The sequence below is a fragment of the Chenopodium album genome, chromosome 26 (assembly GCF_948465745.1).
Source record: "Chenopodium album chromosome 26, dcCheAlbu1.1, whole genome shotgun sequence".
In the NCBI taxonomy this organism is placed as follows: domain Eukaryota; kingdom Viridiplantae; phylum Streptophyta; class Magnoliopsida; order Caryophyllales; family Amaranthaceae; genus Chenopodium; species Chenopodium album.
In genome coordinates, this window is record NC_137859.1 from 1,257,874 (window position 1) to 1,523,545 (window position 265,672).

At 35.4% G+C, this 265,672-nt stretch overlaps 34 protein-coding genes, 1 long non-coding RNA gene, 3 other non-coding genes and 3 pseudogenes across 52 annotated transcripts; 22 read left to right on the forward strand and 19 right to left on the reverse strand.

The window, feature by feature from the left end:
• The first annotated feature begins 3,339 nt into the window (after nt 1-3,339).
• LOC145616118 (uncharacterized) lies at nt 3,340-4,773 on the forward strand. The gene has a single exon (XM_081670824.1). The coding sequence runs from the start codon at nt 3,340-3,342 to the stop codon at nt 4,771-4,773; it is 1,434 nt and encodes a 477-aa protein (XP_081526950.1).
• A 6,017-nt stretch (nt 4,774-10,790) lies between these two features.
• On the forward strand, nt 10,791-14,104 carry LOC145616119 (cation/H(+) antiporter 15 pseudogene; annotated as a pseudogene).
• A 2,835-nt stretch (nt 14,105-16,939) lies between these two features.
• Nucleotides 16,940-19,942, forward strand: LOC145616120 (cation/H(+) symporter 13-like). The gene is made up of 3 exons (XM_081670825.1): nt 16,940-16,993; nt 17,517-18,512; nt 18,713-19,942. Exons 1-3 carry the CDS (start codon nt 16,940-16,942, stop codon nt 19,940-19,942), a joined length of 2,280 nt encoding a protein of 759 aa, XP_081526951.1.
• A 1,409-nt stretch (nt 19,943-21,351) lies between these two features.
• On the forward strand, nt 21,352-23,600 carry LOC145618016 (glutathione S-transferase L3-like). The gene is made up of 10 exons (XM_081672792.1): nt 21,352-21,478; nt 21,568-21,642; nt 21,775-21,835; nt 22,001-22,084; nt 22,179-22,277; nt 22,371-22,476; nt 22,574-22,656; nt 22,795-22,902; nt 23,026-23,106; nt 23,205-23,600. The coding sequence occupies exons 1-10, from the start codon at nt 21,468-21,470 to the stop codon at nt 23,214-23,216; spliced, it is 720 nt and encodes a 239-aa protein (XP_081528918.1). The 5' UTR covers nt 21,352-21,467; the 3' UTR covers nt 23,217-23,600.
• An 805-nt stretch (nt 23,601-24,405) lies between these two features.
• On the forward strand, nt 24,406-27,060 carry LOC145617714 (uncharacterized). Its single transcript, XM_081672456.1, has 3 exons — nt 24,406-25,533; nt 25,993-26,538; nt 26,685-27,060. The coding sequence occupies exons 1-3, from the start codon at nt 24,625-24,627 to the stop codon at nt 26,787-26,789; spliced, it is 1,560 nt and encodes a 519-aa protein (XP_081528582.1). The 5' UTR covers nt 24,406-24,624; the 3' UTR covers nt 26,790-27,060.
• A 2,301-nt stretch (nt 27,061-29,361) lies between these two features.
• LOC145617602 (uncharacterized) lies at nt 29,362-39,011 on the reverse strand. Of its 3 annotated transcripts, XM_081672317.1 has the most exons (11): nt 38,850-39,011; nt 38,502-38,691; nt 37,997-38,388; nt 36,940-37,127; nt 32,565-34,239; nt 32,252-32,441; nt 31,595-31,698; nt 31,395-31,497; nt 30,964-31,265; nt 30,104-30,409; nt 29,362-29,999 (listed from the first exon to the last, which is right to left on the reverse strand). In XM_081672317.1, the coding sequence occupies exons 1-11, from the start codon at nt 39,006-39,008 to the stop codon at nt 29,586-29,588; spliced, it is 4,023 nt and encodes a 1,340-aa protein (XP_081528443.1). In that variant the 5' UTR covers nt 39,009-39,011; the 3' UTR covers nt 29,362-29,585. The 3 variants fall into 3 exon arrangements, with proteins under 3 accessions (XP_081528443.1, XP_081528445.1, XP_081528444.1); XM_081672319.1 differs by lacking the exons at nt 36,940-37,127; nt 37,997-38,388; nt 38,502-38,691; nt 38,850-39,011 and adding an exon at nt 34,547-34,795 and having other exon boundaries at nt 32,565-34,345; XM_081672318.1 differs by lacking the exons at nt 36,940-37,127; nt 37,997-38,388; nt 38,502-38,691; nt 38,850-39,011 and adding an exon at nt 34,547-34,795 and having other exon boundaries at nt 32,565-34,350.
• Nucleotides 39,012-40,523: 1,512 nt separating this feature from the next.
• On the reverse strand, nt 40,524-44,467 carry LOC145616530 (putative serine/threonine-protein kinase PBL7). Its single transcript, XM_081671271.1, has 5 exons — nt 44,018-44,467; nt 43,038-43,318; nt 42,683-42,872; nt 42,183-42,574; nt 40,524-41,257 (listed from the first exon to the last, which is right to left on the reverse strand). The coding sequence occupies exons 1-5, from the start codon at nt 44,148-44,150 to the stop codon at nt 40,940-40,942; spliced, it is 1,314 nt and encodes a 437-aa protein (XP_081527397.1). The 5' UTR covers nt 44,151-44,467; the 3' UTR covers nt 40,524-40,939.
• A 6,898-nt stretch (nt 44,468-51,365) lies between these two features.
• Nucleotides 51,366-55,241, forward strand: LOC145617374 (enoyl-[acyl-carrier-protein] reductase, mitochondrial-like). Its single transcript, XM_081672066.1, has 10 exons — nt 51,366-51,577; nt 51,655-51,752; nt 51,868-51,999; nt 52,662-52,805; nt 53,029-53,131; nt 53,211-53,310; nt 53,429-53,505; nt 53,589-53,667; nt 53,973-54,091; nt 54,597-55,241. Exons 1-10 carry the CDS (start codon nt 51,399-51,401, stop codon nt 54,688-54,690), a joined length of 1,125 nt encoding a protein of 374 aa, XP_081528192.1. The 5' UTR covers nt 51,366-51,398; the 3' UTR covers nt 54,691-55,241.
• A 178-nt stretch (nt 55,242-55,419) lies between these two features.
• Nucleotides 55,420-59,880, reverse strand: LOC145617766 (mitochondrial hydrolase YKR070W-like). The gene is made up of 12 exons (XM_081672516.1): nt 59,671-59,880; nt 59,483-59,586; nt 58,943-58,978; nt 58,617-58,690; nt 58,484-58,524; nt 58,254-58,325; nt 57,847-58,045; nt 57,632-57,727; nt 57,472-57,539; nt 56,768-56,960; nt 56,558-56,641; nt 55,420-55,964 (listed from the first exon to the last, which is right to left on the reverse strand). Exons 1-12 carry the CDS (start codon nt 59,772-59,774, stop codon nt 55,905-55,907), a joined length of 1,131 nt encoding a protein of 376 aa, XP_081528642.1. The 5' UTR covers nt 59,775-59,880; the 3' UTR covers nt 55,420-55,904.
• A 5,148-nt stretch (nt 59,881-65,028) lies between these two features.
• Nucleotides 65,029-67,794, forward strand: LOC145616566 (pentatricopeptide repeat-containing protein At2g30100, chloroplastic-like). The gene is made up of 2 exons (XM_081671319.1): nt 65,029-66,226; nt 66,825-67,794. Exons 1-2 carry the CDS (start codon nt 65,492-65,494, stop codon nt 67,596-67,598), a joined length of 1,509 nt encoding a protein of 502 aa, XP_081527445.1. The 5' UTR covers nt 65,029-65,491; the 3' UTR covers nt 67,599-67,794.
• Nucleotides 67,795-68,962: 1,168 nt separating this feature from the next.
• On the reverse strand, nt 68,963-72,753 carry LOC145616565 (putative inactive receptor-like protein kinase At3g56050). Its single transcript, XM_081671318.1, has 9 exons — nt 72,310-72,753; nt 72,061-72,199; nt 71,650-71,721; nt 71,387-71,530; nt 71,113-71,253; nt 70,421-70,917; nt 70,153-70,343; nt 69,914-70,046; nt 68,963-69,785 (listed from the first exon to the last, which is right to left on the reverse strand). Exons 1-9 carry the CDS (start codon nt 72,404-72,406, stop codon nt 69,187-69,189), a joined length of 2,013 nt encoding a protein of 670 aa, XP_081527444.1. The 5' UTR covers nt 72,407-72,753; the 3' UTR covers nt 68,963-69,186.
• An 8,636-nt stretch (nt 72,754-81,389) lies between these two features.
• On the reverse strand, nt 81,390-83,305 carry LOC145616568 (uncharacterized). Of its 2 annotated transcripts, none has more exons than XR_014107661.1 (3): nt 83,127-83,305; nt 82,344-82,509; nt 81,390-81,704 (listed from the first exon to the last, which is right to left on the reverse strand). It is a non-coding gene; the product is annotated as an uncharacterized LOC145616568 (long non-coding RNA). The 2 variants fall into 2 exon arrangements; XR_014107660.1 differs by having other exon boundaries at nt 81,390-81,947.
• An 11,954-nt stretch (nt 83,306-95,259) lies between these two features.
• On the forward strand, nt 95,260-99,505 carry LOC145616567 (LRR repeats and ubiquitin-like domain-containing protein At2g30105). The gene is made up of 10 exons (XM_081671320.1): nt 95,260-95,550; nt 95,628-95,722; nt 95,957-96,109; nt 96,814-96,936; nt 97,064-97,164; nt 97,443-97,580; nt 97,959-98,007; nt 98,579-98,644; nt 98,724-98,843; nt 98,920-99,505. Exons 1-10 carry the CDS (start codon nt 95,403-95,405, stop codon nt 99,028-99,030), a joined length of 1,104 nt encoding a protein of 367 aa, XP_081527446.1. The 5' UTR covers nt 95,260-95,402; the 3' UTR covers nt 99,031-99,505.
• Nucleotides 99,506-99,923: 418 nt separating this feature from the next.
• Nucleotides 99,924-105,945, reverse strand: LOC145616631 (ubiquitin-activating enzyme E1 1-like). The gene is made up of 7 exons (XM_081671388.1): nt 105,626-105,945; nt 104,989-105,338; nt 103,811-104,028; nt 102,720-103,514; nt 101,750-102,618; nt 101,241-101,673; nt 99,924-100,848 (listed from the first exon to the last, which is right to left on the reverse strand). The coding sequence occupies exons 2-7, from the start codon at nt 105,323-105,325 to the stop codon at nt 100,252-100,254; spliced, it is 3,249 nt and encodes a 1,082-aa protein (XP_081527514.1). The 5' UTR covers nt 105,326-105,338; nt 105,626-105,945; the 3' UTR covers nt 99,924-100,251.
• A 3,202-nt stretch (nt 105,946-109,147) lies between these two features.
• On the reverse strand, nt 109,148-112,789 carry LOC145618096 (uncharacterized). Its single transcript, XM_081672885.1, has 3 exons — nt 112,080-112,789; nt 110,897-111,977; nt 109,148-109,591 (listed from the first exon to the last, which is right to left on the reverse strand). Exons 1-3 carry the CDS (start codon nt 112,451-112,453, stop codon nt 109,289-109,291), a joined length of 1,758 nt encoding a protein of 585 aa, XP_081529011.1. The 5' UTR covers nt 112,454-112,789; the 3' UTR covers nt 109,148-109,288.
• A 1,309-nt stretch (nt 112,790-114,098) lies between these two features.
• Nucleotides 114,099-126,718, forward strand: LOC145617772 (uncharacterized). 3 transcript variants are annotated; one of them, XM_081672522.1, is made up of 22 exons: nt 114,099-114,604; nt 114,712-114,755; nt 114,866-114,929; nt 115,148-115,271; nt 115,369-115,436; nt 115,537-115,634; nt 115,857-116,028; nt 116,137-116,353; nt 116,751-116,877; nt 117,332-117,441; nt 117,585-117,674; nt 119,376-119,516; nt 119,715-119,848; nt 119,973-120,062; nt 120,145-120,200; nt 122,448-122,607; nt 122,753-122,824; nt 123,814-123,853; nt 124,466-124,731; nt 125,231-125,408; nt 125,485-125,696; nt 126,173-126,718. In XM_081672522.1, exons 1-22 carry the CDS (start codon nt 114,560-114,562, stop codon nt 126,467-126,469), a joined length of 2,805 nt encoding a protein of 934 aa, XP_081528648.1. In that variant the 5' UTR covers nt 114,099-114,559; the 3' UTR covers nt 126,470-126,718. The 3 variants fall into 3 exon arrangements, with proteins under 3 accessions (XP_081528648.1, XP_081528649.1, XP_081528650.1); XM_081672523.1 differs by having other exon boundaries at nt 119,388-119,516; XM_081672524.1 differs by having other exon boundaries at nt 114,716-114,755.
• Nucleotides 126,719-133,880: 7,162 nt separating this feature from the next.
• On the forward strand, nt 133,881-135,129 carry LOC145617871 (protein LIGHT-DEPENDENT SHORT HYPOCOTYLS 5 pseudogene; annotated as a pseudogene).
• A 10,082-nt stretch (nt 135,130-145,211) lies between these two features.
• Nucleotides 145,212-150,084, reverse strand: LOC145617454 (eukaryotic translation initiation factor 2 subunit alpha homolog). Its single transcript, XM_081672159.1, has 7 exons — nt 149,617-150,084; nt 147,697-147,753; nt 147,529-147,615; nt 147,309-147,455; nt 146,532-146,636; nt 145,779-145,877; nt 145,212-145,599 (listed from the first exon to the last, which is right to left on the reverse strand). Exons 1-7 carry the CDS (start codon nt 149,998-150,000, stop codon nt 145,450-145,452), a joined length of 1,029 nt encoding a protein of 342 aa, XP_081528285.1. The 5' UTR covers nt 150,001-150,084; the 3' UTR covers nt 145,212-145,449.
• Nucleotides 150,085-150,216: 132 nt separating this feature from the next.
• On the reverse strand, nt 150,217-150,298 carry TRNAS-CGA (transfer RNA serine (anticodon CGA)). The gene has a single exon. It is a non-coding gene; the product is annotated as a tRNA-Ser (tRNA).
• Nucleotides 150,299-151,245: 947 nt separating this feature from the next.
• On the reverse strand, nt 151,246-155,007 carry LOC145617608 (gamma-interferon-responsive lysosomal thiol protein-like). The gene is made up of 5 exons (XM_081672326.1): nt 154,594-155,007; nt 154,400-154,465; nt 153,466-153,606; nt 151,839-151,931; nt 151,246-151,738 (listed from the first exon to the last, which is right to left on the reverse strand). Exons 1-5 carry the CDS (start codon nt 154,855-154,857, stop codon nt 151,535-151,537), a joined length of 768 nt encoding a protein of 255 aa, XP_081528452.1. The 5' UTR covers nt 154,858-155,007; the 3' UTR covers nt 151,246-151,534.
• A 593-nt stretch (nt 155,008-155,600) lies between these two features.
• Nucleotides 155,601-158,181, reverse strand: LOC145617291 (gamma-interferon-responsive lysosomal thiol protein-like). The gene is made up of 4 exons (XM_081671985.1): nt 157,632-158,181; nt 157,443-157,508; nt 156,330-156,422; nt 155,601-156,121 (listed from the first exon to the last, which is right to left on the reverse strand). The coding sequence occupies exons 1-4, from the start codon at nt 157,884-157,886 to the stop codon at nt 155,918-155,920; spliced, it is 618 nt and encodes a 205-aa protein (XP_081528111.1). The 5' UTR covers nt 157,887-158,181; the 3' UTR covers nt 155,601-155,917.
• Nucleotides 158,182-158,832: 651 nt separating this feature from the next.
• LOC145618466 (gamma-interferon-responsive lysosomal thiol protein-like) lies at nt 158,833-161,038 on the reverse strand. Its single transcript, XM_081673238.1, has 5 exons — nt 160,781-161,038; nt 160,639-160,704; nt 160,247-160,387; nt 159,285-159,377; nt 158,833-159,178 (listed from the first exon to the last, which is right to left on the reverse strand). Exons 1-5 carry the CDS (start codon nt 161,036-161,038, stop codon nt 159,020-159,022), a joined length of 717 nt encoding a protein of 238 aa, XP_081529364.1. The 3' UTR covers nt 158,833-159,019.
• A 1,532-nt stretch (nt 161,039-162,570) lies between these two features.
• LOC145617790 (cinnamoyl-CoA reductase 1-like) lies at nt 162,571-166,120 on the reverse strand. The gene is made up of 6 exons (XM_081672540.1): nt 165,735-166,120; nt 165,473-165,645; nt 165,198-165,383; nt 164,300-164,462; nt 163,210-163,396; nt 162,571-162,922 (listed from the first exon to the last, which is right to left on the reverse strand). Exons 1-6 carry the CDS (start codon nt 165,847-165,849, stop codon nt 162,778-162,780), a joined length of 969 nt encoding a protein of 322 aa, XP_081528666.1. The 5' UTR covers nt 165,850-166,120; the 3' UTR covers nt 162,571-162,777.
• Nucleotides 166,121-166,461: 341 nt separating this feature from the next.
• LOC145617809 (mitochondrial import inner membrane translocase subunit TIM22-4-like) lies at nt 166,462-170,017 on the reverse strand. Its single transcript, XM_081672559.1, has 4 exons — nt 169,648-170,017; nt 168,331-168,521; nt 168,178-168,250; nt 166,462-166,859 (listed from the first exon to the last, which is right to left on the reverse strand). The coding sequence occupies exons 1-4, from the start codon at nt 169,808-169,810 to the stop codon at nt 166,774-166,776; spliced, it is 513 nt and encodes a 170-aa protein (XP_081528685.1). The 5' UTR covers nt 169,811-170,017; the 3' UTR covers nt 166,462-166,773.
• A 1,725-nt stretch (nt 170,018-171,742) lies between these two features.
• Nucleotides 171,743-173,511, forward strand: LOC145616121 (UDP-glycosyltransferase 87A1 pseudogene; annotated as a pseudogene). The gene is made up of 2 exons (XR_014107605.1): nt 171,743-172,242; nt 172,580-173,511. The product of XR_014107605.1 is annotated as a UDP-glycosyltransferase 87A1 pseudogene (transcript).
• A 346-nt stretch (nt 173,512-173,857) lies between these two features.
• LOC145617756 (uncharacterized) lies at nt 173,858-178,060 on the reverse strand. The gene is made up of 7 exons (XM_081672506.1): nt 177,850-178,060; nt 177,198-177,318; nt 176,524-177,012; nt 176,201-176,422; nt 176,008-176,080; nt 175,135-175,242; nt 173,858-174,412 (listed from the first exon to the last, which is right to left on the reverse strand). The coding sequence occupies exons 2-7, from the start codon at nt 177,312-177,314 to the stop codon at nt 174,045-174,047; spliced, it is 1,377 nt and encodes a 458-aa protein (XP_081528632.1). The 5' UTR covers nt 177,315-177,318; nt 177,850-178,060; the 3' UTR covers nt 173,858-174,044.
• Nucleotides 178,061-179,127: 1,067 nt separating this feature from the next.
• Nucleotides 179,128-182,823, forward strand: LOC145617612 (glucan endo-1,3-beta-glucosidase 9-like). The gene is made up of 2 exons (XM_081672329.1): nt 179,128-179,555; nt 181,401-182,823. Exons 1-2 carry the CDS (start codon nt 179,197-179,199, stop codon nt 182,494-182,496), a joined length of 1,455 nt encoding a protein of 484 aa, XP_081528455.1. The 5' UTR covers nt 179,128-179,196; the 3' UTR covers nt 182,497-182,823.
• Nucleotides 182,824-183,132: 309 nt separating this feature from the next.
• On the forward strand, nt 183,133-187,774 carry LOC145617693 (transcription initiation factor TFIID subunit 15b-like). Of its 8 annotated transcripts, none has more exons than XR_014107775.1 (8): nt 183,134-183,606; nt 183,755-183,875; nt 184,328-185,030; nt 185,639-185,789; nt 185,871-185,946; nt 186,566-186,762; nt 186,874-186,923; nt 187,506-187,774. XR_014107775.1 is itself a non-coding variant. In XM_081672432.1 (6 exons), the coding sequence occupies exons 1-6, from the start codon at nt 183,372-183,374 to the stop codon at nt 186,663-186,665; spliced, it is 1,386 nt and encodes a 461-aa protein (XP_081528558.1). In that variant the 5' UTR covers nt 183,133-183,371; the 3' UTR covers nt 186,666-187,774. The 8 variants fall into 8 exon arrangements, 1 of the variants encoding a protein (XP_081528558.1); XR_014107776.1 differs by having other exon boundaries at nt 187,529-187,774; XR_014107777.1 differs by having other exon boundaries at nt 187,538-187,774.
• Nucleotides 187,775-188,401: 627 nt separating this feature from the next.
• Nucleotides 188,402-193,906, reverse strand: LOC145617545 (protein FLX-like 1). Its single transcript, XM_081672255.1, has 4 exons — nt 193,433-193,906; nt 192,753-192,916; nt 192,530-192,612; nt 188,402-188,959 (listed from the first exon to the last, which is right to left on the reverse strand). Exons 1-4 carry the CDS (start codon nt 193,876-193,878, stop codon nt 188,861-188,863), a joined length of 792 nt encoding a protein of 263 aa, XP_081528381.1. The 5' UTR covers nt 193,879-193,906; the 3' UTR covers nt 188,402-188,860.
• Nucleotides 193,907-194,848: 942 nt separating this feature from the next.
• Nucleotides 194,849-203,549, forward strand: LOC145616381 (protein DOUBLE-STRAND BREAK FORMATION-like). Its single transcript, XM_081671087.1, has 6 exons — nt 194,849-194,980; nt 195,098-195,305; nt 195,551-195,694; nt 196,333-196,468; nt 198,977-199,173; nt 199,807-203,549. Exons 1-5 carry the CDS (start codon nt 194,916-194,918, stop codon nt 199,129-199,131), a joined length of 708 nt encoding a protein of 235 aa, XP_081527213.1. The 5' UTR covers nt 194,849-194,915; the 3' UTR covers nt 199,132-199,173; nt 199,807-203,549.
• LOC145616382 (LOB domain-containing protein 12-like) lies at nt 199,807-204,401 on the forward strand. Its single transcript, XM_081671088.1, has 3 exons — nt 199,807-199,890; nt 203,554-203,732; nt 203,895-204,401. The coding sequence occupies exons 2-3, from the start codon at nt 203,571-203,573 to the stop codon at nt 204,246-204,248; spliced, it is 516 nt and encodes a 171-aa protein (XP_081527214.1). The 5' UTR covers nt 199,807-199,890; nt 203,554-203,570; the 3' UTR covers nt 204,249-204,401.
• A 7,098-nt stretch (nt 204,402-211,499) lies between these two features.
• Nucleotides 211,500-212,816, forward strand: LOC145618583 (uncharacterized). The gene is made up of 3 exons (XM_081673358.1): nt 211,500-212,019; nt 212,364-212,513; nt 212,640-212,816. The coding sequence occupies exons 1-3, from the start codon at nt 211,501-211,503 to the stop codon at nt 212,682-212,684; spliced, it is 714 nt and encodes a 237-aa protein (XP_081529484.1). The 5' UTR covers nt 211,500; the 3' UTR covers nt 212,685-212,816.
• A 17,899-nt stretch (nt 212,817-230,715) lies between these two features.
• LOC145617413 (large ribosomal subunit protein uL13w) lies at nt 230,716-233,682 on the forward strand. The gene is made up of 5 exons (XM_081672116.1): nt 230,716-230,850; nt 230,952-231,219; nt 232,061-232,177; nt 232,283-232,370; nt 233,338-233,682. Exons 1-5 carry the CDS (start codon nt 230,847-230,849, stop codon nt 233,479-233,481), a joined length of 621 nt encoding a protein of 206 aa, XP_081528242.1. The 5' UTR covers nt 230,716-230,846; the 3' UTR covers nt 233,482-233,682.
• Nucleotides 233,683-234,326: 644 nt separating this feature from the next.
• LOC145617198 (UDP-glycosyltransferase 87A1-like) lies at nt 234,327-236,624 on the forward strand. Its single transcript, XM_081671884.1, has 2 exons — nt 234,327-235,046; nt 235,628-236,624. The coding sequence occupies exons 1-2, from the start codon at nt 234,557-234,559 to the stop codon at nt 236,509-236,511; spliced, it is 1,374 nt and encodes a 457-aa protein (XP_081528010.1). The 5' UTR covers nt 234,327-234,556; the 3' UTR covers nt 236,512-236,624.
• A 48-nt stretch (nt 236,625-236,672) lies between these two features.
• LOC145617199 (putative protein phosphatase 2C 26) lies at nt 236,673-239,371 on the reverse strand. 2 transcript variants are annotated; one of them, XM_081671887.1, is made up of 11 exons: nt 239,156-239,371; nt 238,834-238,885; nt 238,665-238,744; nt 238,483-238,564; nt 238,213-238,265; nt 238,050-238,129; nt 237,663-237,760; nt 237,412-237,535; nt 237,232-237,314; nt 237,086-237,134; nt 236,673-236,989 (listed from the first exon to the last, which is right to left on the reverse strand). In XM_081671887.1, the coding sequence occupies exons 1-11, from the start codon at nt 239,305-239,307 to the stop codon at nt 236,901-236,903; spliced, it is 942 nt and encodes a 313-aa protein (XP_081528013.1). In that variant the 5' UTR covers nt 239,308-239,371; the 3' UTR covers nt 236,673-236,900. The 2 variants fall into 2 exon arrangements, with proteins under 2 accessions (XP_081528013.1, XP_081528011.1); XM_081671885.1 differs by having other exon boundaries at nt 238,213-238,283; nt 239,156-239,368.
• Nucleotides 239,372-239,457: 86 nt separating this feature from the next.
• TRNAG-GCC (transfer RNA glycine (anticodon GCC)) lies at nt 239,458-239,528 on the forward strand. The gene has a single exon. It is a non-coding gene; the product is annotated as a tRNA-Gly (tRNA).
• A 7,177-nt stretch (nt 239,529-246,705) lies between these two features.
• Nucleotides 246,706-247,690, forward strand: LOC145618480 (chlorophyll a-b binding protein, chloroplastic). The gene has a single exon (XM_081673251.1). It carries the CDS (start codon nt 246,781-246,783, stop codon nt 247,582-247,584), a length of 804 nt encoding a protein of 267 aa, XP_081529377.1. The 5' UTR covers nt 246,706-246,780; the 3' UTR covers nt 247,585-247,690.
• Nucleotides 247,691-248,311: 621 nt separating this feature from the next.
• TRNAG-GCC (transfer RNA glycine (anticodon GCC)) lies at nt 248,312-248,382 on the forward strand. Its single transcript has one exon. It is a non-coding gene; the product is annotated as a tRNA-Gly (tRNA).
• Nucleotides 248,383-248,390: 8 nt separating this feature from the next.
• Nucleotides 248,391-249,267, forward strand: LOC145618691 (uncharacterized). The gene is made up of 2 exons (XM_081673467.1): nt 248,391-248,569; nt 248,669-249,267. Exons 1-2 carry the CDS (start codon nt 248,530-248,532, stop codon nt 249,145-249,147), a joined length of 519 nt encoding a protein of 172 aa, XP_081529593.1. The 5' UTR covers nt 248,391-248,529; the 3' UTR covers nt 249,148-249,267.
• LOC145618690 (uncharacterized) lies at nt 249,194-253,333 on the reverse strand. Its single transcript, XM_081673466.1, has 10 exons — nt 252,972-253,333; nt 252,642-252,727; nt 252,419-252,485; nt 251,889-252,031; nt 250,528-250,576; nt 250,302-250,439; nt 250,135-250,215; nt 249,860-250,036; nt 249,650-249,736; nt 249,194-249,524 (listed from the first exon to the last, which is right to left on the reverse strand). Exons 1-10 carry the CDS (start codon nt 253,215-253,217, stop codon nt 249,462-249,464), a joined length of 1,137 nt encoding a protein of 378 aa, XP_081529592.1. The 5' UTR covers nt 253,218-253,333; the 3' UTR covers nt 249,194-249,461.
• A 929-nt stretch (nt 253,334-254,262) lies between these two features.
• LOC145618689 (shewanella-like protein phosphatase 1) lies at nt 254,263-258,021 on the reverse strand. The gene is made up of 9 exons (XM_081673465.1): nt 257,620-258,021; nt 257,121-257,221; nt 256,323-256,436; nt 255,818-256,030; nt 255,508-255,643; nt 255,220-255,401; nt 254,971-255,059; nt 254,784-254,853; nt 254,263-254,556 (listed from the first exon to the last, which is right to left on the reverse strand). The coding sequence occupies exons 1-9, from the start codon at nt 257,834-257,836 to the stop codon at nt 254,470-254,472; spliced, it is 1,209 nt and encodes a 402-aa protein (XP_081529591.1). The 5' UTR covers nt 257,837-258,021; the 3' UTR covers nt 254,263-254,469.
• Nucleotides 258,022-265,672: the final 7,651 nt, after the last annotated feature.

Here is a 265,672-nt window from a genome sequence, read left to right on the forward strand (position 1 = left end):
AGAGAAGTGAGGAAGCCTAGAGTCATAGTCAAAACTAAAAGTGACTGATTACTTGGATGTTGAATACTCGTAATTGGTTAAGGATTATCAAAATCTAAGATAAATAAATATTCTTTTCCTTCTATTCCTTTGATTCTCGTTCAAAGGTCGTATTAATTTTAAACTAAATCATTTGTAAAACAGTAAAAGTGAACATTTTTGTATTAAAATTTGTCTGCCTTTTTAATGTTCTTGCTGAGCTTATATCTATTTATTCACTTTTGCACATATAAAAATATGATGAAATCCAGATTTTTTTTTTAGTGGGATCACCAATATTTGACCGATGACTAATACTTTGATTTGGTTTCCCATCATAATTCACAAGTAGGTCCTTTTCAACTAGCTGATCTTAATTCACCCAAGTCTATCACACACACGTACAAATTAGTTGTCTTCCAAAATTACACATAAACTGCTCATGTTTGTTGGAAGAAAGTGTTCATAGTCAACTTATAATACTTATAGCCTATTATTCTAGATTAAATTTATCAAAGGGAATACACGATACGTTCTATCAACATTTCGATCACAGAAAATATATGATGTGTCTGGTTACCAATTATCATAGGTTCATCTTTGACATTAAAAATTACAAAATCGTACATGACTTTGAAATTGCCTAGTAAGCTCTAAAATATGCATTACTTTGGTCTTTGGAGGAAGGGTGAGTGATTTTTAATTTTTTTTCTTAAAACATAGAAAGGTAATAAAAAAGTTAAGATAATAATCTTTTCTCAACACTATACCCTAACTTATCAGAATAAATATATAAAGGGTGTGTAATCGTGTGTTTTATACTACTTCGTACCATGAATATTGAATATTGCCGCTACTGGTATTGGATATTGCGGCAAATATAGTCAAACCTATAACTATAAATGTGGGATCATCTAATTGGAGGCCAAAAAAGGATTAGAACAGAATCATAATAATGAGTTGGATTAAAACCTAATCAATCAATATTGCATGTGGAAACATAATCCTTCAATCTAATAATCAATTACCATAAAATTAGGAAGAGAGATTAGAGTGAGCTTAACTAGAAGGTGATTAAAACTCTAAAAGCATGATTCATGAGCTTTAAATTACTGTATTAGCTATATAGTGATGACACGTTGTTACATCATCAGTGACATATACAAAAAGATTGTTATGACAAAGAAAATTAATTAAGGAGGCTAAGGAAATTACATGTCACGTTGGTGAGGGTCTCTTTAGCGTATTTAATGATCAACCTCCTTTATTTTTTCTTTTCTAGACGTACAACTAGAGCCTACCCTAATTTATTCAATAATAACATTATCTCATCATCATCAAAAATTCAATATAGTACTTAGTCGGTGAGTAGTTGTCTCAATCTAACTCATTAATTAATTTGTTATTTGTTTGTCTAATCTATTAACGAACTACTCTCATGTATTAGTGTATTACATATTACTTTTTCGAACATTTAACTTTTTGCCTAGTTTCCCTTTTAATCCGTCCCTTTAAATTTGTCTCATTTTAATTTTAAACATACCATACCTTTACTCTCACAATCAGCCTATTAACCCATCACTTTTCTCTCTCATTATTTTTTTTCCAAACAAAATCAATATAGTAACATTACCTGATTTACCTCTGTGGAGCAAAAAATTACTCCGTAAGAGACGAAGGGATTTCTTTTGTTAGTATGGTTTATGTATTTCTCACTATTTATTTTGATTTGTCCTTTTGGTTGTTCTTGAATGCTTACAACACTCGTCTTTTTTGTCCGTTTTCAAAATAATTACAACACTACTATATTATCATAAAAAACTATTATATTAAAGTTTCCCCTCCTAATAACCCATTATTTGTTATTTATCTCCCTTACAAACAATCGAAAACACTTCTATTAACACCTATTGCAAATTAGTTTGTCCAATCTATTTATGTATACTATCCATAATTCTTCCTAAAACTACTTGCAAACTCAAGTGTTGGAAATATATAGGAACATAAGGAGATATAGGATATAGAGAAACTCTCTACCCTAGCTACTTGCAAAATTATTGACCAAAATATTATGCATAATCCTTCTATTTCAAAATAAATGCTCCACTTTGACCAACACATTGACATTGATTTTAAAATAAATCCCTCTATTTTATGGACCGGGTGATATTGGTTTTATTGTAATAAAACAATATTGGGCAATAATTGGGCCCCTTTGTAATAGCCCGTAATGAGGCCCATAAGGGGCATAATCTAAGAACACAATAATCCATTACCTTTATTTATTTACTAGTTAAAGTCCCGTGCAATGCACGGATTTTAATAAATTATATAGTGAATTACAATATTTATACATATAAAATGAATTACTGTAAAATATATACATATAAAAATAATTTGTTTGAGTGTGTATGACAAAAATATAATCACCCAAATGGAAAGTAAATATTATAGGCTATGAATGTATTTCATGAAGGATTGACAAATAAAAAAAATTAAAAAAGGAAAGCTATAGAGTGGAGGGAAAATTTTTAACCAGTGAATGACATGTGTCATCACTGGTTTCGCTTTTAGTATTAAGATATTGATTTATATAATAAAATCCATTCCATTTTTAAGGGAAAATAACAATCCTTTCCTTAGTGTTAGAACAAAGTGGGTAGATTATACACTATATTTGGATAGCAAATTTCAAATACATTCAAATTAGCTGATAAAATCAAACTAAACCATATCATGAACTCAAATCTTATAATTCAAATTTATTATTTTTCTTTTTTTAGATACACATATCTTTTTTTTTTTTTTTTTTTTTTTGACGGTAGATACACATATCATTGATAGTTAAATTACACATTTATTAGCTTAAAATTTCATAAACATTTTTAGTTTCAAACCTAGAAAAACTTTGTTGCCTAACTCTAGAAATAAAATTTTACTTGTTCAAATTTTAGCAATAATTTCCGTATTACATTTAAGTGATTTAACTAATTTAAGTGCACAAATTTCCTTATCCTTATGTGATGCTTATTCGTGTTCAAAAAAAAAAAAAAAAAAAAAAATGTGATGGTTATTCAAGTACACATGATTGTAGCAATTGGGTCAAACCCAAAACTTCAAAATTGGACAATATGGGCCAATAATCAATATCATCAATGTGTTATTAATCTTATTATGTATTTTAAATGGCAATAAGTCAAACCCAAAACATTTCCTCCCCAATTTAACTAAACAAACATTATATCATTCAACATTCTGGCGCCAATTGCCGCAATTACACATTTACACGAACTCCCCCAAAAATCGCCATTTTCAACAGAAATGAAGCCAAATTCTGTGAAAAACATCTTCCTTCGTCTTCTAATCTTCTTCATCTTCCTCTTCCTTTTACGCTTCATCTTCATCATTTCCTTCAATGGCGATTTCTGCAACCTTTCTTCTTCCTCCAATCTTTGTTTCTTCTCAAGAACTTCATCTTCTTCCCAACAACATTCTACCCAAATCACCATTCTTCCCAATTTTCGCGCTTCGAATGAATATGAATTTTACTGCAAAATCTTCCAAGATTTCATCGTCCATGGATTTCTCTCTCCTAATTCTTCCGCATTTTGTCTCAATTCATCCCACATTATTGCTCTCAAAGACCTCGGCATTGTTCAATCTTTTTCTCTCTCCTCTGAAATTGTATCTTCTTCTCATCTCCCCTTTTCTGATCAATTTTTTGATTTTATGTTTTTTCATAAATTTGATTTACCCTCTTCGATTCCTCTTCTGGGTTTTGTTTTGGAGATTGAAAGAATACTTAAACCATCTGGGATTCTTGTAATTCATACACAAATCAAAGATTTTTACGCCTTTCATTCGATTCTTAAGCTTTTCGATTTCTGCAGTTTTCTTAAGGGTCGTGATATTCCTGGTCTTAACCCTTCAATTCCTTCAATTCGAGAGATTATATTGAAGAAAACCATTATTCCAATTCATAAAATTGATCGAAAAGATTCAATTGAACAATGCTCTGTTTCTGGGTATAATATTCAATTGATCAAGGATTCAGAACCTTTGATTGAAAAAGAGCCATTGAAACCTTGGATTACATTGAAGAGGAACTTGAAGAATGTGAAGTATTTGACTTCGATGGTTGATATAAGCTTCAAACCTCGATACGCTTACATCGATGTTGGGGCTCGAAGCTATGGTTCCAGCATTGGTAGCTGGTTTAACAAAAGATTCCCAAAACAGAACAAAACTTTTGAGGTTTTCGCAATCGAAGCTGATAAATCGTTCCACGAAGAATTACGAGCTAAAAAAGGCGTTACGCTTCTGCCGTATGCAGCTTGGGTGAGGAATGAGACATTGTTCTTTGAGATCAACAGAGAACCCACAAAGAAAATGGTCGAGGTAAACAGAGGAATGGGGAGGATTCAACCGGTGCAATCGTCGATAAATTTCGAGGGAAATGTTGATCAAATAAGGGGATTTGATTTTGCAGAGTGGTTGAAAGGTGAATTTGAGGAAAGAGATTTTGTAGTGGTGAAAATGGATGTTGAAGGAACAGAGTTTCAATTGATTCCAAGGTTGATTGAAACAGGGGCACTCTGTTTAATTGATGAGATTTTCTTAGAATGTCATTATAATAGATGGCAAAAATGTTGTCCTGGTGTTAGAAGTCCTAAGTATGATAAAACATATGATCAATGTCTTAATCTCTTGTCTTCTTTAAGAGATAGAGGAGTACTTGTTCATCAATGGTGGTAGTTTGATGAAATTTTACTATTTTAGGTGTTAGGCTTTAGGTTAGAATTATGTGTCATTTTGTTTCTCACAAATGTACATGAAACTTGTTTACATTCTGCAATTAAAGATGGATTCTTTCAGTTTGATTGATTTATAAGTTGTTTGGTTGACAGTTGACATCAATCAATTTCCGTTAGCATGGATTCATCTATTTTAGGGGTTGTTTAAGGACTAACCCATAACGCAAATTTGGTTATAGCTCAACTTTGGCATATAAATGGACAAAAAAGTTAGTGAATCTTAACAATAATAAACTGGATGGCGTACATGACTAAATAGTACAGTGGCGTCCAAAGGTGGATTCTATCATACATTCAATTGTATTTCATTAAGACATATTTGTAACATGGTATGGGCATTAATGAAGCGAAGATTAAATTTAATTCTCGTATATTCTATCTATATACTGTCAATCAATGTCAACTTAGCTAAATTAGGGCATATTTAAGTGCTTAATTATCAAAAGGTATACCAAATCAACATGATTGAACATAAATGCGCATCAAAACATAATTAGGTTTCTAGACAAAAGTATGCAAATCTAGTGGCATGCAAGCTGATGTGTGCACATCACATGCTTTAATGCACATCCTAAGAGAAGTTTTAAAATAACATACTACAGGTAAATGGTTTTTTTTTTTTTTTTTTTTTTTTTTTAAAAAAAAAAAAAATCATCTACATACTTACATAGATCCTAATACACAACGAGATTCTATTTGGGTGGGTACAACCATCCAATATGTCTTTAAACGATTAATTAACCAGTTTACAACTTGCACCGAATTCATAAAGTCAAGCCTACCACGGACATTTAAGACAACATATAATGGTCATATATAATTCCAAACGGCATTATATGACCCCGAGATGTGTCCCCTATATTCTAAAGACTTTTCAACACCGAGTCCCGAAACCTCCAAAATTTCTCAAAAAACATGTATTATAGTCTTCAATTTTGGAATTTTTTGACTTTTTTTCACCCGAAAATAAAAATTGCCGAGATGTTAACCATGTTCCCTAATATTCTTTGAGAGTCCAATTGGGTGGGTGGAACCATCCAATATGCTTTTAAACGGTCAATTAACCAGTTTACAACTTGTACCAATTTCATAAACTCAAGCTTATTACGGACATTTATGACATCATATAACGGTCATATATGGTTCAAAACGACATTATATGACACCGAGATGTGTTCCCCTATTTTCTGAAGACTTTTCGACACCAAGTCCTGAAACCTTTAAAATTCCTTAAAACGTGTATTATAGCCTTCAATTTTGGACTTTTTTTACTTTTTTTTTGCCCGAAAATAAAAATTGTCGAGATGTTAACCATGTTCCCTAATATCCTTCGGGAGTCCAATTGGGTGGATGAATCCATCTGATATGCCTTTAAACAGTCAATTAACCAGTTTACAACTTGTACCGATTTTATAAACTCACACCTATTACGGACGTTTATGACAACATATAATGGTCATATATGGTTCCAAACGGCATTATATGACCTCGAGATGTGTCCCATATTATCTCAAGACTTTTCGACACCAAGTCCCGAAAACTTTAAAATTCCTTAAAAAACGTGTATTATAACCTTAATTTTGGACTTTTTTGACTTTTTTTTGCCAAAAATAAAAATTGCCGAGATGTTAACTATGTTCCCTAATATCCTCCGGGAGTCCAATTGGGTGGGTGGATCCATCCAATATGCCTTTAAACGGTCAATTAACTGGTTTTGAACTTGTACCGATTTCATAAACTCAAGCTAATTACAGACATTTATGACAACATATAATGGTCATATAAAGTTCCAAACAACATTATATAATCCCGAGATGTGTCCCCTATTTTCTCAAGACTTTTCGACACCGAATACTGAAACCTTTAAAATTCCTCAAAAAACGTGTATTATAGCCTTCAATTTTGGACTTTTTTTTGACTTTTTTTTGCTCGACAATAAAAATTGCCAAGATGTTAACCATGTTCCCCAATATCCATCGGGAGTCCAATTGGGTGGGTGGAATCATCCAATATGCCTTTAAACTGCCAATTTACCAGTTCACAACTTGTACCGATTTTATAAACTCACGCCTATTACGGACATTTATGACAACATATAATGGTCTTATATGGTTCCAAACGGCATTATATGACTTCGAGATGTGTCCCCTAGTTTCTCAAGAGTTTTCGACACCTAGTCCCGAAAACTCAAAAATTCCTAAAAAAACGTGTATTACAGCCTTCAATTTTGGACTTTTTTGACTTTTTTATGCCCGAAAATAAAAATTGCCGAGATGTTAACTATGTTCCCTAATATCCTTCCGGAGTCCAATTGGGTGGGTGGAACCATCCAATATGCCTTTAAATAGTCAATTAACCGGTTTAAAACTTGTACAGATTTCATAAACCCAAGCCTATTACAGACATTTATGACAACATATAAATGGTTATATATGGTTCCAAACGGCATTATATGACCCCGAGATAGGTCCCCTATTTTCTCAAGACTTTTCGACACAGAGTCTTGAAACCTTTAAAATTCCTCAAAAAAAACGTGTATTATAGCCTTTAATTTTGGAGTTTTTTAAAAAAATTTCGCCCGAAAATAAAAATTGTCGAGATGTTAACCTTGTTCCCTAATATTCTTCGGGATTCCAATTAGGTGGGTGGAACCATCCAATAAGCCTTCAAACAGTTAATTAACCGGTTTACAACTTGTACCGATTTCATAAACTCAAGCCTATTACGTGCGGACATTTATGACAACATATAATGGTCATATATGGTTCCAAACGACATTATATGACCTCGAGATGTGTCCCCTATTTTCTCCAGACTTTTCAACACCTAGTCTTGAAACCTTTAAAATTCCTCAAAATACGTGTATTATAACCTTCAATTTTAGACTTTTTTGACTTTTTTTCGTCCGAAAATAAAAATTTCCGAGTTGTTAACCATGTTCCTTAATATCCTTCGAGAGTCCAACTGGGTGGGTGGAACCATCGAATATGCCTTTAAACTGTCAAATAACCAGTTTACAACTTGTACCGATTTCATAAACTCAAGCTTATTACGGACATTTATGACAACATATAATGGTCGTATATGGTTCCAAACGACATTATATGACCTCGAGATGTGTCCCCTATTTTCTTAAGACTTTTCGACACCGAGTTCTGAAACCTCCAAAATTGCTCAAAAAACGTGTATTATAGCCTTTAATTTTGGACTTTTTTTACTTTTTTTTGCCCGAAAATAAAAATTGCTGAGATGTTAACCATGTTCCCTAATATCCTTTGGGAGTTCAATTGGGTGGGTGGAGCCATCCAATATGCCTTTTAACGGTCAATAAACCGGTTTACAATTTATACCGATTTCAAAATCTCAAGCCTATTACGGACATTTTTGACAATATATAATGGTCATAAATGGTTCCAAACGACATTATATGACCCCGAAATGTGTCCCCTATTTTCTCCACACTTTTTGACACCGAGTCGCGAAAGCTTTAAAATTCCTCAAAAAACGTGTATTATAGCCTTCAATTTTAGACTTTTTTTCGCCCGAAAATAAAAATTGCCGAGATATTAACCATGTTCCCTAATATCTTTCGCGAGTCGTATTGGGTGGGTGGAACTATCCAATATGTGTTTAAACGGTCAATTAACCGGTTAACAACTTGTACCGATTTTATAAACTCAAGCCTATTACAGACATTTATGACAACATATAATGGTCATATATGGTTTCAAATGATATTGTATGACCCCGAGAAATGTCCCCTATTTTCCAAGACTTTTTGACACTAAGTCCCGAAACCTTTAAAATTCATTAAAAAAAACGTGTATTATAGCCTTCAATTTTGGACTTTTTTGACATTTTTTCGTCCGAAAATAAAAATTGTCGAGATGTTAACCATGTTCGCTAATATCCTCTTGGAGTCCAATTGGGTGGGTGGAACCATCCATCAATTAACCAGTTAATAACTTTACCGATTTTATAAACTCAAGCCTATTACGGACATTTATGACAATATATAATGGTCATATATGGTTTCAATCGATATTATATGACCCCGAGAAATGTCCCCTATTTTCTAAAGACTTTTCGACACTGAGTCCCGAAACCTTTAAAATTCCTTAAAAAAACGTGTGTTATAGCCTTCAATTTTGGACTTTTTTGACATTTTTTTGCTCGAAAATAGAAATTGCCGAGATGTTAACCATGTTCCCTAATATCCTTTGGGAGTACAATTGGGTGGGTGGAACCATCCAATATGCCTTCAAACGGTCAATTAACCAGTTAACAACTTGTACCGATTTTATAAATTCAAGCCTATTACGGACATTTATGACAATATATAATGGTCATATATGGTTTCAATCGACATTATATGACCCCGAGAAATGTCCCCTATTTTCTCAAGACTTCTCGACACCGAGTCCCGTAACCTTTAAAATTCCTTAAAAAGCGTGCATTATAGCCTTCAATTTTTGACATTTTTTAGCTCGAAAATAAAATTGTCGAGATGTTAACCATGTTCCCTTATATCCTGTGGGAGTCTAATTGGGTCGGTGGAACCATCCAATATGCCTTTAAACGGTCAATTTAGTCATTTACAACTTTCACCGATTTCATAAACTCAAGCCTACCACGGACATTTATGACAACATATAATGGTTGTATTTGGTTCCAAACGACATTATATGATCTTGAGATGGGTCCCCTAGTTTATCAAGACTTTTCGACACCGAGTCCTTAAACCTCCAAAATTCTTCAAAAAACGTGTATTATAGCCTTCAATTTTGGACTTTTTTTTTACTTTTTTTTGCCCTGAAATAAAATTTGCCGAGATTTTAACCATGTTTCCTAATTTTCTTCTGGAGTCCAATTGGGTGGGTGGAACTATCTAATATGCCTTTAAACGGTCTATTAACCAGTTTACAACTTATACCAATTTCATAAACTCAAGACTATTACGGACATTTATGACAACTTTTAATGGTCATGTATGGTTCTAAACGACATTATATGTCCTCGGGGATATATCCTAGTATCTCAAGACTTTTCGACACCGGGTCCCGAAACCTCCAAAATTATTCCTCAAAAATCGTGATTAATAGACTTTAATTTTGGAAAAATTTCGACTTTATTTTACCCGGAAATAAATATTGCCGAGAAGTTTACTATAGTCCCTAATTCCCTCTTGGAGTCCGTGTATGCCTTTCATGAGAGACATTCTTCTCTAACATTACAAATAATTTTCGTATTAATTTCCAAATGATCGATAATATTGATCGAACACAATTAAGTATTACTTGATCTTCTTTGATCTTGATGGGTACATTTTGGATAGTCATTATGTGTTAGATGAACAATATTTATACTCAATATCATTTGTCCATTATCGTTGATCGAATTTGCAATGTAACTAGCTTTAAGTTTAAGGTGATTTGTACTTGTGTTAAAATTTAAAATTTCTTAGGAATTGTTTATAGGTATTGTTTGACTATCTTTCACTAATGAAATCATTTTCTTCTAGTCAAATTAAAACATACTTCGAATAAAGTTGAATTTAAAATGAAAGAAATATCACAAATATAATCTCTAATATCCTATTATTAACCCTTAAAAAAATGGTGGTTATTTATTCCGGTAATAAACATAGAGTCTATAACATAAATTTTGTTTTGTTTTTTGGTTACAAATGCCTTATTTTGGATAAGTAGAAAAGCCAACTATTAATGTTCTCCCTTATACCTTACTTCTTTCCCTCTCATTTCTCTCTATTGCTCCTCCACCCATCTCTTTCTCTCAATTCTCTCTAAACATCCCTCTTTTTCTCCCTCTTCCTCTTTTTTGGATCCTCCCTTTCCTAATCCATCCTTCATCGAAAACTCGATTTTTCATTAATCTCTAGCAATTATCATACAATGTATATGGAACTTGTTACCCCCAAATAGCAAGATTATTATGATAATGGGTGGTGATCATAATAGGAAGCTATTGGTATCGATGGGTAAGGCTGCCATTGCGATGCTAATGCAAGACGATAGTAATAATGATGATATGATCACCCCAACAACATCAACAAGAATGGTTTTAGAAGCACAAAAGAAAGCTATAGAAGCAGATGCCTTTCACCTAGATAATGGCTACCTTTGTCATTCAATGGGTCGAACCGGGTCTCGAGGCATCTTCTTTGGGGATGATCCTATCCGGTTTACCATACCTGGTTTGCTACTCCAGCTTTCCATCATTTCTCTTTGTACCCGTGTCGCTTATTTCCTTCTTAAGCCTTTTGGACAACCTTCTATTGTTTCTCAGATCTTGGTTAGTGTATATATATGTATGCATCATTAAATTCATGAATTTATCTTATGTTTGTTTTTTAGCAATGTCACACATTAAACAATTTGTGTATATGAAATGAATGAATGTGTGTAAAAAATTTTGTTTGAATCCTTATCATACAGTTTGCACACACTTTATATGTAAACAAATATGTTAATTTTATTATAAATGTCATTTTAGCTGATTGTGTTTTATGTAAACAATTTTTTGTTTTGTTTGGTTGAACATCCTAGGAAGTTTTATGTCCTTTATTTTTCGCTAACTTAATTACACTAAACTGAGACTTATATGTTACCCTGAACTTTATTTAGTAATTGAAAATCTATGTAAATACAGTACATATAGATATATTAGCTATATATGCAAATGTGTTATATATAGATTGAAATTGTCTTTAAATGATTTAATTATACTAATACTAATGTTTTCTCAAAAAAAAAAAAAAAAAAAAAAAAATACTAATACTAATGTCAAAATTAATAATGCTTGCCTTTTATGTGCTTGCAGGGAGGTGTGGTTCTCGGTCCTTCAGTCCTCGGACACAACAGAAATTTTCTAGCAGAAGTATTCCCAGCTAGAAGCAGAGTTCTTTTGGAGAACTTATCAGTCTTCAGTCTGATGCTGTTTATATTTCTGCTTGGAGTGAAGATGAACTTATCTTTGGCATTGAGGTCAGGCAAGAAGCCGATAGCTATAGGAATATTAGGATTTATAGTTCCTTATGCCATGGCTAGTCTAGTTGCCTGCCTCTTGGAAAACTTTGTTACATTAGACCATGACATTTTGAGAATACTTCCCTTTGTGATTGAGACTCAGTCTATGTCAGCCTTTCCTGTTATTGCTTGTTTTCTTGCTGATCTTAAGATCCTTAATTCAGAAATAGGGCGTTTAGCCTCTTCTTCTTCCGTAGTCTCAGATGTGTTTCAGTGGTCACTTATGACAATTAGGTTCGCAGTTAGGATAGCCAAAGCAAAATCATTCTCATCATCTGTAGGATCTTTTCTATCAGTAGCCCTTTTTATTGTATTAGCCTTGTATGGAATCCGCCCTGCAGCTTTATGGGCGATCAGGAAAACACCTGAAGGGCATCCTGTAAAAGAAAAATATATTATTGGTGTTCTTCTTGCTCTTCTAGGATGTGGGTTCATAGGTGAAGTTATTGGCCTTAGTGCTGTTATAGCTTCCTTCATTGTTGGACTTGTCATACCGGATGGACCCCCTTTAGGAGCTGCTTTATCTGAAAAGCTTGACTCTTTCGTCTCTATGCTTCTGATGCCCATTTTCTTCGCCATTTGTGGGCTACAAATGGATGTTTTCTCTATTCAGAAGCTGAAGAATGTTGGTGCTATTCAGTTGGTGGTATTTGTTGCCTTTATTGGGAAGGTTGTAGGTACGATTGCACCTCCACTTTTTTACAGGATGCCATTTCGAGATGCCCTTTCTTTAAGTCTGATCATGAATGCAAAAGGCCTCATTGAATTGGCATTGCTGAATCACAGAATGAAGGATAGTGTAAGGCTACATTCTTTTCATCTGAAAATTGTTTATGTGATGATCTTATCAGAACTTTTTACTAATGTTAGTTGAAAATAAAGTTAATTAGTTGAACTTACATCATGTCCTATTTTTCCTGAACCACCTAGTCATTCTAAAAACTGTCAGTAAAAGATTTTTATTAAATTTTATGTACTGTAACAAATTGTGATGTGTTCAATAGTTTGGATCCTGAAAATGCAATAGGCACAAATTTGCTACTTTTGCAGGGCATGACTGAGGAATGCTTTGCAATTATGATCATATCTGTGGTGTTCATCACAGGAGTTCTGTCGCCTATTGTAAAGGCGTTGTATGATCCTTCAAGGAGGTATGTGGCATTTAAGAGGAGAACCATAAGACACCATAAGCGCGATGAGGAGCTCCGCATTTTGGCATGTGTCCATAGTGCAGATAATGTCAGGGAGGTCATGAATGTGGTGAATGTCTCTAGTCCCACCAAAGCGAGTCCCATAAACCTAACTGTCATGCATCTTATCAGGCTAATAGGCCGCTCCTCTTCCCTGCTTGTTGCTCATCAACCTAGGGAATCATACTCTACTTATCCTAGCCAATCCGAGAGGATATTCAACGCGTTCAGAAAGTTGGAGCAAGTACACCAAGGCCTTTTCATGGTGCAATGTTACAAGGGTATCTCCCCCTATGCATCTATGCACAATGATGTGTGCTCCATCGCCTTAGAAAAAAGGACATCATTTATTATAATCCCTTTTCAAAGGCAATGTAGCGAAAAAGATGTAGAGCCCTCTTTTGTTTACAGGAACCTAAACAAGAAAGTCCTTGACAAGGCTCCTTGCTCTGTTGGTGTCCTTGTTGACCATGGAGGACCACAAAAGACTAAGAAAAATCGGTCTTTTACATCAAAGCCTGCAGCATACCGGGTGGCAGTGTTATTTTTTGGGGGTCAGGATGATCGAGAAGCACTAGCATATGGCATGAGAATGTCAGAGAATCCCAGAGTAAACCTGACCCTGATAAAATTTTCAAGCGCCTCTTGTGAAGACATGATTATTGACAGTGAGAAAAGCCGGTTGCAAGATGGTGACATACTAAGTGAATTTAGTCTCAACACTTTGCACAAGGAAGATAGAATCTTCTATGAAGAGATGATACTAATAAATGTGATGAGTTTAATAACACTGATAAAATCACTAGAGAATTCTAATTACGATCTGGTTTTGGTAGGAAGACGTCACAAGAACTCAAAGTTCATGTCTGAACTTTTACAGTGGAGTGACTGCACTGGGGAGTTGGGACCGGTCGGAGAAATGCTCAGTTTGAATTACAAAATCAAGGCTTCAGTAATGGTGGTGCAACAACAAACTAGAGTTTGGGGTCTGCATGACCCTGAGGAGTCCACACACCTAAGAAGAATTGATTTATAGGTTCATTTCTTACCTCTTTTGTTTTCTGGTAAGCATAAGATTTTGTAGGAGAAGTGATTAGATCAGAAACTTGTGTTTAATGACTATATACTTGAAGTTTGTAAATACTTGAAGCTTTTGGTAATCTACTAATACTAGGAAACAAAATTTAATCGAGATCAAATCTGTTATTATGTTTTGTTATTACGGTATACTCTTACCATCCAAGAAAACACATAATCTGTAAATTCTTTTATTTAGCCAGTAATTCGCGATCTTGCATGATTAAATGCCTTCATACACATAAAAATAAAAATAAAAACACGTACACGATCATATTGCTCATAAAAATAAAATAAAAACACGTACACGTACACATTCCATAATAAACACTTTATTCCATTCAAAGATAATTTTATAATTGTTATTTGTTATATTCCTGTTACGATATAACATCAAGTCAAATAACAAATACCTTGATTTTGTCGTAAAGGCCAACTTCTTTCACATCCTCAAATGGGAATGAACCACAGACGATGGCATATAAGATGATGCCACAGCTCCAGGCATCTGCTTGTGTACCATAGTATGGTTCATTTGAAAAAAGCTACATCGAAGAAATTGAGATTTTTCCCATTAGCAATGCAAACACATTATAACTAACTACAAAAGCTAGTAGGTATAAATTCTATAAATTTCTACAAAGATACAGATCATCACTTTTTCAGTTAGTTTATCCCTTAGGGAGATGATCTTAATGGCTACTACTTGTCCAGTCCTCACATGTCTCGCTTTCTTGACTACACTAGTCGCGCCAGTGCCAATGGTTCCATCCTAAGCATAGTCAGACAAGAGCCTATCCGGAATTGCTGATGAAGAGCTTGGTGCGAAAGGTGCCATTTTCTTTTTACAAGAATCAAGAGTTTAGAATGATATGTGTATATTAGACTCGAATTATAAACTTATAAACTCTATATAGACAAATTAAAGATGATTTATAGAAGAGATTTCAGATGGTGGTATATTGTATATATATAAGCACAGTCCACAACATCAATTAGTGAGCAAAACACATATATTATTAACATTACCATATATATGTACCTTTAAATGTGCATGGCAGTTGTGAAAATAATCCATTTTGATTTAATTTGTTAAGCAATCAACACAGTATTAATTACTTATATTATGATTAGGATGATTTTAATTTTACATTTATTGCATAAGACTGTGTTTTGTTCACATTATATTTTACTTGTTTAACCTATAAATGAGTCCAGAAAAAATAATTTAAGCTTTAAAAATTAAAATAACAAAGAAGTTTACCCAAGTTTTATACAACTAAAATAATGTAATAAGTTGACATTAGCTCTTCTTTTTTTGGGTGCACATATTAGCTCATATTTTGTAAAAGCATCGATAAACTCATTTTTTTTTTTTGAAAGAAAGAACATAAACTCATTAAACATATATTTAACTTTAACAATCACTTTTGTATACACCCGGTTTTCAGTAATTTACTGTACATCGGGTTCACTTTTGTTAAATTTAGTGTCACTTTTGTCAAATTAAGTGCCACTTTTGTCAAATTTATCAATGAAGCATAAATAACTCTTATATATGTCAGAGTCACTTTTGTGCGTTTTAGTGTAACTTTTGCCCATTTTATTGTCACTTTATAACGGATATGATGTTCAGTAATTTATGGAACATCCGTTTTATTTAAAAGTTTGTGTAGCTTTAAATGGTTTGGATAAGATATCCAAAAGTTAATTTTTTGAGGGAAATATCCAAAAGTTAATTCAATACTCTAAGTATAAGGAATGTTATATTATTTATTTTTTTGACACAAGGAATGTTATATTTAATGTAAGAAAATATCTTCCAAAGATGGAAGTAAATCACAAATGCAAGATCACATACACATGTTTTTTCTTTTTTGATTTTTTGATTTTTTTTTCTATTTTTTAAATGTACTCTATCCACCTAATTTTCACTTATCTTAACTTATCAGAACTTATTAAACATTATGATTAGTTAAGTTCACATAAATTTAGTTTTAGAAAAATAAGTTTTGATAAGTGAAAATTAATTGATATTAATATTCAAATTAATTAGTGCATTGATGGTAAATCGTAAAAAAAATGTTGGATGTATTAAGAGATAACAAAGGAAAGTCCAGTGGTTGTCCACTTAGATTATATGTATGCCCTCCCTATAGACAATGCAATTGGCTTATTAGTTATTACTAAGGGTTGAGTCTTCCTATTTATCAAAAAAAAGTGTTAATTGTACATTTGAGGTCATAAACAAGTGTTAATTGTACATTTATTTGAGGTCATAAACAAGTGTTAATTGTATAACCAACCTATAACATGGTTTATGATATTTGATTATTCTTTGGTATATATGTATGCTATAAGTGTTAATTGTACATTTGAGGTCATTAACAAGGGGAGCACCGAAGATGAAGGATTTACATTATTAGAAGACCCTTACATAAACTTAATTTTCTCAATGGTTAAATAATATTAAGGTCACTAATTTTAAGGAGTAAATCTAGTCCAATCCCTCATATTTTGCTCCTCAACATCTCTTTTCATATTTTTGATCAAATATCACCAATTATATTTTTCTTCACCATCTTTTGACTCTTTTTTCTTTTCCCTCCTTTTGTTTTCTAAACTTAAGCAATTTAATTACCATAGCATTCATCCTTCTTCATCTTGCTCATTATGTCAAATACATCGTTAACTATGATTATGAGTTACATTCAACCATAATTAGTACAAATAGTAAAGAACAACATATTATTAGTGTTTAGAATATTAATCAAGGGCATACAAAAGAAGAAAAATGGACGTGCACGGTGGCGATGAGTATCCAAAACAATGGTGGGCAATGGGAATGGTCTTCAAGGATAGATTGATATGCCAATATCAAAGGTCAGGAACATCGAATGGTGTTTGGTATGGAGAAAATCCTTTGAGTTATCCCACACCATTAGTTTTGCTCCAAATTATCATCATTTTTTTCGTCACACGGACCGTTTTTTTCCTTGCTCAACCCCTGCGCCAAAGTATGACTGTCGTCCAAATTGTTGTAAGCCTTTCTTTTTATTTACCATCATTTTATAATGCATTACTTCTATATTTACTATGCATTATTTTATATCACCGTTGAATGTGATTATAGACCAGGCAAGGCACAACACACATACGTACTTGTATGTACACACGTACAATTGGTGCTGCCTTCGAATTCTAAACATATATAAGAGTTAGGTGCATCGTGCACGAATACTTGTATGTGTTGATAAGAGAACAATATTTTCGTGACCCCGGTTCACATTAATGTGACACAAATGTTATGGCGATACTACTTTCCTTGTTATGTTGTTATTACTCAAAATGTTATGTTTTGTTTGTTTCAGGCCGGATTATTAATAGGCCGAACATTAATTAACTATAATCAGTCTATCATCAACACCTTGTTCCCACCTCCTGGAAGATACATTATCAAGACGATTGCAGGGTTCGGATTCATGCTTCAAATGTTCATATCAGGAGTTATGATTGACATGAGCGCCATTAGGAAAAGCGGGCCTAAATCGATACTCATAGCATTTTCAGGCGTACTAATATCCATTATCTTCGGATCAGCGACATTTACATTGATTCGACAAGTCGTTGAACTTGATGAAACCCTATTCACAGGCATTCGAGTTTTAATCCTCTTCAATTCACTAACATACTTTATGGTAACAAGTTATTACCTTCATGACCTTAAGATCATCAACTCCGAGGTGGGCCGAGTAGCCTGCTCCTCGTCCTTGGTGATCGATATATTTGGACTCTTAACCACCACATTTGGGCTCATTTGGTTGAGCCCAAATCCGGATGCACCCCCTAAATGGCTATCGGCAGCAAGCTTGGCCTTCTACTATTTCGTGTTATTCGGCGTCTTTCGGCCTATGGTAATGTGCATTGTAAGGAGAACTCCTGAAGGTTGTGACATGAAACAAACTCATTTCTTGCTAATCTTAGGGATTGTAATGTTTACTTGGCATTGGGGTGAAAGAGTGGGCCAAAGATTTTCAGCCTTCTTGTTTGGGCTTTCCTTGCCTCATGGGCCCCCATTGGGCTCGGCATTGGTCCAAAAGCTACAGCTTTTTACTTCAGGTGTACTACTTCCTCTCTTCTGTACCATGGCTGGTTGGAGGATTAATTTGACTTCATGGAAAGGAACTTCCTCATTTTGGGCCGTCGAGATCATATTCATTGTTAGTCAGCTTGGCAAGTTCTTAGGTACCGCCTTTTCGTCTATGGTTGTAGGTGTGTCACTTGAAGATGCTGTGCCTTTGGGTTTTATCATGACTTTTAAAGGTATCATGGAGGTTGCCACTTTCGGTGTTTGGATCGATCAAGCGGTATGGTTATATTCATTTATTGTTAACTAAATTACTACCTTCTGTTTCATATTAGTTGCAACTTTGGAATATTTTATATCTCACAAATAATACCTTAAAGTTGTAACTAATTGAAACAGAGGGTTGTAATTAAATGTGTCTTGGTTTATACATTGTTGATTGGCTTACTCATAGTGTAATGATAATTATGGTTTTGATAGATTATGGATGATCGATTGTTTGCTTTGGCGATGATAAATGTCGTGATCTTCACCGGAGTGGCATATCCACTAGTACAATGGTTGTATGACCCTTCACATAAGTACAACATTGTGAGGAAAAGAAAGGTTATGGGACTAAGCGATCATGGGGATCTACAAGTGTTAGTATGCATCCATAATGAAGAAAACATCTCCGCGATTTTTAACTTCCTAGAGGTGTCCAAGTGTGAGAAGGTGGGTGCTTCTATATCGGTTTTTGCACTCCAACTAATAAATCTTGCCGGAAGTGCTATGCCCGTCTTAGCACCACTTCATGAGTACAAGAAGACGGCTAGCACTTTTAGTCTCTACGATCACACGATTAGGGCCTTTGAACAATTCGAGGAAGAAAGCCAAGGTTACGCGAGGGTACAACAATTTGTGTCCGTCACACCTTATAAGAGTATGCACAACGACATATGTGCACTAGCACATGACAAGAGAACAAACCTTATCGTCGTCCCCTTCCATAAAAAATGGGGTATCGATGGTAATGTAGAGACCTCCAACCAACAAATAAGGAGTATAAATCGAAATGTGCTTCGAAAATCCCCTTGCTCCGTTGCCATCCTCATCGATAGAGAAATAGTTGATCAAGCTGGAGGAAGCCTCTATTGTATTTCAAAATTTGGACACCAAACTTACCAAATAGTAATGATCTTCATTGGAGGGACAGACGATCACGAGGCCTTAGCATTAGCTAGACGTATGGCTGAGCATCCGAGTGTTTGGCTAACCGTGATTTGGTTGAGAGTAAACGATTATAAACCCCAAGTACAAGAGTATCAAGAAGATATAAGAGTAATGAGAGAATTTCATATAAAAGCCAAAGGGCATGAGAGAATTAGTGTTAGAGAAAAATTTGTCGACGATGGCATAGGGACAACCAAAGCACTCCTCTCAGTACAAAATGTCGCGGATTTGTTCGTGTTAGGAAGATACCATGAAGCAAATTGTCCGGCCATCCAAGGCCTCGATGCTTGGAGTGAAAGCCCCGAAATTGGAGCTTTAGCTGATACCTTAGTTTCTTCTGATTCTAGATACTCTATCTTGGTTGTGCAACAACAACCGCGAGTTGATTGGAAGATGAATTCTTCCAATAAAAGCAGGGATGATGAATCATACATTAGTTTAAGCGTTGCAAATTCTCCTAAGAGCACAAGCAGATCACGCTTGAGTTTAAGCAAGTAGATGCTGTACTTTTCAATTCTACCTTTTTTTGAAAAAAATGTTTTTTTTTTTTTTTCATAGACAGATAGTTTTTGTCGTAAAGTCTATTACAAACGACAAATGATGTAGACGGGATATTATCTTAGAGTATCACCGTCCTAGACTTTTACAAATTAAACTAGTTAGCATCTACGGATAGCTAGTTCTTTGTTCTTTGTACAAAATGTTGGCATGATATGCTAAGCCTATGCAAATAATGCAATGTTTTACAAACAAACTTCCAATATTATATTACATTAGATTAGAGAACATTTCTCAAAATTAGGAAGATCGGGTTCAGCTCAAGTATTATTAGTGTTATATATAATACTCCTTTCATTCTAGTAAAACAACTTCGACCTTTAATACCTAATTGTGGCAAGTTTAACCATTAATCATGATTAATTGTAAAACGAATTAATGAAATATCATAGGAGACATTACTGTCCATCTATATTCTAAGCTAACAAATATACTACCTCTGTTAAATGTTATGTGCAACTTTGAAATATTTTATATCTCACAAATAATACCCCAAAGTTGCACATAACATTTAACAGAAGTAGTATATGATTCGATAAAGTACTATTTATTTCAAATTTCACAATTTCACCCAAATATTCAAAAAAAATTATTGACGAAATGCTAATACGGACTAAGGTGGGCACCGTTGACTTTCATGCAAAGTTGAAACTGAAAAATTATAATACTCCGTATTATTGAAGGGACGTCAGAGTTGACCAGCAAACACACGGAGACTTGACTAGTCCTTGTATACACATACACTGGATTACCCTTCTTCCAGAAGTTGACCGTGATAAAAACTGAGATTACACAACAGTTTTATTTGTTTATTTTATTTAATACTTGGTATATACGAGTAATATTTTTACCAATATGAATATATTATACTTTTAGGAAGAAAAAAAAAAATTCAAGGTGACCATCATACTACGAGTGTAAATTTATCCATTTCACTAAAATATGCTTCAATGTACGGAGTAACTTATTAATATTTTTTTTTTTTGATGGCCACTTATTAATATTGATGTACGATGAAAACCGACATAAATTTCACTTTGATGCAAATCATACAATTATGATTTTTACGGGAACTAATCATACAGTTATAATTTTTACGGGAATTAAGTATTCCGTAATAAAGAATGAAAGTAAATGGAAATAATCTATAAAGTGTGAAAAGAAAATGTTGATAATGGATAAAAGTATTATTTGTGTCAAAAAAAGATACGAGTATTATTGAAAAAATCAATATTTAATTAAATGATTTTAGAAGAAAATCATAAAAAGTAATATAGTTCCCTGGTCAAATAAGATCAAAGATATACTATTTTTATAAAATTGAATTCTGGTCAAAGTTTATCATCATAAAAATAAGTATAAGAAGGGCTAATATTGGAATCATATCTAAGTACTCTTTCTCCATCTCAAAACTTTCTGATCCAATATCAAATATTATTATTCAGTTCAATTTCATCATCGATCAATGGCTACACAGTAATAATAATAACCTTTTTTGCAACTTTATTTTCTAGAAAATTTGTCTTTTTTTGTTTAATTTTTTTGATGAATTGTTGTATTTGCAGGGTAACTCAAGAAGTTCTTCCACCATTCCTGGGTTCCAACTCTGAACCACCTTCTGTCTTCGACGGAACCACCAGGTTGATATACATATATATACTCCCTCCATCCATTTATTATATAGGCTGTATTCCTTTTTTTTGGTCATCAAAATTAAGCGCCTGTTTCTATTTATAGGTTGTACTCCTAACATTTTTTGAAAAATTTAACAGGTTGTACACAACCTATTACTGCCCTTTTGCCCAACGTGCCTGGTTAACACGAAATTACAAGGTTTGACATCATAACTTTGCGTTCCATGCACCACGTTCTTTCATTTGTCAACTTTTCCATCGTTATTTGGATATCAACTAGCTTTATTGATAAAATACTTGGGAGTTTGTACAATATTGCCTAGATTTGAAAGTTGATTATTAAAGTTTTTTTACTACTTTTCAGGGATTACATAATATAATCCAATTAGTTCCAATTGATCTAGATGATAGACCAACTTGGTACAAAGAAGTCTACCCAGAAAATAAGGTGATTAATTGTCAAATTAAGTTTTCCATTTCTTCTCCCTTTTTCATTCCATGTTTTATAAAAACTCAGAATGCTGATGAATTGTTGATCATAGGTACCTGCTTTAGAGCACGACAACAAGATCATCGGAGAGAGTCTCGACTTGATCAAATACATCGATGCTCACTTCGAAGGACCCTCACTTTTCCCTGAGGTAAAATTAAGTCTATATGTTTACTTAAATTCTAATTAAATCTCATAATATGCTGTTAAACTTTGGTCTGACATTTCGCATGAAATTCTGCAGGATCCTGCTAAGAAAGAGTTTACAGAGGAGTTGTTTGACTATAGTAACAAGTGGAACCCAACTCTTTTCTTCTACCTTAAAGGAACTCGATCAGATGATGAAATGAGTATGCATCAGAAGCGCGATTTCATTAATATAGACTAATCATTAATCTATTGCTATTCATTTCCAATTAACAATGTGCATTTCTCTGCTTTTTATAGAGACTGCTTTTGATACATTGGAAGGATATTTTTCAAAGTACAATCATGAAGGGCCTTTCCTCCTTGGTGCCCAATTCAGCGCGGTTAGTCAGACTAATTCATTTATATAAACTCCTGCTTATAAGTTTCTGTCATATAATTCAGAGAATTTTTACATTGTCAGATAGTATTCATCCTGCTAATTTTTCTCTGACAAATATTTGCTGTTATTTTGTGATCAGGCTGATGTTGCATATGCTCCATTTGTACAAAGATACTATTACTTATTTATAGATTTGCACAAATACGATATCACTGAAGGGAGGCCAAAGCTTGCTGCTTGGCTCAAGGTATAGCACACCTCTTATAACTTATCTGTAATACATTACATGTGATCAATACAGAATCAAATACTTCATATTAGATTGTGATAAGCAGTACGGCGCCTAATGACCTGTATATATATGGTGCAGGCATTGGACACAGTTGAGGCTTGCCTGGAAACCAAATGGGATGAAGAGCTCAACTTAAAGATCTACAAAAGGCGTAACTTGGTAAACCAGCTAAACTTCTATAAAAGGGACTAAATTTATGACATTTGCAACCTTTTGAAATGGTCACTAACTTGATCTTTGTTTGATTTATTCCTCAGGGGATAGTCTGAAGTCTGAACTATGCAATTACTGATGGTCCTGTCTCCGCACTTATCACTGCACCTTACCAGCTCAGATCATTCGTCGAAAATTTCTAGTTCTCTAAAACTTTCTCTTAAATAAAGAAACTCTCTTTTCATTTGATGTTTGTACCAATTTGTTAAACTTGCTACATGAACAATGTTGCCAATGTAGCAGGATTTAATTTGTAATGTATTTTATATACGTCTTTTAGTACATACTCCATTTGTATAAGGGTCTTCCCTTCATAATTACAGAATAATTACTCATTTATAATTCTTATCAGTACACGTATTTGTTCTCTATTACTAAATTTCCAATAACATAATGTGCAAACGTGCAATTTAAGAAGAAATTTACTTCTTTTTTTTTTTCCTATGATCCATTGCTCTATTTGCTACTAGATATAGATGTGTAACTCATTGGTTTATTAAATTAAATATCGATAATGGAGAGTATGGATATCTTTAGCTATCAGTAGCCAATTTTCAGCGATTTTGCTGAAAAGTTTCAAAACGAAGATGACTACCAAATTATTACATTCAATGACGAGATTTTAAAGAAACCAATATACTTGAACATCTATGGCTGAAGGAATTAGTTGGGAAGTGGGTTGGTGACTTGGTGTGGAGTGAAGTGCCTTCAAATTAAAGTGGCATGAAAAAAGGACTGCAGCTATCATATCCTATCATTTCATTCGATAAAGAAAAAGGAGGTCCTAAAATAATTTATCTGGAGAATAAATTTTTCATCATGAAATATAATACTCGTAGTACATACAACGCATTCCGTACATTCCTTTTATCCGCATGCTCTAATATATTAACATGAAAAAAAGCTACCACCATACAAGCACTTTGTAATGTATATTACTAACGTTAGACATAACAAACATTCCATACTGCATACATTCTCAATTTCTCATAATTAGTGATTGTTCTTACAAGTATAGATCTCTTTATTTCGTTATATGACATATACGTATTACATAATATAACAACCATTCTTTTTATTTCTTTTTTAGGGAACATTAGACATAACAAACATTCCATACATCATAGAAAAAAAATGAATGAACTAAAAGCCTAAAAATCAGCTCTTTTGTTAAGAAAATAATAATAAATAAATAAATATAGTAATAGAAGAAAAAGAGTTTACAAAAGAGGCAACAACTATAAGGGCGGTAGAATTGAGCACCCCACACTTGAGATGGCAAAAGGAGAAAGAATAGGCTTCACCTTCGTTAATCCACAACTAATTTCAATCTCCTCTGTTTCCTCTGTATCTCTCTCATTTGCAACTCGAACTAATCATCAATCCATGGCAATCTTTACCTAGAAAATTTTCGACGAAAAACCAGACATTAATCATATCATTAGTAATTTAGTATTAGCACCAATGATTAAGCTTGTATCTTGGATCATCATCATAACATCTGCCATTTGTTTCTTGTATACATTCAACCAAATTGTATATCACCACCCTGAATGTCCTACAACAACCGCGATTTCTAACATCTCTGAGCTTGGAAACTTAGAGACTTCCCTCTCTTTCTCTAACAATTCCACCCCACAACATAAAAACATCAGCTCCCCTGATCCTCCTGACAAGGAGGATTATGATCCACGATCTGCTTCAACTAGCAGCGGTCACCTTGCATTGACAAAAACCGATACTAGTGGATCACAAGAAGAAGAGGAAAAGGAAGAGCCTACGCAGCTGAAACATATTGTGTTTGGGATCGCGGCTTCTTCCTTTTTGTGGGACAAAAGGAAGGAGTATATCAAGCATTGGTGGAGGCCTAATAAAACCAGAGGAGTTGTTTGGCTCGACGGAAATGTTAAAACCTACAAGAATGAGAATCTGCCTGAGATACGCATCTCTGAAGACACCAGTAAGTTAAGGTATACCAACAGACTTGGAAGCAGATCTGCATTGAGGATTTCCAGGGTGGTGTCCGAGACCCTTAATCTCGGTTTAAAGGATGTGAGGTGGTTTGTCATGGGAGATGATGACACCGTTTTCGTGGTTGATAATGTTGTTAGGATCCTAGAAAAGTATGATCATAACCAATACTATTACATTGGGAGCAACTCTGAAAGTCATGTCCAAAATATTATTTTCTCTTATGCTATGGCTTATGGAGGTGGTGGTTTTGCCATCAGCTATCCTCTTGCTAAGGAGTTGGCGAAAATGCAGGATCGCTGCATCCAGCGTTATCCTGCTTTGTATGGTAGTGATGACAGGATACAAGCTTGTATGGCTGAGCTAGGAGTCCCCCTTACTAAAGAACTTGGATTTCATCAGGTAATTAATATCATTCTTCTTATTAAGTACTACTTGTAGAATATGTTTTGCCAAGATTTTTGCTGTCATAAACTTAACATGCTTATCACAGGGGTTCTTCCTGGAATCAGTGGCCAAATAAGGGGTGTTTTGCTGTCATAAATATGTAGTTTTCCTACTTCATGTTATTAGATGTTGATAGATGTTAATAGTTAGGATTTCATTTAGGTTTAAAATACACTTCTTTCTCATAGTCATATTGGAACTCCGTTTTTCTAATAGCCTAATAAGACAAACAATAGACGAGTTTATCACCATTGATCTGATTGAATCCAACATAATGTAAACATGAAAACTTTTTATTGTTGGCAATAGACTGGTAACAATGCAATGAGGCAACTAAGCTTACTTCGTCTATGACATTACAACTGATTAACAGCCATCTGAAGTCCAATTTCTGATGCTAATTGCTAAATGCAGTATGATGTGTATGGAGACTTATTGGGGCTACTAGCAGCACATCCAGTTACACCACTAGTCTCAATCCACCACCTTGACGTGGTAGAGCCGATATTTCCAGGCATGACACGACCCCAAGCAATTCGTCACCTGTTTGAGTCGGTCAGCCAGGATTCAGCCAGTATAATGCAGCAATCTATCTGCTATGACAAGAAAAGATTCTGGTCCATCAGTGTCTCCTGGGGCTATGTGGTTCAGATTATTAGGGGAGTAGTCTCTCCAAGAGAGCTTGAAATGCCCACCCGAACCTTCCTAAATTGGTACAAGAGAGCTGATTACACAGGATATTCCTTCAATACCAGACCAGTCACCAGACACCCTTGTCAGTCTCCCTTCATTTACTATATGAGCAGAACAAGGTATGATCGTGGCAGCAAACAAACAATTGGAATTTACCGGGCTCATGACAGGTATAAGCACCCTTTCTGCCGGTGGAAGATGGAAAATCCTGAAAAAATTGACTCTGTTGTGGTGCTTAAGAGGCCAGATAACCTCCGTTGGCAAAAGGTATGCAACTTCAGTTCTTTCTGTCTGCTTCTAAAATATGAATGTTTCGACTATTTAATTGGAAATATCCATCTCTTCATTTTCCAATCTCTAATTCATCTCAACTACAGAACAAAAGTTTAATACTTATTTCTTTTTTGTAACAGTCACCCAGGAGGGATTGTTGTAGGGTGGTAAATTCAAAGAAACGCTCAGTATTATACGTATGGGTGGGCAATTGTCGACTTGGTGAGGTCAGTGAACTGAGATAGCTAATCAAGTTCCAAACATACAAAAGGTAATGCTAAAAGGTGGATCATCCACACTAATTAAAGGGATCTATTGAAGACACAGAAGAGAAAAGAAAATTAGAAGGGGACTCTTACCAAGAAGAACCCACAAACATCAGAGCACACAACTGTAAGAAGTAAATTTGCATTTCAGAAATTCAAGGCAAATTATGTAACATTTTGAATACTGTAACATTTGCATTCATAGGCTACTCTGAAGTATGTAAGGTTTTGATGTCTCAAGCAGAATCATTGAAATGTAAGTTTTACATACAGTACCATCATAGCTATTGTATCTTACTCCAAAAAGTCGTAGACAATACTTCCAGTATAGCATAAACTTCATAACATTGAACAGCCCACTCAGTACTACATCATAGAATCTCATATTATTATAAACCAAACAGAAAATAATCGAACTGCAACATATCAAGGATAGTGTCTAGCATTGAAAATCTTCGAAGATAAGTGTACATTACATAGATCAGTAGAGTGCTCAATTCAATAACTGTCACCTCAATGGGAGATGCACCATCATCCGCCTTATCAGCCTACTTAGTACTCCATCATAGAGTTTTGTATTATTGGAACTAAAACGTTAACTAAAATAAAGTGCTAAGTAGCTAGGATACTGCCGAGCAATGAAAACCCTTGAAGCTAAGGACACATGACACAGATCAGAAGAGTGTGCACTTCAACTGATATTGCTCAATGGGAGATTGCACCATCATCCACCTTATTGACCTACTTAGTACTCTATAATAGAGTTTTTTTTATTATTGGAACTAGAAAATTAAAAAAAATGAAGCCAGGATAGTGTCAAGCAATGATAAGTCTTTGAAGATAAGTGCACATTACAGTTATCAGAAGAGTGCATGCTTCAGCTACTGCTGCTCAATGGAGATGCACCATCACCTGCCTTATCGATCACCGACAGCATGAGCTCACTGTTGGGATTTGGCAAAGTAGCTACTGCCAACATAGTCATACGGCTCAGATTAAGGTCGGTGTCATTCAGAGAAAAAGGCCTTACAGTAGAGGAATGTTGCTGCATGAACCTGCCATCCTTGATTGCCAAATTCACTGCATTGACCCAAACAATACCATACTTGTCAGATTTTTCTAAATCCAAACAAGATGACATATCACTAGAATTTCGACTACCATACTAAACCAATCAACTAAACATGAGTCTGGAAATTTGATATACTACGTATTAATGATTCCAAACAATGGGAAAACAAATTATTTCCATGAATTAATTTATGAACATGGAATAAGCAGAATCTGAAGTGCAAAAATGACCCATTATAAATTTCTTTTTAATTTTGGGTGTCTACCCAATTGGCATTATGGGAAATCCGAATTAAAATTCATATAATCACTCCATTTATACCCAGAAATTTACAGAAAGAAGCCATAATAATCAAGAAAACATATAAGATAATTGATTAAAAAAAAAATACAATCAACAGAGATATGAAAGATGAAACAAGAATTGGATAATTGAGCAATGAAAGAACTAATAATTAACAAACATCAAAGACCAGAAAAAACAATCCCAGCTAAAATCATCAAGAAAACCCAGCAATTAAACTTGAACATACCTGGATTGGAGAACCACCAGAGGAGGAAAAAGCAGAGGAGGATGATGAGGGGAATAGAGTGGAGAACCCAAGAAGACCCGAAAAACCGACGAAGGCGAAAACCCCAGAGACGGCGGTAGTTGTTGCGGTGATAGTGATTGTTAAGGAAGGCAGGAGGAACAGCAGTGGGGTTGGTATCGACATTGGAATTAGGAAGAACCCTTCGTCTCGGAGGAGTATAAGGCTGCTGCAGAATCTGAGACTGAGACAACAATGGCGAATGTTGTTCCTCTGTTTGTTGTTCAATATCAAGATTTGGGATTTGGATGATGTGTTCCTCTGAATTTGGTGAAGAATTTCCTCCTCTCAAAGCTTTCCTTTCCATGGCTTCCGATTTAGAGAGAGAAAGTGGGTTGATTTTAGAGAGAGAAAATGGGTTTTTGCTGTGAATTTCAAGAACTCAGAGAGTGGGAGAAATGGAGGAGAGAGAAAGAAAAGGGTGAAGGAGCTAAAGTGAGTTGGTTGGTTAGAGTGGGGTTTTAGTTGGTTACATTTCATAACAGATTTTTGGCGGGAAAAGTTTACCTTGCAGTACTTTGTTTTTAGTCGGAATTTGCTGCATCTGCCCATTAAGAAAACAAAGAAAATCATCAAAATATATACTTCGTATATAAATATAATTAACAAATAATTTACCTACCTAATACGAGTAATAATAATAATAAGCTACTTTTAATTCGTACAATATTTAATTATCTCAAATAATTTCGTTAACACTTAACATACTGTATGGGAACACTTAAATCCTACTTCCAAACCCACCCGAAAAAAAAAAAAAAAAAAAAAAAAAAAAAAAAAAAAAAAAGGTTCTTCATACTAGGGAATAGAGAAAAGAAACCCAAAATATAGTGTACATTTGTACAAGAGCATTTGAAGATAATAAAGAAGAAAAAAGAGTGCGTAATTGCTTGTCCGTCAAAAACCATGAAATTTCAACAAAAAAAATTTGAGGCAAACTGAACCAAGCAATTACAAAACCTTCAATAAAATTTATCAGCTATGCAAGTACAAATTCTGTTTCCATCTTTTTTAACAGTGCCACCTACATTTGGTGGAGACTAAGGAAGGAAAATAAATAAAAACTTGATTCTCCAATGCAAGAAGACGACAAGAGGAGGTTTCACTGTGTTTCCTAGTCTCCCTTCCTCCGTTTCCTATGTCTACCACCACCACTGTCATTCTTCTTCCTTTTATTACGCCTATCATCATCTGAGCTTGATGAACTTGCATCGGAACTAGAATCAGATTCAGCAGAGGATGACTCCGAGCCTGATGAACTTGAACTTGAACCAGAACCGGAATCAGATTCATCTTCTGGCACTTCCGGCTCTGGATTCTGTTGTTGCATTATCAATCGTGGCATGTTCTTCAGGTACTCTCTCAAGTTCTCTGTTATTCCTCCAAGCCCAATGGATGTGAAGAAGTTGATCGCGAACCTAGTGTTTCTGGGATTATCTTTTGGGAAAATTGAATCAAAAGAGTCCTGCATTGCTGGGTCATTTAGCCGTTCATTGAGCAACCGGATACCAAGGTGCTCAGACAATTCCTGCATTTAATGATTTTTTTTAAAAATTAATTAAACAATCAAGCAGAACTATATCCACAAAACTCTTCAATTTTGTAAGATATAATAGTCATATATTCCGATACCTGGAAAAGGATTTTGATGAAGATACGAGATGAAGAGGTTGTGTCCTCTTCAGTCAGACGAATGTAAGCTAACACATGCCAAGGAAGAGCATCAGTGCCCAGCAAATGAGCAAAGAATTTGGCCACATTACGTAATTTGTTTGTCTCAAGTCGATGTATCATGGAGTATTGCTGAACAAAGCATTTGTCAAAATTTTCCTGATACACTTTGTTAAGCATACAAAACCGTTGGCCCAAAAGACCATAATATCTGAGGTATGTCCTCTCTTGGCTGCAGCACTCCAATAACATTATATTCAACTCCATCTGCAGCAACAATTTGAGATGAGTTTCACATAGTGACAGCCAATTACAGAGAGCACACAGAAGCAGAAGTCCCAAAGACAGATGCAACTGGCAAATAAAACCACCATAAAGAAAAAGGAAGTGCCATATGCAACCAAAAATCCTTTCTTTAGTAAAGGTAGCCAAAAATCCAGCAAGGTAGCAAAAGCAGCAGGAAATTAAATTTCACTGACAGATTCAGAACGGCAAACAAAGGGAAATCAGATAACATACAAACTGCATAACAAATTAACATGCATCATTGGCATTTGGAGCAGCACGAAGTATTTAGAGCCTGGGTAAAATAACAAGCAGAGGGTCTATAGAAAATATCTCTGATAGGGTGCAAAAAATGTTCCAGGGAAAATTACACAAAATATGTGCAATATTAAAAGGGTTCAAAGAAAAGGATCTTCCTAAACTATCAGAGAAACAAAAATTTAGATCAAGTTCCAAATGCAGAGTCTGTGCAATGGAGCAAATTCAATGCAGTAAAAAAAATCTGGTAGAGGAATTTAAAGAGAAGAATTGCATACCTCTTGCCCAGGCTCAAGTTTGATTTTTAATAGCTTGTGTCCAGCTTCTTCAAAGTCTACACTGGACATTATTGTTAAATATATAGTTCTTCGAAGATTTATAAGGTTGGTTTCTGTTTCATCTTTTATCTGCATCTGCTGCTCTTCTTCGTCTTCATCCTCTTCTTCATCATCCTCATCATCATCAGACCCAGCATCAGATTCATCCTCGTCCTCCTCTGACTCATCTCCTAGTATAGATTTCTTCAACTCTTCATACTTCTTCTCATTTTCCACGAAATTAGGGTCTTGTTTGAAAATGTCTGAAATTGCATATAAACATGATAACAGTACTAAGAATTGCTGACAAGAATGATAAATTGCTAATCAATTTAATTGAAGTTAGTACATACAGATATTATAAATCATTATAGCGAGAATAGTTCAAATACCAAGACCAGTCTCAGGATCTATCTCATCTTCCAGTGACATCTCATGAGTGAGCTGATCTTCTGGATCCACAAGATCCAATTCCGGCCGGACAGCTGGATGCCCCTGCAGATCCAAACAACCCCAAAAGCTTCAATACTCCAGCATTATTGATGATTCAAACAAGTGAACATGCCATCATAAGTTATATATAATACCAAACCTGGAATTTAGCCTTTCTAATGGCAAACAGGCCTTCAATCAAAAACTGAACCCTTTTGTCAATCTCTCCTTCATGAAGAATTCCTCGAAAACGTTCAAAGATACCTGAGAATTCAAACAAACAAATGAGATGGGACAGTGCAACTGAAAATTTGGCAAAGCAGAGTAACTGAAAAGCCAAACCCAAAGAAGATGCACATTGCACAATTAGTCAATTACAAGATTTGCATAAACAATGATTTTGTGCGTTTTTCTACTTCGAACAAACCATACAAGCGTTCATCTGAATTAAATATACCAAGACATACAGATGAATCACAGGAACTAATCATCATGAGAAATGCTTCACAGCCTTAAGTATCAAAAATGGGTACTCAGGTACTCAACTCCCACTCAAATACTCTCTTAGGTACTAATTTTTAGACTGACCCGTTTTGGTTTTATAAAGCCCTAAAGTCATCATTATAGATTTATAGCACAGAGCTCCATAAGCATGAATGTTTAAAAACAGCTAAATGGCAGCTATGAGACTATAAGTGTAACAAACGAAAGAAGCAAAAAATGGAACTATGGAAGGATACAGAAAATTGAATCACGTTGAAAGCAACAAAATTTTCAAACAACAGAGGTAGTGTCACATACTCACAAGTAAACTAACCATGCAGACCCTTGGGACAAAGGTCTTGAAGAATGGAGCCACATTCTTTGACAAAATCAACTGCTACCTCAACACTATCATCAGTAGGCTGCTCCAACAGAATGGTGAGCAATTCCAAAGCAACAAGCTCATGAGCAACTTGCTGGTTCACGAGATGAGCTATGAATTTAACAGCAGCCATCAGTTGAGGCTGTAAATGGAATTTCAGCAGATTAGAACTCTATAAATGAGCAATAATACCAATTTTAAAATTAAAAAAAATAATAATAAAAATAAATAATGGGTATTGGAAAGAGGTAATAATCATACTAACCTTATCATTGCGCTTGTAAGCTCTCTTTAGCTGTAGAATAATCCTCCTTAAAAGAAGATCCCCGATTTCAGGGAACTTGGTATTGACCACAGCAACCAGAGCAGCAAATACATCAGTAAAACCAGGTGATGCCATTTGGGACTTCATGCATGATCGACAAAACAGACCCCTTCCCCTGATCAGATTCTCACCAAGCAATTCTGGAATAATGTTTTTGATATTAATGGCATTGACTTTATTTACTAAACCATTGATACTCTTCCTAAGGGCATCCCATGTCAAACGCTGGTATTCCACACTGCTTTTGTCCTCAATTTCCTTCATCATTCGAGCCAACTTAAATGGTGGGATGTAAACTCCTCCAGTCCTACCAAGGGTACTAAGATCACCACCTGGATTCATATTTGCTGCAGTAGACTGTGCTTGTGGTTTTGCAGGCTCTTCTCCTATCACACTCCTGCCCTCTTGCTTTGACTCAGACACTTTCTCATTCCTTTCCCTCCTAGATCTTATTTCCCCTTCCTCAAGAACATGTGTTTGTTTGCTAGTCCTATCCTCTCTTCGATCACTCCTCAGCGTGCTATGCCTCTTTCTACGCCCATCAAAATCCGAAGAATCATCCGAGTCATATCGGTGCCTTCTTCTCTCTCTTTCGCGTCTGCGTCTGTCCCTATCCCGCCGTCTGTCCCCACCAGAGCTTTCTGAATCACTCCCTCGACGCCCAATCCTGCTGTTTCTTTCATTCTTTCTTCTACCATGCCTACCTTCAATGACCGTTTCCTTCTCATCTTTTTCTTTGTCATCCAACCTTGTCCTGTGTTGCTCCTTTTCTCGTCTCTCACTTTTCTTCCTATCCCTCTCTTCATCAGAATTCCCTGAATCATTCTCTTGATGCCCATTCCTCCCCTTCTTATCACTTCTCTTCTCATCACCAGCTTCTTCAGCATCCAACGTTTTCCTAGGTTTCCCCTGCTCTCGTTTCTCACTTCTCTTCCTATCCCTCTCATCACCAGAACTTTCTGAATCATTCTCTCGACGTCCATTCTTCTCCCTCTGATCTCTTTTCTTTTTAATCTCCTCATCACCATTTTCTTCCACATCGGATCTCTTCCTAGGTTGCTCCTTCTCTCGCCTCTCACTTCTCTTCCTATCCCTCTCTTTATCAGAACCCTCTGAATCACTCCCTCCATGCCCACTCCTTTCTCTTCCATCCCTTCTCTTCCTATTACCATCTCCATCCTCCTCCACCCTTCTCCTGGGTCGCTCCTGCTCCTGCTCCCACTCTTGCCTCTCACTTCTCTTTCTATCCCTCTCTTCATCAGAATTCTCCAAATCACTCCCTCCACGTCCATTCCTATCTCTTTCATCTCTTCTCTTCCTATTTCCATCTCCATGCTCCTCCACCCTTCTCCTCGGTTCCTCTAGCCTCTCACTTCTCTTCCTATCACTCTCTTTATCAGAATTTTCTAAATCACTCCCTCCACGTTCATTCCTTTCTCTTTCATCTCGTCTCTTCCTATTTTCATCTCCTTCCTCCTCCGCCCTTCTCCGCAGGTGCTCCTGATCCCGCTCTCGCCTCTCACTTCCTCTCCTCCTCTCCCTATCCTTATCTCTCCCATCATTCTCACTGACATGCCTACTATTCCAATGCCCTCCTCCTGAATCAGAAGAATCACTCCTTCCCCTATCAGAATTCTCAGAATCACTCCCTCGACGATCACGCCTGTCCCTATTTTTCATAGTTCCGTCCTAATAGCTCAATAATCCGAACCCTAAATTGACTATACTGCAACACAAAATATGACCTAATTATCAAAGTAGCGCCAATAATTCAATAATCTGAACCCTAAATCGACTATACTGACAATTAAATCAACCATAGTTCAATAATCCGAACCCTAAATCGACTATACTGGCAATCAAATTAACAAAACCCTAGATTGTGAAATTGATATTTGATGATTAAAAAAAATTTATCTTACCTCAGAAGCTGGTTCAATGGAGGATGCTCAGAAGCTGCTTCAACGACGACTGCAATGGCGGAGAGAGAGTGAGGGGTGCAGCGGCGCAGCTTACAGCTGGAAATGCTCAAAATCGGGCAAAAATAAACGTAAGAGCTCGTTTCTTACTCCGTATCTTTCTAATTCACTTTGAGCAGCGCATACTCTAATTCTGTTTTAAAAATCAACTTGTATTTGATTTTTAAATTAGACGCATTTGGATGTAAATTTCTCCTAAAATGATCCAAAATCACCCATGTATGAACAAAACAAAATTCCCTATTATTAAACTAATCTCTTGGTTATAACGAATTTGTTTGCTTGGGTCTGTTTTCCCAAAGTCTCCCAACTTTGACGGAAATTGATCTCTATTAATTTTATCCGCAGGTGGTTAAAAAAAAAAAAACTAATCTCTTTTGTTTCTTAATTTACCTATAAATTATACCAAGTTATAATTATATGCACGTTAAAATTTACCCTAACTTAAAAGTTATACTAAGATACACTCCAAATCTCATTGGTCAGCCATCATAGAGATTACTTGATCGGTGTTAAAAGGCATTATTATAGGGTTACTCGATCAATATTACAGTGTTACTCGGTTAGCGTTACGGGGTTAGGGCCTGTTCTCATTGACTGAACTGAGCTGAACTGAACTGAACTGAACTGAACTGAATTTCAACGTAAGAGAACAGGCCCTTACTTTTGACTCATTTCTTTTTTACAGTATACTTATATTAGCTGTTATTTTTTTGGTACTACTAATTACTCTTTTTGTCCCTTATTATTTGTCCATATTTTATTTAAGCGCTTTTTTAAAATATTGTCTCACTTCTATTTTTGATCATGAGGGTCATAACTTTACTCATCACTTTGGCCTTGTTTGGTAAATGGCTTTTCATTGGCTTTTTGATTGGATTTTGGCTTTTGGCTTTTTTATTTGGTCAAACATCCAAAATTCGTGTTTGGTAAATGGCTTTTTCAGCTAGCTGAAAAGCTGGCTTTTAAGCCAAAATGAAAAAGCTACTTGGAGTGGCTTTTGGCTTTTGGCTTTTGGCTTTCTAAGTTACTAATAACATTCAACAGCCAATTTTACCAAACATGTTTACAGACTAATAAAAAGTCAAACACCCAACAAAAAAGCCAATACAAACAGCCAGTCAAACCAGCTAATCAAACCAGCCGACAGCCAACAGCCAACAGCCAATTGCCAAACAAGGCCTTTCTCCTCTATTTAACAAAGTTTAGTTTCAGTCTTTCAAAAAAAATAAAGTAGTTTCACTCAATCAAAAATTAACAAAGTAATCCATATAAAATTACTATTGGACAAATATTTGGAGAAGGAACGGAAGGAGTACCGACTAGCTTTTGGACAAACTTTTGTAAATGTTTCTCGTTGTTGACTTGTTTGGGCTAAATCTCGCAATGTTAAACACAATACAAATAATCATGATTATAAAGATAATTAAGGTAGTATGAAAGTTAATAAGCTTAAAATTCTGGAGACCTCTGTCCTTAAATATTTTAAGCGATGCATCCAACAAACATCACTCCTGAGAACTTTCAAATTTTCAATGATGATGCAAAAACATTCCACAATTACAGTGCAAAAAACTTCGCAATTACCATCCATAACTTTCACTTACAAGTTTACAATGCAAAAAACTTCCACAATTAATATACAAAAACCTTCAGCAATTACCATCCTTCTCATGAATCTGAACGTGTTAAGGGTCGCAACCCTTCAATCATACTGCATTACTGCTCCAACTTATATACTACTCCGTATTACAGTATTATGTATCCCGTCTTATACTCCACCTATTATTCAAATCATCATTTACTTACATAAGCAGATGCCTATACCAGGAAGGACTAGTTACTAGATGGGACATTTAATCCAGTACTGGACTTCAGATGACAAAACAAAGGAGAAACAAGATGTAAGAACTACAATCATTATTATTGATGATGACTATTTTTTCTCTAAGACAACAACCTACGGTATAGGTATCTTAATTCTTACATACAAAAAACTAAAGAGAAAAAGAATGATCCACATCTCACATGTACACAGCAGAGCGGAAGAGGTGGAGAAACTCCGGTCCTGTCAATATGGTTGAAGTCACACCTGTTATCCGAGCATTACAAAATTTGATAACAGAGCACCCACTTGTATGAACAATATCAAAAAAAAAAAAAAATATCTTTCAATATGCAAGAACTATACTGGACTACTGGATATACTTCATTTGATTATTCCATCTTCTAGTCTTCTGAATCATTCTCTCTTCGGCTGTCTTCAGCTTCAGGCTTCTTACTATCACTGTAATCTTTTTTATTGCTGGAGGGAAGTATTGGCCTCATGATCATACTTCTGAGAAGCAAGGTAATTTACAGCAGTGACCAAATCATAAGCAGAAGGCCTTTCACTAGGTTCCTCTTGTACACACATTGCAGCGGTTGCAAGAGCTTGATACAATCCTCTTGAGGGATATTGGGCTTGAAGTGCTGGGTCTGCCATTTGAGGAAAATTCTTTTTGTCTTTGAACAATGGTCTTGCCTGCAAGCAATACAGAATACGTTAGCCAACTAGAAGCGCCAAAGTCCAGGCCAGATAGATATAAAGCAGTGTCAACAAAATTAACTTAGTACAGTTATCTCACTCTTTGTATGGTGAAGCTTAGTCTTTACAAAATCTGCAACAGGGCATTATCATAGCACATCCAGTATTTCGAACAAATAAACAACAATTCCAATTGTGCTGATAAAAGAGATAAATATTTAGTAGTATTGACTAAGCAACAGAGAAGAATTTTCCAAAATTTCCTAGAACCAAACACAGTAGGAAAGCGGGTAAGCCCTTTGGGCACCTTAGTAACTTCAGTACAGCAGCCATGCGACAAAAGACTAATTACTACAGACGCACAAAAATTCAAGGCAATTTATCAAAGATTAATTGTTATTTCCATATTCCATAAGCCAGACACTAGCAGCCCATAGTTTGAATAAGCCCTTATTCAAACAACAAATAATTTGACAGTAAAAGCAGGACCCTGACATGGAATAGAATCATGGGCAATAATTAATGGATTTAAACTAAAGCATTAACCTCTAAAAGACATGAAACTTCTAATTATAATACTCCATATTTAGCAAGCGAATCTGGACTAAGATTTTAATTATAATCACTAACTTTGCTCTCAAACTCCAAGATATCGAACCTCATGGCAAGTAGTAAGCTGATGTAAACATAATCAATATAATCAGCCAATTTAGACTAAGGTCAACCTAAATCAGATGCAACTAAAGTTAGCAAGAAGCTAATACTTCACAGCCAAGCCACATCTCTAACAAAAAGAAAATCACATGAAAGCAACAAATGGCTCAAGTAACACTAGACCAATCTAACATATGAAACAGCAATCTTACCCAAGCAACCAGATTCTGTTCGCGCCCGTCTTCTGCAATATCAATTGCTTTTCTTCCTGTGATAAGCTCCAGTAAAACAACACCAAAACTGTATATATCTGATTTAAAAGTCAGCTGACCCGTCATTGCATAATCGGGTGCACAATAACCATATGTACCCATCACCCGAGTCGATACATGAGTATTGTCTCCAGCTGGACCCACTTTGGCCAGCCCAAAATCCGACAGTTTAGTGTGATAGCCCTCGCCAAGCAAGATATTTGAGCATTTCAAATCACGGTATATCACAGGCGGCTTCATCTTGTCATGCAAATATTCTAAGCCCTTAGCTGCCCCAAAAGCTATTTTCATCCTTGTGTTCCAATCAAGAGCCTTCTGCTTATTTCGGAGGTCTGCAGCATTCATTATCAAGGCAATACAAAAAATGCATTAGGATATTAAAAAAAAAGTTACTAGAGAAGGTCTACTTGAAGCAAAAAAAAAACACTTAGAGGCGCCTATGTACCGTGTAGATGGCTTTCCAAGGATCCTAGTGGCATGTACTCATACACCAACAGCCTCTGACTACCCTCAGCACAGTACCCAATTAATTTCACAAGATTAGGGTGATCAGCTAGACTAAGCGTCATCACTTCAACAACAAATTCCCTGATGCCCTGTACTCCATTAGGATCAAGTTGCTTGATGGCAACCACCTGTATCAGAAAAGGCATATGTTACTCCAAGAAACTACCATCATCCGCCATTTCAGGCATATAAACAGCAAAAAGTATATTTAAAATGAATCAGAGCTTACAAAAAAATACGAAAATTAGCATCTAACATATCCAAAGAACAAGATTAACAAAGCGACCTCACTAGTATCCAACAATTTCCCTTTATACACTTTGCCAAAGCCACCCTCGCCTAGGAAGCCTGATCGAAAATTATTGGTTGCATCCACGAGCTCTTGGTATGTAAATGTCCGCGCCTTGGACCTACTAGGGTCACCTTCGACTGTAACATCCGTCATACCCGACACCCTATCATCCGTCGGTCTAGCATCCGAAGATGGACCAACCACTTCCCTAGCCTCCTCCTTCCTTGCATTAACATTCCTACTGGAGTCCAATTCTTGCGTAGCAGCTGATTCGTCTATAAAACCACATCAAACCTAAGTACTACTAAACAATAATACTTCGTACCAAATAGTGTGAAATTTAATATGCTTTGAAAAAAACAAAATGAAAAGTGAATAAATCTTTAAGGTAATTATTATACCCTAATAATTCAGTAAAAAGAGTAATGATAAATTGAGGGGTAAAAGACAAACAAATCAGCAATAAGAGACGTATAAGACTGTAAGAACATGGCCATGAAAGACTACGTATTAACATGACAATCATCATGAAAGAATTAAACATGCATGATTAAGTACAAAAAATCAACATCAGATTATTATAACATGAACATACCCAGAATTAAAAGTACAAATTGAATTTGGGTTGTTACACTTGCAGAAAATCAACATGAATTAAGTAAAAAGAATACAATATCAAATTCCCCTGTAAATAAGGATGAAATTAACCCAAAATTCAAACCCATTTCAGTTGATTGAAGTACATTGAAGTGAATTCAGATGAAAAGAAAAGATGGGTTCACATCAAATGATCAAAATTCAACGACATTACTCAATGTAACCCAGAAAATTAAACATAAACTCAAAAACCCAGAAATTTTAATACAATTATTTTTTGGGAAAGTTAGATTACCTGCAGTAGTAGGATTATGATTAGGGTTTTCTGATTGCATTTTCTTGTTAGAATTTCCAAAACACCCAAAAAAACAACTCATCTTCTTCTTCTTCCTTTTTTCTTTATTTCTCTGTTCTTTTATCAAATGTACAAGAAACAAACAACCCAAAATTTGAGAAAATTTGGGAAAAATTTAGAGGGTGATCAACAAGCAGCAAAACACCCGCCCCTCTTCACTTCTTCAAAAATGAGAAAAATATATTAAAAAAGGACTATTGATAATATATATTAGGAGACGAGTACCAACTAATACGAAGTAACAAAGATTGCAATTCTGTTTTTTTTTTTTTTTTTTTTTTTTTTTTTTTGTAAGAAAAAATTGCAATTCTTAAAACATAAAATACTCTTAACAAACTAAAAAAAAAAAAAAATTGTTAGTTATTTTGAAATTGTTAGTTAAAAGTACAGTAATCAAATAAAAAACCTGGTACGTGGCAAGTATGCAAAAAACATCACTCCTGAGAACTTTCATTGGCAATGCAAAAAACTTCTGCAATTATCATCCATAACTTCCAATTCCAAATTTACAATGCAAAAAAACTTCCGCAATTTACAGTGCAAACTTCCACAATTACCATCCATCTCATGAATCTGAATGTGTGAAGGGTCGGGTCGCAAACTCGCAACCCTTCATACTGCATTACTGTTTAAACTTATGCACTACTCCGTATTACAGTATTATGTATCATTGTATCCTCTCTTATACTCCATCTATTATTTAAAACACCATTCACTTACATATGCCAATATCAGGAAAGGACTTGTTACTAAATAGGACATATAATCCAGTACTGGGCTTCAGATGACAAAACAAAAGAGGAACACCGGAACATAATGTAAGAACTACAATCATTATTATTGATAATGACAATATTTTTTCTCTTAAGACAACTACCTACAGTATAGGCATCTTAATTCTTACATACAAAAAAAAAGAGAGAAAAAGAACGGTCCACATCTCACATGTACACAGCAGAGCGGAAGAGGTGGAGAAACTCCGGTCCTGTCAATATGGTTGAAGTCACACCTGTTATCTGAGCATTACAAAATTCGATAACAGAGCGCCCACTCGTATGAACAATATCAAAAAAAAATTCTTTCAATATGCAAGAACTATACTGGATATACTTCATTAAATTTATTCCATCTTCTAGTCTTCTGAATCATTCTCACTTCGGCTGTCTTCAGCTTCAGGCTTCTTACTATCACTGTAATCTTTTTTATTGTTGGAGGAAGATGGGGTTCTTCGATGGTGGTGAGTATGTGTCTCAGGATCATACTTCTGAGAAGCAAGGTAATTTAAAGCTGTGACCACATCAGCTACAAAAGGCCTTGTAGTAGGCTGCTCTTGAACACACATTGCAGCGATTGCAAGAGCTTGATACAATCCTCTTGAGGGATATTGACCTTGAAGTGCTGGGTCTGCCATTTGAGAGAATTTCCTTCTGTCTTTGAACAACGGTCTTGCCTGCAAGAAATCAAGAATAAGTTAGCCAACTTGAAGCGCTAAGTCCAGGCCAGATAGATGTAAAGCAGTGTCAACAATATTAACTTAGAAGAGTCATCTCACTCCTTGTATAGTAAAGCCTTAAGCTAAAGCTTATCTTTAGAAAGTCTGCAACAGGGCATTATCATGGCACACCAGTATTTCGAACAAATGAAAAACAATTTGTCAATTCCTAATGTGCTGATAAAGTGATTAATATTGAGTATTGACTAAGCAAAAGAGAAGATTTCCAAAATTTCCTAGAACCATACACAGTAGGGAAGCAGATAAACCCTTGAGCCCCTTACGAATAGAACTTCAGTACAGCATCATGTGACCTAAAATTGTAAATATACAACCTAATTACTAGAGATGACAAAATTTCGAGGCAAGTTATCAAAGCTTGATTGTAATTGACTAATTTCCATATTACATAAGACAAATAATATCAGGCCATAATTTGAGATAAGCTCAGATTCAAACAACACATATAATTTGACAGTTAAAACAAGACCCTGACATAGAAAAGAATCATGTGCAATAATTACATGGATTTAAAGGAAGGCATCAGAGGTTTCAACCTCTAAAGGACATGAAACTTCTAATTATATCTTTCCATATTTAGTAAGCAAATGTGGACTAAGATTTTAATTATAATCATTAACTTTGCTCTCAGTCTCCCAGATATGGAACCTCTTGGCTAGTAAGCTGATGTATATATAATCAACCACTATAGACTAAGGTTTTATATGTAAAACCTGGATCCAACCAAATCAGATGCAACTAAAGTTTGCAAGAAGCTAATACTTCAGATTTTCACAGCCAAGCCACAGCTTAAACTAAGAGAAAATCACATGAACGTATAAAAGGCTCAAGTAACAATAGACCAATCCAACAGAAATCTTACCCAAGCAACCAGATTCTGTTCGCGGCCGTCTTTTGTGCTATCAATTGCTTTTCTTCCTGTAATAAGCTCCAATAAAACAACACCAAAACTGTATATATCTGATTTAAAAGTCAGCTGACCCGTCATTGCATAATCTGGTGCACAATAACCATAAGTACCCATTACCCGAGTTGAGACATGAGTATTGTCACCAACTGGACCCACTTTAGCCAACCCAAAATCCGACAGTTTAGCATGATAGCCCTCGCCAAGCAAGATATTTGAGCATTTCAAATCACGGTATATCACAGGCGGCTTCATCTTGTCATGCAAATACTCTAAGCCCCTAGCTGCTCCAGCAGCTATTTTCATCCTTGTGTTCCAATCAAGAGCCTTCTGTTTATTTCGGAGGTCTGCAGGATTCATAATCAAAGCAAATACAAATAATCCATTAGGATATGAAACAAAATTTCTAGAGGAGGACAACTTGTAGCAAAAAACACACTGAGATGCCTATGTACCGTGCAGATGGCTTTCCAAGGATCCTAGCGGCATGTACTCATACACCAACAGCCTCTGATCACCCTCAGCACAGTACCCAATTAATTTCACAAGATTAGGGTGATCAGCTAGACTAAGTGTCAACACTTCAACAACAAATTCCCTGATGCCCTGTACTCCATTACGATCAAGTTGCTTGATGGCAACCACCTGTATCAGAAAAGGCATATATTACTCCAAGAAACTACCATCATCTGCCACTTCTGGCATATAACCAGGGTAAACAGCAGAAAGTATATTCAAAATGAATCATTGCTTAAAAATAGAAAAAATTAACATCTAACATAATCCAAAGAACAAGATTAACAAAGCAACCTCACTAGTATCCAATAATTTCCCTTTATAGACTTTGCCAAAGCCACCCTCGCCTAGGAAGCCTGATCGAAAATTATCGGTTGCATCCACAAGCTCTTGGTATGTAAATGTCCGCGCCTTGGACCTACTAGGGTCACCTTCAACTGTAACATCCGTCACACCCGACACCCTACCATCCGTCGGTCTAGCATCCGAAGACGGAACAGTCACTTCCCTAGCCTCCTCCCTCCTTGCATTAACATCCCTCCTGGAGTCCAATTGTTGCTTAGCAGCTGATTCGTCTATAAAACCACATCAAAACTAAGTACTACTAGACAATGATACCAAATAGTGTGAAATTTAACATGCATTAAAAAACAAAATGAAAAGTGAAAAATTCTTCAAGGTAATTATTATAGCCTAATAATTCAGTAAAAAGAGTAATGATAAATTGAGGGGGTAAAAGTCAAACAAATGAGCAATAAGAGACGTATAAGACTGTAAGAACATGGGCATGAAAGACTACGTATTGACATGACAATCATCATGAACGAATTAAGCATGCATGATCAAGTACAAAAATCAACATCAGATTTTTTTAAACATGAACATACCCAGAATTAAACTATACAAACTCAGAAAATTAATGAAATTCAACCACCCAACTATTCACTATAAAAGAATAAAAAAAATTTAAATTTCGAAAATAAAAGGTGAGTTTGTGTTGTCACATTTGCAGAAAATTAACATGAATCCACAAATTAAAAAAATATATATATACAACATCAAATTCCCCTGAAATTAAGGATGAAATTAACCCAAAATTCAAACCCATTTCAGTTGATTGAAGTACAATTAATGTGAATTCGTATGAAAGGAAAAGTGGGTTCACATTAAATGATCAAAATTCAACGAAATTAATCAATGTAACCCAGAAAATTAAACATAAACTCAAAAACCCAGAAATTTTTTAAATTATTTGTTTGGGAAAGTTAGATTACCTGCAGTAGAAGATGTACGATCCTGGGCTTTATTCTTAAAATTAGAATTGACAAAATCTTTAGGATTATTATTAGGGTTATCTGATCGCTTTTTCTTGTTAGAATTTCCAGAACACCCAAAAAAACAACCCATCTTCTTCTCCCTTTGTTCTTTGTTTCTCTGTTCTTTTGTCAAATTTACAAGAAACAAACAACCCAATCAAAAAAATTTGAGAAAATTTGGGAAAAAATTAAGAGGAGGGTGACTAACAACAAGCAAAGCACCCGCCCCTCTTCAGTTCTTCAAAAATGAAAAAAATAAATTGACAAATTTTCTCTTTCTTTTTCTCTCTCTCCTTTTCTTTTTATCTGTGTTTTGCTTTCCTTTTTTTATTTTTGTTTTTGCTTTTAATTTTTTTGGGTGTGAGACAAGGCAGAGAGTGTTGGGGTTTGGTAATGTACAGTAGACAAATATTTCATTTTTGAAACATAAAAATATTTATATTTAGGGTGTAATAATGTATACATATTTTCAAATTTTGAAATGGTTATCATTTTTAACTCCTATTGGTTTTTTTTTCCACCTAATAATCTCGTAATATTCGCAATTAATTGACATACATAAAATTATAGCGCAAGGTGCAACGTCTTAAAAGAGTTATAACGTGTATATCTTATTCCTTTATCGTTTTGAGAAAAATAAGATTTGAAAAGAAAAGAGAAAAAATGAATTACTCGAATACAATTTACCACAAATTACTTTCAAAAAAAAATAATAATAATATACCACTACTTTTGATATATTCAACTAAATGAAAAATATGTGAATCAAACAACTCAAACAAGTATGAAAAATCAATAAATCATCCATCATTAAGTGTGGTCAAAGACTTTTATCCAAACAAATTAAAAATGTTACATTATACTTCTAATTAAAATAAATTGCATTTTGTGTGAATAATCAAAGTCCATATTCAAAGAAAAATTCGCATGTGTTTTTCCACACATCCGTGTCTTATTTATCCAATAGAAAAATTATTTTATGAATAGATTAAAGTATGATACATTTCCGACATACTCTGTAAATATTTTATGCATTCTATATAGGAAATTAAATATATATTTCGTGGCTAATATTTATCATGCTTCGAAAAAAAAAGTCACTTTTGTCATTTAATGAGGATGTAACCATTTTTGTATAATTATAATAATAGTTAAAATAGCATTTTCCCTGAGGAAAAAGAAATCTAAATTTTGGACACTTTGACTGAGTTATCCTACAGAAGCCACACGGTTGAGTTTGGTAGCGCCGCTCCCTGCGTGCCACGTACACGAAATAAGGAAGGATAAAATAGTAAATTCAAATAAGGATGTTTCTCCGTAATTACAATGTTTGAGATAGTGAGCTCCACTCCACCTCTGAATAACGCGGTGAGGTGAGGGTTGTAGCTGATGGGTTGTTGGAATTGGACCAACATAAACATAACTACTGGTATAAATTATTTTTTTTTTGGTGAAGACTACTGGTATAAATTATAAAGAAGCTGTTATCCACATTTTCATTGCTTTTAATTTTGGATTGGTAAATTAATACTATTCATGTTCTTTGCCTTCAAGCTGTATTCCACATTTAACAGCTGTAATTTTTTTGCTTCTATTTGTGATGACTATTTGTCTACCTATAAATCAAATAGTATGATGTGGTGCTGAGTATGCAAAATTAATGTGAAAAATGCAATCCATGTATGATTTTATTTCAATATCTAAATCGATATTAAAACGAATTTTTAGAAATTTTTAATACTACCTCCGTTATTATTTAGTTGCCACTAAATGCTAACGGAGGTAGTATTTGGTTTTTGAGATGGTTTGGATAATAAAATGTATGATTTGATATTTTTTTTCGATATCTAGTATGAGTATAATATTAAGATATCAGTTTTTTTTAAAAAAAAAATTACAGTATTGTATATATTTAGATGATTTGAATATTGGAAATTGGATAACATTATATGATTCGAGTATCTAATAATATGGATCCTTTCTTTCAAAAAATATGGATCCTTTAGTTTTACATATATTTTTATGTGATTTATGGAGATATAGTTTTTGTTATAAGCTAGTCTAGGTTTTATAAGGAAATCAAAAAACAAATACTTCCTCCGTTCTTTTTTACTTGACCCGCTTTGACTTTTACACAATTCACCATTCCTCCTTTGATTGTCTTTTGTGGATAGTATGTAAGGAAAAACATATTCATGTGAGATCTTTTTGAATTCGTCTCAATAAGTAGTATCATAATATATAACTTTTGTAATTTTTATTTATAGAGAATTAAAATTATTGATCGTTAAATTTTGCATTGGCAAGCGTGATAAAAGAAATAGGTCAAGTAAAAAAGAACAGAGGAAGTAGTAATAATAATATATATATACAAATGAAAATAAAAAAATTTAAATATTAAGTATATGGTATATTCGATCCGAAAATGTGCATGTATCCAAAGTTTATAGATTAAGTATAAATATTATCGCCTATTCAGAATTTATATTCAGTCTTAAATCAAGTCAAACTATATATAATTGAAGAAAATATGTACGGGGTATATATAATATTATTTTTTTGAGGGGGATACGGAGTATAAAATGTTGTTCTTTGTTTAAAGTAATCCGGTGTATCTATTCACCTAATTTTTACTTATTACCAAATCTTATTCTAAACTTATTTGACCTTATCTGAACTCCTTATTAAAACTTATTTTAGTTATAAATTGAATTTGGGTAGCCCTGATTAACCCTTATCACTGTTTATTTGAACTTATATGAACTTATTAACCTTTATGTGAACTTATTTCTCATGAAATAAGTAGAAATTAGGTGAACAGATTAGGGTCTATATAAATTTTCAAAGCAATTTAAAAATTGTTGAAGGTTATTTTATTAAAATTTATTCATTGAAAAACATATATGAATACAACGAATAATTATTTTGGATTGTATAGTGGATGACTACTTCCACACATACATAGACATCATAGTCATTCTTAAAATGGGTGTCAAATTTGTCAATAATCAAAGATGAAATTATCCTTACTTGGATACCGTTATGTTTGTAAGAAAAATAGCATGGATTAAGAAACAAAGATCCTTGTTGTGCATGATGATTATTCAACTAGTCTTTTGTGTGACTTGTTACAAATTTAATTGTCAGTGCAACTAGCATATTCAATATTGAACTTCATCTATACATCAAACTGTGTATATGGATAACAAATATAGTTAAAACTGATTGATTAATTATCCACTCAAATCTACCAATTCATTAGAATTAATCTCATTGTTATAAATTAATTGAGCATCATATTTATAGATATTTATGTGAAATGCTAAATACCGCCGTCCAAATTTATCGCCACCGCCATTATTTCGAGCAAACTTACAATTTTGCCTTTATTAAACCCAAATCCATTTTTCAGCCTTATTTTTTTTTTCTCTCTCCTCAAACACCAACCACTCACCTTTCTTACCACACTACCACCACAAATTTGAGAATTACCAGGAAGCAATTGGCGGCGAGCTCAGGCATCGGTGGCGACTTCGATGCGGATTGGGTGGAAAGGAGGTAAGTAGTTTCCAATTTGTTTGTTTTTTTTTTATGTAATAGGTGGCTGGTAACCAGATTTGACCTCCGGTTGACCGTGGTGACCAGAGCCCAAAACCGGTTACCGTCCACGGTAACCGGAGGTCAAATTCGGTTACCGTGGAGCCGCAGTTGACCCCCGATTCTTTTTCCGTCGAGCCACCTCGATCACCATCCATTTCTCGTAGACTTTCGTTGTCGTTGTAGCTGTCCGCTGTAGAAGGTGGTGGTTGTCACGGTTTTGGTTGATGGGCTAATGTTAGAGAATGAAATGAAAAAAAAAGGTTAATAAGGGCAAAATCGTCAGTTTTCTTGAAATGATGGCGGTGGCGATAAATTTGGACGGCGGTATTTAACAACCCCCATGCATTATTGTAGTAATATCTTTTGAATCTATAACTTTACTGTTTTTCGGGTAACCCCAATTTGACACATGACACACCATCAACTAATAGTATAACACGTTACATATAATTTTAATGATTTTAATTGTTTTTTATATTGATTGACATAAAATGTGAATAAGAAATGTTCACTTAGCTCCTTTCTTTAACAACACACTCTCATTTTTACTACGTAGGTGAAAACTTTTTGAAAATTTCAACTTATGGCTAGACAATCACGTAACTAACATAAGTAAATACCCCATTTATTATTTGATGAATCACTAAATTTTTTTTCACTTAAAAGTCACAAACCGAATGAAAACTAAAAGAATCCTTATCAAATCCAATAGGCGTGGTTAACTAATCAGCACTCAAACAATCGTGCACCAACTTGTAAGCTACGGATTAGATTTGTTTAGAAAGAAACAACTCAAACAAATTTAAGCTTTTTAAATTAAACCCCAATTTTTCGACCACCTAATTTTGCCATGTGTCAATAACCCAATTCATCATTTATTTTCTACAATATTACCATGCAGATTGCCGAGCTCATGCTATTATAAAGTACGACCTTAATTAATTAATTTTACTTTACGTGAAATAAAGTTTAACAAGGAATCTAGAAATTATATTCCAAGGTTTCAACATATGGACGGTTTAGATTCATTGATCATAACATTATCTCACTCCACTTTACACGTGTCGAACGTCGATAGCTTTAGAAATGACTCATACTCCTATCACGTAATTTCTCATGACAAACTTACGATTAGTTGAGCTAATAACTAATTAAAGTTTGCCACTAAAAGAATTGGTCGGCCGTTTTTTCAGTTTTGTGATGCACACACATAAGCAAGAAATAGTATGTAACATTAGCTAGAAGTGACATTAATTAAGATAATTTAATTAATCTTTGTATCATTATCTCAGGATTAGTGGTGAAGCATATAATAATCAATGTGTAAATTCGTTAAAATTCAAATAAATGGTGGATGACTTTATAAGGCATTGATCGATTTTTGAATATACCTTTGTCATATTCGTATCAATGTTGTATTTGTGAAAGGGACAAGCCACAAGCTAAGCTGAGTTCAGCATGCAACTCATGTTTTCTAATGGAATGCTAACTAATTTAACTCTCATTAATTAGTTCTTCATCCAAATTAATGGATTAATCTAATAACTTTATCGGCTATTATAATTGATTTCTATCATTATTATTAGAGCTGAAAAACAATTAATCTGAATTTGAGATGCGTTTTGAATAGCTTTGACGTTAAAATATACAATAAGAAAATTTATTCACCATTAATTGTTACATTGTCTTAACTTTAATCCTTATAAAGTTGTAATAGTCGAGTCTTCCCGTTAACTCTTACTCATACATGGTCAAAATGAAAATAACAGTTGTCTGAAACATTTTAGATGCCCTAAACTACCTATAAAACAACGTGCTCCATTTTTGTAAACAATTACACATATAAAATTTGCAATGGTGATATTACTATGGAGTACTAATAGTTTGTATTTTGTACTACATTCACTATAGTGTTTTTTTATGAGATACGAGCGTAAATATAAATTTATAATGATCCTCACCCGGTTACTCTTGAGGGACTTAGGAATGCTCTCAAGGTATAAGAATTGTGACATAGGACATCTTGCACACCCAAATTACAAATGCAATGACAGTTTTCAGGTGGAGGAACTTATCAACTTTGTTGTATAAAAATACTATTGTATTAAAAGAAATCATACTTAATTTCTTTCTTTATATTCTTTTCTTCGTTTTGACACCTTTGTTTGGCTATATCTTATATACATACACTCATAAATTTGTGTATAAAGAAATGGGCCTAGGCATAGATTTATGATTATATAGACATATACAAATAATAAACATGTATGGGTCAAAGTTCCTAAGTGAAACATTCACCAACCTAGGTTCGTATTGTAATTTGTGGGCCCAAACCAATTACATGCATTTTTCAAGAAATCGAACAGAAATGTGGACCACCAATTAAGTATTTGTGTAAAATTATAGTCAAATGTTTGCCGATGTCAAATAATAGTGGCTATCGGTGGTATAGAATGGCCGCCGGCCGCCGACCATTTTAATGCATAAATAGTGGTCACACCAATGATGTGACCCCTTTGTAATAAAATAAGCTTCTACATATATTCCAATTTTATTCTCTAATCTATATTGTGGATTTGTGGGATATTTCAATTTTTTATTTCTCTTTTGTTTTTCCTTATTTTGACACTCTTGAATAATTTTTATTTCCACTTATCTTGTTGTGATAAGGGGATTTAAATTTCACACGATTTGCGCACGGAATGATATATTGAAAATCCGTAATCATTAAAATAGTTAAGGTGAGACAAAATTGTGAATTGATAGATGAGAACATTAATTACGTGATACAGCTGTTATTACATTACGAAAAATGAAATAGATTTTTTTTCTCCTTTTATCTTCTCATCATTTAGTATCTCCAATCACATCACCACCATTCCCCTCCTCACCACCATCCCTATCCCTCCAATTCGGCCAGCTATCTTTCCATTGATATTAATCATCTGTGCGTGTACCATTTTGACCACCTACCATCGCATTCGTCCATCATCATATCAAAGTTTATATACTAGTATTCAACATTTATTGGCAACACTTGCAATGGCATAACATTTTTGCCAAGTAAAGAGATAAAGCACTTAGGTTGTTTCTTATTATATATGGAGTACAAAAATAACATGTTAAAAGATATCGATTAAGGGTGAGAGAAAAAGAGTGCCAAGTATGAGTATAGTAAGTGAATTAATTTGCAAATTTTTATATTAATAAGGTTAGTTATTGGCTACAAACTGTTTTATATGAAAATAACCTTTAAGGGCATTACTATATTAACATTTAAGTGAATTAATAATAATTGATTGTTTCAAAAAAAAAAAAAAGAATAATAATAATTGAAAAGTAAGGATAAGAAAGTAATTTTTTTTTTTTTTTTTTTTTTTGAGGAAAGATAAGAAAGTAATTTTAAAAAAGTCAAAAGCTTTACTTAGTTTTTGATTTTTAGTGAAAAAGCCGGCTTTTCAGCTAGGAAAAAAAATCTATCAAGCATTTTTTTTCGACTGTTTAACCAAAATGAAAAGTCAAAAGTTAATAGAACTTTAATTTCAAATAATTTGAAATCGGCTAACATTAATTAATTTTTTCTAACCTTTTCAAATAAATAAAAAAAATAAAAAAATCTCACTTTCCCTGGTAAGAAAAACGACACCGTGTCGTCTTACTGATAAATCTTGTGTCTTCTAGAGCTATACTGCTGCCTATACTCCAGCAATTCACTTTTGCAGGAAAAAGGTGAAGAAAAATGGCGGCAATGAAGTTATTTGCTCTAAGATCAGCTTACAAAACTGCGTCGTTTTACTTAATCTCTCACCAACTTCCTCTTCGTCGGAACTATGTCCGCGCTTTCTCAGCGGCGATCATGTCTCCGCCGTCAATGGCGGTGGTTTACGATCAGCACGGCCCACCTGACCAACTCACCAGGTCCCATCTTCTCTCTCATCATTACACTACACTTTCTCAATTCATCTCGTAAACTTTTCTAGGGTTTAAATTTGCAGAATAGTAGAATTTCCGCCTGTTGAAATCAAAGCCAATGATGTTTGTGTTAAAATGCTTGCTGCTCCCATCAATCCTTCTGATATTAATCGAATTGAAGGTATATATAATTTCTTGCTGCATTATATTTTGATGCAATTTTGTGTAATTCAATTGGTTAAGTTTTGGCTGTTTTAGGGTTTTGAATAAGATTTTTGTGCAATTGTTTGATATAGGGGTTTATCCAGTGAGACCTGTGCCGCCGGCAGTTGGAGGATATGAAGGTGTTGGAGAAGTTTACGCGGTCGGGTCTGGTGTTAAGGGTCTTTCCCCTGGTGATTGGGTCATTCCTTCTCCCCCTTCCTTTGGTATTCAATTTTCAAACTTAAAACACATTATCTATTTATTTGTTTTAATTTGCATTGCGGTAGATTAAGTTAAGAAGAGTGTAGGACTTTTATATGATATGAGCTGGATTTTTATGATTGAATTTTGCACAAAAAGATACAAGGCAACTTCTATTGAGAATGTTTATCATATTCTATACACCCGTCTTATCCTGGAATTCGTGTTTGCAATGGACCATCATGAGGATTCGAATAATGACATTGTTAGTTGCTCAATAGTTTGCTAATATTTTGCTTGATTATTCAACATTCTTTATCTTGATATGATCCATGATCTAGGTGCTTTTCCAACATGATTTAATTACGCAATTAAGAATAGAGTACTACCTCCGTTAAATGTTTTGTGCAACTTTGGGGTATTATTTGTGTGATATAAAATATTCCAAAGTTGCACATAACATTAAACGGAGGTAGTATATTATATTGATTGGTTAATGCTGGAAAGTATCTGAGGAGATGAAAACTACTAGAACATTATGAATCTAGGATTATTAGTCAAGTGGTCAGACCTGATTGTTCTTGCAATGCCGAGGGGGAGAGTGTAATTGGCTAATTGCATTAGTTTTCCCATGCTAATCCATTGCGGGATATTTAGCTTTTGCTGCATTTGTTGCTTTATTCAGGAACATGGCAATCTTATATTGTACAAGAGCAGAGTGTCTGGCACAAAATTAACAAAGACACACCTATGGAGTATGCTGCCACAGTCACTGTCAATCCTTTGACTGCATTTAGAATGCTTAAGGACTTTGTCCAACTGAATTCAGGTAACTTGGCCTTTTATCTTTCTTGCAATTTCAACTACAAATACGCAGTTATTGTATAATCTTTGTCACTTGTCTAGGATGGTTTAGATGTATGCTGCTCTGCAGCCATAGATATTAATACCTGCAGTTTATTCACTTTCCTAAATTAGATATACCGATACTTTTTTATTTTTTATTATTATTATTTTATATATATATATATATCATGCTGGTTCTTCAACAGGTGATGCAATTGTGCAAAATGGAGCAACAAGCATGGTTGGGCAGTGCATCATTCAGCTTGCACGGTTTCAAGGTGTCCATAGCATCAACATTATTAGAGATAGGTGCTAATCAGAAAGATTAATCTATATTGAAATTATGCTGTTTGATATGAGTTTCATGACTGTCTTTCACATGCTTTAGGGCTGGGGCAGATGAAGTAAAGGAAAATCTCAAGAAGCTTGGGGCTGATGAAGTATTTACTGAAAGCCAATTGGAAGTGAAAAAAGTGAAGGATTTGCTGGTAATTTATTACACTATCAAAATGTCTTTAAAGTAACTAGATCTTTATCCATATCTCTTAAAAGGTCTGCTTCATTTCTTATATTTGATTATTGATCATAAGAATCTAAACATTCTAGGGATCTTTGCCTGAACCAGCATTGGGTTTTAACTGTGTTGGTGGCAATGCTGCTACTTTGGTTCTCAAATTTTTGAGGTACCTATATTCAGCTTTCTTCTTTGCAATGTTATGTATCTCTACTCTTATGATGATACTTATAAAATTTTTCTGGTTGGCAGGAGTGGAGGAACTATGGTGACATATGGCGGAATGTCGAAAAAGCCTATTAATGTGTCTACTTCATCGTTCATCTTCAAGGTATATTTGCGGTTGTCATGTTCTGTGCATCACAGAGACAGAGTACTAGAGTAGTGACGATCCAATTTTGTTGGTGATATAGGTGATTGTATGAACTCTATGAAGTATATAGTCTCTTTGAATGAATCATCTGCATTTAACTAGTTTTCAACGATCTCTGCTGTTTGCTAATGATTTTTTATTTTAAAAAATTGACCTTTGTTGTTGCTAAATAACTGTTAATCACGCACCTTGTCAGCAGCGTTGAGTTTCTGACATGTTGTTTGGTACATTGTTAGCTTATGATTTGTTCCATGGATTACTAGGATCTTTCATTGAGGGGGTTCTGGCTTCAAAAATGGATGAGTACAGATAAAGCTGATGAGTGCAGAGATATGATTGATCAACTTTTAGGTCTGATGCGTGATGGAAAGATAAAATATGAGTAAGTTTTCTTTTGCAGAAATATACACGTAATATATTATCAATGTTTTTGAATGTGAAATTATATATGCTGCATAATACATACGGCTGCAAATGTTGGAAATTTAAGCTGGTTGTTTGTCTTTTTCTTTCTTACTAATATGTTATCATGAGGAGCAAATAAGTGAATGACTTCTCTGAAAATTTAACAGGAATAATTCCAAAGTTAGCTGGTCTTCCTTTGATAAAACCAACTTTTGTTGATCTTAACTTTGGATGCTATTCCCAAGTCCGAACTTGGCCCCATATCAAGTTATTAACAGATATAGTAACTCTGTCAAAGTGTCAATAGTTTATTTTGGGAATAATGTATTCAAACCTGGGATAATTTCGGATCTATTTTTGGTATTTATTAATATGGAGTTGAATATCGGGAGAGCTTAGGAATATTCAATTCTGCTCAATATTCAATTATATTTGTTCTAGATTATATGCATCTTACACCTGTTTGTATCTATTGCTTGCAGCATGGAACTTGTTCCTTTCAAAGATTTTCACATCGCTCTAGATAAGGCGCTTGGTAAGCAGGGAAGCAACCCTAAACAAGTCCTCATTTTGTGATTGTGGTGAAGCTGGCTGGTGTTGTTACAGTATTACATAACCCCTGAGATTAATTGTTCGGGAAGTTCACTGACAGCAGCGGTTTCATTGAACGTTGAGGGGATCTTAAAAGTTAGCACTGTAAATCTTGCATACTTGTTGATATGTCAACTCTCCCTTCTTAGTATACTACAATTCTAAGTTTATATCAGTTGCTTAACTTGTCCATCAATAAAGGGAATGTCTTTACTTTGTGTGAAATGGAAAGGGGACTTCGAGATCAAATATTTTGATACCAAAGCAACCTAAATTATACAAAGTATTTATGTTTGATATGAAGGAGTTAAGAAGGATATGAAGTATATGGACTTGCATGAGGATGAGGTATTAAATCATAAGGGATGGAGGAGGAATATTTTTGTGGACGACCACATCACCACACGGAATAATTATATTTGGTTTATGTAGCCGACTTCATTTATAGGATTGGCTTTGATTGATGGATTGATTGATGTTTGATATCCAGATTTTATGGATCAACTAATTTACAATAAAACACATTTTTAACTGTATTACTGATAGTAACTTCAGATATGTTTGAATTGAACAACTGTTGGATAATTTGCCTACCATTCTTAATTTTTCAGCCAGGTGGATTCTTATGTACTGTGCCTGTAATTGCCAGTAACACAAATTTAGCCTGAAAATGCTGACAACTACTGTTGTGCATGAAGTAAATACTAGTATGCATGCAGCATCAGTAGAACATTTTGCCTACTCTCCAGGAAAGATCTCCAGGAAAGATTATCCAATTCGGATGAATTAATTATTTTTTACATCGCCCCCCTCTTATACAAGAAAACCCTACTATCAGTGTCTAGGTCCAGAGATCGGTTTATCATGTCATGCTATGCTGCACCAATAATTTCATCTTCAGCTGAGACTACTAGGCCGAGAGTTGTGGAAATATAAACATCTACAGAGTAATACTTACAAACATGTGATTTTATCCAAAAATGTCGACTTTAAACTATTTTGAAAATTGTATTCTGCCCTATACAATATAGCAGCAGAATAAATCAAAATTGCATTTCATCAAAAAAAATTTAAGAGATGATCGGAAGTTTATCATTGAAGATAACTGGAGCATCTTCCCAATGAATCTTATATGGTAGAATGCCAATTGTAGCTCAATCAAAAACAAAACCTCAAATATATATGCTGTCAACCAATTTTCAGCTAACGTTTTCCTTGTCCAATATATAGTCCACAGCATCTTCCACAGTGTCAACAACCTACAGAAATAACACAAAAGGCACTCAAACATAGCTCGATGAACATAACGAATAGCGGACAGGCTAATAGGTAGAGCCTGGGCCTGGAACTTTGTTAGACTTTGCAAATTCCATAGTTTCTTTCAGATGAAAAGATAGTCTGTGATCAGCTTTAGAGGGTTTCTCAACTAAAATTAATGTCAGCTTGGCCTCCAATTAACTATTGACATCCCTAATTCCCTATAGTGGACTTGTTTGATGTGTAGTCTTTCCTTAAAATTTTGCAGTAATTTAGTTGAGCGAGTTATTTAGAATTTAAGATAATATAAGATAAAATCACATTAACTTGCAACATTCAGATAAACGGCCAATTTTAGAGACAGAAGGAGTACTACACTCGAAACATGGAATATAAGTTCATGAAAGACTTCCCACAAGACACAATCCCAACATTCAATCTGCCAAGTAAAATTTAAAAGATGATTCCTACAGTTCTGCTTTGACACCGCTGGACAATCAGAATCATGAAATAGACTTCATATATTACAAAAACACATGCACAAAAAATATGTCAGATTGGCATGACAACCAAAAAGTGTTCAGTAATTACATACCATATCTGCCGGACATTCAAGATCATTTTCTTTTCCTCTAAAAACACCAGTCCTAGTTAAAATAGAGAACCAAGGACGTCCTGCCTGAAATTAGCAATATTTTGCAAGTATCGTAATGTCAGTATGACATCAGAGAAGATATATGTTTCAAGCTACTTAATGAGATGTAGTAACCAGAAATCACTAATACAAACAGGCTATGGGACTCACCTGTTGTGCACCTTTAATGTCAACTGAAGGGTTGTCTCCAATCATATATAGTGTTTCAAAAGGACTAATGCCACCAAGGTCTTGATTGGCAGTCAGTTGCTTATGAAGTTGCTGAAGGGTATTTTCGGCATTTTTGAAAGCAAGTGGATTTGGCTTACCAACAGCCGAATATTGCAAAGGATGAGGGTGAATACTACACAATTAAATGCACTATAAGTCTATCAGAGCAGTACATTAATTCAAAGATCCAAACTAAACAGCTTATCATATGGTTAAAGATGATACAGCCGAAATGCCAATTTATTAATCTCAATCAAGTGGTCAATCCAAGAAACACCCAAAGGAACAGTTGACCATATACTTAATTTCTATCAGTAGTACTTGAGGTTGAAAGCATCACCCCTGATCACAAGCGCAGGTGATTCAGCATTTGAACAAGATCACTTTTCGACTATTAACAATCAAAATTAATAAAAAAGACACTCCAGAACATTTAAATTTTTATTTTCATAATTAATTGTTGTACTAGGTGCATTTACAAACAAACCCAACCAAGAGCCAGGAAAAAAAGTTATGTTATTATGGGGTTACAATTCTATAAAAATCAACAGCATATACATGATAAAAGATTAATCAATTTACAGATGATATTTCAACAGAACACACTTTAGTGCTCTATGTTAAAGAGATCTCAAAAACCTTACCTGTTGAAGACAGATTGTAATGAAATCCTAAAGGCACCCATTCCAAATCGTTCAGTGGGGAATGCACCCTAGCTTCGTTGATAACACATCAGTAAAAAACAGATTAACAAAGCACTTTAAAAAAGTAACTTACAGAAATCCAAGCTGAAAGTAAACTCACTTGGTATTTCAGATCATCATGAGCAAAGTATAAAGGAGGTTGAGTTCCAATTTCTCCTCCAGGAAGGCCTCCAGTTCTCAATATATCACAGAGAACCTAAGACTACAATAATTTAGTGACTCGGAATGAACCTTTAACAATGTGCTATGAATAAAGATAGATTTTAGAGAAAAAGTTGGAAAAGAATAGACTTTATATTGAGTTATGCGAACAACCTGAACGTCCCTGCTCCAATCAACAGAATCACTCACAACAAATACTGCTTGGACCCTCTGAGAGCAAACATATTCCTTTAGCTCCGCTGAAGGGAAACCTTTGCTCTGTTCTGAACTATTTAGTGTCCATTTTTTATGAGGTGCCAAAGGATCAATGTTGTCAAAGCACAATACATAGTCATCTATAGAAATGACATTCCTGGAAAAATGGAACAAGCGCATGAGAAGTTGTAGCAGTAACGGAACTTGGTGAACAGTCATGAAAATTTGCTCTCTCCACCCTTGCAATAAGTGGCCAATTATAAGTGTATGTATCCTTTTGTTAGGCTCCATGTCTCCATTCATCTTATCATGGCATTTATTAAAGGACGGAAGGAGTATGTTAGAAAAGTAGATAATGACCATACTTGAATCCATATTCAGACAGCACTGCAGCAGGTTCTCCTTTTCCAACAGCAACAACAAAATCATTCTCAAATCTGCATTTAGTCAACAACACGAAATTAGGAGAGGAGAAATAAGTCTTACATCCTACCAAGAAAAGGAATCGCCGTGATTTATAAAATTTTGCTTAAGTGAATTTATGAGACAGCTTTGCAAAAAAGGTGTATTACATCACAACAATGTCTGCAGATACCTATGTGCCAGTTGTCTGAAGGGCGAATGTCCGTGTAATACCTGTAATAATGATGCAGAGAAGGTAAGATTTTGCAGATGATAGTTTAAAGACACCAGCATATAGGCCTTAGTCGAGTAACATAAAAGCTTACTTGTGAAGATGAAATTTCTACACCAAAGAGTTTACTCAATTCAATAGCCCTCTTGGATTCACGAACTCCACCCCCTAGCAGACATAGAATGCCATACTAGTTACTTGAAAATGAAAAGTTGAGAAAACTTACAACTACCAAAATCAGGAGACATCAAGATCTTCACAACCTTAACCTAACCAACCTAACTAACAACAGTTGGTATGTATCATCCTCAAAATCAAAATACATTGACGATATACTGCATGCTATTCTATGATTCAGTAACTAAAACATGTTCTGGACCATAGAGTATGAACTGACAGTTAAGTGTAACTAAAACTTACCATTTGTTAGAAAGACATATGGGATCTTCAAGGAACCTACATTCACAATCATCAAATCAAATTAGTGAAGAACAACTAAGAACCAATAATGAAGAAACAAATGCTAACAAACAAATGCTAACATGTTTCCTCACTTTTACTCAAGCTAATCAAAGTATGTTTGAAAGATACTTAGCTCAAAATTCCATCATAAAACCAATTAGGGCAAGAGGAGTAGCCCTCTAATATTAACAACTACGGAGTACTAGTACTCCCGGACTGAATTAGTTGTCACATTATCGGTTCAAATTACACTAACAATGTGACAATTAAATCGAGACCAGTGTAACTTCACCACAATTCTCCAACACAGTAGATTGGCATACCAATGACAATTGTGACATATCAAGTTTTTGTTTTCATGTAAAGTTGTTACAAATCAATGGGCACCCATCAAATTATACAATTCATTCAATTAAATTATAAACTAAGGGTTAATTTCACCTAAATCCCTTCAATAAACTTGCAAATTAAATACCCAAAAACAAAAAAAGAACGGACCTTGGGGATGGTAAAGCTTACTAAGAGCTTGAGGGGAGCCTCCAATGGTGGAATTACCCCGAAGAAGGACACCATCAATATCAAATGCAATACCAAATGGGTTCCTGTCAAAATTCCCAATTCATCAGAAAATTAAAAATTTTTAAAAGGGGCAGAAAATTTGAGAGAATTGAGATGACGAAAGGAACCCAGAAGAAGAAGAGTGAGAGAAAGAACGCCAGAAAATAATAGATGAAGCTTGATTATCTCTCTGTAATATTGCTGTTGATAATCTACGCACGATTCTATACATTATGATTCTCCTCCTTCCTCCTCCTTCTTTGCGCTTCTTTTTCCTTCGAGATTGAAGGGAAAGAAGGGTTGAAGATCTTGGTTGAAATAGTGTTAAGGATACTAGTCAATAGTCAAAATATTTAGCATAAGTTCAAGTAACATTGTTGAGACTTGAGAGTTTAGTTTGATGATTACCCCTTTGATTTGTACAATTTGCATTAACAATTGTTTGAGATTGCGTTATGACCGTTTTTAACTTTTTAATAGTGTTATTTTACGTGTTGTGTGTTAGATATGTAGAGACGTGTTGTACATAAACATGAGAATAGTTGTTATAGAAGATATTCATACTTGTTGTAGTTCTAATTACTTAACGCAAGAATGCTTTATAACCAACTTGTCATGGATTTTGCAATGAGTAGTTTAATTGCGTTTCTATACTTATATACTAATAATATAGTTTGATAATGCTTTGTTTGGTTCCAAACTTTAATTTGATGGGTAAGATGTTGGATATATAAAACCTTTAGTTATGAATTAAACTAACAAATTATAAACCTCCCCCCTCTCCCCAAACCCCCAACCAACAAAATGTAAGGGCTCACAATTTGATATAGAAACAATTATGAATGATTAATTAGCTTAGTTAGTTAAAGTCTTGAGGAGTGATAATCAAGACTTGAGAACAAATCTCGTCTACATCCGTCCTCTCTCTCCCCCAATCAGCATAACTCGAGGGCTCACAATCATAATGATATATAAACTGTTGACTCGAATGAACAATACAAGAAGGGGGGGTGAATTGTATTGTGGAGGAACTAGGGTAATTTATGCGGAATTCTCAAAGAAACTTAAACAAAAACTTTAAAGTGCAAGAGAGATTTTACGTGGAAAACTTCTTGGCCCTAATCAAGAAGAAAAACCACGACCACAAGGGATTTTAAACTCAATTCTTAATAATAATAGGGCAAACAACCTATTACAAATTAAGACTTTAAACTCAAGTTCCTCTACGAACTTAAGTTCCCCCTCAACTGATCCCTCAATCAGTTGAGCTCTCAAATCTCTCTCTTTCTCCTTGCTTCACTCAAAGCAATCTAAACACTCTAGAGTTTACCCAAACTCTACCCCAATACAACTCGAATTAAAACTCTAAGATGCTAAGTACAAAGACACTCAAGGACTTAAGTGGATTTTTGACTCTTTTCGAAAAGCTTAGAAGATTGTAATGCTCAAGTGTACTTTTCAAAACAGAAAACTAATCCTATTTATACAAGAGAAAATCAGTTAAAGAACCTACGATTGCCTTAACTCCCACTACACCACAACTTCCATAAAATTAGGAAGTGTAGTTTCGTGTATGCTTGGGCAGCAAGCTGAAGCACACTACAAGGAAGTGGTTTACTGCTTCCTTTATTTTCTCAACCTCTTTGACTCAGTAAAGAGACGTTTTCAAAATCAGTTTTACCAAGTCAGATTTTCCAAAATGTTAGGATAAAATTAAAACAGAAAATCTTTAAATAAATAGGATAGTTTTAAAAGATAATTTTCCGAAAATAAAATAGAATCTCTTTAAACAAAGGAAAATAAAATCTTTATAAACTGAAATTAAATCCACTTAAAATCCTATCAATTATCAAAGTACTTAACATATATACAAGAAGCCTAAAATAAACAATAAAGATACAATAGACTCCTTGGAACTCAGTGAAGCTTCGACTCTGGAGCTTCAGTTCCTCACTCAAGGAACTTGGCTTCTGATTGTCTTCTATGCTCATCCAAAGCTCTTCCTTTGACCTTGTTCCATGCTCCATTCTGACTCTAGAACTTCGTTGCATATAAAACCAACACATCAAAGCTAATAGACAAAAGTTAAAGCCCTTATGGGTTTGCTTAGGTTCCTTGAGTCATCATCAAAACTTAAGATCAACATAAACAATTATGGATGATCAAATACATTAGTTGGTTAAAGTCAAGACTTGAGATCAAATCTCATTTGCATCATTTGCCTTTATGAATCTCTCTACACCTTAAAAAAAAATGTTACATAAAAATAACTTAAGTGGATTGCAAGAGTCCTTCAAATTATCTTATTTAGTTTAGAACTCAAACATATACAAGTATTAAAAATTAATGAAAATGTTAGTGAGAGCAAGACTACTTCATTGCAATCAAGCTGTAAATTGCTCCGCCTATTGACTTCCAAATTAAGGTGCAAATAACAAAGATTATATGGAACTCCTTCAAGAATGATGACTTTAACGGTGTGTTGATGTTACTTAGTCAGCGTGATAAATTGATTAAACTCTCAATTATAACTTTTTAGATAAAATTGCTTACAACCACTTTGTAGGCGAGTTGGACAAAAGGGAAAGAGAAATTGAAATAAAATCACATGTTATTTACAAAAGTAGTCATATGATGGTAATACAGTCTTATTAAAATGTTTTTCATTATTAATTTAGTTTTTTTTTTTCTTTTTGAAACCTCATTATTAATTTAATTTGTTTAAGACCTTACTATATAGAACAATTTTAGGTTGGAAAATTTGTCAAAAATAAGCCAACCTTTGCTTGGTTAGCTTGAAATAAGTCAACCTTTTAATTAACTTAAAATAAGTCGATCTTTTAGGGGTATTATCTTTAATTAGGTCAAATGACCTTGAACCTGCTCAACCAGTGACTTTATTTTTTTATTTTTTTTTTTGAAAAAAAATTCTTCAATCCCAACTCACCACTACTGACCAAACCAACCACCATAGCAAACGAAACACCCTTAAACCCTCACCACCCATTCCCAGCCAGGTCATCGCCTTCAACACTTACTCATTGTCGCCGACTATCTCCGGAAGAGAAAGGGATTGAACCGAGAGAGCTAACATGTTTCCGGCAAGGGGTTTCTTGGGCGGTAATTGATGACGATGGTGAGCAAGAAAAGCCACAACGTCAACAAGTGGTGGTTGTTTTCGGTGGCTCGTCTGGTGTTCATCAAGGAGGACTGGAGGATGGAGAAGGGGTTGGGGTGTGTCTATGCGTGGGGAAAGGAAAATGCGGTAAAGGGAGGGGGTTTAGCCAGTGTTAGGAGGGGTTTTGGCTGGCGTTTAGGGACAGTGGCGGAGCCAGGAATATATAACCGGGGGGACGACAACTAAACATTGCATCATTTGACAAAAATATTTAAATAAAAAAAATAAACGCAAAGATAGTTTTGTAGTTAAAATTTCACAACTAAAATGAAGTGGGTTCATGTCCTTGAGATTTCATTCTTTTAAACAAGAATTGTTGAAGATCGGGTTGTTTTCCCTTAGAATTGTTTGAATTAGGTGAATTGTTTGACATGTCCTAATTAAATCAATAAAAATAAAAACAATGAATCAATAATAATTCAATTACCATCATGTCATACAATCAATATTACCAATCAATTTAACACAAATAACAAGTTATAATTTTATAAAGTGAACAATTTGAGAATTGAGAACCCTAGCCTAACATTGGAATACAAACAATCAACCATTTAAAAAAAAATATTCAGAATTTAAACAATTAAAAATTCACACTTAATTAAAAAATTAGCACTTAAACAATTAATTAAAATAAGATTTAGGGTTTGAAGGGATAATTTAAAATTATAAGTTACTTACAATGAATTGGGGAAAAATCCAAAGAGATTTGTCTTTCACAATATATGCTTGTGCGGTGGTGGCGGCAGCGTCGACGTCCGCGGTCGTCGTACTTCGGAGTCCGGCAGTCAGGTGGTCGTCACTCGTCAATTGTGGGAATTGCCGAATTGGGTTGTACGAGAGTCAAGAAAGCTTAATTAAAAAATAAAAATAACCTTTATACTTTTTAACTTTATTTGTTTTGTCTTTTAGTAAGTTTTTATTGTTTTATATTTTTTGTTTGATATGATGTCATCCCATAATTTTCTACCACTCTCCTGTCACTTTCACACTTTTATTTCTATGCTTGCTTGGTTAGTTGATTTTGTCAGACTTTTGTGGAATTGTGGTAAACTTGTCTTTCGTAAGTTTTGTTTATTTGTTTTTTTTTTTCTTTTTTTTTTAAATAGAAAATTCTGAATTTTTTTTTTAAAAGTGGGGGGACAGCTGTCCCCCCATGTCCCCCCTCCCTCCGCCCCTGTTTAGGGATAGGCGAGATCGATCGACATACAGTAGGAAGGGGAGGAAGGGACTGGTGGTATATGGGGGTTTGTCGGCAGTGGGAAAAGGAGATGGTGGATGCTAGGATTGGTGGTGGTTGGTGGGAGGGGAGAGAGAAAGTGGTCGACGGTAGAGGGGCTGGGCAGTAAGGGGAGGTTGTTAGTCTGTCACCGGCAACAGTGGTCTGCGGTGGTCTACGAAAGGGGTCTAACTGCTGTTTTAGGGGAGGGGTATTTTAAAAAAAAAAAAAATTAATAATTATTTTAATTAAATTTAAAAAGAGCCAGTTGTACTGTGACATGTGGCATAAATAACCCAAACACGAGGTTATATAACGGAGGGTTGAGAGAGATTTAGAAGTGTCTCGCAGGGGTAGGTTGGTCATTTCATGCGGGATTTAAATTTTGTCATTTTAGATTCAGTAGTACAAAATACATTCTCAATGGTACAAAATATAATTTTAGTGGTATTTAAAAAAAGGTTCAAATGTTTAATTAGGTTGTCAAATAATACCATTACATCTCAGTGGTACAAAATACACTCCCAGTGGTACTCAATGTGGTTTTAGTGGTACTTATAAAAATCCTCAGTGGTACAAAATATACTCTCAGTAGTTGTGGTCCCAATTTTTTTTTGTCGTTTTTGCACGTGAAACCATTTCTGACTCCAAAAGTGGGTCCTACCTCACCTTTTTTTCACTCTCTCTTCCTTTCTCCCTCTTGCTAGTACATTTGCTATATTATTTTATGTTGTGAGACATTTTATTTTGTCTCACAACCCTTGAAATATACTTCCTCCCCAAACACCCGGTTACCTTGAAATCCAGCAGGTCATAACTCATTTTGAGAAAGTACTCTGTAAAGATCGACTTATTTTTAGTTAATTAAAAGGTTGGCTTATTTTGAGCTAACCAAGCAAAGGTTGGCTTATTTTTGACAAATTTTCCTTTTAGGTTTTAGCTCAAGTTTGGTTACACAATTCATGTTTAGGTCTACTTCAAGCAAAAAAAATCCATTACCAAGTTGTCCAAGTAGAGGTAGGGATATAGTATGCTCCAATTAGCCCACGTTTACGGTCTACATACATTCTACCAATAAAAACGAACTAAAAAAACAAAACCAAACCGCATAATATAATTGTAGAAAACTACATTATCTAATTTTAATTTCTCCAATTTCCACTCTTTTGACTCTTGCCGGAAGTTGATGGGCATGAAAATTGGAGTTTTTGTGATTAGATTAACTGATTGAATTCATCCTTCACCATTTCTTAGCTTATGGTTGGTATGTTCTTCATTTCTCTCTCTATCTTTATATAAATTTGTATTTTTTGGTCGGTGGTGTTTCATTATCTAAATATGTCACTTTTTTGGATAATTTTTGCATAATTTTATGTGCAATTATCATATTTGTATGATTTAATTTACCTATGTTCATCAATCTTCAACTGGGTTTTCAATAGAATTCCAGTTTCTTGCCCAAAATTCTCCGAGTTTGGATTTTTCTTTATGTAGTTTTCTGGGTTTATCAATTTATATTGCTGGTTGTTATCTTGGTTTTCTTGAAATTGTGGAAATGGTGAATGCTATTGGGTTTGCTCCATTAAGCTATGGAATAGAATCATCTTACCCTAGGTGGCAAGACCTTGTTGCATTTAAGAATTTGAGGATTGAAGCATGTTCTAGGGTTTCAATTACTCAAACTAGTGATAAAAAGCTGAAATACATAGTCCCAATTCGAAGTAAAGTCAGAGAGTTTAGGCTTTTTAACTCGGTCGAGTTGGACCGGGTTTTGACTAGTGTGGATGAGGATGAAATGAGTGAAGGGTTCTTTGAGGCAATAGAAGAATTGGAACGGATGGCCCGAGAACCGTCCGATGTTCTTGAAGAAATGAATGACCGGCTATCGGCCCGAGAGCTGCAGCTGATGTTGGTGTACTTTTCACAAGAGGGGAGAGATTCTTGGTGTGCATTAGAGGTGTTTGAGTGGTTGAAGAAAGAGAATCGCGTTGATAAGGAGATGATGGAGTTGATGGTGTCAATCATGTGTGGGTGGATTAAGAATATGATTGAAGCTGAAAAGGGAGTTGGGGAAGTAGTTGATCTTTTGGTTGACATGGATTGTGTTGGTCTGAAACCCAATTTCAGCATGATGGAGAAGGCCATTTCCGTGTACTGGGATTCGGGGAAGACAGATCAAGCAGTTTCTTTTGTCGAGGAGGTTCTGAGACGCAGAATCATGTCTTTAGAGGATGGTGTGGATGATACACACAGGGGAGGCCCTGCTGGCTATCTTGCTTGGAAGATGATGGTAAGATTTCCTTCTAATATTCAACTTCATTAAACATTTGTCATATTGCTAGCTATGTATTATTTGTAATTTTCAAGGCTTGGTGATTATGGTGAATGAACATAAGTAAGATCATCACTTTGCAACAATCATACTATCATTGAATATTGATGTTTTTTACAAAGTATATGTGATTGTCTATAATATGGAATTATGTACTCTGTAATTTTTTGGGGGTAACATTATGTGATCAAATCACCTTCATATTTTTGTTTTTAGTTGAAAATTGTTGCCATAAATCAAGTATATTCTTGGTTATATTGTCTATAAAAACAAGGCTTGGGTATCATGGTCGATTAGGCTTTATTCCTGTGATTGATTTCTCACCATGTCAAATTACTTGCTGCTTCAGCCTTTTTTTTTTTTTTAGATTCATGTTTCCTGTTATTTTAGAGTTCTAACAGGATATACCAGTGCCAAATTATTTGTTACAGAGTACTTAAATATGCCAACAAAACAACAACAAACTCTTTAGTAAAGTAGTATGTGTCTGTCTATCCTTAAAACAAAAACATATAATTGTAACTCTCTTGATGATGATCTGTTTGTAATCTTCTAGGAGAAAGGAGATTACAGAGATGCTGTTAAATTGGTGATTCGCTTGAGGGAAAGTGAATTGAATCCTGAAATGTACAGCTATCTCATTGCAATGACAGCTGTGGTGAAAGAATTGAATGAAGTAGCAAAAGCATTGCGTAAGTTGAAGGGGTTTTCTAGGGCTGGTCTTGTTGCTGAGTTAGATGAAGAAAATATTAGGCTTGTTGAGAAGCATCAGTCTGATCTTCTGGATGAAGGCATCCTACTCTCAAGTTGGTTGATCAAGGAAGGAAATACTTCAGTGCTTAGTTCAGTTCATGAAAAGCTTCTTGCTATGTATATCTGTGCTGGTCGTGGGCTTGATGCTGAAAAACAGTTATGGGAAATGAAGCTTTTAGGTAAGGAGGTTGAGAGGTACTTCTATGACATAGTTTTAGCTATCTGTGCCTCTCAAAGAGAAGCTGGAGCTGTTTCTAGATTGCTGACTACATTAGAAGCTACGAGCTCTTCATCTAAAAAGAAAACTTTATCATGGTTGCTCCGAGGCTATATCAAAGGAGGCAATTATGTGGATGCTGCAGAAACATTAGCCAAAATGCTTGATTCTGGATTGCATCCAGATTTATTGGACCGAATTGCTGTTCTGCAGGGTCTCAGGAAAAAGATGCATCAACCTGGGACTGCAGAGATCTATCTAAGGCTTTGCAAGCGCTTGTCAGATGCCGACTTGATTGGACCTTGTCTCGTATATATGTACATAAAGAAGTATAAGCTTTGGATTGTGAAGATGATTTAGGTAGTGTCTGGTAGAGGTGTTGCTCGCAAAATGTTTGTGTTTGCAAATTTTGCTTACGTCGAATCCTATGACCCGAGAGTTCCGGGAGCGCAGGAATTACTTTAGAATCAAGGTACAAACTGTAATTTTGATGCCTAGAATGTTATGTGTGTAAATTATATGTATATCAATATATGTGTATATATATGTGTATATCGTTGATGTTCTTGACAATACCAAGCTATATTACCTGTGATTATATGTGTTAAGAACGATGGCAAAGAATAAAGACTAGTATTTTACATGTTAATCTTCCTTCTGGTGATTTTTCTTGCTGTATATAATTTTTTTTTTTTTTGAAGACATCTTGCTGTATATAAATTATAGTTCTTTTTTTGGCCTGAATTGGTGGTTCAGCCTGATGCCTTGGCCGACATTAGCTAACTCTCTTTTGCTGTGGCCTAGTCCTGGTCCATAATCAACTCTACACAAATGCTATTCCTCTAATTTTGCCCGATCTTTCATTTTTCGGTTGTCCCATTGAGTTCGCCCCATACCCTTCTCATGAGAGATTAGGTTGTTCAAGGGCGGTGATTATTCATTGTCATACTTGTGTGTAAACACTTCATTGTCATATTTAATTCCTTAGTCTGATAAGTTGGTAGAGTACTAACTTTTTAATGCGAAGTGTAAATTCTGCAACTTTGTTTTAGTCACTTTACATTATTGTAGTGCAATCTGCCACTTTACTCCATATAAATACCCTCTTTTAATCAACCACCAAATAATATAATCTTGCTTAAGATATAATTAATCTGTCAGACGAAATTGATGAAGCATCCACCAAATTAACCAAAATTCATGGATTAATCAATTACCATGACAAAGTCCTCAACTGGCAAAAAGATAAGGTCAAATTGACAGAACCCTTCTGATTTGGGTTCCATATTTAATTACCCTTTAGCTTGAATATTTGGCAACATTAGATATGACATCACATTTTTAATAGTCATACTTTGACCTGCATCTCTTACATAACACACAGATTAATTCTCCCTTTTCCTAATCTGTTATGTTGGTATACTGCATTCAAGTAGCACAAATTGTATTGTCAGCAATGGCATATTACTCTGTATTACATAGGTGTATTTGAAAAGGTCCTTCGCCAGGGCTCTTTTGGATATTAAACTATCTACAAAGCTTGTGTTCAGGATAACTTAACCGCGTTAGTTAAAAGTTTGCTTTAAGAGCCTGTCGCAAACTATTGTAAGCACGAATCTGTCCGAGTTCAGAGCACATGGTCAAGAGAGAAATCTAGTAGAGGAATCAAAGAATGTGCTTAAATTGGATAAAAGAATACATTGTCTAAGATTGAGACACTGATCTGGCCAAGCAGCCGACAAAAGAGCTCATTTTTCTCATTTATATACAGAAAATCACACGCTGTCCTTTTAACAAACCTGTCTCAGAAAGCTCTGCTACAGTATTGGTTTTTATACTCGAATTATATTCTAGGCTATGAACATGGCTTTGAGATGAAAGCCATAACCATGCAAAAAACAAAAAAAAAAACATTACTCTAGGCTTTTACTTACAGGAGTTAACCCTACTAACTTCCATCCATGGACATAACTTCAAGCTCCGCCCACCACAGAGGAGATAACCTCGGAGTTGCCCCATCAGGCCCCATCCCTGTAATCTCTCTTAAGCGTGTGGCAACATTTTTCATAGTTGGTCTCTCTTGTGGATTAGGGTGGGCACAATCTTTTATGATGCAAAACAATCTCTGGACCTCCTCGGCTTTAAACGAACTTAATGTTGGATCTATGATATCTTGTGGTAAGTAATCTTTATCCAAGCAGTCGAAAACCCAATCTGCTACAGTACAATTATCCTCCATGTAAGGCATCCTACCGGTGATGATTTCTAACAAAACCATCCCAAAGTTGAAGACATTGCCCTCTATATCTGTCAGTGCTGCCTCCAAAAGATGCATGGAAGGTGATCTCATTTTAGATACCGTTCCCACAGTCCAGAAGCTAAAATCTGATACTTTGGTCGCATAATCTTCTGATAGGTATATGGATGAAGACTGCAGGTCTCTGTGAGGTATGGGTGGGTTCAGCTGGTGCATATGTTCAAAGCAATAAGCCATACCCATTATTACACGTAAGCGCATCTTCCAGTCCAAGCGTTCAGCTTCTTTAACTGCAAATAAGGAGCTCACTTGTTAAAAAGGAGCCGAAAAAACAGAGTTGCTATATGTTTGTTTCTTTTTTTTTTTTCTTTTTTACTTCAAGTTTCACAACGAGATTGAGGTTGGATAAGATACTCACTGTGTAGATGTTCAAATAGAGTTCCATTTGGCGCATATTCAAAAACCATCATTCTAGTAAAAGGCTTCTCCTCTTCACAAAATCCAATGAGGTTCACAAAATTCTTGTGGTTCACTGTGGACAATGTTTCTATCTGTAAACAAAAGCAAAAATAATAAACAAAATTAAATTAGATTCACCTAATACAACTAAATAACTAATAGCAAGTTTTGGCTTATGTCAATGCACAGTATTAATACCTTCTTCCTAAACTGGGCTTCCAATTTTTTTGACCATTCCTCAGAAGATTTCACTGAAGTTGCCACAACAGCAATTTCAATGCCACTAGAAAGAGTACCTTTATATACAGTCCCATCATTCAAAGTGCCAATTATGTTACTGAAATCTTCACAGGCTGTTTCAAGTTCAACTCTCTTAAGCTTTGGCACGCCTGAAGTGTAAAAATATCAGTTACAAATATGCTACAACAGCGATAGTAATTGATGTGTAGGTGATCAAGCATCATACCTGAAACAAATGCTCTTTGAAGCTGTCCACTGAGCCCTGTTGCCCATGGTTTCACAGTACCTATCTTACTGCTTCTGCAGATTATAATGGCAGCTGCTGATATCATCAGAAGTGCCAAGCCACCAGCAGCGGAGGCCCAAATAATAACCTTATGATGCTTTGACCTGGAACTTTTAGTGTTATGTGGGACTTGAGCAGCCTGGGCCGCGGGTGATACTGAAGCAACAGGAGGATTTGCTGGTGTTGGAGAAGGGGGGTCTGCAATCACAGGAGCAGGAGCAGGCACCAGTGAGGAGATTCCACTCGATGGTGATGGAGATGGTGATGATAAAGGAGAAGGGGATGGAGATGGCGAGTCCGAATGAGATGGAGAGGGAGATGGCGCATGAGTTGATGGGGTCGGTGAAGCTGGCCTTTTGTTCCTTGGTCTCCGAAGTGGAAAGCCAGGCACTTGCAGCAAGCTCCTCCTAACAAAATTATCCGGCCGGGAAGTATACCTGATAAAGAAAGAGACAGGTTATAATTGAATAAGGTAATCTCCCAAGACCTGAAGAAAAGGAGAGAACGTTTATTATGCTGTCGACATTGTAACTGAAAAGCACTACACTTTCAGTCAATCATGTGCCCAAATTACTAATTCAACTATAGCAAAACAGGTAGATTTAGCATGAAGTCATTTCATAGGTTCTCACCAAGAAAATGATTTACTGTTACAGCTTTCCTCGGCGGCAACAGTACGTAGGTACTCCTCATCCACCTGATGTTCAGATACCATCTGAAGCTGATTAAGCTCTGGAGATAAACTACCAAGATTATTGTTGTTGTCCAGCAGACTGTATCAGATGCAAATGGGAGACAAAAACAAAGGATTAACAGAAGGGCCCTAAAGAGAAAAACGGAAAAAGAACAACTATTATAAGTTTATAACATGTGATAATCTTAACCATAATAATAGGATCTACTCACAGAATCGACAGCGAAAAGTTGTTCCCGAGGTTAGAAGGGATCGGTCCACTAAAGTTGTTGTAACCCAAGTCTAACATTTCCAGTTCTTTCAGGCCAGCTATCTCATTCGCAATGATGCCATCAAAGGAATTGTTGCGCAATATACTGAGAATGAGAAGTAGAAAAGCCAACCAAAACAATCAGTAGGAGGAACAGATGATTACAAGATAAATTGACACTTAAGCCTCCACTATAAGGAATAAGCAATCTGCTTATGCTCTTACATGGATTTAATATGATATAGATTTCCAAGTTCAGATGCTAGTGTTCCTCCAAGACAAAGATCCTTCAAATTCCTGCAAGTAGAAAATCACTGGATTTTAAGCCTTTAAGGGTTTAAATTCATCAAAGTAAAGGAATTTGGGATATGAAATACTAAAAAAATCTATAAATCACAAGCATTAGAATGAGTAACCAAAACATGAGTAATTGTCTAATTGAGTATCATGGGAGACAATTCAGAATTCAATAACCCTAATAACAGTAACAGCCAATTAACTTACTAAAAATAAACCACAGAAAATTGATACAAAATTAACCAATTTGAGTAACAAAATATTAACATAATTAAAATCAAAATGCAGACAAAATTGAGAAAATTGCAGGAAAAAAATATTGAGAGATAAAGAACATACAGAATTACAACATTGCCATCAGAGCAAGAAACTCCAAACCAGGAACAATGATCCAAATCACCATCTTTATCACTCCAATTAGAAAGGGCATTAAAGGGATCTCTCACCACCTTTTCTTTAAACTTCAACAAAGCCAACCCTGTAAAATAAATAAAATAAAATATAAAATACCCAATTCATTTCAGCTTAATCTTAGAGAAACCCAGAAAATAAAATCAAATTATAAGCTTTAAAGAACCAGAATTTTACCTTCAGAATTAAGGGATGAACAAGGAAGAAGAAGAAGCTGAAGATGAAATAAGAATATCAAATTCACCCCATAAAACATCCACGAATTACTTCTCATCTTCAATCACTTAAAAACAGCAGAAATTTTCAGAAATTCTAGGTTTAATTCAGCCAAAGAATGCAGTTTCAGTTTAATCATATACTTCCAAAGAAAAAGTTGCAAAATTCAATCTTTAATTAGATGAACTAACAAAGAATAGATCTTTTCAAAATTTCACCAAAATTCTTGAAATTTGAAGTTGGGAGGAGAGAGATTAGGGATTAAAGGAAGAACAGAAGAAACGCGTTCACCATGAATGAGGGGTTAGCATTTTGACTAGTTTAAGTACTTTCATTTTCTGGGTTTTTTTTTATTTTTTGGGTTCTGGGAAATAAATAAATTTTGAAAAGTGGGTCTAATAGTATAAAATTGAAATAAATGCGTGAAAATTTAGAAAAAAGAAAATAGGAAGAAACTTACAAAGAAATTTAATCCTTAACCCTTTTTTTTTGTGTTATTAATCCGCGTAATTTTGATTCTTATGGTATGCTAGATTGCTAGCTGGGTTTTTTTAAATAATTGGTTTGAAAAGCAGCATTTAGAAAGTTGATGGTTATTTACTGAGTTTAATTACCGAATTGAATTACTGGTTGCTGAGAAGGTGAATAAATATAAGAAGACTGAGTAAGAGCAGTTGAGTTCCTTTCATTGAGTTTGTCTGATTCAGCAATCAATATTCATTATTCATTATTCATTATTCAGGGGGTGTGGTTTTGCATTGCCGACGACTAGTCAGCCTAAGCCCACCTTTGGCACCTTATTGAAGCCGCCATCTACACTATAAGTCCAATTGTATGCTCTACATTGTGTTATTAGCTTATCGGTGTGACGTGTCCGTCCGTCCAATAGTGTTTGACGATTCCATACTAACTTATTGTATGAAGTATATGAACTATGAAGTCGTATTCGAGTGAAATATAACTTTGACAATATGTGTAGTATTTTATAAATATCGTATATTTACTTTATATGAAATATAACAAAAATAATTAATGTTACTTGCACATTTTAAAGCAATGTTTTTTCATATAATATTATATAGTACGAGTAGGTCAAAATTTATAAACTTTGATTGTATAACATTTATTTGTGATGGACATTTAACACATTTTTAGACGTAGACATCAGACATTCAGACCATCTTCTAAAATTCAAACTTTGACCATCACTTAATGCATTATTGATATTTGATAAGAGATTTATATGAGAAATTCACTCACATCTCGATCTTTTTTTGTTCACATTCTCCATATTACAGAGTACAGACTACTAAGTACTCCGTAGGAGATGACAATAATAATCTCTCTTGAATTATGTCCGCATCACTTGAATAATATTTTTTTTAACACAGTATTACTTTTTTTTTTTTTTTTGAAAAATTTAACACAGTATTAACCAATCAAACTAATAAAGTAATAATAAAGTAAACAAGTAGCATATAAAGGCAAATGCTAACTTTTTGAATCGAAATAAATCAAACTAAGCAGATTAATTTCGTTTAAACTCTACCCTACTTAAAACCGAGTATCATTTCATCTATTCTTTAAGTGATTAGATGAAAAAATAAAACGAAATTTTGTAGTAAGGTTAACGTAAACATTTTTTCTGTATATTCCATACTATAAAGAAAATAGAAAGGGAGAAATATTAATGCACTATATTAGTCATGATATTTGCAATTTTTACTGATGTGCATGGATGGCTGCATTGTAGCAGGAGTTAAAATCTAAGAAATATTCCATATTTACTACGGAGTACAATTGCTACATGAATGATTAATAAGCAGTTTAAATGTGTAATTATGATAATTCAGTTAGATCTTGTAGGTCTAAACATGATTAACCGGGTAATTAAAATGATTGAAGAAAGGGAATGTTTGATTAAATATAGTTTTAAAAAGCCGGTTGCCGCCTTTAAAAAATGTTCCAATTCTATTCTGAGCAAAGTCCGTTGACGTATATTTCCATGTTTTGCGCCGACTACCAAATTTCCCCTCCACAAAACACATGATCCAGCATTTCCATAACTCTTTCCTTAATTTGTTATTTGGGGCTCATTTTGACGCTACAATCTGCCAACTTTTGACCATGGACGCATTGGTTTATTTAATTTTATTGGTTTATATAAGTTTAACTTTTTTAAGCTATAAATTCTTATATCTGAATTACAAATTCTTTTCTTGACTACGATAAAATTAGAGATATGTTATGGAGGATAATTGGTGTCGTGTCTTGTATTTTATATACAACAAATAAAAACTCCTTTTATTTCATTTTAGTAAGAAGCTATATTTTTTGTTTCAAGCTAACTACGTACTCTGTATATATGACATTTTATAGTGTATATATTAAGTGAAATTATTTGATTATCATGAAATTTTTTTAATTTTCGTAGGTCTACTATCATAGTGACATCGACATTATGACATTAGTGCATACTTGTTAACTACTCGTAATAAATAAGGACTATTATGCTATTATATTGAGAAATTTTTTTAAGTTTAGTACTCATATTAAAGTGACATGAATTGAGTATAATAAAAAAAAAAACACGAAGTATTTTGTTAAGCTAAGTAGAAATTTAATATTGAATCAATAGATAAAGGTCCTGAAATTATTCAAATTAATATGCTTTGTGTAAGAATTGTTTGTATAAGCATTATTACATTATACGAAGTATTCAACATTTAAAGCCTTACCAAAACAATCATGTGCATGGACCATCACTCCATCAGCCCAAGCACTCAAAATTAAAGTCAATAATAGAAAAACAAAAAGGATACATATATTTGTTACACATAATAATGATCCCCATTATTATATAAATCTATTGCTACAGCATTATACTATATAAAGGGCCTGTTATCTTCAGCTTATTTTCAGTTCATTTCTTAATTTCCTTCTCTCATAAAATATTCAGTTTAGTTCAGCTCTAATCAATTCAGTTCAGTTTACTAAATGAGAATAGGTTCTTGCACTAAATTCCTACATGTGTATTATTGAGGCAATTGTAACAGTAATTTGTACTTAGGAGTACAATATTTACGTTAGGAACTCACTTATTTTGCCATTTCCACGTGAATGTTCCTTGGAACAGAGGTTGTTGCTTTAATTTCATACAGTAGAAAAGGTGATGTATATATTAATGCATTTAATTTACATTTGCCATCTTACATTAAAAAAAAGTGTTAGAAATGGGGTCGACATTAATGAGTTGAATGATTAAATTGAAGTGAAAATATTGCCTTACTTATGAAGATGACAAGCGGTGGTGTGACCTTATTTAGGCTTGATTGTCTTGCACTTCATCAAAAAGATATGAGTGAACTTAAAGCTTGCCTACATTCTGATCGAAAATTGTTGCCCCGTTCATTATATAGTGACCTTATAATAATGAACTTGTTCCTCCATATACTGATATACATGTTATGGTCGGGTATGTAACACGAGTCGGCGTGTAGGGGGCACATACTCATAAGTAGTTAATCTCCGTGATTGAAAAGTGATCAATTTTACCAGTTTTGAAATAAGTTGTACAAATTACACTCAAATTCATATCGTCAGTATCAAATAGTGTCTAATACAAGTATGCGAATTAATATCTAATAGTATTGTGATGTTCAAGACACCTATGATTTAATTTAGAAAAGTTGTTTCGAATTCAATCAATATTAAAATAGGACATATAGAGTATAGACCATCATATATATAGTTGATAGTCGGTACGTACTAATACTTCGTATTGCATAAATTAATACTTGTGATTTATGTCCTATATATTCCGAAAAAATCATGTTAGCTTTATTATGTATTTATGATACTTACAAGCTAGTTACAAGTACAAGCTATTTTTAGTTTTTTTACCAATCTTTATTATGCTTAGTTTTCCCTACCTTATAAAAAGTAGAAACATTCTCTTAGGAATAGTGTACTACCAATCATACCCTCAAAACTATGTACAAAGTTATGTACAAAATGTGTATTTACTTTAATACCCTCATTAATATGTTTACTATCATTAATATATTTAATGTTTTTTTTATCATTAAACATATCATTAATTAATTTTGTTTTTGTTAACAAATAATTTGTAATGATTTTTTTTAAAATAAAAAAATTCTAATGCTTTACACTTATATGATATTATTATTATTAGTATTATTATTTAAAAAGAAAAAATTTGTATGTACAATGAAACGGTTTATTACCAAGTGACTGTTTATTTTTACTTTTTCATAGTTGCTCTTCTTATTTCCGCAAAGTCTCTTGACTCTTGCGAACTTTGATTTGGAATAAAATCCTACTAACTTATTATCCCCCCCCCCCCCAAAAAAAAAAAAAAAAAAAAAAAAAAAATTCTTGTCTTTTTTTAATTGCAACTATTGTTAAGGTTTATTAGCTTTGTTTTGGTGTTTAGAGAGCCACAAGGGCGAATGATGAGAATCGATCCAAAGATCTATTGGACCGGGAGGGGAGCTCTAACCACTTGAGTTATCCCTCACTATGTGGTTTATTAGCTTTTTAAGTCTACATATAAACAACATCCATCATATAATTTGAATGGGATTCATATATTAAATAGTTTGGTGATATTTGAGCAGGCGTATGTTATCAAGAGGTATAAAGAACTAAATATCCTAAAATCAAGGGAAATCGGTGGTAGAAAAAAATGGTATTAATTATGAAGAGAATTTAAGATGAAAAATATAACTAATTGGCTATTGCTTTAGTATTGATATAGATATTAGATGGTCATCGTAGAACATTAAAGAACTTGTTTACATATTATTACTCCACATGACCAAAGCTCACAAAAAAATTCATTTGAAGAAAAACACGATAGAAATATTATATTCAGTACTATTGAAACATGCACAATAATTAAGAGTTCTAAACTAACAATGCCCGCTTAAAATATGAAGGGATGGAAAACAATCAAATATTATATAATAATAATAATTTTGATATAACACTATCAAACTTTTGAGGATTTAAAAAATAATTGTCTTAAAAGATTTTGGTGGCTTTCTTATAATTCTACAAATTCACCACATATGCACATAAATCAAATAGTCAGTATTAAAATTACCAGGTCTACCACCCTAACCAAAGGTGTAAATACACGCCAATACAACTTCTCCGCAAGAGCTAGCCCCTCCGCGCGCATCGCGCGCGTAGGATACCCTAGTACATATAAAAGGGCTAGGATGCGCTACCATAAAGAATACAAAAATCTTTATGAATATTAGAACATGTATACTTTATTGTATTTTTTCGTTTGTCTCCTTAAATATTAGCCTAATTTCATTTTTATTCAAAATAAGTTTTCACAAGTGTCCTTTACTTTACTTATTACTCCACGCATTAAAAACCAGAACGGCATATCACCTATTCACCTCACTACATAACTCTTATAAAAATGAAAGTTAATTTATGAGAAAATTCTTAAAAACATGATAATTATGATTGGATGAAATATTTCATATCAATATATCTAGACTACCAACTACTATTTACTTAGTCGATCAAATGAAAGGTGCAATGTCCTTAAAAGAAAAATGAAAGGTGCAATGTGTCATTCCCATAGATTCTAATACTCTATGACATAGTCTCCATGTGATATAAATCATATGATATTAGACGTTGAAACTAAGAGAAACAAATTAATCATACATGCCATCTATGTTAGATCCACCAAGAAAACGACGTGTTGTATAAGTATAATGTATAAGTCTAACTTAGCCTAAAATCAACAATCATTCAAAAACAAACTAGTGAGTAGCACGGGCGTTGCCCCGTGATACTACTTTTGTAGTGTGCAAGTGCTAATTTTTAAGAGCATTTAATAGTGTGTATGTAGTATGTATATTCAATACTTTTATGGTATAATACTATTTAGTGTGAAACATTAAAGCATAACCAACAATTTGTCTAGATGGTTAAACAATAACATTTCTTCAAAGAGGTCAAGGGTTCGAACCTTTTCATCCATATATATTTTTTTAATATAGTTGAGACGACATAAAGTATTTTTGGTAGTGCAGATGATGTGGCACATTGAGAAATTGAGTGGATGACGTGGCGTAATAAGGAGTTGAGTGAGTGACGTGGCATAGTGAGAGGGTCTACGTGGCGTAGAGACGTTTTTAGGAACGCCTTTTAATATATTAGTATAGATAGATGAGGAAAAGTATATTGACAGTTGGCCTATGTTATTGGGCTTCTTTACTTGCCACTTATGGGCTGCCCAAACTAAAATCGTGGGCCACATAAACGAACGAAAATGAAAAAGGTTCAACATCCTTAATGTCTTAAAAATCAACATCCCTATCTCTTAACACAAAATAAATTATCAGACCTTAAGAGCTTAATCTGCTTGGATCAGTGGATAGACAACACACAAATTATTGTTAATATTGATGAAAAAGGTTCAACCATTTCCAGTAATTTTGACTCGGGATGTTCTAAAAAAAAAAAAAAACATACCAGTATACCATAACCTAAAATTGATCAAATTGCCTGAAATGAAGGCATATAGTCCCCAACATAAGAATTAAACTAAACTTGGTAAGTCAGAATTGCACAAACACTAATTAACGATGTAGAACATAATTTGCAAAAAAAAAAAAAAAAAAAAAAAAAAAAAAACAGCAAAAAATTTACGGAGTAAACTTTTTAATACTCCGTAATAAATTTACACTTTTGATTATTAAAGATATCACTAGTCAAAGTTATGCATTAGCAAATATGTCGATCAAATTGATGCTCTCATAGGGATTAACCTAACTTAATCAAGGTACCAAACCTAATTATTTACCTTCTTCCTTTCCTATTCACGAATTTCTATATTTATTTTCATATAATATTTATCTTTACCATTTTTTTTCCATCATATATGTGTGACACAATCGTACTCGTATTATATACAAGAAGTTAAAATAAATACTCGTAGTTTTTAAACTATCGGCCCTAGCAATCTATACTATGTACAACAGTACAAGTATTATAATGAGGATGATGAATTCACTGACATGGTACATTGGTTACTTTTTTCTAAACTAGTTGTGGCCCCGCGTGCTACGTGCGCGGTCCTCCAATGGCGGTGATAATTGTCTGTAAATTATGTATGTAGTGGTATTGTTACTTGTTAATTATGTTTGCGTATTGTCTAAATTTTGTATGCATTTAAATTATTAAAGTCAATGTAAAATGAAAACATTAAAATCTAAATTATCATATTAAAAATATGTAACTTAAATCATCGTATTAGAAATAAGTAAGTCAAATCATCATATTAGAAAAAAGTAACCTAAAGTATGCTATATTTGATTAGTTATTTGTTCGTCACGAATTATGAATTTATGTGATTTTATTTAGTTATGCTTTGGCAAATACAAAGGTTGACCGTAAACTGTAGAATAATATATAGACAATTTTGAAAAGTTTGCTATAACTGATGGCAAAAGGATTAAGGATGGTGTAAGATAAGGCAGTCATTTGTATTTTTAAATAATTGCTATAATTTTTTAAAGTGTTCTTTATCGTTCTTAAGCATTTTATTAAACCTTTTCCGAAGCTAATTGTCCGACCTATATTCTTAAGTGGTCTTTCTTTCTCCAAAGCTAATTACCCTAATTTTCTTAAGTGATCTATTTTAAGTGGTCTCTCTCTCCCCCTAAACTAATTGAATTGAATTTCTTAAGTGAACTTTCTTAATTAAGTGGTCTATCTCTCTCTTTCCTAGTGATCGTTATATTAAGCTAATTTCTCTTATCTTCTTAAGTGATTATTTCTTAGTGGTCCATATCAAATAATGTTTTTTTAAGTAGGCTCTCTTTTGCTCTCTTTTGCAAGTGATCTTTGGGAAGCTAGTGCATACTCTCTCTCAATTGATTAATTAGCTTTAGTGATCCATTATTTTAGTAAACCGTTTCCTAAGCTAATTGCACAATTCGAAGCTAATTGCTCTTATTTTAAAAGTGTTCTCTCTCTTTCCCTCTCTCCATCATTTTATTTAGTCTCTTCCTAAGCTTATTGTGTTTTCGTAAACTAATTGTTTCTTAAGTGATCTCTTTCTCCTAAGCTAATTACCCGAATTCTCTCTCTCTCTCTAAAATATTGCAAACCCATATATAACATGTGTATCATCCAATATAGAAGTGTAACAACTACTCATAATAACCAACAAAAAAATTCATCGTATTCATTTGAGGTGACATTAATAGGATGGTGTGACAATTGCTGTTATTTAGTAATAAAAAATTTGCTATGGAAATTGATCAACGCAAAATGAAGAATATTATACACTTTGTATTAGAAACCGTCTTTTGAAATCTTAACCCTCTATATGGGTATGAAATAGAGTAGTTTGAATTTTGATTGCTAAAATAAAAATTATAGTCCTAAAATAATTAATTTCACGTCAAACAAATCCATCCATTTCAAATCTTGTATTTACTATATCACCTTAACAAAGGCATTGTATACAAAACCAAACAAATATGCAATTTCGCAAATTATTGATTCGTCTAACAAAAATATGTTGAATGCACATCCATCGAATTCTCTCTATCATCATAACTCGAAAAGTGGCAACTCTATTTCTTATCCCACTTAGCCCTTTCCCCATTGCTTACTCATTCCATCACTCTCCTTTCATGGTTCCATGTAATTCACAAATAAATGAACATATGCATGTTGTGACATAGATACTAAGCACAACTCACAAATTCACTATTCAATTTCCAAAAACCAAAGCATTTGGAGTCACCAGAATATCTGCATCAAATCCTGTATTAAATTATTTTATTATAACAAGTACAATCCTGTATTTAATACTCGACCAAAGAAAAAAGTCACAAACACCGAATTAAAATTCCAAAAAAAAAAAAAAATGTAACAAAATACCTGAAGCACTTACTTAAAGCTAACAATATTGTTAAAATAAGCCAAATAGAAGCTAACAAATTTATAGCCAACTAAATACCTAAAGCACTAAATTCTCCTGTTATAATCTATGAAAACCATTTTGGTAACATCAAATTCAAAAGTCTATTCTTTGATGCCTGACATATTCTTGTGTATGTTTTATCATTGCAATTATAAAGTGTATATTAAGATTATAATAAAAATAATAATACAAAAAAGGCATCCTTCACTTGATTAGCCATCAATGTACGACAGGCACGAGAAGAAACAGGAGCCAGCTGCATGGGGGGCTAAAGAAATAGCAGGGGCATCTTGAATAGGCTTTGGCTTCGGAGACCTTAATCTGTCCCTAAAGTCTTGGATTGCTACACTCATGTCCCTCCATTGTCCTGCATTAGATTTGAACAAATTAATTCATCACACCTAATGGATATTGATATTAGAGAAAAATCCCATCAAACACAGTACACAAAAGCAAGTAGTAAAAGATTTTGGGACTATTAATCGACATTTGACATAATGTAAAGTGGGACTACAACTTTCTAATCTTAAATTATCATTTAGAGTTGGAAGTGCGCTTGCTTGATATCTTCATTAGTGAACTGCTGCAAGGGTCTTAACCCTGTATTCCTCTGCATAGTGGTCACATACAAATGTTAGAATAAATGCACAAGAAAACAATAGCAGCAAGAAACATGGGAGAAATAAAGAGTGCAGTAATATGTTTAAAATACGCTCAAATGCTCAATACACCCTAAATCACACAGGAAATACCTAACGAAAATCGCAACACAACTCTAATAAAATCACACCCAAACAACCACGATAAAGAAATTCGAACCAAACAGACCAGTCGAAACTAAACAAACCAGTTAAATAGCAGATGAAGTCCATAAATTCAGAAAATTATAGAGGCTGAAGGAATATACCCAATTTTTTTGGTAAAAAAAACAATCACCTAAAAATCTGTTTATGATAATATTTGTGCCATAATGCAGAATATAGGAGAAGTAGATTGTGATACTCACCTGCATTCAACTGTTTACACGATGATGGTTTTTCAGGATACACTTTTCAACCAAGGGAGAGAATACAACTTTAGAGCTTTCTGCTGCTGTTCTTTTCTTCAGCTTCATTAGTGGTTTCTCCTACCTTGTTAGCTCAAAAGGGTTCCATATCATAAAGTCATCTTCCCTACATGAACAAAATAAGAATGAAAGTTACTGTTATGAGTGATAAGTTCTAAGCGCAATTTATCTTCTGAGGGTTAAGGGTGGTCATAGTTTTAAAGCTCTCATAATAGAGCTAAATAACTAACAATAGACCAAAGCATTAAGGATAGTCCACGTGGGAAGGAACACTCAATAGGATTCATTAATGCCTCGAAATCACACTTAGATATGTACCCAAACATAGGCACATAGCTGTTGCATGTAGGTTGTTTTTAATTAGAATAGGCATGCTGAACATGATATTAGATATTGGTGCTCATAGTCTCAAATTTCATAAAACAGGTCAAGGCAGGAAAAGAACAGTGAAGAGCCACAAGGGTCAATAATGATGCATTTCTACTGATAGGAATGGGGCAAATATGCAAAAACATCATATGTATGTGCAACACGCTTAATTTGAATTACCACGTATGTGGACTGGACGAAAGCAAGAACAAGCTCATATTAGAAATCACTATAACTACTAATTAAATAACAAGAGCATACTTAGATAATGTGAACAAATAACGAGTCACCCTATCAAAATCAAAAGAGAAGGCAAAGGTTATAAAAAACTGGAGATAAAAGTGGTAAGCTTACCTTCAAACCAACATCATGTGAATAGATTGTAGCAGTTCTAAATTCTCATGATCTTTGGAAGTCCTCCAACCTTTGTTGCATGGACAACTCCATAAGCCCATAACAACCTAATTGAGAGCTTTCATTTGAGACACCAATGTATCTTACCTACATGTGTACTTTTTTTTTTTTGCGGCAAAAAAAACAACAATAAGGGCAGGAAGAGGCAACAAAAAAATAATAAAAATAACTTACATGACAAAAAAGCATGCCAACACGGAAATTTCACAGCATAATTTTAGTACAAAAGTTGATATAAAACTACAAATAAATTGAGACATTTAAATGAGTGATCCTAGAAGTTATAAAAGAGGCAAAAGGGAGCAAGTAAGCAAAAATAAGATAGGAGAAGCAGTTGTGAAGATGGGTGAGCTGTGAACAGATTACTATGTGCTTCAATTGATATGGTTTCTTGGGGAGGGATTAGAACATGGGCCTTGTCATGGTCTCTCCCCATACTCCAAACAATTACATTTTTCTTGAAATGACGGGAGTATTGTTCTCTTAAATATAACTTTATACTTAAAATTGATATTTTGCCTTATTTTTTTTGGGATTCTGCCTTACTCATAACAATAAACAAATAAAAGGAAAACCTTATTTATGAAAATAAGAAAAAAAAATTTGAAAAGTAAATTCCCCCCTTGAAATATATATATTACTACTTTAATTTTAAAAAGTAGAACTCAAGAAATGGTGACTTGCGTAGTTGGATAATTTGTCCCCATTAGCCAGCTCTGCAAACACGATATTCAGTTTTTTACAAGCTACAACATCCTTACTCCAATAAGCAGTTATCCAACACTCATCCTAGTCAAAGAGGATATACTACGTAGCCAACATTCTATACCTTAAATCTTTTCATGTATGATCAATAGATTTAGAAGCTATGACACCCTAATGCATGATCAACGCTAATTTGTTGAGTTCTTCAATGACTCGTAATGATATTCTAGAGAAGCCGGCAAAGGGGTCAAAAGAAAACAACACCTTACGAATTTGATCTAGAATAGAGTTATCTGTTGCTTGTTCCTTGGCTGGTTTTCCAGCTCTCGACATCCCTGCAACAATACTTTCTGACCTGCAAAAAATGTCGTAACACAAGTTAATAACATATTAATTTTCTTTCTACAGCCACAACAAGCTACAGTCATCTAAACAGCTTAATCTCCTCCAAAGTTAAACATCTAGGCAGAAGTTTCACAACACAGTAACCATCAAGCGGTGGCAGCTCTCTAGAAAATAGTTCTTTACACTTTACCTGCACAATTAAAAATTCGGGAACTTAATCATTGTTTGTTTTAAATAAAATGTACGTCATAATTAACACAAAAATCTATTTAAAAAAGAAAAAACATTTTATCAACTGATTTCTTTGATGTAGTTAAATGCAAAGTTTTTCAGAAGATATCATGCATATGTATCGAGGTTGACTCCAATATCCACAAAATTTATCAAATTGGTTTGAGGGCTTGATTCAGCTCAAAAAGGCAACAGATAAGTAACCAAAATGACTGAACTATGTGTTATATTAGCTCAAAAAATCACATAATTTCTTCATGCTTGATTTTTATATCAGCATAAGTTGCGCACAGATTATTTTTAGCAACAAATTTGCTCGTTAATACCTCTTAATTTATTAAATATGACTGATATTTCAATACTTTGCCAAAGAAGACCCCTTAATTGGATATATAAAATCATCATTATTGCACATAGAAGATATAAGCAACAAATTCGCTTGTTAAAATAAATATGCCAAATATTTCAATAATGATGTCATTCAGCTTTTATATATCAATTAATGATTGAGAGAAGGAAAAAAAAAACAAGATAAAAAGCCTAATCATGACAGTTTATGTATAGCTAGAACCCTGGTGACCAGCAAGTTTGGAAATAATCTCAACTTTACAGTAGAAACAATCGATAGGACAATTAGTTTCAGAAAATCTCATCAGCCATCACAATAAGGTCTTGACCAGCATTTGTTGAAGGTTGTGACCAATATTCATACAACAATCTGACATACCAAACCAACAAATAGATTAATAACAGAGCCAAATCAAAGGTTGAGTGTTGATGAAATTGCATGCGTTTGACCAACCACTTAATTTGATAAGCGCATTATAGAAGAAAACAAGACACACACACACACACATCAACAATTAATGACAAGCAAGGGTTACGTCATTAAAAACAGTACCAGAGGCAATAAGGAGAGCTATAAAATTATGACCCCAGATTTCATAGAGTACACGACACCTCTCTACAGACCGAAAACAAGTTGTCAATAACATCAAATTGAAATTAAATTTATGAAACAATGCTGTGATTTACAACCACAATTAGAGATTACTACATATCTTTCATGTAAGGTTTAAGAAAAAAAAAACAACTGTTTTACACTTGGATCAGTACATCTTTTTTTTTTTTTTTTTTTGTTGTTGTTTCAAACAAGACAAATATAGGGTCGCTAACAGGAAAAGACAACAAATAAAAACTGATTAAGAGAGACAATGGAACTTCTGACATACTGCAATGTCAAATAATGATAGTGGGGTACTTGCTTTTCATAAAAATGTAGTCAAAGGACGGTATATAGATTGTTACTCACCTGGACATATAACTTCAAAGATGAATTTTGGTGTCAAGACATCCCATTTAAGAGTAGAATTATCATTACAGCCAACTGGAAGAAAATGACATCCCTCTTCAGCAAAAGATAAACCATCCTACACAATGCGATAAAGAATCTAATGTATGAGTATAAGATAAACTATATGGACAAAAATAATTAGGAGGAGATGGATAAGGACAGAGCAATTCCTCTTAAGTCATGGCTATCCAAATTATTTACAGTGAGTCAAACACGAGCCAATTATATAAAACTGTTTAATTGGGTAAATTTCTTCAGAACAGCTTGGTAAATAAGCTTGTTGACAGTGAAACGTGTAGACAGGGGGAAATTATAGAAGTAAAATTGCATTTCATACGACACGTTTGGTTGCATGATGATCACACAAATAAATTAAACTAATTTCAAAAAAAAAAAAAAAAAGAAGTCTAGCTCCTATATCAAGATCATCTTCAAGATAAGTTTGAACGTAGATATCATATACTTGCAGTTAATCAGTGATCATAAGTTAATTGATAATTAGAGCAGAAGAACAAGTACATTATGGGAAAACCTAATTGAAAAAACCTATGCAAGTACATACAACATAGTAATATAAGCATCAACTGATAAAATTTTATTTTATTTTTTTTAAAAAAAGGTAAAAAAAGGTCAAAGAAGGGAAGAAGGGGAGGTACCAGCAAGAAGAGGAGAAATGAGAAGGGACGTGAAGAAAGCACAAAGAAGAAATTTCACCAAGATATTGCCGTCCATCCACTCTCCACTCTTTATCGCCCATATTAATCACTTTGTTGCCTCAAAAAGTCAAAACACAAACACACTTTCTCTCTCTGCCCCCCAAACGCTTTAAGCTGTTTACTTCCCTGTGTTGCGGAGCACAGACCAAAACCAGAATGCTCAAATTAAAGTTTATGAAAGCCTAGAACATAAACATATGCAGGACTCTTCTTAGCTTTACGGAATTGTTTAGGCTTCAAACGTTTCTAACTCATACTCCCTCTGTCATTTAGTTTGAGTATGGGATTGATTTAAGTTACCAGGAACCATAACTCAAACTACACAATATGAACACCACCATACCAGTGCCCCATGATGACTATAACCTATGGCAAAGTTTAAATACTTGAGCTTCTCCACATAGATGTAATCCCCATTATTACTCACCTTAAATTGATGTAGTCCCATCTACATCCCAAAATAAAGTCAGAACCCCAATTAAACCCTAAAATCAAAACACACCAAATTTCAAACAATAAGTACAAAATCATTAAAGGAGACCTAAAAACCACAAAATCTAAGGAGACCTCAAAACCACACTTAATTCTTGTCGCCTCAGAATATCAAAGTAAATTATACATATCAAAATTACAGCACCAAAATTGACCTTTACAATTTCTAATAGCTTCACTAATTGCAGCCATAGTTCAATAATTTGGCATAGAACAACCAAAAGTTGACTTTCCTCACAATTAACTTAACGATAAACCCAAAAGAGAAATTGATATTCTATGGTTTTGAGAAAAGTATTAACATACCTCAGAAGCTGCTTCAATATAATAGAGGAAAGAGAGCTTCAACCTAGTGGAGGATCAATTTTCTGCTGCCTTCTTCACCTCGTAGACAAAAAATTAAGATTCTATTAGCACCAAGATTAATTTCACAACAAAAACAAAGAAAATTCCATCCTCATTACAATCGAATACCACAGAAAAAAAAAAAAGAGGAAATTCACAACAAAATAAGCAAAAGATTAAACCCTTCTCCCAAAAAGCAATAAACCCTAAAACAATCGCATCAAAATTAACTCTTCCTTCCAATTCAAATACTAAACAAAAAAATAGGGTTAAGTACCTGCATATTATACAAATTATATTCGACTGCCATCATTTTGCCTTACATCAACCCGCGCCGTAACTTCAATTATACCCGCAGATAAGCGTGAACCACCATAACCAAACGAGGGTCGAGATCTTCACCTTCAACTTGCTTTAATTCTCAGAAAAGAAAGGTGAAAGATAAAGCTTGACAAAGGGAGTGGAGGCCATGCCGCCATATATCCGGTCCTGTGAAGGGGGAGACAGAAAGAGAGTTGGAAGAGAGAGAGCGAAATGAGTGATGGTGAGGGAAAGCAGCAAAAGGTATTGATGGCAGAACCGTAAAAAAAACCCCAGTTGGAGGGTAGTATTGTCCGCGCACTGGCCTACTGTTCATAAGGAACAGTGCCGTGAACTTCTCTCTTTTTAAAGAGTGTAGATAGATTGCTTGAAACTATTGTATGATGAGGAAGCTTGCAGTAATTTTCTGTTTTTCATCTTTGATAGATAAGTCTTTCAGTATGCAGAACAAAACGTTTTGATGTTACATTGCCACCTTCTATTGGCTCTATGAATGAGTTGACTAAGTCTAATCTTTGTAACAAGTTAACTACTAAATCTCTGTTCAAATTCATGCTGAAATTTTGTCCTGCAACAAAAATACAATTGTTGGACCTGGGAAATACGGGGTTTTCAGGGGAAATACCAAATGACTTGGTCAACTTCCTAGCATTGGAGAATTCTTTTAAACCTTAGCTACAAGCTAAAACCAATTTACAGAACTGATTCCACATTTCCACCCCAATTCTCTGGGCAAACTAGACTAGCATTGCTTGACCTTTCTCATTACAAGATCACTGGCAATTTGACTATCCTGGCAAAGCCTACAAAACCTTATTTCCTTAAATATATCCAACATCTTAAATCTATAGGATAGCTGATCAAAATTCGATTAAAGATGACTCCTGGGAATCGACTCTCTACAAAAAGATGGAATCCTCAATAGAAGATGTCATCAATAACTTGACTTCTGCTGATGTAGGAACAGGAAGCTCTGGAGTTGTGTACAAGGTAGCTATGCCTGATGGGGAAATACTCGTAGCTTTATAAAGATGTGGTCAGATGAAATAGGGGCATGACATTGGGCTCTATCCACCACAAGAACATAGTCCGGCTATTGGGGTGGGGATTTTAACAAGTTCTATAATTACCTCTCAAATCTCAAATGGGAGCTTAAGCTTTCTCCTTCATTGGGCTCATGCACTTGCTTATTTGCACCATGACTGTGTGCCTGCAATCTTACATGGGGATGTCAAATCCATGAATGTGTTGTTGGATCCTAGATTTTAGCCTTACCTTGCTGATTTTGGGCTAGCCACACTTATGAATGTGTTGGGTCCTAGATCAATCAAAGAACACACCTTGTGCTCTTCGAGTCTAGTCATGGTTCAGAAAGAATCTATGCTTGCAGCTATACTGTCATGTATCAGAGTGACAATAAGTTTTTCAATAAAAATGAATTAGGTATATATTCACCTTAAATAGACTTAAGATCTTAAGCTTAAACAATAAACTTGACATTGATGAAAGTGAACATTACAAAAAAAAAAAAAAAAAAAAAAAAAAAAAAAAAAAAAAAAAACTTGAACAAAGCTCGAACCACAACATGTTTGACTCAATAATGCTCGTAAACACCTCATTGAAGTTCATTTATAAGCTTATTCATTTATAGTTTTGAACACGGAAATAACAGGGAAGGGAGGGGGAGCCAAAGGAGCTGTAATTACAATTGAATCACATTGTGGAAGCTAACACCATCAGCTTTATGCTTACATACATTGAATGAACAAAGAGCATTTTAACATTCATGGAGTACATCAGTACACCACATTCTGTTCACATCATTTAAGCTTTAGGAATAAGCAAATGCAAGCAAAACCACCACTCTTACCTACACTCATCAATTACTATTCAGTAATCAGTACAGCAATAATCACCCAACCCCTCATCACTCATCTACGATTGTTGATCTCTAATCATTACATCAGGATTCAGATAATCTGTGAATTCATAGCCATCCCAAATAGCACAGCAAAATCACCAAATGAAACCTCAATGTGGTAGGAGCAGCACAATACTGTCAAATGAAGCATTTTATAGCAAACTCTGTTTAAATCAACCCATCTGATGTATCAGTTGAAAGCAGATATTACTTTATTCAGTTTCAAGCATCCTCTCAACAGCTTATAGACATTCAAAGCTAACTATGCTGTCTCAAAAAGATCTACCACAGAATACAATGGCTTGAGAGTTTCTTTCTGTGAAATCGAATACCTTAATAGTAGATGAAACAAATCAGAGCTTCAAACATAGACGTGGAGCTGAGGCTCATACACGATTGAAGGAAAAACAAAAAATAAACTCAATGATCCCCTAAGAGAAAACAAAACTAAAACACTTAAAGTCACCAAATTACTCAAAAGCACACATACACAAGTCACTAAGAACACAATACCTCAACGCACTTAATCTGCTAATTATCGTTATGTGATCAATAGACACAGTTTAAATTAAGCAAAAAGCTAACTTTCTACATTCCGAAACAATAATTTTAGATCATACGAGGTGATTTATTATGTGTGGAAAAAAAATATCACATTAAAACGCTAGTTACAAGTAATCTTTTAAATAACTCTTGTCATACTCGTATTTTCTTTAGTAGGGACAATGCGACAATTATTTTCGAATACCCCCAAGAGATAAAATGACAAAGAGTAGGCACCTCATTGAAAAATGACCACCACAAAAGTCAAAAATGGATCAACACATCATTGTTATGCATGTAGTACTAGTACAAAACGCACAACATGATTCATTATCATCAGCAAGTAACTCATGGTTATGAAAGGGACAACTCTAACCCAGCTTAGTCTTTTTTCATATAAAATGTGCAAACATTAACTATCAACCAAACACAGTTTCATCAATAACAACACCAAGTAGAATTCAACCTTCCAAACATGCTACATTTGTCAAACCCACCTAATTCTAACCTCCATTATTTCCATCATCGTCATTATTACTGTTACATTATATAAATACTATCAATAAAAAACATTATAATATAAAGTTTATCTCAACAAAAAATCCTACTCCTTTTTTCCCATTTATGTAATCATCAACTTTACACAACACATAGATAACAAAACCAACCAAATCCAAACAAAATGTAAAATTTCTATTGGACCTAATTGGGCCCTAATGACCCTAAACAAACCCAAAATTAAACCAAAAAATTGGACCTCTCTATGAAAATGAGCAGGCGTTAATCGGAGCTAAAATCGGACGGTAGATAGGAGGCGAAGAACAATCAGGACATCTAATCAAACCGTTCTCATTGCACACCAAACAAGATCGAAACCCAATTTTTTCCGAGAAGATTTTATGACTACCGCTACAATCGGCGCATAGGATAAATCTATACCCACCACACGTGACGCACGTGCCGGGCTTTTTCGGTGGTATCCCAGAAACAAGCTTCTTGAGTTCACCGATTTCGTTAAGATATTTAACTTCATCGGCCCCACCAACGTATCTTCCACCAATGAAAACTCTCGGTAATGACAGCTGTTCAGCGGGTTTTAACCCGAGTAGTTCCCGGAGCTCCGACATGAAGCCCAAATCCATTGAAATGTCGCGTTCATCTATGATAACCTGGAACCCTTGTAGTATTGCTATGACTGACCGGCAAGCTTCGAATGTGGGCCGGATAACCCGGAGACTGGTGTAGTAAACCACGATTCGGGCCTCGGAGGAGGGTGGTTTTGGGCCGTCTTCTTTTGGGCCGGGTGTTGTTGGTGTTGGTGTTGTTGGGTCGGATCTGTTGGACCATTGTTGAAGGAGGGAGTTAGCGGTGCGAACGCGGTGGAAAACGGAGCGGGCGGTTCGGGTTTGGGTCGGGGCAGAGGGTTGGCGTTTAAGGGGGGAATCGAGGTCGAAATCTTGGATGTTGCAGAGATTTTCGATGTCTTTAAAGGAAGAACATCGGAAATCGGAGGAATTGAATTTGTGTTTAGGAGTATTATTATTATTATTGGATTTTTTGGGGGATGATGATGATTTAACCCACGAAGAAGGCCACATTGACCCGACCCGGGAAACCCAGAAAATCAACGCATTAATTTACTGGAGATTTGAGGTTGGTGATGGTGATGGTGATGGTGATGGTGATGGTAATGGTGCAGTGCAAATGGTTAATGGTTGTGTTATGGGGAGTAACGTAAAGGGAAGAAGGAGATGTAAAAATGAAAGAGAGGGAATTTGAGGTTGTGGGAAGAGAGAAAAAGAGGAGAGAGAAAATAAAAGGTTAATTAGGTTTCGAGGTGGTTAAGTTGGTTGGATTGGAGAAACTTTTTCATTTTTTTTTGGAAATTTTTTGTATGAGGGAATAATATATAGGGGTAAAGGCTTAAGGGTAATATATATTGTTGATATGGTTTAACAAGAAGGTTATTATGAGAGAAGGGTTAGGGCCTGATTGACTAAATCAAGTTGAACTTAATATTTATGAGAGAAGGAAATTAAAAACTAAACTGAAAATAAATTAAAGAGAACAGACCCTTAGAATTATTGTACAGTACTATCTTAATTTCTAAATAATTGTAGATGAGGGTTGTGATTAAGGTATGTAAAATAATGCTACATGTATTGTGATTTTTTCCTTTGTTAAAAGATTGTCTCGATCTTCCTTTAATGATTTAATTTGGTCAATTTTTAAAGTTATGTGGTATGAGGTGTGTATGATGTTATAGTCTAGAAAATCAAATTTAGTTGTTTTGCTTATCAAGTTGTCATATATTGTCTTTTTTTTTTAACGCACATATATAGTCTTGTTCAAAAAAAACAAAAAAAACCACATATATTTGTCCTGTTGAATTATTTGTTCATTTTGAATTGCTTGATGAATTATGTGTTGCATGGTCATGTAAAAAGAAAACCAATAATAAATGGCCATAGTAGACTTATGAGATAATAATCAATCATCAATTCCCTTACAAGAATTCCATTATATTACGGAGTATTTCTTATAAAAGTGTGAATTATGACTATTGTTGTATCTGATCACTTGATTTTCACTTAACTAAACTTGTTGAACATAGCTTAACTTATTTAAACCAACTTATAACTATGCGTAGCTCTTGTCATAAGTTAATTGTTCTACATATATACTTATATACCCTCATTTGGCCTTATTATTTACTTTAATTTCAAGAAATAAGTATAAAAAGCAAACAAAACTTGACCTAATTGTGATAAAATGCTACAAATCACAAAGGGTTTTGCACATGTATAGATCGAGGTACAATTTTTAAAATACACTTAATGAAAAAAGGAGAAAAATATTGTTTTTACTAATTAATACTCCGTACGATGTAGAACTCTATATATTATCTGAATTTTGATTTAAAAACTACACACTAAGAATTAATTTTTATAATTTTCTACTATCAAATGACCATTAGTTTCAACTTTATTTTTTTTTATTTTTTATTTTATTTTTTTTATATATATACAGCGAGTGTTGCAAAGACAATAATGTAAATGTTAATCCCAAGTTTTGATCACCATTCATACAAAACTTTAACCAATTAACCTAGTTAGCAATGATAAACACCTTTAAATCCGATAATGAGATTAAGAGGACTAGGAGTCTATGAGGTCCCATTTGTGGATACTCAAAGGATAAGAATGGTGGAATTCGTATATATATGTTTGGAAGGAAAAGATTGTCATTAGGTAGAGGCAATTTTGGATTAGATGCCAATTTCTTTTTTCGTTTGTTCCATCCTAGCTGGTTAATTAATCAATTAAAAAATGATTACAGATCCTAACAAATGAAAGGCATTAATTAGCTAAAAAGGACATTAGACCGGGTCAAATCTTTGATGTGAAATGTGCTCCTCTCCTCGTGGGAGCCATATACTTTCCCTCATCTACTAATCACATGTGGATCTCTGTTTAGATAGACCTAATTTACTAATTACGAGTTTAATAATAATCATGTCCATGCTTCTTAATGATTATGTCATGTTGATTACTACGTATTTTTTTAATTTGTTCTTTTTGTTTTATGAAGAGGATTATTTGTTATGATTAATTCCAAACCAAATCTTTTGTGTATTTGTATCATTATGAAACCTTTAATAGGTCACGAGAGATGAAAATGATCATAACTAGAGTAAATTTTTCATAAATTGATTAATTTATTCTTACATGTGCCTTTAAATTGGAGTATTATGTAATTTAAGAAATTATATTGATCTGGTGAGCTATATAGTAGGTCCAATACTTATTTGTGTCAATTTATGAGTTTTGTTTGCTAAAGCTAGTTGAGTCATTTAATTTATTGTACTATGTACATCAGTACATGTCTTTAGTTTTTTGATTGAAATTAATGAAGTATTGTTCTCACATTCAAGAATCCTAGGATAATGATAGGAAAAACTATCAAAATGCATTAGAAAATTTACTCATTTCATGTATGAGTAAAATATAATACTAGACCTACAAAATACATCAGACTTGAAGAAATAAAATCTATAAGCAATGTTTCTTTAGTAATCAATCCGTACGCAAAAGAGCTAAGGTATTAAACTCAATTAAATTTAATTTAGTACAAAAATAAATGGAGCAAGTATTTAAAAACGGAGGGAGTATAACTCAACTAGACCTAATCTCATGCGAGATACCAAATTACCAAGTACTATTCCGTACTACATATAGATGGTGAATTTGGTGAGGTATGATAAAATTCTACTTCACTTAAAATTGCAAGGCATTATTGTAGAGGATATTTAAATTTTTTTTTTTTTTTTTAAAAAAAAAAAAAAAAAAAAAGGAAACATTGAGGGCATGTGGTGTTACTTGAAATGAGAAAAGGGGGAATATGTTAGTGAAATGGGGTAATTGATTGGGGCAAAGTGGGTTCTGAAAAAGGGTAGATTGATTATATGGTACTCATTTTAGCAGAAGAGATAAATTCACATGCATATGCATGCTTCTTATGGTCCCTCCATTTTTAACCATTTTCATTTTAGGAAGACCAATTTTCCTTTGTGCTCTACTTTTTTTGGGTTTTCCCTTTTATCTTCTCCATTCTTCAGGTTATGGTCCCTACTTATTGGATCTCATTTTGTGTCCTAGGCCCAACCAAAGCGGCCTGTTTTTCTGGGCTAACTTGTAGCTGAAGCCCATCCAATTTATTCCTAAAGAACTAAAAAAGTAGAGTTGATAACATTGTGCGGACTGGATCAATTCTACGTGGTTAGGCTTCAGGAGTTAATAAAATTTTGCTTGTATGTTTCACCCATAGAGCTAATTCGAATTGGGATCAGTTCTGGGCGGTTAGGCTCCAAGAGTTGATAAAATTATGCTTGTATGTTTTACTCATAGAGCTAATTCAGATTGGGATCAATTCTGGCAGTTAGGCTCCAAGAGTTGATAAAATTATGCTTGTATGTTTTACCCATAGAGCTAATACGGATTGGGATCAATTCTGGGCGTTTAGGCTCCAAGAGTTGATAAAATTATGCTTGTAAGTTTTACCCATAGAGCTAATCTGAATTGAGATCAATTCTGAGTGGTTAGGGTCCAAGAGCTGATAAAATTGTGCTTGTATGTTTATACGTAGACACGCAGCACAAGGTCTAGTTACAAAATTTGCAAAAGAAAAGAGAGAACCTTTCACAGAAACACCAGCGGGTGACTGAACTGAATAACCAAGAAATAATGTCAGAAATGGTGGAGTTGAAGATCCAATTCGGAAGCGAAAGACTTCCAATGTCAATTAACATTAATTCCACCATTTTTGAGCTCAAACAACTTCTCATGGACTCCACTAACGTCCTCCCTAAAGGCCAGCAGCTCATTCACAAAGGTTTTCTTCAATCTTCATCATGGCTTTATCATTGTCTGAATTAAAGTTTTAATTTTGATTTTGATTTATATTTGTAGGAGCTAAATTGGTTGATTCAAAAACATTGAGGGATTCGGGTATTGTTAATAAGTCTAAAATCATGCTCACGGCTTCTGGTGGTAAATTTCAAGGGGTATTAATTTCTTCTTACTTCCCTTTTTTGGATGAAATTAGTTTTAGGGTTTAAATTATGTAAACAATTGATCAGTTTGATGTTAATTATTGGATGTTTTTGCTGTTTGATTTTGGGTTTTAATGAATTATTTTAAGAATTGATGATTTTGATGTTGATTTAAGGTATTTTGTTGCTGGTTAAATTTAGGGTTTGGATTATTTATAATATTGATTGATTTGGTGTTGATTTTAGGGCAAATCACCTGTGGTTCCAACTTATCAGAAGATTATGAATGAGGATCGATCCCTCAATTCTGCACCTGTTAAAGATACCAACATACTTAAGTCGAGTGTTGATCGGTGGAAGATGTTTAGGGTAATTGGTCTTGCTGAGTCTAATTTAAAGGTAAAATCCATAATCTTTTATTGCAAGTTTCATAATGTGGCATAGTTAATTCAAGTTTTATAATTTGGCATTTTGTGCAATTTTTGTGGAGTGTGGAGATGTTGTGTACAGTAATTTCTGAAAATGAACATAGATTGTTTGTATTCTATTCGGATTTTGCGTTTTAGTGTTGGCACTATTTTCCTTTGTTTAGTGATGTCCCCGGATTGTGGGAGTGATGACTTTCAATTAATGGTAATCTATTGTTATAATGCATTCCAATGCGGAATTTTGAAGGTACAGGAAGAGGAGAGAGAGTGAAGGATCTAAAATTTTTAAACATGAAATCGTAAAAAAAGGAGGGTTAGAGGTGTGGATGATTGTTGAAAAGTGTTTGCATCATTGTGATTTTCACGCGTCACCTTAGAAATCTTCTCTCATTATAGAAGAGGGTGGGTTCTTACTTTAGAAATGGAAGGAAAAAAAATTTATAAATGAACTACAAGTATAATTGTTATTTTTATTTTTAATTATTGTTATTGGACATAGGTCAAGAATAAGGTTCTATCTATACCCATCTCTCCCTTCCAACCCTGCTGAAGGTGGGAGGTCTCTTTGATGTTGTACTGTTGTAGCTCTTCACATAGTCCCTGGGATTATTTTCATGAATGTGTTCTTTTATGTATCCAATTAATGTATATTTTTCTGTATTGGAAAATCCAAAGGCTATACCTGATGAAGTATGGGAATGTGGATCGTCTTCAGGCTCTTGTCCTAAAGTGCTTGATCTCAGCAACAACTATATTCGTGACATACCCTCCAAAATTAGCTGCTTGACATCTATCAAGGTTAAAAAATAAACTAAAACTAAAGTGATTACCCTTCATCTTATATTGGTTATCAAAAGTTCCATAAATTTACTCTACTGCTAAAAAGTTATTATAAACATTGTGCTTCTGTATTCTGGTTTTGTAGAAGTTGATTTTGAATGCAAATGATCTCTCAGATGATTCAATAAGTTGGGAAGGCCTAATTCAGTTGAAGAATTTGAACCATCTTTCTTTGGATCAAAACCAGTAAGTTCTCTTAGATACAATAAGACTTGCCTCCCATGTTCGGATTTTTCAAAAATATTTGTACCAGTAAGTTATCACCCTGATTTTGGCTCTTATGTGAAGAGCTCTTACTTTCAAAACAATTTCCATAAAGAGAAATCAGGTGTATAGACATGCATTGTAATTATGGCTTGTTCATCCCCCCTCCCCCAAACCCCAATTCTGCATTCTGATTACTTGGTGAGAATAATCAGATGCAATCCCATACTAATTAATTTTAAACGCTATATCTTTTGCAGGTTGACTTATCTACCTTCTTCCTTGGGTGAACTTACTTCCCTAGAGCAGCTGCACGTTGCAGGCAACAAACTGGAAAGGTTACCAGTAGAGATTGGTCTTTTGACTCGGCTAGAAATTTTTAAAGTTAACAACAACAGGTGTGTAGTCACTCTATCCAACATTTGGTAATTTCATTTTGATTTATGATATGCAATCCTAGATCATCAAATCTATATCCCAGCATGTCTAGGGTAAATCTGACAGTATGTGTTGTTATCTTAGCTTGAGATATATGGGGACTATGAAGTTAAAGTTCTTGATGTTAGTATATGTGCTGTAGACTTTAACTAGTCTTTATGACTAAGTGATCTGTAGCAGTTTGTGAGGCTTATTTGTGAGTTGGTTATCATCTTCCTAAATCTGGATTGAAATTTGTAAATCTTTATGAGCATAACACAATTTGCATATGTTTTGTGTCAATTTGACATTTCTGCTTCAGAATCATATTGACTTGATTCTTTACTTGTATTTGCCAGTCTAAGTGTGGTGCCCTCTCATATAGGCGACTGCAATGCATTAATTGAGGTATAATTCTCCATCTTTGGATTAGTAGCAGAAAAAACTTTGCAATGCTGGCCGTCAACAATAATAATAAACTATCCTTTCAGTACAAAAATTTAAATAAAACCACTTGTAATATCAGTTGCTATTCAACCCGACACCTGACGCTTTTCAACATACAAGTGTAAAATAAAGCAGATGTTTATGATTTTTTTTCTTTCTTTTTTTCATTAAAACCATTTTTCTGTCCATGATTCAGTAAGAGATTCAATGCTGAAAGTATGAATGTAAAATTTCCCATTGACAGCAAGTTTTGACAGATGCTGTAGACAGCACTGAGATTTAAAAGGTGTTATATGCTTTTACCCATCCCCAGGTTGAGGAAAAGTTTACTGATTAAAAACGCCAGTTAAGGGTATATTTTGGCTTATAATAAATATTTTTTCTGGGGGTAAAAGGAAAATTTTGAGTTGGCAACAGAAATACAGATGCTGTATTCCTTTCTTTGAACTCAAGTTATAGCATCTTTAAGCTCTAATCAACATATTTTATGATGTTGGTCAATTTCCTTACTGAATTTGTTTTGTATGGCCAGGTCAATATATCCTTTAATCTTCTAAAAGAGTTGCCTGAGACATTTGGCAAACTACAAAAGTTGCAGGTTGAATTCCTTACATTTTTTGTGCTATTTTACCATTTCTGTTGCTTCAATACATAACCATTTTATTTTTCTGCATCAGGCGTTGCATCTTCAGAATAATCCACTTAAATCACTGCCATCTACTCTATTGAAGAATTGTGTCAAGCTTTCAACACTTGATGTTACAAATACACAAATAGCAGTTTATGAGCTTCGGCAGGTATACTGCTATACTTCACTAGCTTAATAGATGCTTTATGTTTTAAGGATATGAATTTATTGAATCTCTTTTCCAGATTGAGGGGTGGGAAGATTTTGATAAAAGGAGAGTCTTGAAACAGAACAAGAAACTGGAATGCCGCACTGTTGACTCTGCTGACTTTGACGAAGGTGCTGATAAAAACTGATCTCCAAACACAAATACATATGGTAAAGATTGCTGCTGAGGAACATATATTTCTTCAGGACTTGCCGTTTCTTGTTGTTCTTCTGGCAATAGAGTTAGAATTGAAGTCTACAGAACTGTATTGTCTATGTGGTGGTGGTCCTTGTGGATCATGGAGTTGCTGTAACAAGGAAATATATGCCTATATGGAGGGATATAATGGGGTTCCATCTTGTAATTGAAAATAGTTAAGTGTAGAATTGCATACCTCCAGCTCCAGTGATATTTTTCCTGGTGCAAGCGAATCCATTATTCTCCACATACAATTAATTGAACAATCTGTGGTTTTTTTTATTTTTATTTTTTTTTTAAAATTTTTTTTAAAATTTTTTTTTTTATTATTATTATTATTTTTTTTATTTTAGTATTGGCCAATATTTTTGCACTTGTAAATTGAAGGATAAACGCATCTGGTTGTAAGTTTGTAACCACACCATTGCAGAAAGCTCGTATAAATTAAGTTGCAGATCTTGTGTAAGATTTTTAAGATTTTGAAGTTGTTGTTGCAATTAATCTTTAGTTTCACGATGCATTGAGGTTTTATTTATGGTAGCACTTCATGCCTACCATTTTATATTTGAAGCTTAACATTAGCATTTATTGGTCGAACTTGTTACTTGTAATCATGAATCATGATTTGAATCCGAAATAATTCACAACTTTATATAAACAAATCACCGTATTAAGATTACCCCTGAAAAGAGGGGGATGAAACTTTCAAACATGCTCGCATCACTCAGTTAATCAGTTTACTAAGCAATAACCGCAAAGAATGACATTCCAAATATAGTCTTGAATGAGACAATTTCAATCCATTTATTTGCAGGACATTAAACTTGACCCCCCACACAAAAAGAAATAAAAAAGTAACCCCTCAATTAAGTAAAATTACCTCAGTCTTACAATGAAGTATTGTGACCTTCACATTATGACTTTGCCTAAATAATATGCATACTGCATACACAATGCCGATACAGAAAGAAGCTCAGAAATTTCTGTAACTTAAGTTAGGCTCTATATAACATGTGGATGTGCATGAACAAATATCCAGTACATAAACGCTACAGAAGAAAATATCCACTCTGGATCAAGAACTTGTGCTGCAAAACCTCATACATGGTAAGAGATACAACGCAGATACTATGGCCTTGAGAATATGTCATTAGCATAATTATAGCAAAGCTCATCTGAAGTAAACAGAGACCAGTGGGATGTCAATATCATTATCATCGTCATCCTCACAAGCAACAACGACATCCAAGTGGCGGCGATAAGGAGGAATTTCTACCTTCGCCACTTCTGTGGCAAGGTCCACAACCTTCTTGTCCATCCTTTCTCTGTGGCGAGGGAACATACTATTGAAAAGCAAGCAACTTCCACAAGAGATACTGTAAGCATTCAGACCCTTGTCCTTAAGCCACTGTATAAGTTCATTGAGGGTAGGGTTGCCCTTCAAGACCCATTGGTCCCAAACAGTCCAGCTCATGTCACGATGCTTGAAAACCTTTGGAGGGACTGGTTCAGCCATGGAAAACAGAGGCAATGCCAGATTAGCGAATGTATTTCGGTAGTCCTCCAGCTTATGCTCTCCATCCAAAGCCTTGTACAGCTCCAAGCACACCAAACCAGTGGCCATAGCAGTTGAGGTTGCAATAGCAGGAATGATCCTTCCGGCAATAAACTTGGCCTTCAATTTATCAACTTCAGGAATGCTGTAGTTCCTTGCTCTCATATTGGCAAGAGCAGCTATGAGGTCCATATGGTAGTTTGTGTCATCATCCTGCATCAGTGTTGGAAAATAAGAGGTGATCTCCGTAAGTGAGTTAAGTCCCAGTCAAAGATTATGGAAAAAGCTAACAAAATTCCGTTCTCTCTAGTTTCTCTTTATCCAGTAAAATGGGGCGGGGTATGCCAGAGCAGAAATGCAAAAATTAGAGATCAAAACAGACGGATAAGATCAAATGCAGAACACCCACTCCACACTGCAATCACATCTTCTTCCTTATGGTTAATTCATTTTATACTTCGGGTACAACAACTGAATTTTATATTGACATGGGATTACAGAAAATAGTCTCTTTTTATTAAGTCATCTTACCTTAATCCTTAAAACCAACATTCAATCCAACAGTCACCAGTTACGCAATCATCAAAAATAAAATGAAAATTTACCTTCTCAAACTGGATTGGCTTCATCCTGAAATCCGGCAACAAATTGCTGCGAATGTGCTCCAACTTACTGATAAGTTCATCAATGACCGCTCCATCATCTATAGAAGAAGAGGAAAGGCTAGTAGCCTTATCATCTGTAACAATCTTGGCATCTTTTTTTGGCTGAAAGTCGGGGACCCTGACTTTATCAACAGCCTCTGCCAGTATCTTAGGATGTTTTGCCCAATCAGGGATGGGGATCCCAAATGTTTCAGCTCGTAATATAGATGCAGACATAATAAAGTGCAGATGTGAAGGATCGGAAGATGAAAATTGCAAGGGACGAGGAAATCTCTTTGGGGCTGACCAGAATGGAGCCCCAGTACTGGTTGCAGCATCTTCAGGGAATGTATATGTCAGCTGCTTCACACGGTTGGTATAGTAGTCTTCAAACCTGTTTACGAAAACCAAGAGTTAGAGATGATGCATAAAACTATACAAACAGCATTTAATTAGCAAGAGATACATACTTAAGCCTAGCCCAAGCAACACAGTCCTCAAATGTCTTGCATCTTTCCTTTTCAAGGCATTCAAGAACACGTTCCAAAGTGTCCCTAGCCTGAGCATCACCAGCATTCCTCATAGATGAAGTGTATTCACTAGGGTTTGAAAGATATGCATTCACTTCGGCTGGAGTTTTCTCAAGTAGTCCCTCAAATTCAGAGCGAGCCCAAGTCAGACAATGGTCAATGTTGTGTGGAAAAGAATGCACTGTGCACATAGGTGCTTGCTTCTCAGGTGGATCTCGTGAAGCGCCATAATTTTCAGTAAGATGAGGAATGACCATCTGTGTGTTGCATTTGGCACCCAAAGTTCCTGATTCAAGGAGAGGCTTCTGGAAATACAAGCATCTCTGATCTACATACAATCTAGCATTCACATTATCCAGTGCATTGACTACAATACTTAGATTTTCCCAAAAAGTGTCATCAAACACATTTTCAGTTTCAGAACCAACACGATTCTGCAAGGCTTCAACACGGAACTGTGGATTTATTGCTAAGGCAGCAGCAGCAGCAACAGTGGACTTAGCCTGCCCAATGTTCCAATCACGGAACAAAAATTGCCTACTGAGATTACTTTTCTCAATAACATCATCATCAGTAACTGTAAGCTTCCCTTGGCTACCACAAGAAACACCCATCAAAGCCAAATTCTTCAAGAATTCACATCCAAGAGCACCAGATCCAACAATGAATGTTTTAGCATCTTCGAGCTTCTTCTGGAGTTTCCATCCGAAAACAGAAATTTGAGCATCATAGCGACAATTTCTTGGAGCAAAATCAGAGAGATCCAAGGGCTCGGTAGGAAGTGATTCAACTGAATCAAAGTAGAAGAACTACAAAGAAAAAAAACATAAATATGAATAAAATAAATACATAAAGTTACAACACATCGAAAATGCAAATTTAGCAAAAAAAGAATGGGGCCAGTAATAACCTGAAAAAGAGGGTGGAACTTTCCAGAGCAAGCCTTCATGACTTCCTGTCCAACAATACCACCAAACATAGCAGCCATAGGATTCAGTACAGCCCTAGCCCCAAAGGCAAATTGGCGTAGAAGTTTAGGATTGATGTCTTCCAGCCTGCCATCACCTAAGCCCTCATTAATTCTACTAGCTAAGGATATTAACTTCTGTGCATCATCTTCAGAACCAGGACTAGGAAATCGCCCTAACTCACACACAAGTTTGTCTAAAGCTTGAAATGCCAAATGCAGCAGAGGTGGACGGTCAAACTTTGAAAAATCACTCAAAAGAAAGTCACCCGGATCACTAAGTGCTTCTCTCAAAGGCTTAAAATGCAGAAGCTTTGGCTGTTTGACTTGTGTCACAATCCCCCCCTTCTGGTACACACCAAAATTTGTGGTGTCCTCCTCAAGAGTGAATGAATAGGGCCTAGCATTTTTAATTTTTCTTGGCTTTCCATCATTTAGTTCTGGCATCCCATGAATTTCAGAGAACACAACAAGATCACCATCCTGAAACTCCAGTCTTTCATCATCCACACATGATACAAGAGCAGGGTTGTCATTGCTGATTGAAGCAATTATACCAGTGTGTGGTTCCTCACCATCCACATCAACAACAGTAAACTCAGGTCCAAAGTCACAAAACACATTGCCAAAAAGGCCCCTAACTTCAGCTTTAATGAAAGCAATAGAGGGTTGATGACTGTGGCAGTAATCATTGAACTCGATAGCTTTGTCCAAACTGATATCAGTAAATACAACAGCCTAAAGAAAAGAAAAATAGACCAAGCTAATTATAATATAGCAAGAGCAAGAAACCATAAATTGCCGTTTTTAATTCTAAAGATGTCTAACACAATATCAACAAACAAACATCATCAACAGACAAGGGACTTTCATCTAGTAAATATATCTGATGGAACTATAGAAGTCAACATTCCTGATTTTTTACACAATTCATCAAGTCATACAAAGAAATATTTATATTCTATTTTATTTTATTTTCTCAACAGTAGTTCGATACATATATGGAATTATGGACAACATAGGTATGGAAGTACCTGGAAGTCAGAAAGCTGTCCCTTTGTCAGTTTAGTTGTCAAAGTTGTAACAAGCACTGCATTATTCAGTTCTTGCAACTTTTGCACACTAGCAAGCGCTCTGTTTTTCCCAACATCATCTTCAGAGAAAAGAAAATTGCCGGATAAATCCCATAGCTCCACTGTTCCTTCATCATGCAAGGTGACAGACTTGACACCAGCAAGGATAAGATTCTTTGCTGTAAATTATTTAAAAAAGACAAGTGAAAAAGGGGAAAAAAAAATGTTTCAATTGTCATGATCAAGAAAGTCTCAAGCCAGAATTGGAGGATTACAAACACAAGATACAAGAAACTATATGATCCTAGGTCCTCAGTTCATGGGTAATATCATATACAGTGATATGTTGACATTCACGTCATTATAGTCTCTTTGAGGCATTTGATCTACCAAATGGCAGCTAGTCAATCTCAAGCAAGAGTCAGAAGACCAACTCGTATATATTCTATTTGGGATTATCAAAGCTGTAAAACTCCATTTACACATAAAAGGTAACATTTGAAACTAACACCAAAATGCTAAATCTGTAGACCATGTCAAGAATGAGAACCAGAACAGGTATGGGAGGAAGAAGTTATAAGTTTCAAGAAAAGAAGTACTAAGCTGGTCCCTTGTCTAGGATAAATATTACAAATCCACAAAGTCACAAACCTTTCAACTTACAATCTAGTTACATAAATATTCAAAATCATGTGACATTATCAGGTATGTTCACAATTGCAAGACAACAAGATGTGACACGGAGTAAACAACGCAGAACCAGAGCTGATTATTACCGATGCCAAAGAGATAAATATAGGATCTCGCTACAAAGCATACACGGAAGATGGACATTGAGAATCTAAGACTACTTACTTGAAATTACATAACTACAGAAATACTCATTTCAATTTTCAATACTATTACTAGAATACATTACAATTCAGAAGTATGCAGCATTTTCTCAGGGATGATCATTTTACTTACTCCCTAGCCAGTCTAGCTCAAAAATAGCATTTATTCAAAAGATGAATTTATGATCATAATGATCATGAGCTAACAAATTTTCAAAAACCGCAAAATCAAACTAGTAGCAACATAATTACAATCAAACAAACGTAAACATCATAACAACAAAAACATCACAATAATAATTGTACCGATTTCAGCTCCGAGGCCTTGCATCCCTGAAACAAGAACATTGGAGGCAAAAAGGCGCCTCATAGTCTCACGCCCATACACAGCTAGCTGCCTACTATGCAGATCCTCATCGATTTCCTGCGGATTACCATCGCCCATAGCCATGGTGATCGTAACTTCGGTATCGTTCTCAACTGTAAACCTACTACCAGAATTCGAGTTATTCGACGTCGTCGTTTCAACGGAATTCGAAGCGGAGGCGGATCCTTCGATGCGAGACTTTTTAAAAGACGAAGAAGAAGTTGTTGTACCGTCAACTACCTCACCTTCACCAGCAGCTCTCTTCCTTGGAAGCATATAGAGCAAACAACTGGTCAAAAATCGCCGTCCACGAACCATCGGAAAAGTCAACAAAAACAATATTAATTCAAATAATAATAACGTCAGATATGACGACGATTTAGCTCTACTACAACAATTTCTGATGATCGGTGCCAAAATTAAAACCCCTAACCCTAATTTACACCAAAAAAACCTCATTTCTGATGATTATATCAACAGTTAAGATTAGATTCGATTCGATTCGAATTCAAACAAAACAAGCAATAAAAAGATGAAATTATACGAAAATCAAAGAAAAAGCGAAGAACAACATACCTATATCTCCGAGAATGCCGACGAAGGAAGATTGGAATCGCATCGAAGGTTAGAGAGAGAAAACGAATTGTTGTTTATTCTGTTTATAATGGTAGCTGGAGTACTGAAGAAGAAGTTAGATAGAGAAGAAGAGTGAGAGAGAAAGAGTGAGTGTAATGGGAAAAGGGTAAAATGGACAATTAAGAAAATTAGGGTTTAAGAGTGAAAAAAAACAGACAAAAGAAACCCCATTTTCTGAGGGGCTCACTCCATTTCTTTGGTTTCTCTCTCCTGCAACACCAACATCATCATCACCAAAGGAGAGAGAATATGAGCGTGTTTGGTACCAAGATGCGAGACGACAGTAGTTACTAGATAAAGTCAGCTTTCCCACTGAGCGACGTCGTTTTCTATCTTCTTTCTTTTCCTTTGTTTTCTATTTCGGGTATCTTTTGTACTGGGCAGGGTTTCATTTTGTACAAGGCCCAATTTAGAATTTTTTGTAGGTTTTATACGGACCATCAGATTTTTTTTTTTTTTGACAACTTCATCAAAATTATTGAAATGGATTATTACAGTAATGTACTCTGTGTACTTTCTTCTTTTCCTTAAAGTTTGATTTTGATACTCTGTATTTGACTAGTATTAGTCAACATACAATTTTAAAACGTTAGATATACCATAATACCAGTATATGAAAAGTCAAATTTTTTGTTAATATGAGTTCAGATTCATGAGACAAATTTAAATTATTGTACCTTTCTTATAAGTTTTTGAACATCTCGACCTTTGAAATTTAAATATAGATTCATCCAATACTTTGCATAGAAAGAAACACCAAGCATAACAATTAACAACTCAACATGTAACTGGTAATCACGGATAAGTTTAATTTAGGTATGTGTAATTGTGTACACTAGATTCGGGTCTGTTCTCTTCAGATTATTTTCAGTTCACTTCAGTTCTTAATTTCCTTATTTCATAAAATATTCAGTTCAGTTCAGTTAAGCTCATTTCAGTCAATCAAAACAGGCCCGAAGTTAAATCTAGTCTAGTGTATCAATCAAGAGAACATTGGATAGTTTTTAAATGGAACTACAAAAAGGTTCTAGGACCACGCAATATCTACCCTACTCCTGGAGTACCGTGAGCATGATACTCCAGGGTCAAACGACGTCGTTCTTTTATCTATCCCTACCTTCTTCTCTGTTTTCCCCTTTTTCTTCTTGCTATACTTTGTTTTCTGTATTTTTTTTTTCAATTTTTGTGAATTTCTTCTTCCCTGTTTTCCTCTTTTTCTCTTTTTCTTCCTGCTATTCTTTTCTTCCTCTATTTTCTTTCAATTTATGTGAATTCAATCAATTTTTATCTTTCAATTGCAATTCCTTAAAATTAAAAATAGCACTAATTTAAAATAGAATAACTGAAGATATGGTTTATTTAAATATCACATGCTGAAAACAAAATAACAAAAGACTTTAAATAGAATAACATCAATTTGTGTACAAAGTAACACAAAGTTTAACCTAAAATAACACATAACTTGATAACTGAATAACTTAAACTTCTATTGAAAATAACATAAGATATTAAACAAAATAACAACTTAACTCAAAGGTTAAGTAGAATAATAGAGGATACATTAAAATAACAAGACAACACAAAGTTAGGATTTCATTAAAACAACACATGATAAAAATAAAATAACATTAGGCTTAAAACAAAATATCATCATTTATGAAACAAATTAAAAAAAAATGGTGTTTTAGAAAAACGTTAAATAATTTTGCCAAAACAAATCTACTTTCAAAGACTAAAACAGCACATGATGATTAACCCAAAATAACATTAGATTTTAAGTAGAATAACATTATATATTAAGCAAAATAACATCATTTTAAAGAATAATATTAACAAAAATAAACACATTTTAGAAATATAGATCTGACTTCACAATCAAAATAACATAATATATAATGCTGAATAGCATAAGCCTAGAAACAAAATTGATCAAAATAACAAGAACTTATCTATAATTTTTGTTTTTAAATATGCAATTCTTTCATCTAGTTTTTCATTATCATTTAATTGGTTTACAATTGTACAATTGCAAAATAATTTATAAATAAAATTAAACAAATACTTACTTCCCTTGATATGCATTTCGGTAATTTAAGTTGTTTTTAGACATGATCTTGAAGTTGAATTTGGCCTTTAATGGACAAGAAATTTGCAAGACTAGTTCAAATGGAGAGTGAAAGTGAAAGTAGTGGAGTAGAAATGAAATGAAATGATTTGATTTTTTTTTTTTCATCCACCTTTCTTTTATATATGGAGTTAGTTTCATGTTATTTGCTTTTCCTAAGTTGTTTTTTTCCTCAAATTAGCCTTGCATGCTTTAATTTCGTTAACTGGGTTTTAATCCCATATATTAGATTGGGCTGGGCTCTGGAGTATAATACTAGGTACTCCAGGAGTACCTAATACTAATTGCTAGGTTCATAGTCGATAGACAAGAGGAGTAATTAAACGTGAAATGAAACATGTTTGTTGGTAAACTCACATGGGAGTGTTTAGCAACTTTTAAGTGTATTATAAAACCAAATAACGGAAAGTATTATACAAACTAGAACGTGACAATGTGGATTAAGCAGCAAATTTATCGCAGACACATCCATCGTTGAACTACAATCTTCCATGTGTTCATCAACTTCGATGCTAATTATTTTTTATTTTTTTTAAACAACATTTCTCTCGGTAAATAGAGAAGTCAATACAATGATTTCCAAGGTTGCAGTCATGCACTCATGCGAGCCAACTCTAGCTAATCAGTAGAGTGGTAGTACAATGGGAGAGCTCAACTTCTCAAGGACTTAAGGAGGTACATACAGCAACACAGTAGGTTAAGTTAAACAGCCAAATGCGGCCTGTAAAATAACAAGCCTGGAAGAAGACCGGTAAATTTCATATTGCTGTATAGATTTGATGAGCTCAGAAAACTATAAGGTCTACTGAACAAAAATATGGTAATGACAAACATTCTGCCCAAGGTCCAAACAAACATGTCGTGATAGTGGGACTCAAAAATGGTGCAAAGACATGGGAACTTCACCAACCCACCTTTCCTGGTTTACCTCAAGAGAGAGTGGGGTGGTCGAAAAGGTGAAAAGGTCCCTATAAGCCAAATAACTAATGAAAGAATACTTTAATTAAACAATAACACTCTTTGGGGACCCTTGCGTTTGATACAAAACAAGCATAAAAGAGAATCAAAGCCAAAAGTCACATTGATCATCCAACATGCAGGGTCATCAAGGTACACGATTCCCTTTTTTTCCCCTCTTTCTATAATCTTATATATCTTATATGAGAAAAACAGAATCAGCAACCATAAAAAACGATGGGCTCAAACGAAGAAATGATGTGATATCTCAGCATCATGTTCAAATTATATGTGTAACACGAGTGACGATGATGCTATTAACAAGAAATCTATGTCCTACACTGACAGCAGACTGTTATAAAGTGGAGCGGCCAGAACAAAAATATAATTTTCATTCACCATTGAGGAATACAAACTTGCATTACATCCATGAGGGGATGTAACTATGCAAACAGCCACATTTTTACATGCAGTTTTGCAAAATAAATGTAGAAACTAAATTATCATGGTAGATTGTACTTTCACCTGTTGTTTATGGTACTAATGCTGTTAGGCCGCAGCAGTAAAGAGAGTATTTCAGAAAATTGAGGTCGCTTTGAAGGGCAATTGTTCCAGCACTTCATCATGAGAGATTTCAAGACTTGAGGGCATTCTTTAGGAATTTCAGGTCTAAGGCCACAAGCAGCAATTCCAACAGCTGCCTGGACAGGTGAGTATGCAGAGTAGGCAGCCTCACCAGTCACCATTTCCCAAATTATCATTCCAAAACTGTATACATTACTCATCCATGTCTCACTAACGCTTTCAGGATCAGCTGCAATGATCTTAACAAAAAACACATGAACAAAATTAGAGTCATAGACTAGCACAGAGTTGAACAAAGTCAAGTGATGGCCAAATATGCATAAAAGTTTCATTCAACTGGAATAGTAATCCAACCAAACCAACTGGAAAAGAACAACGAAATTAGTGGAAGATAGATTCAGTAGTCAATTATCATAATTAAACTGGAAAAGGGGAATTAAGCTCTTTTTCAACAATAAGGGCAATAACCATCAAAGTAGAAAAATGTGGTGCTACTGCATAATTACACTAGGAAAATTGTGTTTTACCAAGGCAGATAAAGGTTAACAAACATTAAAAGCACTATAATGCAGAAAAATAAAGACATGTTCTGCATGCTCATAAAAGTAATAATATTTGAAAAGACATAAAGCCATCCTTTAACAAAAAAAGACAGATGCTACTTACAATGACTCAATATAACAAATCCACCATTCACACGTTGAGAGCCTTAATTAGATATACAGTAAATGAACAAGAAATTTCAAAGAATTTTAGAAAAAGTTTGGATAACAGAAGCTCATAGTTGATCTTATAGTGTATAATCTTTATTAGGAAAGCAAAAAAAACACTTATAATCTAATTCACTGCCCGGTGGCTGAGTGGCATAGCAGCTTATTTATCCGAATGCATAATTACTGAAGGAAGGAAGAAGGATAACCAAAATATTGACTATCATGGCAGCTTATTTATCCGAATGCAAACTCAGTTTTTCATTTATTACCATGGATTGAGGTATATTGATTATCGAATGCATAATTACCAAAGACTTCAACAAATCAGTATTTATAATCAGCACACGTTGCCCATAATCATCATAAACACAATTAAGTGGCTGAGGTACTAATTTAAAAAAGGAATTGAGGGAAAAAGATTTCACCTGGAACTTTTCGTTGATTTAATCATTTACTATGTGCAAAAACATAAAGTTATGATGAACCGAAATTCACAAATCATACGGAAAAGTCACTAAAAAACAAAAGGACATGTTATGCTACCTTATAACACTTTAGAACAAAATCCACCAATACATATTCTTAATTACTACAAAGAGAAACCAATAATAGTTGTGGTCACGGGAAATGGTGGGTTTCAGCAGTAATATGACACCACCTTATCAGATGCAGTGCAGTAAACGCTACAAAGTATTTATGACCTTGGCTAAGTAGCAATAGCAGGGAGAAACTAACAGCTTATCTAAAAATCAATAAGTTGAAATAACACACATTTGTTAACAAGGCTAGATGATATAAAGTCCATAACATATGCTGGCAATGAGAAAATACCTCAGGAGCAAGCCACCGGTAACCATCAGTCTCATATTCCATGGCCTCACCAATGCTCTTGCACGCAGTGACTATTCCCACGTCCCCCAAATAAGCACTGCCCTGGCGGTCCAATAAGATCCTTTGGGAATTCAGGTCCCGGTAAGCAACACCGTGATCATTCATAAACTTTAAACCTTCTGCAACATCAACAGCAATCCTCATTATATCCTTGATTTGAAGCTTCTTGTGCTTTAACATTAAGTCATGAACTGATCCCCCTTCCATAAATCTAGTGACAACACAAAGCCCATGATTCTCGTCTACACATACACCATAAAACGGCACAACATTCTTATGCCCACAAGTCATAAGCTCTAATAAATTTTTCCGGAGCTCAAAGTCATATGCATTCCCCTTATCACATCCTTTTAGCTTTTCAATAGCAACCTTCTTACCCTTATAAACCCCCTTAAAAGAGCTCGTTCCAATCTGATCACCAAACTCAACACTCTCCGTATTCAACAACCATTTCCCAATCTCATCCCCACCTGCCCTCACAGTCTGCCATTCATCAACCGATACCACAATTGAAGAAGTCGACAAAGGCATCGAAAGCTCAATATTCTCACTCGAACACTCAACACTATTCCTATAACTATGATCCCCAAACTCCTCCTCTATCTCCCCAAAATCCCTCCCTCTACCATTCTCCTCTTGACACCCACAAAGCCCAAATGGGAGCTTCCTATTACTAATTTTCGGCTTCTTAGAAGCCGCCTTCAACGCATTCTCAATACGAGTCTTGAAACTCTTCTCCTGCCCACTCTGCACTAAAACATGAAGTATCCCTAAAGTAGAATTCTTCCTCTCAAAGATCTGTATCTTCTTACAACACATTGAACCATTCTCTAAAGCTCCCGACACCGCCGGCCACGAGATCGATGAATTACAAGCAAATGTAATCTTATAAACAACCCCTTGAACTTCATTCTCAGAAATTTCTTGAATTATTACAGCAGGTTGATCCTCACTACATGCTTGCTCAATCAATCGTATATGAACAAACACATCTTTCATATCAAACCCAGCTTGAGCATAACTGTTTTAATCACCCCCATTAAATTAAAAACTTCTACAATTTCTCAAAAACAAAATAACAAAAAATTCACATCAAATTTAGCAACAAACACAAAGTATTTACCTCAATGGCATTGAATCATAATGCTTGCGAATATTAGAAACGAGCTTTTCGGGCAGTTGGCTGCCCGGATAAAGCTGAGTAAGACTACGAACAACACTGCCCCAAACAATCTTACGGTGACCGTCGATTTTGGAAGGAGGTGGGTCACGTGCCGAGTCAAGATTCAGTGAGTTCTTCAACGAGACGATCGCTTCAGAAACGTTTCGACTGAGTCGTTGAAATCGCTTTTGCATCGCCGACGAAGAAGGGTCTTTCGCCGCCGTAGAAGCTTCTGGAGACCCCTCCGATCTGTCGTTGGACCGCATTAACACCTGCTCAACGGTGTCCTCTTCTGTGCTCGTTCTACTCGACCAGCACTCCAACGCCGCCGCCATTTCTCTCTCCTCTCGCCGGAAAATGTCGCCGGAGTTTTCGAGAGAAGTTTAGTTAAGATACTCTTTTTCTGAAGTTATTTTGAAGTTCGACGTTTTTTTTTTTTTTTTTTTTTTTTTTGAGCTGCAAATCTTCAGACAGTGGGAAGAGGAGCAGGGGAAGGAGAGAGAGAGAGTGAGAAGAAAGTGTGACTTTTTTTTTTTTTTTTTGAATAAAAAATTAATGAAGTATTTGTATTTGGAGCATTAATTAGAGAGCTGAGGAAAGGGATGATGGTACTGATGATACGGAGTATTGATAAATAATGTGATGAAGTTGTGGATTTATTGATGGCGAAGTTAGCGATTATATTCATGGGATGTTCATGAATGAAGTATTTGTTATTTGTTAATCGTTATGTGCTTTGTTTTGTTTGTGTTGAACATCATGACTTCATGAAGAACTTGTAGAGGTGGGGTGTGTTACGTTTGATATGAAATATATATTTATGTTGAAATTGATTGAATTGAGCTGAAATAAAAAATTAATAATTGAGAAGATAAGTAAAAATTAGGATCTACGTATAGTTTTGCTAAACTTATTTCAATATATCGAATTTAACAAAGGTTTGGCTAATCATAAGGATATCGCATCAGACTCGATATCATATTCGGTGCTATATATATAATTAGAATCATAGATACATGTGTTGCTGAATTGAGTAAATAAAAATCGATTAAGGAGGGGTCTAACTCTATAGACATGAGAAAGGTGCTCCAAAATGTACATTTTGTGCATGAATTTTCATGTGGCTAGGTGTGTATCATACATGACTAGCCAATTACGCATGTGTTCGCTTAACAAACTAAAGCCTTATTTGGTACGCAATTTAGTTTTAAGACATGAAATCATATACCCATAGACACATTTTGTGCATAGATTGATGTAACGTATTTTATTTCATACACGAGTAAAGCACATGTGTGCCTCATTGTTATCACTTAGACACCCTGACTCATGGTTTGTCAATTTCATTTTCTTACTTCGAGGTTAGATAATATCCTCACTTTAGGGAAGATGAAAATGAGAAGTAGGCATAATAAAATCCTTCTCCGCATTAACGTATAGAGTATTTTTAATAAATTTTAAAACACAAAGTCTTAAGTGGTCAGTCACTATAAGGGTTATTTCGCTAGTGTAATGAGGGTTACTTGGTCAGTGTTAAAGGGGTTACTTCGTTATTGTTATAGAGTTACCCGTTCAGTGTTATAAAGGTTACCCGGTCGGTATTACAGGGGTACTTAATTTATGTCTTAGGGGTTACTTTAAGTGGTCACACAGTGTGGCCGGGCGCACACAAGACGAGCTGTTTTTAAAATTATGTTATCAAATTCTGCCATACTCAAGCTCGAATTTGAAAAAATAGCAAGAATGAGGCAAGTTTGAACAACCAAAAATTCAAATAAATTAAGTTTAAACCGTTAAATCGAAAAAAAAAACCCTAATCTTTTCTAGTTGCTTGAAGATTGACAAAAATACCTCCACGTGAGTTGTTTTTTTGAAAGAAAATAAGTTCGTGTTCTTATTGACTGAACTCAACTGAACTGAAAATAATAGCCCTAAAACCCTCATGTGAGGCAAGCCACGAAGTGATGAACCAAAAAAAACCTTGATCGCTCTTAAAAAGCAAAAGAAGGAAAGAAAGAAAGAAAAAAAAAACCTTCATCTGTGCCTTGTATTAACAGCAACGAAACGGTCTGAAATTTCGTTAATTTCCCCGTGTTGGAACTCATGTAAGATTAGATCACCACATCTTCAAGCCTTTAAGACTTCACACCATCAATCGAACCTCAATTGGTCCGAAATTGATCGAAATCATCTTAAATACTTATTTATCCCTCGCTTTTCCTGAAAGCAATCACCACCTTCATCTGCAATCAATCTCGACCTCCATTGTTGATTCCCAAGATTTTCGTGCTGCAATTTCACTCTTCTTTCTGTAGAATTCGACATTTGATAGAATATAAAGCGTCGCAAATTAGGAATTTCATTATTTAATTCAAAATCGGAGAATTTTTGGCGCCTCATTTGATACGAAATTGATTGAATCAGAGAATCAGATTACAATTATGATGAATTGCAGTAGCGATGAAGATGAAGCTGAAGTAAACGAGGTATATGATTTTTGCGTTTTTTTTAGTTGATCATGTTTAATTTTGAAGAGGAATTACGCTAATTAAACCTAATTTTTGTTATCTGTATTTTCATGTGGTATATGAAGTTAGAGCGTTTTGATGATTTTACGCTTGCTTCTTCTTGGGAAAGGTATGTGCTTCTATAATTTTGTCTGATCATATTGTAATGATATTGTCCTGTATTTTGAAATTTGATCAACAATGTATAATTATGTGCTAAGTTTGAACTCTTTATATCAGGTTTATTTCAGAAATCGAAGCCGTATGTCGGCGTTGGATGGCTGATGGCCCCAAGAACTTGTTGGTATGCTTGTTTTTGAGATGATAAAGAATCTTTTAGGATTATTGACATATATGACAATGATTGATTATTATAGTTGAAGTAATGTGTTTTTCAATTTTGCTTACTAGTTACTAGTCACATTTTAATTGTTCTAGAATGAGTTCTTAGTAGACGATTTTCGTAACCTTGTTATGTTTGTTGTATACTCTATCTGAATCGCTGGATGTTCGATCTCACAGGAGAAGGGTGCTGTGCTTGTAGGAACTTCTAATGAACTGTATAAGACCAGTTGTGAGCTGAAATATGATAAGAAAAGCTACTGTATGGAGTATTACTTTAAAGAGAATAAAGAGAAGCGTAAAGGTATAATGGTGAATTGATTTCACTGTATATATAGTTTCTGATTGTTCCTTAGTTCCACTTACTTAATTTCTCCGTCAAGCTCTCTTTCTTTGAATAGGCAAAGTCACAAACTGGGACTCTACTTGGCACCATTTGCAGCTAGCATTTGGAGTAACTGAGTTTTTGGTAAGATTTGCTCTTGGAACGTTGGAAGACTAGCTTTGTAAGCAGATAAATTAATTTTTTTTTTAAAAAAAAAAAAAATTGAGTAAGGTTTTTTGAACAGGTAATTGCACCACAAAGTGCTAGCGGTGTAGTATTAAATTCCCCTGAGGCCAGCAAGCTTCTAAGTGCAGTTGCAATTGCTATGTCCAACTGTTGCAGGTACGAGTTGAGCTTGTTATAAATATATGATCAATTCTACTTAACTGTATAATAAGTTCAAATTCTAAATTAACTTACTTTGATATCAGTTATCTTGTAATTGTGTTTCTTTACCGGTGCCTCTTCTGTTTACCTTATTTACGAATAGTATGAGATATTTCTTGTATGTCATTTTCTATATACCTTCTATTGATTCATAAGCCTCTGTACTCCATAACTCAGTCTATGGCCAGCCTTTGTTCCTGTTCATGACCCTTCTCGAAAAGCGCATATCGGTATTCAAAATATGGGAACTGTGTTCACAAGAAGGTTTGAATCAGACTGCATCAAGAGTCAGGTTCCTGTGAAGCTCATGCATTTGGAAGGGTTGTATGAGCTGTTTGTGTCCAAATTTGTGAGCTCCTAATCTAGTGCATGGTTTACTGGAGATTATTTTCACCTTATATGCATGCAATTTTCAAAAACGATATCAAGACTATTACTAACATCTTTTAAATGCAAGGCCTTCTCAACACTGGATTTCACGATGTACAAAGTTCAATTTACAATGAAGCTCACCTACAGAACCCTTCCTTGTGATGATGATGATGATGATTATATGCGTGAAGCTGAAAACGCAGAATCTAGTGCTGGTGCCAAGGGTGAACTGGTTCAAAGATCACAATGGGATGATGATTGCCCTTGGAGTGAATGGTACTCTGCTGAAGACCCAGTAAAAGGTACTTTACTATTTTTATCTGTCTGAATTTTACTGTGGTACTCAGCAAAATAAGGAACATTGCCATGCTATTGTGAATTGGTCAGAGAACATAGAAAACCTTGTGGGTTCCCTATGTTTATCTTAATTTTCTCAGTGATGTATTTGATATCTGATTGTTGGGTTTGAGAGGTCTCAGACTTTCAAGCTTTGACGTATGTGTTTTGTTATATCCAATGATTTGATCAAAGGTTGAATATGAGTGTGATTGGATGATTATTATCGGATGGTGAAAAATTAATATAGTTGATAATTCCAAGATCTGCAATTTAATTAGGTATTTGAATATTGAACAGATTTGACTTCCATGGCTATGTATTATAACTGGCAATTGTCTTGATGAACTTGAATTAATGCAGGGTTTGAGTTGGTGACAATATGGTCAGATAGGACAGTTGAGAGCTCCCTTGAGATGGCTGAAATCGAAAATTCTTCACCTCATGAAGCTAAAATGTGGCATTTACTTCCAATTATTTTGGATATTACGTAAGCATTAAATTGAAGGATTACTTCTTTTTGCTTTTGAATTTATAATTTTCTGATATAAGTTGTAATACCTTGCCATGCTAACTTTGTGGCTTCTGCAAGTTTGAATCATGATTGCTTCCCATCTTTCTGTTCACCCTTTTAAAAGCCCCGGGGGGGGGGGGGGGGGTGGGAGGTGCTCAATCTCTTATAATTAGGTCCTAGTAATTCTGGATGGGTGATTGGTGATTTAAATGTGTAGTTATTTGGGCACATGAGATATCTGACTATTGAAATGACCCTGTTGCTGTTTCCCATTAAACTGTACGGAATTCTAGACACGTAGGAGGATGATACCTCCTAAAATTGAGTCAATTCTGGCAGTGTTGACACATTATATTTCTGTAAATGTTTCTTCTGCCTCCTGTTATTCTCTTACAATGTAACAGCATCATGGTTTTCTGCATTCACTCAGAAATGATGGTCAGAAAGTCAAAACAGTTGGATTTGCTTCACAACTATCTGTCTTGGTTGTTGCCTTAGAGATGTCATTTGAGGCTCAGTTTTTGGAAGATTTTGTGTCAGGTTTGAAAGGTTTCAGTGTATGTCTTGTCTTTCCTATTTGCTGCAATTACTTTTTAGTAGCTAGAGGCACAGTAATGGTGGTTGTATGATTTTCCTTGTTTAGCATTGATTGTTTTTATATTATTTTTGGGGAATTCTGGCAGTGGATTCCCGTGCAGAAAAACTAAGGTCTTCAGCATCCATTCCCCCACCAACTGTTGTTGCTCGTGTACTCAAAGAGCTGTTTCATGAGGGTACTCATCTTCATTTTTCTGTTCTCTTTCCAAGTCTATTTGAGCAGTCTTTTGGAGCTAATGTTTGTTGGATTGCTGCACAGCTTTCACTATTTTTTTTGTCATACTTTCGCTTTCTCATTGATGTTATTTAGTAAATTTACTATAAAGCAAAAATATAATATGGTGTATGTAATCTTTGACTACTGCCCATTGAGATAAAAAGTTGAAGGAACAAAACTTTATTGAGAAGGTAAAGAAAAAATAATAGTCAAATAGGTTGATATTATGATTGAGTGGCTTAATTTGTTGGCAAAATTTTAAAAGAACGCGTCCTGCTGCTACATTAGGGGAGGAAAGAAACAAACAAGAATAGCAAGCCTTCCTTACTCTTTGTTAATTAACTGGATCCTGCTGGTGAATTTGCTGGTGCTAGAGTGTCCTTGAGGGTTTAGTCTAGGAAGTATCGAATAGAGGGATCTTAGGAGTTTTGTGTCTGTTATCATTTTATGTGTCTAATGGAGTAATGGTTGGGGTGGTTGGGTGTCTCAAAGAAATTCATTAAGGTTGTTAGCTCATTATGGTTGGTTGGTGGGTTGGGGACACTGAAGTGCTATTTCTAGGTATGATATATTATCTTTGTTCTATGGAGTAGTATAGCTGTATAGGAGTTGATTTTTCTGAAATTTTTAGCTTTAGACACAGTCTTGATCATTATGCAGGGCTCTATCTTCTATCGAGTTAAGGTTTATATATATGTGGACTTCTATCAAAATTTTAGGGTAAGGAACTGAAAGTGTTGGGATGAGCTTGATGTTGTGGGTTAGGAGAGTAGTTTTTAGGTTTACAAGGAAGCCGAAGTATGCTATTGGAAAGTTTAAAGAATTGGAATGTCAAAGTCTTTTGTGATGTTTGGGTATTGACAGGAGTGATCTTAAGAAATGAAGGTTTAAGTTGGGTCTTTGGTTGGTGGTTGATGGGAGAAGAGGGGTGAATTTGTTACATAAAATTTGGTTCGTTGGTCAAGGGAGGAGAATGCTTTTGTCCAAGAACATGTGGTAAGTGGGAAAGTGTTAGTGGAGGGTTTTATTGGAATTTGACTTTTCAGCACTCGTTGTTCAAAGAGTGAATTCATTGTTATCAAAATTGCTGGAAAGCTGTTGCCAGTGCTGGGCACAGGAGTTTGTTTCAAAAGGTTTTTGTATTGTTCATTCTTTTGGTGAAGTTTTTGATGGGTAATGGTGCTAATGTTTGGTTTTGGAAAGGTCTTCAGCAAGAGAACATCCATTTTCAATTGTGTGTGTGTGTGTGTGTGTGTGGTGATACAACTTAGCCACAGCCGTTCTCCAACATTTAAAGAACAAACCCAAGGTAGAGTGTATCACACGTCTATCAACAATCGTAACTTATTCTTAAGATGGTGCTACACATAACAGGAATAGGATTGATTAGGTAGTTGGTATGTCACTTGGCTTTATCTTTCTTGCATGAATGCATGGACGCTAGATGTCCACTTAAGTGGCGGAAACTCTTGTAAAGCTGACCCCAAACTTAGCATGTAAAGCTGATAAAACTTGGTGTGGCTTAATACAATCTTTGATTGCTAAAGCCTTGGTTTAGATTTGATAGGTGTTTAATTTTGGGTCATTTACTTTCTGATAGTTGACATTCTTGACAATCTACAAGTTAATTTATTTGTGTTCACTGTTGCCAATTTTTTAGAAAATCTTGCAGGAGTTGATGCATTAGATCTTTCCAAAGGCGAGAACAAAAGTTCTCGAGCAATTAAAGGGGCACCAGCAGAGTCATTATTTGCACAGTTTTGCTTAAATTCTCTGTGGCTTGGTAACTGCAATATACGTGGTAATTCCAAACTGGGAATCTGGTGATTAAATATCAAAAACTTTATTGTGTCTCTTGTTTAACATTGATTTAAAAAAAAAAGAGGTAAATAACAGCAAAAGAAGAGAAAGGGAAAGACGAAAGAGTGATTACCCTTGGTTCTTTCAATGCCTTCTTTCTTTCTTCCTGAACTTTTCCTTTTTCCTGATGTCTGTTTAGCTATAGCCATGCTCTGGATTGAGTTTGTTCGAGAAGTTCGTTGGTGCTGGGAAGAATCGCAACCAATGCCGAGAATACCTGTCAATGATACCATTGATCTTTCCTCTTGCTTGATTCATCAGAAATTGCAGATGGTAAGCTTCACCAAGATCAAAATTTGTGGATTTTGTAAGAAGCTCTTTTGTGCACTTTTTTTTTTTTTTTGGTTTTGGTTTTGATATATTAATCTATACTATGCATGTAATTCTCATCACCCAGCTTGCGATGTGTATTGAAAAGAAGCGTGAGGCAAATGCAGAATTCTTTGATGCTACAGAAGACAAAGATGGTGTACCTAGCTACATTGAGGTGTTTATATTGTCTTGTTGCACCTCTTGAGCTACCCTGTCAATGTTATATGTTTGCTAACACACTGTCAATGGAACTGTAGGAGGATTTGCCATCCAAGCCAGAATCCACTAGAAAGATGGATAAGAAAACTCACAGGTTAGCTAGAATGTCTTTGAATTGCTCTTTGGATGTTCTCTGCACGAATGGTTTGTTTTTAAAACAAGCAACCCATTTCTGTATCATTTCAGAACACTTGTGCTCAATTCTTATTCTGGAATCTGGAATGAATTGCTACGATCCTTTAACTCCCTATTTTTTCTATCCATTTTCTTTAGTAGGAAAATTATTACAATTAAATCAACTTATAAAATTCATATTAATAGAGTTGAAATAATCTTGTTTACTCTAATGAGCTTATATTTTGCTTGGATATCTATATACTCAATTCCTTAAGGTGTTGTTTGGTTGACATGGGAAATGAGTTCCCATAGGAAATTTTTTATTTCATGGGAAGTAATTTCCCTTGTCCATTTCCTAGGAATTAACTTAAGTTTGTTTGGTTGATAATGTAGGAACTTAGATTTCCTAGGAATTTATTTCCTTTGTTTTATTAGTTAGCTTCATTATTCTTTTATTTAAGTTCATGTATTTTGAGAGAGAAAGAAAGAGACTAAATTATTAGTAATATGCAAGGAATCAGTATTTGAGGGAGGGGCACATTAGTCATAGCCTATTAGTAGTGTCTTGAGGAATAAGTTAGAGTTAGTTATGAGACTTTTTCTATAAATAGACCTCATTAGGAGGAGTAATTATCATGTTGAATATTGTTGAGGTTATGTCATTGGGAGAGAGTGAGCCTCTCGAAAGCTCATATTAGGAGAGAATCCACCAATCAAAAGTGGAATTATCCTTCTATTAGTGTAATTCGCCTATTATCAATATAATCATCATTGTTCTTCCCTAATTTCTGCCATATTTAGAGCTGTAATCTGGTCAGAAACCATGCTAATTCCTAGCATAATAATGATGTAAGTAGGTCCCACAATAATCATGGGAAATGTGACTTACCAAGGGGAGCTTGGTAAGTGAATGCCCATGTTTCATGGGAATTGAAAGTTCCCTTGGGAATTCCATTTCCCCCAATTTGATTAATTTGTGTCAACCAAACAACACATGCTATATGCATTTCCTAGGAAATAGAACTTCCCATGTTTTTTACCTCCACCCAAACAACACCTAAGTCTTGAATCTTTAAATCTGCATCCTCAACGAACCCATTCGCTTAGAGCGAAAATTTATTCTATGATCTTCATTGAATCAGAATGAATAAAAGGTTACTACCTCTAATCCTACCTCATTATGAATATACTTTTATATTCAATATAGTTCAAAGGGACCTTTTTGCTATCTCTTCGACCAGGTTTTTGGGAGTAAAGCTTCATTTGATATATACTTAGTTTAGAGTGTAACTCCTTTTAATATCAATTAAATTTGGGAATTCAACCTCTTTCTCAAATCCTTTTAAAAAACATTTGAGAGGTTAAAGTCCTCTCTCTCTTCCCTGTGATATGGGGTCCATAGGCTCTCTTGATATTGCATATCAAAGGCACTTTGATGTGTCTTATGAAACTATTCAAAAATGGTGGGTTCGTTGGAATCATAGAAAGAGGGATCATGTGAAAATTTGATGGCTGGTATGAATCGTATGATGCCAAAAAAAGGTGATTGATTCTTAATTTGCGAGGGTGTTGAGAGGAACTGATTTGAGAGAGTTATTGGATGAGTGGCCCAAAAGTGATTAGAATGGGCAATAATTGGTAGTGTTTTTGGGCAGGGGTATGACGCCTTTAATTTTGTTCCAGTTTGGCAGACATGTCATCCATGGTAGGAATTTCTGGTTGTACTTGGAAGCAGAGGGGGTAAGGGTGGTTTCTCTGCCGAGTGATCAACAGATGGGAGTGTTAACAGTTAACACTGCTGATTAGGGGATATAGGAAGGTTGCAGACCTTGCAGTTAGCTGATTAGATGACACTGGTCAGGATAAATATGATTATTGTTGATGGAATTGGGGTTGGGTGGTCTTTCATGGAAGTTATTCTATGGCTTAAGTATCCTCGTGCAAAAGAACAGAGAGTAATTCTGCATGATGTGGCACTTCAGTTTTAATAGAGGCGTTTCTGGTTCGTAAGGAGGACATGTTAGGCCATGCTTGAGGATGTGCATGAGAAGCGTGTGGCAGCAAGTGAGTTTATTTGACTGAGTGTGTTAATGACTTGATGTCAGACATTGGTGGTTTGGTACCTGTAGTTATTTGTTTTGACTTTTTTAAAGTATCTTTTTGTAAATGTTAGAACTGAAAACATATTGGTTACAAAATAAATAACTGTTGGGAAGGAATGCAGAAGGAAGAGACGGGATGATTTGAATGACACTCAAGAAGCAGTGAATGACCTTAATGCCCTTGATGTGGCATCTGATCGCATTAGACGAGGCTCAGCTGGTATTGCAGGATCAATGACGCTGTTAACTTCATGCCAAAAAATGCATGCTCCATTTACTCAGGTTTTCTGACTTGCCTATGTGCTTATACTGTGTTTCTTTACTTCTTATGTACAGTACATATTTTTGCAGTTGTTTGTTTTCGTCATGTTTTTTTTTATCTAGTCCGTAAAATATAATTTTTTAATCCTGTGTGAATTGGTGATAGGATGCACCACCAATGACCGAAGACATTCATGATGAACGGCTGAATGCTGTTGCAGCATTTGATGATTCATTTGTAAGTAATACTATTTTCTTCAACATACAATCACATACATTAAACCTTTTTGGTATTCAATGATTTCAGTAGTAGCAGCTGTAATTTTCATAATATTGACATTCAGTTATTTTCTATAGGCGTGTAATCAACTGGCCCCACATTGGTCATTTGAAAATGCGAATTTGAATGAATTTTCATAGTATGGGAATGAGAATGATTTTTCATAGTATGTTTGGAGTAATTTTAAGTGAAAAAAATTCAAGGGAATGGACTGTGTAATGGTTTTCAAGCTTTAATGTGGACTGTTGAATCTCCAGTTAATGGAACAGTCAATCTGTTATTTGCACAGAGACTTCAGTCATGAGCTTGGTGTGTGTGTGTGTGTGTGTGTGTGTGTGTGTTTTTGGAAAGGAGTTGGTGTATTTAGTCTTCTCTCTACCATTGCTAAAGATGTTTCCTATACTCTGGTTAAGGAACACACTGTAGTAGATTCACCAGATTTCTTCTTTGGACCAAGAGGACAGTATTTTGTACCTTTGTTTAGTGACTTTAGTCTCAAAGGTGGGCCATATATTTAAATCCCGGGAGAGGGAAAAGGGGGAGGGAGGGAGGGAGGGGGGGGGGGGGGGGGGTCCCTCTTTCCTTGTATATTGAGCTTATATGAAACCATATGTTGATGTGCCCATATTATCCCCTCCCCTTGATTCTTTCAGAAATGATGAATGTTTTTTTCCATTTGGATAACTGTTGAAGCTTTCATTACAATCTCCTTACAATTAAGCTGATGTGCTATAGGCCTACAACACACAGCAAAGCTTTGGTTATGAATATGAGCTGCAAATGATATATTAAAAGGATTGCTGATGTTATTGATAAGAGCATGTAAATCAATCTGTTATTTCCTCAGAGGAAACCCTTTCTATCAAATTTAAGATGCTTTGTAGAAGTTTTTATATAGTGAACGAGATTATCATGAACTCATCAAAGATTATGTGATTTTATTGCAGAGCTTTTCTGCCCAGTTAGAGAAAGAGATCTTATCATCTGGTAATGGTCTTTATAACTTATTTTTCCTGTGGAATTCTTTCACTATCACACTAATTGCGCGCGCGCGCACACACACACACACACAAACAATTTTTAACTGTGACTCCTTGGTTTACACATTCCATAGTCAGTCATCCTCCTATTGATGTAAGGATAGATGTTGCATGATTTGGGTCTCACATAATATGCAGTAAATATGATCACTCAAAGAACTTATTTTCTGCTATATTTTTAATGTCAAGGTATCAATTACAAAGTATGCAATACCCCTAAATAGCTCTGTTGTTGGAATATTCATGGCACCAATTAAGAACTCCATGATAATATGGTGCAATGCTGAACTTAATGATGACCTGGCTACCGTTTCTTTCAAAAGAAAAATGGTGCAATGCTGAAATTTGAATGATCTGTTTGTCTTGATTTTCTGCTATGTCATTTCTAAAGTGTGCAGCATCTTCCTCAAGTGGTACATTGCTGAAGTGTTCATAAGTCATATATCCTAGTCTAGCTAGAATAATTTGACTCATGTTTTTATTAAATGTTGCAAGTTCGTTATCTGTATTATATCCTACTAAAAGATTATAATAACTGTTATGTATCTCTATTAAGCAGACATGTCAGCTTTTAAAGCAGCGAATCCAGATGCTGTGTTTGAGGACTTTATTCGATGGCATTCACCAGGAGATTGGATAAATGATGACATTGATGGAAACAAAATATCAGGAACTCGATTGAGTAGCGATTGGCCTCCAAGGGGACGACTTTCAAAAAGAATGTCTGATCACGGGAATTTTTGGCGAAAACTTTGGAATGATGCACCTGCTTTGGCAGCTTATGAGCAGAAACCACTTTTGGACCCTAATCGAGAGGGAGAAAAGGTAATATACGTTTTTATATTCTTCCGTTTAATTTTATTTGAAGCCACTTTGTGGACTGTTAAAAATCTTTGGTATGTATGATGCATAAGAATTTCAATTTAGAAATAGAAGTGTATACAGAGCCCCGCTGCAGTTTTCTTGTTGCCATCGCATTATTGGTTTCAGATTTATATATAAATTGTACTTCCTCCATTTCTTTATAGTTGCAACACTTCCCTAAAATGGAAATGTCACAATAGTTGCAACACACTATAAAATGAAGGTTTTTATGGTGACTATTGTACTATTACCTTTATTTATTTAAAGGTCATTGCCCACTTGATTATACTACTAACAACCTCTTAACTCCATTTTAAGTGTATTATATCATGTGAGGTCCGTGTTTCTTAAATATCGTGATAAAGTGTGTGTTGTAACTATAAAGAAACGGATGAAGTATTACTTTTACCCTTTCTAGATATTTACCCGATATTGAATAAAATTGTTGACATTGTGGTAGATTCTTCATTACCTGGAGACATTGCGACCACATCAACTGCTTGAGCAGATGGTTTGTACAGCATTCAGAGCATCAGCTGACACCTTAAACCAGGCAAGTTTTGGTGACTTGAATCAGATGAAGAGCAAACTCGATCAATTTTACCTCACCATGGCATCTATGCTCAGGCCTCTGCAAGGTACTTCTGAAATATTTTATTTTTCTTCCTTGTGTTTTCAGAATTGGAAATCATTCCTAAATTTCTTGGCATGCAGCAAATCAACTATCTCAGGACAGTGACATTTTTGAAGATCTTAAAAGGTTGTGCGTCATATTTGAGCACGTAGAGAGATTGACAGTGCTGGCAGTTTCCCTCTATCGAAAGTTCATTCTTACACCACGGCTTTTCAATGCAATATTTAGTGATTACTATAACTTTTACCTTCCCAGAATGGGTAAAAGTGAAGTGGAAGTCGACTTTCACAAGGTAAATTTTGACAAGAGCTTGCATATAATCTGAAACTTTGGTTTAGCAGACTAGCAGTAACTTGCTTTCATGCCTTGGACACAGTCACTTTTAAATCTTAATTCAGGCCTCTAGTTTAGCTTGCTATCCATTTGGTACATATGATGTCTGCTACAAGGTCTTGATGATATGGTATTGACTAGTGAATTTAGTTTTAACATGAGATGTTCCATGCCCTTGTCCATGATAAATGCGTTATCTCCCAGTATAATATTTTTCTTGATTAAATTTTGTCATATATTGCATCTAATAGAGGTAGCAATGGTTGTTGATTAGAATCATTTAAGAAAAATTACTCAAATTAGTTGCATGGCATCATATTACTTCGTTGATTTTCTAGCAGAAGGGTTGTGAAAACTGTGGAACTTTTCCTACTGATTACCGTGGTTATGAGAAACAAACTCATTGTGATCTAAAATTGCTGTACTTCTCTTCAGGAGTTTGACCAAAGACAGCAAGTATGGATTGATGAAAGAAATGCCGTGGCAGATCTATTTGTACCACCTACCTCTAACCAGTCATGGAGAAAAGTGCTAAGCATGGGGAATCTTCTTAACGGCCATGAACCTGTGCTTAGAGAAATTATGTTTGCAATGTGTGATGATATTAATGACCACCATTATGCAACCCATAATCCTCTAGGTCCTCAACAAGGTATTGAAACTTATCGTATGTACATAGAAGGAACCTCAAATGATTTAGGTGTTTCTCTCTCGGTTGTTTCATGTGATTAATTCTTTCTGTAAGTATTCTGTAGAACAGTTGTGTAACTTATGTTAGCAGTCTTAGCATGATAGCACCCCCTTAATTTATATGTGCTCATGAACGATTGAGAAACTAGTTCTGTAGCTGTTCTCGCAAGAGAATGCATATACGTAGGATATCCTGTAAGAGTGGTAAAATTAGCTTTGAAGCTATTGATCTGCTTTGATGATGTATGATACATTGCAGAGATCTATAATGACTAATGAGAATACCTGCATAAATTTACTTGCATTGGAATTTCAATCTAGCTATATACATCATATGTGATTGATATGCGTTGTACCAGCTAGTCCCTCACATCGTCACAAGCTCTGATCTCGAAAAGTCGACAGCAATCTGTTGGTTTCGGACTTTCGGTGATATATGTGGTGCTGATACAAGGAATGAGTTATCAAACATGTACAAAAACACTATTAGTAGCAACTTTCTACAAGTAGAATGGTTTTCGTATATTGCAAAGCCAACAATAATAGCAGTTTACCTACATTACTTATTAGTAGTCAATAATCATTACTGCTATTCCTGTTAGCAGTTTTGAACTTGTCCTCTGCTTCCTTCCATCCAAGCAGTTGATAGCATTCTTGAAAATAAGTTCTTTACAATACAGAGTAGTATTTATGAAGAAGGAAGCACATTGTGGTCTCGAGTATATGATAGGAGTATACGAATTAATAAGTTTGCAAAGCTAATAGATCCATAGTCACTGAATTTTTGCATTGTTTGAACACTGTATCAAGTGTATTAATTCATTTGGGTAGGATGACTCAAATGACAAGACATGAAAGTGAATAAAGAGACAAGAAAGTATCCTAGCCATTTACGTCAAGTAGTAGGGTATAATTAAGAGTTCATATCTACCATCATGCAACATTAAATTCTAGCTACTAGACGATTGGCGAACATTGACAAATTTCCCTTATCATGGCTCCATCACTTTTGCTTCTTCGTAAAAGATTTATCTTTTTATGATATTTAATTGAAAATTCATACATAATACGAAATTATGAAGTATAATTATATTTATTTATCTTTTCATCTTTTTACTTACTCCTTATTAGCAATAATATGAAAGCAAGCTTATTAATTAAAAGAACACCATTAGAGAATACTCCTTCAAATAAGTGTTTTGCGATCAAATAACAAAATATAAAAAGCATGGTATATATTGTGTTTGCACCTTCAGCTCCTCAACCACCTCATTGTCTTTTTCATGATATTCTTGATGCTTCAACAACCTTTGCTTGCAATCACCTTATAAGTAGTCATTCAAAAATGAATTAGATCCTCATAGTAAGCACTTTCCAAAAGATACCAAAAATCACATCACAAAATAGTTATAAAAAAAAAAAAAACAAAACAAAACACCTAGAAGATCGACGACATCAATCAGATGTATGCATGGCCAATACAAATTAAATACATTAACCCTAATTGGGTAATTAATTGGACAATGCAGTTGTTTAGAATTGTAGATCATCTCAAGGATGATGGAAATTGGAGGGAAGGAGAGAAATAAATGATAATGTTTGTAGTAGATTGGATCTAATACTTCGAATTGTATAAAATAATAATTACCTGGCCTTGAAACACTTTGTATGTACTCCGTATGTCTTTCATGTGTATACACTCCGTATATATATGTTTTGGTGACAAATCGAGTATAAATAAGAAATACAAATTCGATAATTTGAATTGAAGATTAGATTAAATATAGTCAAATGGGCGTATGGTATTGACATGTAAGCATGATCGAGTGATACTTTACAATAAAAAGGGTTGTGAAATGTATTATTGTATTAACCAATAGAGCTCAAGTCCTTGGTGTATTTGCTTGATAATGCATATTCTTTTACTCCATGCATGTTTGATTTCAATACTTGAAGATGAATTATTAACGTTATTAATAGTGAGCGGGTTAGCTAGACAAGGTGGAGCTTGATTAAATATTTAAATAATATGTAGATCATTTATATAATGAATTTAGTTATCATCAATTATACTCAATGATTATATAATCGTGAGGATGAAATGGACACACATTTTTGTCTTGATTTTGGGGTTTAAGAAGCTAAAATTTGCAATCTGATAAGAAGCATTGGATGCTCGTTCTTTATACGTACAAATCATGCATATAAATATTATAAAAAGACAAAGGAAAATTGTTGTTTTACTTTATAATTATTCTAGGAATTGAATGATACATCCTACGACCATACCATGCACTAATTGTATAGATTAACAATAATTTGAAACAACTTGATTACTAGTCTTACTTATAAGATATATAAATAGGCTATTGGCTACCTTTTAATTCATATATAGGCCCCCATTGAAATGAGAAAAAAAAAAAAAAAATGGTGGTCCCTAGTGACATTATAGGATCAAATTAGGATTTTTTTCTAAAAAAAAAAAACATAGAAGGAAGAAATTGCTATCGAGTAAGTGCACTGATTTTAATTGATACAAAGTACTTCATTTTATAATTACTTAAATATAGTTGGTGAGAGTGAGGGATAGCTTAAGTGGTTAAAGTTTCCCTCCCGGTTTCAGGGATCGATTCTCATCCCCGCCCTCGTGGCTCTCTTAGCACCAAAAAAGAAAAAAGAAAAAAAAAAACTTAAATATAGTTGGCTGTAGCAATTAGTTGTTAATTGATTGTTTTATATGGTATAAACAATTGATTGTATTATAATAATATTTATGCGTAAAATTGTGTTAATAACTTCTCCTTATTAAATTATATAAAGAATAAAATAACTAGTAGTGGCAATATAGATACTATCATAAATTTTTTTATAACTCATAGTAAAAGTAGTAGATTGAATTTGGTTGTCAAGGAAAAAAAAAAAAAAAAAGGTATTAGATTAAACAATATTATATTAAGAAAATATTTGATTGTACAACTACATTTATGTAATTTATTCGTGTTATTCTGTATTTTTCGCGTGATAATAAAAAGTACAAAATAAAACGCAACTTTCTTACTATAATTAAATTAAACAACAACAAAAAGACACTTGTCATATAATGTGGTTGAGGGCTCTATTTCTCAATTAAGTGTAGATAGCAAATTCTTTTGAAAGAGGGAAAATTACTATAACCATTCAAAATTTGGCCATGAGATACCAAATCAAGTAAAAAGGACAATAAGTTAATAATAAGTTGATTCAGCATCAAAAGGACTATAGTGGAGGATAGAAAGAAAAGTTTATAACTAATGATGGTGATAGGCGCGCGTCGTTATGCCTAATTGCCTACGATAAGAAAAACTTAGCTTTTCGAAATCAGAATCATATCAACAACAAAGATCCCGAAACATATAATTTGATGTTTTTTAATTGATGATAAGTATTTTATAATTTTATTAATGTATATACATAGGTCTAAGCTGTTTAAGTTAATGTCTTAATGTGAAAATTAAAAAGTTTGAATGCATTACAAGCTTAATAAAAGTTTCATCCTAAAACCATTAGATGATCAGAAGATTTATTTCTTATTAAAAAAAAAAAGTTTTGATATTTATTGTTTGTCAATTTTAAGTATTTATAATTGTCGATGCACATATCTTTAACAATAATAATATTATTCGCTACTTATCACTTACTAATTTAAAATACTTACTAATTTAAAATTATATACTCCGTACAATATTGTTACTGAATTCAAACGCTACTACAAGGTCTACAACTACAATAATTAACAATTCCTAAATAGTTAGATTTTGTATGGAGAACTAGACATCACATCCAAAGAACAAAGTGCAAAAGAACTCAAACAATTTTTTGACCTTAGTTTCAAGACATTAATGAGAGGAGGTCCCTTAAAATAAATTGAAATTTCACCCTATTTTACCATGGACCAATGGTGATGTGCCACGTGGACAATCTAGTCAAACTCAAAATGAAAACCACATGAATGAAGCCAATAAATATCACGAGTACAACATATAGTGCCTTGCATGTACAAATTATACGGCCATTCTTTTTCTGGCCTATATTTTGCGCACAATATCGAAAGTCTCGGAGGGTTCCCAATCACCCATTCTTTTCCTTTGACTATAACCTTCTTACTAGCTGGTCCATCTTTTTAATTTGTGTTTATTAGTTTTACAATCGTTGTTTCCTTATTAATTTTACATATCACTTTATTAGGAATTGGAGAGAAACGTGTTTATCAAGGGAAAACGTTAAATACACAATGACCTAAGCAATGATAATAGAAGGTTCAAATTATTGGACACACGAGAGTAAAAGAAATTGACAGCTCTAACATAAGTTTACATTTTCCCATCACTACTTTTATTAGCTCGCTCATTTTGTGCATCTATAATTCTATATACATGGGTAAAAGTGTAATTTCAGTATAGACCGACGCAATCGATATATCAAATATATGATCACCTGGCAAAATAAAGGTTGGGCTGAATTGGAAACCCCCTCTAATGCTTGCATCAATCCACTGATCAAATTAGTGTAATTGTCCTAATGGACTTATCAAGAGAGGGGAGTGGGAGACTATTTAATGGGCATTTTGGTCATTCTATTGGGCTATTTAAAGAATAAAGATACAATGGGAAAACCAAACACATACTTATAGTCTTGCAGCCCTTATGCCCTATTTATTTTATCCTTTGCCCAATTTATAATAAGCACAATAGGTTAAAGTTCTTATTTTTTTTTTTTTATCAAACTTCTATAATAAAATAAAACGATAAGCAAGCTTCCGTATAACAATTTTTCATGCTTAAATTAGGATGTTAAGGGAAGTAGAACATAGATTAGTTGATCTAGAAATAAAGAGCAAAATTAGAAAGAGGTTGTTTTATAAAGAAGACAATAGTCATATTCCATAAAGCATTACTCCTCCTTTTCTTCGAATTGTTATGGTTGGAATAATCCCTATTTCATTTGAATATTTATATTGTACATAAACTTTGTCTTTGAATCTATGGTTACAAATTAATATATACGTATAATTAAGTGGGATCTTAATAGGTTTATCTTGTTGATTAGTTAGCATATATTGACTAATTATAAATTTTGTGTGTTACTTTCATATTTCAATATTAGAGATATTAAATCGTTAATGCTCAGATGCATGTATGTTAAGAATTATTTGTGCTAAAAGCAAATGGAAACAACTTAAAAAATAGAGGGAGTATAATCTCCATTCGTTTGAGATATTGTATTACAATACACGGTTTTAGAAAGAATAAAATATAGTGTGTTACATATAAAGTTGGATTGAGCTAATAAAGCGTAAATAAATAATTACCATGTACTTCATAGAAAGCGTACATCTTGTCAAAAAAAAAAAAAAAAAATAGAAAGCGTACATAATGAACTCAAAGAAATTTGAATAAAATTGAAAAGCATAACCAACATACAATGATATCACTGATCACTTCCAATTTATCATTGCTGGAAAATGAAAAAGAATAATTGTATATGGTCGATCAGCCTGTAAAAGCAACCATAAATTACAAGTAATAATCTAGTAATAATGCTACGTCAGACATATAATCTAGTATTGATGTTCTTCTAGATTAAATAGTGTAGACATTTCAAAAAATAAATAAAATAGTGGAGAAATAAAAACTTAGTGGTTGGAGGCTGGGGGAGGCATTTTTGGACTTGCATCAGATTGGGACAACTTGCCATACAATATCATATAACAAATAATATGTTGACACATCAGCTTTGATAGTGGGTCCAAAAATATAATTGGCAAAACAAGTAAATTCTACACTTCTTTAAACTCAATCAATAGAAATTATAGCTAGGAATCAAATAGTATTAATACCTTGAATTCTAAATTATACAAGTACTTTAGTACTTATACATTGATTAGAGGATTCTTAATAAGTTATCATCTTATTTTGATACTTATCCTATGAAATATAGAATTAGAACTTGCGAATTTTGATGTTTTGAGGCATTGTTACAATAATGTACAAATTTTTGGAGCATAAGAATTACAAATTTACAATAGATTGTGTGTTAAATTTTGTTTTTTTCTACTTTTTGTTTGATAGCCTGGCCTAATAAAAGTTTGCTTCGTTGTTGAAGGGAATTCTTTTTGATTGGATACATGACCATACATCATATGGAGTACAATGAGGTAGAAATTACAAAATTTCCTACATTGGTTGATCCAAGAAGCCAATATAATAATCCTTTAATATTACTAATGAAAAAAAGGTTTAGTTTGATTATTAAAAGGTAATAAATGTGTTTGAAGTTTTTGTTGATTTGTTGAAGGACATCTAATCTAATTCACCGTATAAGACATACAACTATTGATTTGATGAATAAATTAATTCTACATATAATTCAAACATACTAATTTCTACAATAAATATATATGCTACGGTATTAGAGTTCTCACACATCTTGAATAAAGCTAAAGCCAATGATTGACATATGATTTTCTCTAACTATCCACACAAGTAAACAAGAAAATTCTCACGGCTTATAAGCATCACATGCATTTCAAAAAATACAACCACATTTCACATTTACACAATTTATGCATTTATCATGTAAACATGATTGAAGTATTGAGGGTCTGTTCTCATTGACTGAACTCAGCTGAACTGAACTGAAATGAATATTTTATAAGAGAAGGAAATTAGGAGCTGAACTAAACTGAACTGAACTGAAATGAATATTTTATAAGAGAAGGAAATTAGGAGCTGAAGTGAACTGAACTGAGCTGAACTGAATTTCAACGTAAGAGAACAGACCCTAAGTTACGATTGAGATGCAAAAGACATAGTAAGTATAGGATATAAGTCACGATTGATTTATGTGTAAATGGTATGAGTTTGAACCAAATTTAACTCAAAAAAGCATGATAATCTGATCAACTCGCCACAACCCACTACAACCTCTATTCTCAACCACCTTCCTACACTATCACTAAAAACAACCATGTAAATTAAAGTCCCAACTTGCTACACTTACACAAACACCTATTGACACCCCCTTATTTCCACAAGACAAAGTGATGACAATCACCCCTCTAAGTTATTAGCCATTAGACCCTTACCTTATCTAACAAATCAAAATACATTCCTTAATCTAGTAAAATTTCATATAAAAAGACAATGAATAAATTAAAACTCACTCACAAGACTCAAAATTGTCACAAAAATAAATTGATGTTATTTTTTATTTTTTTTTAAAAAAAAAATTTCAAAAAAAAAAAAAATTCGAAAAAAAAAAAAAGGGAGGTGCAGAGTATAGGTTTGTCCCTTCTAGAGGGGGCCAAAGCCACGTGATGATTTATAAGCTCACCCTTCATCCCACCCCTCTCTCTTTCTTCTTCTTTCCTTCACCTTCCCCACCTCCCTCTCTTTCTCTCAAATTCCTCCCTTTTTTTTTCGATTTTATTTTTTTCTTACCTCTTTTAATTTTATTTTAAAATTATAATTAAATTAAATTAAATTAAATATTAATTTTCTTTTTTGTTCCTCACAAGAGTCTTGATAGTGGCTTCCATCTCTTTTAGGGATTGGTTCTTTCTTTCTCTCTCCGGAGCCAACGACATACTACTACTTAGCTTCGTCTTATTCATTCATCTTTTCTCCCTTTTCACGTCCCATCACTTATAAATCCTCCCACAAAAAAAAAAAAAAAAAAAAACCCCAATTTCGCAAATATTAAAAATCATTAGAAATCAATCATTATTTATACATAGATCATATTATTATGGATACTTCTGGGGGTGGAACATCCGAAACCGGAGGCGGCGGTGGTGGTGGTGGCGAAGGATCATCATCAGGACAAAGAGGCGAACTCACTCATGGTTCATCTAGTGGCGGCGGCGGCGGTGGTGATGATGGGTCTCAATTAGTGGTATCGACTACGACTTCAACGACAACGGCAGCACCACCAAGCAGGTACGAGTCGCAAAAAAGACGAGACTGGAATACTTTCTTACAATATTTGAGAAACCACAAACCTCCTCTATCATTGTCTAGGTGCAGTGGAGCACATGTAATAGAATTTCTCAAATATTTGGACCAATTTGGTAAGACTAAGGTACACATCACTGGTTGCCCTTATTTCGGTCACCCTAATCCACCCGCCCCGTGCGCTTGCCCTCTTAAGCAGGCTTGGGGGAGCCTTGACGCTCTTATCGGCCGTCTTCGTGCTGCTTACGAAGAAAATGGTGGCCGACCTGAATCCAACCCGTTTGGTGCACGCGCTGTAAGGATTTATCTTCGGGAGGTAAGGGAGAGCCAGGCTAAAGCCCGTGGTATCCCTTACGAAAAGAAGAAGCGGAAACGTAGTGCTTCTTCTTCTAGTACTACCTCCACTTCTGCTCCCACCGCCACTACTCTATCTACAACAGTGGATGCTGCTGCGAGTAGTGGAGTCCTCGAGACTGGTGGGTCCCGGGATGGTGGTAGCGGAAGTGGAGATGCCGGTGGTGGTGCTAGTACTGCTGGTGTAGGTCCTCCTACAACTACTACCTAATTTTTATATATATATATATATATATATATATATATATAATTATTTATAATTTGACTTTATTATCAAGGATCAATTATTGTCCAACGCTGGAGGATTAAATTGTGATTATATATTATGTGAAAGCAAGCATAATATTATTTTTCTAATCCAATCTCGTATATTAATTAATTTATTTATTATTGTATATACTTATTATTATTTGATGATCAACCATTGTTGTAGAAGATGAAGTTCCATCAAAATTCAAACATATGATCATCTTATTCTCCAGGTAACAAGTCATGTTCACTTAATAACTTGTATTATCGGGGTTTTCTTTTATTTATTACGAGTACTGTATTATTTATGGGGTTAATTAATTTAATCAAGCAGGTGTTTTCTAATCAATTTCTTACTGTATATACTATGTTAAACAACAAGTTTTGCAATATTATTTAATTAAGCAGTGATTTAAGGCAAGTAATGGTTAAAATAAAGAGTAATTAGGTGCCGTCAAGAAACCCAAATCATTCCATTAATTCTTTAAATTACTGCTATTAGTATGTTATTAACTGAGTCATTAAGCTCTATTTGATCATTAGACAAAGAAATTCTCTCACATTTTGCAGCTTTTGTCGTCGTGAGTGCCTGGTAAGTCTTATCAATTTACCATAAATAAACATGATAATTATACAATTATTTCCTAACTTGTTATTTTTCTTGTTATGTCAATCAATATAAAATGTACTGCTGTTACACAGAGTATATACCAATTACATCTCCGTATTTGTCTTCTTTCTTGTATTTTATTCTCAAAACCAATAATTCAACTTTCATACGAGTACTGCATATAAAAAAAATTCCCTATGTTGCTAGATTCATTTTTTTGAATTTTATTTTATATTATTACGAAGTACTCCATATCTTTTATTTAATTTAATTTCCGGTCATAGATGATCTCGGAAACAGTGGCGGATCCAGGATTCTAAGTCAGGGGTAGCACACTAAACACTAGAGAGAGAAAAAAACCCAATATAGTACCGAATAACTTGAAACTCAAATTAAATTTACGATAATTTAACACATTTAGTTAAATGATAAATCAGGTTCATTTTTTAAATTATTCCTTGTGTTATTGTAAAAAGTAACCATTTAATTTATGTATCTACTTTGCCTAAATTGCAATGAATTTATTTCATGGATAAATTATATACTGAATAGTGCATATTAGATATCCCTCCGTTTTTAAATACTTGTTTCGTTTTTTCATGGGCGGAGTTTTAAGAGAAATTGAAAAAAAAATAATAAATCAAGGAAATTAGTAAAATATGATTTAGGTTGGGTCCACTAGGTCAGATAAATAAATAAAATGTTGTATAAGCTTTCCAAATAAGAAAATTGAGCAAGTATTTAAAAACGGCCGAAAAAGAAAAGTGAAGCAAGTATTTAAAAATGAATAAAGTATCAAAATAAAGATGGGAGGGGATTCGAACACTAACCCCCCGCTAGAATAAGGAACATCTATCTTAGACCTTTGTTACCACTGAAGCAAGATAACACTATCTTATATAAAAGGTAATGTTTAACAAATATACAAAATACCAAACTGGAGGCTTTTTACACAACAGAATAATTTTTTTTTTTTTTTTTTAAAATCTGGGGGTAGCACGTGTCCCCCCAGGTTCCAACGTAGGTCCGCCAGTGCTCGGAAATGCAATGCAATAATAGAATTATTGTATACAACTAGTAGAAATTAAATTGAGGGGATTTATTGTTTTTTTTTTTTTTTTTATTTATTTATTGTTTTAATGTACTAGTATATATACGTTTGGTACAAGGTAATTAATACGAATATACCCGTAACAGACTTGTATACAAGATTATTGGCTGTATGTAGTTAGAAATAGATGGAGTGTTAGTTTACACGAGTAAAATAAGTGATAATTAAGGCTACATGACATACCCAAAAAAGAGTAATCACTTGAAGAACCTGAAGTCTTCCTTTTTTAGCAAATGTCAATTTCAGCAGGTGAATTGTTGCCTAGCCTCTTTAACTCGTGAAGTAATCCGTGTGCAATTAGATCAAATATTTAAGAGGGATGATAGATATATACTAGTATATATTAAATACTCGTAAAATATACATACATATATATATATATATGATGATAAAATTAATGTTTAATAAATTAGAATGTGCTAGGACGAACCCAACTTATTAATCGTAATGAATAGAGAGCCCAAACATCACCACATACATATAAACTCGTAAACGCTTAAAAATTTCCAAAACAGTGAATAAACTAGGAAAGGAAGTTGATGAAACAGTTAGTAAGTAGGAAAGTATAAAAATCTAGTGTGTTGTTGGTGCTTTAGAGTGTATCTAAAATCAAAGATGTCCCCTTTTTCAGCATCTTAATTAATCTTTCTCTTTCTTTGAAAATGGTCCCCTAGCCTTATTAGATTTTCAGATGAATGAATAAGTGAGAAAGTCATCCATTGGAATACTTCCTCATGCCAAAATTCCTATGATAAACTACACGTGTGCTTATTTTTTCTCTCTTTACTACTACTACTTCAGTTTCAGGTGCCATCTTTTTTCTTTTTTTTTTTTCTCATTTTTTTTGATGATTTGTTTTTTTTTTCTTTTTACTTATAATCTCCCTTTTAACCTAGTTTGATTCTCCTTTATTTGTTAAAGATTTTGATATTGGCGCTATTTGATTAGTGCATTAGGCATGTAATTGAGTGCAAATTTTACTTTTTTAAGGGTGTTTTGAAAATCTTCTGACTTACAATTTTGGGTGTATATAATAATATTGTTGTAAAAGAAAATATTTACCTTTGAACCTTTAATCATTTGCAAGAATTGTGTTTTCTAAAATTGTCGGAACTATAACTTAGCCAGGACTCTAAGGCTTTGAAATTGAGTTCATAGACCCTTTTTTGTGTAATTGTTATTAAAAAGAAAAAAAATATTTTACTAGTGTAACATATTTTAACACGAAAGATGGGCCGAGACGACTTGTTCATCATTTAATTTGATTGAAAATCTATTATGGAGTATTTCTTTTACATTATTGACTTTCAAGAAAAACAAACTAAAAGCAATTGTTATTTATGTTTTCTCATGTTTGGGGTGATGAAGATAATGGTTTCTTTTTGGCACTTTAATTTGTGCAAGAGGGGTATAGTATGGTATAGCATATGAAATTGCTCGCTAGTCTATTTGCTTTCTCTCTCCTACCCCCTATCTTTTCAATGACAACAACACCACAAAGAAATTAAAGAGAAACTGAGAAAGATAACAAAAGAGGGGCATGCACTTACAAAAAGAAAGTATATATGAAATTAAACAAATTAATAAAGAATTTTTATTATAATCTTTTTATTTGATTATTTGTCCTCACTTTAAATTTATTCTAGTGGAAAAAGAAAAAAGAAAAAAAATAAAAAAAGAGAGAAAACCATCAACTCATTGAAAAGGACCAATAGCCAACCGTTGGTTTGCTTACAAATAGTATATGCTTAATTTTATGAATTTTTCCTGTTTATAATATCTTAAGGATTTTATGTTCATAATATTTTATTGTACAATGATTAGTGGCAAGACCCACCAAAGATCCCCTATGTTTATTACTACTAATTTTCTTATAGTTTTAATTAATAATTAATTGTCCCTTCAGTAGTCCTCATCTCCAATGAAATCATGCATGCATCATTGGTATTTATTTTGCTTGTTCGTACTATTATCCTCTCTACGAAAATGTACAATAATGTGTAGTTAGTAGCTATTTATATAGGTATAGCAATATTAATAATGTTGCTATATTAATAAACAAATTAGTGGAGTAGCATAGCATAGCATAGATAAGGAATAATACATTAATACATATGTACTACCTACGTGTCATTATCTTTCTATTTTAATTTGTTTTTCGGTCTTAAAATTATGTTAAACAAAAAAAACTAGTGATATATTGTTATCAATTAATCTAAGATGTGACACGAATCAAATCACCCTTAATTAATTTAATTATAAATAGCCCTCTATTATACTCCACTTAAACAAATAAACAAATAAACGCTCGTAGGGTCGTAGTTTCATCCTTAGTATAGTCATGTCCAATTTTATTTCTCTTTGAAAAAAATTATATGAGTAATCAATGGCAAATCTATAAATGTTAGTTTGGTGTATCACGTTGGCCTGGTTTTATCTTAAGGTTTTCTTGTGAGCTGAGTTCTTCTTATTTCTCTCTCCCTGGCCCTCCACTTTACAATAGGTATACAAATATTGCCTCATAAAAGTTTTTTGTGATATGTTAGCTTACATAAGTACATATACACTAAGCATAATTAGCCTTGTATTTCCCTCTTTAATTTTAAAAAATGATGGGTTGGTGGAGTATTTGTCACATAGCCATATATGGTCATGAAAAAAGGTCAAAAAATAAAGTTGGAAAAAAGGACTTAAGGAGTATAGAAGAGATTAAATAGTTGTGGTTGCTTCCAAATTTCACTTTGTTGGTTTATTTTAACCCTTATAACAATCCAGGGAATTGAGCAACAATACAAGTGTTTTCTTGCACGTATGCACTTTATTTTTATGCACATTACCCAGAAAAATACTTGAAAACGAGAGAGAAAGAAAGGTATGGGTTAATTTCTGTTCAATTCAGTTCAGCTTAATTTCAGTTCAGTTTAGCTCCAATCAGTTTAATTTAGTTCATTTTCCTAATTTTCTTTTCTCATAAACAATTCATTTTAGCTCTATTCAGTTTAATTCAGTTCAGCCCCTATCAACTCATTTCAGTTTAGTTATTTTCAGTAAATCGAAACATGCTTTAAGAAACAGCAAATTAAAGGGTTAACAAAAGACAAAGAAAATGCCAAAAAAAAAAAAAAAAAAAAAAACCGTACGAGTACTATTACACTATTATGACTGTATTATCTGGTGAATGAATGAATGAATGCGGTTTCTTCTATGTGGTTTTGAGTGATGAGTAGTGAGTGTCGTTCTGTATCATGAATCTCTCTCCTCCCCCATGCTATAGTACTAGCTAGTAGACTAGTCGTAATAGCTGCGTACATGTGATGAAAAGTTGAAATTGGAGGCTCTAAATTTAATGATCTCATGTCCATGATTTCTATTTATTCAGGGTCTCTGTTCCACCCAATATAGAAACGGGAATTGCACGAATTGTGCGGGCCTAGATTGCACCCGTCATTAATAATTTCAATTTTAGAATAATATTGCGTCATCGCGATATGAAATTAGGAATTGAAGAGTAGGTCTTTAGCCTTATAAAATTAAAATACTTAGTTCCCTGTTCTTTTATTTATGTGAAGCACCCACGTCTACTGTTTGGGCTATATCAATTACTTTCACTTAGGTACCAAGTATGGTGATAAACAGCTTCATTATCTGAAAATCGGTTTGGGCTGGATTCATTGAAATAAAAAGGAAGTTTAGCCCACTTGTAATAAGCCCAATTAATGTTTCATCTTACAATCAATTTTTTATTTATTTATTTTTTTTTTTTTTTGTTGGACGAGATCAATCTGTTATTGGTAAACTAGTTGGAGTAGCTGATTAGAGTTGATGATTAATATATATATAAAAAAAATAAAAAAAGAAAATAAAATGTTGAACCAAATTAGCTAGGTATAACAAATTATACATATATTTTAAAATATGATCCGTAGAAGGAGAGCTCTATCACTCTATCAGGTAGATTGTGACATTGTGGTTTGGGTGAAATTAATTCTAAAATTGATGTACACGTACCTTTAATCACATTAATTTTTTTTCCCCCTCTTTCTGACAGGTAATCGGATTGCTGTTAACCCTGTTATCACAATCATTTATGGATTATTACACATTTATCAAAGTTTCATTTCCATCAAATTTTGCAAAACATGAAACTGCAGACTACCGCATTTCAATAAAGTTTACGAAGTCGAAGTATAAACAAGTATATAGCTAACCTAACAGTTATTCATAGAATATTAGAATCATAGTGTGTTACTACTAATAATGACAATAAAATACGTAAAGTATGGAATAATATTTGATTAAAAAATTTATATATACAAGTTCTAATAAAAAATAAAATAAAATAAAAAAAAAAAGCAGATAAGATCAATACATGATCATAGTGTTCATACATGTTTGCATGGTCATACATACAGATCGGTCGGCATATAATGCATGATCTTTTATTTTCACACGCCTTTATAACTTGCATGCATTATTTTGCTATCTTTATTTTCACAAGAATGTCAAAAATGGCTAATCTATTGCATGTTTGCATCTACATTTTTATACATTATATTGCGTCTCACGTGTGATGGGAGATTGTTAAATCATCATTAGGAAACTAAAATTAATCAGTATTTATGTTCGTGCAATAATAATTGTGCAAAGCAAAGGTAATAATATAAATTATACTGTAATAGGAATGTGTTTAATTTTTTGTGATTTTGTTTTATTGGAAATTGGAACTATAATATAAATTGAAATTCCACTGTCCACATCAAGTCATCAATGCAATTTTAATGTCTTTTTATCTAAACTTTTAATTTATAGTATTGCATTGTAACAAACACTTGAATTTCTATATGCATGTTAGAAACTCAAATATACGAATACGAGTATTATTACTGTAGTCATTTCTGAAAATGAAACACTGATTTCTTCAATGCAGACAAATTATTTGAAATTAAAGATTTTAACAAATCTCTTAATATAAGTATTTTTAACAAAAATTATAGTAGTACTTAATTAAATGGGTGGCTAAATGATATTATTAGTCGGTGATTATTTCTTACGTTGGTCGTACTCCACATTTGGATGGAGTAGCTACTCTAGCTAGTACGAGTAGCTTTTAATTAGGTGTAAATTGTTTGGGGATCCAATGATTAGTAGTTTGCGGATCTTAAGGTTTTACACTTTGTGACATAATTTCAATTTTTTAGGATTGCCTACGTGTCAAATCACTATTATTCCGTTTAAGTTTTCTAAGATAGTTTCAGTTTTATTGGAGCACAAATAACATTATTAGTTGTCATTTTTCATTTACGTAGTACTATATTTATTTACTCTAGTAAAGTGAAAGAATGTGTTCGATTTACTTTCATTTTTTTGGATAATTAGTTATAATCCATTTGTTATTATAAGGTAAAAAACACATATTAAAATTCCTAAATGTCCAATCATTACAGCAATAATTTATTTGGAAATAAGAACTTAAATTATGTTTATCTTTATACGTGGTGGAGGAAGATAACTTTAGGGTATATTTTGATTTACTGAACTGAATTGATTGAAGCTGAATTGAAATGAGCTAAAATGAATTTTTTCAAAAAAAAATATAGCTAAAATGAATTGTTTATGAGAGAAGAAAATTGGGAGCTGAATTAAATTGAACTGAACTGATTGAAGCTGAACTGAAATTAAGCTGAAGAGAACAAACCCTTAATACAAAGTATGGAAAATTATTACTATTACTCCATAATTATTGGCTAAATATAGTATTTGTAAGCTAATAGTAAGATTTAGGTTTGAGAAATTGAAAAAAGAGAAGAGACAAGGAAGGAAGCAGTGGGGCAATGGATAAGCTGCAGTGAGCAGTGAGTAGTCATGTCCAACTTCTCATTCGCCTTGTCACTCATGTCATTGACGTTTGGTCTTCCAATTTAACATTTTTGTTTTCTTCTGCATTTCTTCTTCTGCATATATTAGCCATTTGAGATGATAATGTAAAGGATAATAAAAGGATTTAATAAAAGGATTTAATCATGAAGTTCATGGATAAATTTGTAGATATAAAGTTTTATACAATAATAATCATAGTCCTAAATCAGAGGGTCTGTTCGGATGAAAATAGTTAGGGTTATAGTTCAAGCGAGACATCAAGTCATTAACTCGATACCTAAAAGGGTTATCAATTTATCATGCAACCGACACACAACAACTGTCTCCTTAAAATATTAAATTTGAAAGAGTTGCACACTTCTCTTGAATTCGTACCATAGCTTTGTCATGATTTGAATATTTGCATTGCTCGATTTGCCCCTAACATATTCTAGTGCGTACCAAAATCTTATACGGACGATACGGCCAACTCGCCGACAATCTTCCAATTTAATTCCTACCGTAGGCACCCTCTTGCCTCTTCCAATCAATGACAGAGAAACATGTAATGATCATTAAAAGTACATATGATATTATACATTTCCTATCTCTTTAATTCAATAGTGTACGTAGAGCATTATAATACATGCATACATCAGAGCTTCGGAAGGTTCTCATATATGTGAAAGAATTCGAGTTATTAAAGCTTAAGACATCAATTTGATCATTTAATTTTTTTTTTTTTGAGGGGATTTGATCATTTAATTAGTAGAGTGAGTAACAAAGCATAAATAGTCAATAGTGCAAACATGATAAATATTTTTATATTTTTTATTTGTACTACTCTGTATATTTATTCTTATGTCTTACTTCATATTATTTTCTCTTTTTTGTAATACAATAAAAAAAATTTGTATAATTTTATTTTACATATGTAGTAATACATCTTGAATTACTACATTATCCGATCCACCCCATATTACATGATGATAAATTTTCATGTTAACATAGATTTAGGGTCTGTTCACATTTACTTAATTTCAGTTCAGTTTAGCTCCAATCAGTTCAATTCTGTTTAGTTCAGCTCCAATCAGTTTAATTCAATTCAGAACATAATTTCCCTCTCTCATAAAATATTCATTTCAGCTCAGTTCAGCTCTAATCAGTTCAGTTCAGCTCAGCTCAGCTCAGTTCAGTAAATGTGAACAGACCTTTAATTATATATGGCTATTAAATGATCACAACTTACTATGGTAATTAATAATTTACCACAAATAAAAAGTCGATTGAATAGGGCCTATTAGCCTAATAGTTGCATGACTTACATATAGTTTTTTTTTTTTTTTTTTTTAAAAAAAAAAAAAAAACTTTGAATGAGCAATTTAATAATAATTATAAATAATGAAAGTGAAATTTATAGGAGAGGTTGACCCCAAGCATCTCAACGACAACATAAGGTGGCGCACCTTGTGAAATACGGCATAGCTTAATAGGTTCTCTTCGATAAGGAGTTGATGCATGCCAATTGAATACAGTAATCAGTCCATGGACCAAAACGTAGGGCCTCTTCGAGGATTAAAGCCCCAAACAACGGAAGATGTACCAATCAAATTAGACTAAACATACATTATATTATATGCTACTGTTTCAATTCATTTTATTGTTTCTTCAATTCTGTGGCCCTCTAATGTTTTCCACAGTATATGAAATTATATATTATCAACTTTTCTTTCAATTTTCGTGAATTTCCTCTCTTCACATTTAGCTTGTTAGTTTGGAGAATTTTTTTTTTTTTTTTTTTTTTTGACGAGAACGGTAAGAGAAGTGATGTAGATGTGATTCGATCATAGATTTTAAATATCACTCCTAAGGAAATAACCAACAAAGTTAATTGGCATCCACAAAAAAAAAATTAAAAATAAATTCTTGTTTAACCATTCTTTAAATAATCTCATCTTTCACAGTTTTGCTTAATTGGGATAATGCCACATTCAAGCATGCCTCAAAAATCATAATGATAATCTTTATCATTTAAAAAAAAATGTTAACAGTTACTAGTTTACGCGTGTTGTTAATGAAAATGCCGTGGATTTCGGGTTATAGATATGTCCTCTAGTTTGCATCTTTTCTCTTGGGTTAGGTTGGCTCTTTTAAACCTTGAGGTACCGAGGGTTAGATCAAAGGACAAAAGGCACGAGACACTTAAGGCTCTGCTTCAAATTTAGGTGGGGGTCTATTCTATTGTCCAACTTTGTGCAAAGATCTTGCTGCTCTTTCTAGGGCCCCTACTCAATGATGATTTGCTATCGCTGTTAAGAACTTTTTAACATCAACAACCGACACTCTTTGTTTTTGCCATATTGAAAATGCATAACCAAAAAAAGGAGTGAAAAAGCATACAAATCAAGCATAGAGTATCTTATTCTTGTTATCATTTGATTTGATTTGATTTTATTCATCAAGAAACATTGGCTTTTCAGTAGATAATGAAGAATATGCATTGAACATGAATAAAAACGATGACCCCAGTATTGTTATCCAACGACAAACTACGGAGTTCATGAAATCATTATCAAGGCAGTAGTGAGTACACACCTGCATAAATATAGCACATTTACCAAAACTATGTGAATTAATCTCATGTAGTCGTCTTTAACTAAATTTTGTAGCATAACAATCAACAACCTCAGGGAACTCAAACTACCAAGTAGCCAAAAAGAAGCCTTTTTACGGCCATGTACATATCTCAACCAATCCAACAATAAATAGTAAGAAAATTCATTGGCAAGGTTGAGGAGAAAATAATCTGCCATCAACTCCCCCATTCTATTAATTTTCTTCTAGATTCAACCTATTCGTTTAACCCGGCGTTTTCAATATCAGCATCACCCATTCCAGTTTCATCTTCATCTTCACTGTTTTCATCACCGCTCTTCTCAGTGTTTCCCCTACGCAAACTCTCCAATTGCTCCAGGAATAGTTTATCATCCCTTTCACTCACCTGCACCCCAAAGTCAATAATTAGCATACAAAATACACATTCTCAGCCCTCAGATCAGGCGGGAAAAAATTATCCCCAATAAGGCTCAAACACTCGCAATCAGCAGATCAGGCACTAAAAAAGGGGACAGGATCACCACAAATTGAAAAGGAATATAAAGTTAGGACGAAGAAATTTACAGTTCTTGGCGCCTCCTTCACCACCAGCTTTCCCTTGTGTTGTTCAATTTCTTTAGTACAAGCTTCAATTGCCTTGTGAAGGGTGGAAAGGCCTTGCTCCTGCAAAGATACCCAAAACATTATTGACGGACATATTGAGAATTAAAGATCTACGGGAAAATATAAACCCACACACTCCAACCAAGGACAACTTAAAAAAAATTTGCAAGCAGAAACATAAATAGTAAGAAGAATTGCAACCTTATGTTTCAGAGATTGTGATTTTTAATTTCCCTTTCTTGGGGGGGGGGGGGGGGGGGGGGGGGGGGGGTGGTTTGTTGTTGTCTACCCTTGTTTAAATAGGACAAAACTATGAGCCTATATCAATAATTTGAACAGTTGAAAACTAATCAACAGAAATTTGAACAGCCTTGCATAGCAAGTCTTGCTTTATAAATAACTCAACTTTGAAATTCTGACTTCTGTATTCAAGTGTCCACAAGACCATCCAAATGTAAAGATAAAAAAAAAAAAAAATAAGGCTCACCCTATATTGCAGAAGCATGAAAAAGCTTTCAGCTAATGACATTGAAAAACCTATATACAGGATAAGAATTGCCACATAATGGCAATTGCCATCGGAGGGTCCATAATTCCATATAAATCACATTCCACTAGCAAGTAAGGTTTTCACTTTTCTCAAAAGGACACATAATTTCTTCAAAATGTCAAACAACATATTTTTACATATTCTCTCCGAGAAGGTGAACTAACCTTATCAAGAGTCTGAGTGGTCAAGACATAAAGTGGTGGAGCAACTAGTTTAATTTTCACAGGGCAATCTTCTGTTCCAGAGGCTTCAGCTTTACGCATAGCTTCCTGCATATCATTATATCCGTCAATGGATTTAGAATAAATGTAACAACCACCAATAGAATTACAAGACAACCTTCGAAACCATGAGAGCTCAGATCAGGTGAAAGAAGATGGCCATTTCTACAGCTCAGATCAGGCTCCAAAAAAATAAATATAGATGTGACACAACACAGAAATAATGACTTTAAAAGTCCCAGCAGTTCAAGTCATTTTCATAGAAAGAAGCTAAATGATAAATTGCACATCTTCAAGTATATTAACACAATTATCACAACACAAATTTCATCCCCTAAATTAGTACCATAATTAAACACTAACTGGAACAAAATCTTGACAGCAAAGAATGCAACATCTAAAACTAAAATTCAATCAAGTAAAAAAAACAAAAAGAGTGATGGAGGAAGAAGAGAACTCTGTATCGGGAACTAAAGCTGAAGAATTCATAAGCTTAAAGATATAAAGGCACTGAAACTTTATCATCACATATCCATAAAAGGATCAGTGTGTACAGGTCTAACTATATATCATCACATATTTGAACTCATGCAACTCTAATATTAATAACAACCAAATCGCAATACTAGATCCTAAAACATCAATACTTTAAAACCTATGTAGAAGCCTCAAAAACATAATTACCTCAACCACACAAGTTCAGTGAAAATGAACACCTACCTTGATATGAAGCACTCCGTCAAAGTGGAAACATTTCATTTCAATATCAGCACGGATTTTTAGAGGTTGAGGAGTCATTCTTCGTCTAATATTTTTAATCAGAGAAACCTTGATCTCTGGGGTCACAGCAGGGATCACTTTTGTTACCTGCAGTGAGTGCATATGAGACCTGAACCAAAATTATCACCAATGAAAATGAAAAGCGGGAAAATTTGCATACCTCCTGACCATCAGGACCAGTTTCTTTGACTTCATAGGTGAGTGGATCCAAAATAGTGTCAGGGTCATTCACAATTACCTTGAATGCCTATTTTAATGAAAGAAGCTTAGAAATTTATCGAAGAAAAAAGTCATCGTGAATAGAAGAAGGAAACAAAATGAAAATTACCTCAAAAGCATGACCATACTTCCGATACAGAGGCCACCCTATACGTATATATAAATCCTGCATAATGGAAAACACATTTAATCAAGCCAGCATGAAGATTCAACCATCATGTCCAATGCATAAATCAAAATTTTCTTTTGCTAAGTAAAAAGGGGTAAACACACTAAAATATATACAGAAAAAGAGGTTAAATAAAGCAGAAGAGAAGAAGCATGATCGAGAACAGATGCCCAGTGAATTCGACAGCATGTTGATTCTTAAGTAGCTCAAAATAGAGCATGGAGACTAGAGATTACATACAACTCAGAAGTCAGAAGGGGCATATCCAGTCATCAAAACTAAAAAGTTATGTAAGGCATGTGATTTAAGGTTCAGCAGCAAAATTAATCCACAAAAACAAAACCCAAATTCAAGCCCACTAAACAACATAGTTCTAACACTGATGAAGTGATTCATCTGCAATTTCTTGTAAATATCACAGCACTTCAGAGTCAGATGGACATGCATCCTTCTAGTTAAGTTATTTACAGCCAAGTCTACCTTAGTTACAAAGATTGACCTAGAAGTTCAAAAGGTGAATCATATTCCTTACACTCTCTTCTCCTATAAAAAGACTTTGAAAGTCAATAGAGATGAAAGGAAAACACAACCGACTTCCTTCAACTCCCAAGTTTCAATACATTCTTTGTCCCAAACAAAGTGTTACCATTGTTAACTACTATACAAGGTTATACAAAAAATAAATAAAATAAATAAAATAAACAATAAAACTAAAAAATTAAATTTTTTTTTTAAAATAAAAAAAAATTAAAAAAAAATTCTTTCTTATAAAACTACAACACAGTGCAACTTGCCCATGCTGCCCTTTCTCAAAAATTTCCAGCTAGCTCAACATGAGTCCAATGAAGTACAAAAGGCAATATTGTAGTTTAGATCAGACTTCCACACTGCAGGTGACTTATCACTACTTCCCAAAATCCACACAGCCCATTAATCATCAATAACGAGCACGAGGAAGCTGAAATGAGAAGAAAAAAATATCCATATTCCATTTCTCCTCAATCAGTTCGTTCAGATGGGGGGTAATGGGGTATAACCATATAAGAACACCTGGACCTCCCAAGGCCCTGACTAACAAAATCATGTTATCATTACCAATAGTAAAAGAATACCTTACGGGACATTACATTATACAAAAAACACAAAAACTTTGTTACCATCCTTATATTACTAACTTTAATCAACAAAGTAAAACAATAGTTGCTACTAGAATCTACAGATGATAAAAAGAAGTTAATGAATGTTTCATTAACAAATCAATCCGATAGCAAAACTAGAAAACTTTTCAAGCCATGAGAGTAACAACCGGTGCAAATTTCCAATGTGCAAATATACTTGATCCAATTAAATAACATTAAATTCCTCAAACAGAACCCCTTGTACAAAATCCATGATTGAACAAACAAATGAAGCAAAACCAAAGAACCTCACACTTAATGCATAAGAATTACAATTTAACTAAGATAAGTAAATTGAACCTACACCACTCGTACTTCCCAACTCAATTCGAATACAAGCATGTGTTAAAGTGTCAAATTAGCTAATCCTATGAAAAGAATCCAATCTTTTCGGTTTTTAATTAAATACCAATTGCCTAGTCTCAAGTGTCAATACCAACGTCAGAGTTTTCAATTACTTGAGGGAAAATAGAATCACATTATACTCGTTAAAATATTATAATTCACCATCAACACCAGCAAAATCCTCAATTAAAACAACAAACATCATATAAATATAAACAATACTGCAAAATTAATAAGCTTTGAAACAATAATCCATCAATAACAAACAAAATTGATAAATTCACAATAAAATATCAAAACTAAACCCAAATTAAGAGAAAGAGAAGAAAAAAAATACCTCCAAATCCATGTTCATAGTTTCAGCAACATGACGCATAATCGAATGAACAAGCTTACTCTTATTATAGCGTTCCTCACATTGAGCAATATCTTCTTCAGAAACCCTACGTTTACTAAGATCGATGTAACCCTTTTCCTTATCAACCCTAAGAACCATAACGGGTTCAGTACGACCCACCCGAATAAGACTGTTAACACTCCGAATACGACGACGAGAAAGTTCAGAGAAAAGGATCATTCCTTCGATATTGTTGTACTCCAAAAGAGAAACATACGCACCCATGTCTGCGATGTTCTTCACCTGAATCATCACCGCCATATCCACTTCTGGGTATCGAGATTCGTACATCCGACATTCCAAATTGGGGCCTCCGCCTGCCATTGATGCGAATCGGAGGAGAGAGAAAGAGGTAAAATTTGGGAATTAGGGTTTTTTTGGGAGAGTTGAAGAAGAAGATGATTTTCAGAAGAATAGTGAATTGCTGCTGCTGGGTTGTTTTTATATTTCTGGATTCTTTTATCGGAAGGTTTGCGTGGGGTTTAAAACGTCGTCGTTTTGGTGAATAAAATTTTGATTAAAAATAAGATGAAAGAATGTCGTCAACAGCAGGATTCGAACCTGCGCAGGCAAAGCCCAACAGATTTCGAGTCTGTCTCCTTAACCACTCGGACATATTGACAACTTGATACCTTTATTACGTGTTCAAGTTTATGAATTAATAATTTTCTCTGCTGCAATGGACAATTTTTACAATCAATTTCAGAAAATTTTGGCCTGTTTGGTAGTTAGCTTATTGGGGGTATATTAGCTTATTTGACTAACTTTAGTTGATTGACTAGTCAAATAAGCTAATACAAGTGTTTAGTAGTAAGCTTATTGAAAGAGCTTATTCCACTAAATAAGCTCTTTTTGAAAAAGCTCATTTTAGGAGCTTTTTCAATTAGCTTATTCATTAATTATTGTGAAATGACACTTATAACCTCATTTAATTTAAAATCCTATCTAAACTACCTACTCCACAATTAGCTTATTGGTCATTTCACATACTCTAACACCTTTAAGCTATCAGCTATTTACCAAACAGTTTTATATAATCAGTTAATACAATAAGTTAGTCAAATCCGTTAATAAAATCAGCTAGTCAAAATCAGATAACTCAATCAGCTTCAGCTTTCAGCTTTCTCCCAAACAGGGCCTTTGACTTTCACCGTCTAAATAAAACTATTTATTGGCTTTTACCACATATATAAATAAAAGTTTTATTTTAGCACTAACAAAATTTCCAAAAATTTGAATTTCACCATCAAGTAACAATTATGTCCATGAATTCGTTAGTAGGGCACTAGGGTCCACATTTTTAACGTTTATTCTTCATCTCCCCCGATCTTTCATGTCAACCATCCGACAACGAAATCAACTCACCTCGGTTGGGGCTAGGGAAGTAGGGAGGGGTCATAATTTGGTGTTGGCTAAACAGGGGGTTGGAATTAGGTGGTGGTTAGGGTTTTAGGAGTGCGAAATTTGGTGGTGGCTAGGGTTTTAGAAGTGGTCGAAATTCAATAGGAGGAGCTTTATGGGTGGTCGAAATTCAGTGGCTAGGGCTTTGAGGCCGGAAATTTTGGAAACTAGAGTGAATTTAACAAATTCTAAAACATTCATTATATACAAACTTCGTACTCCTATTGAAACATAAATTGTTGTCTATGCAGTTGGAAATGTTGTCTATGCGGAGTACAACTGGTTCATATAGACAACATTCATGAGACATAAACATTGTTGCCCATTGGAATTTTGGAAACTAGAGTGAACTTAACAAATTCTACAACAAACATTATATACAAATTACAGCTACTTTGTTTAAGCCTTTATGACTTCTTGATACTGAGAAAACAACTGTTTTACACAATAGCATAATTTAGATCATCAAATCCATCCATGATTTTATGAAGGACCGGATATTCATTAGAAATGTCGCCTTTGTGGTCTGTTCTGTGTAGGAAACAGGGCGAACATGACTAGTCTTCTTTCTCTTAGCACTTGCAAAGGATACTTCATTACAGGCACTAGGTTGAGGTCCATTGTAAGCTTTGCATATGTAAGTTATAAAGTCTTCAAAATCCTATAACGTAGAAATTTATACAATAATAAGTTTTTCATCGTGCTGAAGAACAAACAGATCAATCAAGAGGACTAAGAAATACAGAATTGATGTTCCTCACCTCAAGGAGTGGTTGTCCATCCACAACTACCCAAGGCACATATTCATGTGGAGGTTTGAGGGCAGCTGTTAGTGCTGCGTACTTTAGTTCAAGCTGCATGGAACTCGATATGTGAAAATCAACCAGAAGAAGACATAAACAATAGAAATACATAAATAGCTACCCAGACATGATAAAATTAGGCCAGAGAGAGAGGTTGGGGGATATATGTTTCCGATGTGTTACTACAAAGTAAATCTTCTATGTCTCAAATTAGAAAGTACTTATTGTACTTAAACATGTATCAATGTTTACCAGACTAGAAAGAGCTTAGCAAAAAAGGTAAATCTTCATAAAATCCTGCCTGAAAATCACTAGTATTTTCCATCATAAAACACATCAACAGCATCAAAACTAATGCCTTATTTATAAGATGGGGTTGGCTGCATGAACCAAAAATCTAACTTTTATGCTCATCCACAAAGATCCTCTTATCGAGAGCTATACTGTTACATCCTCTTACAGGCCTACTTCGTTCATTCCCTGATAAAATCTTCCATCCAAGTCATGTTTGGCCATCCTTGGCTCATTGGAGATCTCCATACTATTCACCCCAACCCTCCTCCTATACCAGAGCATCCTGTAGTTATTAGTTAGACGTCTGACATGCCCAAAACCAATGTAGCCTATTCTCCATTAGTCCCTTATATTATTTTCAATTCCAAATCCCACTTTCTTCTGGATATCTTCATTCCTAATTCCTTCATAGAACTCTTGATATGAATAAATTTCACACTTCAGAACACATGTGACAATGCTCTAAATAGATGCAGCAAGCCTGCTCCTGTTCTTTCGTAAATTCGTACTAATAATTAAATTTTATCAAATCTATATAAAAGGAAAAGCACCTTATCTTATTGGTTGCTTACTGATTGATCATGTACACTAGAATAAACATTTATGCATTGCACTTAGGCGGATGTAGAATATTTAGTGTGGAGGGCACTAAATAAAAAAAATAATTAAAATGCTTGTATAAGGACCTGAACCTAAGACTTTTAGTCCAAACTCAATGCATTACCACTATGACAAAGCTAATTTGATGTAATTTATTGCATTAAAATTGTATTTAACCTATAAATTTATACATTTACTTAAATAAATAAATAAAAATTTTGGGGGGCCGGTGCCACCCAGGCCCCTTCATAGATCCGCCAATGGTGCCAGTTACCTTATTGCCTCTAACAAGGCTCCTGGTGGAGTAAAAACGGTTTAACCTATAATAGTATAATAAATCAAGTGATGAGGAGAATTTTGATTGCTTTAGACCCTAAATAATTTGGAATACAATTGAGTGAACTGACTCATCTTCAATTATACTGTATTTGTGTATACGCATATATATCAAAGGTATGTAAATAACACACGTTGGTCCAAAGGTCTATTATAATGTATTTGTGTATACACAAAATATATCAATGGTATGTAACTAACACAAGTCGGTCCAAAGGTGGCAAATATTTCCATGCTAAAGATGAAAACTGAGAGCTAATGTATGGATCAAAATAAGGTAAATTTTGGTTTTCACTCATATTATCAAAACAAGCTAGCAAGAAACAATGAAAATTCTGCCCCATAGAAGACTGACCTTCTTTCCAGCTTCACTCTTGTAACAATCAGTAATAGGTTCTGGATCCAAACCCAATTCCTTGAAACAAGTTTCCCACTGATAGTACTTGCCCTCATAAACAAGACTCTCAACGCAAGTAATAAATGGGAAGTGGTCATCCTGCCAAAGAGTTTGATCCACAACATACATTAGCTTCTGTTTTACAAAAAGCAGATTCTTCCATCTATATAAGAAGACACAAATCGAAACAAGTTTATAAAAGGAGTGCAAACTTTAAACAAAATGACTAAGATACATGCAAATCACACTCTCAATTATCTACATGCTCTCATAAAATTATCAAAACAATTGGCATAGCAAGCGCAAAAAGTTAAAACAAAATTATCCGAAATTGGTATATTTAGATGAACCCCCACCAGCCAAACATCACAAAAAATGCAGCTATTGAACTCAGCAGTCCCACCAGATTACATTCCATATCATATCAATTCAAATTTAGACCAAACTGATTTTATGATCTCAAATTGACACATTTAAACAAAAACATAGAAATATAATATCAAACAAGACAATATAAGCAAAATAATGTGAGTAGATGAAACTGCACCAAATATGTATAAAATTCAAGAAATACTTCACAAACACAAACATGCAGATCTACCAAATTATTCCAAATTCTGAAGTGTTAAAGTTTGTATCAAAAGTATTAGAAAAATAATCCAAAAAACTATATACCAACTTTAGGTTTGCAGTGTATGTAAGGAGCTAAAACTAGAAATAATAAGCAAAATCAAACATTAGTTGCATCAATCAACGAGTAACAGAAATAAATATTTGATTTTGCCAAGCAATGCTAAATTAACCCTAATTTAAGAAATGTATCAAATAATTTCAAAGTATATGATAAATTTGGTAAAATAAAGTCAAAAATTGTCAAAAGAAGAAAATGTACCAGATTAGGCCAAGCATGAATGGCACAAGCTTCAACAGTATTAAGCAAACATTCATTAGGACCATGCTGAAATCACCATTAATCATCAATCAAAACCAATAAATCACCATTAATCAAAACCAATAAATCACCATTAATCAAATTCAATTTCGATAAAATCGATAAAAATCATAAAAATGTTGAATCAATCAAACCTGGCAAGTAAAGGAATTATTGGAAGTAAGCTTAGCATTGCCCCAAGGAAAAAGGCGAAGGTCAACGATGTCGATTAACCCATTTTGGAAGATGATTGCGAGGTCGTTGATGATGAAGTCAGCACTGTACGGACACAAGCTTTCGTAGTACAAATCTAGCTTTACTTTTTCTGCAGAATTTGAAGTTGCTGAGCAGATTTGGGTGATTGTTAGGTATGAGAGGAGGAGAGAGAAAATTCGGCGAAGATTTGGAGACGACGCCATTTTTGGATGAACTGAGGATTCTGGAAATATTATATTTTTGATTTTGGAATTTAAGGGTTTTTGATTGATTTATTGATTGTTTGTTTGTTGCATGCAAATATGCAATGTGGAAGAAAGAGAGACAGAGAATGGAGGGAAAATCAACTTCTTCAGGTTGTGATGAACCTAGTTCAGGAAATGGGCTGTATTGCTTGCCCAATTAATTGGCCGATGTTAATTTTATTGTAGACTCGGGTGTACATAGAAAAGTATTCGGAGTAAAAGGGAAGAAAGTTTAAATGCAGTTTTGTAATTAATTGGTGATATGAAGGTCAGAACTAAAAGAATAATGGTTAAGTATTCAGGAGATTTTATCATACACTCGGGTGTATCTAAAAGTTACAGGAAATTATGTATTCATTTAGAAGTTGTATGGAAGCTTAGTTAAGAGTAGTGAAAGGGATCATCTTTCATTTGCGTGCCATACTAGGCACATTGCCACATTGTTCATTCATCTTGCATGATAGGCAAAGTAACCATCCTAACTTCTTTAACCAATTCAAATGTTTAAAAAGGATCAATGTCTTCAATCCAATTTTAAGTGACATACTCAAATGTACAAAGTTGTGAAGTGGTGTAACGGTTACCAACTCAAGATGATTATTGAAATCATTGAGAGCCTTGGCCAATATAATTCAGGGTTAAGAGGATAACAAAGTCATGAATGGCAACGATGTTGGCCGGAGGACATGTACACCACCATCTTTAATTTACAAGCAACTTTTAGCTCATTATACTAACTAGCAGGATATTGGTATGAATTACATCTCACTGATCAACCTACCTTATCTCGAAAAGAGATAATTTCATTAATTACTCCATCTAATAAGATTTGAACAACCTGCTCCCATCATCAAGGAAGCGTGCAGGGTTATACTGGTGCCAATAGAAAACTCAGAATTTAACAACACTCTTAAAACAGACAAGGTTATTACTTACATCACAGTAGTTACATGCCTAGATGATAATAGACACATTAAAAAAAAACCACCGCGATGTCTTTTACACAACAGGATTTCCTTTATATCATTTGATCAATCCATGATGTTATGGAAGACCAAATATCAACCAGGAATTGCGCCTTTGCAGTCTGTTCTGTGTAGCAGACAGGGTGATCATGATTAGTCTTTCCTCTCAGAACACTTGCGAATGATGCTTTCTTGCAAGCACTATGTGGAGGTCCTTTGTAAGCTTTGCAGATGTAACTAATAAAGTTTTCATAATCCTATAACATTGAAGAAAAAAAAGAAAGATTAGTTATTAATCATTTTGAAAAAAGAAATGATATATAATGATGCAGAACATCTTCTAATGTACACTCGAACAGTGTTGTACATGCACCTCATGTGCCTGTGTGTACGTGTATGAAACTTGCAGGCTGCTACGTGCATAGAATTTACAGTATTGAGGGCAACAGAATTGGTATGTCTCACCTCAAGAAGGGGTTCTCCGGCCACAACTACCCAAGGCACATATCTATGAGGAGGTTTGAGTGCAGCAGTTAGAGCTGCATATTTTAGCTGAAGCTGCATACATGGAACTTGATGAGTTAATTTCGAATTACATTTACAGACAAACTAGCAAGAAACTGTGATTAGAGAGCAACAAATATGACTGACCTTTTTGCCATGTTCGCTATTGTAACAGCTAATCACAGGTTTTGGATCCAAACCCAACTCCTTGAAACAGGTTTCCCATTGGGTGTACTTGCCCTCAGAAACCTGACTCTCAACACTAGGCCTGTTCACGGATCGGATATCCGATCCGAAATGTGATTTCGGATCGGATATCCGAAGACTCGGATATCAAAAATTGATATCCAAATCCGATTTGAAAAATTCGGATATCCGATATTCGGATATCCAAAATTTTCGGATCGGATGCTTCAGATATCCATTATCCAATATTAAGTAAAATTGTTATGATTACTTTCTAAATTTCACTAATTTAACCGTTTTTTTATCGCTAAGTTGTACAAAATATTTTAACAAAAATAGTAGTCCTTTTGCAATTAATATTATCATCAAATATATTAAGAATATTACAATAAGTTAATAATACATGGTTAGTTTTATATGAACAATTTAAAAATTATATTATTTTAGGTTTTATATTTCGGATATCTTTCGGATATCGGATATCCGAAATTCTGAAAATTAATATCCAAATCCGCATCCGATATCCGCTTTTTCGGATCTGATATCCGATCCGAAATGAAAACTCGGATCGGATATCCAAAAATTCGGATTGGTTGCGGATCGGATTATCGGATTTTCGGATTCTCGGATAGTTTTGTGCAGCCCTACTCAACACATGTAATATATGGGAATTGATCTTCCTGTCAAAGAGTTAGATTCGGGTTATAAATTAGTACGAGACCTCTAATATGTTTGAGACGGTTTTAAATTATACTAGTACTCGTATTACATACTCCGTATTAGATCCAATTCCTCAACTGGTATAAAATGGATCAAAAGGATCATGATATATATACTCAATGCAAACATAACATAAACAAAGTAAATTACAAATCAAAAGAGATTTACCAGATTAGGCCAAGCATCAATCGCACAAGCTTCAATAGTATTAAATAAGCATTCATTAGGACCATGCTGAAATAAAATCATCAATCAAAAACAATTAATCAGTCTTAATAGTTTTTATGATTATTTACTCCCTCCGTTTCTAAAAAATTGATGTACTTTTTCATTTGCACTAAACAGTTGGATACAGACCTGGCAAATGAAAGAGTTGTTGGAAATGAGCCTGGCGTTTCCCCAAGGAAATAGGCGAAGATCAACAATATCAATCAAACCATTCTCGAATATGATGGGCAGCTCATTAAGGATGAAATTGGCACAATAAGGACACAAGCTCTCATAATACAAATCTAAAGGAACCTTTTTCGCCGAATTTGGACTTCCTAAGCATACTTGAATCACAGCTAAGTATGCAAGAACATAGAAACACCGCCGCAAAATCAAAGCCATCTTTGTATAAAGTTACAAAGTATGGTGATCAACTAGCTAACATAAATACATTAGAATCTCTACTTATATTGACTTGATTGTGTGGATGTTTTTAGAGTAGAGGTGGCAGTGTGAGAATCTTTCAGATTTTTGGCCCACTTTTATAGAGTTAGTTTGAGGAATCTTTGTGGTTTCAGTATAGTACACACAAGATTCACATATTTGCTAAGGTAGTTTGATTTGTTCAACTGATTTTTAATAATTTTTTGAGTGGATAAGCATAGTAGTTTACGTCAGATGACACTAATTTTCTGACTTTTATTACAGCATAGTTTTTTTTTTTTTTTTTTTTTTTCCCAGCTGTAATTGTCTTTATTGATTGAATTAGAGACATGGCAAGGCGTGTTGGACTCTTTAATGGCTACAGATGATGATTCGACCGATTGAGATAAGGCGGATGAAGGCAAATGAACTTGGCCAGATTCTGGGTGAATCTAGTCAGAAAATTGGGCTGTATGTTGTTAACTAATGTATGGTAAGTACTAAGTTGTATCTGATTGCCAAGGCTTTTATTTTTGTTACTTTTTGCGGACAGCATGCAATAATGACATTAATCACAGGCCAAAATGGTGTTGTTTCGGTGCATCTCAGCTAAAAAAAGTTTAGGAAACACCTTTACACGTGTTAGATCAACTAAAGGTCTACATGTGCAAAACAATTCACGCGAGTTGTTTTTACTAAACAGAAATTATTCTGACCATTTTCATATCCACTGTAGAGAATTGAGTAGCAATGAAATGCATTTCCAGTTTATGTTTATGCTAGGAGAGATGATTTTCTTTTGCTGTAGCTATATTGCTATGTCGAGGTGAAGAAACCTGATTCCACCATCAAAGAAACCTTATTCACCTATTGAGAAACCTGCAGTGTGAAACTGGTATACGGACACAGAATAAACAAACATTGCTGCCACTGCCAAGAAAAAGCCTTAAGAAAATTGACAGTTTTTTACAGCATACAAAGTTTGTTAATTACATAACAGCTATATGCCTCCTATGATTTCTTGATACCAAAACAACCAGTCTTTACATGACAGCAGGACTTATATAGTTATATCATCTAATCCATCCATGACGCTACAAAGGACCAATTTTTCATTTGAAACGGGGCCTTTGGGGTTTGTTTCCTGTATCAGACAGGGGGAGAGCATGAAATCCTCCCTTGCGTGCACTTGCTATGGATGTTTTCACGCAAGCAGTAGGTGGAAGCCCTTTGTAAGCTTTGCAGATGTGACTAATGAAGTTTTCATAATCCTATACATAGAAAGTTCAACAGAAGTTATTAACTTAAAAGTTATTAATCGTTCTGAAGAAAGAAAAGAAAGATCAGTAAAAGAATAACAGAATTGGATTTACTCACATCTTCAAGGGGTTGTCCATCAACAACTACCCAGGGCACATATACATGAGGAGGTTTGAGTGAGGCAGTTAGATTTGCGTATATTAATTCAAGCTGCATGGAAATTGTATAGTTCAATTCAGCCAACCCAAGGCAGAACAAAAAGGATGCAAAATGAAATAGTAAAACAGACGAGAGGGGGGGGGGGGGGGGTGGTGCTGCAAGTCTTGCAACTGCGCAAGACAATTCAGTGCCAATATATAAACCGACATAGAGATTAATTCCATGACTCGCCAGCTTGAAGCTGTTTATCGAGCACCAGTACTTATACAATTAATTTTCTTCTGCAAATGTTACTGTTCTAATGATAGCCAGGGTCAAGATGATTACAGTCACATACAGACAGGGTCAAAGGGAGCACTCAAAATGCAGCTTGCAAAGCACTACAGTATATCTTGGCACATACATTTGGCTTGCTTGCATCCTTTCCTACTAATTAGCTTGTAAATAAGATATTAACTGAGTATAATATTCCCAAAAAACCAAGAGTGTATCTTGTAGAAAAATGATACAGAGACAATCATGATAAACCATGATATGATATCTCAAGATCAATAAAACTACAAATTATCCACATGCGCCTTGACAAGAAAAGGTACAATGATACTACAAACTATACAAGTATCATCACGGTCACCCAAATGCCTACCATGAGGCTCCTGACTGTAGTAGAGTAAATAATGTTCAGTCTACAGATTCCATACTGATTTGCAGCCTTAAGTCAGTGACATGGAGTAAGTTCTATTCTTTAGACCCTGATTGATAGGAACACAATAGGCTAACCAAGTACTCTCCGGGAGACTCCGGGAGATTATAAAATCATGAGTAATGAAGCATACATTGCAAAGTGAAGGTTAATTCTAGATTACATGAACATGACAAGCTAGCATGAAACAAAGATAAAGCACAATAAAAAGGCTAACCTGTTTGCCACCTTCACCCTTGTAACACTTATTAACCGGTTCTGGATCCAAACCAAACTCGTTAAAACAAGCTTCCCATTCCTTGTGCTTGCCCGCGAAAGCCTGACTCTCAACACATGAAATAAATGGGACGTGGACATCCTGTCATGTGTCAGAGTCAAATTCGCATCATATGTAAGATGTTAATTTACAGAAATAACATTCAATTTCTACACCAAAAGACAAAATTTCTGCACATAAGATACACTCTGAAAACAATAGGCAATTAGGCAAAAGAACATAGAAGAAATTTAAGTATATAGATAAATCAGCAGCTTATAAGTGAAACTCAAGAAAATTACAATGCATTAATTCACTTCCATAAAAAAAGGCAAAAAAGTAAGAGAGTTTACCACATCGGGCCATGCATCAATGGCACAGGCTTCAACAGTGTTAAGTAAGCATTCCTTAGGACCATGCTGAAATGAAATTTTACACATTTAAAAAAAAAATCAGAAGTAAAAGAGTGGGGAACAAATGTATATGAAATTAGACCTGACAAGTAATGGAGTTATTGGAAGCAAGCTTGGCATTGGCCCAAGGAAAAAGCCGAAGATCAACAATGTCCATTAATCCATTCTCAAAGATGACTGGGAGTTTGCGCATGATGAACTTAGCACTGAATGGACACAAGCTTTCATAGTACAAATCTAACTTTACATTTCCTGCCGAATTTGTAGTCCCTAAGCAGATTTGAATCATTGATAGGTATGCAAAGAGAGAGAAACAGCACTGCATAAGTAAAGAAGCCATTGTTGCAGTCAATAGAACAGAGGATTTTGCAAAGAATGGAGAATGGAGATATATCAGTACTGCTATTTATAAAAGTGGCAGTGTAAAATTGTTTCAGCTTTGTTTCCCGACATCATTTTCCACTTTAGGAAACCCCCAATGTTTAAACTTGAAGTGTAGCACTGATGTATTAAAGACCATAAATTTGTTTTTTGTCGTTTTTGATCGATTGACTTATTTTAGGATTAAGTTCACATCATTAAGCACTAATATTCTGACATTTATAGCACAATTCTTCCCACTACTGTGTTACTGAGTGAATGAGGAAATTGCAAGACGTGCAAGAATGTTTCACTGGCACTTATGTTCTCCTAGTGTAGTTATCGACTATGATATAGGAATACAGGGTGAAAAATAGTGCATAAGAGATAATGAGCAGTTCTAGAGCTTCTAGTACGTACATTCTGGAAAAAGTACCATGCACCCTCTGATAAAAGAGGTGCACACACTAGTCACGCACTCACCCATCAACATGGTGCATTGCCTGAGGGGTCACGAATCACGTCCATACTTTACAAAGAACTCCTAGATGCATGGCATTGTTTGTTATAGAGAAATATATTTCATCCATCTCTCTTATCTGTCATCAAAATAATAAAATTAGATTATACTACTGTAAATGTTAAATAATGGCAATACATAAAGTATGCAGGATTCAGTAGGATCTGATGAGATTTATGGACTCTCCTACTTTTTTTTTTTTCCAACTTCTACTTGAATGTCATATAGATATGAAAATTAAACTATTAAAAGTCCAAAGAGTAATGGGGAATAATGAAATTTGATTTACTCCCATATCTCTTTCTTTCGGAATAGGAATAACCTTTCAATTTTTGACAGTAAATGCAGCTATGGTTTGTAAAAAAAATGATGCATCCTCTTGGAAAAATAAAATTGTAACAGCATGCCATTCATCTTCAACTTACTAAAACTAGTACTGAAATAAGTGGAAGCTGATGAAATGTAATGTTTTGCTATCTTCTTCATAACTATTTTCAACAAGAAAACAATAACCATGTTATTTTCAAAACTTATATACCAAATAAGAGCATACATCCTCTATCCTAGTCGAAACCACTTTCACGAAAGCTTATATCTTAGTTAAGTCCTAAAAAACACTACTTCACAGTATTGTGAGATGTTATTCTTGGAAAATATATGTTCCAAAACTGAATGCACTACCTCATGTTTGTTTTGAGCTAAATCAGTTGCAAAGAACAGCCTGTACCTTCTAGAAAACACTGGGGAACTCTTATGCTACTGTTCTGTATAAGATAGAATAAAAAGATACACAGCTAATGATGAAGCAGAGAGCAGAGCATAGAGACAGATCAGGCAGCAGAATTACTCGAAGAAGCTGTATGGTTACAATACATACAGCTTATGCTACTGTTCTGCAAAACATTAAATAAAATATACACAGCAGATAGATATGAAGCAGAAAATAGAGAGTAGAGAAAGATTAGGTAGCAGGATTACTCGATGAAGCTGTATGGTCATAATAGTCATATATTTATTTCTTATGAATTGAACTCTCAAATGTTAAGGCCCAATACAAGTTCTAATTCAATCTAGGGTTGCTAGAACACCTAGTACAACATCATATTACAGTCTACAAACACTTGGCTATTAGCTGCAGGGCCTATAAAGACATAGCTTCTGATCTTAGGGCTAATAAGGAAAGACTCTAAAACACATGTTCAAGATAAATATCCTTTGCTCTTTAAGCTCTCAACAGACTCCTTGATTATTTGCTCCATCGGTATGAACTGAAGGCCTAAATCGATCAATTTCTTTGATGCATTCTTGGCCCTCAACAGCCCCGGCTGTGTATCTCTTGGCAACCTGTACAGATGGAAGAGGGGTTGAGGCCTAAATTTTAAATCTCATGATAAAGAAGAGGTGTCATGAGGTTAAGAAACTGCTAGTTACTAATAGGTAAAGCTCCAGATAGTTGTAATATTACAAACTTGTGATGGAAAGATTACAAACTCAGGTAGCAGTCTCAGAACCTAAAGACCTAGGTTATTATTTCTTTATTGGAAACAGCTTAAGAAATTTGGTAGAATGCTTGTCAGACAGTTGAAAGGATACAGTAAACAAGCTACTTTAGTGATAGTATAGCAAATTACCTTGGCACATTATACTCCGGTAATAGCTCTGCCACTTTGGCAGCAAAGTCACCATAATGTGATATAGCTTCCACGCACAAGTGTCTTCCAGTAGCAGACTTGTTTTCATATACTAAAATGTGTGCCAGTGCTACATCCTTAACATGGACAGATCCCATAAAGAAATTTTCATATGTTTCAGTGCAGCCTGCAATTTCGGAAACACTATGAATAATGATCTTGAATTGTAAATGCAAGCAGGTCTGAGTCATTTCCCCTCATTACTTTGAAACAGAGTTTAATTTTGAAAAGACTAGCTACGTGGACCAAAATTTAATATTAGTTTCATTCTGTACTCCATAGATCATAAGAAAACAAATTATACTTGGAAAATTGTAAGAAGACTGATGCGGAAGAATCTCTGCAAAGTCAATATGGTAAGAAGCACTAAATTGTTTGCATTTCACATGGGTGAGAGAACAGGCCCCATGACAGTGCCAAGGTTAACTACGATCACGTTCAAACCATTCTCTTTAGCAAACTCTTATGTTCCTTTTACAGCAAATGACTCATAAGTAGATACAATAACTAAAACAAGGAGTTTTATGCGTAATAATAATAAATTATAAATACAAAAATAAACTAATGGAATTCTTTTTTCAATTTACCTTCTCTTTTCTTAAACTTAGGGGTCCTTAATCTGTGAGAGGGATGGAGTTGCTTGAACCGCAAGCAGCTTTTGAAGCTCTCTTTCTAATTACTGTCCTTATATGTTGACTTACAAGCATAAAGTTTGAGATTATAATGGTTACAAGACACACGACAACAGTTACCTCACAGAACATCCTAGCAGTGCATGGTCTAGCAAGGTGTATACAACATTAATTTTTCAAGAAACAGAAATTGTGTCACTACAAGACTTATAACCTCACATTCACACTTCATATAACAAGTAAACCTAAATCGTGCCAGAGGCATGGTTTGTGAAGGTCACTACTCAAGATAAACATTACTCAATAGAGATTGTTAAGTTGGTTACATATGAATAGAAAAGTAGAAGATATCAAGCTGGTGAATTACATGTAAAATGTGGTCAGATAGATATCATTACCCTGAAGAAGGCGCAGTATCATTAGCATACTTGCATTTAACGTGGGTGGGAGAATTGGTCCCATCACAGTGCCAGGATTTACCACCACCATGTCCAAACCATTCTCCTTAGCAAACTCCCAAGCTGCTTTTTCAGCCAATGTCTTGGAAAGTGGATACCATAACTAGAACAAGAAATCCATTTTTGTTAGCACAAGTGCACAACACCGCCAAGAACCAATAAAGACATATTCTGTCGCAGTCGAAAGTAAACATATATCCGAAACTAAGAGATGTTATAACAAAATAGAATAACCAGTAGACTTGACTCTTGACTAGAAGAATCACCTTAACAGCCTATATACTCAAATCTTAAAACCAAACCCGCAATTTTTATTTAAGCATTGCTCAATGTTTTTTTACAATATTATTAAAATCTAAACTCCAACAGATCCATATTACTGTAAATTCAGTCACATTGGATCAATTTTGTACAGATTTTAAATTCACATACCAAAATTTCAGTTACATTGGATCAAATTTGTATTAGATTTTAACTCCACAAAGAATATTGCATTAATACAACAAAATGACCTATAGTCTAACAATAATTTGATCAAATGAAATTAGATAAGGCCATAAGAGAGTATACTTTATACCATGTAAAGATTGTAAACGCATATAGTTTGCATAATCAAACTGAAATAACATCCTTGTAAACCATTGAACTATCTTAACAACTCTGACCATAAATTTCAAAGAAACCATTGAGCTTACATAGCCAGAAACACGGTCATCCGCAATTATAATATAATTGAACAACTAACTTAACTATAAAGTAGCATAAACACACCACAAAAGCAACAAAATCATTTAAAATGAACAAAATTAACATAGATTATTAAAATTAAGTAAATTACCCCATTCTGCTTACAAAACTCAACATCAGTCCAACAATCTTCTCCCTTGACAACATCAGCAGGCCAATTCGGACTCGGCGTAATTGCAGAAATAGAAGAAGTCAGAACCACACGCTTCACACCTGCCGCTTTCGCAGCTCTCAGTACATTATTCGTCCCTTTAATTGCTGGATTAAGCAATTGCGTCTGTTTATCACTCAAAATTTTCCATTTTCATAAGTATACAATCAATCATCAACAAAATCAAACAAAAAAATCAAAATCAAAACCAAAACCTCAGGATCATGAACTTCGTCGACAATACACGGGGAAGCGAGGTGAAAAACGCCGGAGACACCAGAGACAGCGGCGACGATGGAATCGTAATCGAGAAGATCGATTTGGAACAATCGGAGACGAGATTCAGCGCCTTCTAGAGCTTCTAGATGCTTCGTTTCCTTGTCATCGTCTGAAAATCAACAAAAATCTAGTGTTAATTGACGAAATTCAAGAGTTGATGAAATTGAAGTGATGAAGAAGAGGAGAGAGAAAACGAACTGAGGTCTTTGACAGTGGCGTGAACTGTGTAGTTACGAGAGAGGAGGAGAGAGACTAGCTGTGACCCAATGTAGCCGCTGCCGCCGGTGACGCATACCACTTTTTCGTCGGACATTTTTGCTGGAAAGAGTTTTGGGAGTGTGGTTGTTTCGAACCTTGTTAGTTCACCTAGGCCCTGTTCTTTTGAGCTTCTGGGTAGAGGAGCATAGCAGAACAAAGCAGATTTCAGCAGAGCAGAGCAGCTCTAAAGAACAGGGCCTTAGTTGTTGCTCGTGCTACTAGTGTGTACGGAGTAAGTGTTAATGTCAACCGTGTGTAAAGTGTCGTTAGCTACGCACATCACTCAAATTCTACTGGATATTTTTTTTGCCCCGAGTAGGCGAGTAGCAGCAAATGTGAAATGTGGGAATGTGGTAGTCCTTACATTTGGGTAGATTGCATGGAAATAGTCAAATAGATGTAGACGTACAAGTATACAACACGGGTATAAAGAGTTAAAATAATGATGAACAATTAGAGTACGGAGTACATAGATCACTTGTGCTTTTACCAAATGCAAATATTTGTCATCAAAGCTAAAACTCCTCATGCTTCTTTAAGGCAATTACATCTCTATTACCTAAACCTGCACCAACGTCAATATTCTTTTGCTTAATTCGTTTTGTGCTTCAAATTGGGTTTAAATTGTAATGTCTGTAAGTTACCGCATTTGCATGCTTTAAATTCATCAGCATCATATAAGCAATGACCTTTCAAGAAACTTTATTTCAGTTCGTACTAATACAATGTCACAAGCACATACTTAGGACAACACCTTCTTCCAGAAAATAAAATTGGTATTCCACTAATTTAAATTAGTGTCACATAAAAAATATGCTGAGAAATTATAGGAATTATGAAATAATATATGTTAATGATCCCAAGAGAACATTCAGGCTAAGATGTATAGCAAACTATAAAAATCAGCAACTACCTAAACGGGCATCAGCCCTCTAGTACAGAGCAATCTGATGCAGATTGCTCGCAACATGCTGTTGAATCATTCATATCTCTCCATCACCTTCTCTATGGCAACTGAAAATGCAGCAAAGCCAGCACAGCCAAAACAAGCAGCTTGAGGACCACCTAAAATATACATGGCAAGGGTAAGTTACAAAACAAAAATTAAATGATCTATATATAAATCATACCAGGACACAACTACAGCATCTGGTATTCGATAGATTGAGCGTACTATAGTAAAAACAAACAATTCTTAGAACAGTAAAAATTACAACGGAAGACATCATTAGTATGTGAACTGAGAAAATAACAAGTACAATCATAAATCACATAACCTCATTGCAGAATCATTTCTTTCCTCCTACAACCAACTCTTCATTGGAATCTTCCCCTCCCCACCCCCCCCCCCCCCTCCCCCCCTCCCTCTTCTTATACAAATCCCAGCCACACAACAGAGAACTGAGAGGAGCAGCAACAACAAGACTCTAAGTAGGATTCCTTATAGCAAGGTCTAGGAAATCAAGTGCATACCAAGTTACCCAATATTCAAGAGAATCAAGTCTAATAAGGAAGCTTGTTATGAGTCCAGGATTATACGTAAAACTATAAAAGAAGTGAGTATAAGATGGAGGCAGAATGATTACTATAATATAATAGAAAATATGGAAAGTATCACCTACCTTAGAAAAACTAAGAACACACTGAACCCAACAAACATACAACTAAACTCGGTGAAATCAAAGTAAAAATCATAAACCCAACACAAAGACATGCTGGCATACATTTCTACATTGGGGACTTGAGCACTGAAACCATGTCTCTTAATAGCAGCATCCAGCCCCGGGTTCCTGCCGTAGGTGGGGTTAAAAAGTTGGACCCAGCAGATACTGGGATGGGGACCCTCCATAACATCGGGTAAAGATATTTATCAATTATATGTTATGGGTAATCAAGCATCCAAGCAAATCATCTAGAACCTTCGAACAAGTTTTTGTACTGTTTTTTCATGGCATGACGCATGAGCCTACGAGGGGAACTTGTTTGATACTTCTATGGAGTATGTACTCCTTCCAAATCATAAAACAATGAAATACACATTATAATGTATGAACGTTAGCACAAGGACTATATTGTTGGTGGAACAAGTCCAAACACTTGTCTTTTGGTCAAATAAAAAGGGATGCTACAAGTAACAAAGAAAGAAGCTGTTGTGCACCAGGGATCCCCACATAAAAATGACAAGTAGGATATGAACCCAAGCTCATATAAATCTACTAATAAATTTGATCAGACGTGCCACTACATGAATTAAACCATCAGGCATATAAATAATAAACATTCAGAGACAACTCTATCACTGAAATATATAACTCTACCAATAAGATACAGCAACAAATATTAACCATGTGAGTGTAAGGGAGATAAAATGTTGATGTCAAACCTTTTGCCGAAATTGCACCTCCGGTCACACATCCAGCGATCACTGTATTTGTGGTGTCATGTTTCGCCCGATACTTCAGTCAAAGCAATACTTAGTCCCTAATACATTTGTATGTAAAAGTCACTCATGAAATATTCTCCAATAAGAAAGTACCTTCTCAACAACACATTCTGCAGCTGAGAAAACACAGCCCATCAATGCAAATGTCTTGCAATTACCCCAGCTCCTCTGACCCATCTGTTTTGCAGTATAAGCAATTTGCTGCCTAGCTGTCATTGTATCTTGCATGATGGGATTTTCTAATGCCGCAAAAAATATCCCCATCATCACCCCAAGCCCACCTCCTACAAAATTTGCAAAAGGAGCAGCAACACCATCAAGATTCAAGACAGCCAAGTCTGAAGTGGTATAAAGCTACATATAGCACCACATACTGATAACTACAAAACCATTGACTAAATACATAATCTAAAGGAAAGCAGAATGTTGTTCGCTATCATTCTTCTCACAGATTACATTTCAACAAACCACTTAAATACCATTGCTGTTATTTTGGATAGAGACATTTAGATAATATACTTATATAAGATGGGAATGATAACAAAATCAGTATTCTTTCACAAATTAATATCCTACCTAGAATGCTTCTAAGCATATCATAAGTAACACATCGTCATTAACAACTACTAAATTTAGGCAATTGGGCATACGCAGAAATTTAATAGACCCAAATGTCATACAACAATTTTAAAATTTTATAAATGTCTCTCACTCTCTTGATAGAACCCTTAGTTTCTATCAACCATTGGTGGAGCTCTCTTGATTAGCTCACCTCCTAACCGATACACATACAAGTGATACAGCCTAAGTATTACATGTTTTTAGATATTCCTACCTCACATATCTTTGATATTTTGCAAAATCTTTCTACATACAACATCACTTGAATTCTAGATTAATCTTTAATAACAATTACTACCTCTTCAAATCATCACATTATGCATTCAAATTACACTAGCATAATGCCAACTATTTCTATACGTAGGAAGTACACATTTGTTTCCACTCATCTACCACTTTTTTCCACATTATTCCATGGTAACAAAATCACGTCCATCTAATCATTTTCACTATACCACATACTCTATAACTCATATCATTATGATCTCAATACAAAATTAGCCATTTGAAATTTTGAACAAACCCACATTACCATTACCATTTAGCACAATAATTATAGCTCCTGTCAAACCGAAGCAACATGAGATTATGAAAATGATTAATTTGGTTCAGGAATTTCATCATACACTTGGTGTGCACTACCATTAAAAACCCAAAGAACTGAACTTCCCAATAAAATTACGGATCAAATACTTAAAGCAAAAAAACAAAACAATCCAGATTCCCAAAATGCCATAAAATCCAAATATTATGAACAAAAATGAAAGATATGAAACTTAAGAATTATACCCATTACACCACTGACAACACTGCGAACAGCGCAGTTATTCCAGATGTCTTGGCCATGAACTTCTTCAGCGGTAGGAAGGTGAATGCTTTGTATTTGGGGATTTTGTAATGGTGGTGCTCCACTCGGAGCGTTTGTAGATTCAACTTCCGAATTGCTACTCATTGATGCTTCGATTTCACTCAACTCAATTCCGAGTCAACTCAAGAATCATGGAATTCCAGAAGAAGAGGGATAATGTATTTCCCTTGTTTTATTCTCTTTCTTCTTGAATTGTTACTCGGCAATGAAAGAATGATGAAGATGGTGCCGCCTGCGTTGAGAACGAGCGTATTTCAGGAAAATGTATTTCTTGCTAGAAAAGAGAAGGAGAGGGCGCGAGATTAGCCGACCACCTTTCAGGTTTCAGACGGGCTTGGTACCCACCACGAGAAATCCTAAGAATTATCAGTTAGGGCATGTTCTCTTCGGCTTATTTTTAGTTCAGTTCAGTTCAGCTTTAATAAGTTCAGTTCAGTTCTTATTTTATTTTACCTCTCTCATATTCAGTTCAGTTCAGCTCCAATAAGTTTAATTCAGTTCAGTTCAATCAATCAGAACAGACCCTTAATGTGTTTCTTGGGCCTTGGTCCTCATTTTATTTGGTCATTTGCCTTTTCAAATTTGATGGACTTATTCAAACAAGGCCATAAATAAAATTGACACCTTTTTTTTTTTTGAAAGAAAATAAAATTAACACCTAAACAATACGGAGTACTCGTAATTGATATGAAACAATTTAGAGGTCGTTTGGTTGGATCATTTGGAATGGATTAGAATGAAGTTAGAATCCATTCCATCTAGTTTTTTGTTTGGTTGAGATTTTTAGTCATGGAATCTCATACCCAAGGGGTTCTAACTCCCCCCTTGCCTATGAAATCTCATACCCAGCGTTCCCCATAAGATTCACAAAACCATTCTATTAATGAAGGATAGAATCCATTCTTATTATAAACAAACAATTTTGAACTAGTATGGGTTTAGAATCCATAACTCTCTAGTATGGGATTCCATACCAATCCATTCTAACTTGATGAATCAAACACCCCCTTAATGTTACAAATTACTTGTAATAAGATGATATTATTGCTAATCCAGTAATTAGTTTACAAGACGGTTTAAAGTTACTCCGCATCAATTATTTTTTTTTTTATTGAAGTTGACAAAATGAATAAATGATCATGATGAAAAGTTGAACTTAATTATTCCATTCAAGCACTAATGCAGCCTATATAGACTAACACGTTATTTTATTATTAACTAGTGTGTGTCCTGGGCGATGCCCCGGATTGCTAGTTTGTACTTCTTTAATTTGATAATTATGTTCAACTATTGTATAGCTAGTGTGAGATTTGGGCGTTGTCTCGGATGTTACGGTTTTATTTTTTTTATTTCATATGTATTTATTTTCCAATCTTGTGAAAAATAAATAAATTAAATAACCTCTAATTTAAAAGCAATATATAATTTTAAAACATGTGAAAATTTAAAACACTAATAAAAGTTGGTTGAGATGGTAAGTGTGTAGCATTTATTTCTTTGAGGTTGAGGGTTCGAAACTAGATAAAACCATATTTTATTAATTTTGTTAAATGAAGTCGCAAGCTTACGTGTCGCTGACGTGGCATTGTGACTTGTTGTCATATACGTTGAAGAGTGCCACGTGGCACCGTTCCTTTAAAAGGAACGCCTTTTAATATATAGTATAGAAGTATAGATATTATTATTTGTGGGTTTGTCTATATAATCTTATAGGCAACTGTACGTCTGTACTAGAATACAAGTCTACTACATTATCAAATGATGTAACATAGTTTCACTCAGTCTAGCCCACTAATTCAAATGGAATTAACCTGTGTAATATCCTGAGCTTGGAGGACAAATATTCATAGTAACTTCTAGTATAGGATAGTCAATAGAGATTATTTCCTACCTAACTAAATCTCAGTCAATTTACAATAGAATGAAATGATCTAAACTCCATACACACCCTTCCATTCCAAGTAGCCAACCAAACATTCTTTCTCCGGCCATCGGCGCCACCCTACTTTCATTACTAATGGAGAAAACACTAGCAAACAAACGGTGTCACGTAGTGGCGATGCCATACCCTGGGAGAGGGCACATAAACCCCATGTTAAACCTCTGCAAACTCATCTTGTCAAAATCCAATGATATCTTCATCACTTTTGTAGTTACTGAAGAGTGGCTTGGCTTCCTCAGCTCCGAATTCCAGCAGCAGCCACTAGCTAACTTCCGGTTTGCTGCACTTCCACAGGTAATCCCCTCAGAAGCTGGCCGAGGTGCTGATGTATTGGGGTTCATAGAAGCTGTACTCACCAAGCTTCAGGACCCCTTCGAGCAGCTACTTGATCGGCTTGAGCTGACTCCAACTGCCATAATCTACGACGTGATCTTGAGTTGGGTCATCAGAGTTGGCAATCAAAGGAATATACCAGTAGCGTCATTAGTTACTGTATCAGCTTCATTTTTTACCGTTCTCTCTCACTTGGACTTGTTGGTCCAACATGGTCATATCCCTGATGCTGATATCTCAGGTATAATACTCAACTTAGGCTATGTTTAAATCGCCTGACTTAATAAGAATTTTCTTATTTGATCTGATTTGGTCTGATATAACACATTAATACTTAAGACATACAATTATCAAATGAAATATCATTAGCTTCGTAATAATGTGACATGATCAGATTTAATTTGGTATATTCATATAATTTCATTTTTGAAATAAACAAATATTTGGTCAAATAATTTGAGCTAAACAAAGCCATAAGAATACCAATATTATTCAATGTAGTAGACTAATTACTTCAAACAAAATGTACACAAAATTTTTGTTGAATTAGAGGTCTGACATTTCAATTTGTATGATAGAGAGAGGAAATGAGGTAGTGGATTATATTCCGGGACTTCCCTCAGTAACTCTTGCGGACTTACCAGCATCCTTTCAAGGAGATGCTGGAAGGAAGGTGATACAACAAATGTTGGAAAAAGATTTTCCGATACACAATGCTCAATACCTTTTGTCTACATCTATCTATGAGTTTGAAGAGCAAGCGATAAATAGCCTGAAAGTAAGATATCCATCAATGTCACTCTACCACATTGGTCCAATGATACCGTACTCGAGCCTGGGTAATAAAACAATTGAAACCAGCGCCTCTTATGAAGATGACAGGCTTGACTACTTCCGGTGGCTGGATTCTCAACCAAGAGGCTCAGTATTGTATATATCACAAGGGAGTTTTCTTTCGATTTCAAGTGGTCAAAGCCAAGAGATAACTGCTGGGATTAGAGAAAGTGGTGTTCGATTCCTGTGGGTAATACGAGGTGATGATAATACCTCAAGCTTCAAAGATGACATCAGTGATCAAATGGGGTTCCTAGTGCCATGGTGTGATCAATTGAGGGTGTTGTGTCATCCTTCTATTGGTGGATTTTGGACGCATTGTGGGTGGAACTCTACTTCGGAAGGTATCTATTCTGGGGTTCCGATGCTTACTTGTCCCATAGCTTGGGATCAACTTCTTAATAGCAAGATGATAGTACATAATATGGAGATTGGATGGAGTGTGATAAAGAATGATCATCTTCAGAAGGGAGGGTTAGTCACTCGACATGAAATAGCCAAACTTGTAAGAGAATTTATGGACCCAGAAAATGACAAGCGGAAAGAGATGGTTAACAGAGCAAAAGAGCTACAAAATACCTTCAGAAATGCAATAGTAAATGTAGGTTCTGCTACATCTGATCTTGAGGCTTTCATCAATAGCCTCTTAAGTAAAACGTCAAAAGCATTTTCCTAAGGTTGTCAATAATGATTCAAATTTTCAACAAATTGAATTTTATAAGAAAAGCTTTGTACTTCTGAATACTCCGTATGAAAATAGCTAGCTGGTTAATAAGTCAATTTGTTCACAAAAAAGCTGCTGATGTACTACTGAGTATCATATTTTGAGAAATAATGAGTTGAGTACAAGGTTGCATATGTATGATTATGTTTTGAAAATTGATTGTAGTAGCTTAGTATGAAAGAATAGTCTCATCACAAAAAAAGGTTATTTGCACCTACTTGAGCATCTAAGCTCCTCCAGACCCCATCTGAGCACAATGAAGCACTAGTCTAGCACAGAAATAGATTGTAAGATGTGCATGCAATATACTTTCCCATAGGTACAAAACTTTTCATGTAAACTTTGCATTAAACTTAGTTGAGATGATCTTGAGACCTTTTACACATTTCCAGTTAGATTTCAGAGGTGAGCACTGACAAAGATATTCCAATATCCTAAGCATACAAACTTGCTACACATTTAAAATTTACCTGCAGATAAAGGAATCAGTCATCTGAGCTATAATCACTAGATTCTGCCAAGATGGGAAGAGCAGCACAGCAGAACGACTCCTTGTCTTTGAGAAGTAAATAACTGCCATCTGAATTCCACTTCAAATCAACTACGGTGAAATGTGGCAGAGGATTGCTTACACAGTATGCACCAGAAGGGGTCCAGATGTACAAATGCGAACTTCCTGTACAAAATGCAAGGCGGCAAGATGTTGGGTTCCAAACTGCAGCTTTGATGGGCTCCTTTTGCAGCAATATAGCAGCCAGTTGAAGTTGTTGCATATCCCATATCCAGAGAGTAGTTGGAATGGTGTCATCACGTGTATAAATATATTGGCTATCGCTGCTCCAAGCCATAAGGCCTGCAACAAGATTGATAATGTGAAATATTTACTACAATTTAATCAACATGGAAACGTCGTTTCCTTATTTGAATTTTGAAGCTTTGAGTGCTGAGATAATTAATGGTCATCATTCACATTACTATACTCCAATGAATTTCTAAGCACAATTTTTATATGTGCAATCTTCAAACAATAAGGAATCTATTCCGGATCCCTGTAAATGTAAGTCTATTCATGCCATGTGCAAAAGACCAAAAATATTCACAAAACACAAACGATTGTTCAACTGAATTCACATGCAATGTATGAAATTGATATACAGTCAACAACTGGTAATGATGAACAGTTGAACTTTATAGACCTAAAATCACCAATAACTCTGTAGGTATTAATAAAGTGGAAATAAAGACAATCTAGGAAACAATAGATTTCTTAGTGTTGCTGAGTATGCTGACTAATTGGATGATGGGTTGGTAGACTTAGAACTATTCTAAGTCTACAGAAAGTTGTATGTTTTCAATATACTTGATTGGTATAGAATGGTGAACAAGTGAATCAGGTTAAACTATGAACTTAAATATGCCTCATAAAATCAAATTGTATACATGAAGGAATGTCAGCCATCAGAAAACCAGAAGCATGCCTCATAATATTTTATGTTACTTATTTCGTAGAAAATTGCACGTAGATGAAATACAGTTCGGTTATATAGAATAATAAAGCAGAAAAAATGAGCTTACCAATGCCTTGTTTTGGGTTTGGTTTGTCCATGGCAGGCTTCTGGAACGGCAAAGTAATTGGTAGATCTGCTACTTCGTACCTAACTCCTAATTGTCTATCTGTAACATCTGCTTCAAAATAAAAGGCTAGTCACTAGAAGAAATGACAAATCCATGCTATAGCTAAAAACCAAATAAGCTCCAACCTAAACTCTTAAAATGTTATTTGCAAGATAAGATAATTTTCATGGTATTGCATAGAAAATCTCAATATCATGATTAACAATTTGCAGGGTGGGTCACATCTCATATGCAAGCAGAGATCTACCAACAAAGTGCCTAGAAGACGTTTACCCTACTACAACAAAAATAACTTAAAATAAAACCAAGGTAAAAGCTAACACTTAACATTCAACTTTAAGATTTGATTTAAACTCTGAAACCTCTCCAAGAACTAATGCGGGAGAATATATATCAAAAATAGCATGTCAGAAATCAGAACTACACTTCAGGGCCCAAAGCAGCAATGAGAAACATAGATTGGTCTGAAAACTACGAACTTGCTCATAAAGCCCAAAAACAGGAGGAAGACGAGAAAAATGAAAGGAATGTGGAAGTGAAGATAAGATAGTGGGTGTTGAACTCCTGGTGTTATCTGCTGACACTTTTAGATAATGAGTGTCACATATTTGAAATTCCTTATTGAAGATATTTGGAACAATATGCTACACCACAACAGGCAGTTGAAAAGTAATCCATGGCTTATAGGCTATATCACGTTGACACGTCTAGTTTATTTACTCAACAGGCTCTTCTGAAGTCCTTTTGAGTGTTCTCTAAGCAGAAATGTAAGGTGTCTTAAGAACATAGCTCAGAATGAGAAAGCTAACTTACCAAAATTGCTGTCATAAGGATCACTACTCAAACACAACCCAGCAATATCAAGCTGAGGCTGCTCATCTTCCTCCTGAAAATGACAATTGCAGGGACACAAATAAAAAAATAATAATAATAAAAAAGTATCCAATGGCATAATTATCCAAACACCTAGAGTTAGGAATTGTAAAGAGAAGGTTCTAAAAGTAACCTTAAAGACGACTGCACAAGAGGAACCACGAACATTAGGCAAATGCATAAATTCAGCAAAAGTTTTCCATGTAAGACGATTGACAACACGCAGCATCTGATCATAGCTTCCAATAGCGAGAAATTGACCACAAGGAGACCATGAAACACTCTTGACACCCAAACCACTTTCATATGCCTGGTACTTCAATAAACATCGTCCATCAGGCGTGTATATCAGGACCTGTACAAAGTGATTTCCATTAGAATGAACTCAGTACCAAAAAAGTGGATAATTTGACATGGCTTATAATCATCAGTAATGGAATAACTGTATCCACATACCTTGTATTCAAGAAGTGAATCCCAGACAACGATAGAGCTATCATCAGGTGACCACTCAACATCAGCCAAATCCAATGTGTCAACAGCAAAAACACCCATTATCTCCCATGTATCACAAGATAACAGATTAACGTAATCTTTGCAGTCACGTCTTGTGCATACTGCAGCAAACTTGCCATCTCGGGTAAATGAAACCCCCTTGACAGGATGCTTTGGTGATTTTACATGTACACAAGCAGTGTTCAACAGTGACCAAACTGTCAACCTCAATTGGAAGTCTGAAGTAGTGAGTATGTGACGACTGTCAGGACTCCACCTAGCATAGGCAATACCAGCTAAACCTTCATCTATTTTACATGTCCATTCAGGTTGAGTTATTGACCATACTTGTATTGTCGGTCTCTTATAGAGACCACATAATATGTATTCAGAATCAAGAGCCCACTGAATGTAGCTTATCTTATCTAAGCATGAAAATAATTGCACCACCTGTACGGAAAGAGTGATACACATTCCGTGTTTAGTTGAGAGCAGAAATATGAGAAACAAATTAGATTCAATATATATGCAAACAGTTTGAGGAAATGAGGAGCTAATATACATAAGTCTAAAGTCTAAACATTAGTATGTAGAATTGTAGAAAGGAAAAAATAGCAATTTGACAGTACTAGCACCTTAAAAGACCGAGTGTCACGAATCACCAGACGATAATCAACTGCAGCAGCAATGTAGCGAGCATCGGGAGAAAAGCAGCATGGACCTGTCTGCTTATACGAATCGGTGAACTCCATTTTCCTGAAAATTCAATCACACAATTACAATGTTCAGAGATCACTGTGTTCGAACCTTGTAGTACACTGGCAGACTGCACATTATAGCAAATTAACTATATTTTCTAACCTACAGCAAGACAAATTATAACCCAGATACTCATGATCTAACTGTACTAAAAACAAACACAGAATTGCAGCAAAATTTACAAGAATTACCCTACATTACATTTATACCTAAATCTCACTACACGTTGACCTATAATCTAACCCTGATTGTATAATACATTCTGCATTTTTACCTAAATTAGTGTTTACCACATTATAATTCTAATCGATTCCTACTTATTTCCACCTCACATTATCAATCATACATCATTCTACACAAATCCATATTCCAATTTTCAAATTCCCAATTCAAGCAAAAACAAATTCAAAAAAGAAATGTGATATGAAATCAATTTCATTTTGTAGAGGTAATTATGAGCTTAAAACTTGGATCCGGTGAATAACAACCACATTGCGTCAAAAATTGGTATGAAGATAAAACCCTAACCTGTGCAATGAAGAAACCGAAACCAACACCAACAAAGTAGCGTGCAGTGGAGGTGTTTGGAGGATTAACCGGTTATCCGGTGTTTGTGACGGAGTTTCGCCGGTGATTGGATGTCTGAATTTTACAGTGTGGAGATGGAGTGTGGTGAACTGAGCTTGGGCGGGTTGGGTTGGATTGGGGCCTGGGGGGAGTTTTGAACTTTAAAGTTAAACCGCTAATTACAGTGAACCAAAGTAGCTTTTTCTTTTGGTTTCAAAAAAATAAAAAAATACTCGTAAAGCTTTTTCTTTTATTACTTGTAAACAAATTCAAATGCAAGTACGGAGTAGTATTTTCGTAAATAAGTAGCATTAAAGAAAAGTTATTCAATAAATAAATAAATTTATATAAGAAATTGTTGTTTCATAAACAAAATTTTTTTTTTACACAAGGGTGTGGACATTAGTATCGATCTCTTGACTTAGGCCCTGTTTGATTCACCTTAATTTTGCTGAACTGAAATTATTTTTACTGAACTGAACTTATTTTTACTGAACTGAACTTAATTTTACTGAACTGAAATTATTTTTACTAAACTGAAATTATTTTTACTGATTTTCTATTATAATTCTTCTTTAAGAAAGCTGAATTTTACTGAACTGAACTTATTTTTACTGAACTGAACTTATTTTTACTGAATTGAAATTATTTTTACTTAATATTATTTTTTTAAGGTGAAGAGAACAGGGCCTTAGGGTTTGTTCTGATTTACTGAACGAGCTGAACAGGACTGAACTAAACTGAATTGATTGGAGTTGAATTGAACTGAACTGTTTATGAAAGAAGGGAATTAAGAGCTAAACTGAAATGAACTGCAATTAAACTGAATATGAATCCTTACCTCTCTACATATTCTTATGTGGAATTTATTACAACAAACCTATAGTTTGTCTTACATGTATTTTATTTCATATCTGATTATGTATGTCATTTTCATGAATTATATGGGTTCCGGTGCGAGAAATAACATACTTTGTAGATTAGTGTTGTTTTTAACCTCTACTGTCATTTATGTCATTTCATGTACCTAAACTTTTAGTTCATAGTATGGGCGACACCCGTTAAAAGGTCGTACTGTTAATTGCAATTAAGCTATAATTGATGTTGTTGAGACTACTTTTACTTAACGACTAATTCTTAAATGCTTGAGCGCCTACCGGGGCTAAGAAAGACAAAGTGTGACAAAATTTAACAACAATTGGACCAAAGTCACACGGACACACCTTTAGCATTCTAAAAAAGAACACACACCCACAAGAATGAATACATAAATGATTAAGTAAAAAAAAAAAACCACTCTTTCTCTCTATGGCTCTACTTCATTACAACCAGAACTATCTGGGTTTTGTGGCAAAATTGCTACTAATAGCAACACTTGCCGTTGGAGTAGAAGCCATTGGAGTGAATTGGGGAAGAAATTCTTCACACCCACTTCCACCTTTGAAAGTTGTGCAACTTCTTAAATCTAATAATGTCACCAAAGTTAGGCTATTTGAAGCTGACCCTTTTGTTCTTCAAGCTCTTCAAGGCTCCAAAATTGAGGTCATTTTGGGTATTCCAAATTCATTGTTACCCAGGTTAAATTCTTCTTTGAAGGTTGCTCAGAGTTGGGTTCATGATAATCTTACTCGTTATCTCTCAGATTCTTCCCCTAAAGTTCGAATTCAGTATGTTTTTTCTTTCTATTTTTGGTTTATTTTCTTTTTTGGGTTTTTGTTGTTGCAAATTTGAGATTTTTGTTGTTTAATTGAAGAAAATTTCACGGGTTTTGATAATTTTATGTGTATTGTGTTTTTGTCTATGTTCTGTTTCTTGTTAGATTTTTATTTTAGTGTTGTATTTTGCTCAGAATTTTATGCATAATTTGTGGATTTCATGTTCATTTTGGGTGGAAGATGAGCTTAAAATTGGCGAAAAAATGGGATTGATGTTATGCAATAGAAGTGTTTTGAGTGAGTGACAGCTAGATGGCATTGCAATTTTGCAAACCACTTAATTAGATAGATACTCATATGAATGATTAATAAATAATTGTAGTGACTAAGTAATGTGGTAATTTTTTTTCCCTATTTAGACGCGTTTTTTATATATTAGGTACAAGTGTGAGTATGTTATCGACTTGTTGTACATTGTAAGGTTGGTTTTAGGATGGATTTCCTCTCATCCTTGTTTCTCCTTCATTTCTAGCATCGATATAAGGCACATAGTAATGACGTATTGTAGTGATGATATAGTGTTAACTGTAATTTAAGACATGTTTCAACTTGGTTGGTGTGCATTCTTCCAACCACTGTTAATGCTTCATGACTCCACCACCTATTGTTCCTTAAAAAATGAAGAAGCGTTGCTATAATTTGGTATGGTACTTATTCACGTGTGACGGTGTGTGTGGATTTCTTGCAACTACGATGTTGGATTTTATTGATTTAACTACGGTGTGTGTGCATTAGTAGTGCCTCATAGATTTCTATAAATGTCTTTTCTTTGTAGCCCATGCCACAACCATGACCATTCTCTAACTAATTGCTTGGCTGATAAAAGAAGTGCGGACGATTGGGCACCGTGTTTTCTTATTTTGTGATCGCTAGACTTGTGATGTTGAATTATGATGACATTAATTGTGTTAATATATATGCTACTTGAAAAAAATTTAATATCCAGAGTCTCAAATGATGGCGTACTTTGTAAGAGCACCATTATGTTTACCCATACCTCTAATGAGTGTACTTTGTGCGGATTGGGTTCAGACTTCAGGTATAGTCTCACCCTCACCTACAAAGACTCACAGAGGTTATTATCTGTTTGACCCTATAAAACATACAAGTTACCTACTGAACTAGTGCTTGACTCTGTTGCAAAAAAAAAGAAAAGAAAAAAGTGTTTGAATAGCGAATTTAAAGTCTTTTTGAACTTGTTTAAACTGAAATTACTGTGCATCATGCAAGGGCAAATGGCAAGAATTTCATGGTCTTATGATGCAATCCACATGCAATTTCTCCATGACCAGCTTCTAAGATTTATTATCCACGGGCACTCAATACCTTCAAACTCTTAGTGCATCCTATTCAGGGGCGTAGATAGAAGCATTAGATTGATGGTGTTTGCTTATAAGATCATTCATTGTTCACTTTGTAAAAGTTGATTACTGTCGGTTTTTCACTTTGCTTGACAATTTCACTAGGAGGAAACATTATTAGGTTTTGCAACTTAATGTTATCGATGAAAAATGATAAGACTAGTGGCATTTTAAACTTTAAATTGGACTGTTGGAGTGTGGCCATGTTTTTGGCAAGGGCTAAGACATCTTGATTTCTTAATATTTCAATGGTGCTTCTCTTTTGGTTCTCTGGCTTAGTTTGTGCTACATCAAATCGACGTGTACTATGTATTCCCACCAACTCACCAACTGGTTAGTTGCTCAAGATTTTATAAATGGGAGTGTTATGTCCATTATATTTATGTTTCCTCTGTATGTGAGTGAATAGCTGTACTTATTGACTGATTGCTGACAGGTACATTGCTCTTGGGGACAGTCCATTTCTGCAATCTTATGGTGGGCAGTATGTTCCATTTGTTGTTGGTGCTTCCATGAACATTCAAGCAGCTCTAACAAGGGCAAACATAGCAGACCAGGTAAAGGTGGTCGTTCCATGTAGTTATGATGCCTTTCAATCAGAATCTGGGCTGCCTTCTAAGGGGCAGTTTAGGTCTGATCTCAACAAGACCATGATCCAGCTGCTTGCATTTCTCTCTAAACATAACTCACCATTTATGTCAAGCATATCTCCCTTTCACCTTTTCCAACAGAATAAAAACATCTCCCTTCATTTCTCCCTCTTTAAGGAAACTTCTCACCCTCATAAAGATGGAAAAAGGGTCTATGACAATAGCTTTGACTTGACCTATGATACTTTGGTAACTGCAATATCAAGGGCTGGCTTTCCCCAAATGGATATCATTGTTGACCAGATCGGATGGCCCACAGATGGAGTGGTTAATGCCAATTCCTCCATAGCTGAAACATTCATGAAAGGCTTGTTGAGCCATCTTCGTAAGAAGTCAGGGACTCCATTGAGGCCCCATAAACCTCCAAAAGAAGCATACATTCTCAGTCTCTTAGACGAGGATCAAAAAAGCATTGTTGATGGTGGTTTTGAGAGACATTGGGGAATTTTTACTTTTGACGGACAAGCAAAATACAACATTGATTTTGGCCAAGGCTCAAGAAGCCTCGTAAATGCTCAAAATGTGGAGTATCTCTCTGCCAAATGGTGTGTTGTGAATGACAACAAAGATCTCAGCAACGTTACAGCAAGTGCCTTGGAAGCATGTTCCAATGCAGATTGCAGTGCCCTCTCTCCTGGGGGCTCATGTTATAATCTTACTTGGCCTGGGAACATTTCTTATGCTTTCAATAGCTATTATCAGCAGCATGATCAAAGCCCTGATGGCTGCGAATTTGGAGGGTTAGGTTTGGTTACTACTGTTGATCCATCTGTAGATAATTGTAGATTTTCTGTTCAACTCCGGACTGCATACGGAGATTTTCTCCAAGTGCCTTCGACAATGTACTTGATTCTTTTGTGCACGGCAGTATTTCTGATATGATTATGTAGCTCCACAACTCAGAACTATGGCAAGCAGCAATTTTCATCTATTTCTATGTAGCTGCTTCCTAGAGATTTTGTTAAAGGAGAGCAAGCTTAGGCTCCCCCTTTCCTTTGCTGTTTAGGCTGGGTTAATCTACCTGAGTTGTTTGCATGTTTTTCTGTCCAAATTTTGAATGACTGTTGTACATGGTTATTTCTGAGCTCTTTCACCCTGTATAAATCACAGCAGTACTGAACATGATGAAAGGAGGACTTCATTGGATCTTGACAGTACGCGTTCTTCCAGTATTATTCTCAAGTATTGGTAGTTAGCTTTTTTCATGTATAGTTTTTTCTCCATTTTCTATCAACATGTGGAACCGCGGGGGGGGGGGGGGGGGAACCTATGTTAGTCAAAATCGGTTAAAATTTTACTCCGTACATGATATTGACATCAAAATGAAGTTTTATCTTGTCTTATCCATATCTAAGTGTTGAAAGTCCGACACAGGAAATGAGGTGCAATAAAGAGTTTGGGTGTATTTGTGGAAAATAAGTAGAAAAACTCGTTTTTTTTTTAAAAAAAACGTAAATCCAAGGGTGTATTTGTGGACAAAAAGGCATTTGATAAAAAATGAAAATGGAAAGTTCAAGAACATAAAGACCAAAAATATCTGTAGAATTCTCTTAACTTGGCTGGTCTAAACTGGAAATTATGTTTAAACCCCAAAAAGCGCTGACTCGACTCTTTTATCTTCCTCTCTTACCCTAGAACTAGAACATACTATAATCGCCTCCTTCTCCCACTATTACCAATTTTCCGCTTCTTTTCTCTTTCTCTCTCTATCTTCTCCCTAATTTTCTCTCTAACAAAACCCTAGATCTCGTCTCACGATGTACGGCGGTGGCGGTGAATCCAATCCTCCTCCTTCCGGGGGCGGATACGGCGGTGGTTATGGCGGCGGAAGCTACGGAGGCGGTGACAGAGGTGGCGGGTATGGCGGTGATAGAGGTGGTGGATATGGCGGTGGTAGAGGTGGTGGTGGTGGTGGTGGAGGAGGTTATGGTGGCGGTGGTAGAGGTGGTGGTGGTGGTGGTGGTGGATATGGTGGTAATTCTGATAGTCGAGGTATTTCATTTGATCTTTCTCATAATCTATTGTTTTTTCGATTATTTTGATTAGGGTTTCTTGAATTTCGTTCATTAGTTAATTGTCTTGGTTAATGTTGTTGTTCGATGTTATAATGTGTGCAATTTTGTGATTGTGTTGTTTGAAGGTGGTGGATATCAAGGTGGAGACCGAGGCAATCGTGGCGGAGGAAGAGGCGGTGGTGGTGGCGGCGGCGGTGGCCGTGGAGGAAGTGGAAGAGATGGCGATTGGCCTTGTCCTAATCCAGGGTAATTTTTATTTATTTTGGTATTTTAAATTCTTAAAATTTACATACAAGATAGTGTTATCATGCGAATTGATAATTTTAAGTTGTTAGATGATAAATCTAGTTATATAAACCGGTTGAGTGTGAGTATAATTTGTATTGGTACGAAAGTTCGATATTTATCCCTCATTACGCCTAAAAGTTTTGTTCTTTTTCTTGTTTTAAGCTGTAGATAAATGATCTGATTAGCTATTAAATTGGTGTATTGTTGGATCATGATATTTATTTTGAGTGGTGGAGGAGTGTTTCATGTTTGGTTGTTTTTGATGTTATGTTTGATTCTTGTTGAATAAATTATCTACTTTTCTGTATTTATTTATTTTGTTGGATTGAGAAAGGTTTTGATGGTTGTTTCTCAAAAGCTACTGTTATAATGATATACATATAGCAATTAAAACTGGTAAATTTGTGTAGTTGTGGGAATTTGAACTTTGCTCGAAGAACTTCTTGTAACAAATGTGGGGAACCTGCTCCTGCGGGTGCTGGAAGCGGTGGAGGTGGAGGTGGTGACCGTAGAGGTGGAGGTGGAGGTGGTGGCTACAATAGAGGAGGCAGTGGAGGATATGGAGGTGATAGAGGGGATAGGGGTAGGGATTATGATGGTGGAAGAGGTGGAGGTAGGGACAACAATTATGATGGTGGAAGAAGTGGAGGTAGCAGAGGTGGTTCTTACGGTGATGGTAGAAATGACAGTGGATATGGCCAGGCTCCCCCAGCTGCACCTTCCTATGGTGGACCTGCACCGAGCCCTTATGGCGCAAACCCTGTCTATGGGAATGATTCTGCTGTCCCTCCTCCTACTAGTTATACTGGTGGGCCTGGTTCCTATCCTCCATCATATGGAGCACCAGCAGGGGGCTACGGCGGTGATGCTTCTGGAGATTATCGTGGTGCTGGCCGTGGTGGACCCCCTAGTGGTGGCTATGGTGGTGGTCAAAGACAGCCAAGTGGTGGTGGTTATGGTGGTGATGCTCCTGCTTCTGCTGAACCTCCTAAAGTGAAGCAGTGTGATGAAAACTGTGGAGATTCATGTGACAACTCCAGGATTTATATCTCGAATTTGCCTCCGGATGTTGCTATTGAAGAACTTAGAGAACTTTTTGGAAGCATTGGAATTGTAAGATTTGTTACTATTGCTCTCTAAAGTTAAAATGTTCCTGTTTATTTTTATTTTTATTCTGAAAATTATCTGGTATTTGCTAGTTCTGCTATAAAATAGAGTATTAATTGCTCTTCTCCCTCACTTTTCTGCTAGATTTTAACAGATTCTCATTCTGGTGTTTTTCCCCACCTTTTCTCTTATGTATCAATCATATACTGTAAGGGCAACTATTCGCACAGCCCTTTTCTGAAAAATATCTGTTGAACTTTCAGTGTTTCCCTAATTGTCCGTTGTTTGTACAAGTTAATTGTTGTTTTTTTTTTTTTTTTTTTTTTCCGAACATAATCTTTAGTTTCAGGATGAAGTGTTATTCATTTTAATGTTATACATTGTCAATATTTTTGTACCGGAATCAGAGATAATATTGTTTTGAATGATGGATTGAATATGATACTGTAAATGTGGTGAGTTTTGATGGCCTTTTATATGTTCTTCGCCTCTGGTTTGGACTTCATGTTTATATGTACATGTATAAGAGATAGCTGAATAGTAGCCTGGGACATCATAGCATGGATGGTTTAGAATTGGTGATTATAATAGTTAAAATCTTGTTTGGTATTCAGGTTGCAAGAATCAAGCAAAAGAGGGGCTACAAGGATCAGTGGCCGTACAGTATAAAACTATACACAGATGATAGTGGAAAGAACAAGGGTGATGGTGTTTTGTCATACGAGGACCCATCAGCAGCTCATTCTGCTAGGGGATTTTTTAACGGTGTGTTGGGAGTCAATGTCTCATTTAATCTAGCTTCGAGTTTGATTTTTTAGTTACTTGATATGATTTTTTTTTATATAGGTTATGATATTAGAGGTCACAAGATCAATGTTACTATGGCAGAGAAGTCTGCTCCAAGGGCACCTCAATCTTTTGGGTATTTTTCTTTGCTCAATTTTACCATGCTAATATGCTGAATTGACCTGTATTTTTAAGTTGGATCCTCTTGTGTTTGCTATTGATAGTGATTAAAAATTAAGTGGGATTTGGGTTCCAACTTAATACGAAGTGTTGCGTTTTGATGGGGCCATCCATTCCCGCCTTACATTTTGTTTGTTGGTGCCTTTATGCTTTTGTTAATTTTCGGGGAGCCCATTGCATTCTGTTCAGTTTTGTTATTAGGGATAATATATCATTTTTAAAATAGTGAGTAATATTAGCAATACTTTTATTAAGAGGGTTTTTGAAGTGTTTTGTTTATGCATAAAATGACATTCTTGCTGTTTGCTAATTACATAATTTTGTTTACAGCCTCTTGAATGACATGTGCTGAGTTATTCACTCAGTCAAAGGATGCTTGAAATAAGTTGTTATTAGTCTTATTTAGAATGTGCTGCTAGAGTGCTAGCATCTTATCACTTGTGGACGAATATATTTCTTGCCTGTGTGATCAGTTATTGCTTATCTCTTGTTACCGTATGTATTCTCTTGATTGTATGTTTTTTCGTATGCTTTAAAAATGTGTCCTTATTGTAATGTTTTCTTCTGTACTATAGAGGCGGTGGTAGAGGTGGCTATGGAGGTGGAGGTCGTCAAAGAGACTATGGAGGTCCAGAGAGGCATTCTCATGGTGGAAATCGTTCTCGTCCATACTGAGAATTTCTCGAGCATATTATGTACTAAGAAAAAATGTTGTCTTGAGGAATTTTATTGTAGTCTCGCTGCGGGGTTGTTCCCAAAAGGAGATAAAGAGGTAGGTTGTTCACTTGCTTTGAGCAATGCCCCTTTACTCCTTTAGTAGTTCACTTCGAGGGGTTTTTTCTAGGGTTGGGATTGATTTGAACTGTGTGACTGTCTTTTATAGAGGCAAGTGGATAAATCTCAAAATTGCTGCTATGGTAGTTGAACTTTCAGGTGAGTGCTGCTTTATTGAGACTGCATATCTTTGTTTAGAAAATTTAGCTAGTGGATTTTTCTTTGCATCTTAGCTTATAGTGAAGATTTAGATTGCATGTTTGGGTTGAATTTATGGTTTGTGAGCACAGTCGTGGATTTTGCTTGGTACGTGGGGAATTTTTTGGTGTCATTGTTAGTTTTATATTTTGCTGGAAACTAATTTCAAGTTTTTGGTGAGATTGATAGGACTAGATAGCAAATTCTTACAGATAACAATTGGAATTGGAAAAACATATATTGAACTGAAAGCTTGCAGTGACATTCAGCTGGTCCTTGAATTGTATTTGTTGGTTTTGAGTTGAAATTGGATCAAACTCGAGAGATCAGCCTCCGAACGATGTCTATCCATCTTTGATTTTTCATCTTTTGTTGTTCAAGTATTGTTAATGTTTGTGTCTTGATAGTACATAGTTATAGGTTGTATGGCCTTCTTAGTCGTTCTCTTGTCAAATTATAGTTGGTTTGAGTGCTATTTTAAGTAACTGGTAATAACAACTTGAGATACAAAGTAACATCTATCTGGCGCAAAGCATATGGAAGATAATGGAGTGATGGGCTTGAAGACTTGGCAGGTCTAATGCAATCGTGTTTTGGAGTTTGCTTGGTGTCCTCTTGCTGCTTTCAGACGTGCTCTTTGGTTGCCAAACTTCTTTAACAAAAGCGTAATAGGCATAAAAGCACTAGAAGTTTACTTTTCGAGTTAGCTTTGTGCTCAATATAAACTGTAGAACTTTGTTTAGTAATCATTGTATAACTGGCTACATCAAAAGGTTGATATCAATTAGCTATAGTACATTTTGGCTTCCTTATATGCGTCTCATTGCTCTTCCTTTTATTTACAGTTTTGTTGGTCTTCTTCATTTGTAGTTTATGTGGCTCTTATTAAGTGGACGGCGGTATCAATTAATTAAATTGTTCGAACCATCAAAGTACACCATAACAAAATCAACATGAACATACAGAACAGTTGGGTACTTGGGTCATAGCCCTTGGCTAGATATTCAATTTTAAAGTATTCAATTCCATCCGAGATCAGTTATCAAAAACTAAATTTCTGTCCATAGAATTGAATTTACTTCCTTTGTCCGGATTTCATGCCCAAATTGAAGTTATGATGTAATTAGTGAACACCATTTAGTCTTCACAAACTATACAACTTCAGAATCGCTAAAAAACCAATAGTAAAGTTACCCAAAAAAAAAACAATTTCCAATTAATAAATATCAACTTGATGATCTATAGTGAGTTTAGTGACCGATTTTGGTCACTAAAGTTGTAAATTTGAAATGTATTACAAAGGGTGATGAAGCAGAGTTATGATTAAGAATGAGCTAGGGAGATAGAAAACCAGAGTAAGTTAAATTGTTTTCCATTTAACCATTTTGTATGATAAAGATATTATGGTCAGAACCTCAGAGTTCTACTTGATCGGTAAATAAACAAATTCATATATCCTGATCACGCACCAATATAAAATATCCACATTTAGAATGATCATTCATCCATTCTTTATCAATGGGAATCTGAAACTTTAAAGCATATCAACAGAGTATACCTTCTATTACAAAATTACTTGGACTTGGCTAATTGCTGACTTGATGTTACAGTAAATTTCTGGCAGTTGTTGATTATAATGGAGTGCATGCTGACAGATACTGTTGCTGTAAATCAACGAGTAAACCAAATGGAGGCAGGCAGGCAGCTTCCATCATTAAAGCAGAAAGTTTGTTCTCGCCCAAGTTGAAAGGTCGAGGTTGTGTGAATTACTACCTATATTCCCAGACCTGGTGTCTGGTTTCAGCTTAAATTTGTTTACAAGGTCATTTACTCATTTTCTATGGCTAATGCTTGCAGTTAGCCTTCAAACAAATGAGAAGGCAAGTCGCCAAATAGAATTATCCTTTCCGTACATGGGGCTGTTGTGCATCAAATGGATCATGACTACCTGGACGTCCATACAGAACTAAGGAGGCACTGTCTGCCATTAGTTGTCCCTGAAATATAACACAGACTGTGCCTTCAGATGATGTTTATCGTGAATGAAAAAAAAATTGGCTTAGAGCCCTCAAATCATTGCCAGCCAAAGAAAAAAAACTTATGAAAGTCATCAACTCATCTATAAAGTAAAAGATACAAAATACCCTCAAGCTATGTTGCAAATGCATTACAAGTTGGATGTAGTTTTTCAGGTAACTTTCGACTTTGCTTATGCTACTAAATATAAGACATGACTTATAGAGGTCCTACAAAGCAGAATAAATTATGCTTTACTCCAACCATGCTATTTCAGAATCCTCAAAATTTGCACTGTTCAGTGTTGAGGCATTAGTGAAGAAAATTAATTAACAAATAAGCAACTTTATACCCTAAACACTAGGGAAGGGAAACATATGTCAAGGGTTCAAGGCTTTCCCCTCATTGAGATGGACCGGTCAGTCGGTCACAGGAATCTTTCCCATAATAATGTTACTCACATTGCCACACTGAGTTTTCAATGATATTGTCCACTAGAATCAGATTCAGGACTACTTTTTTTTCTGGCTAAGAATCATACACGTTAATCACTAATAACAATGACTATATGTTAAACAACCATTAACACCCCCGCCCCCTATCGAAAAAAAAAAAGGCAAAACACCCTTTCATCAACCACATCATTACCAATATCTTCCCTAGTATTTTGGGGTGCCTAGATTGCAACTCAATCTCACATTCTCACTATCAAAAGAATCATGAATACATGAACTAGATTTGGCTCAGTCAAAGGACTCTCAGAATCCTTCAAAGTCCCTAACATAATTTTTTCACCCACATAATTATTTCCAAATCCACTTGACACCTTCACTGTCCATTTTCTTGTGGGGTACCCTTTTCTCTCTTAAGCTTAGAACCCAATTCGAGCTGAACATTACCCCTATACTCCCATCCCTGCTTATCCTTTTCTGCCTTTTAACCCACCCAAAAGATGGATTTCAGAAGTATTGAGGGCTTTTGTGCTTCATTAAAGCTGTAGCTGGTTGCCTGGTTGTAGTTCACTAGTTTGCGATTTGGGGTAGTAGGTTCTTCCTCTCTTCAACCTCTCTTGACTGATAAAGCCACTATGTTGATATTACGGAGTTTCAATAAAACTTATCTGTCCTTGTTGTAAGAGCGAAATATCCATACCCTTCTCCAAGTAACATAGGACTCTGGCTTTATTCTATTCAGCCGAGTAAAAATTTCCCTCATATGAAACAATAAAACTTATCTGTCCTTGTTTAAACTTACAACTTTTTTGAGCTTAATCATTTATAAAATGAACTTGGTAGCATTTATCTAAGTTACCCAAACTACAAACTTCTGGACCCTTAATCGAACTTTTTCACCAATGGTGAAATAAACAATCAATCAATCAATCAATCAAAGCCTTAATCCCAAAAGTGGGGTCGGCTAACATGAACCAAATTTGATTATTCCGTGTAGTCATCAACATAAATCTTTCTCCTCCATCCCTTACGATCCAAAACTTCATCCTCACGTAAATCCATGCACTTCATATCCTTCCTCACTCCTTCCAACCAAGTCATCTTTGGTCTCCCTCTTCCTCGTTTAATCCCTCCATGGTCCCACTCTTCCACTCTTCGCACCGGTGCACCCTCGGGTCTCCGTCTTACATGTCCAAACCAACGCAGACGATTTTCCCTTAATTTATCTACAATGCCCGCCACACCTACTTTCTTGCGAATAACCTCATTTCTGATTCTATCTCTTAAAGTGTTTCCACACATCCACCTTAACATGCGCATTTCCGTAACCTCCATCTTTTTAATATGCTCTTTCTTAGAAGCCCAACATTCTGTACCATAGAGCAACACTGGTCTTATGGCAGTCCTGTAGAATTTTCCCTTCAACTTTAAGGGAATGCTGCGGTCGCATAACACTCCCGTGGCCGCTCTCCATTTAAGCCACCCTGACTTAATCCTGTGGGTCACGTCTTGATCAATGTCACCATTCTTCTGGATGATCGACCCTAGGTACTTAAAACATTCACTCATGGTCAAATCCTTTCCATCCAAACTCACCACTTCATTGCTTGTCCCCCTCTGAGTGCCAAAACGACATACCAAATATTCAGTCTTACTCCGACTTAGCTTAAACCCTCTAGATTCCAACCTTTGCCTCCATTGCTCCAACTTGACATTAACCCCATCCTTAGTCTCATCCACCAAAACGATATCATCTGCGAACAGCATACACCATGGAACCTCATCTTGAATTGGTCTAGTTAATTCATCTAGAACCGTTGCAAAAAGAAAAGGGCTTAATGCAGACCCTTGATGCAATCCGATTGTAATAGGGAAATCTTTTGTCAACCCTCCGCATGTCCTCACATTTGTTGACACATCCCGATACATATCCTTAACTAGGTCTACATACCTTCGTGGGATACCTTTCTTCAACATTGCCCACCAAAGTATCTCTCTTGGCACCTTGTCATATGCCTTCTCTAAATCAATAAAGACCATATGAAGATCTTTCTTCTTTACCCTATAAAACTCCATCATTTGTCTTATCAAATGGATTGCCTCCATAGTAGATCTCCCAGGCATAAAACCAAATTGGTTATCTGAAATGCTTGTGCATGCCCTCAACCTTTGTTCAATCACCCTTTCCCACAACTTCATAGTATGGCTCATAAGCTTAATTCCTCGATAGTTAGAACAATCTTGAGCGTCTCCTTTGTTTTTATAAACCGGGACCAAGGTGCTCTTCCTCCAATCTTGTGGGATCCTTGTAGCCGTCCATATCTTGTTGAAAAGGTTTGTTAACCAATCAATACCAATCTTACCCAAACACCTCCACACCTCTATCGGTACCCCATCAGGGCCAACCGCCTTCTTAGGTTTCATCTTCCTCAGTGCAATCTCCACCTCTACTCTCCTAATCCTTCGCACATACTCCATGTTGATTTTTTCATCACTCATAGAGGTATCTCCTATCACAACTCCATTACTTCCATTAAATAATTCATCGAAGTACCCCTTCCACCTGTCCTTGATGCCCTCCTCTTGCACTAGGACCATTTGGTTCTTATCTTTGACACACTTCACCATGCCAATATCCTTCCTTGCCTCTTGTCTTCTCTTTGCCATCTTATAAATGATCCTTTCTCCCTCCTTGGTGAAATAAACAAAGCTAGAATAATGGGCCTTCTGGTATTGTGGCATTCTAACTCCACTAATCCACTGAATGACATTATCTGTGGACAGTTAATTGACTAAGTTTTTGGTAGTCCATTAACCAATAGCAGATTCACTCTGATTACTTCTAGTCTCTTACAGATCCTGACCTCAAAAGCACAATTAGGATTTTCACCTAAACTGACTTGATTCTTATGTATCAATCTAAATAAAATTTATCATGAAACTCCATCAAGGCACCAACCAAAGAAATTGCAATGCGAAAGTTTCATTCTGAAAGTATTCCTGAGGATAACAGCTATTATTATTTTCAAGTCCTTCCAATGTGACATAACATCATTCAGCTTCATAGGCATGATTGTTAATGATGGCAATATGACATACCTGATGCATGGAATATTGAACAGAATAAGGACCTCTTCCGTATGCCATACTACGACTCTCATAGTTTCCTGTGTATCCAAGATCTGTACATGAAACACACATACAAAAATTATCAGAACATGTAAATACTACTTGTAGAAATTTTGCAGCATATAATTACAATGCACAGATTGCACGGGTAGGAGTAGGACACTCTTCAAAGGAAATGTGAGGAACTGCATGCCTGGATTTGAAGCAGCAGCCGCTGCCCTAGCTCGTTTCTCAGCATTAGCAAGCTCAGCACGTAGCATCTCAATATCATGTTGGAGAGAATTTATTTTCCTGTCCATTGCTTCATTCAGTTCAAGGTTAGCTGCCCTAGTCTTCTTTTCATATTCTACTGCAGCTCTGTTGAATTCCCCAATATTCGACCACAACAAGAAAAAAGAAGAGCTTATTTTAGACAATTCCAAATCTTAACTCAAACAAAACCTAACTTCATAAATCATGAAATTCTCAACGTAAACTTTTTTTTTTCAACTAGAGCATAACACTTAAAAATACTTTATAATCCCATAAATGCAATTCTTTTATAGTAAGGAAACCACTAATATAACCCACACAACTTTTCTAAAGTGCAGCCAACTAAAACATCATAGTCAAACCAAAACAATCCCACAAGTGAATTTCAACTAGCTTAGTCGGTTAAAGTCTCGAGCACCTTGGATCAAATTCGCAAACATAAGCCCAATTTCACAGCATTCCTAACAAACCCTTTATTAAAAATCTCACAAATTCACATGCAAATCCTTTAAAATAAACAAAATCCCAAACATAATTCCAATTTTAAAAGAATCAATCAACTTCATAGATGAAATTAAGAAACAACAAACGAAATTCAATGAGCAATCAAGATTAAATTACCTTCCTTTCTGAAGCTCTTGCTCCATTTTATCAACATCAGCCTGAATCTCAGGCACCTGAGAAGCATCCATCTTAACCCTAGACAATTCATCATCAAGAACCTTTAATTGAGCAGTAAGCTGAATCTTACTCTCAGTCAATTTCTGAATATCACCAATTACTTGGGTATGCTCAGAATTTAGGGCCTCAATGGCACGAACTTCGGTCTCTAATTTGAAGGACTTTTCGTAAAGCTCCTTGATTTCAGATTCTCTATCCTCCCTGAATTTCCGAGCGGCGTCCGATCGTTGCCGGAGCTCTTGATCGGCGGCGGCGAGTTCTTGCTTGAGAGTCGCGTGCATTGCTGACATTTCACTCTTGTCGAGAAGGAGGCCTTGGATTTCACGGTGGTGCGCCGTCATATGCGACGGTGGTGGCGCTCGTGAGTGCGGCTGTCTTCCGGCCATCTCTGTTTTTGTTTCACCTCCGCACACCGTTGTGGCTCTTTCGTCCTTCTGATCAATTGACCAGAGAATTTTTGGCTTTCTTTTTCAACTGTCTCTTATTTACTTCGTTTTTCCATCATGTGTGATGAGGAGTTTTAGCCTTTTAGGACATGGGTCGGACCAACATGAAATTGGTAAAACTTGGCATGGCCTGTTATTGTCCAAAACAAAATACGAGAGACATATCAATGGGTCATCGTGTGTATCATTTTCGAAAGTTTGCCGCTTGGTAAGCTCTACAAAGTATCTTTTATGGGCTTATTGGCATAACACAGAGACAAGGTTGTGTATGTCTCTTTAAAGATACTTTAAGGTATATGAATAATATAAAATAGAGTTGCGGGGAGATATATTGAAGAATCGATCTTACCAAACAAGCTTCAAGTAATCGAGTTTTTGTATTAATTTACCGTAGGAGTGATTAATTATGATATTGGTGACGAAAGTTCAGCTTAAGGAGGCAACAATAGTATAGGTGGTAGTGGCGCACTCACTATAGGTGATTGTTGGCCCGATCATCCAACCTTATGCAAAAACGCGATACTATGTCATACACACTAATACCTGCAATACACTTTTTCATTTTTGGTAACATATCAATTACACTTTTTTTAAGACAACATTACAAGTATATTTGGAAATCTTGATCAATATACTTTAAATCCTTGTAGCAAACTACTCGTAGTTAATATATCAAACTACTACATCAATCAATCAATTAAGATCATAAAATGAGAAACCTAAAGCTCGTCAATCAATGTGTTCGGGTGATTTTGGATCGGTTCTCATCACTCGTCTTTTCGGCTATCTAAAAGAAAAGACAGTAATACTTCTAGACGCTAAGTTCAAAGTCTTCAAACAAATAGGCCCATTTTGGACCTAGGCCGATTATTATAATCCCTTGCGAGCGCATCCATGCACAGCACCAAAACATATATCAACAGCAACCGATTTCACAACTCACAACTTTGCTGCATTTCATCTCCTTCCCTCCTAAAATGGCGGATATTTCCCTCTCTTACCACCAACTCTCTCTCTTCTTCTCCCAATTCAAACTCAGAAGGTTCTTCTTCTTTCAACAATACAGTACATAGAACAATATTGTCCAATTCGTAATCATTCTACTGCAAACAATCATCTTACACTTTTTTTTTTTTTTTTTTCTGAATTTTGGTTGCAGATTTGATGAATCTACTCTGCGAATTCTGGAGTTGATTCTATCATCAAAGGACGTGAAATTATTGCTCGAATTTCGAAGTAGATTGAAAGAATTTCTTAGGTCAGAATCTCTCATTGTCATCCGCGAAGCTTCAGGAAAATCAGTCGAACATAAGTTACTGATTCTCGATTTCCTCGTTCGTGCTTTTGCGATCGTTGATGACGTTGAGGTTTCTCTCTCTTTTTCTGAATTTTCTTCCCAATTTTGTTTATGTTTTTTTATTTTTCAGTTTTGCTGTTGTTGAATTTTGAATCGTATGTTTTGATGATGATTTGATGCTAAATTGCCGTAAATGCTAGTTTGGAATTCGTTAATTTTGACCTAATATGGATGATCATGTTAAATTTCATCAAATTGTGGAATTATAGTGCTGGAATTGATGTTTCACATTATGCTATGTTGCTGTGAATGTAGAGTTGCTTGGCTTTGAGATACGAGGGTTTGGTTATGCGTGAATCGTGGACGATTAGTCATCCGGAGCTGCGAGTTTCATGCAGTGAATGGATGAATTTTGCTGAAGATGCCTTTAACAATGATTTTTACTCAGTCACTGCAAAGGTGATTTCTCTTAATTGCGAATTCTACTATTCTAACCGCCTTCCAATTGACTAGCTAGGATTTTATATGCCTTACATGTGTGGAAGTAAGAATGGTGGACTTGGATAGCTCTTATTATTGACATTTTGGTTTGAGGTGAAATATATTTAAACTTTCTAATAAACAAAAGAACCTGTTTATTATAAACAGCAAACATACTTCACCAAAAAAAAAAATAAACAGCAAACATACACCGGCGAGCTTCCATTCAGCAAGTGTTTGAGTTATTATTTAATACGTAGAGTACTCGAAACTTTTTGGCGTTTTAGTTACCACACATATTTGCAGGTTGTACATTTGTACATTATTCCATTTAGGTTGTACATTTCCCTTCAGAGACGATCATGATACTTTGTACAATCTAATTTAGTAAAGAACATAATTTCACAGTGTTGGTTTATTAGCTATATCTAGAGCTATCAACTTAGGTGGGTTGGGTTTGGCTTGGCTCGGTTTTGACAGCTCTAGCTGAATTAAATGCTCTTTGCCTCAACTTGTAATATCCGATTAAAACTGCCTAAATATGTCATTATTTAATAATACCTGATCATCTGCCATGTTTTTGATCTTTTTTTATTTTTCTTGTTCTTAATTAGTAGGCGTGCGACTATGCTCTTTTGTGTCTTCATGTAAAAAGTGACCATAATTGTGACAATCTCTCTGAAAGTGCGAGTACCATCAATAAAGTACAGAGGCTTAAGGACACTGCCATCAATTTATCTACTTGCCATTCTGGTAAGCTTCATTTATGCTCATGTGTTGTTTCATATTTGGAATTTTCATGCTTGATTTTTTTGTTGGCCATGGACCCCATTGCTATTCATGATGGATGGTTGTTTATTGATTTATGTGTAGTGAGTTAGTGACTAAGCGTATGCATGAATGCTTCCATCCACCAACAACTTGGGGTTTGAGATCCCTCAGTCCCTCTTCTGTATAGCCAAGTAATTGGCTCACTGGTGTACCCTCTGGCTTTCCGCAATCCCATGTGTTGTTTTAATTCTCTGTAGTCCATACACCTGATGCCCTGAGATAGGGCCAAAAATTTAAGCTTCTTCGTACAGATAGAGAAATTTATGAAGTAATATGATTGATTGTCCTTGATTTAAATTCATTCACATGGCATTTTATTTTGGGTGCAAATCTGCTGCACTGTATACCTTTTCTCTTTTAATTTTCAATTTACATGATCATTGTACATCCTAGTGTCCCCTTTTGTTGTACAAGACATCTAGGATATTTAAAACTAAATGCTCTCCGATCCTTTGATTGTTACAAGGTTTGCAGAGCAAATATGTAGAGCTCTTAACTCAGCAGTTCAGAAGATATCCCTGAACACTTAGAACAAAGCTCCAAAGGCCCAGGGATTTCCTTATGACCATCACTGCTCATTGCTAGGGAAAGTGAATTTTAGACACTAAACAGAAGATCACACACAAGATTTTTCCTGACTTTTAATTCTTATGACTCTTGTCAGATGAAAACTTAAGTTAAGACTCCCCAAGCCCCTGGGTTCCATTTAGCAGAAAAACCTGTAGTTAATAGCTCTCTTTTTCAAGTGGACTGGCCTTGGGCTTCATACTAGATAACCTTCAATCAAATAGGCAAATTGCATATAGATTTTATAAAGTAGTTTCTGTTCCCGCAACAAGTTATGTGAGTTGGCAATGTTATATAGCAACAGCTTAAGTCATAGGAACATCTGGTGGTCATATGGCCTGTACCAATATTGCTCTATGTTGATGACTGTCTTCTGTTCCTTATACTACATGGTGCCATAATCTCAGTGGGTAAAGACTATGCCACTATGGGTCATAGGTCTTCTCTTATAGTGGAAAGGTGCAATCTGATTTGATTTTATAGTGTAAAATATCCCCTTACTCAGCCTATACAGCTCATGGCTCAATCAGGCTCTACAATGGTCTAATTGCCAATCATCTTTTATGTGGATTTTCCTTGTCATTTGGACCTAATGAAGTCCAACCATCGTCACTACGAATTATTTTGAGGCTATAGTAGACTACTAGCACTTAAGCCAAGTAATATGCTAATCTAAAATCATATGATGTAATAGGACTAGCCCACAAACCTTATATGCTAATCACTTTTCTACCAAGTTTCTGACATGGAACAATACATCTTCACTTACGCATGCAGTTCCCAACACTTACTTTAGATCATGGAAAGCTTATTGCCTACTTTTTAAGTCCTACAGCCAAAACACAGTAACATTGTAAGGAGAAATAAACTGGTCCATAATCAAATATCTTGATTGTCTTGTGGGGGCCAGCATATTCCTTCCGCAGTGCCTAGGGCTCTACTTTTGCACATTGATGTTTTTATTAGATTTAACGTTTTTGCCACTGCTATGAAACAATGGATTTCCTCATAGAATGAGGATTCTAAAGGATAAATTGATAAAATGTAGTATTTTGTTCACTGAGAACTGAGGCTATCAGCATCTAAATGTGCCATTAATGAGGCTTCATGTACTAGTATTTTTATTTCCTTTACCATATTGTCAAATTTTGTATATTAGGTTTTCATTTGTAGTTGATATGTGTGTGTACATATATTCGCATATGAATGTATGTGTACATGCGCGCCTGTGTGTCATATTGTTTTCCATGGTCTTTTTGGTTGCTTTTGGAACCTTGTTTTATTAGTAACACAAAAGTTAATTAATTATGTCTGCTGGAAACTAGAATCTGCTGAATTTTTTTCTTATGAACTTAAAGGAGTTCTTTCGTGGGAGCTGGTTGATAGGTAGGCTATATTCAGATTAATATATTCTTCGCTGTTCTACAAATTTTCATCGTTTCACTCAAAATCATTGAAACAAATTTCATGAATTGCAGTGCCCTATATGTGAAGTTTGGTCTGATTGATATTTGAGCCAGAATTTGTTAATTTTTGTGCATTGATTTGCCTAAAATAAGATGTGCTAGGCCAGGGCAATAGTTCATACTGACCAATATAGAAAGTAATAACGATCATAATGTTTTATTTAGGATGAGACTATGTAGGATTTCTTTGTTGTTGTGTAGTTTCAGGCTGGTTTCTTAATTCAAATATTAATATGTATAATAGTACTATAATTTAGTTAGTTAAAGGCCTGTCTGAACTCTGTTATTTAGTTAGAGTACTGTTTGGTCATATACAGCCTATAGAATTGGAGGTTTGTAGTTTGTCTGCCTGTACCATTTATAACACTGTAAGTAACTTATTTTGGTGGTTAATCAGTTCAGGGGCAAGCAACAGAGTACATGAAGAATAAAACTTTGAGCATTAAACAGTCTTCATTTTCTAAAGAGGCAAAATGTACTGCAAGCATAAGCTTTAGAGATGGGATCAAGCAGCAGAATGTACGTAACTTATTACGTCTCAAAAATCAGTAGCAAGCCCAGAGGAATTTCCAGATTTCTGTTATTGCAGAACAGGTCCTTCCAACTTAGTCATCTATTATAATCATTTAAATGTTTGTCGGCCAGAACAGTGGTTTAGATGTTTATCATAGAAATGGTGTGCGGTATGCATTTTCACATAACCAGCTCATTTCCAATGGAGTCAATGGTTTATTTTTCGTTGACTTTTGGATTATAATGGACTGATCTATCTAGCTCATTAATTTTGAAGTTGTAGACAACGGCTGCACATTGGACTAAGGATGAAGGATTAACATTATTTAGTTTTAAGATTATGTTGCATACATTCGACCCTTCCCTTACCCCACTAAGAGCAAGAGCAAGAGCAAGACCTTTGTACGAAGCATAGTGGCCATGCCATGTTCTATCCCAATTATCACCCTTTTTCCTGTCAGAAATCACCTAAATATGTTCCAGTTGTAAGTAAGTGTCCATAAATTCATCTAAATTCTGTAACAGGTCCATGGGATTTTATGTTGCTTTTAGAATTTAAGAACTACGAGTAACATTTAACATGATAATATGTCTGTTAAATCTCATTCTGATTTGAGAAAAATCTAATCTAATTCAGAAAAAAAGAGATATTTAAATTTCAGCAACCATGTGCACAGTTGTTTGCTTGATACCGAATTTTTATTTAATATGCAGTTGATGCAGTTTGCGGTTTGAATTAGGATATGCTTTCATTGGGAACCTGTTGACAAACTCTGGTTAAGCAGTTGGACTGTTGAGGTGAGTTGGCTTTCAAGTTTTCCAGTGGTGAGTAATTTTATTGTAAACATTGCTTGTACTCGTAATTTTTGCATCAATTAGAAAATGTTTAAGTATGCAATTTTCAAGAATCGAATCTTCCATATCACCAAAGTGCATTAAATGCGTGCATTGGACCTATCATGGATTCTTCTTCTCTTATGTAGTGAGAGATGTCTGTTTTTCTTTTTACCTTATTCAATGAATAAATAATACACTTAAGACAAGCTAACTTTACAAGGTTCTAAACCTGTTTTTCCGTTTTTTCTCTTCTTCCTAGATCTTAGGGGGTTGAAAACTTAGACCTGAAATTACAGGTACACTTACCTCTATTAAATTAAGGAACACGCATTTCATGGCATTTGATTAGCTATTCGAGCATACATCAAATGACTTGGCTAGCAATATGTTTTGATTTGAATTTTTTACAATATGCAATTATGCATTTACCAAAAGAGCATATGTCAAATCGGGTGTAAGAACTTAGAATGAATTAATTTGATTTTTATTTTTATTTTTTGCTACGAAGTAGTATACATCAAACGGAAGAACATTTGAAGTACTACATTTGCAAGGAAGTGATGGTTTCACTAAGTAGTAAATCTAGTAATTGGTGTAGTTAGTAGGTGTTTCAACTTGTGACTTTAAAGTCATAAGTTTAAATATTATCATTTTCAAATCCTGCAGATGGGTTACCACTTATTTCTTCCCTCTCATTTCAATGGCTTGGCTTGCAATATAGATTGAGTTGGCCTACAATAGATTCTTGTCTACATAAATACTTATTACCATGTAATTGTGTACCTCATTTTAAGAAAAGGTTTTTTGTTGGAAAATTGTTCATGGTCTGAAACCTATTACAAGTTCCATACTATGGGACTAAGTTTTACATTTGATGCTCTGTCCATCCTATTACATATCTCATCTTGTGCCTCGTTACCTATGATTATGCCACATTATCTAAATTGCTGAATAGTACTCCGTATATGATGAATATTAAGTCAGTTGGGTGATGAAAGTAATTTAAGATGGGATACAAGATAAAGCATTATTGGGTCTTATGATCCAACTTAGTTAAGCAATAAACTAAAGCTTACATGACGAACATTAATAGGCTCTACATTTATTAAATATAGGATGAGTGTAATCCAACTTAGTTACATTATGATTTTACTAAAACTTATAATTGTGCAAATAATTTGTGTGTAGCTATAAATTTGTCACATTTCTTATAAAAAATCTTTATCAGGTTAAGATATAAGATCAGACTTCAGGTTATCTTTTCAATAGCTATTCTATATGAATGTTTTCATTATTTTGTATGCCTCCATTAATTCTTGAGTATAATTAGAATTGAGACATTTCAATTTTCAATGACAATTGTGGAATGAGTGTTGTTTTTCTTGGAACAAAAGATTAAAAAGCTTGGAATTATGTGAACTGCATTTAATGCTGCATTGTGAATAGGTCTTAGGGTTCTACATCTTTGTTGGTATGTTTATAAAATTACGAGTATAATCTTGTTGTAGTGACATTCTAATTTAATAATCCTTAGACCTTTGTTTAGTGTTCAATTTTGTTGAATGGTCTACGTGAGTAATATCTTATGCTAACTTGTGAATATAATAATTATGGATTCATTCCAAGTAATTTTAGAGAAAATCAGAGGCTTTATAAGCAACTTCTGTGAGTCTTGCAATTTTTTGGTGAAAATTATTTGTTTTGAACTTCAAGAACTCTTTAGTATTATCCAAAGTCCTAATTAAAACTGCAATGGAAATAATACGAGTACTACGTATACTTATCAGTTATAACAAAATCTGCGAAATAGTCAAGTCCTTTTTGATTTGGAGGGCATTTCTGATTCTCATGCATTTATATCGTAATACTTATATAAAGCGTGTCTGTTTGTTGGTTAGGGCTAACATTTATCCACTTTCTATACTTGCACCATGTATTCGCAATAATCCACATTGAGTGGTTATTGTTGACCGATTCTAATTTTTTTTTTTTTTTTTCAAATTAGATATAATTACTCTCTTTGGAAAGAAGTTCATGAAATAGGGAACTGTTTTGAATCTTCCCAGGCCATAAGGAAAAAAATATACAAATGCTAGCAAAAAAACACACTTGTGAATTGATATGGTATTAATACCACCATGACCCGTTCTGTACCAAGGTAGGGGAGAAGAGGGGTAGTATAACACAACTGTCTTTGACATGCACAAGCTTGGTACACTTGCATCCTAGAAAAATTTGATGACCAATATGATGTTTTTTCAAGGGTAAGTTGGGATTATTGAAGATGGATATGTATGAAGCGATTTGATAACACAATTGTTATTGTACCAAGTTAGGGGAGAAGAGGGTTGTGTAATGAAGCGATAACAAAACTATGTCTCTGGCATGAACAAATTTGGTACACTTGTACCCTAGAAAAAATATATACATTAAATGTCACTAATATGTTGTTATATGGAGTATTAAGTAGTGGACAATAATTATATAAAGCTTTTGTTAGTTGTGATGAATCCAAATAGTGATACTTCTATTTAGACACATAAATTCTAGATATTCTTCGGTTTTGTAGTTGTTTATAAAACAATATAATGACTACCTCGTTTTGAATAATAAATAAACTATAGAATCTTATCCCGAAGGACCCAAATACCCACAATTTTTGACAATGTGTTAGCTTCTATAATGTTGGTCTGATGGCAAAGATCTTTGATAGAGAGCATAAATAACATTGTGATGCGTGATTATGTTTGACGTGTAGATGTGAATGTCTGCCAACAAACATTCACGTCGATCCCATTTTTCACTCTTAATTGTGACTAAACTAGCTAGGGTTTTTCCTAATCCCACCTGCTTAATTATTAGTTAATTATATATGTTTTACATTTGTTAAGACCCAGTTGCTCTGTTTCATTAATTACACCTCTTACTGTGTTTTTAAGCTGTACTTTTTATTCCATTTTTTCACGTGTATGAGAGTAGCTAAGGAAGGAAGAATAAAACTAGTCAAATGGGAACGTGAAATTGAAACAATTGCATGGATGCCAACCTATCACGCGCCTAGGCGGTGGTCTTCTATTATATATGCTAATTGACCTTTTTACCCTTGCTAATCTTGCATGTATGGAGATAACAGTTAATTAATCTTATGCAGTACTATCAAACCCTCATTAATCAATAAAATAATCTGATTTTATGTCCCCCTTAAAATTTTATAGAAGCTGTAAGAAAATTGTTCTAATATTTGGTGCAACCGTTGTATCGGTAAAATGGGTCGTAAATGTTTACATGATATAAGAATTCCTGCCTGACTGCCTCAACCTCAGCAGTATCCTCCCATTGAGGGTTGTTGTACGTTTAATCAAGTTCTCCTTTCTATATACATTTTTCCTTGATATTCTAAATTTCTAATTTGTCTTAAATAAACTCTGTTTCTTAGTTTGAACCTTATTTTAATATAATAAAGTGTGGGATCCATTCAACTCTTAGACTATAATACTTGAGTACTATAAATATATGTTACCCAGGCCCATTTTGCTTCTATATCATATCCCTGTCTTATTTTTTTCCATCAACCTCATCATCTGTCCTGCTATAGACTTCTCTTTTTTATTTTCTTTATCAAAGGTTAAGCTCCAATAAGCATGGGTGGAACTGGAAGTTCACCTTGTGCGTCATGCAAGTTGTTGAGACGCCGTTGCGCAAAAGATTGCATCTTTGCTCCTTACTTCCCTCCTGATGATCCTCAAAGGTTTGCCCTTGTTCATAAGGTCTTCGGCGCAAGCAATGTCAGCAAAATGTTGCAGGTTTGACACCCCCTCCCTTTATGCGCAAATTTGAAAAGAACTATACTAGTGCAAACGGCTCAAGGAACTTTTTTTGGAAGATTTTTGTCACACCAATTAAAATGATTCTTGTTTATGTTATCTTTTATATTAAGCATTTGTTATTTTCTTTGACAAATTCAGGAACTTCCAGTTCAGCAGAGAGCAGATGCAGTGAGCAGTTTAGTCTACGAAGCAAATGCAAGGGTTAGGGACCCGGTTTACGGGTGTGTAGGTGCAATTTCATTCCTACAAAACCAAGTTTCACAGCTACAAATGCAACTAGCAATGGCTCAAGCAGAAATATTAAGCATCCAAATGCATCAAGACCCGACGACAACATTACTTCAAAATCAGATAGAATTTCCAGACGATAAATCGCTTCTGTTAGCAACTAGTAACAACTTCAGTAATCTCCAGCAGTACCTTAATGATTTTGCTGCTTCTACTGGCAATGTAATTCAGGACCCTCTGAAAAGAGAGTCCCTATGGACATAAATTTCCCCCCATTTTCTTGCAATCAAAAAATTAAGTGCATTAGAAGTACTTGTTAAAAGATTAGCTATTTCTTTTATCTTTTCCCCAATTTTTTTTTTTTTAAAATATTATTTTTGTTTTGTGAAGTAGGGTGATCCTTTGACTTTTTCTCATGCCTTTACATCTTCCTAAAGGCAGGCAAACGTGCATACAACGTATAATCAAAGGATTAGTATTTAATAGAATCAATTAAAATAGTATTAAGATAACAAAGATGTAATTATAAAAAAGTGCAGGCGTTGAATTTGGTTTGAAAGGGAAAGTGTACAAGTTAGAACATATGAATGCAGGATTTATTATAAGAGTCAATATTAAGCAATTGCATGTGGACTGATTGTAGAGTAACATGGCTTTTATAGGAATTTTCCATGTAATGTAGAATTAGTAAGAGTCAATGTGTCATCAAATTCTTCATCTCCACTGTTTAAAAATTTAAGTGAAGCTCATGGCTAGCCGGCTGTTTCTTTACGTGTTAAGTTCACATGCTCTCCCTTACTATAATTTACTAGAGGTGGCCACCGAGCCGGATTAGTCCAAACCTAATCGATCCATCCAAGTTACGAGTTCAGTCCAGGTCAAGGCTCGGGCCAAGATCAGCTTGGAATATTCAACGTTAAAAGAATTTAATAGCTTATACTTTTCCTCCTAGATAAAAGAATTCTCACTTTCAAATCGACATTGTAAATTTGTAATTTACTACTTATTGACGGTGAGCTCCACCTTATACGTACTAAACTTAATACTACATATATGTGTATGAAAAAGTGTCACGTGGCATATACAATCTTGTAGGAACACTTTTAGTACTTGTATGTTATTATACTTTGTAGAATAAGCAGATCATAGATTAGGAATGCTGCAATACTATAAGATCAACTTATTTTGGGTTAATTCTTTGTCATGCAACCATAAAATTTGAGCCTGAGGCATCAGGTTGGGCCCTGTTTCAAGACAAAAAGGTCATGAAACCAAAACCGGCCAGTGAATGGGCTTTTGTAAGTCTGAAAACGAATATTAAGATTGGGTTAAAAGTTAATGGCCCAAACCCGGCAAAATCAAGCCGGGTTGCATATGATCAGCTTAGAAGCAAAAGGAGACAGTGTGTATCATGATGTCACATCAGTCCAGCCATTATAATGTCACATCAGTCCAGCCATTATTAATCAGGTGATCCTCAAAAAAAAAAAGATGGTGATAAAAAAAATAAGGTAGCAGATCTGAAGGAAAATTAATAAAAGACGATCACAAGAGATGGAGACATTAGACATGCAATGCAACTTTTGTACCGGAAAATGATTTTGACACACCAAAATTGTTGAATTTGGCACACTTTTATGTGAGAGCACAGTTTCTATGCTCTTCTCACATAAGGGTATGTCAAAATCAATTAAGGATGTACCAAAATCATTTTCCGTTTGTACCTAATGTAGTAATGTTCAAGTGTATGTACATTTACATGATGTTGACATTCTTATGAAAGTATTACTACCTCCGGTTTTCGGAAACCAAGGTAAAAGATTGAAAACATGATTATAGAATAATAAGGGTATATGCTTAACTATTAATCCAACCCAAAAAAAAAAACCAATTTAACTTTAATTAAATTAAATAGCCCATCACCACCAAGCATCACCCAAACCACCTAGTACAAAACCCAGCACCGTCAACGCACCACCACCACCTCACGCAACCCACCACCTCACCAACCCACCACCAGCAACCCATGAACCCAGGAAGTACCCAGCACCCACGAACCCCGGGACCCCACGAACCCAGGCAGTACCCAGCACTGCCGATCCAGAAACCCGCACCCAGAAACCACGAACGCCACCACTACTGACACCACGAAACCCGCACCCAGAAACCACGAAACCCGCACCCAGAAACCCACGAACCTAGCACCACCAACCCAGCAAACCCACGAAACCAACCAAGCACCACGGCCGCCGATCTAATCTGCAACCACGAAACCCATCTCAACAACGCCACACCCAGAAACCCACGAACCTAGCACCACCAACCCGACCTACGAATCAAACCCACGAAATCATACCACGCCGCCGCCGATCTGCAACCCACGAAATCATACCCACGCCGATCTAAAACCATGAAACCCGACCTACGAATCAAACCCACGAAATCATACCCACGCCGCCGCCGATCTGCAACCCACGAAACCAATTCCACGACGCCGATCTTCAACCCCGCCGCTCTTAACACCACGAAGCCACCATGAAAATGGGGTTGGAGGAGGAGAGAGAAAATTAAGGGGGCGTTTGGTTCACAAAGTGGTATGGGGTTGGAATCAGGAATGGGGTTAAGGTGGTATCGGGTTGGAACTTGATACTTAATACCATGTGTTTGGTTTAATTCTGGAATAGAATATCTCACTATTCTCTCCTTTTATTTGATACCTAAGGGAATGGAATGAGCCAAACCCACCTCCCCCCCAAGGTTTCTAAACCCCATACCTCATGGGTTTGAGGTATGGGTTTGAAATTCATATTTTTGTCAACCAAACATATGGTATGGGTTTTAGTCATTCTAAACTCATACCTCATACCTATATTTCGTGAACCAAACGCCCCCTAAAGGGGATGAGAGTTTAATTAATTAAGCTTGGGTTTAATCTAATAAAATCATATTTGTAATTTAATAAGGTTGTTTAAAAAAAAGTAAGGATATATTGGTCAATTACCATCCAAAAACATACTAAAAAAGGAAAGAAATAAGTTTGTTGCGAGTAATTTGAACCACCCCAAAATGGAATTTGTTGCGAATAAATCGAACCGGAGGTAGTGCATTATATAATCAGTACTCAATTAATGATTTTTCAAGTATATATTTTGAAGATTATGATGTAATAATCCAAATTATATTATTATTTTTTCTTTGCCGTGCGTGCATAAGGAAAAGGAAAAGAGAAATCTGTAAAGAAGAGCAGCAAAAAGTTGAAATTTTATCATTTAATGTGTGTATTGAGTTGAAGAACCTAGTTCTTGGGTTTGCTTGTTCGATTGTCTATTGTAAGTGAATGTCTGCTATCCTTATCCAATGCCAAACAACTACGGAGTAGATTACAAGAATTCATGTACACCGTTAGATGAGTAAATATTTATGGAGCATGTACCTTTTGAAAACCTTAAAGACAAAGCTAGAGCCTTCACATAGAGTAGAGTGATCAATTAAACCAAATTCAAAGGTTCTTCATCACCTCCTTTAAATCCATATGATGTGAATTGAATATAACCCCAATGAATGTAGTTTTTAAGTTCTCGTCTTCCAAGATCTACAAATGAATAGAATTATACAAAGTAGGAAAACTCAAAACTTATCCTAAAAAAAAAATACAAAGGTGACTTATCGTCTTGCATCTTTAGCGGATGCATGCAGAATTTTAGTAATTTTGGAGATAAAGCATTCATCTTGTTAAATAGCTTGAGTATGCGGAGTAATATGTTATCTGGTTACGCACTTAACCCTAATTGTATGTACATTATTACTACTGAGTACTATAATTTTTACTATCAAGATATTACGTAAAGTAGACAAATAATTTGATGTCTCTATCATATATAATTATACTTATTTATTTCAATTTCTAATAAGCGGACATTTATACATAAACTTGGTCACTTTAGATCATAATCTACCTCAATTATTGGATCAATTGCATGTAGTATTGTACTTGTCAATGTTTGATATGAGTTCAAGTACTATATTCCAAGTCTTTATCACGTGAAAACTCATGTTATTGCCGCATAAAAGAGTATTTGACCTTAGTTAATTAGAAGATTTTTGGGTTAAGATTATGAGAATAAGTCGACTAAAAGTTTGAAAATAACCCAATTTGTATTGATTATAAATTAAATTTGCCCCATGTGAAGATGTATTCCTTCCCTCATCGCGATGCAAAAATTTGACTCTGCATCAAGTTGTTCATATCAAGAGCTTGCAATGAATCAATAATATCAAGTCGTTTTGAAAATTAGTTACTGCCTCTATGTCATACAGAGTAATATAGTGGCCAATTTCAATTTAATACCACTAGTTAAAATAAATTGATTATAATACCAGTAGTAAAAATAAATTGATTAAAAATTTGAAATACTACAATTCTACAAACAACATAATCATGTACTCCGTAGAATGTTATTCGATTCTTGACATTTGTCTTATTGTGTAGTTTTATAATATCAAAATTAAAAATATTGATGGTCAAATGTATGTATTGTAAATCGTGCAAAGTGAAATAAACATTATTTTGTACTCCGTATGAGTTAAGACTCACAAGAGTATAAGATATTTATTGGATTCTTATTATAATATTATGAGTATAATAAAAATGGTATAGGTATACGGAGGGAAACAATCTCTTCATTTGAGTTGAATCGAATCAAACTTAAATATGAAATTATTAAATATTTTAAAAAGCCAAATTTCATTCTTTTAAGCTCTTATTACAACGACGACAACAACAACAAATAATAATAATAATAATAATAATAATAATAATAATAATAATAATTATTATTATCAATAAATAATAATCATGAATAAATAATAATAATTATAATAATAATAATAATAACAATAATACTAATAATAATAATCAATAATTAATTATAATAATAATAATTAATAATAATATACACATAGGTATAGTAATATATAATCAAAGAGCACTAATCCGTAGTTAAAAATCACTAATTAATAAGTTCAGTTCAGTTCAGTTCAGTTCAGTTCAGTTGATTTCAGTCAATTAGAACAGGCCCTAACTAATGGCCCAATCTCTAAAAGAATTATGTTGACATTATAGCAACTTTTGCATCATGGTAGGAACGGTAATTATTTTATGTACTTCCTTTGTTTAGAGATGGATGCATAGCAAACTTGTAATGAACTAATTTTTTTACTTGCTAATACATATTTTGATCATTAATAATTATAAAACTTTAGATTATTAAATTATGTTAAGATCATATCCATTTAACAAGATCCTATATGATTTAGATTTTGTTAAACTATGTACACTAAAGATAGTCAAAGTAGAGTAAACTAGTAATGTAAAAGTAAAAGCGTTACAGTACAACTTCTAAATTAAAGAATTATAATTGTATACGAAAAGTAGCATGCATTTTAATGTCTATGGATTATGGTAGCTAGTGAAATTGCATTTCAATTTCTCGATTAAATTCTATTACCACTTAATAGCAAGGAGTCAAAAGGAAACCTCTAAAAGTATTATTAGATGACGACAAAATATACAAGTACCTATTTTTATTCTCCTTTTTAGTTTTCACTATTTTGTGATTAACACATATGCACTATTTTTTATTTTTTACTTATTTTTTTTTTTTGGTGAAGATATGCACTACTTGTATGAATTAACTACATTAAAAAGCGAGCTACAAAACCAATTTATAATGTCTTATCTCTCGTTGATTGGTTTTTAAGTGAAGTGAAACCTCTTTGGAACCTCTCTAAAATCATTTTATCATTGATGGCCGTGAGACTTGAGCCCATATGATAATTAATGAATTTGACATAGTATTTGAGTCGGTTAGTTAGGTGAAAGGCTAAAATATCTAAATCATATCAATTGGATTGATATTTCCTCTATTTCTAATTATTTGTCTTACTGTTGTTTTAAGACTAATATAATGAAATCGGAGCAAACTTGGAAAAAATCGAGTGATATAAGAATATTACAAATTTTTGTATGCGGCTGGCCACATGGTGTGGCAGGAGTTACTTGTATGGTGTTACTGTAGGTGTTACTTGTATTCTGGTGTTACTGGTTTTTTCAGAGGTTACTTGTAGGTGTTACTTGTATTCTGAGGTTACTTGTATGGGTGTTACTGGTTTTGGTCAGGAGTTACTTGTAGGGTGTTATTGGTTTGGTACGAGGTTTTGGTCTGGGGTTACTTATAGGTGTTATTCAACCCATTCAAGTAATCCATACAAGTAACCCCAGAATACAAGTAACCCCAAAATACAAGTAACATTCTACAAGTAACACATACAAGTAACCCATAATACAAGTAACCCTTGCCGCACCAAGAGGCCTGCCGCACTGAAAAAGCTCTGTAAGAATATTATTATTATTATCCCAAAATTTTATCTTGCAGCAACTTTTATGTGTGGCTGGCCAGACGATAGTTTGTGTTTATTTTAGTTTTTTTTTTCCTTTTCTTTTTTAAGGTAAAATTTCTTATAACTTCGTTGATTGGGCATTCACCCTTTGTACAAAAGTAGCAATAAAAAGGGACAATCCTCATTAAAAAAATAATGGTACATTTGGGTCTTGTTTAGGGATGACAATCCAGTCCGGATTCGACCCTACTCCGCCCCGATCTGAGGTAAAAAAATCCGCTTCGAGTTTGAGAAAAAAGTAATCCGAGTTCGACTCCATTAAAATAATCCGACTCCGAGTCAGAGGAGGGTCGGAGTCGGATCCTACAAAAAATCCGAGAAAAAAATCCGACTCCGATAAATGTCCGACTCTGACGGATTATCCGACTCCGACTCCAATAGATAGTGGGTTTTTGCGTGGGTCATGGTGGTGTTGGGTGTGGGTTCTAAAGGCCCAAATATCCCAATTTCTCAAAGTATATTGAAAAACGGAAAAAAAAAAAAAAAAAAAAAAAAAAAAAAAAAAAAAAAAAAAACCAAAGTCGGGTCGGATCGGAGTCGGAGTCGGATGTTGGATATTAAAGTCGGAGTCGAAGTTGGATGTCGGAGTCGAGTCGGATTTAGCCTCCGACTTCCTATCGGGTCGGAGTCGGATTTAGCATAATCCTTTCCGAGTCCGACCCGTTGCCATCCATAGTCTTGTTTCAAGGACAACATGACAACTGAGTGAACACTGACCCAGTGACTCGTGTCGTCGGATGGGCTTGGGCTCCATTTTACCCACGTTTAAGTTTTTATTAGTAAATTTGTACTATTTTTACCATCACTTTTATTGCAAAAAAGGGCCAAGACTTAAATGGAGGCCCACTAAGAGTCCTTTTTGTGGGCCCACTGACAGCTCCTCCATCAACCAATCACTATACAGTAAGCCCATCTATTAGCCAATCAATAAAAGATAAGCTCCCACGTAGATCATCCAAATTTAATTGACTTTATTGTATGATATTTTTATACTTATACTATATCACTCCCAATTTTTTGAGGATACTTTCCCTCAAAAATGAAGAGAAATAGAGAAATGAGGTTGAGCTCTTTTCTAAAGAATCCCAAAAAAGAAGAGCAACAATTAGTGCCTGAAAGTTATGGGAGTTTAGAAGAAATTAAAGGGTTTTTGGGGATTAATAATATTGAAGCAAAAATTGAAGAACAAGAAGAAGATCAAATTGTGGTGAATAATTATGAGGAACATGATTATTTTGGGTGGGATTTTTTGAGTTCTAGTTGGGAAAGTGAGGAAATATTGATCCCAAATGATCAAGAGATTAAGAATGAGAGTTTTAATAATTATAGTGTTAATAGTACTAATGATGATGTTAATAGTCATGTGAAAAGTGAAGGTTTTAGTAGTCATGTGAATGTTGAGGATTGTGGGAGTGCTTATGGATTTTGGGATGAAAATGTTATGGAGGATAAAAAAGCAAGTTTGAATCTCAACTTGAATTATGATGAAGTACTTGAAGCTTGGTCCAATCGAGGTTCTCTTCGAGCTTATCACGATCATCATCATCCTTCTAAATCTGTCTCGAAAGATCATTATGTTAGTATTTCCTATACTTTTATGTGGTTTTTAATACAAGTATATGAAGTATTCTAATATTTCATGCTATTTTATATTTAGAAATAGAATGAAAATATCATACAAAGCTAATTTATAGTACTATCATACTTGCTAGCTAGTTATATAGTTGTAGAAGGTAATTCTGTACCACAAATAATAAGCTACATAGTGCATGTTAGTTAAATTTCATTTTTACATGTTATCGAAATTCATTATCCCACATGATAACTAGAAAGATGTTCATTAATCATTGATGACTTAACACAATTAGACACATTAAGTGTATTTTGTATCAACTACTTTAACCATTTCACATAATATAGATGGGAGAGGTGCCGAATCTAGAAGATGAAAAATCAAGAAGAGAAACAAGTGTGCTTCGATACAAAGAAAAACGTCAAAGTAGACTATTCTCTAAGAAAATTAGATATGAAGTCCGCAAACTCAATGCAGACAAAAGACCTCGACTAAAGGTACATCCATGTTCCTCATCAAATATATATGAACATTGTTCATGAAATTTTCATTACATTTCACATAAAATCTTAGTATATTTGTTATAATTAACATTCTCTTTTTCTATTTTCGTTGTCTTGCAGGGTCGTTTTGTGAAGAGGGTATCCGATACAAGTTTAAAATTATAATAATGTCTACAAGAAATTGAAATATCTTCACCAGAAAAAGATATTTTAGCGTTATTAATAAACTTTTTTCTGCTGATGTGTAATTTATATTTGTACAATTGTTACTTTATTGAAAAATCAGCACTTTTTGGGCATAATAATCTCCAATAGATTTTTATTGTATGTTTTGTGGACGGTGGACCAGACGTCCTGCCTCAATCATACTTTTTTGACCTCCATTTTCCTATTGCATATGGCATTTTCCGACCTTATTGGGGAATTTTGCTTTTTTACACCTTTTTAATGTTCACAAAAATGAATGTCCTCATCAATATAATCTCATGCATTTGTGCAACATTATTTTAAATATTTACTCGTATTATCGCATATCAATATCATGGTAAAAAAAAATACTTCCTACGTTTCTTTTTACTTGCAACACATCCTTGTGGCACGTGTTTTGAGGTCGGGTTTATGTAATGTTAACGGATAAATTATTCATAATAATTTTTACAAATGATACTTAACTCTATTCTAATCTTCGTGTAAAAATTATATTGATAAAATCGCTCGTTTACCCTCACTAATCATCTCCTAAAACTGCATGCCTAAAAGGTGTGTTGCAAGTAAAAGAAAACGGAGGAAGTAATAATTTACCATATATGTACGTCTATTGTCTAGTGTCTACCATCTAATAAGTTATAAATCAAATTTCATCTAAATTTAAAAAGCAAATTGGTAATTATGTTGTAAGGTTGGGGTTTTGGTAAGTATATGGACTATGGAGTACAATTTATAAGTGTCTTTATAGATGAGATATTTCATTCCAAAAAGCTATGATATTGTAGATATTGACCTTTGCATATTACGATACTAGAGGGTTAACCGTTTAATGGTCTTGTTATTCATGATATTTGTACCAAGTGGTCTTTATGTTGTCAAATTAATTGGCTCTCAAAATCATTTGCTTTGAAGTGAGATGAGAACAATGCTAGAAGCCTAGAATGACTGTATGTAAAAGAAAGAAGAATTACTTTATCAATTTTAATTTTATAGTATTAGTTTATTGTCACCGTTTGTATCTTAATTTGTAGTGTGAAATTATTGCAATGATAAATCAATTACTACCTTCGTTAACTTTTAATTGCAACTTTAGGGTATTATTTGTGAGATATAAAATATTCCAAAGTTGCAACTAAAAGTTAGCGGAGATAGTAGTATTAATATATTGATTTTATAATTTTAGGTCTTGTCATATTTGAACTTAATTGTCAAGACCCATGCCAGTTAATGAATTAAATAAATGCACATGTCATAGGTAGAAAAGTACGAGCCAATCCCCGTTTATACCTATACTAACAAAGAGGTATTTATATAATTATATCCTTATATATTTGACATGGAATGAGCAAATATTATTAAAATATTATAGTTTTCTTTTGCTGTTGACATGGACTTACAATCTTACATTGCCTCCGTCAAATAACGTCCTTAACTGGCCCAAAGTGAAACCCACCTCTCTTCATGTTAATGGAGGAACGAAATTGCACCTCTCTCCCTTTGACCATGGAAATACAAAAAAAAAAAAAAAAAAGATCTAGAACCCTTTGAAAAAGATATGTTAAATGGAGGTACGAAACCCCTTCTCTCTCCCTTTAATTGCTCCAATATTCCTCCATCTCTTCTTCACAAGCATTCTCCCTCCTCTGTGCTCATTAACTTTCATCGTCACGCCAATTAGCCCGATCCACCCGCATTATACTCAAACAACAAGACGTGTCGTAGTCTCGAACACTACCATTTTCGGTGGCTTCGCCATCGAATTAAACGAAAACCCTAGGTGAAAAGGAGTAATTTATGGTATAGGTAACCCCAAAGGATATGTGCAACTCCTCCATTGTTTCCATCATTAAAGACGAGCTTTCACTACTTCTCCATTAAAGATGAAAATGAGCTTCTCATTCTCCATTGCATGCAGCCAGAAGAATAACGCCGTTAATTCTCCAAGTTATTATACTATTTACAACCTTTATTGAAGTTACGCTTGTTTAGGGTAATTTTACCCCGCCATGTGGACCAACCAGAGGGCGACACGTGTCAGCCCAAGGATGGTCCAAAGTGGACCTATCCCTGCTTGACACGTGTCATCCCAGATATTTGGGGGAAATGACGGCCTTCAGGCCCAAATCCCGAGAAAGCCGCAATGCGGCGCAGCCCACCACTGATTAGGGTTCTATGACCTAATCAGGGGCACAATTCCCAAGGACCCTATAAATAGGGAGATTCCCCTCTTTTGGAGGGCACGTTTTTTCATTTATTGCAAACTATCCCTTTGATAGAGACAACTGAGCTAGAAATCCTAGCAGATCTCCACCTAAATTTCCGCACCTTTTTCTCTCCTTTCAAGTTACTAACTTGATCGTCCGAGGCGGAGCACCTACCAACTGGTGTCTCCGTTTGTCTTGCAGGTACAGGCCGCATCGGACCAGTCTTCGAACTGTAACTCTCCCGAGGGACAAAAACACCCAAAATATTTGGCGCCGTCTGTGGGGAGAGTACCTCAAGATGGTTCAAAGTTCTGTACCAATTCTCAACTATACTTCTCTACGTCTGGTTACTCAGGTGGGTAACCAAGAGGACTTGCAGCCGGTTATTCAACCGGAAGGTTTTGAAATCCCCCAACCTCCGCCTCAGCCTCAGCCAGAGGTATTCACTGAGGAGGAGGAAGAAGAAGACAATGATGTGGAGACCTACATAACCAAAGATGGCTCCCTCATCTCTAAATCCATTCGTTCCAGAGATCAACTGGAGCGAAATCTAGACCAGGCGGGCCCAAGCAGGCGCCCCTCTAGGAGATCAGACGGGGAAACCCGGAAGGCCAGAGGAGAGGCTCCAGTCACCCGGAACGAGCTCATGAAATTCATGAACTCCTTCAAGGGTGAAATTAAGGAGATGATCAACAACAAGGCAGGCTCTAGCAAGAGTCCGCCGGCTAAGAAGACTCCCAATGATGGGAAGAAGAAGAAGCCGGTCAAGGACAGGCAGCCAACTCCTCATCCAAAGGAGAAGGCAGCCGCAAAACTTGACTGGTCCAAGATTCTGATGCCCCAGAGGTAGCCCCGGCAACCCCAGCCGGAGGCCAAAAAGACGTCTACCTTCGATGCTAGACACGTCATCAATCGAAGGAGGCAGCAACAGTCTGAGTCAGCTTCTACCTCAAGCTTTCCAGACAGCTTCAAGGAAGCTTTTGCAAGGAATTCTATGTCCTTGCATGAGAGTCGGACAGGCGGTAAATCCGTCAACACCGAACCTCAACTGATGATAGGGTCTATGCCATACGCACCCCAGGTGCAGTATGGGCAATATGGCCTCCAGTTCATGCAGCCACCCCCATTCGGAGGTAAGGCGACATATACCAATGTCCAGCCACTGGACTGGCAGTTGCGGCTAATGAGGCTAGGCGAACAGCCGTCTGCCTTTGCAGCCAATATAACCGAGGCGGCTCAGCCGTCCAAGGTTAAGAATATGTTGGTGGGCACCTATGATGGTACCACCAACCTAGAAGACCACCTGATGGCATACACCAACCTCATGTGCTTACAGGGTTGGGACGATGCCACCTGATGTCGATGTTTCCCGGCTACACTGAAGGGCATTGCCCAACAGTGGTTTGGCAACTTGCCAGCCGGCTCAATTGATTGCTTCAAGAAGCTAGCCTTCTTATTTGCCACCAACTTCTCAATGAACATCCCTGCTAAGAAAACGAGCCTTGATTTGAGCACCGTTAAGCAGGGTGAGAGGGAAGGGCTACGCTCATATGTTAGGCGGTTCAACCTGGTCAGAATACAGATCCAGGGACTGTCTAACGAGGTAGCTTTTACAGACTTTTTCAAGGGTCTGAAGGACGGGTTGGATTTTAAGTTCGACCTTGTCCGAAAAGGGGCATTTACGCTACAGGCGGCCTTGAGGGAGGCGAAGAGCTACATACAAGCTACCGACCTCTGCACGCCTGGAAGCCAGTCAGACTCCAAGAAGTCTGACAAACAAAAAGAAAGTCGGTCTGCTCAGCCGGGTAACAAAAAAGAAGAGAGCAAAAAGAGAAAAGAAGTCTGGGCGGTTAGTGATTCTGACCAACCGTCCCAGAAGAAAAAGAGAGAGTTTAAACCGTACGTCCCCAAGTACGAGTTTAACAAAGACTGCAACTCCATCCTCATGGAGGTAAAGGACCGGCTGTCTATTGAGAAGCCGAATCCAATGAAGAGTTCCATCCAGTCACGGAACAAAAATAAATTTTGCCAGTTCCATGAGGAGGTTGGCCACGACACCAACGACTGCTTCAGTTTACAGCGGACGTTGGACCGTCTGGCTGATAAAGGGCTTCTAAAGTCCTACATTTCAAAGTCCCCAGCCAGAGCAAAAAAGAAAAGAAAGGGTCAGTCCTCCAAGGCTACCCCCCAACCTACTAGTAGTTCGGATATCGACAAGGATCTGGTCTACACTATAGCAGGCGGATTTTCATGTGGTGGTCCTACCATCCGGGGCACCAAGAGCCATCTTCGAAAGATGGACAAGGATGATGATGATGAGCAGGCGTCTGCCAGTTCCACCTTCCCAGACGTTCTCATAACTGAGAAGGACAGGGGTAGCGTCCGTCGTCCGCATGACGACCCAGTCGTCATTGAATGTAAGGTTGCCAACCAGCTGGTTGGAAGGATCCTTATTGACACCTGACAGGCTAAAGTCGTATCACCTAATCAAAAGTATTACCTAAATCCTCTAACTAAAGTAGATAGGGAAGTAGGGTCGAATCCACAGGGAAACTGGTCTTTCTACTCCTAATTAATTAATATAATCTAAATTATTAAAGTAACCAAATTGTTGTTTTTAATATGAAATTATACTACGGAGATTGAGTTTAGAGAGAAAATCAATAATAAGAAGGTCTAGGGTCACAGGTTCACCTATAATTAATATTCCAGGATAAAACATAACAATCAATTAATCAACATTGCACAGATAACATGATTAACAGGCTCTCGCAATTTATTAACCAACATAGATCTAACAGGCTCTCGCAATTTACTAGATCTAAGTTCCTATTGAAAATAGCCTTTAATATCAAATTAACATCTGCTCGATTCATCAATTCAATATTGCTAAACATTCACAATCAAATTACATCTGCTCGATTTATAATCTAATTGCAAAGAATTAAAACAATTCAATAAGAAATTATCATGCAATATCAATAATCAACAATAACAAATTATCCCTTCATATTAATTATGGATCCCCAAGAACCCTAGAATTAAACTACTCGCACATAATAAAATATAAACTAAGCAAAGCAATTAAAGAAGACATGATTGAAGAAATAAAATAAATAACTGATCGAGATTAAACCAAGAGTTGTAGAGAGAGAAACAAGAGAGAAAATAATACTAAGAGTTTAATTAAGGAAGAGAGAGAAAAATTAGAAAGAGAAAAGAAAACTAAACTAAAACTAATAAAACCAAAACTAAACTAAAGAAACTAATACTACCTAATCTCCAACTTACCTCCGTAACTACTACTACTCCCTTATATAATTAAGGAATACTTTTCCACTAAGACTCAAACTACTATAAACTAAGATAAAATTATGAAAATAAAATCCTAACAAAAAAGAACTAAGCAAAAATAAATCCTAGGATTCCTACCTAAAGTCTGACAAGAAAACTAGAATATCTTAGAAATCCTAATTCTAACAAATTAATCGCCGCCTAACACAACTAAAGCTGCTACTCCTCTGATCCATGAAAACCGAGTAAGCAAGCCCAATAATTCACAGGCCCACTAACTGAATAACTTGATGCTGAAGATGTCCGCCCAACTGGCCTGGGTCTTGCCTGATCGGGCCCGGTCAACTAGGGCTGCGAGCTGGACTTTGTGGCTTCTTTTGTTGCCCATTTCTTCTCTTGTTTGGTCCGTAATTTGTGTTGGAAACGTTGGACCTGTTCATATATCGAGCCCTTAATCATCGAACCAAATTTAATTAGCTCGACCTTAGGCTTAAAATTTACGGTCATAAATTACGCTCCGTCTCTAATATTTTTGTAGTGGCTAAAATAGTCCGGGAATTATCATAAATCTGCAAATTCCTACAAAATAATACCAACTCTACAAAAACACTAGAAAACGTATAATAGTAATAAAAATAGCTCCGCAGAGCTCAAATAAGCACAAATATGACCGTGGGATGGGGAATAAAAATATATATAAAATAGACTTATCAAACTCCCCCAAGCCAAACCTTTGCTTGTCCCTAAGCAAAGCAATGAATAAATAAATCAATACTTCACCCCAAATACTATTAAAATCAATAAATATAATTCAAGGTAAATACGACAAATGTGTATCAAAGTCAATCAATCAAATTCATCCAACTACCAATCTTCCCTAACAATTGTCAAATAGAGCAAACCACAAGAGCATATAGAATTCAAGACTAGTGCTCGCACACTCAACTCTCATTTATGTGGCGAGTAAAAGATGTACTCGATCGCTCTCCAACCAACCCCTTTATGTGAACAATGCCCTCCCAAACTCACAACACTCGTGTGTTTAAAAAGACATACACTCAACCTAATAGTCGACTCGGAATATGTCAAGTCATAACTTGCATTGATAAACAACACTTTCACATTTACACAACTCTATGCACAAGGTCAAAAGGTCTTTTAAGCTTGTATTGTAAGGCTAGGGTGAAAGGGTAGGATAAATTTGGGAATATGTGAGAGAAAAGCTTTGCAAAAAGGGAGTCATATCCTAATAAACCCATGACCAAATATAATGATCATACACATCTCCAACAAAACTAAATCCAACACAAATCCACCAAATATAACTCCAAATAATGTAAACAATCCCAACACTTACAAATTCACTCATAAAAATATAACAATGTAGAACTTGAGTGAACAAACAAACTTTACTATTATACTTGAAATATTTTCATTGAAACTCAAATTTTTCTTTCTTTTCTTTTGATCAACCTTCACTTAGAACATTTGAACATTAAACACTTTTTTTTCTTTTGCTCTTTTTTTTCATTTTTTTTTTCTAGAAGTTCACTTTTTTTTTTTTTTATTTTCTCACCTTTTTTTTTTCTTGAACTTCTTTTTTTTTCTTTTTTTCCTATCACACTTTTATTTTTTCAAATATATACACAATAAAACTCATTAAAACAAAAATATGATCAAGAACAAATAACTTCTCAAACCCACCCAAATTGTGCAAATAAAGTGCACACTACAAACTCCCTCACCTCACTCACTAATAGCTCCCCTAAGCCAAGCTTGGGACTAGTAACCAATGGGGCAAATATGGCTTGTAATGTGGTTATAAACAATAAAAAAGTCAAGGCAACAACATGGGTAGCAAGAAGGGAACAAATGTATCTAAATAAATCTGAAGGCCACCTAAAGAACAAATGCCTTCGTCCTCCACATGTGCATAATAGTGAGTTATGAAACACTACTCATAGTTGCAAACCAATACTCAAATTCATTGACATACCAGGAACTAAACACACATTCCTAACCAAATCAACTAGTCAAGCACTATATTCACAAGTAGTTGGACAAAATTGACGCATGTTTAGTAATCCAAGCAATTAAACTTCAAATCATGATCAACTAATCCACAATATTAATCATCAAATACCAAGAATCAAAACAAATTCGAAAAATTTTCATCAAGGGGCACAGGGAAGCATGATTCATAATTCATTGGAACAAAACTAACTTAAGAAAACAATAAAATCTATACTAAGCACGTCAAAAGCAAAAAAAATAAATAAAAAGAGAGAGGGTGAAAGATATACCATGCGTACACGAGAACCTCCCCCCAAGCTAAATTAGACAATGTCCTCATTGTCTTAAAGGGAAGCTAGTAGTCAAGGTGACTACTCATCATCATCACCACATCAATGTCACCAAAGCGTCGAGGATTGCAATGCATCTCTTTAGAACAAAATTGGGCAAGAATGAAACAAAGTGTTAGTGGGAAAAAGTCTAAATTTGAGTCAGGTGCACTGATCGGGCGAAGGGCTGCTGCGATATAAGTCTTCTTTGCCCGATCGGGCGCGCCTTTTTGATAGGGCGGACCATCGGGCGGACACCTTTGGGCCGCTTGGACTCCTCGTTTGGGCTCGTAACTTAGCCCAAACCAAATATCCTCTTTGGGGCTTAAATCATTCGGTCCAAATGCATCGTCTTCACACAAGTCGAGCCCTTATTCACCGGCTGGAATACTCTAACCGATCTTGGGCTACGAAAGATGGTCGTGCTCCTCCAATGCTCGTAGTTGCTCCATAAAATCCCGGGAAAATGCTCCAAAGGTACAATTCCCTACAAAACTTAACCAAAACTACGAAAATACTAGAAAACACATATTAGTAATAAAAGTGGCTCCAAAGAGCCAAAAACACTACTAATTATGACCAAGGGACAGGGGTAAAATACTATATAAAATAGACATATCAACACCGGCAGCTCGTCGGACATTATCAGCCTCCGGTGCCTGCAGAAGCTGAAATACAATGTCAGCAGCATGCATCCGGTCACCCACCCCTTGGTTGGTTTTGGGGGTGGGATGGTCTACCCAGCCGGTAGAATTGACTTGCCCATCCGGCTGGGAGAAAAAGGCCAGGGACAACATATTGTCGTCAGATTCTTGGTCGTGGAGGAGTTGACCGCCTACAATATCATCCTTGGTAGGCCAACCCTCAACGAAGCCAAGGCGGTGATCATCCCATCTCTCATGCTCATCAAGTATGAGCGGGATGATAGCTCTGTTGGTTCCCTGAACGGGGATCAGAAGACGGCTCGGGAGTGCTACCTCTCAGCCGTTAAAGACACTGTGGCCTCATACGGCCAAGAGAAGGAACCAATAGACCTTGACGATGTCAAGGATGCCAACCCTGCCCCACCAGCCGTTGGTAAGAAAAGAAAAGCGCCTCTGCTGGTGGAGGTGAAGAAAGAGAAAAAATAGCAATCACTGACCGGGGAACGGTCAGACGAGCTCCGTCCCCAACCGGCTGGTGAAAATATTGATCTCGTTCTGGATGACAGCCGTCCAGAGCGTACTGTGAAGGTTGGGACGGTTGCTTATGCTACTCTGGGTGCAAGCTTGCACCTTCTGCTGAAAGAATTCAAAGACATCTTTGCCTTTGAAGTGGAAGAGATGCCATGCGTCAGCCCGGATCTCGCTGTCCACAAACTCGCCGTGGATCCCAAAAAGAAGCCCATCCGGCAAAAGAAAAGAAACCATGGCGAGGAAAGAAGTCAGGCGGCAGCTGCCGAAGTCAAAAAGCTGCTAGACGCCAGGTTCATTCGGCCTTGTAATTTCCCCGACTGGGTGGCCAATGTGGTCCTTGTCAAGAAACCGAATGGGACCTGGCGCATGTGTGTTGACTACACAGAGCTCAACAAGGCGTGTCCAAAGGACAGTTACCCGCTTCCAAAGATCGACAGTCTGGTCGACTCTACAGCCGGTCACGCCTTGATGAGCTTTATGGATGCCTACTCCGGCTTCCATCAGATACCCCTCTGGAAGAAAGATCAAGAGAAGACGGCCTTCGTCACTGTTTTGGGGTTATTCTGTTATACTGTGATGCCGTTTGGCTTGAAGAATGCGCCTTCCACCTTCCACCTTCCAACGAATGATTAATACGGTCTTCATTAATGAAATTGGGAGGAATGTGGAGGCGTACATCGATGACATGATAGTCAAATCCAAGCAACAGACGGATCATCTTGCTGATCTCCGAGAAACATTCACCACCCTCAGGCGGCATAAGGTCATGTTAAACCCCAAGAAATGCGTCTTTGGTGTTGAGTCTGGGAAGTTTCTCGGATCCCTGATTGATCAAAGGGGGATAGAGGCTAACCCCGAAAAGATACAGACGGTAATTGACATGAAGTCACCCCGTTCTGTCAAGGAAGTTCAGAGACTAACTGGTTGCCTGGCCGCCTTGGGACGTTTCCTCAGCCGGTCAGGTGACAAGTGCCTTTACTTCTTCCATGCAATCAGGAAGAAGACCAGGTTTGAATGGGGAGACGATGCTGAGACGGCATTCCAGAAGCTAAAAGAGCACTTGCATTCTCTGCCTAGGCTGGTCAGTCCTCTGCATAGGGAGACGTTGTACATGTATTTGGCCGTCTCAGATCATGCTCTCAGTGCCGTTCTCCTTGCTGAGCGAGACGGTGTTCAGCTCCCGGTTTACTTCATTAGCCACGTCCTTAAAAATGCTGAACTCCGGTACCCCATGGTTGAAAATTTTGGCCTTGCTTTGTACATGACATTCAAAAAATTGAAGCCTTACTTTCTGGCTCATCTGGTGGTGATTTACATCGACCAGCCACTCAAGCGGCCAATGTCTACCTTGGAGTCATCCGGAAGAATGTTAAAATGGGATATTGAAATGCAAAGTCTTGAAATCACTTACGAACCAAAAAAGGCAGTGAAAGGTCAGGCGTTTGCCGACTTCATTGTGGAAATGACCCGTCCGGTGGCTCCGGATAATCTTGATCAGGTTTGGAAAGTGTATGTAGACGGGAGCTCTACAAAGAACGGCTGTGGTGCAGGCGTAATTTATGAGTCTCCTGAGGGGGACAGATATGAGTATGCACTACTGTTCAAATTTCAGGCCTCAAACAATGAGGCGGAATATGAAGCCCTGCTAGCCGGAATCCGCATGTGTAAGGCGGTAGGGGCAACAAAAATTGACGCCTACTCTGATTCACAGTTGGTCGTTAGCCAATATGAGGGAAAATTTGAGACAACTCACCCGGCTATGATCAAGTATCTTCAGGCGGTCAAAGAGGAGGCTGGGTCACTTGAGGAGTTTCATTTGCAAGTACCCAGGTCTGATAACAACCAGGCGGATGCACTGTCAAAGCTTGCATCTTCCGCTTGCCATGATACGCCTCGGTCAGTCTTTTGGGAAGTACTTGAAAAAAGAAGCATCTATGAAGATCCCATTGGAGTCCTAGACCGAAGCTCTACCTGGATGGATGGCATCCGGGCATATCTCTCAGACGGTACACTTCCCGATTCGCCACAGGAGGCAGCCGTTCTGAAAAAGCGAGCCGCAAGCTTCGAGTTGAGAAATGGAGAGCTCTTCAAGGCGGGGTTTCTTAAGCCTCTTTTGAAGTGTGTAACCCCAGAAAAGGGGAAGGAAGTTCTTGAAGACTTGCACTCGGGATTCTGCGCCTCCCATATAGGCGGCAGATCCCTAGCCGTCAGAGCCAGACGACATTACTTTTGGCCCACTCTAGAGGCAGACGCCAAGGAATTGGTGAGGAAATCTGACAAGTGCCAGAAATTTTAGGTCCTTACACGCCTACACCAGGCGGAAAGCGCTACATCTTGGTGGCTGTGGATTACTTTACCAAGTGGGTAGAGGCTGAGGCGGTAAAGAATATCAAGACATCAGACGTCATTTCTTTCATCTGTAAGAATGTTATCACCCGGTATGGGGTCCCTATGTCCATGGTGTTTGATAATGGTCCTCAGTTTGAGACGCCTCAGCTAAAAACTTGGTTGGGAGATCAAGGGATCTCAAGTTGTTTTGCATCAGTCGGCCGTCCCCAAGCAAACGGCCAAGTTGAAGCCTTCAACAAACTGATCTCAGACGGCATTAAGAAGAAAATTGAAAGAGCCGGTGGCTTATGGGCAGAGGAATTAATCCATGTCCTATGGGCCATCCGGACAACAGCAAAGGGGGCAACCGGTGAAACCCCATTTCTCATGGTTTACGGTGCTGAAGTTGTCTTGCCCATTGAACACTATGAGCCGACTCTCAGGGTCATGCTTTATGATGAAGAGGCAAATTGGGAGGCAATGCGCCTGGCATTGGACTCACTCCCAGAACGCAGGGGCAATGCCTCCTTGCGTCATGAGATTTACCGTCTGAGAATGAAAAGAGCCTACAACAAGAGAGTACACAGGCGTCCTTTGAAAGTGGACGACCTAGTGTTACGGAAAATGGAGGCAACCGGTAGGGCCAATGAGCTTGGAAAGCTAACTCCTAATTGGGAAGGCCCCTACCGGATTTATGAAGAAGTAAGAGACGACACCTACTGCCTGGAAACTCCAGACGGCAGGCGCCTGCCTAGAACTTGGAATGTAGATAATTTGAAAAAGTACTACTTCTGAGATTTGTAATTTTTGTAAACAAGAAGTAAATTAATGAGAAATTGCTTTTTGTTTTCACTTTTGTTTTGTTTGTCTTATGCCCCGTCTGAATCTCAGACGGGTCACTTGTTTATTCTTCTGAGTTTGTCACTTGGAAATTGAATTGACGTCTGATTGACGAGAGGCCAATGGCCAGATAATTAAGCTAAGCACAAAACCGCTTAGTGGCTATACAGCCGGTCTCAAACAATACCAGAGGCCAATGGCCGGATGGCTGCTTTTCCCATAAATTCGCCTGTCCCAACATGGACAAAGGCGTCCGGCGACACCCCTCCGGGTGCAATCGTCGCAGAGAGAAGCCAACCTGTTTACTCTACGTACCAATGCAGGCGGCCACAATTGGGCGGCTGAATCAGCCATCCATAGCCGTCTGACCTGAACAGTCTAAGGAACGACCAAGTTTCGGAACCCGGATGTCCAAGGACGTCAGTCGGCGACCGACTGCAGTTCTTACTTAGCGTTTTTTCGTTTTTAAATTGTACACATCCTCGTTTGGGGCAAAAGAGTTGTGCAATGGTTATATGAACTCTACTTAGACGGACAACACCGTCTAGCTAGAGACTGAAACGCCTGTTAATGTACGGCTGTGTACTTGGTTTGGGGCAATCACTACTGTGATTGATTGACTTACAAACGTATCATGCTCTTTGCAGCATCAGACGTTCCCAAGTCAATCAACCAACTCCATTTGAAACCAACCACACAGCCGTCCAGGGGCAAGGACAGCTGCATACTTTTGACAAGTTAGGCAAAATTCGCCGCATGCTTTTGATAAGTTAGGCAAAAATTTTAAAAATTGAAAATGCAAAAAATTGAAAAGTGCAAACACAAGCGCAAAATGATCAAAACTGACTCAGTCGATACATTCATTAAAATCCCACCCAACCAAACGGCTGTGGTGGGGCAAATGTTATCCGGACTCCGTCCGGGAAAAGAGAAATTGTTGTTAAACACGGCTCCTCAGCCGGTAAAGATACAAATATACTCGGCACACAGGCAGAAAAAGCAACTAATGGCATACTGCCGCAGATAAAAAAAAATAAAAAAAGAGTTGGCACACAGCCGCTGAATTCACTGCCCCTCAGGCGGTCCCTCCGGGCCCTTTTCCCCTTCTTCCTTCCCGGGAGCTTCAGGCTCAGGCTCAGGGTGCTCAGTTTCTTCCCAGGCGAGGAAGGACTCAGGCTCTAGCTCACCCTTCTCTCAGGTAGATCACCTCATCAGCATACTTGTGAGCCAGAGCCCAGACGCCATAGTCCTTGTCGGGATACAAGGCAGACCAGGCGATCCTCATCATAGCCTCGTTTTCGGCGGCCATCTCAGCAACCAGCCGGTTTTGATCCGCCTGGATAGTCGCTCGGAAGTTATCCTGAGCTTTGGCCGCCTCTTTTTCCAACTTGGCAACCTTGCTCTTCAGATCAGCATTCTATGAAGAGGCTCCTTGAAGCTTTTCAAGGTCTTCCTGGGCCTTCTTGAGGTCCTCCCTGAGCTTGGGGAGGTCCACCTCCGTCTGTTTCTGAGCCGCCTCGGCATCCTCAGCCCTCTTCTTGGCCGCCTGCAGATCCGCCTCCAGCTCTTGAATCTTAGCCGCCTGTGTCATTTGGGTTGCTTTAGTTTCAAGATCGTTAACTATACACGAGTACAAAGCAACATTATCGGCGTCTATGGCGGCCTGCTTGGACCGTCTTACCTCGTCCCGTTTGCGGGTGTAAGGACGCTTGAGCCCATCTACCCGCAGAAGAGCCTGCAAAAGCAAACAAGGTTAGTAGTGCAGACGGAGAAAAAACTTGGAGAAAGTTATTGAAAATTGTTCAAGTGTCTTACCTCAGCCAGGAGGGTCAGAATACGTTCAAGATTGAACGTCTCAATCCCCGGGATAGCATCCTTATCCCGTTTGCTGACAGCCTCCAGCATGGCCTTGGCATGCTTTTGGACGTCTGGCCAACGGGGAGATTGATCTGCACCATAATTAGCGTTAGATTGAGATACTAAAGCAGCGCCTATCTGGTTTCAACAGTCTGAGGATGACGTCTGCTGGGAGTGTGATTTCACTCGCAACGGCCATCCCAGCTCAGGTGGGGATTCAAAAGGGTTCTTACCTACAGAGCCGGCCAGACGAGAGCCGCTGGCAGGCGCGGTGAACCCCCCGGTTGCAGATAGGGGGTTGGCCAAGTCAAGGCCAACAGAGCCGCTCACTCTCTCATTCCTTCCCCCCATCCGCATCTGTCTCCCGCTTGGGACGTTGGGAGTTGCGGTGGAGGCAGCCTTCTTGGAGGATTTGCTGGGGTTAGAGGCGGTGGTCTCCTCCCTAGCCCGTTTGAGGGTTTTCTCAAACGTCTTATCCACCTTTCCTCCCTGAGAAAATAAGCAAGTTAATGTTAGCAGTCGAAGAAAGTAAACTTTGAAAGTAAACTCATGAAAATAGTCAGATGTTTACCTTGGCCCTGAGCTCTCGCGCCTAGGCCTTCGCCAAGTCTCGGCGGATCTGTGCTGAGGACCGTCTGGGGGTCTTCTCGTCTGGCAACATGTTCAGAGTTTATTCTGCAAAAACAAAAAGGGGAATCGATTAGTACATCATCAAAAACGATTCCGACACAAAAGTACTACAGACGGAAATGTATTCAGGCGCATACGTCTGGTGAACATGTGCCCTAGCCCGCAGGCGGCTAGGAAGCATTCATCCTTAAGCCAGGCGCTCTTAGGGATCCAGTTCTTGGGGACTTTTATTGTCTCCCCGGTTGACAATGTGGCGTCTGTGAGGCCGAAGAAGTCAGCCTCAATTATTTTATCAAAGTCCTCATCCGGGATCCGGGGAAGACAGCATTTCCGACCCAGAAGGTCAGGCTTCTTATTGTACTGGCGGAGCTTGAAGTTCTCCCGCCTGGTTGGAGCCGTCAGCAGGTAGAACCTGTGCTTCCAGCCATCGAATTTTGAGACCTTATCCAAGGTCATCATGTATTGAGGGAACGTGGTTAGAGTATACCACGCTCTGTAGCCGCATGGGTTGCGGCTAAGATAATGCATCTTAGCAAAAGCTTCCCAGTCGGGGTGAATTCCTTGGAATTCACAGGCGGCAACATACCCCAGACTATTTGTCCAAGAATTGGGGGTAAGCTGCCAGACTCCGAGGCCGTAGCCTCTCAAAATTGTCTTCACCGCCTCGTGAAGGGGGAAGCGAAGTCCAGCCTTGAACGTCGCCTCATAACAGCCGAAATAGCCGTTGGCGTTTCGTTCATCGTCTTCTCAGGAAATGGTGCCGTCTGGAGGAGGCACCCTTATTTTCCACCCGTCTCCCATTGGGTGCATTTTCAAGAAGTTTTCAAGACCTCTCTCCATAAGGTCTCTATCTTTGAGGGAGATGTGGATCTTGTAGGGATCGTCCTTCTCCTTCCACTTCTTCCTCTCTTCTTCCTCACTATCCTCAAGCGGAGGAAGATCGTCACTGCTCTCTGAAGAGGAGACGGCAAGTCCGCTCCCCGTCTCTTCCCCAGATTGGGAGACAGAAGCTGAGGCGGCCTCCTCACCGCCTTGGTCGCACTCATCCAAAAACGAGTCTGGAGGAGTTGGGGGGCCACGTGGAGGGGATCTCTCCGGAGCCGTCTGGTGTTCAGAGCCAGACGTCTCTCCCTCAGGCGTTTGGCCGCCTGAGCCTTCACTTCTATAATCAGGGTCTTGTGTCGTCTGCATTGACTGAGTGATTGTGTCCTGCACAAACGCGCAAATGGTCGGAATCCAAGCATGAGGGTGGTCCCAACACCCTGAGACGGCACTACCAGTCCTAGACTCAGCCGTCCCTGGTGAACGGCTGGATTCTACCCTAGGTTGTGCCGTGTGTGTTGGTGATGAATCCATTTATTGCAAGAAATATGTACAAGCGGTAAAATGAAAAAGAGCTGAGAGAGTCAGAGACGGTACCTTTAGATTTGAGATCTGAAGGTAGACGGGTCCGCCTGTGTTGAGGAGGCTGAGTTTTCTTAAACTTGCGCTTGACTCAGACGGATGACTTCTGCTCTCTCTTTCAAGATTCTCTCTAAGTTTTCTCTGGAAATTTTTGTGAAACGTACAAAAATATGAGGGTAAACGGCTATATAAAGAGGGTAAATGAAGGGGTATTCCTGTAATTTACTCAGATGGTGAACAGTAAATTTTGGCGGTAAAATTACCACCACTCAGAGAGTGACGCGTGTCACAGATGCCACGTGGCGTGCCACGTCACATCTGTGAGGGGCAAATGTTTAGGGTAATTTTACCCCGCCATGTGGACCAACCAGAGGGCGACACGTGTCAGCCCAAGGATGGTTCAAAGTGGACCTATCCCTGCTTGACACGTGTCATCCCAGATATTTGGGGGAAATGACGGCCTTCAGGCCCAAATCCCGAGAAAGCCGCAATGCGGCGCAGCCCACCACTGATTAGGGTTCTGTGACCTAATCAGGGGCACAATTCCCAAGGACCCTATAAATAGGGAGATTCCCCTCTTTTGGAGGGCACATTTTTCCATTTATTGCAAACTATCCCTTTGATAGAGACAACTGAGCTAGAAATCCTAGCAGATCTCCACCTAAATTTCCGCACCTTTTTCTCTCCTTTTAAGTTACTAACTTGATCGTCGGAGGCGGAGCACCTACCAACTGGTGTCTCCGTTTGTCTTGCAAGTACAGGCCGCATCGGACCAGTCTTCGAGCTGTAACTCTCCCGAGGGACAAAAACACCCAAAACAACACTGATACCTCTAGTTTACAACCAATAATGACAAAAATACCCTTATATTTATAAGCTTTGTTAATATAGAATATTAACTTGTATTTTTTTTGAAACGTACTCATATAAATAATAGAGAAAAATAACACTTGAAATATTATTGACAACAATGGCTCACACGACTTAGGCCCTGTTCTTTTCACCTTACAAAAATAATATTAAGTAAAAATAATTTCAGTTCAGTAAAAATAAGTTCAGTTCAGTAAAATAAATTTCAGTTCAGTAAAAATAATTTAAGTTCAGTAAAATTCAGTTTTCTTAAAGAAGAATTATAATAGAAAATCAGTAAAAATAATTTAATTTCTGTAAAAATAATTTCAGTTCAGTAAAATTAAGTTCAGTTCAGTAAAAATAAGTTCAGTTCAGTAAAAATAATTTCAGTTCAGCAAAATTAAGGTGAATCAAACAGGGCCTTACACCCACTCCCACATCTCTTGTTAGTTGTTACACACATAAATACATAGCAATTCAAAAAATCTTCTATCAACATTTGATAAAATAAATCAATAACAAACAAAAGACAGATAATGATTGTAAACATGTGTTGTTTAAATATTATTATCCCATAAATTTCATTTTAACTTCCCACTTAGGGATATTTGTCTTACAATTTTAGGATAAAAACAAGATACAATTTAGGTAAAGCAGGTCACGTATTATAAACGAATTGAATTAAATGGTCCTGAATAAACAAATCAAATAAAACAAGTCATGGGTTAAATTGAGTTGGGTGAAATAGGTTCAAATTGTCAACAGCTACGTACTTCATTCAATAAAATGTTTCACATGTTGTAAACGAGTCGGATAAAATCACAAATGTGTTACAGAGTAGGATTCATTTGAATTGTTTCAGTCTCGAGTCTGAGTCATTTTTGGATTGATTTGATATCGGGTACGGTTCATACATGATACACGGGATCAATCTAATCGGGTCGGTTAAGTTATCGAATGGGTCAAAATCCGCTAAATCATATCGTCAAACCAGTCAATTTCATGGATCGGGTCAGGTATTAATAGTGATTATCCAAATCGCATTTTTCCAAAGGCCCAAATACAGGCCTATTATAAACTACGGCGCATTTGTGATGAAACCCAAAGTATAACAACAAAGCCTACAAACCCTAACATCAAAACTCCTACTGTATTTCTTTTTCAGACGAAACCCTAATTCCCCATTTCGCAGCCATGGGTAACTCTCTCTCCTTCTTTTTGATTTATCGCAACATTTTTCTGTTAATTTGATCATCTTTCATCTTCTTCAATATCATAATTGTGAATTTTGATTTGCAGTTTCAGGTTCAGGAGTAATGGCGAAGAGAGTGGTGGTCGATGCTCGACACCACATGTTGGGGCGTCTAGCCTCCATTGTTGCAAAGGAGCTTCTCACCGGACAACGCGTGGTTGTGGTTCGTTGCGAAGAGATCGCACTCTCTGGTGGTCTAGTGAGGCAGAAGATGAAGTACCTTCGTTTTCTTCGTAAGAGGATGAACACTAAGCCCTCTCATGGTCCTATTCACTTCCGTGCTCCTTCGAAGATCTTCTGGCGTACTGTTCGAGGGTATTGCTTGCTTTTCTCTTCTTTTGGATTCTGGGTTTTTGGTTTTTCGACCTATTTTATTTGGGGTTTTATGTGTTTGATTAATGCATGATATTATGGGATAGATTCTATGTATCAGAAATGTAGTATTTTGATGTAAATTTGAGATTTTTTCGCTTAATTTATTTTATGATTGAAAATTTGATTGTGATTTTATATTTATAACTTAAGTGTGATATTTAGAGTATGGAGTACTTATTTCTGCCTGTTTATGAAATTTTTACGATTTTTCACTTAATTTATTTATGCTTGAAAATGGGATGAATTGATTTAGCTAAGTGTGATATTTAGAGGATAGAGTACTTATTTTTGCCTGTTAATGAAATTTTTGCGATTTTTCACTTAATTTATTCATGCTTGAAAATGGGATGAATTTATTTAGCTAAGTGTGATATTTAGAGGATAGAGTACTTATTTCTGCATGTTTTTGATTCAATGACTAAATCCTAGTGTTTATTTTGATTTAAAGATGACGCATTTTGTTGAATGAAATAGGGCTAGAATTCTGATTGTTGTAGATTAAAGTTTGCCTATCTTATTCTCCAAGATTAACATTCATGTTTATCTCCTCTCACAAATTGCTTCATTTGTTGTTGTGCCACTTTATTAAGCTTTTATAACTTGAAAAATACAGTAGAAGAAAAATATTGAATTGTGAGATGAAATTTTGTTGGATTTTCTTGTAGATTAATACACTCTTATGGTTCTAGGGGTTCTGGTATCCTTGTGATTAGAGTTTGATGTTTTGTTTAGTGATTATCGTTTGCGGTAAATGTTATTGATTGTGAAATTGGCTGTGTAGTATGATTCCTCACAAGACAAAGAGGGGAGCTGCTGCATTGGCAAGGTTGAAGGTGTACGAGGGAGTTCCCCCACCTTATGACAAAATCAAGAGGGTGGTTGTTCCTGACGCTCTCAAGTGAGTTGGATCATTCTAATATTGTTGATTACAGTTTCTCATTTGATTTTGCTGTGTCTATTTTGGCTCCAAGTATTGACAGTGTCACTTGTTGGGTTAATTCAGGGTGTTGAGGCTTCAAAAGGGTCACAAATACTGCTTGCTTGGCCGTCTATCAAAGGAAGTCGGCTGGAACCACTACGACACCATCAGGGTATGGTTATTTTTTTCATTGGTTTCCTTCGTTGCTGTATGTCTTAACTTATGTACTTGTTGAACACCATCAGGGTATGGTTATTTTTTTCATTGGTTTCCTTCGTTGCTGTATGTCTTTACTTATGTACTTGTTGAACACCATCAGGGTATGGTTATATTTTTCATTGGTTTTCTTCGTCGTTGTATGTCTTTACTTGTGTACTTGTTGAACCTCATTCAAACTGTATTATCTTATGCTATGTTATTTATCATTTACAAATGTGATGCTTCATTATACATGGTTGATGCAGATACTTTCATTAGTTTCTACGGTGGCCTACATTCATTAGTTTCTTAATAGTCTTATTATATGAAAATTTAAGTTTTCCCTGCATTTTTTTCTTTTTTTTTTTTTGAGAGACCCCTGCATGTATGTGTTCTGGTTTAAAATATTTAAATACATTGGTCTCTTCTGTGTTGTTTGATCATATTTTGTTATAATCATAATAAATCGTGGCTTATGCTTAATATTGTATTGTCTGACTTTTTTTGCATTTGCGTAAGTGTATGGTCTCAGACTCTCCGGTGATAAGTTTTCTTTAAATGGAAAATTTATTATTATTTCATACGGCGTGTTTTTATTTCCTTTGGCGTATTGCTGTAGTTGAACAAAGTATTATACTGTGCTAATTTTTTTTACTTCCTTTGGGACATGCTGTAGTTGAACAAAGTATTATACTGATGCTATTAATGGGGTATTTCAATATACATATTCTCTAAATTATGAACTTGTTTGTATGAAGTTGAAAATTTGTTTGCTATAATGGAAACTCAGTTGTGATTTATGATCTCATCTTCTCTTGAAGTCTGGAACCAATGAGCTAAATCTGTCTTTAACTTGCTGTATTAGTATTTTTTAGCATCCCAGCAGAAGTTTGTTGGAATTCTAGTTTTTATTTTTTGCTGACCATTGTCTTGACTTGCAGGAGCTTGAGGAGAAGAGAAAGGAGAGATCCAAGGTTGTTTACGAAAGGAAGAAGCAGCTCAACAAACTGAGGGTGAAGGCTGAGAAGGCAGCTGAGGAGAAGCTTGGTTCCCAACTAGAAATTCTTGCCCCAGTCAAGTATTGAGGATAGAAGCTGATTGCTTTCGGTTTTGTTAAAGCTAGACAAATTGAGTTGTTTTATGTACTGCCTTTTAGTCTTAAATCATTTGTGTCATACATCCATCATCGTAGTTATCGTTTGCTTTGGCACTAATTTTGAATTTTGTTGTGCATCTAATATTATGAATGTAGGTCATCTGCAGTGTTGCATAACCCTTTTTGAGCATATATAGACTCTGTGCTACATGAGTAAATCCTAATCTAGCTTGTCTTGGGCTCAGAGTTTGTCAAGACCTAAACTTATACCTTGGCTTTTACTGTTTGACATTTGTGTTAGACTGCTAAACTCAAGTTCAAACGACGAGCAAAGGGTAGGTAATATGGATGTTGGATTTTGATTACGTTGGACTCTGCTTTGGTATGGATCTGACTATAACGCTGTAGAGCTGTAATACTTGTGTGGCATTGAGGATTGTCTAATTGGTTACTCGTATTTAACTAATTTAACTTGTAAACTAAAGGTGCACTCCACATTTCCGTCAGCTCCATACAGCATTTGCAAACACCATTGCTATGGCTTCCTGCATTACCATAGCCTCCCCCTAAACAGCCACTACTGTACAACCCCTTCTGCTTACCTCCCAGGCAAGCGGGTTACTCGCACGTGCATATGAAGAGGGCAAAGAGGGTGGGTGAAGTTCTTGATTCTTTGCCTATCGAACTCAACTAACCACTTTTATGTACTAAATGGTTCTCAACTACATTTATAGTGACTGCTCGAAATAGGTAGGACTACGCTACAAATTTTGTTTATAAATGCCTTAAATGCTACTGGGCGAGCAGGGTTTTTCATATTGTTTCATAAATTGTACAAGTTTATGAATGCATGAGATGTATATTTGAAATTGGGTAGTGTGACTAATAAAGTTGTACGAAGTACTACGTATACTACTCCGTGTTATAATTGTTTGTTTTAAACCGCAGCGGTTCCTTAGTTGGTTAGAGCCTCTCATTATTCATCGCAATTTGCAACATTTTGTACATTACATATACACTATATTGGTTCTATAGTTTGGGTAGAGCCTCTCATTATTCATAGTATGAACAACTCCGCCAACAAAAACCGCCACATGGTGGCGATGCCATACCCCGGCAGAGGCCACGTAAACCCCATGCTTAACTTATGTAAGCTTATCCTAACAAAATCAAATGACATCCTTGTCACTTTTGTGGTCACTCAAGAGTGGCTTGCCTTCCTCAGCTCAGAATTCCCACACCCACCGGCTAACTTCCGGTTCGCTTCGCTTCCTCAAGTCATACCCTCTGAAATAGGCCGATCCGGTGATTTTCCCGGGTTTGTAGAAGCTGTAATGACCAAGCTCCGGGACCCCTTTGAGCAACTCCTGGACCGGCTCGAGCCGCCACCAACAGCTATTGTTTATGACATGATGTTGTATTGGATAGTCGGTGTTGGGAGTCGAAGGAATATTCAAGTTGCAACTCTTGTTACGTTCTCGGTTTCCTTCTTATCTATTGTTTCTCACTTCGACTTGTTGATCCAACATGGTCATTTCCCCGTTGATGTTTCAGGTAATTTTAGTTCTAATGTATTTTTTTACTGTACTTTCTAATATCAGATAACAGAGACCGTGTAATTCTTACCCTTGTACCGAGCTAGAATAGATAATCCGTGCACAACTTACATCATCTATGTTAGATTAAGTATGCCTAAAATTGAAGGAACTTTAGTATTTTGCTGTTGTTGTTTTGTGTGTTATAATTATAGTACTTACAATTTTTATTGGTAAACTAAGGATTGAACATGTTTATTTTAACGGCCCTAAGAATAATATTATTGCACTATATATTGTGTAACGGGATCCCCACCCCAAGTACCCTCACTTGACAAGATTAACCTGAGATAAGTTGAAGCCACCAAAATACTATTTTTCTCAATACTCAGATATGTACACTAAACATACTACCTCTGGTTCTTATTACTCGCAACAAAGGGGTATTATTTGTGAGACATATAATATTCCTTTGTTGAGAGTAATTAAAACCGGAGGTAGTAGAACAAATTGGGAGCTTAGTTTGACAGGAAAATATACTAAAGTTCCTGCAATTTTTCAACATTAGAGGTCTAACTTAAAACAATTTGTATCAACTAGAAAGAGGAGATGAGATTGTGGACTATATTCCGGGCTTGCCTTCAACAACTATTGCGGATTTGCCAACATTCTACCATGGAGATGGCAGGAAGGTATTACACCGTGTGCACGAAGCAGTTTCTGCAATGGGCAATGCACAATATATTCTGTCCACATCTATCTATGAATTTGAAGAGCAAGTGATAGATTGCCTTGGATCAAAATTTCCTATTCGAATTTATAACATTGGTCCAATGATACCATACTTCAACCTTACTAATGAATTAGTCAGAGATTATAACAGCGAGGAGTACTACTTCAAGTGGTTGGATTCTCAACCAAGAGGCTCAGTGTTGTACATTTCTCAAGGAAGCTTTCTTTCAGCCTCAAATGATCAAATCCAAGAGATTGTCGCGGGCATTAAGGAGAGTAGTGTCAAATTCATGTGGGTAACACGCGGTGATAATTCAAGATTCAAAGATGGAGACATTAGTGATCAACTCGGAATTTTAGTACCTTGGTGTGATCAATTAAGGGTGTTATGTCACCCTTCTATAGGAGGATTTTGGACGCATTGTGGGTGGAATTCGACTTCAGAAGGTGTATATGCTGGTGTTCCTATGCTCACTTGTCCTATATTTTGGGATCAAACTCTCAACAGCAAGTTCATTGTGAACGATTTGAAGATTGGATGGAGAATGATAAATAATGATGCTGGAAAATTAGTTTCAAGGCAGGAGATAGCACAACTAGTAAGAAAATTTATGTACCCGGAAAATGGTGAAAGAAAGGAGATGGTTAGAAGAGCAACTGAGTTACGAGATACTTTTAGAAAGGCGATTGTCAACGGAGGTTCAGCTGCATCTGACCTTGGGGCTTTCATCAACAAGATTGGTAATGCATAAGTAAGGTTTATGAAATTATGATGTAGTTATTGTATTGTCCTATGTTTGTTTAAAAATTTGTAGCAAATGTTGCAACTAAACTAAATGGAGAAGGAAGTTTTTATATTAAGCAATTGTTGAGTTGTTATACATTCCATTATTTGAAATTTTGAATGCACAAATACTATGAATAGTTCCTCAAACTAATTAAATTAAAGATAATAGTAATGTTTGAACAACAATTTGTTTCATTTTGATGGATTTTGTAATTGCTTTTGCATTCTCAAAATCATATAAATAACACTTTAAGGTAAATAATAAGTTTTGAAAACAGAGGAATTTCTAGCTTAGTATTTAATTTACATTCCCATTTTAGATTTTCTGAATCCATCACTGCTATCAGCTTTGATTTATGTGTTAATCTGAACCATGTCCGAGGAACTTTCAGTGAGCTTTACAACTTCACCAACAACGACGGTGATATCATCCAATTTCCCACCTGCTTAATGACCACAAATTTCAGTTAATCTGTAAGGATCACACAAGGAAGTATCAAAAAGAGAGAAAATGACTAAAGATGTGCAATAATCAATGCCTGTTAGCCTCATTCCTAGCAACTTCTTCCAATCCGGCACATCAATACCCTACAACACCGATTATCTCTGAATAAGCTAACCAAGTGTAATGAAAAGGGTTATAAAAACCACAAGAGGAACAACATTCTTACAAGGATGGTTATACCTTGGTTCGAGCTTCTGATGAATAAGGAGAGTCGAAACTGATGTCCATTGAGTGATCTCTAGCAAGCCTAGCTAATGCCTTGGCTAGCAGAAAAAATTCCTACTAAGTTAGAACTTGCTGCAGCTTATGAATTCTGAGACACCTCATATTCAAAGCAAATTTTATAGCAGGAGGAAGTACCGGCTTCTGCAACATCTCTGTTGCTTGCAACAGTTGATTCAATTTCTCTGTCAAAAACATTGTCGAAAAGGCCATCTGATCCCATTACTACAATGTCTCCCTCCTCTAATTTTACGCTGCTCACCTGTATATATTTAAGCAATTAAGAAATGAAAACTGTTAATGAAGTGTGAAATATATAACATGCAAAAAGGGATCATTGTTTGAGTAAATGATGTTTGGAAAGTAAAACAGACCTAACATATTCTTACCATGGCATCTAGGTATGTTTGACCTGAAGTTTCTGAGCTCAACTGATAAGGACAATCAAAGTAATGCTCTTGAGTGCATGTTGAGAACATTATCTGTCCTGCAGAGTCACTAAGTCTCGAAATTCGTTAACACAAAGACATAATCAGAAGCATTGGTAGCTAAAGTTCAGAACAACCAATTCATCTTATGTACCACTTTGTCACTCGTCTAAGATTGATTCATTAATACATAATTGAACTCTGTTAATATAAATGGTGTAGCCTTAACAATAGCATGAACCATTAAGGAGAATTGACACAGATGCTTAACAAAGAAAGACAGAAAGGGGATAGAAGGTACGGATTTAGTTCAGATAAGCAGTTTTAGCACACGGTATCAGTAACCACCTTTGCGAATAACACGTAGTCCACAGTCTCCAACATTTGCAATCTTAAGAATCCCATTTCCTTCCATCATAGCAACAATTCTGCATGTTAAGTGAGAGATCAGACAATCAAGTTGAAATTTTTTTAGTACATTGTGTGTGTATTCACTAGAGAGTTAACCTACACTGTTGCTGAACCCATTGAAGAGGTAGCAGCATGCGCCTTTTTCAACAAAACCTGCGGATCATTATTCACCTGTCAGCATACAAATAGAAACCATGGTTAGTTGGACAATACTACATGTCTACATGCCTTGAAAGGCTTAAACTAAGGAAGAAGTGGAGCATAGCAGGGGATTGAAATATGTAAGTTGATCTAATTAGTCAAAAATTCAGTGTAGTGCTTCCCTTAGTACTATAGTTAAGGGAGTGCGCGCTGTAGAAATTGCAACTACCTCTGTGTCATCCACCATGGATAATGCATTGGCCATCAGCTCCCTCGAAAACAATGCAGGATCAACATCTCGTTCTGCCCACCTGCCACAGATTAAGTTAAATGACAGCAGTCGCAACACAAACTAAAAATGTTCAGGCAGTATTAATTAGTAAAGAGTAAGGAGTTATGCATACAGCATACCCAGACACTCCATCTGCAACAGCTATAGCTCCACCGCCGTGGCTGCTTATGAAGAAAGCATCTTCTCCTCCCCTTTCAATCTACACAGCCAAAAATAAGCGAACGCAGTTAATCTTCATTTAGGTCCCTTAGTCTATAGCAGTAACAGTCTTAAGAAAACATCATATACCTTGTTTGGATGAGGTATAAGATGTGTTCCAACACAAAGTGACATCTCTGACCTATGAACAGCAATACAAACTTGAAATATCAGGCTTATATTGAACAGAATCAAATGAAAGGCTTTTGTAAAATACTTGCAGAATCGATAATGAAGTTTTCATTGTGCACATGATAGATCATAAATTAGTACCAAACCGTCTAAACAGCAATACAGCATCCAATCTCATAAGAAATAATTGTGAAGGATTCAATCATAATATTTTCTTAGTTATCAACAATATATGTTATGATAGTTTGAAAATTAAAAAATGTATGAACAAGAACATTACTTGATAGGATGAGTAAGTTGAGATGAAACAGCAGCAACATTAGGAAGTGGATGCAGGGTAATCCTGCTGCCTAATGATAGTTTCGTCACTTTCGCGGGTAACAAAAATGAACTCATTGAAGATCTCAATGCACTGCTACTGCTAACCACCATTTTTTCTTCTTCTTTTCCTTTCTTTGGTAAATCTCTTCACCTTATCAATTTTGTGGACTCGTTTCTTTTGGGGGATTTGCAATTTGCATAATCAGATAACTTTGTAATTAATAATATTAAACTATTAAATAAGGAAAGTATTACCATTAAGCACCAGTGGTCTAGTGGTAGAATAGTACCCTGCCACGGTACAGACCCGGGTTCGATTCCCGGCTGGTGCAACTTTAGTTTTACTTTTTTTTTTTGGCCCCAACATTTTTTGCCTCTTTTTTTTTTTTTTTTTTTTTTTTCCAATTCCATACAATCCAAGATTTGTATGATCTACAATACAACTTTACAAGACTAGTCATATACCACTTGGAGCTATCAAAAACTGACCCGACCCGAGAACTCAACCTGAAATGGCAATGATCTGAACTCAACTTGTACCCGGACAATGGGGTGAAACTAGTGACCTGTAACCCAACCTGAACCTAACCATATGTTAACCGACAACCGATTTGATCCAATACTTTTTGACCTGAACCCGAAGCTGCTCCCGACCTGAGAGTAACCGTCAACCGATTTAATCCGACCCTGTACCCGAACTACTACCCGGCCTAATTAGAACCTGTACTCGAGTCATGGAAGGTTAACAAATTTATATGTCTTTTGTTCAACTTATATACTGGTACAAATCTGTAAACCTACAATCCGATTCAGCTTGTATACCTTTTGTTCTCTATTACTCATATATAGGTTTAATAAAATCTTGATAAAGCTGATCAAATTATGGAAGACGTAATTATATAGGTTCAACTTGAGCACATCGATATTTATTGGAATTGAACTTGAACAAAACCCAACTCAACACTAACTCGAACCCGAATGTACCATCTATTAACCCACTCAAATCTGACTCACACACAACCCGAACCTGAAATTGAATCCGATCTGAATTTGGCTCGAATTGAACCCGACATATATCCGAAAAGGAGAACGGCCCAGAATAAACTCAACTGAAATTGACCCGACCCAAACTTAAACTTGATATGAGGCTAGATTGACCCGACATAACCAGATCCTAATTTAACCCCGAAACATGATTTGACCCAACCAAAATCCGACTTGAATACCCGAATCGGCAACTCTACTATAATACACGAAATCGGAGCGATTTAGGCGGTGTCGAGAGCTAATGTTGGAATTTCACGGAACAATACGGGATGATACCCGGGATCATATAATATTGTGTGGACTCATATATGATCATTATCCGGCAATATAAAAGCCCCGTGAGAGCTTATAGCCAACAAGAGGCATGTACAAAAACAGGTAAAATGACCATTTAAAGGCAAATTGGATGGTTCCACCCACCCAATTAAACTCTTGGAGGGCATTATATATCATGATAAACATCTCGAAAATTTATTTCCGGGCGAAAAAAGGTTAAAAAATTACAAAATTGAAGGCTATATAATGCACACATTTTGAGGAATTTTTGAGGTCTCTAGACCCGTTAACGAAAAATGTTGAGACCTTAAAGCTGTCACAAACTGTCTCGACCTGAAAAACCCGACCTTAACCGACAATAATCTAAACCCAGCCTGTACTCGAACAATGGGGTGGATTATAGCCTTCAATCTCAACACTTTTCGCCACTGGGCCCAAAACCTAAAAATTTTCTCAAAAAGCGTGGATTATATAGCCTTTAATTTTGTAATTTTTTGAACTTTTTTCGCCAGAAAATAAAATTTACCAAGATGTTTACCATTGTCCTTAATACACTCCAAGAGTCCAATTGGGTCGGTGGAACCATTCAATATGCCTTTAAACGGTCATTTTACCCATTCTTAACTTGAAGTGATTTCGTAAAATCAAGCCTACCACAGACATTCATGACAACATATAATGATCATATGTGGTTTCAAATGGCATTATAAGACCCCGAGATGTATCCCTTAAGGTTTCAAGGTATTTCGCCATTGTGCCCCGAAACCTCAAAATTTCCTCAAAAAGCGTGGATTATAGCCTTCAATTTTACTTCCTCCGTTTCTATTTAGTTGACACGTTTGATTTAGACACAAATATTAAGGAGAGGAGAGAGAGTGATAGAGAATGAAAAAGCAAGTGGGGTAGCTTGTAAATGCAAGGTAAAAAAATTACCCAAAAAGGAAACGTGTCAACTAAAAAGAAACTTCCTAAAAAGGAATACGTGTCAACTAAAAAGAAACGGAGGTAGTATAATTTTTTGACCTTTTTTTCGTCCGAAAATAAAAATTGCCGAGATGTTTACTATGGTCCCTAATATCCTCCGAGAGTCAAATTGGGTCGGTAGAACCATCCAATATGCCCTTAAACGGTCATTTTACCCGTTGACAAGTTGCAGTGATTTCGTAAACTCAAGCCTACCACGGACGTTTGTGTCAACATATAATGATCATATATGGTTTCAAACGGCATTATATGGCCCTGAGATGTATCCCTTAAGATTTCAAGGCTATTCGCCATTGTGCCCCGAAACCTCAAAATTTCCTCAAAAAGCGTGGATTATAGCCTTCACTTTTTTTTTTAATTTTTTGACTTTTTTTCGACCGGAAATAAAAATTTCAGAGATGTTTACCATGGATCCTAATATCCTCCGGGAGTCAAATTGGGGCGGTGGAGCAGTCCAATATGCCCTTTAACGGCCATTTTACCCGTCTTTAACTTGAAGTGATTTCGTAAACTCAAGCCTACCATGGACGTTTATGACAGCATATAATGATCATATACAGTTTCAAACGACATTATATGACTCTGAGATGTACCCCTTAAAGTTTCAAGGCTTTTCGCTATAGTGCCCCGAAACCTCAAAATTTTCTCAAAAAGCGTGGATTATAGCCTTTAATTTTGCAATTTTTTGAACTTTTTTCGTCCGAAAATAAAAATTGTCGAAATGTTTACCATGGTCCCTAATATCGTTCGGGAGTCAAATTGGGTCGGTGGAACCTTCCAATATGCCATTAAACGGTCATTTTACCCGTTGACAAGTTGCAGTGATTTCGTAAACTCAAGCCTACCACGGACGTTTGTGTCAACATATAATGATCATATATGGTTTTAAACGACATTATATGACCCCGAGATGTATCCCTTAAGGTTTCAAGGTTTTTCGCCAACGTGCCCTGAAACCTCAAACTTTCCTCAAAAAGCGTGGATTATAGCCTTCAATTTTTTAATTTTTTGACCTTTTTTTGCCTGGAAATAAAAATTTCCGAGATGTTTACCATGAATCCTAATATCCTCCGGGAGTCAAATTGGGGCGGTGGAGCAGTCCAATATGCCCTTTAACGGCCATTTTACCCGTCTTTAACTTGAAGTGATTTCGTAAACTCAAGCCTACCATGGACGTTTATGACAGCATATAATGATCATATACAGTTTCAAACGACATTATATGACTCCGAGATGTATCCCTTATAGTTTCAAGGCTTTTTGCTACAGTGCCCCGAAACCTCAAAATTTCCTCAAAAAACGTGGATTACAGCCTTTAATTTTGTAATTTTTTGACCTTTTTTCGCCCGAAAATAAAAATTGCCGAGATGTTTAGTATGGTCGCTATTATCCTCCGGGTGTCAAATTGGGTCGGTGAAACCGTCCAATATGCCCTTAAACGGTCATTTTACCCGTTCACAACTTGAAGTGATTTCGTAAACTCAAGCCTACCACGGATGTTTGTGTCAACATATAATGATCATATATGGTTTCAAACGGCATTTTATGACCTTGAGATGTATCCCTTAAGGTTTCAAGGCTTTTCACTACCGTGCCCGAAACCTCAAAATTTCCTTAAAAAGCGTGGATTATAGCCTTCAGTTTTGTAATTTTTTGACCTTTTTTTACCCAGAAATAAAAATTTTCGAGATGTTTACCATGGACTCTAATATCCTCCGGGAGTCAAGTTGAGTCGGTGGAACCGTCCAATATGCCCTTAAACGGTCATTTTACCCGTTCACAACTTACAATGATTTCATAAACTCACGCCTACCACGAAAGTTTATGACTACATATATAATGATCATGTATGGTTTTAAACGACATTATATGACCCCGAGGTGTATCCCTTAGGGTTTCAACAATTTTTCCCACCGTGCCCCGAAACTTCAAAATTTCCTCAAAAAGCGTGGATTGTAGTCTTCAATTTTGTAATATTTTTAGCTTTTTTTGCCCAGAAATAAAAATTGCCCAGATGTTTTCCATCGACCCTAATAACCTTCGGGAGTCAAATTGGGTCGGTGGAACCGTCCAATATGCCCTTAAACAGTCATTTTACCCGTTTACAAGTTGCAGTGATTTCGTAAACTCAAGCCTACCACGGAAGTTTATGACAACATATAATGATCATATATGGTTACAAACGGCATTACATGAGCCCGAGGTGTATCTCTTAGGGTTTCAATGCTTTTCGCCACCTTGCCCCGAAACCTCAAAATTTCCTCAAAAAGCGTGGATTATAGCCTTCAATTTTGTAATTTTTTGACCTTTTTTCGCCCATAAATAAATATTTCCGAGATGTTAACCATGGTCCCTAATACCCTCCAAGAGTCCAATTGGGTCGTTTGAATCATCCAATATGCCCTTAAAGGGTCATTTTACCCGTTTACAACTTGCAATGATTTCGTAAACTCAAGCCTACCACGGACGTTAATGACAACATATAATGATCATATATGGTTTCAAACGGCATTATATGACCCCGAGATGTATCCCTTAAGGTTTCAACGCTTTTCGCCACCGTGCCCCGAAACCTCAAAATTTCCTCAAAAAGCGTGGATTATAGCCTTTAATTTTGTAATTTTTTGACCTTTTTTCGCCCGAAAATAAAAATTGCCGAGATGTTTAGTATGGTCGCTATTATCCTCCGGGTGTCAAATTGGGTCGGTGAAACCGTCCAATATGCCCTTAAACGGTCATTTTACCCGTTCACAACTTGAAGTGATTTCGTAAACTCAAGCCTACCACGGATGTTTGTGTCAACATATAATGATCATATATGGTTTCAAACGGCATTTTATGACCTTGAGATGTATCCCTTAAGGTTTCAAGGCTTTTCACCACCGTGCCCGAAACCTCAAAATTTCCTTAAAAAGCGTGGATTATAGCCTTCAGTTTTGTAATTTTTTGACCTTTTTTTACCCAGAAATAAAAATTTTCGAGATGTTTACCATGGACTCTAATATCCTCCGGGAGTCAAGTTGAGTCGGTGGAACCGTCCAATATGCCCTTAAAAGGTCATTTTACCCGTTCACAACTTACAATGATTTCGTAAACTCACGCCTACCACGAAAGTTTATGACTGCATATATAATGATCATGTATGGTTTCAAACGACATTATATGACCCCGAGGTGTATCCCTTAGGGTTTCAACAATTTTTCCCACCGTGCCCCGAAACTTCAAAATTTCCTCAAAAAGCGTGGATTGTAGTCTTCAATTTTGTAATATTTTTAGCTTTTTTTGCCCAGAAATAAAAATTTCCCAGATGTTTTCCATCGACCCTAATAACCTTCGGGAGTCAAATTTGGTCGGTGGAACCGTCCAATATGCCCTTAAACGGTCATTTTACCCGTTTACAAGTTGCAGTGATTTCGTAAACTCAAGCCTACTACGGAAGTTTATAACAACATATAATGATCATATATTGTTTCAAACGGCATTACATGACCCCGAGGTGTATCTCTTAGGGTTTCAACGCTTTTCGCCACTGTGCCTCGAAACCTCAAAATTTCCTCAAAAAGCGTGGATTATAGCCTTCTATTTTGTAATTTTTTGACCTTTTTTCGCCCATAAATAAATATTTCCGAGATGTTAACCATGGTCCCTAATACCCTCCAAGAGTCTAATTGGGTCGATTGAACCATCCAATATGCCCTTAAACGGTCATTTTACCCGTTCACAACTTGCAGTGATTTTTGTAAACTCAAGCCTACCATGGATGTTTATGACAGCATATAATGATCATATATATTTTCAAACAGCATTATATGACCCCGAGGTGTATCGCTTAGGGTTTCAACGTTTTTCGCCACCGTGCCCCGAAAACAATCCGAACCTGAACTAGTACCCGACCCAATTAAAACATGAACTCAAGTCATGGAAGGTTTAATAAAAGTTTATATACTTTTTATTCCGCTTTTATGCTGGTATAATTCTGTAAACCCTCAATCCGATTTAATAAAATCTTTTGTTCAGCTTATATAACTTTTGTTCTCTATTACTCGTATTTAGGTTTAATAAAATCTTGATGATGTTTGATCAAATTATGGAAGGCTTAATTATATATTTCAACTTAGCCACATCGATATTTATTAGAATTGAACTTGAACCAGAATCCAACTCAACATTAACCCGAACCCGAATGTACCATCTTGTTAACTCATCCAAACCCGAACCTGAAATTGAACCCGATCTGATTTTAACTCGAATTGAACCCGACCTATATCTGAAAAGGTGAACGACCCGTTATAACTTGAACTGAATTGACCCGATCTGAACTTGAATTTGATCTGAAGCTAGATTGACCCGACATAACCTGATCCTGATTTAACCCGAGACCTAATTTGTCCCGACCTAAACCCAATTTGAATACCCGAATCGATAGTTTTAATACCACTACCGTGATATATGAGTCTTAAAAGCATTAACAACTTTTGAGCACACGAAGAGAATATGATCTTTTTCGAAATGAGGGTCGTGGATGAGGGCGTGCAATGTATATATCTTTTGAATTTATGCAAATTGGTTTTAATTTTAAGGACTAATTTAAAGTTTTGTGCCAAGCCTCTAACATGTTTAGAACAACCTCGTTAGACATTTGGTTCTTGTTTAGTAAAGAGATGTTTGCTGAGATTTTTGCCAATATTGGCGTTGAAATTCTTAACTCAGATTTTCTTATAATTTGTTTGAGCAATTCTTACATTAAGTTGTTTTAGTGTTTGATAACATAGCTTATTTAACGAGTTATTCAAAATATTACTAGTAATACAATGCGTTAGTAAATTCGATTGTTTATCAGCTAATTACCAAACAAGGCATCATTTCGAGTTGCATGGCGATATTAATTATTCCTCCATTTCCTTCGCATTTACCAAAACTCATGGTCCCATCTGGTGGTTGCAAACGATGATCGTCCAACAAGAACAACAAAAACAGATATCATCATATCCAAACAAGAATAAAGCTAAACCAAAACTAAACCACATATCCATGACCCTACAAAACTCATCTATCAAAGGCTACAAAAAAATCTACAACTTGATGGCTTAAACATTGCCAAGTAATACACTACCAAAATCTTCCCTAGCAAATAAGAATTCAGATAAAGATATCCCTTAGATAAGTAGATACCTTCGTTTCTTCTATATAACCTTACTTCATTCACTACAATCCCCATCAAACCCCACTCCATTATAATTATTACCACTTTTATTTCTTACAATCTCTCTTTTTACAATGGCTTCCTCCACAATGGCTCTATCCTCCCCTTCCCTAGCCGGAAAGGCCGTAAAACTCGGCCCGACCGCCTCCGAAATCCTCGGAGAGGGAAGGATCACAATGAGGAAAACTGCCGGAAAGCCCAAAACTGTTTCATCCGGCAGCCCATGGTACGGGCCAGACCGGGTCAAGTACTTGGGCCCATTCTCCGGTGAAGCCCCATCTTACCTGACTGGTGAATTCCCTGGTGATTATGGTTGGGACACTGCTGGGCTATCAGCTGACCCAGAGACTTTTGCTAAGAACCGTGAGCTTGAAGTGATCCATTGTAGATGGGCCATGTTGGGTGCATTGGGGTGTGTTTTCCCCGAGCTATTGGCCCGTAATGGGGTTAAGTTTGGTGAGGCTGTTTGGTTCAAAGCAGGCTCACAAATCTTTAGTGAAGGTGGGCTTGATTACTTGGGTAACCCGAGTTTGATCCATGCTCAAAGTATCCTAGCCATTTGGGCTTGCCAGGTTATATTGATGGGTGCTGTTGAGGGTTACCGTGTTGCTGGTGGGCCACTTGGTGAGGTTGTTGACCCACTTTACCCGGGTGGTAGCTTTGACCCGTTGGGTTTGGCTGATGACCCGGAAGCTTTCGCCGAGTTGAAGGTTAAGGAGATTAAGAATGGTAGGTTGGCTATGTTCTCTATGTTCGGATTCTTTGTTCAAGCTATTGTTACTGGAAAGGGTCCTTTGGAGAACCTTGCTGATCACCTTGCGGACCCTGTTAACAACAATGCTTGGTCCTATGCTACCAACTTTGTTCCTGGAAAGTGATGTGTTTGTTTAGGAATTTTTAGTGGAGATTTGAGAGAAATGATTGTAAATTGTGTTTGATTTCAACTCATGGATGAATGAATATAACCCTTAATTTTGTGTGCTATATTTTATGCACTTGTGCCATTGAATGATTTCATTTCTATATTAGCTATAATTTGAAGATATTTGAATTAAATCAAACCGATAAAGGGTTGAAAATGTATACTATTAATCCATTTATATATATTCATACAAAGCTCAATTATCTACTAATAAAATTTGATAAAGATGGATAAATTTAATTTATTGTAAGTTGGATTAATTTCAATTTTTTTAGTTCTAAGGTAAAATTCCATTTATCTAATTGAAATTGATAAGTAAAATATACCATATAATCAAATACATGCAGAAATTGTTAAAGTTAATTTATAATGAAAGTATATCAGTACTCTTGGAAGTCAAATAAGGTTTTTTAAATGCGAAAAAACCACAAAGGTTACTTTACGTATTATAATTGGTGGTGTAGGGATTTGAACATGTAATATATCGTACACATGTCTTTAATCTTAATCACTGTACAATACCTTATCAATTGGTAGGTGAGTAAGGTGACTAAGCTGATAGTCTAATTGCTTAGGAAAGATTGACATAAATGGCATTGTTACACTTAGTCCAATTAGATAAGTTTAGGGTATTTTGTATCAATTTTCATTATCTTTTATTTAACGTGACCTACCATTAACAAGCACTAGTGGTCTAGTGGTAGAATAGTACCCTGCCACGGTACAGACCCGGGTTCGATTCCCGGCTGGTGCAGACTAATAATATTTTTTTTAAAATTTTCATTTGGGTTTAATTTAAGTTTAAGAATATAAAAACGACGTCGTAACATTATTTCCAGGCTTTTTAGCTTCGTACAATTCCATTTCAACATTATTCATCTGGAAAAAATACAACACAATAATGAATGCTGCATCCAATTCCAGAACCGATTTCATTGCAGGTGATTCCACTATACAATTTTCTCTCCTAATTTTTCATTTTCTCGATTATATACAAAGTATTTATTTATTTTTCACTGACCTAACGACGTCGTTTACAGACAACGCCGGAGACAGCGATTCCGATTCAAACTCCGACGAAATCGCCGATTACTACCTACCGATCTCTTCAATTGACGGCGATGTAAATAATCCGAACATCAACGGATTTTATGATCCGAATGACGCGGTTAATCAACAAAACAGCTTAAGCAACGGCTATGATTACTCTGCTGCTGCTGAGAATGGGGTGAGAGCGCTGAATCTGAGCGAAGATGAGGAGGAGAGAGAAAGTGAAGTTGAAGAAGAGGATGAGCAGAGGATGGGAGTGGACTTGGATAGTGTGATGAGGAGAGCAATTGAGGAAGATGAGAGCCGGAGAAATGCTCCGTTGTCGTCGGAGAATGCAGTGAGAGTGATGGAAGCTATGCGTGGTGTTTCCTTTCCTGGAATGCCTCCTGATTGGGTTAGTGACTTGCCGGAGGACCGATGGATTCATCAGCTCCAACGCCTCCGCCAGCCGCCTCATTCTACTGCTTGATCTGTGTATGCATTGAGCACTGATGTTTGGAGGATTTTGTTTGATTTGGTTTTGTAATTTGATCATCTGAATTTGAGTACATTTAATGTTTCTGATATCTGTAGGCTAAACTCGACAATGTATTACGAGTACTGAGTTTTTGATACACTAAAGATAATTGTTTATTACAAGTTCATAGCAGCTTTAAATTAAATCTGAATACGAAATCATAATACCGATAAATGCTCAAAAAAATTGCAATCTACTCTTACAAATGAATCTATGTCGAAGAATTCGTATAAACTACAAAGTAATTTGTGCATACTTCAGTTCTTTCATGCACTGATATTCTCAATTTCAGCTGTTTTGTTGATTCTCTTCATAATGCCCGCAATAACCTGATTTAGCAAGTACAAAAGTGAAACCACAAAGGAAGATAAAATGTATGTTAGTTAACATCATATTGGATAGGAATAAGCAAGACTTCATTTCTATGGCATTACCAGCATGACCAAATGCGTACCTTTCCAGGTCCTAATTCGTAGCTCTTGTTCAAGCCTTTGTCCAGGAGAGTTTTCAATGTTGATTCCCATTGAACAGGAGAAGTAGCCTATCACATGTAGGTAGTGTCAGTTTCTCGATAAGAATTTTTATGGGCAACAATTTTGGACAAAGTACTGCAACAAAAAAATTGATCGAGAATGAAATTTTAAAAAGGTTTCGACTAGTTGACCTGTCGTGCCAATATCTTCTTAATTGTTTCCGGATCTGCATGGGGCTGCACGTCGACATTTGATATGACAGGAATCCGTGGTGTCCTGATCTGTGTTGTGGCCAATGCAGCTTCTAATCTAGAAACTGCTGGTTCCATGAATCTGGTGTGGAAAGCACCAGCCACTGCCAATCGTACCTGAATGAAGGTTGTAGATGAATATACAAAAATAAAAAGTGTTCATACAGGGTTTTGCTAGTTTTGCCACAACTGCACAATTTGAGTCAAAATAATACCGTCATCCGAGCTTTGAAGGATTTTGCCTTGGCTTCTACTGCCTCAATTCCTTTTACACCTCCAGACACTGCATAGTTTCCCTGCCCAAGTAGATTCATTTTTAAACTTTTTTCATTTAGAAATATCAATTGACTTTGCAATAAACATGGGTCTGAAAGATGCTTACAGGGCAAAGAAAATTCGCAATTTCAACTCTTTGGTCTTCTGAAACTTCTTCATTTGCAGCATCACACAAAGTTTGAACCTTCTCAGCATCCAGGCCAATGACACTAACCATTGCACCTTGTGCAGCATCAGAGGCTGCCTATAAACAGAAATATGGTTGAATTACTTGAATCATAAATTAGTGATTATTTCATTCTTCAGAAATACCAAGCATGTATATCATTTACCTGCATAGCTTCACCCCTTAGCTTAACCAGCTTCAGGCCATCCTCGAAGCTTCAATAATTAATGAAGGCAAACACGAGTTAGTACAAAATTTCCAGATATGCAGTCAAGGTAACCGTTAAACTCATAAACTTTGAAAAATGGACCTTCATCTTAATAAGACCTCTAAGACAACCACTCCTGATAACACTTCACCTTAAAGTCTCGTCTTCTTGAAATTTTATATGAATTCAGGTATCAAATTCTGGGCTTTCCACTGATATTTAACCATTGTACTACTTTTTGTATAGTTCTACTCCCTTAAAGACATTTATTGTCACACTTATGACTAGAAAGTAGAAAGCTAGCAGCTTCCACTATCTGCTCTTTCATGCTATTCATTAGAACTGCAAATCTGTTATCTGTCAACAACACCCCAAAGGCTAGCAGCTTCAACCTCAACTATAAGCATCCTGTGGCGCTGAGAGGACGGGTTCAAAAGGACACGTGATTTGCATTAGCAACTGTTCATGACTGCCAACATCATCTCTTTACAAAGTTCACTCTTTTCAAGCATTGTGCACATAGAATAACTACTACATAAATGTTGTCGATCATTTTTAGGTGAGAGCCAGAATATATCTACTTTAATGGTAGATGGCTAGGGATAATAGCTAATGAGAGAAAGGAAGTTATAATGGTCTTAAAAAAAAGGGGGGGGGGGGGGGGGGGGGGGGGGGGGGGAGTTGACTAGAAGATTAACAAACCAAATGAAACACTGTTTTGAACTAGTTAGCAGAAGCTCAATATATTGGATTTGATCTATCAGAATTGGATATCCAAGTAGCATTTTCCCTTACATAGAAAATTCTCATTAACTTAAGTCCAGGAATCTTGGCAGGGTAATGCAAGTAAAAAAGGTTAAAGAGTTTTGGAAGTTTGACACAAAAACTATACGTCCAGATCCTAAACTCCCAGAGTAACTGGGAATATCAAAATCTTTTGAGGATTATTGCCTGCCCCACACCCTAAGCTAATTCCAACAGCTGTAGGGCATAACATTTGGAAGATAAGACCTGTCTTTAATTTTCATTCTTGCAATTCTCTATCTATTGACAAGGGGTAAAAGCAATGTTTTAGTTACCAAAGCTCCAAAAGCATGCCTGTGGCCTTGCATGAACACACAGGGATAATAAAGTTGATGTAACAAGGTACAAAATCACACAACTATGACCAGTACTTTCCATCAAATAACATGAATATTTCATGGCTTTAACTCTAGATTATGAGGCAAGCTATACATGGAGTATAGGAAGATCAATTGCTAATAATTATCAAGCAAAAGACAATATGAAAGAGAAATACATAATGTGACTTGACACACCTGAAAGCTCCCGCAAATGCGAGAGCTGTGTATTCTCCCAAACTTAAACCACATGTCACGTCCACAGAATCAATTATTTGTTGGCCTCCCTCACGAGCACGCAATATTTCAACAGCAGCTAAACTTGTAACATAAAGAGCTGGCTGCATACGCAAAACATAGGATTGAATAAAGTTCCCTTTTTGGAGTATCATAATATAAGTCATATAGAAAATAAATAAATAAATAACACCTCTAGATGGTCAGAAACTTAAAATGAAATCAGGTATACAAATTCAGTTTTCTGGGTTTAAGAATGATCAAGATGGGTAAATAATAGTTGTTTAGTACTTCATAGTTAGACAAAGATCTATTACAATTGCCATTGAACAATCAAATTTAGGATAATCTTGTTAGCTTTAGCTCAATTCTACATATAAAGGCAAAGATTATTGATATGAAAATATACTTCATAAGAAGAAAAAAAAATAGTAATTTTATGCCTTATATTCATAGAATTGCAGAAAAGAAACTTCTTTTTATGAAGATACCTGACTTAAGACAGTTGAATTGAGCTTTTCCTTTGGTCCATTGATGCAAATCTCCAAAAGATCAAAGCTACAAATGTTAAGGACCAGAAATAAATCAATCAAAGCATAAACACAATATAATTCACCCCAACCATCAAAATTGAACACTACAAAACTAAACCCGGCCCCGGCCACCGCCCCGGAAAATAACTAATGCAGAAAAAAGCATCATAATCAAGCATACCCCATAATGTTATTAGCTTTCTTGAACAAGGCAGCAGCTGCAGGCACATTCTGAGCCTCTGCACCCATTCCTACTGCTTGAGCTCCCTGGAAACAATGCCAACCCCATAAATTATTAATTTAACACAAAACCCATTATTTGATTAATTTGATACTGGAAGATGCAATTAATCAATTATAATTATCCAATGCAGATTATTAATCTCAATTTTATTCACCAATTCAACCTACTAATACATCAAAGGTCTGAATTCTCACCAGAAAACATCAAACTTTAAACGAATTATGCGAAATCAAAGATTAATAACAAAATATTGCAAAGAACAATTACCTGCCCAGGAAAGAGGAAAGCGCAAGAAGGCTTATAATCAGAGAACAAAGCGTCATCAACAGCAGTTTGAGAAGGCGATCCAGTAGAAACGCTCATAAAAACCCTAGCTCCTTGTGGCTTAATTTGTAGATTGCCGCCATTTTTAAACCCAAAAAAGATTGAAATTTTTTGGGTTTTAAGGGATTGAGTGTAGTTTAATGGGGTCTTCTTCAGAGAGACTGAAGGTAGAATTAGGGAAGAAGCCATGATTGAGAGAGTGTGAGAAGTGGAAGAGAGATTGGTAATGGTAAGTAGTAGACTAGTAGTAGAGGAGAGAAAATGGTGGCAGTTTAGGATTCAACCTGTATAAGCTTGGAATTGCGGAGTTTACAAGGTTAAACAATTAATTAAGCAATTAATAATTATAGAAATAGAGTTATAATCTATAGTTGTTAATTTGGTCGGAAGTATTGAACTCAAACTCCACAAGTTAATAGAGAGAGTGAGAGATAATTCAAGTGGTTAGGGACTTAGAGCCCTATTGGTTCCAAAATATCTTGGTATCGACTATTAATTTTTCATCACCCGTCCTTGTGGCTCTCTAAATACACCCATAAAAAAAAGTTATAGGCTTGTCCTCGTAGCAAACTAATGGTGTAAAACTGTAAATGAGGGAAGCCCTAATAAGATAATAAATCAACTGATTAAACGAGTCATAGCAAACTATAAAATGTTTAAGTGACAATACTCCAAAATTTTGAAATAGTGGAATTGGCCATCTCATTGAAAATAATTATATACACCTAGGTGCATGGTGTATCAAGTGTAATTTTTTTGCTCATTTGATGATTAAATGAGCAATAATCATCAAAATGAACAAAGAATACTCTTGGGTGCACGTACACCCGGTTGTATAACAATCTCTCGCATTTCATTGAGCATCCACAATTTAAGCCATCCATGATTCATCCTCAAATAGTACATGTCTTTTAGTAATTTACAAATCCTCTTTGTGTTTTAATAAGATTAATTGTTGTGAGAGTTATAATTCCTATTTTCCCCATTGTGGAGATCTCATAAAAGCGAATAAAATGAAATTCAGATCCAAAGTTAGTAAGATTTACAGAGTACCATATATAAACACTAAAAAAAAAACTGTGCTATTACATTTCAGGCTATATATGTGATTTATATTTGTTTGCCATATTATACTTTCATGCTATATATGTGGAGTAATATTGTTTGTTACGATGATGGATTTTTGCATATGTCGAGTTTTAACCATGTATGTCATGAAATCCACCAACTCCTGTAAACAAAGACAATTAAACTTAAGTGATAGTATAATTGTTTTCGACCGTTCATCAACAATCAACATAGTAACAAAATTGTGATCTTTTACTGCAACGAGTAATAAACACACAACCATTATTATCAACAAACAAACATATTGGCTCAATATTTACAAGATTGGCCAAATTAATCATATGGTTCTCATTTCAGTTACTATTCCTTTGTTTTATACGTAGCTGAGAACATGTAATTCATTGGACGCATCACCATGGCTTCTAATTGCTCTTGCTTTGTCGCCGTTTATTTCCAAAACCTAACAGAAATATTGACATGTAAGACACTGCCATAAAAACAAATACACACACACTTAAAAAAATGGAACCTAAAATCCAAACCCAAATGTATCCAAAGATAGTCGAAGATTTCCAATGAGCACAAGGGGTAATAAAGAAAGAATAGAGATGTTATTGTTGGCCTCTATTTGAACTTTCTTGATGTATATATATTTTTTAGCACAAAGCTTCAAAGTAGAAACTTTACCTCTGGTCTTGAATCAAGAACTCCACTAGACATCCCTACATCAACGCGCCATATGCTACAATTATATTCACTACAAGTTCATACAAGATATCAACATTTTGAGTGAGTTCAAGAAGGCATCACAACCGTGGAATATAATTAGGAAGCCACCCCAAGTATACAGTATGCTATCAATTAAAGCACATACCAATTCACCCCATCAATCTGAGGGGTATGACCCACCACCATCGCTTTAGCACCTAGAGACCGTAAAGTTTCTTCAAGCATTTCATGTATCTGAAGACCCAAAAAAAAAAAAAAAAAAAAAAAAAAAAAAAGCTAATCAGAATGCAGCATTCAAAATCCGGAATGTATCTGCATCATTCTTGAGTCTTGACAAAACAGGGAAGTTTTGAACATATCTATACATGCAACTTAGAAAGCAGAAAATTCTTACCTGGTTAATTTCATAGTCAGCCAAATCTGAAGTATCTCTCGAGTATAAGCGATTCCAAACAACACTATCATATCCCCTGGTGGCAATGAAAGGAAGAAGGGATGTAGTATCTTCGTCATTGTCATTCTCCACTCTCATCCAATGGGAAACCTCTTTGTTCATCCTCTCTATGCCATAACCAACTAAATGACCAAATTCTTCTTAAATGAGTTGAGAGTCATCAAACATCAAAACTTTAAAAGAAACATGAAAACAAAAGCATTTTAAGGATGAGTTCATACTACGCACCATGGTGAGGAAGAAGTCCTCCGTGACAAAAGACCCAATCATTAACTTTAAGGACAATGGGATGCCGTGCTAATTCACAAGCCAGTCGGCCTCCTGGTTGAAGGAGGACTGACCGGGCAATAATTCCTCTCTGCTTCTGTCCTAAGACATGTTCATTATTACAAGACTATCGTCAAAAAACACAGCATGAATAAAGGCCATGAGACTGCCTGCTGAAACTTCATCAGAAATGCCAAACTCGGCAAATATCAAGTTTAACAAAGTGGGAATTGATCTGAAATATCAAGCAAAACAAAAGGTACCAATATACCTTGACTATATTCCAAGGATCAAAACTATTTTGGTATTTTCGACGATCTTCTTTCCGCCTCTCTGAAACAGCATTCCAGCCAACGAAAGCTTCATCCCAGTTGTGATTACACTCGTTCAGGTACTCCAGAAAATCCATGCACTCTTCAAATCCCCCAGAATCAACGTATCTATAATCACCTTCTATGTTCATGGTTTCGTGATTTCCATTGACCTATTTCAAGGAAAAACAAAATGTTTCAACGAAATAATTACAACAAAATCAATTTATGAACTGGCTAAACCTATAAGCTATAACAATGGCATCTTCAAAGCAGGAAAAAGAGGGAAGCTAGGAATTCATGTTGTATGAAGGTGAACAATGATAATAGAGAGGTATATGAAGGTCATAAAAGGTTGGTTTTAACAGCTGCAGGACATTTCATGATCTCACTACAAAACAAAGATAAATAAACATATCACCATGGCTTATGAATCAACCGTCACATCCAAAAACACACACACACCTGAAAGACAGCTCCTCCTTCCACTCTTGCCTGAATATCAAGAGACCGCAACAATGACAAGATAGCTATTTCATCCTCCCCTCGATCAAGTATATCTCCAAGCTGTATCAATACCTATTTCATGATAAATAAAGCTAGTATAAGTGACCCATTTAGACTCAAAATTGAGTTTCCCAGACCATCAAATTACAATATATAAATTATACTGTTAGTCTGTTACTTGGAGCACAAAGACCATTCCAACGCCTATATTTGGGTTAGATGTGTAAGGCACTTCCCTACAACACATATGCTACTAAGCTGCCTCTCACACAAATCAAGAAGCTGCGTAAAGGTATACACAATGTCAGAAACAATATTCCAAAACTCTTCCTATCCAACCATATCAAGTACTCAACTCTCTGACATAGGTATAGATACTTATCACATAATCTTGCACCGAAAAGATGCAGAAGTACATATAATGGCAGTGTAAACATTAGACAGATGAACCAACAATCAACAATTAATACTAATAGCTGAGTCTGAATCAGATAACCACTAGACAAATGAATCAACACTCAACACTAATAGCTATGACATGCCTTGATCACAATGCTGGAAACACCGAAAATTCGCAGTGACAATATCAATTCTTGCAACTAGAAAGCAAATTGTTTTTATGGAAAACAATTGTAATTTTTTGTTTTTTTTTTTATTGGATGAAAACTGTTGTATGATATAGACATCCACATATTACAATTAATCATGATTATCCATCTCCCATGGAATTTTACATGACATGGTTTTAGGGCATACCGTCTCTCCGCCAGTCCACAAGTCTCGACCATCTGAACTCAAGACTCCGGCCATGTTGAGAGCCCACTTTGCCTTAGACAAATCTCCATGCAAATCCCCCACTAGTACACAATTCACAACATTTCAATCACAACAAAAATTAAAACTTCAAACTTGAAATCAATCTACCACTTTTAACTAGAAATTACAACTTTACTCCTAAATTTGTACCATTAAATCAATTAATCACTGGTACTCCAACGTTAATTGTAATCATAGCCTAATTTACACTTTTTACAAAAAATTTAACCATATAATATATGTATCCACTATCCAGTATCTTCTTAAAAATTCAGAATTTTCCCACAAATTCCCACTTCACAATCAAAATTCTTCAAACCCACTTGCCAATTATCAAAAATTTACAAAATATACCCAAAAATCATCTAAAAAATCAAATAATTATAGCAAAAAATATATGAAATAAAATTGCAAAATAATAAGGAGAGAGAAACCGAACCAGCGACAATACGACGATCAGGAGCAGAGACGAAAGTGGGAGGATTACCGGTGATAATAATGGGCTTCAATTCTTTACCTTTAACATTGAGATTAATACTGTCATTATTACTATAATTGATTATGTTGTAATTTTCTGGGGTTTTAAAATTTTGAGAGAGAGAAAATTTGATGGGCAAAAATTTGTATGGTTTTAAACAAAGAGATAGAGAAGCCATTGAAGTTTGGTGTTCTTCGTTTTACTCCACATATCACTGCTACAGTGCTACTGTTAGCTAATTCACAGGAAACACAAACCAGGAATTATTAAGGTTTTGCACATCTTTTTTTTCTTATATTCCGTATTAAAAAGTAAATTAACTAACTAACAATAAAAGCCCGGGTTAAGTGATAAGAGAGTTGTTTCCGACAAATAGTCGTTTTAGCTTAATAATAGGTCATGTAGTGTTTAGTAATTATGTTGAATACTTGAAGGGGCAATTATGTGACACAAAAAATAGAAACTAAAATGCAAATGAATAAAATGATATATTCAAAGCTAAGGGCTCGTTTGGCATTGCTGTGGTTTTCTATTTTTTTTTTTTTTTTTTTTTTTTTGTTTATTAAAAGTATATGATATAGGTTACATAATGAATTAAAAATTACTTAAACATATTAAAATCATAATAATTTTGAAAACTGACAACAGAAAAGTTGAAACACCTTTTTATTGTTTCCTGTTTTTGGTTTTTAGTTTTCATAAAAACAGGAAATTGGAAACCAAAAATGGTGTCAAAGAAGCTCCAAGTAACTAAATTAGATTTTACCTTATCTTATATATAAAAAAAAAATCATATATTTTAAGGTTGTAGGTATCAATTAAACAACTTAACAAAAATTCGACTTAACTTTAACTAAGTCTGTAACTATAAACATTATTGCACATTTCCACAATTTTACCTTTCTATTGTAATTTCTCAATATTTTCAAAAAAAAAAAAAAAAAAAAAAAAAAAAAAAGAAGAAAGAAATCCACTTGCTTTTACTTAATTTATTTGCTCACAAATCATAATTAATTAGTATTCATGAAAATAAGTTATGAATTAATACAAAATCTTAAATAAACCTGGTTCACACTAATTTATTGTGGACCACTAACATTAGAGAAACTATGGTTGATTTATTGAGAAAACAAAAAAGTCACTATAATAAAATGAAGGTTACTATGTTGAAAATAAAAGTCATTTTGGTAATATATAGGCTATAAGAGGTTAATTTTTTTAATGAAATATTTTATAAGGTCAATATTAATAATAAAGGTCACTATGTTAAAATTAAGGTCATAACGTCGCACTTCAAGTTCACAATAGTATTAAACGTTATACAACTTTTAATAAAGGTTACTATGTTAAAAATAAGGTTACTATGTTAAAAATAAAGGTCACTATGTTCAATATAATGTCAGTTGCGTGTGTATAAACCTCGGGTCCACAATAATATTATTGTGAACCAGGTCCACGCAAGTATTTCTGATGAATTAAAGTTTAAAAATTAAAATTTTTGACTAACAATATGATGTAATATCCTGAGATAGAGTTCGTAAGGTATACTCTATAAATTCAACAATAATAAATAATGATAATATAAATAGCTTTTTTGGATAATAATAGAGTATTTATGATAAAAACCTTTTAAAATCACAAAAAACTTGCTAATACGTGTTGGATTTGTCAATTTATGTGAGCCACACGTGTTTATCAAAAACTATCATCATATCAGATTATCAGTTACTCCGTATCACAGCTTCAACATTCCTTACTGGCCAATTGTTCCACTTGGATTTTTTGGAGTCAAGTCAGTCAACGCAAGTCCAATGTTCATCTGCTATCTATGTGGGCTTTTTTGGGGCCATCGTTGGACCTTTTAGATGATAGCCCAATAGTCTTGATATCTCCTTCGAATCCTTTATTAAAATTGGACCAGCCCATATATGCACAACTGCATTACTACTATTATACCTCGTATCTTATAGCCAAGTTCTAAGGATTAAGGACTTAAACCCTATTTTGATTGACTGGACTGAGCTGAATTAAACTGACTAAACTGAACTGAATATTTTATGAGAGAAGGAAATTAAGAACTGAACTGAAAATAATCGGAAGAGAACAAGCCCTTAAGGTAAAAAATAATCAGAACTTGGTTCGAATAAAGTTTGCTCGTAAGTGTGCCTTTTATTGGGCGAAACTTATCTAATTCATTAAAGTAGTCATAAATTATGTACAAGACTACACAAGTCCTTCCAAATTTCCAATAATTCTAGCACAAAGACATTCGTTTTCTTAGTATGCTAACAGTGCAACCCACCCCAGTTTCAAAATCAATTGCATCATGTGATTGACATTAGTAGTTCAAATAAGAGTCACATCAAATTTTTGGCATGTCAAATAATTAAAATGCTTTCCATTTCAGTTTCCCACGAGTTTATGAAGGACAGGGTCGAATCCTACTAATTTTATGATAAAGGATTTGGCTCATATTAGTGAATCTGATTTTTTTTTAAATGACTTTTGGAATTTTGTTCATGCATTGTCATTCATGAGCCAAAGTTTCACATGCTATATTACCTAGTACTTCCATAAGTACACCCTAGCTATTAAACTTGTCAAACTTGACCCGTCTTAAAGAATCTTCGTGTCTTATTTACTTAACTTGTACAAAAAACTTTCATCACCTAATTGAAAAAAATGGTTTAATTATTAGTATTAATAGATTAGTTGGTACTTATATAAGTTGATTATGATGATGAAATTATATACTAGTATAAGTTTATAAGTGTGGAGCGTAGTCTTATACCTATGTTCGTATGTAATTCTACTTTCCGACTTCATTATACAAAGTATTTGCTAATTTAGCTTTAATGTTTGTATGAACAAGTGAATAGTGACGATCTTGATTGAAAAAAAGTTCATATGGTCAAAATTGAAGATCCGAAAATGAGAGTCACATGTTATTATTAGAAGTTGAACAATGAGCAGTTGAATGAGCACCATTGCACCAATTATCACAACATTCACAAGTGATCCGGTTCTAACGTTATGTGTATACTAATGAGTGAACACGTAACATGAAGAGAATATAGATATAATGAGTGGACCATGATTATTTTTCTTTTAAATGGTAGGTTTTTTTTTTTTTTTTTTTTTTTTTTTTTTTTTTTTTTTTTTTTAATAAATGGAGCTACTTTAAAGTCCAAATGTAGCATTCAGTATTTCAGTAGGTCAAAAAGTTTAAAATAAAAATTTAATAACCTAGTCAAAGACCGTTTTTTTTTTTTTAAAGATGGGAAAAAACCTTGTATAGTACTCCGTACTATCTTGGATTTAGTTAATGTGTATTTTAAAGAGTTTGAATGAGTAAAAGATAATTTTAAGCAATAAAAATAATTTAATTTAAATACGTAGTTGGTAATTAAAGATCAAAGAATTACCAACTTTATACTGTGTGGTAAGTCATTATGGAGATTATTTCGTTAGTGTTATAAGGGTTACTCAGTTAATGTTATAAGGTTTACTTGGTCAGTATTACAGAGGTTAATTATTCTTCTATAAGCGGTCACGTACTGTGATTAGCCATACAAAAAACCTGTTAAAAGAGAATATAACCTTAGTATATCGTACGAGTAGTAAAAGAAGTGACTCTCCTTTGGAATTGAATGAAATTGTTAAAGATAATTAGGCCATCATATATTGCACATAGAAATTCCAAGAGAAAAATCCAACAATCACTGCTAGTTAGTAGTTACTCAGTAAGTCAGGTATCACATATTCGTCTTCAGGGAATAGTTGGAGGAGAAAAAGCTGCACAAAACAAAATATAATATGGGTCCAAAAAATGTGGGAAAAGCTATGACTATCTTTTTTGGAACAAACTCATCTTCAGAAAATAGTCAAAAGCAGCTGAAACTCAGGAGTTGAAGAAAGAAAGTGATAATAAAAAATATACTAGTAAAAAATAAAACCTGAATAATATGTCCCATTGGAGTCATTACTTAATGGTATCATCAAATGTATTGCTTGGTTGGTAGTCTTGGTACTACCTTGTAGCTAGCAATAAGAGTTTCACCCTACAACTCGAGGTCAAACGTTCAATTATGCAAATAGTTGGGGATAGTCTCTTCTCATTTGCGACAACATATACACACATTTTTTTTAAGCCTACAACAACAAACAAATGATGAGTAAATTAAAAACTCTTAAGTGTACGTCCAGCAACCTATGTACATAGTACCATGTACACTTATTTATCACGTAAACACCAATGAACACTTGTAAAGCTGAACTAGGTTAACCTGCAACGACTCCAACCCATTTGACCCCTTCTCTTATGGTAAAAACAATCAATCCCATCCTAAAAGGAAAACGGAACCAAACTCATTTAGAGCCTAATAAGGTTGTGAATCTTGTGATTGTCCTTAATAATTAAGGGTGTGGGTCAAATTTTTATGTGATTTTTGGGTGGTGGGGGTCCTCTAATAAGAAGTAAGAACTCTCCTAAAACTTTAGGGTCAGTCACAATTATATACTGTATAATTTTTTTTTATCCCTGCAACATATGACATACTGCATGATCTGCATCAATATATATTCAATGTTAGGTTTTTTTTTTATGTTAGTTGAATCTTACATTTTATGGCAGACTGTATATAGCTGAAGGAATTGAAAGAAAGAGAAAAGAGAAAATTAAGATGGAAAAAGATGGTCATTGATTGGTTAGATAGCTAATGAGGGGTCCAAGTGCCGAGGCATTCCAATTCCTCTGAGTCAGAGCTACCTTTGCTTTCTTCCCCCCAACACCCCCACGTAGTAACATAGTGTATGAAGTTGTACTATACAAAAATTAGATTAGAATATGACCCCTCCACAAGAATATTTTTTGGTTGGTTACTTGGTTTCTCCCAAACTATATGTGTGGAGTGTGTGACCCTGACCCATCATTTTAATCATTGTTGTACCCTAATGCTTCTAGTGACTACAATAGGGGTATAATGGTCATTTCATTGATCATTATTTTTGAAATGTTTTCGCGTTTTAGCATAAAAAGAATCAATTCTTAATGATTGATATCTAAATGCATTTCTTCTTTGTTGTTAAAAAAAAAAAGATATCTAAATGCATTAATAAGCAGGTAAATATGTCATCGTGTTTTTGAGATTGTTCAATTGATTAATTATATTTCATCACTCTACATGTATATAGAGCGTAAATTAGACTTGTGTGCTACCATCAAGTATTGGTGTTCGCCTTTACTACTGTAAAAAGACCAAATATGTCCCACCATGGCCAAGTATATGCATCCTAGGTAAGCTAATGTATGGGTTGATGTCTAATGTTGTCAAGTCTTTGTTCATCTAGGTTATCATAGGCCTTTGTATTGCTCGAGTGTGAAAATTATTGATGTTTCTATTAAGTCAAGTGGTGAAGATATTTTTAGTTATATGTCTTTTCTCTATTATTTTTGCTACTATAAGTGATTGCATTTTATTGAAAAAAAAAAATGAAGGGCTAATTAAGGGGATGAGTACATTTTGTTAGCCGACCCCACTTTTGGGATTAAGGCTTTGATTGATTGATTGATTGATTGAGTACATTTTTTTGATGCAATCGGGCCAATCAAGGAGATGAGTACATACATTTGATGCAAACACCTTACTCTGAGTACAAATTGAAACAATTTGAAAAATAAAGTATGAGTAAACTCAAAAGTGAGTGTCTCACATTGATGAAATCAAAACTAGTAAAGATTTTATACAATTTAATTTATTTTTTTTTTCCTAGAGAATTTTATACAAATCTTATAAGCATAACAATATATTTGCATCTTTAACATATTATTAATTGCTAATAACAATTAGTGTTGGAGAAAGAACATTAAGAAACATATAGTACAAAAACAACCTAATTGGACAAGCTAAGTGTCCTGGCCATATAACGTGATCAAGTTGCTTTGCATTGTGGAGTAGTACGTATTTGGTTATAAGAATTTGGTTAATAAACCGTACCTATTAAATTGTTCAAGTGTCTATATCATTGAAGGTTAATTAGGTTATTCTCGATTAATCTGTCACTACAAAAAGATTCTTCAAATTATCATATAATGAAATTAGAAAAATGAGCTGATCTGAGGGTGATACATTATATACTCTTGGTTAGGCCGACCTTAAGTCGGCAACAAAAGCCAGTTAATCATAAGATTCCTTGTTAATTTGTCAAATTATAACGATTTAGATATATAACTAACACTAACTAGGAAACTTATTGTCATTTTCAGACCATATTATTAAGTCAAAAAGTTATCAATTCACTAGTTCAAGAGATACATCCTCCAATGACCTTATTGACTTGTTTCACTAACTTTTGAGGTCTGACTCCTATAATATGTACCATATCTTATACTCGTACTATCTTCATTCTTTAAATATAAAATACTTCGTAGTTTTTAATTTATGACTCTAATAATATCAGTTGGTATTAAGTTTTGTTTAGATGATGCCAGCTTAATACCATTCTAGAAATATTTTGGTGCTAAAATAATACTAAATACAATGTCAAAAAAAAAAAAAAAAAAAAAAAAACACGACGAATACGAGTAATTTTCACATCAAGTTTTCTTTGCAGTGAGGGTCTTCTAATGCTTTTCGTTTTCATTACCTTTATATCAAAAAAATAAATTATAATACATAGAGTCAAAGATTTAGACAAGTATATCAAAGTGCTTTTTAATTTAATCTTTAATTTGATCCCAGTTGAAACGAATAATATGAGTACGTCGTAGGGTTTAATATTAATTAAATATATTTTCAAATGAATGGTTTGCCGACTAATAAAGAAATATTGTAAGTAAAAAAGTAATGATGAATGTTTTGACAAAATACAGTACAAGACTCCATAAAGTATAAATCACGTAGTGATGTTGGGAGGTTAAAGAGCAAAAAATTTTGTTAATGATGTAACCATAGTTTTGTCCAACCAACGTTTAATTATAACTTAGATAGAACTTAATTAAAGTAATTAAAAGAAAATGATCTTTATTTGGTAAGTTTGATCCTTTTAACTTTTTATGGTTTTGTGGAGTAAAAATTCCACAAAGGGGAACACCGTCATATCTCATATGCATTAACTACGTTACGTACACTTATACTTAATTAACTTTCTTACATTTGGTCGAAATTTCATTTTTATATCATAAAATATGCATTGCTTTCAACAGCTTTCTATAATTAAGACTTTGACCCAATTGACCAATTAAAAAACTATGGAAAATCCCTCAATTCATGCAATCTATAATCATGTAAAAGTTGGAGAAACGAACTAAGATGAGTATTTTATATATTAATGGGTTATTCTTCACTTAAATTACTATACTTGTACTCCTATTTGGCCCTTACTTGAAGCAATGCAATCACATATTATTGGACCCTCTCTTGATGGGTACGGTATTGATAATGAGCTAAAATTATCTGCTTTGATACCATGATAAACTTCATGGAACTAAATAAGCACAAGGCTAGTTATAGTAAAGGATAAAAATGACTACCGCATATAAGTTCAATAGGACTTTCTCTTCAAATTATTTGGTGATAGTTGAGTAACTCATCAATCTTATGTGTTAGTCATTCTCTCTCTATTTTTTCAATTTAAACAATTGGTACCTCGTCTGCTCACATGTAAGTTATTTTTCTAACAGTATTTCATGAGAAGGAATTCAGATGTGAATCTATGCTAGCATTAGGACTTAGGAGTTGAGAATTAAATATGCCTATGACCTTTGAAGGATTTGGAGGATGGTTTTATTGGTACCAAAAAAAAAGACATAATAAATATAAATGGGGATGAAATAATGGCATTCCACCATGACATATACAACTAGATATAATAAATAAAAATGGGCATGAAATAATGGCATTCCTCCATGACATATATACAAGTAAATAAATAGAGTATAGTACTAGTAGATCCGACAAGATGAGTAAAATTAGGATAATGAGATGAGGAAATTGGTAGCTTTAAAAGATTATAA

What these genes read in the sequence shown, in the direction of transcription:
- LOC145616118 (XM_081670824.1), top strand. Translation starts at nt 3,340, where the DNA reads ATGAAGCCAAATTCTGTGAAAAACATCTTCCTTCGTCTTCTAATCTTC.
- LOC145616120 (XM_081670825.1), top strand. Translation starts at nt 16,940, where the DNA reads ATGGACGTGCACGGTGGCGATGAGTATCCAAAACAATGGTGGGCAATG. An exon ending in AATGGTGGGCAATGGGAATG is followed by an intron (nt 16,994 to 17,516) that starts GTCTTCAAGGAT and finishes TGTTTGTTTCAG; the next exon opens with GCCGGATTATTAATAGGCCG. An exon ending in GTGTTTGGATCGATCAAGCG is followed by an intron (nt 18,513 to 18,712) that starts GTATGGTTATAT and finishes TGGTTTTGATAG; the next exon opens with ATTATGGATGATCGATTGTT.
- LOC145618016 (XM_081672792.1), top strand. An exon ending in GGTTAACACGAAATTACAAG is followed by an intron (nt 21,836 to 22,000) that starts GTTTGACATCAT and finishes ACTACTTTTCAG; the next exon opens with GGATTACATAATATAATCCA. An exon ending in TTGGTGCCCAATTCAGCGCG is followed by an intron (nt 22,657 to 22,794) that starts GTTAGTCAGACT and finishes TTTTGTGATCAG; the next exon opens with GCTGATGTTGCATATGCTCC.
- LOC145617714 (XM_081672456.1), top strand. Translation starts at nt 24,625, where the DNA reads ATGATTAAGCTTGTATCTTGGATCATCATCATAACATCTGCCATTTGT. An exon ending in AAGAACTTGGATTTCATCAG is followed by an intron (nt 25,534 to 25,992) that starts GTAATTAATATC and finishes TGCTAAATGCAG; the next exon opens with TATGATGTGTATGGAGACTT. An exon ending in ATAACCTCCGTTGGCAAAAG is followed by an intron (nt 26,539 to 26,684) that starts GTATGCAACTTC and finishes TTTTTGTAACAG; the next exon opens with TCACCCAGGAGGGATTGTTG.
- LOC145617602 (XM_081672317.1), bottom strand. Translation starts at nt 39,008, where the DNA reads ATGACGGATGTTACAGTCGAAGGTGACCCTAGTAGGTCCAAGGCGCGG. An exon ending in AACAGAATCTGGTTGCTTGG is followed by an intron (nt 37,128 to 37,996) that starts GTAAGATTGCTG and finishes TATTGCTTGCAG; the next exon opens with GCAAGACCATTGTTCAAAGA. An exon ending in TCATCAAAATCCTTTTCCAG is followed by an intron (nt 30,000 to 30,103) that starts GTATCGGAATAT and finishes CATTAAATGCAG; the next exon opens with GAATTGTCTGAGCACCTTGG.
- LOC145616530 (XM_081671271.1), bottom strand. Translation starts at nt 44,150, where the DNA reads ATGGGTTGTTTTTTTGGGTGTTCTGGAAATTCTAACAAGAAAAAGCGA. An exon ending in TCGTACATCTTCTACTGCAG is followed by an intron (nt 43,319 to 44,017) that starts GTAATCTAACTT and finishes GTGGTTTTATAG; the next exon opens with ACGAATCAGCTGCTAAGCAA. An exon ending in AATTATTGGATACTAGTGAG is followed by an intron (nt 42,873 to 43,037) that starts GTTGCTTTGTTA and finishes TTTCTGATACAG; the next exon opens with GTGGTTGCCATCAAGCAACT.
- LOC145617374 (XM_081672066.1), top strand. Translation starts at nt 51,399, where the DNA reads ATGGCGGCAATGAAGTTATTTGCTCTAAGATCAGCTTACAAAACTGCG. An exon ending in CTTTGTCCAACTGAATTCAG is followed by an intron (nt 52,806 to 53,028) that starts GTAACTTGGCCT and finishes GTTCTTCAACAG; the next exon opens with GTGATGCAATTGTGCAAAAT. An exon ending in AAAAAGTGAAGGATTTGCTG is followed by an intron (nt 53,311 to 53,428) that starts GTAATTTATTAC and finishes TAAACATTCTAG; the next exon opens with GGATCTTTGCCTGAACCAGC.
- LOC145617766 (XM_081672516.1), bottom strand. Translation starts at nt 59,774, where the DNA reads ATGTATAGAATCGTGCGTAGATTATCAACAGCAATATTACAGAGAGAT. An exon ending in ATTGGAGCAGGGACGTTCAG is followed by an intron (nt 57,728 to 57,846) that starts GTTGTTCGCATA and finishes TTGTAGTCTTAG; the next exon opens with GTTCTCTGTGATATATTGAG. An exon ending in TTGAATGTCCGGCAGATATG is followed by an intron (nt 55,965 to 56,557) that starts GTATGTAATTAC and finishes TTATTTCTGTAG; the next exon opens with GTTGTTGACACTGTGGAAGA.
- LOC145616566 (XM_081671319.1), top strand. Translation starts at nt 65,492, where the DNA reads ATGGTGAATGCTATTGGGTTTGCTCCATTAAGCTATGGAATAGAATCA. An exon ending in ATCTTGCTTGGAAGATGATG is followed by an intron (nt 66,227 to 66,824) that starts GTAAGATTTCCT and finishes GTAATCTTCTAG; the next exon opens with GAGAAAGGAGATTACAGAGA.
- LOC145616565 (XM_081671318.1), bottom strand. Translation starts at nt 72,406, where the DNA reads ATGAGAAGTAATTCGTGGATGTTTTATGGGGTGAATTTGATATTCTTA. An exon ending in CTATATCATATTAAATCCAT is followed by an intron (nt 71,531 to 71,649) that starts GTAAGAGCATAA and finishes TCTCATTCTCAG; the next exon opens with TATATTGCGCAACAATTCCT. An exon ending in TCTATTTGAACATCTACACA is followed by an intron (nt 69,786 to 69,913) that starts GTGAGTATCTTA and finishes CCTTATTTGCAG; the next exon opens with TTAAAGAAGCTGAACGCTTG.
- LOC145616567 (XM_081671320.1), top strand. Translation starts at nt 95,403, where the DNA reads ATGTCAGAAATGGTGGAGTTGAAGATCCAATTCGGAAGCGAAAGACTT. An exon ending in CTTTCTTTGGATCAAAACCA is followed by an intron (nt 97,165 to 97,442) that starts GTAAGTTCTCTT and finishes TATCTTTTGCAG; the next exon opens with GTTGACTTATCTACCTTCTT. An exon ending in TTTAAAGTTAACAACAACAG is followed by an intron (nt 97,581 to 97,958) that starts GTGTGTAGTCAC and finishes TGTATTTGCCAG; the next exon opens with TCTAAGTGTGGTGCCCTCTC.
- LOC145616631 (XM_081671388.1), bottom strand. Translation starts at nt 105,325, where the DNA reads ATGCTTCCAAGGAAGAGAGCTGCTGGTGAAGGTGAGGTAGTTGACGGT. An exon ending in GTTGCTTGGGCTAGGCTTAA is followed by an intron (nt 101,674 to 101,749) that starts GTATGTATCTCT and finishes TTTCGTAAACAG; the next exon opens with GTTTGAAGACTACTATACCA. An exon ending in AGCCAATCCAGTTTGAGAAG is followed by an intron (nt 100,849 to 101,240) that starts GTAAATTTTCAT and finishes ACACTGATGCAG; the next exon opens with GATGATGACACAAACTACCA.
- LOC145618096 (XM_081672885.1), bottom strand. Translation starts at nt 112,453, where the DNA reads ATGGCGGCGGCGTTGGAGTGCTGGTCGAGTAGAACGAGCACAGAAGAG. An exon ending in TATGATTCAATGCCATTGAG is followed by an intron (nt 111,978 to 112,079) that starts GTAAATACTTTG and finishes TGATTAAAACAG; the next exon opens with TTATGCTCAAGCTGGGTTTG. An exon ending in ACCGGTGGCTTGCTCCTGAG is followed by an intron (nt 109,592 to 110,896) that starts GTATTTTCTCAT and finishes TTTTTTGTTAAG; the next exon opens with ATCATTGCAGCTGATCCTGA.
- LOC145617772 (XM_081672522.1), top strand. Translation starts at nt 114,560, where the DNA reads ATGATGAATTGCAGTAGCGATGAAGATGAAGCTGAAGTAAACGAG. An exon ending in GAATAAAGAGAAGCGTAAAG is followed by an intron (nt 115,272 to 115,368) that starts GTATAATGGTGA and finishes TTCTTTGAATAG; the next exon opens with GCAAAGTCACAAACTGGGAC. An exon ending in TTGGAGTAACTGAGTTTTTG is followed by an intron (nt 115,437 to 115,536) that starts GTAAGATTTGCT and finishes TTTTTTGAACAG; the next exon opens with GTAATTGCACCACAAAGTGC.
- LOC145617454 (XM_081672159.1), bottom strand. Translation starts at nt 150,000, where the DNA reads ATGGCAGGCGGAGGCCCCAATTTGGAATGTCGGATGTACGAATCTCGA. An exon ending in CTATGAACATGGATTTGGAG is followed by an intron (nt 147,754 to 149,616) that starts GTATTTTTTTTC and finishes TCCATTATGCAG; the next exon opens with GATTTATATATACGTATAGG. An exon ending in CTGGTCCTGATGGTCAGGAG is followed by an intron (nt 147,456 to 147,528) that starts GTATGCAAATTT and finishes CACTCACTGCAG; the next exon opens with GTAACAAAAGTGATCCCTGC.
- LOC145617608 (XM_081672326.1), bottom strand. Translation starts at nt 154,857, where the DNA reads ATGGCGTCGTCTCCAAATCTTCGCCGAATTTTCTCTCTCCTCCTCTCA. An exon ending in AGAGTGAAGCTGGAAAGAAG is followed by an intron (nt 151,932 to 153,465) that starts GTCAGTCTTCTA and finishes AGTTCCATGCAG; the next exon opens with CTTGAACTAAAGTACGCAGC. An exon ending in ATGGACAACCACTCCTTGAG is followed by an intron (nt 151,739 to 151,838) that starts GTGAGGAACATC and finishes TCTACGTTATAG; the next exon opens with GATTTTGAAGACTTTATAAC.
- LOC145617291 (XM_081671985.1), bottom strand. Translation starts at nt 157,886, where the DNA reads ATGGCTTTGATTTTGCGGCGGTGTTTCTATGTTCTTGCATACTTAGCT. An exon ending in ACAACTCTTTCATTTGCCAG is followed by an intron (nt 157,509 to 157,631) that starts GTCTGTATCCAA and finishes ATTTTATTTCAG; the next exon opens with CATGGTCCTAATGAATGCTT. An exon ending in CCGGAGAACCCCTTCTTGAG is followed by an intron (nt 156,122 to 156,329) that starts GTGAGACATACC and finishes TCAATGTTATAG; the next exon opens with GATTATGAAAACTTTATTAG.
- LOC145618466 (XM_081673238.1), bottom strand. Translation starts at nt 161,038, where the DNA reads ATGGCTTCTTTACTTATGCAGTGCTGTTTCTCTCTCTTTGCATACCTA. An exon ending in AGGGTGAAGGTGGCAAACAG is followed by an intron (nt 159,378 to 160,246) that starts GTTAGCCTTTTT and finishes ATTTCCATGCAG; the next exon opens with CTTGAATTAATATACGCAAA. An exon ending in ATGGACAACCCCTTGAAGAT is followed by an intron (nt 159,179 to 159,284) that starts GTGAGTAAATCC and finishes TTCTATGTATAG; the next exon opens with GATTATGAAAACTTCATTAG.
- LOC145617790 (XM_081672540.1), bottom strand. Translation starts at nt 165,849, where the DNA reads ATGTCCGACGAAAAAGTGGTATGCGTCACCGGCGGCAGCGGCTACATT. An exon ending in CGCCACTGTCAAAGACCTCA is followed by an intron (nt 165,646 to 165,734) that starts GTTCGTTTTCTC and finishes GTTGATTTTCAG; the next exon opens with ACGATGACAAGGAAACGAAG. An exon ending in ACGAAGTTCATGATCCTGAG is followed by an intron (nt 165,384 to 165,472) that starts GTTTTGGTTTTG and finishes AGTGATAAACAG; the next exon opens with ACGCAATTGCTTAATCCAGC.
- LOC145617809 (XM_081672559.1), bottom strand. Translation starts at nt 169,810, where the DNA reads ATGAGTAGCAATTCGGAAGTTGAATCTACAAACGCTCCGAGTGGAGCA. An exon ending in TGTTGTCAGTGGTGTAATGG is followed by an intron (nt 168,522 to 169,647) that starts GTATAATTCTTA and finishes CAAATTTTGTAG; the next exon opens with GAGGTGGGCTTGGGGTGATG. An exon ending in AGGTGCAATTTCGGCAAAAG is followed by an intron (nt 166,860 to 168,177) that starts GTTTGACATCAA and finishes TGTATATTTTAG; the next exon opens with GTGGTCCTCAAGCTGCTTGT.
- LOC145617756 (XM_081672506.1), bottom strand. Translation starts at nt 177,314, where the DNA reads ATGGAGTTCACCGATTCGTATAAGCAGACAGGTCCATGCTGCTTTTCT. An exon ending in GTGACACTCGGTCTTTTAAG is followed by an intron (nt 177,013 to 177,197) that starts GTGCTAGTACTG and finishes CTTTCCGTACAG; the next exon opens with GTGGTGCAATTATTTTCATG. An exon ending in CTTGTGCAGTCGTCTTTAAG is followed by an intron (nt 176,081 to 176,200) that starts GTTACTTTTAGA and finishes TGTCATTTTCAG; the next exon opens with GAGGAAGATGAGCAGCCTCA.
- LOC145617612 (XM_081672329.1), top strand. Translation starts at nt 179,197, where the DNA reads ATGGCTCTACTTCATTACAACCAGAACTATCTGGGTTTTGTGGCAAAA. An exon ending in TCCCCTAAAGTTCGAATTCA is followed by an intron (nt 179,556 to 181,400) that starts GTATGTTTTTTC and finishes GATTGCTGACAG; the next exon opens with GTACATTGCTCTTGGGGACA.
- LOC145617693 (XM_081672432.1), top strand. Translation starts at nt 183,372, where the DNA reads ATGTACGGCGGTGGCGGTGAATCCAATCCTCCTCCTTCCGGGGGCGGA. An exon ending in TGGTAATTCTGATAGTCGAG is followed by an intron (nt 183,607 to 183,754) that starts GTATTTCATTTG and finishes TGTTGTTTGAAG; the next exon opens with GTGGTGGATATCAAGGTGGA. An exon ending in TGCTAGGGGATTTTTTAACG is followed by an intron (nt 185,790 to 185,870) that starts GTGTGTTGGGAG and finishes TTTTTTATATAG; the next exon opens with GTTATGATATTAGAGGTCAC.
- LOC145617545 (XM_081672255.1), bottom strand. Translation starts at nt 193,878, where the DNA reads ATGGCCGGAAGACAGCCGCACTCACGAGCGCCACCACCGTCGCATATG. An exon ending in CAAGAGCTTCAGAAAGGAAG is followed by an intron (nt 192,917 to 193,432) that starts GTAATTTAATCT and finishes GGAATTCAACAG; the next exon opens with AGCTGCAGTAGAATATGAAA. An exon ending in GGCTGCTGCTTCAAATCCAG is followed by an intron (nt 192,613 to 192,752) that starts GCATGCAGTTCC and finishes TTTCATGTACAG; the next exon opens with ATCTTGGATACACAGGAAAC.
- LOC145616381 (XM_081671087.1), top strand. Translation starts at nt 194,916, where the DNA reads ATGGCGGATATTTCCCTCTCTTACCACCAACTCTCTCTCTTCTTCTCC. An exon ending in CGATCGTTGATGACGTTGAG is followed by an intron (nt 195,306 to 195,550) that starts GTTTCTCTCTCT and finishes CTGTGAATGTAG; the next exon opens with AGTTGCTTGGCTTTGAGATA. An exon ending in TTTACTCAGTCACTGCAAAG is followed by an intron (nt 195,695 to 196,332) that starts GTGATTTCTCTT and finishes CTTAATTAGTAG; the next exon opens with GCGTGCGACTATGCTCTTTT.
- LOC145616382 (XM_081671088.1), top strand. Translation starts at nt 203,571, where the DNA reads ATGGGTGGAACTGGAAGTTCACCTTGTGCGTCATGCAAGTTGTTGAGA. An exon ending in ATGTCAGCAAAATGTTGCAG is followed by an intron (nt 203,733 to 203,894) that starts GTTTGACACCCC and finishes TGACAAATTCAG; the next exon opens with GAACTTCCAGTTCAGCAGAG.
- LOC145618583 (XM_081673358.1), top strand. Translation starts at nt 211,501, where the DNA reads ATGAGGTTGAGCTCTTTTCTAAAGAATCCCAAAAAAGAAGAGCAACAA. An exon ending in CTGTCTCGAAAGATCATTAT is followed by an intron (nt 212,020 to 212,363) that starts GTTAGTATTTCC and finishes CACATAATATAG; the next exon opens with ATGGGAGAGGTGCCGAATCT. An exon ending in ACAAAAGACCTCGACTAAAG is followed by an intron (nt 212,514 to 212,639) that starts GTACATCCATGT and finishes GTTGTCTTGCAG; the next exon opens with GGTCGTTTTGTGAAGAGGGT.
- LOC145617413 (XM_081672116.1), top strand. An exon ending in GTTGTTCCTGACGCTCTCAA is followed by an intron (nt 232,178 to 232,282) that starts GTGAGTTGGATC and finishes GGGTTAATTCAG; the next exon opens with GGTGTTGAGGCTTCAAAAGG. An exon ending in ACCACTACGACACCATCAGG is followed by an intron (nt 232,371 to 233,337) that starts GTATGGTTATTT and finishes CTTGACTTGCAG; the next exon opens with GAGCTTGAGGAGAAGAGAAA.
- LOC145617198 (XM_081671884.1), top strand. Translation starts at nt 234,557, where the DNA reads ATGAACAACTCCGCCAACAAAAACCGCCACATGGTGGCGATGCCATAC. An exon ending in TTTCCCCGTTGATGTTTCAG is followed by an intron (nt 235,047 to 235,627) that starts GTAATTTTAGTT and finishes TGTATCAACTAG; the next exon opens with AAAGAGGAGATGAGATTGTG.
- LOC145617199 (XM_081671885.1), bottom strand. Translation starts at nt 239,307, where the DNA reads ATGGTGGTTAGCAGTAGCAGTGCATTGAGATCTTCAATGAGTTCATTT. An exon ending in TCAATGGGTTCAGCAACAGT is followed by an intron (nt 238,130 to 238,212) that starts GTAGGTTAACTC and finishes CTTAACATGCAG; the next exon opens with AATTGTTGCTATGATGGAAG. An exon ending in CAGAGATGTTGCAGAAGCCG is followed by an intron (nt 237,315 to 237,411) that starts GTACTTCCTCCT and finishes TTTTTCTGCTAG; the next exon opens with CCAAGGCATTAGCTAGGCTT.
- LOC145618480 (XM_081673251.1), top strand. Translation starts at nt 246,781, where the DNA reads ATGGCTTCCTCCACAATGGCTCTATCCTCCCCTTCCCTAGCCGGAAAG.
- LOC145618691 (XM_081673467.1), top strand. Translation starts at nt 248,530, where the DNA reads ATGAATGCTGCATCCAATTCCAGAACCGATTTCATTGCAG. An exon ending in CAGAACCGATTTCATTGCAG is followed by an intron (nt 248,570 to 248,668) that starts GTGATTCCACTA and finishes CGTCGTTTACAG; the next exon opens with ACAACGCCGGAGACAGCGAT.
- LOC145618690 (XM_081673466.1), bottom strand. Translation starts at nt 253,217, where the DNA reads ATGGCTTCTTCCCTAATTCTACCTTCAGTCTCTCTGAAGAAGACCCCA. An exon ending in ATTCAACTGTCTTAAGTCAG is followed by an intron (nt 252,032 to 252,418) that starts GTATCTTCATAA and finishes TTGCGTATGCAG; the next exon opens with CCAGCTCTTTATGTTACAAG. An exon ending in GCATTTGCGGGAGCTTTCAG is followed by an intron (nt 250,577 to 251,888) that starts GTGTGTCAAGTC and finishes TAATTATTGAAG; the next exon opens with CTTCGAGGATGGCCTGAAGC.
- LOC145618689 (XM_081673465.1), bottom strand. Translation starts at nt 257,836, where the DNA reads ATGGCTTCTCTATCTCTTTGTTTAAAACCATACAAATTTTTGCCCATC. An exon ending in TGATCGTCGTATTGTCGCTG is followed by an intron (nt 257,222 to 257,619) that starts GTTCGGTTTCTC and finishes ATTGTGTACTAG; the next exon opens with TGGGGGATTTGCATGGAGAT. An exon ending in TGTGGACTGGCGGAGAGACG is followed by an intron (nt 256,437 to 257,120) that starts GTATGCCCTAAA and finishes ATCATGAAATAG; the next exon opens with GTATTGATACAGCTTGGAGA.